The 280672-nt window shown below is 42.0% G+C and overlaps 21 protein-coding genes across 43 annotated transcripts; 11 read left to right on the top strand and 10 right to left on the bottom strand.

Moving 5' to 3' along the window:
- Positions 1-1004: 1004 nt before the first annotated feature.
- mfn1b (mitofusin 1b) lies at positions 1005-12272 on the bottom strand. The gene is made up of 18 exons (XM_070960883.1): positions 12103-12272; positions 11490-11647; positions 11247-11382; positions 10223-10385; positions 8993-9117; positions 8678-8786; positions 7783-7890; positions 7422-7575; positions 7176-7243; positions 5205-5326; positions 4880-5006; positions 4491-4595; positions 4243-4345; positions 3109-3335; positions 2836-3015; positions 2505-2701; positions 2076-2210; positions 1005-1396 (listed from the first exon to the last, which is right to left on the bottom strand). The coding sequence occupies exons 2-18, from the start codon at positions 11635-11637 to the stop codon at positions 1327-1329; spliced, it is 2277 nt and encodes a 758-aa protein (XP_070816984.1). The 5' UTR covers positions 11638-11647; positions 12103-12272; the 3' UTR covers positions 1005-1326.
- Positions 12273-13792: 1520 nt separating this feature from the next.
- Positions 13793-17118, top strand: plaat1 (phospholipase A and acyltransferase 1). The gene is made up of 5 exons (XM_070961559.1): positions 13793-13909; positions 14802-14851; positions 15422-15560; positions 16143-16411; positions 17017-17118. Exons 2-5 carry the CDS (start codon positions 14825-14827, stop codon positions 17116-17118), a joined length of 537 nt encoding a protein of 178 aa, XP_070817660.1. The 5' UTR covers positions 13793-13909; positions 14802-14824.
- A 714-nt stretch (positions 17119-17832) lies between these two features.
- On the top strand, positions 17833-24104 carry ftsj3 (FtsJ RNA 2'-O-methyltransferase 3). Its single transcript, XM_070960745.1, has 21 exons — positions 17833-18016; positions 18176-18281; positions 18459-18505; positions 18647-18726; positions 18908-19007; positions 19295-19489; positions 19578-19693; positions 19881-19985; positions 20229-20329; positions 20449-20535; positions 20617-20775; positions 20869-21004; positions 21160-21350; positions 21452-21569; positions 21689-21770; positions 21898-22093; positions 22227-22321; positions 22575-22677; positions 22839-23022; positions 23195-23289; positions 23430-24104. The coding sequence occupies exons 1-21, from the start codon at positions 17950-17952 to the stop codon at positions 23683-23685; spliced, it is 2619 nt and encodes an 872-aa protein (XP_070816846.1). The 5' UTR covers positions 17833-17949; the 3' UTR covers positions 23686-24104.
- A 1229-nt stretch (positions 24105-25333) lies between these two features.
- On the top strand, positions 25334-34185 carry clcc1 (chloride channel CLIC-like 1). Of its 2 annotated transcripts, XM_070961832.1 has the most exons (11): positions 25334-25769; positions 25885-25992; positions 26387-26497; positions 26723-26944; positions 29632-29772; positions 29874-29973; positions 30546-30643; positions 30887-31033; positions 31200-31778; positions 32221-32271; positions 32979-34185. In XM_070961832.1, exons 1-11 carry the CDS (start codon positions 25638-25640, stop codon positions 33081-33083), a joined length of 1794 nt encoding a protein of 597 aa, XP_070817933.1. In that variant the 5' UTR covers positions 25334-25637; the 3' UTR covers positions 33084-34185. The 2 variants fall into 2 exon arrangements, with proteins under 2 accessions (XP_070817933.1, XP_070817934.1); XM_070961833.1 differs by lacking the exon at positions 32221-32271.
- A 1150-nt stretch (positions 34186-35335) lies between these two features.
- mcoln2 (mucolipin TRP cation channel 2) lies at positions 35336-50027 on the top strand. The gene is made up of 14 exons (XM_070960750.1): positions 35336-35425; positions 36074-36227; positions 36768-36941; positions 37847-38003; positions 38492-38570; positions 38672-38768; positions 38964-39063; positions 40170-40282; positions 40569-40718; positions 42300-42401; positions 42709-42831; positions 45225-45431; positions 45983-46116; positions 49657-50027. Exons 1-14 carry the CDS (start codon positions 35382-35384, stop codon positions 49691-49693), a joined length of 1671 nt encoding a protein of 556 aa, XP_070816851.1. The 5' UTR covers positions 35336-35381; the 3' UTR covers positions 49694-50027.
- A 3225-nt stretch (positions 50028-53252) lies between these two features.
- Positions 53253-59237, top strand: lpar3 (lysophosphatidic acid receptor 3). Its single transcript, XM_070960749.1, has 3 exons — positions 53253-53366; positions 54140-54894; positions 58337-59237. Exons 2-3 carry the CDS (start codon positions 54153-54155, stop codon positions 58663-58665), a joined length of 1071 nt encoding a protein of 356 aa, XP_070816850.1. The 5' UTR covers positions 53253-53366; positions 54140-54152; the 3' UTR covers positions 58666-59237.
- Positions 59238-65438: 6201 nt separating this feature from the next.
- LOC139330085 (atrial natriuretic peptide receptor 2-like) lies at positions 65439-75941 on the top strand. Its single transcript, XM_070960815.1, has 21 exons — positions 65439-65563; positions 66120-66243; positions 66763-66867; positions 67624-67726; positions 68165-68310; positions 68524-68596; positions 68972-69116; positions 69206-69292; positions 69409-69552; positions 70006-70127; positions 70351-70495; positions 70622-70670; positions 70755-70862; positions 70968-71087; positions 71317-71410; positions 71860-71947; positions 72194-72333; positions 72587-72739; positions 73187-73285; positions 74404-74495; positions 75771-75941. Exons 1-21 carry the CDS (start codon positions 65439-65441, stop codon positions 75879-75881), a joined length of 2373 nt encoding a protein of 790 aa, XP_070816916.1. The 3' UTR covers positions 75882-75941.
- Positions 75942-77250: 1309 nt separating this feature from the next.
- LOC139330688 (afadin- and alpha-actinin-binding protein-like) lies at positions 77251-85034 on the top strand. Of its 2 annotated transcripts, XM_070961738.1 has the most exons (14): positions 77251-77357; positions 79134-79248; positions 79612-79766; positions 79938-80141; positions 80253-80363; positions 80494-80629; positions 80783-80858; positions 81157-81337; positions 81506-81653; positions 81903-82039; positions 82197-82370; positions 82628-82745; positions 83056-83203; positions 83473-85034. In XM_070961738.1, the coding sequence occupies exons 2-14, from the start codon at positions 79230-79232 to the stop codon at positions 83612-83614; spliced, it is 1749 nt and encodes a 582-aa protein (XP_070817839.1). In that variant the 5' UTR covers positions 77251-77357; positions 79134-79229; the 3' UTR covers positions 83615-85034. The 2 variants fall into 2 exon arrangements, with proteins under 2 accessions (XP_070817839.1, XP_070817840.1); XM_070961739.1 differs by lacking the exon at positions 77251-77357 and having other exon boundaries at positions 79615-79766.
- An 82-nt stretch (positions 85035-85116) lies between these two features.
- Positions 85117-94698, bottom strand: LOC139330765 (vitellogenin-1-like). Of its 8 annotated transcripts, none has more exons than XM_070961873.1 (34): positions 94659-94698; positions 93788-93808; positions 93401-93552; positions 93063-93314; positions 92813-92974; positions 92575-92723; positions 92337-92487; positions 92088-92245; positions 91834-91999; positions 91628-91753; positions 91319-91537; positions 91014-91231; positions 90831-90928; positions 90614-90738; positions 90429-90530; positions 90037-90156; positions 89758-89944; positions 89273-89366; positions 88998-89183; positions 88788-88917; positions 88472-88691; positions 87981-88387; positions 87829-87877; positions 87649-87713; positions 87335-87541; positions 87087-87229; positions 86863-86998; positions 86650-86773; positions 86387-86567; positions 86206-86300; positions 85931-86025; positions 85632-85797; positions 85315-85476; positions 85117-85229 (listed from the first exon to the last, which is right to left on the bottom strand). In XM_070961873.1, exons 1-34 carry the CDS (start codon positions 94696-94698, stop codon positions 85117-85119), a joined length of 5019 nt encoding a protein of 1672 aa, XP_070817974.1. The 8 variants fall into 8 exon arrangements, with proteins under 8 accessions (XP_070817974.1, XP_070817973.1, XP_070817975.1 ...); XM_070961872.1 differs by having other exon boundaries at positions 87649-87720; positions 87833-87877; positions 88776-88917; XM_070961874.1 differs by having other exon boundaries at positions 85117-85204; positions 85311-85476; positions 87649-87720; positions 87833-87877; positions 88776-88917.
- A 5163-nt stretch (positions 94699-99861) lies between these two features.
- On the bottom strand, positions 99862-108924 carry LOC139329709 (vitellogenin-2-like). Of its 6 annotated transcripts, none has more exons than XM_070960037.1 (34): positions 108885-108924; positions 108646-108666; positions 108341-108492; positions 107956-108207; positions 107707-107868; positions 107471-107619; positions 107212-107362; positions 106961-107118; positions 106718-106883; positions 106501-106626; positions 106198-106416; positions 105881-106098; positions 105690-105787; positions 105479-105603; positions 105039-105140; positions 104778-104897; positions 104505-104691; positions 104330-104423; positions 104026-104211; positions 103788-103938; positions 103485-103701; positions 102913-103394; positions 102762-102806; positions 102606-102674; positions 102309-102515; positions 102070-102212; positions 101742-101880; positions 101497-101629; positions 101227-101410; positions 101012-101106; positions 100816-100910; positions 100534-100699; positions 100158-100319; positions 99862-100059 (listed from the first exon to the last, which is right to left on the bottom strand). In XM_070960037.1, exons 1-34 carry the CDS (start codon positions 108922-108924, stop codon positions 99947-99949), a joined length of 5127 nt encoding a protein of 1708 aa, XP_070816138.1. In that variant the 3' UTR covers positions 99862-99946. The 6 variants fall into 6 exon arrangements, with proteins under 6 accessions (XP_070816138.1, XP_070816140.1, XP_070816143.1 ...); XM_070960039.1 differs by having other exon boundaries at positions 99947-100059; positions 102967-103394; positions 103839-103938; XM_070960042.1 differs by having other exon boundaries at positions 99947-100059; positions 102762-102802; positions 103101-103394; positions 103485-103697; positions 103796-103938.
- A 2348-nt stretch (positions 108925-111272) lies between these two features.
- ctbs (chitobiase, di-N-acetyl-) lies at positions 111273-116684 on the top strand. Of its 2 annotated transcripts, none has more exons than XM_070960914.1 (7): positions 111273-111489; positions 112968-113106; positions 113379-113587; positions 113745-113916; positions 114018-114115; positions 115691-115852; positions 116177-116684. In XM_070960914.1, exons 1-7 carry the CDS (start codon positions 111295-111297, stop codon positions 116363-116365), a joined length of 1164 nt encoding a protein of 387 aa, XP_070817015.1. In that variant the 5' UTR covers positions 111273-111294; the 3' UTR covers positions 116366-116684. The 2 variants fall into 2 exon arrangements, with proteins under 2 accessions (XP_070817015.1, XP_070817016.1); XM_070960915.1 differs by having other exon boundaries at positions 115694-115852.
- A 95-nt stretch (positions 116685-116779) lies between these two features.
- On the bottom strand, positions 116780-122353 carry spata1 (spermatogenesis associated 1). Its single transcript, XM_070961447.1, has 12 exons — positions 122220-122353; positions 122007-122113; positions 120621-120738; positions 120362-120415; positions 119645-120056; positions 119090-119255; positions 118945-118999; positions 118634-118745; positions 118426-118551; positions 118023-118198; positions 117567-117665; positions 116780-117044 (listed from the first exon to the last, which is right to left on the bottom strand). The coding sequence occupies exons 1-12, from the start codon at positions 122295-122297 to the stop codon at positions 116895-116897; spliced, it is 1653 nt and encodes a 550-aa protein (XP_070817548.1). The 5' UTR covers positions 122298-122353; the 3' UTR covers positions 116780-116894.
- A 789-nt stretch (positions 122354-123142) lies between these two features.
- On the top strand, positions 123143-124826 carry LOC139330565 (guanine nucleotide-binding protein G(I)/G(S)/G(O) subunit gamma-5). The gene is made up of 3 exons (XM_070961531.1): positions 123143-123367; positions 123540-123691; positions 124544-124826. The coding sequence occupies exons 1-2, from the start codon at positions 123287-123289 to the stop codon at positions 123663-123665; spliced, it is 207 nt and encodes a 68-aa protein (XP_070817632.1). The 5' UTR covers positions 123143-123286; the 3' UTR covers positions 123666-123691; positions 124544-124826.
- rpf1 (ribosome production factor 1 homolog) lies at positions 124747-128944 on the bottom strand. The gene is made up of 9 exons (XM_070961530.1): positions 128581-128944; positions 128178-128234; positions 127974-128054; positions 127793-127888; positions 127282-127435; positions 126746-126828; positions 126322-126503; positions 126070-126196; positions 124747-125536 (listed from the first exon to the last, which is right to left on the bottom strand). Exons 1-9 carry the CDS (start codon positions 128851-128853, stop codon positions 125495-125497), a joined length of 1095 nt encoding a protein of 364 aa, XP_070817631.1. The 5' UTR covers positions 128854-128944; the 3' UTR covers positions 124747-125494.
- Positions 128945-130529: 1585 nt separating this feature from the next.
- LOC139330495 (plancitoxin-1-like) lies at positions 130530-133743 on the bottom strand. Its single transcript, XM_070961426.1, has 7 exons — positions 133703-133743; positions 132302-132399; positions 132046-132208; positions 131878-131956; positions 131618-131776; positions 131336-131527; positions 130530-130976 (listed from the first exon to the last, which is right to left on the bottom strand). The coding sequence occupies exons 1-7, from the start codon at positions 133712-133714 to the stop codon at positions 130555-130557; spliced, it is 1125 nt and encodes a 374-aa protein (XP_070817527.1). The 5' UTR covers positions 133715-133743; the 3' UTR covers positions 130530-130554.
- Positions 133744-135378: 1635 nt separating this feature from the next.
- LOC139330487 (deoxyribonuclease-2-alpha-like) lies at positions 135379-138167 on the bottom strand. Its single transcript, XM_070961415.1, has 7 exons — positions 138111-138167; positions 137111-137208; positions 136855-137017; positions 136687-136765; positions 136427-136585; positions 136145-136336; positions 135379-135902 (listed from the first exon to the last, which is right to left on the bottom strand). The coding sequence occupies exons 1-7, from the start codon at positions 138120-138122 to the stop codon at positions 135541-135543; spliced, it is 1065 nt and encodes a 354-aa protein (XP_070817516.1). The 5' UTR covers positions 138123-138167; the 3' UTR covers positions 135379-135540.
- Positions 138168-140122: 1955 nt separating this feature from the next.
- Positions 140123-145095, bottom strand: LOC139330340 (deoxyribonuclease-2-beta-like). Its single transcript, XM_070961192.1, has 6 exons — positions 144971-145095; positions 144559-144733; positions 143728-143806; positions 143054-143215; positions 141979-142176; positions 140123-141057 (listed from the first exon to the last, which is right to left on the bottom strand). Exons 1-6 carry the CDS (start codon positions 145081-145083, stop codon positions 140723-140725), a joined length of 1062 nt encoding a protein of 353 aa, XP_070817293.1. The 5' UTR covers positions 145084-145095; the 3' UTR covers positions 140123-140722.
- Positions 145096-149431: 4336 nt separating this feature from the next.
- On the top strand, positions 149432-153338 carry uox (urate oxidase). Its single transcript, XM_070961424.1, has 8 exons — positions 149432-149510; positions 150310-150522; positions 151511-151627; positions 151839-151917; positions 152244-152427; positions 152539-152662; positions 152986-153069; positions 153154-153338. The coding sequence occupies exons 1-8, from the start codon at positions 149490-149492 to the stop codon at positions 153226-153228; spliced, it is 897 nt and encodes a 298-aa protein (XP_070817525.1). The 5' UTR covers positions 149432-149489; the 3' UTR covers positions 153229-153338.
- A 90-nt stretch (positions 153339-153428) lies between these two features.
- On the bottom strand, positions 153429-156358 carry samd13 (sterile alpha motif domain containing 13). Its single transcript, XM_070961114.1, has 5 exons — positions 156151-156358; positions 155658-155773; positions 154673-154715; positions 154452-154563; positions 153429-154363 (listed from the first exon to the last, which is right to left on the bottom strand). The coding sequence occupies exons 2-5, from the start codon at positions 155683-155685 to the stop codon at positions 154220-154222; spliced, it is 327 nt and encodes a 108-aa protein (XP_070817215.1). The 5' UTR covers positions 155686-155773; positions 156151-156358; the 3' UTR covers positions 153429-154219.
- Positions 156359-156454: 96 nt separating this feature from the next.
- On the bottom strand, positions 156455-167915 carry prkacba (protein kinase, cAMP-dependent, catalytic, beta a). Of its 2 annotated transcripts, none has more exons than XM_070961828.1 (10): positions 165718-165903; positions 163850-163911; positions 163516-163644; positions 162216-162314; positions 161944-162026; positions 161589-161715; positions 161236-161331; positions 160735-160857; positions 160405-160569; positions 156455-159926 (listed from the first exon to the last, which is right to left on the bottom strand). In XM_070961828.1, exons 1-10 carry the CDS (start codon positions 165845-165847, stop codon positions 159801-159803), a joined length of 1140 nt encoding a protein of 379 aa, XP_070817929.1. In that variant the 5' UTR covers positions 165848-165903; the 3' UTR covers positions 156455-159800. The 2 variants fall into 2 exon arrangements, with proteins under 2 accessions (XP_070817929.1, XP_070817930.1); XM_070961829.1 differs by lacking the exon at positions 165718-165903 and adding an exon at positions 167579-167915 and having other exon boundaries at positions 156457-159926.
- A 2147-nt stretch (positions 167916-170062) lies between these two features.
- Positions 170063-240169, top strand: ttll7 (tubulin tyrosine ligase-like family, member 7). 7 transcript variants are annotated; one of them, XM_070961822.1, is made up of 23 exons: positions 170063-170336; positions 176809-177209; positions 177672-177803; positions 179755-179876; positions 182602-182669; positions 182969-183127; positions 187119-187335; positions 189368-189532; positions 192448-192606; positions 203163-203257; positions 205678-205825; positions 206862-206935; positions 209890-210025; positions 215118-215204; positions 217412-217655; positions 220655-220950; positions 222249-222383; positions 227771-227851; positions 229474-229634; positions 232186-232359; positions 233713-233816; positions 237474-237578; positions 238375-240165. In XM_070961822.1, exons 2-22 carry the CDS (start codon positions 177185-177187, stop codon positions 237554-237556), a joined length of 2865 nt encoding a protein of 954 aa, XP_070817923.1. In that variant the 5' UTR covers positions 170063-170336; positions 176809-177184; the 3' UTR covers positions 237557-237578; positions 238375-240165. The 7 variants fall into 7 exon arrangements, with proteins under 7 accessions (XP_070817923.1, XP_070817922.1, XP_070817926.1 ...); XM_070961821.1 differs by having other exon boundaries at positions 237474-237549; positions 238375-240157; XM_070961825.1 differs by lacking the exon at positions 233713-233816.
- Positions 240170-280672: the final 40503 nt, after the last annotated feature.

Here is a 280672-nt window from a genome sequence, read left to right on the forward strand (position 1 = left end):
AAAGCAGGTGGCAACATGTACACGGTTGCATTTGTAGGGCTGCTTTTTTTCCCCATAGACCTTGTGGACAATCTGCAGTCCGCTGAATGATTCTGATGGTTGATGAGCTTGAGGGTTGTTAAGTTAGAAGCAGATGTAGGAGCTCATGGACTTAAGTGCTTTTCATCATCAAACGTGTCTGTCCTCAGGCTAAGGCGCATCATACTGTACAAGTCATAAAAACATTGTCTTTCAATTATCTGATGCAGGATTTTAGATGCTTCAGAAGTTCAAAGAAATGCACAAAAATCCGTTTTCAATTGTGACAGATTTAATACATTCGGGCAAAACTGGAGGTATTTCAACACACATTCAGGAAAAACAGACAACTTTACAAGTGTAGACTGGTGTAATTGTCATTACAAGTCTGATGGATAACATACATAAAACAGGATATTATAAAATATATATGAGGTTTCCAAAACCTTTGATCTATACAGTTTGAGTTCTTAGAAAATAGACCATGAACCTACAGTGTGTTAACGACATGCTTTCCCTTTCTACTCAAATGATTTCTCTCGGTGAATTTACGCTAACTGGGTCCTCAGAATTCAGAAAAACAAATCCATCCTCTTTTATTCTTAAATATATTTATTTTCTGTTGCTAACAGACAGCAGATCTGGTGCCTGGACAGACACATGTACAGTCTTACAGACACACAAATGCCATTTGCTCCACAAAAGTTAGTCAAAAAAAGGCATATTCACAGTTAGAAGCACGTTAGTGTCAAAATATAGCACCCGACCGGAAGCCTTCATGCCGACCGAGAGTACAGCGCCACCTCGTGGAGCGTCTTTGCACGTCGTGAGTCCATTTGTGTTTTACAGGCAGTTTTGTTTTACAGTGTCACTGCACTTTCTCAAGCACCTGAGTGGCTGAGGAGGAGAGGAAAATACTGTCGTGTCCGAGCCTTCACGCTCCACAAAGAGTGAAACTACAAATCTTATTTCATCATTGATTAATCTTTGTTTTTTTCCTTTTTGAGTAATCAATTAATCTACAAAATTATATTAAAAGTGACACAAAAAGGACCAAATCTTCCCATCTCAGAGGCTGCAGAGGTTTCTGCCTGATAAATGACATTTCATTGACTATCACAATATTTCTTGATTTCTTTTCTGTTGATAGACTAAATCCATTTGTCTCTTCAGGCCTGCCGTCCACACAGGAACTGTGGTGTAGTCTAGTTGATGAGGGCCGGGCTCGCTGAGGCGGCACCCGGCTGAGGAATGATCGGCTCCACGAGAACCAAACAGTGGGGAGCTATGGGGGGGTGGGGGCACAGGTCACTGCTGTGGCTGCAGGTACTGGTTTGTGAACGCCTCCAACTGTTTCTCCAGCTCAGTGGCTTTATGTCTGCAGAGGAAACAAACACATGCTGATGATGATGCTTTTTTTTTTTTTTTTTTTTTCCCCAGGGCTGAACATGCAGGATAAGAAGCTTTCAAGACCAGGAAATAAAAAACTATGTTCAGACTTCCCAGGCCTGCCAAAAATTCCTGTGTTCAGACACTGTTTTAAGCTCTACGCTCATAATTTGCTCAGTGACTAATAAAAAGGAAGCTGTGTGTTCACATGCTCAGAGAGAGCAGGAGCAATAAACACTCATTGGTCTCTGATCACTCTTCTTCTTATATGAAGGAAACTCAGTAAACTTAAAGAGCTGCTCAGCCTGTGATCACCTGATCACAGGTGTGATTTTGAACACACATTATCCCATGACAGTTATTTGTGAAGGGATATGTTTGAAAATCAATGAATTTTGCTTCTTAAACTCTGAATCTGTTGGAGGTCTGCAAGCTTGAGCTGAAAAAAAAAAAAAAAAGCAGAAAATTCTTTTGCAGGTCTGGCAAATGTGACCAAGTATGGATGTGGAATTTGATGGTTTAAGCTCTTGACATTTTTGCTGTTCCTGTAGTATCATTCACATCGTCTTAGGCTATTCATTTCCCCAAATCCCCAAACACTCATCTACTCTCTCCCCGACTTCTCTACCCTTCATGCTGTCCCCAATGAAAGAAGACGGCGGACTGACCGCAGGCTCTTGGACTGGCTCTGGACCCTCTCCAGCTGATCTATCTTGGCTGTCAGTCGGCGGATTTCAGCCTCAAGCTCTTTCTGCGTCTGGTCCACCTGCTGACAGAGCCGAGCGAAGGTCGTAGCCATCTCCCTGGCAACACAGAGGACACAGCTCAGTGTCAGCGCTTATTCATTTAGCCCTGCTGCTGAGGGGACGGCTGGGTGGGGCGCAGAGGAGGGCGGGGCGGGGTGGGGCTCACACAGGAACAGTACGATACAATATAGCATCAATTCACATATAGTGGTGGTGAATCAGTTACTTTACTGGCCTTGCTGTAGTGAAAATTGCTATACTTTCAACATGAAATCATCTTAAATGAAATTCTTAAAACAGAAATCCTTTCATGCGCTGCTCTGACTGAGATGACACCGCATCAGGACTTACTGTTGGACCTGTTGGCTGCAGTTTGCGCTCGTAAAGCTGACGATGAGCTGCAGCTTCTCCGAAGCGTAATCCACAAACTGCCGCTTCAGACAACGCTCCTGCGCCTTCGTGGTCCATGTGAGTCTTTCGTACAGGTACAGCAAGCCGTACAGCGAGGCTGACAGGGCGATCAGCCTCCAGCCAACTGCTCGGTACACCTTAAAAAATAACAGTGCCCACGTCATAAAACGTTAAAATTGGCTTAAACCACTGAAGTAGGTAGGAAGACACTAAGTCAACAAACGTTCATCCTGGACGCTGACAGCAAGAACAATTCTGGATAACAACGTACCACTCCTCCAACGATGACGATGCTCATTGAAGTGCGGGAGGTGAGGGATGCTACGTTTGTTGCCATGGCCACCATCAGGTCCTCCTGGGTCATGAGGGCTGTCTCGTTGTTGGGCGGGGCGATCACAGAGGGGGGTCCTGAGGAGGGCGTCTGGGCCACGGGCAGCGCTGGTCGAGAGGCCTGAGTCACATCAGGACACAAGTTTTCGTGAATGCTATTGTTATTATTGACATTAAATATCACAATATGAATCAATGACGTTGACGCCTGTACCTGGAAGTTCTGGTCCATCAGTTTGAGCGCTCTCTGTGCGTTGACAGATCCCAGGTATCGGTGGACTAACGCCGTCCAGCCCAATGAAAACTGAAAGTCGATTTTCTCCTGGAAGTCACTGCAAAGCGTGGCGCAGTTTAGGTCGTAGCTCAGGTCAAACTTCCTGCTGGGCACCAGCATGTTGACTTGGCTCTGAACCGCAGAGGGAAGCAGAGGGAGCATGCTCTCTGGAGAGTGAGAAAACATGAAGACTGAGAGTTACAAGAGGGAGAGACACAAAGAGGGATGAGACGCACTGACGCACAGGGGAAAGTATGCTTAACGCTTTCAGGCAAGACACCGAAATCATTGTTTTTGGAAAGAAAAAGTCCAAAATACACATTCAACAGATTATTTGAGCTCAGATTTTTGTTGTAGGCACTTATGCAAAAAGCACATATTTAATTACATAATGCCTCATTTGCATATTCAGAAAATGTGCAAATTATGATGATGATCTTTTACTTTTGGTTCCGTTTGATTTGAATATTCCTGCTCTCCTCGGGTGCCGTTATGAAATCGTGGTGTCAATTATTGTATTTTCCCCTGAGTCCTTTTCATCAGACACACTAACACCTCTCCAACATCACTGTCACTGAGCACAGCTTGCATGCGTGCTTGACACAGTGACGCATTTGCAGCATAATGGGGCACGGGATGATGGTATTCAGCGAGGGGGTAAATATAGCAGAGCGCTGGGTGCTGCAGACCGGCGCCCAAGTGCCCAACGGGATCTGACTAAGTTTAGCGACGCTCTTCAGATGAGCGTCTCAGTGAAAACACAATGGCGGCCTGGAAGTGAGGGCTGAGGTCATTTTCTGTGAAAATATGTCTTCCTTGGCCTTTTAAGCAAATTAGAATTTTAGACAACCAACTATTCATTTTAGCTTTCAATCTTCATTATTCTTTCATCTACTTTTTTTTTTTCCTTTTATTGTAAGTATGTCCGCTTTACTAAAGGGCCAGTGTGCAGGATTGAGTGGCATCTAGCAGTCATGGTGCAGATTGTAAGCAACTGAGGCCAAAGCATTCACTGAACAGGTTTGTTTGTGGCAATTCCTGAGGCAACAAACATGATGTCTGCGCTTTCAGTACCTATCATGTATCCCTGAGAGGACTGGACGGAAGCGTGGACGGCGTCGGAGCAGCGGTAGGCCAGGTTCTTGCCCATCCCCTCTTCCACGTGAGCCAGCAGCTCCTGCCGGCAGCAACAGGGGTCAGAGGTCACAGAGAAAGCGGTCAATAAAAAAGGTTTAGGAGCACTTGTTTGAGGGCCGTAAAATGGCACAGCTGCTTTGTAATCCCTGAAACGCCTCAAAGAATTAATCTGTGCCTCTACTTACAGACTTGTAGATCTTGAGGACGTGTGGTGATGGATGGAAGTCAGCGTGGAACTCTTCGACGATGACGTGGAGACGGCAGATCTCCTCCCCCATGGCGGTGGATACCTGGATGAAACACAACCAGAGTCACCAGCCAGCTACAGCACCTGTACGACCACTTCTGTTCTTGGTTTCTAACCAATCTTAGTATTAACTTTGATTAAACACTGCACACAGCTGTAGTATCAGAGGTATTTGTAAGAGAAGATTCGCTGTTTTCACAGTCTTCAATATTAAATTGCTTCACAAAAGAAGCAAAGAAAGAAAGAGAAAGTGAAGAAAGAGTAGAAGAAGAAAAGAAAGTGTAAAGAATAGTGAATGGTGCTTCCACCAGCAGTCGTCTACATTACCTTACAGGCCACGTCCTCACTGATGGCCTTGATCTTCTTCTTTATGTCATTAATCAGCAAGTTGAGCTGATTCTTGACAAACTCCAGCCGGTCCATCTGATACTCTCTGTCCTCCAGAGCCGCCACTCTAAAGCCCCACCACACCAACAGGAAATAAGTCAAATAATGCAAACGAGCAGCTGAACAATGACAGTGGTAAGAATCGCGTGAAGATACGTTATTTTCTCAGAGGCTTCACAGATTACCTCTATGAGCCCTTCATGGCACTGACAAAACTAAGCGACATCACTTTGACAGTATGTGACTTTGGGAGCGAGACACTCACCTCTTCTCCGCCGCCTCGATGTTGATGGCGTCCATGATGCTCTTGACTTTCTCTGTGATCTGCTTGGCCCTGATAGTGTGCTGCTCAAACTTTGTTTTCACTGCTGACTGCGAGATACACTCCTGCGAGGCCATAACACACCAGTTACTGTGACAGATATCTGGGCGACTGCTGGATAGGGTGCATGAACGTGCACGCTACCGGGGACCAACAGAGGACAAGATACACACCTGCTGCTTTAACTTAGGAGGGGAAAGGGAAACACAGGCGTGAGAGTGACAGCAGCAGTGTGTGTACCTCGCGCCCCACAGCCCACTTATTGGAAAGTCGCAGTAATGTGTTGGTGAGGCCTCAGCAAAATTATAAAAACATATCGAGTGCATACAACCAAGAAAAGCAAGTGGGAGAAAATAAAAACACCATAAAGCAGGAATATTGTGTCATTTTGGGATCGATTCCTCAAATGCTGCGTTATGTACTCTCAAACTCCTCGACTATGATTAGTTAATTCAATGTACAGTATTTGCATCCGGTAATCATCTCTCTATAAAGTAGTCTTCATTGTTTGTGGAGGAGTCCGCCATTGCTGTGCTTCAGCGCCATCGCATCAAGCTCAGTGATTACTGTTCACTTTCCTGGCGGCGTACTGTATAAAAGCTTTTGCTATTGAACTCTTTCAAATTAAAAGCTTTCAACTGGGGAAACTCTAATTGTGAAACAGTGGCAGGAAAGACAAGAGCGCCAACCGCTATAATTAATCAAAAATGCAATTTCAGCATTTTTTTTTTTGCAGCGGATTGGTTTTGATGTTTGACAGGCAGCAAGGGGACAGAAGGAGCAGCCAGAGTGAGCTGTTCAGACGAAGAGGCGACAGACAGCACACCGACAACTCATCACCTTTACTGTGACCTGCTGTTGTGTGAAAGTAATTGCGCTGTGAGCATTGTGAAACCATTGTGAAACCACGACATTATGGGAAAAGGCCAAGTACTGACCTGACTTCTTTACTAACACAACAGGAGCTTGTCTAGCTATACTAGAAGCAGACACACCAGTTCCTCTTGAGGTGCGTAGTATTAAACTGCACTTGCTCTTTAGGATTGTATTAATTTTAAGACACTTTCCTCCCAGTATGAACACAATTCACTTCCTGCTAGCGAAACTCAAAACATCTCAACAAGATGCAACAAAACACAGAGAAACACAACGAAGGAGAAGTCGACAGTCTGAAATCATGAGACAGAACAGAATCAAAATGGAATGAAAACAAGCCAATGCCCTCGCCTAAGTGAATCTAGACTTCAGCAATGAAGACGCAAGTTGATGGAAAAGGCACAGTGATTGGTCTCGAAGGTCCCGGGGCCACCGGCTTCATGCTGCACGGTCGGTGGCGAAACCTAACCTCTAAGTCAGGTTTGAGAAGTTGACTGCTCAGGTTAAGTCTTACTGTTAGCAGGAGGACTTTGGTTGCTTCTCCTTTTATCCTTTTCTTTTCACCATGCAATAATCTCAAGCATGCACACTGGCACTTATCTCAAACCTGAGGAGTTACTGTAACTTGAACAATGAAGAAAGCAAATTCCTGGCCTGACTGAATGAAAAATAGCCTCACTTCACATAATAGCAATTCCCTGTAATCAGCAGCAGTCAGACAGCGCTGCTTAGCTCTTTACGATAAACCAGCGGCACTGTTTATCAGCTTTATCGGCATCCGTGGCTTGATTTGACACGATTTCACCTCAGAGGTAAAAACCTGTTGAGACGTCTTTCTGGTGGCAGACACATCAGCGTCTCATCAGGTGTATGAGAAAATAATTGAACTGAAATCTGTCCCTCTGGAGTCAGACAGGAAAGAGATTTTACTTTAAGAAGGGGGAATGAAAACACTGGAAGATATGGAGAGGACTCTGACACTGACACACACACCAACCACGCACTCACACATGCATACACCACCACACACCCACCCACCTCAAACCGCCTCTCAAAACTCTGGAACTCCTTCAGCCTCTCCTGGAAGCCCTCGGCCAGGGCTCCACCTGTTGTGCAAAACGATAATACGGTGTGTAAAATGAAAAGCACTTTCTGAAATCCGTGACTTATTTCCTCTCTTTTCTCTCGCTTTTATTGTTAGTTTAGGATTATTTTCAACATTTTGAACTCTGCTTCTCGATCCTCCACAAACACAGCGTCCCCAGCTATAATGTGAGGCCTCACCTGTTTCGGGCATGCCCTGCGCTCGCTGCATGCGTGAGTTGAGCACCTCTTTGGCGGAAACGAAGAAAATGCGGTTGGGGGCCTGATCGCGGTCCACAACCTTCAGCTCCTCGACCAGGAAGTTCACACAGCGGTCTGTGTGCTGCTTCCTCACCTGGATGAAAAAGTGACAGGATTCTTTAGGGGGCACTATTTTTTTGTGATTTCATATTTAAAAAAATATTATGGACACTTAACCTTCATGGTATCTATCCAATCGGACCATTTTACCTTCACGTGTCTGATTTTGTTTAATCAATTCGGCAAAAAAGGTTAAAAACGATGACATCAAAACAATCAGCGGTTACGAGGGTTGACTCACATCCTCCATGTATTCTGGTTCGTTCGCTGAGGCATCCCAGCGGTTGTTGAGGATGAAGATGTTTGGCTTCGACAAACGCTCGTTCACTTTGTGGAAAAAGTGCTTTTCCTACATGGTGGAAGGATGCAGAGAGATGGGTAAGAGTGATGTTTAAGTTTGTTCATTTACTTACACTGGATGCATGTACTGTACGTCCACTGTCTGGCTCTCTGCAGGAACACAGACTTTAATTTGTGCTTGCATGTGCTCGTTTCACCAAGATGGTGACCGTGGCGTTGCAGCGTGGATAAAAAAAAGTTCATGGTTTGCACAACCGGCCAGACTTCAGGCTCTGGTACGTGATGCATTTTTTTGCTACTTGATAATCTTACATTATTTACATAAGGCCTGAGTTCGTTTCCACTGAATAGCCCAGCGTGGAATGTGTGTTTGCTTTCCCTTTAAGAGCTGCTGCCGGGGTAAGGAGCTCTGTGATTGACTGTGTCCAGCTACACATTGCATGAATGCCGGAGCTGAGAGGGACAAGAGTGGGGCCGCTGTGGCTGGACATAAACACAGGCAGCCACATTCTCCTCTCTGTAATCAGCTCAGTGTAGGACACATCCACACTGACCCCTTTCACACACATAGGTGGCTGACTTACCTCAACCCTTACTTTGATTAGTATTGTGAAATACACTGAAAGTGCGGATGTATTCTCATCATTTACAGTTAATCCCTGATGCAGACTGATAACAATGGCCAAAGCTAACAACCAGCACATGATGCAAATTCCACAGGTTACAAGCCAAACGTGAGCTTCACGAAGCTCAGAGGCAGAATATTACATCATTATAATGCTGTGACTGTTTGCACGTTCCCTGTACCCTCACAGCAGCACACAGATTCTCATTACCGTGTTCATCAGTGTGGATTCAGAGTTGGCCACCAGCACAAAGACATCAGCATCCAGGCAAAACTTGTCAATCCAGCTGTCCAGCTGTGATGTGACATCTGTCCCTGGGCTTCAGAGCAGAAGAGAGGTCAAGAGGTCAAACTGATGACACTACAAAAATATGTGAAGCAATATGTCCCCTTCAGTTTGATTTCTCTTCTGCACATTATTGGTCTTATCTGTGTAAAATCACACTGTTTCACGTCCTAGAAACGGTCAGATTGATATTTACAAGCTTGTCCAGATGGTCCAGGTGTGCTTAATGGATCCTGTTACCTGTCTACAAGCACCAGGTCATCTCGAAGCAGAGCACACTTGGTCTTGGGCCAAAACACACGGACGAGACAGCCGGCGTCCAGACTCTCATCCATGTGGAGTGCGTGAGCCAGCTGGTTTACAGTCTGCGGAGGAGGCGTAAACAGACTGACGTTATGGTTGGTGATGAAGGTAAACACTATGAACTTCCAATAAAGTAATCATTAACTACAGCTAGATTGTAACAGGATTTTTCCTTTGATTGTAAGAAATGTGACTTTTTTAATCTCAGGTTACGTGTAGTTGAGCCCAGGAGATCTGAGCAAAAAAATTTATTACACTACCAGGATCTCTAAACGATCAACTGACCATGTCTTAACGTTACCATCTATTAATCTTCATTAACTTCTGAAACTCCAGACAGAACCGTGTAAAAACACAGCAGACAGACACTTTTTTATTTTGTTGAACCCACGTGAACTTCATTCAGTTCAGTGAGTTAAAGTGTGGAGAGAGTGAAGTCTCCCACGTCAGGTGTTCATTTCAGACACCTGACACCACCTTGAATATCCTGCATACCTGTGTCTGTTGACATGGCTGTGGGGTCCGGGAGCATTTGTTTGGTTTAGTTTTGGGAAATAAACACGATCGAACAGCCAGATGGAAACAGAATTCATTATCATTCACGTATATACACATTTCTTATCTTGTATTGTCTTTCTTTTTGACTTCCTGGTCATTACTCTTTGTATATCTACACTACAAACTTTAAACAGGCATCTCATGAATGCATTTGATTTAGAAAAACAAACTAATGGTAAAACTGCTACATGCTGCCTGAAGAAGAATCACTACAAACATATGAGCTTGACTTTGGCATCAGGGTGAAGAGTAAACCTTATCAGCTTGTATGCTCAACCGTAACAACAACAACAACAACAACAAAGAAAATCTCATCATCCTGCAATTCTGATTCGGGCTAACACCAGTCAGTTGACAGAGGACTGTGAGGAAATGCAACATCACTTCTTCGATATCCCAACATTCATTATCACCGCAATTGGCTGACAACTGACTGAAGGCAGCAGATGGTCTGATAAGTGAATATGGCCAGATTCTGGTCAATTACTCTAGCAGAAGTAGCTGATCCCAGGTATCAAATGCATGAATGTGAGACAGACCAGTGCTCATCAAAATCAAACAGTGCTAACCAAACATTGCATGCAAAATGGTTTTTAAAACAACATTTACCTTGATGCTCTTCTCCTCATCAGAGCCCTCTGTCTTGAGGTAAGCCTTGTCCTCATCAGTGCCCTCCACACTCAGGAAGCAGTTAGTTGTGTGGCCAATCCCGCTGGGCAGCACGCGGTCCCTCAGCATGGCATTGACCACTGTGCTTTTGCCATTGCTGGTCCTAAAAATAAACAAAACAGCCTTTAGCTGAATGTGGAACCAAATGATTTGCTCATACGTTTTTGTTTTGGCATGTCTTTCCATTCTGTTTGAACCCGGTATTTCTGCACAGTTGCATATAAACATTAGGCAACACTAATATTAATGTTACACTATTTGTGGAATTTGACTCCAGAGCGTTGTAGAGTCCAAAAGTCAAATGTATTAAAAAAAAGATAAAATTCACAACGTTTTTACCAAAGGAAATATTCTGCTTCAGCCCATCTTTGTTGGCGTTTAGCCTTTAAAAAAAAAAACAATTCACCGCAGTCAAAAACTGTCTGCTCTCCTGCTTGGCGCATACAAAGGAAGGCACCGCCTGTATTAAAGAGACGACAGGGTGATGACATCATAAAATGTGACGACAGACAACATTCAAAGCTTCATTCAAAAACCTCTAGAGCAGCTTTGAATGGAAATAAAATCACATCTGGATCAGCCCTGAAAGTATCAGCCTGAGCTGATGATGTAGTGAATGTAAAGAGGTTCAAGAAACCGCAGTGAAACTAACTCACAGCTGGATCAAGCATAGGAAGTGTCTCAGTTTTTCTCCGTCTGACTCAAACATGGATTGAATGGGTTTTAACAATAGATAAACAATGCAGTGACTGAACGATGTCACTTCAAGTTTAGCAGTCAAATTAAAAGAAAATAAAAGCGAAAGCAAAACTGTCATCTGAATAATCTGTGGAAGGACCAGTTTAGCTCCATAAGACTGCTCTTACGGAAAAAAATATACTTTTGACAATCACATCAGAGAAGTGTTTAAGCATTATTCTTTACAGCAGAGTGCAAGATTCAGGTGTTTGTATGATGTGTTTACCTGCCAAAAAAGGCCACTTTCATGTGTCTGCGTGCCAGAACCTCCTTAATGACAGCAAGTTTGTCAGCATACGCCTGAATCTCCAGCTTCTGATCCCGAGTCGCAATGTTCTCCAAAGCTTTATTCCCACAGGTTTCTGTCCAACACACACAGACAACAGATGATAAACATGATGTTAATGTATAAACTAAAAAATCTACTAGAGCTGACAAATGATAAACAGATCAAACCAAAACACCTCACCTTCTACAAACTCAGAAGTCTCTTTCACATAGTTCAGAAGTTGTTCAAACACATCGCTTATCTTCTTCTTGGCTACAACAAAGTGCTTCAGAGGGGAGAACTCCCCTCGAGCTGAGTCTGACCGTGTGAGTGGAGGGGCTGCAGCCATGGTGTCCAGTCTGAGCACGGAGAGGGGTCAAAACGGGCAAACACTGTTACGTCAGTGGACATGCATGATACGGCCATACCATCATACTGTTTACATCAAGCTAAAGTTACTTGTTAGGCAGGTTAACCAACTAATACACAGCAGGCACGTAAGTGATGTAACGTTACGTTAGCTAAGTTATGGAACTCGACTCCTAATGAAGACACAGAAGTTAGCAGTGGCAACGTGTAACTCCGACGCACAACACATTAGAGTAACAGACAATCTCTGTATAGATAACGACACATACTCGTATTTGGCTGTTTCCAACTAGTTATGACTAATATTTGAAAACGTCATGTTAAATGAGCGAATGCATGCAGGCTGCTAAGCAGGCTAACAGATTAAGCTATGTTAGCTAGTTCCAAGCGGCACGCGGCGGTAAACTAGCATTAGCACAGCTAACTAGCGGTGTTATTTCCTTACCACAGTCCTAAGACAGCCGGTGTCCTCTTTTCATAACACAAACAGCACTGATCCGCGGCAACAGTAGAGACAATCTTTCCTCGCTGTAAGATTATTTGCTGTCAGTCCGGCTAACCTTCTGTTTGTATCCTCCTGGAATGGCAGGACTGTCAAATTAGCTGCAATAGGAGAACGGCTTCCGGGACACATTTCAAACTAAAAGTTCTGTTGACCTGACTGAATGCGTTTGACATTGTGCCACTAGTACAAGTAATTTGAATGTGGTTGCGTAATACTTTAGTGAAGTTCCTGCTGACTTGGATATGTTTTAAATAGCTGTGGTTGATATCTCTGAAACTCATCTGATTCACTCTTGCTTATGGTTTTGATTTTACAGCGTCAAGTTTCATCATCATATTCAACTGAAGTCAGATTTCAAAGGCTTAGTTGTCATTAGTCTTCAGATTATTGAGAAAAAGAAAAATACAGCAGTTTTTACCTAGATTCTAAATGGGATACAAAGAACCTGTAAATAATTACTCAAACAGTTTGAAATGAGAAGAAACAATAACACAAACAAGAAACATAAAAGAACAAAACACAACAGTTTTTTTACAGAAACAAAAATGTGCAGGTTTTATTTTATTTTGAAACTTAAAGTATCTAACTTCCTGTTCCGTTCAGTTTTGCTGTCGTTAATTTTACCGACGCTTTAACAGAGGGCGGAGTAAGTGACGAAAAGGTTGGCGTGCAGCAGCCAATCAACGAGCAAAGAATGAATCCAACCCCAGAGATTTCCTTTACTGTAGGTGACACTCAAGTCCAGTCAGCAACAGCAAGGGCATATTTGATTATTCACAAAATAAGGTCAGAGGTGACAGAATATAAAAAGATTGTAGAAAATAATTATGCATGATAGAAAAATAAGAATAGACAGGAAAAAATATTACCTATCAACCTTTTCTTTCTGTCTTTTTTTTTTTTTTTTTTTTGGCCACTTAGAAAAGTTTAAGAAACCTCCGGTAAAATCTTGTATGGGTTAACAGTTCCTGAAGCTTGGTATCTGATATTTCAGGCCAGTATCAACATGATATCACTACACTGGTACACTGGCCCAACCATACTTTAGTATTGTCCACTTCTTTATCCATTATCTAGACCTGTTTGTCCTGTGCAGGAATGCAGGGGACTACAGTCTATCACATGGACAGTTAGCATTCTTTCTATCTATCTATCTATCTATCTATCTATCTATCTATCTATCTATCTATCTATCTATCTATCTATCTATCTATCTATCTATCTATCTAGATAAGAGATTTATTTGCTTACTCTCTCTAGAGCTCATGAGAAAGAATTACATTCATCTGTTAAATTTTGAGGACACAATAGGGTTACATTAGGGAACATAAGGTGCACCTGAGCTGCTACACTGATGCCGCCTCTCCAATCAGACAGCACTCAGATGAAATCAGTCATGTATGTGTTGCCTTCGCAAGCCGACAATAACTCTTATTGAGAAGAGCAGCCTGTGAATGGGACAATAGCAGAGAGGAAACTGTGTGTGTGTGTGGTGTGTGTGTGTGTGACCTCAGCGACAGTGGCAAACTGTCATCAGTCAGAGCAGCAGACACTGAAATACGTCCACCAGGACCTCCTGCGACTGGTTTGCCTTTGGGATATTTGCTTTGAAGCTTTTGTCGTCTCAGAAACTTGGAATCGATCTTGTTCTGTTTCTCTCTTCTCGCTGGACTTTTTCTTTATGGTTATGTGCGGATTTATGATGGAGAATTAAAATGGTGAGGAAGAAAAAGCTGCTGGTGTTTGAGTAAGTATCGCTCCTGTGTGCATGTGACTCTTTGTTGACTATTTGAGCCTCTGACATGAATTCTTCATCTGGCCTCTTTAAAATCCCCATGATATACAACTTTACTTACAACTTAAAAGATGTCTATGGCACTTCATTTTTACATTTTGTCCAGTATTCCTCCAGATTGTGTTGTATATACAGAAAAAGTAGGTGTCTGTAGAGCATGACTACATAATGTATGACAGAATAATGACATAATGTCCTTATGGAGTCATATCAGAGTATGTGTTCATGATAGTGTCATCTCATCTGTGCTGATGGAGTTTTGGAGCTTTCTTTTTCCAGCGTGGCTTCAGCATCATAAATTAATGATGGATGTACTCATTGCTCTCCTGGGCAGATATAGATTTCATCCCATCCACGCGTAGCTTTGATCCAAACAGAGCTCTCGTCTCAGTGGCGTTAACATAAAATGCTCAAATCTTAATCGTTTGGATTATATCTCAGACAATTCATTGTAAAAACTTAGATTTTTAAACACAACTCACATATTTTCATGGGTGATTATTTCTGTGTGAAATAACCTGGGCTCCAACTATGTTTCTGTCAGCTTCCCTATTGTGTCGCTGCTATTGTGGCAGCACAGGTGACACAAGGGCTTGTGTGTGTATTGTATGTGTGTGAGCTGGTGTGTATTGTCTGTGTGTGTATGTATGGGCACCCTTTACATTGTACCACCCTATCTAGCATTCTCTCTCTCTCTGGGAATTTGGTTTCGACTCTTGTCTTGGCACAAAGTAAGTCAGAAAAATGAAGTCTCAGTTTTCAGATTCACATTCAGAGACCGGTCAGCGGCTTGAAGGTAGCTTTGTTGTTTGTTTCTTCTATCTCTTCTTTCTTCTCTTTTTAGAATTTGTGGAAGCATGATGTGGGATGGATAAACAACAACAAAACTCTACTGTAAGTTGACTGAAAGGCTGTTAGCATGACCTGAAATTATACAGTGTGCATTTTGTGGAGATGTGACGATGGAGCACGAACGACCCTGCTGCCCTCGATACAGGGAAACGTGTGAGTCAGTGGTCATTTCAAAGTCTTATTACAGTTATCAGCAGGTGTAGCTGGTTTAAAAAAAGGCTTGATGGAAAAGTAAAATTAGAATTTATTCATTTATTTAAGTTTTCAAGGCTCGTCATACTGAATCAGATGTTTCTTTACTACAGTATGAAATCATGTGAATTTTTAAAGACTGCAGCTTTTAATATTTCCCAAATGCCAATTTGGGAAATTCCATCTTCTAAATCAATTCCATCTTCTAAATAAACATCCTTATTCTACAACCAAAATGTCTTTTTATGATTGACACATAAAGACCATGTCAAGATGTGCATGCCTTTCATGAAAGCAATGAATGTGCAAAATGCTTATTATATGCACTGTCTGCATCTGTGTGTGTGTGTGTGTGTGTGTGTGTGTGTGTGTGTGTGTGTGTGTGTGTGTGTGTGTGTGTGTGTATGTGTGTGTTTGCAGATGGCCTCTAATGACCCTGACCTTCCTGACCCATGTGCTGACCCCCAGCCTGGTGACCTCATTGAGATCTTCAGACCGGCCTATCAGCACTGGGCTCTCTACCTGGGAGATGGTTACATCATCAACTTAACTCCTGTTGGTCAGTAGTGGGAAAAAAAAAAAGGTTTCTCAGACAGGTTGATTCTGACACGCTTTGACTGGATGATGCATTTAATGAGTCTGCATGTTGAAACACGCTGACTGGCCCGAATTAATAATTACACATGAAACTCAATGAATATTAAACTTGCCGCTCTCATCCAGCCCTATCAAGGCACTAAAGGCCACATTTTACTGAGACATGCAGCTTTATTCTCCTGCAGCCTGCATGAAGACACATACAGCCACATCCCCACCTCAGAAAAACACCCCTTTAAACACGGCTATGATTGGACAGTGATGAAAAGTAACTAAGCACATTCACTAAAGCTCCGACTAGGTACCTTTGTTGTCCCCTCCCCATCTCCCTGCATTTCCTGCCTGTATCTCTACTATCAGTAAACAAAACATGCTAATAATATTCTTTTAGATGAAAGGCAGGATTATGAATGAAGTATTTCTACATTGTTGTATTGGTACTTTCGCTTATGTAAAGCATCTAAATACTTCACTTCTGGGAAACACCCCACTGAAGAAAGCCTTGTTGATGTCATCACACCGAGGCTCTCCTCTTCCTCTCCAGATGAGAGCCCGGCAGCCGCCATGTCCAGTGTGAAGTCCGTCTTCAGCCGGAAGGCCGTGGTGCGCATGCAGCTGCTGAAGGAGGTGGTGGGAAGTGACTCGTACCGCGTCAACAACAAGTATGACCACAACCACACACCCCTACCCGTCTGTGAGATCATCCAGCGAGCGCAAGTCCTCATTGGCCAGGAGGTGTCCTACGACCTGCTGGGGAGCAACTGCGAGCACTTTGTGACCCTTCTGCGCTACGGGGAGGGGGTGTCCGAGCAGGTCTCTCACTCTGATCGTTCTGTTTCTGTCTCGTGTGTCATCGGGTGAAAGCAATAACTTTTCTCTCAACATACCAAAGTGGATAATGAATCCTGAGTGTCTCTACTGTAACAGAAGAGGACATTTAAAGGAGAAATTCTTTGACAGAGTCTCTGACAAAGTGTCTTGGCTGGTTGGATTTAGGCACTGGTGTGGAGTTATGGCTACAGTCTGGGGGTTACTGCACCCAAAATCTATGTTTTGACTATCAAACACCCACTTCCACAGCCTTGAAAAGTGGCCTATGTTGTACTCTTTGTTCACAGAGAATAACAGCTGTGGGATGGATGAATTAATGAAGATCACAATGGTTTAGTGACCAGTTTTTAGCTTCCAAAAATGATCAAAACATCCATATAAACCTTTCAAAAAATCTTTGCTGTCCATTTTTATGTTATATTTGTGCTTTAATAGATGCAAGTGTTGATTTGTGTCTTCTCTCATACAACTTTTGATATATATAACTGTTTGAAATAGACACTAATGCATTGTCTCTTTAATGTTTGTTCTGACCTCTCCTGTTCTTTCCCTCCGTCCACCTCCTCTTCTCTCTCTCGTCTCCACAGGCTACACGGGCCATTGGGGCCATCAGTTTGGTGACGGCAGCAGCCAGTGCCTTCTCTGTCCTGGGGCTGATCAACACGCGATCCAGAAACAGGCCCTTCTGACAGCTGTGTTCTTCACTGAAGGGTGTTGTCTCCCAACATTCATGCGGCTGTGATGAAAAAAAGAATGAATAAAGTATTAATGAAAATGTAAACGAGTCTTTTATTGTATTGGGATGTTGTCACAGATATATATCTGAAAACCTGCACAAATAAAAATCTAAAATATTTGCATGGCCTGATACCACTGGGTAGGAGAAAGTAGGCCTAGGCCTATATTTTTTTGTAATATTGATGAACCAGCCCTTAAATTCATCATCATGCATCACTTAGCTCTATCAGCAGGGTAGTGCTACTACCTAATTACTATTTAATTGCTACGACTGCTACTTAATTAAAACTACAGCAATAAATCATATCACAATCTTACTGGGATAAAATTATGGCTCAGCATTTTTGTGACACATAATCAGAAAAGTAGCATTAGCAGTAAAATTTTCCTTGACTTAAAAGTAGATTAACCTCCAAAACGTTTGGGGGTTAAAGTGGAAAACATGTAATAACTAAATTACTCAAATGAGGAACCGGTATCTCACGGCTGTACTGAGTAACAACTCTGAAACAAATGCACAAAGAGACCGCTTACCACCGACTGTTATCACGGCTGCAAGGTGTTTCCATGGGCTGCATTCTGTGATACAGACAGCAGGTGGCGGAAACGTCCCGCAAGCACCGGAAATGAATCAGCAGAAGAAGAAATACTGGCTGAATGACGCAGAATATCTGCGTCGGGAGAACCACACGTGTTGTTTTCATGGACGTAGAAGTGCATTTAGTTCCGAAAGAGTGTGACATTTCTGTGCTCGAGTAAAGTGTAAAAGCGCTGCGACAAATATGGGGAAGAAACTCAAAGTCGGAAAGACCAGAAAAGATAAATTCTACCACCTGGCCAAAGAAACAGGTAGCGTACCACTCCTGGAAAACATACGTTTGAGGCAGTATGAATTGAGGTAGAGGTTAGCATTAGCAGAATTGTTAGCTAACTCGCTAACACCAAAAAACGCGTGCAGGGTCCGGATTTTAGAGTGTCAACTGACTCGTATCATCTTGTCTTTTTCAGGTTATCGATCTCGTTCCTCCTTCAAACTCATCCAGCTCAACCGTAAATTTCAGTTTCTACAGAAAGCCAGAGCGCTGATCGACCTGTGTGCTGCTCCTGGTGGATGGTGAGCTGCCTGTCATTCACCCATCAAATGCTAATTATTATAGAGTATGTCGGAGAGTGAACGCAGGGCTGCCCAAACTGAAATTAATAGACACAAGATCAAATTAATTTGGTCCATGGCATACTTCTGTATTATGTGTTCAGTCGATCCATTCAAACTCTCAAAATCTCCTCGCAGGTTGCAGGTGGCGTCCAAGTTTATGCCCGTTTCGAGTCTCATCATTGGTGAGTGTTATGTCATCTGTATGATTATCTGATCCTAAGTTTTTCTGCCTTTGCTTTGAATTCAGTTGTTTTGATTAGTCTTTTTGGATTGTCTGGAAATGGCTCCTTCTAATTTTAATAAAAAGTGTTTCCTCACATCAGGTGTCGACCTGGTGCCCATCAAGCCCATCCCCAACGTGGTGGCGCTGCAAGAAGACATCACCACAGAGAAATGCAGACAGGTGAGGCAGCAGCTGCTGAGTTCACATCAATGAAGGAAAACAGACTTTGGCGTCCTGACTGCAGTGCTGCATGCACCGATAGACACAGAAGAATCAATTTGTAATTTCTCTAAAGTGACGGCCTATGAGGTAGTTCTCAACATGGTTTTGTTAAGTGAGATACTGTCTGTCCCATGTTCAGGCTTTGCGAAAGGAGCTGCAGACTTGGAAGGTTGATGTTGTTCTAAATGATGGAGCCCCGAATGTGGGAGCCAATTGGCAACATGATGCCTTCTCACAAGGTAAGTGCCACTCAGGCAGGAGTTTCAAGACTTAAGAGTTTTAGACTGTTAAGGTAAATACATACGCTCAGACGGCATGGTACAGTTTCGCTCTTTGGTACAGGAAGTCATGTTTATTAATAGCTTCCACATGTCCATAAATATTAATACATAAAAAACATTGTAGTTAACATGTAGTAAAGAAGGAAAATTAAATGTTATCGTTATTTCGTCTGGTGTGTTTGTGTCCTGTCACATCCCTGTAAGAATATCCCAAAATCTCACTTTGCTCCCTGCTTCACCCGCAGCTCACTTGACCCTCATGGCCCTGAAGTTGGCCTGTGATTTTCTGACCAAAGGTGGCACCTTCGTCACCAAGGTCTTCCGCTCCAAAGACTACCAGCCACTGCTCTGGATCTTCCAGCAGTTCTTCAAGAAGGTGCAGGCCACCAAGCCGCAGGCATCAAGGAACGAGTCCGCCGAGATCTTTGTCATCTGCCAGGGTCAGTGGCAGCTTCAGACTACAGTTGCTTGTGTCTTAGTCACTTCTGCAGATTATGTTTGAACCAAATTGTTTTTTTTCCTCGCCAGGTTTTGTTGCCCCAGATAAAATCGACAGTAAATTCTTTGATCCTAAGTATGCGTTCAAAGAGGTGGAGGTGCAGGCCAAGACTGTGAGGGAGCTGATTCCTGTGAAGAAACCAAAGGCATGTACACTCTGTGATGGAATACTAGATCAGCAGTGTTTAAGAGATCTGTTACAATAAGAACACCAGAGTTGGCTTTCCCTGAATTTCCTGTAGTTCTCTGAGTAGCTGTTCACACATGATTAGTTTATAGATTATTAAAATGGCTGCAAACATCACTGACCGGGCATCTGCTCCTCTGTTCCAGGCGGAGGGATACACAGATGGTGATCTGACACTCTACCACAGCTTCACAGTGACAACCTTTCTGAAAGCTGACAATCCCGTAGACTTCCTGGGCAAAGCCAGTGAGGTGAGATCTCTGGCAAAGACCGATGGATGGCTGGAAGTCTGCACATTTTCTGCCATTTCACAGAAAAGCCTGTTTAAAGTAACTTGCAACTGTGGGAGAAAAATGTTGAGGGAAGTTTAAATAAGATTTTTGGTGGATTATCCTGGACCTCCTGATTATTTGACAGTACAGTCCTCAGTACAACGTACAAATATCAAGCTAAGTAAAACTTTGCCTTATTGCCATTCTCACTCTGTCATTCAGATCACCATCGACGACGAGGAGCTGGAATCTCACCCAGCCACCAGTGCTGAGATAAAGGAGTGCTGTCGCGACATCAAAGTCTTGGGCCGCAAGGAGCTCCGGTAAGTCTTCTTTTTTTCTAGAAATAACAGTAATAATAATAATAATAATGATATACAGTATTAATGACTTAAGCATGCATGTGTGTGTCTTCTTCTTTCCTCCATCCTCACATCTGCAGACTGCTGCTTAGCTGGAGGTCCAAGCTGAGGAGATATAAAGCCAAAAAACTGAGGATGGAGGCCAAACAGCTCGACCAGGAGATCAAGTAAACTCTTTTACAACAAGCCACTTTAATATACTTACGTCTTCACCAGATGGCGGATTAATAAATCCTCTTTGTTTTTAGCTTAAGTTCTGATGAAGAAGACGGTAATTCAGAGGAAGAAGAGGACAAGAAGAAAGAGGGGGAGGACGAAGAGGAGGACGAGGACGAGGAGGATGAGGAGGCGGAAATGGACAAGAAGCTGGCAGAGCTGAAAGCCGAGGAGGTGGCAGAGCTCAAACGGTGCGACACAGGATTACTCTTTTGATAAATATGACCTTTTAACTTGAGTGTACTGAAGAAAACAGAATTTGTGTAACTGTTGTGCTTCATCAGGAAGAAGAGGAAGCTGCTGAAGGAGCGGAGGAAGCAGAGGGAGAGGGTGGAGCTGAAGATGGACTTGCCTGGGGTCTCCATCGCAGATACCAGTGACACGTCCATGTTTTCCCTCAGCACCATTAAAAAACAAAAGGTGACGACCACACATACACGCACGCACGCGCCAACCTCCCACTGGGCTCTGTTTGTGAGCTGCGATCATTTTGCAGTCGTGCTGCAGATCTTGTCAGCAGAACCTTCTATCAACGCTAATTTGATGTCCCTTTTGTGTTCACCTCTCTCCATCAGGCACTGGCTGATATATCCAAGGGGGACATGCAGGAAGCAGAAACCCTGGCCGAAGGAGAGGACGACCTCCACCTCTCTGAGGACGAGGATGACGAGGCGGATAAAATGTCCCTGGCATCTGATTTAGATGACGAGGACATGGAAGAGGTGGAGCAGAGACAGAAAGAGCTGGAGAAGAAAGCACCAAAGAAGTAAGTTGCTGTTCATCCCTGTGTTTAAAGCCAATGCTTTTCAAGCCTGTTGGAAATACTGTCTTATCTGGCTTTTGATTGTTCATGCCTGTCTTTTCCAGAGTAAAGTTCACTGTAGAAGAGGAGGAGGAGGATGAAGGACAGGAAAGTGGCTTGCTGGTGGAACTAGAGGGAAAAGATGAGAAGAAAGAACGAGAGACCGACCTGTGGTTCAGCAAGGTAATGATCGGTCGCCCCTCTTCATTCCCATCATTGCTCATCCTCCCTCATGGCTTACACCTGCAGATGTGTTGATTTCTGTGCGACCTCTGACCTTTGAGCATCCCGTTGCTCTCTAGGGCATCTTCTCTGAGATTGACCTGGAGGGAGACGCAGAGAGCGAGCTCAGACAGACTGAGTGGCTTCAGAACAAACAAACTGGTAACAGCCTCCCGTGTTTTGTTCTCCTTTGTTGATCAAAAATGATAAGATGATTATGAAGCATCACTTTTAAAAGGATGGTAGCTCTCTTAAATATGGGACTGACAAAATGTTGGGTCTTTTACAGAGAAAGGGAAAAAGAGGAAGGCTGAAAAGGAGGAGGAGGAGGAGGAGGAGGAGGAGGAGGAGGAGGAGGAGAAGGAGAAGGAGAAGGAGATGGAGATGGAGATGGCTGCTGCACCAGAGGAAGAAGAGGCGGGACCTTCACAGGAAGCTGCAGATGAGAGTGACAGTGACTCAGATGACAGCAGCGATGATGAGAAGTAAAACCTTGTTTTCTGTGGACGTCTATGCTGTTTGTTTTGTTTTTAAAGTCAAAATACGATACAATGGATCCAATTTCATTCATATTATTAATTAAGCAAATATTCATCAGTATTTTGCTGCTTTTTCCAGGGAGATTACCAGGATGAAGCAGGCCAAGGGGGCTGGTGGGATGTCAGGAGTGGCTGATGACGATGACTTCCAGGTTGTTCCCGTAGAAAGCACCAGTGAGTCTGAGAAACATTTGTATTTCAGCGGGTCATCCTAAACTTTGTAAACTGCTGAACATACAACAAAAGAGAAACCAGGCATATGAAATGCTTTTCTAACAGCTGGAGAATTAAACTTATGTCTGCGAATTTATACCTCAAAACCAAGATGATAATAAACTCCTCCGTGCATGTAAACCAGCCTGTAAAAGTATGTCAGCTTCATGTTTTTTTGTAATTTGCGGATGTTTGTGGGTTCTGTCCTCCTCAGGTAAGAAAGCCAGGATCCTAGATGCAGAAGGCCTCGCCCTCGGCTGTCAGATCGCTATGTCTAAGAAGAGAGCCAGGGACCTGGTGGACAGCTCCTTTCATAGGTGTGTGTGTGTGTGTGTGTGTGTGTGTTTGAGTGTGTGTGTCCACTTTGCAGCTGGTTCAAATCGTCTCTAGTCTTCTAAAATATTTATCACCACATACACAGTGTTGATGTATTACACATCATGTACCTGCACAACAAGCTGATGTTATGCCCCTGCAGGTTTGCTAGCTCCGACGAGCCATGGGAGGTACCGGAGTGGTTCCTGGATGATGAACGGAAACACCGCAAGAAGCCGGTGCCAGTGACCAAGGAGATGGTGGAGGAGTACAATCAAAAGTGGAAGGAGATCAATGCTCGACCCATCAAACGAGTTGCTGAGGCCAAGGCCAGGAAGAAGAGGAGGGTAAGCTCAGGGAAAAGTCAAATGATGCCACTGAAGATGCCAAAAGATGATCAGACCTGAAAGTGGATCATACAGCTGTTTGATCCTATTTTAAGACAATAAACCTGAAAGTCAGGCGACGGTCAAAGCGTTTCTGTAGATCTTACTTTTTGTTCCTCGGTGGCTTTTCTAGATGCTGAAGAAGATGGAGCAGGCCAAGAAGAAAGCAGAGGCAGTTGTCAACACAGTGGACATCTCCGAGAGGGAGAAGATGGCTCAGCTGAAGAGGTATGACGTCACGCCTGTAGCAGTGAACCCACACCTCAAATTATGACTCCCATGAATCTAAATGCAGTACTTCAAACTAGCGAATTTAAGCAATAATATAGTTTCAATCATTTTGACTTGTTTTTTCCCCCTTCTGTCAGTATCTACAAGAAAGCAGGCCTGGGGAAGGAGAAGAGAGAAATAACATACGTTGTGAGCAAAAAGGGGGCTGGCAAGAAGGTGAGGCGGCCCCCTGGCGTCAAGGGAGCTTTCAAAGTGGTGGACAGTCGCATGAAGAAAGACATGCGGGGAATGCAGAGGAAAGAACAACGCACTAAAGGGGGCAAAGGAAAAGGAGGAAAGTCGAGGGCTGGTAAAGGAGGGATGAAGAGTGCTAAGGGGGGAAAAGGAAGATGAATTTGAAGTGGTAGCGCTCTCACAGTCCTGCCTGGATCACTGTCAAACATGGCCTGGTCTCATGTTGCAGGTGAGGATTTATGGAGCTTTATGACCTAAAGCTCTTGCCACACTTTGGGCTCCTGTATCATGTACAGACGCCAAAATGAACTTTCACATCGATGGCCTCTGCTGGGGTTCCTTAAACTCATGGACACTTGAGATACGTGCTGTAGGTTTTTAAAAGCAGGTGTTCTGCGCACATCTTTCTGAAGATGTCGATCATTTGCCTTGAAGCTCTTTGAACGGCGCAGTTTCACCAAACAGCTGAACTGTGAGTCACAGTAAATCAAGTTAAACATAACAATAAATGTGTTCCTCAGAAATGTTGGTATTGATATTGTAAATATATATACATCTTTGCAATAAATGTTTTGTTTAAAGAAGTTGGTGAAGTGTTAATTCAGTTTTTCCTGTGATTTAAAGAAAAGTAGATTTGTTTTTCACAGCCTCAGTTTCCTGACAGAAGATTCTTCATACTTTGTGCTGGTAGTGATTGTCAGTTAAAAGTAAATTCAGGCAAAAAAAAGTCTTATGCACAAATAACACACGTGGTGGCATGTATATTTATTTAATGTATTAGTATATTTAATTAAGTACAATTTTAATCATTTGTTCTTGAGTGTTTCCATTGTCTGCTCTTCGTTACTCTCGTATTTATTTATTTGACAACTCTAGTTAGTAGCTACTTTGCAGATTAAGATTTTACATGCGCAACATAGGATCTTATAAAAAAAATGATGCATTGATCCAACAACCCTTATATAAATACAATTTTAAAATCACACCGAGCTGATACAACATTAAAATGCTGGTTATGCTGCAGTGAATCACCAACAATAAAAAAAAATAAAAAATTTACTGATTAGATTCAACTACTTTGATACTTTTAATTACATTTTATTTAATTTATAATACCGCTTCACTTTTATCACAGTAATATTTTGAATGCAGGACTTTTCTTGTCACTGAGTATTTAACTTTGTGTTCCTTTAATTTTGTAGTCACACTTGTATTCTTCATCATTATGAGGTCGGTTGCAGAGTTGGCTGCTGCTGCTGTGCGACGCTTTCTCTAAAAACTACATTTCCTATGAGCCTTAGCGACGTACGTATGTTACGCAGTTCGAAAGCGGTTGCGTTGTTTGGGGCTGCCCACCTTCAAAGTCCAGACGAGACATTATAGTGGATATTCTGCAGTTGATGCATAGATTGCAATACTCTGGGGTTAATGTCGCCTCTGTGTGGGTGCCAGCTCGTATAGGAGTATCAGGAAATGAACTTGGTTTTAATTAAAAAAAAAAAAAACATGGTAATTGCTACTGTAGTGAGTGTAGACCTCAGACATTAGAGACCATAAAGCATGTGTTAGAGTCATGTATTAAATATAATCAGGCAAGGCAACAATTAAAACAGCAACTTTATGGAGAGGGAGTTCCTTTGAGGACTAGAGACAAACTGCAGAAGACTTCTTGTGAATTATGTTTTAAATTTTTATTTTTATTTTTGGGGAGAACTGGGTTGAGCAAGAGGCTGTGAGGTACGAGTGTCCAGACCCACACTCCATTTCAGAAGGTGGCGGTAATGCACCAAACGTTGTTTTGCCAAATAAATACAAGAAGAGGAAGAAGAAGAAGAAGAAGAAGGAGCTGCCAGACACTTGGCCGCTTGGCGTAATTGTTTGCACAAAGAATGTATTAATCATCCTAAATGAGTCATAGTGCTTTCGTTAGCAGTAGTTCACCGCCGTTTAGTTAACGTTGTTTACTCACTTCAGCTTAACTCACAGTTAGCCACCTGTGCTCGCGTTCACTTTTCGAGGACTTGCTTGGATTTGTCCCCTTAAGGTAACTAACGTTAGTTTAGCCCTGGACGGGCGTTCGTGGGGAAAAGTATCCTCATCTCTCCGCAAGGATGCTCCTCATCGTCATGGTGTGGTGCCTGTCACTGGCTGCCACTGCCCAGCATGCAGAGGACGACTGGATTGACCCTTACGATATGCTCAACTACGATGCGAGCACGAAAACAATGAGGAAGCCCGCGGAGGTTGGCTGATGTTAATGTCGAATTGCGCTTGCTAATATAGCAATTTCTGCCCTTAAGGTTTCTATTTCTCCTGTGGCACTGAACTTCAGTATGTATGTGTGGTTGTACCCTGCAGCCAGTGGAATACCACAATGTGCCAACCAAAAGAAGAGGGTACATCCGGGACTCCAGCCAACCCGAGCAGACTCCGTGTGACAGACAAGTGGTGGATCTCCAGAAACAGGTCGGTGGTTATGGGGAATATAAAGCATCTGTTAGGAGTTTCTCTGAGGAAAAGGAATCTCATGAATGCAGTGTATGTATAGCTATAGCACACAGTGTTCACAGCAGAAAATGGCAATCCATTTAATTACTGCCAGAGCCAAACAGGAGTCAGTGTACAAGTGGTTGTGCAAAAACACAAGATAAAACAGTTTAAATGTACGTTACAGTTTGCATTTTTCTAAGCATTTGAGAAGTATCGCACCAAACAAAAAACTTGTGTTGCCACCAGCACATGATTACTGGAGACACCTTTTCAGCCTCCAGCCAGAAAGTTTGCAGGAATCTCTGTCAGGCAGAGGAGACAACATGCCTTCATGCATGCATCACAGATATTATGCTCTGCTTTGCTTCAGATTGAAGAACAAAAGAAGAGAATCGTGCTCCTCTCACAGCAGCCGACATGTAATCCAGTGTTCAAGCGTTTCCTCAGCAGACTGCTGAAGGAAATACAAAGAGTTGGTTTGGTACGTGCTCATTTCACGTGTTGTACTGTGTTATGTGGCTTTGAACATGCTGAGCTTAAATGCATTTTTCCAAACGTTTCTTGCAATCAGTCTTTAACAAAGGTATATTATCTGCTTTATATGTGGTTTCATGTCTCTTAAGACATGACCCAGGTGCACTTCACACAATACAGTACAAAATGGGGCCCTGCCATTGTAACACACCTCTCCCCTTTTTCTCCCCAGTACGGTGACTCCACGGACATCCTGTATGATGCCAAAGTCAAGCTGTCCAGACAGGCCATCACAGAAATTCAGACACTTCTGGATGGTGAAGACAGCTGGAGAACGGGGGCTCTGGACAATGCCATCAGTCAGATACTGGTGGATCTCAGACCACATAACTATGAGGCCTGGAAGTGGCGTTTTGAAGACACCTTTGGCGTGGAGCTTGAGACAGTATTAAAAGTAAGCTCATTCATTTATCTGCTACATATTTTTTAAACAAGTCTTAAAAACATTTCAGTCATGTGTTCAGTCTCAGCGTGTGTATGTATATGCACTTAAATAACAGGTTTACACTGAGTTTCTTAAATAAAATGTAAAAGAGAGACCTGGGTTCCATAATCAGGATTGAGATTGAAGAAACGTGAGCTAGATTTCTCCTCGAGAAAGACGATTTCTTGGCCGTGTGTGCACTTAAATGGGTTTCTAACCTGCTTCCCACATGTTTGCGTGTGAATGACAAGAACTGACAACAGGTGAGAGTAAGAGGAGGAAGATGAGTGATCTGCTGCATGTAAACAGGGAAATTATACTAAACGGGTTACTGCAGTGCATGCAGATGTATTGTTGGATTACTTGTGTGGCCTGATTTCTTGATTAACCTCTAAACATGATGAACATCAGGCAGCCACTTCTTTAATTCTCACTTACCGTATTTTCCGGACTATAAATTGCATCAGTCGAAAAACGCGTCATGAAGAGGAAAGCCCGGGGCTCTCAAGTCTCACGCATTGGGCATGAGACACACACATTTCAACCCGTTACCATGCTCACATGCCACACCTTGTATTTGTAAGTACTAATAATAAAAATTATAAATAAATTATAAATTTAATTAATAATAAATTACCTGGATAAGGCCCACCAAGTTTTTATAACAGTGGAACAGGTAGAGGAATTAGTGATGTGTGAATTTATGTGTCATTTATTAGATCAGAGCCCCCCCCCCTTGAGAAAACTTGAGAGCCCTGGGAAAGCACTGGACTATAAATCGTATTTAATTAAAATCTTATTTCACAAAAAAACAAGAACAGACATTCAGCAGACACATCTGGCTGAATAGGCGTCTGGTTTGTTAACGTAAAACATTAACAGATAATTAGCTACACAGTAGCATAAACATAACATACCTGGGAAGCTGAATATGCTAAATTAACATAACAAGCCAGCAAGTCCAACAAGGAAGTTCACCAAGCTCCCAATCTCATTCCACATCACTGAATCCATTGAAATCTTCATCCTCGGTGTCGCTCCTGAACAACTCCGCCAACTCCGGAGGAAGATGAAGCGCCATCTCCTCTTCTGCGAGGATGTCGTCAGACTCCGCATCAGTGCCAGTTATTCCGGCCTTTCTGAATCCCGACAGGATGGTTTCGGTTGTCACTGAAGTCCATGCTTTGTCGATCCATGGCGCATCCTCCCCGTTGCTGTGAAGCTGTGCTCTCCATCCACCATCCACTCCTCCCACAGGCGACGCAAGGCTGCCTTAAAGCTCCGGTTCACAGAGATGTCGAGTGGCTGGAGGACTTTGGTTAAGCCTCCAGGGATAATGGCAGGTATGGAGTTGCAAGCTTTTATTTTATTTTTGAATTGTGGCGTTACGTGCGCTCGCATACTGTCCATCACAAGTGTGTTTGAAAGAAGCCATCAGGACACTTAGTGTAGCTTTGGAGGGGAGGGATTCGTGTTTTGGCATGGTTTTCCATTTGAAAATGACCATCGGTGGCAGTTTCGATCCATCTCCACAACATGCCAGCACCACTGTGAAGTGTGATTTCTCATGCCCAGTTGTCACTATATTCACACTTTCTCTGCGACACTTCGGCCCATGGGGGTGTCAAACGTGAGGGGGACCTCGTCCACGTTGATAAGATAATCGGGTGACACGTTGTGTTCAGTTACCTGCTTTTCAACAAACTCACAGAAACTGTCGACCTTAGACTGGAAGTCTGCTGGCAGTTTCTGACACACCGATGTCCGTGCTCTGATGGAGAGGCAGTTGCGTTGCATGAAGCGGTAACACCAAGAAGGCCCACCTGCAAAGTCATTTAAATTCATCTCCTTGGCAACTGCCTGGGCGTGGAGACGTAACTGCACCGTTGACAAGCCTCTCCCGGCAGCACGCTGTTCAAGCACCCATCTGTGGACTCGTTTCTCCAGCTCTGGCCATCATGCTTTAAGCCCGCGATTTGCTCTCTTTTTCTCTCGTTTTTTTCATTGCAGTAAGAGAAACCTCTGCTTTTCGCCAGTCCCTCACAAGTTTCTCACTCACTCCAAACTTTACTTCTGCTGCATGATTACTGTCTTCGGCTGCATATTTTACTACCTGCAGTTTGTAACTTGCAGTATGGGATTTTCTTTTTGGGGGCATTTTGTTTGTGTTCAGTCTTTCTCAGTTGTCTTTTTTTCAGGTAATTTGTGCAGGAGTGGTACAGGTGCTGCATATAGTAGTCACAAGCCTAGAGCGGTGACCTCACCTGACTATAAGTCGCAGGACCAGCCAAACTATGAAAAAAAAGTGACTTATAGTCCGGAAAATACAGTAAATTTGTAGGGCCAAAAACTCTGCACTCTTGTCCTCTAATGTCTGGCATGCAGAACATGTCAGTCAAGAGTAAAATATAGCAAGTTGTCAGAGCAGCAGCAACAAATATCTGCAATAAGAAGTTGTTTTCTATGTGAATGTTGAGCTTTTAACTTGAGGTGAAATGCAGCTTTTAAACCACTTCAACACTTATAATCTGACAGGCTATAGTGGCCAAATTCTGTATGAGTTTAAAATGCTTCTGGTGTATATTTTGTGCTGGAAGTGGTTTTCCATCTCGTGCAGCCGCTCAAGTTGTGCTCTGTTCTCTCGGTTTGTGTTCCAGATGGGCCTGTGTGTTCTGGTTATGGTGGCCATCATATGCACTCAGCTGTGGTCGACAGTGTCCTGGTTCATGCAGTTCAGTCGATTGTTTGCTGTGTGCTTCTTCGTCAGTATTATCTGGAACTGGTTCTATCTGTACAAGGTAAAGAAGAATGCTTTGCTTCCCCTGCTCTTGTTTTGATGCTATTCAGTGCTTTTTTTTAATTTTAGACAGATAAGTACGTAATATTGCTTTTTATCCAGATTGCCTTTGCTGAGCACCAAAACAACATGGCGAAGTTGTACGGTGCTGATGAAAAATGCAGTGGAATGAAGAGAATTGACTGGAGTGATAGCCTCAGAGGTGAGCCAGTTACAGATCTGACTGCACACATCCTGTCGCCCCTCCTGATATAACCCATGTACCTGCACAGAATGTCAGCTCTGAAAACAGAAACCTCTCTCCAGCTTTGTGTCAATTCCTTTTTGACTTATTTAGCTGAAGAAGCTGAAAAATAATCTCAACCCCCAAAAGAACACTTAAAGTTGCAATAACCGACTCTTTTGGCCACTCGGGGTCAGCAGAAACAAGTTGTGAACAAAACACTGACACATCCGTCACCTTTTAAGCTGATATGGCAAAGTCGTTGCACAGTTGCTTATTTAAACATCCAACAGTTGTTGAGCAACATTATCTTTTATTTGCTGTGTGGAAGTCCAGTGTTTACTCTGTTCGCTCTCTTTGGTTCTTACTGACTCCTGAGGGAAATATCTGGCTCATTAGCAGCTAAATGCTCCACCAGCTAGTTGCTAACTGTGTCTGTCTGCCATTGGGTGATGAGCAGGTTGTGTGTAGTTGGTGTACAGTTAAACTGAACTAGCTCTTTTTAGTTGCTTTCTGAGCTACCTCTACTGTCTTTGGTTATATTCTTGCAGAGTGGTTCAGGAGCACCTGGACTCTTCAAGATGATCCTTGTAAGAAATACTATGAAGTCGTCTTAGTCAACCCCATTCTGCTGGTACCTCCTACCAAGGTAGATCACTATGATGGCATGTAGCATGTGTTTTAAATGCATGTACAGGCTATAGTATGCTGCGTATCAGAAACTCTACAGAGTAATAACTGTTCCTATTAACTTTTGTTTTAAGAATTGCTGTTTTGGGGCTTTTATTGAGGAAATAGCATGAAGCATTTCACCCTATTGTATGAATTTGCAGTATACTGCTTCAAAATGACTGTCTAACTGGCACATACAACGACATCCCTCTCTGCTCAGGCCATCTCGGTTACCATCACGACCTTCATCACAGAGCCTCTGAAGCACTTCGGTCAGGGGATCAGTGAGTTTCTTCGAGCCCTCCTCAAAGATCTACCAATTACCCTTCAGATCCCAGTTCTCATCACTATCGTGCTCGCCATTGTGGTAAGTGTCCTCTGTATTTTTAGTAACCACCGACCTGCCGAGTAGTGGATGACCCGCTCTACCTCTTGAGCCACACAGGACTGTTATTTGCTCTGACATTCATGCAAATAAGTGAAATCAGACAATGTTTCCCCTCCACTGGTATATTGATTTGACTCTACTACAGGTATTCATGTATGGAGGTGTGCAGGCAGCCTTCCAGTATGGCGTCACTGCACCTTTCCGCCGTCCTCGAGGGGATCCTGCTCCTCCACGGTTGGACCCACCGCAGCGTCACATCCAGGAGATCGAGGACCGTGACCACTTAGCAGGAGGGGATGCACCGCAGCAGGCCCCGAGGTACCGAGCCAACGATGGCAGGTTACACAGGAACCAGGTTCGTCAGAGGCAGGCCCGCAGACCCAGGGAAGAGCAAGTCAAGGTGGAGACGCTGCACACCGCTGAGTCCCTCTACAGTGAGGATGAGACAGACGCTCAGCTGCGTGAGGCAGAGCAGAATCACTCACCTGCGTCAGATTCAGAAAACCAGCAGGAGGCACAGGAAGAGCCACGAGGAGCGAGTGTGAACAGTGTTGCTACTGATACAACCCAGTCAGAAAGTAAACCTGCTGAGTCAGATTCGTCTCAATCAGACGGTAAAGCTCTGAAAGAGAAAGAAAACCTTCCTAAAGATGAACTCAGCAAAGACAGGGGTGAATCGAAATCTCAGCCAGCGGAAAGGTGGCCTTCACAAACAGACCTCAAGGTGAGTTCTTTTTAAAATACATGAAATCAGATTCATCCTACGACTACATGACTTAAAACACAATTTCACCTCAGTTTCAACTGTATATGTCCTTAAAGAGCTGTTGGTTTTACAGCAAGACATAAATACAAGATGAGAAAATACAAAAAGCAGAGTCAGTGCTGTAAATAAATCACTGATATAAATACTACATGGATATATAAGTTCTAGCCGATGGTGTCAGCATGAACAAGCACAATCGACAGAAACATCATGAAACAGTATCACAGCCATCATCATCATCATCGTCAGCAATGTCATCACCAAGGAAGAACACCATCAGTACCATCTACCCCCCCGGCCTGAGGTCAGGCAGGAAATGGCATACAAGGCTGAAAACGGTGCTTCTTAACTGTGATCACACCTTTAAAGCGCCCTGTTTTGTGATGCTTTAATGCTTCAGCGTGGTACGGGCACCAATGGGATGACGAATATTAAAGTGCAGCATAAACTGGTAAATAAGTCTTCAATAACTAGTTTGATTTGTCCTGTGTTTTTACTTTCGTCTTTCGATGATGGCTGTTGAGCTTGAATTGTGCGTGAGTAGATTGTAGATTGTATAGCTTTATATGCATGTCATGTTTACATATTACATATATATTAATAACACAGATTACAAGCGCAGTGGATTTCAGCTGGAGAGCCATCAAGATGTTGACAATGTCCAAAATCTCATGAAAGCAATCATTGATTAAAATAAGATTTAGCTACCGTAATTGTTCTTCATAATACAAATATTGGTTTTTTTTCTTCTTCCTCTCATACGTATAGTTGCAGTTATTATTGTGACATTTGTGAACTACTCATACTTAGATCTGTCTTATAATTTTTGCTGTGCCGCAGCAATAAAGAGGTTGAGTTCCACTGCGTATTAGCACAGTTAGTTCATGAGGTCTTGTTTCAATGTGAAGGCTTGTAGCAGCAAATAACCCTCTCTCTCTCCCTCTTTCTTTTATGTTACACAGCTTAATGTCAGTTCACACATTTTAGGGATTCAAGCCAGTAACATGCATGTATTTATTGATTGGTTGAAATATCTATAAATCTAAATATCTTCTACTTTGGTTCATGAATGTATCATTTGATGCTACAAGACGTTTTTATTTGAACGTGTAAGCGATTTTGTGTAAGATATTTCTGGTGTAAACCCCCTCACTGCAGGACCAGCAAGCCTCAGCAGAAGACCAGACCTCCTCTGCCACACTGACACAAGATGAAACTGCCAGAATTCCTGTTCAGGAGTCATCTCCAGTGCTAGTGGAGTAGTCTGTCTCTGCGCTGCTCGAAGCAGCGGGACCACCCATGCTTGATGCTTGACCAATGGAGGTGATGTGCCGAGAGGAGTTAATGTCCCTGACTGTTTGACTGGCAGGCATTGTTTCAATGTGCATGTGCAACCTTTATCTTGTTGCTGTGCGGCCCTCACTTAGAAAGAGCGAAATGTTCAATCAGCTGCACATCAGCACTTAAACAGGTGTCAGGGAAACTGGAAAATGACACATTAATAACAGTATCGTACACCTGATCGAGTGTTTCAGTGTGTTTTACCCTTCAGTAAGCATCATGGGCTCACAAAGGAGTTATGCTGCTTTGACTGTAATGATAATGAAAGACTGTTTAACTATTACAATGAGCACACAGTACGATGTTTCAGTATTGAAGTTGAAATATTAATGTGGATTTTGTAATTTAAAAAGGGGAAATCTATTTCTGCAAGCAGCTGTTTTTGTCCGGTTTGTATGTTTGAGGCCTTGAAATAATCAGTTTGTCTGAGCAGCAGTGCTGCTTTCTTTCGTTTTCTATTGGAAGGGGCAAACTTTCATGGGGCATGGTTGGGAGCAGTGGAAAAAGCTGTGATCAGTTAATTTCATATATTTTTAAATGAATCTACATTACAAAATCATTGATTTTTAAAGTCTAAATTTAAAAAAAATAATGGTCAGGTACGAATATTCTTTCACAAAAGTGCAAACACAGGTGCAGTTAGCAACTAGCTGATGAAACCAGTGGAGCATTTAGCAGTTAAAACAAACAGATAATTGTTTGAGAGTAAATAATGGACTTCATCGGGTGGCCAGAAACAAGACTGCAGATGAATAAACATTTCTTCATGCCTGCTGGATGTATGAATGAGCAACATTTTGCTAAAATGTTCCCCACAGCAGTGCAGCTTATTTGCTTATTTTCACTGCCTCCCAGTTGGCAAATACATATTTAACACTGTTTTGTGACTCAATTGCAAAAGAGTTTGAATGTTAATACAGGTGCTGCGAAAAATCCACAAAACTACAAACTGTGACCTTTGGATGCAGATTGTGTTTTGTCACCTTAATGGGTATATAGTGGGAAATAAAATTTTGTTATAATGAACTTGTTGTCTGTGTGGTGTGAAGTTACTCAGCTAAAGTCAAAACATCATTGGCATTGTTATCTTGGATCTTGAAGACCTTGTTTCCTGTGTCATCGTGTCTAATAATGCTGCATCTTTGACAGCAACAACCAAAAGAATATCCAGCAAAACTGTCAGCAGCAACTTTCACTGTTTATTTGGCACTAAATTTCACAGCCATGTGTGTGCACACAAAGACAGCTTATTTACACAACCAGCAGAGTGTGCATGGAGTGTTGTCTGTGGCCGACATGGAAACTGTGAGGAAAGGGTGATAAGGAGATGTGTTGTTATTGAGGGAATTAACCAGTTTGAAGGTTTAACATTAAACTATAGATTGATAATGTAATTTATTCTTGTTCTTTGATGCTTGTGCCTCTTTCAGTGCCCTGTTTAATGTTTGCTAAGCTTGACAAGTTGACCCATTAAATGTCTTTGGATTGTGCTTCATTAAGTGCTCCATGCACTCTGTTATGGCAGCTGAATGCCAACTTTTGTCAGGTCACAGGCCGTGTTTTCACTGAACATTTTGATTTTAAGATCTCAGCCAAAAAACAGATGTTCATCAAAACCCTGTCTGAGGAGGGTCCCTGTGTGTAAAATGTGGGAATGGATTATATAAGCGGTGTTACAAACAAACGGCCGTTGAAGACACTGAGGTCATTTCCTCGGTATTCCTCTGTGTGTGTTAGCTACCATTTACATTCCACAATTAAAAGCAAACACTTGGTGGATATATCCCAGGCGGACTCCAGTTTTTCTTAGACTCATTGTGTTTAAACACGGTTACTTTTGGGAAGATGAAGAAAAATCCTAAAATATATAGAATGCAAAAATAATAATTGATAAAATAGAAGCTGACTATCTTATGTCATACAGTCATTCTCATATAATCTCAACAATAATGGAAAAACAATAAAAAAAATATATTAAAAATAAGATTTACTTATTTGTTTTCGTAGGCCTATTTGACCCCTCGGTGACCCTCGAGCGGTCCCCGAACCGTAGATTGGGAACCTGCGCGCCGCCTGAAACTCATTTCCTGATTGGCTGACTGGACGCTGCGTGCTGACACTGAAAGCCAGCCGCGACCACCTCGTCTGCGGCTCAGTGTGTGTCTGCCGTTTGACAACCACGCACTCGGTCCGCTGGTGTGTTCACGTGGATAATCAATCATGGAATTAATAGCTCGATATCTGGACAGGAGCAATTCTGTTAGGTAAGTTTCTTTTTTTCAAATGACCGGCGTTTAAAACTTATTTTTCGACATTTTATAACTTAAAAAAAGCCTAAAAATGATGAAATACAACGCGCAGGCTGAACTGAAACACGAAAAATGAACCTGAGCTTATTTACATAACCGAGAGATAGTTGTCCGACATTAAAACAGCCGCAGCAGCGCTCATTGAGCTCCTCTGGAGGGACCAGGCAGGTGTTAAACACAACAAACTGAGCTGACAACAGCTTTAAAATCATTTAAGGAAACAACTGTACAAAAAAAAAGGAGTAGTATGAGATTTGGAAGGAGGAGGCTGTGGGCAGACTGTTCCTGAAAGTGCCCTCACTGAGCTCACCTTGGACTTAAACCCAGGTGGCACCATGAATGCAGCCAGTGTGCTCAGTACATGGAGTTCTTCCTGTAAGTGATGACCGGTCTGTTGCACTGAAAGACACAAGTATTGCTCAAGTAAACTAGCATGAAGTTACTGCTTTTGCTTCTGTTTTTTTTCTTCTTTCCTTTTCCTCCCCGGAGTGCTATGTCCTGGCCTCTCCCTGCTGGACTTGACTCAAGATTGAGGGTAATTTAGCAGTGAAGCAGTGTTAGTCTTTTGCATGACAACACGTTTTGCTGCATCTTCTGTTTCAGCTCTGTCACGACTCAAGACGCCATCAAAGAGGAGATCCTGAGGGATGACCTGAAGTATTACTTCATGAGCCCGTGTGAGAAGTACCGGGCCAGGCGCCACATACCCTGGAAACTTGGGGTGCAGATTCTGAAAATCATCATGATCACCACACAAGTATGTACCTTGGATTTAAGGTAGTTTAGAAAAGAAGATCCACCCATAAAATCTGCCCAACGCATGTAGCCTCATGCTGCAACTGTGTATGAATTAGTGCTGATGTTTGTTTAACACGTGAGTCTGACATAATCTGAGTCTGTTTGTGTCAAGTGGATGATGATGATGATGAAATAAGTGAACCCCACCCATACACCCGAGTCTTGCTCCTCTTGTAAAGCTGAGAATGAAGGAATCTGTAGTACATTTTTTCGTACGTTGCAGTAGAAAATAATTTTGTTGTTCCAGCAGTTTGCACAAACAAAACAGAAAAATGACTCAGAAGAGCGAGGAAGTACAGATCATTAACCTGAGATATAAAATGACTTCTTCAAAATGCAGACAGAGCAAAGTCCAAAGCCTTGTTGTAAATTGAGTAAATGGAAATGCCAGATAATGAAGTCCGTAGTGATTACATAAGTAGAAGAGAAATAGTCACAAAAAAAAAGGCTAAACAGGAATTTCGGTAAGAATCAAAAAACGATGTCGTTTCCTGCGTAGCTCATCTTGTTCGGCCTCAACAACCAGCTGGTGGTGTCCTATAAGGAGGAGAACGTGATGGCCCTGAAAAACCTTTTCGTGAAGGACTACAGCGGGGTGGACGAGGACGACTACTGTGTCGCTGTCTATACGCAGCACGATGTCTACGACAGTCTGTTTCATGTGCTGGATCAGGCAGGTTCCGCCTCGCTCACCTGCCACACACGTACACCACCTGCTTGTGCCACTTATGTCCATATAAATTTGGATTTGATTACTTTCATCAATAAACTCTTGCTGATGTGAGGAATCCTCGTTTGTTCTGCAGTTTACATGTTGTAAATTGGTATTTAGGACAACTTATCTCTGATGTGACTTGAACGCAGCCCTGTTTCTAAGAGTGACTTTGAATTGAAGTGTTGTAGGTTTGAGTGTACAGTTTCTTTGCTTATTGGGGTAGTTTTATATTTTGCTTTTGTTGCACCATAAAGAAAACGGCCAAAGCATGTAGAAGTAGCACGATTATGATGTTAGGAAAGGCAAACATAAAGACTTTTGTATTTTTGTATGTCTGTTATATGACGATTCAGCTAACACGGTCATTTAGTTTTTAGTATTTTGTATTATCTCATGGAGTGCGCCTACGTGCACACTAGTGTCTTGGTTATCGGTAACACGTGTAAACATCATGTGATCTCAGAAGCATTGATTGGTCCTTATGCTTGAGGAATCAAGACACACTTGCATGTAGACCATCAGAAACCTGCACATTATGATGGTGTAAATGGGGATACAGATGACCTCATATCCCAAATATGATCAAAACTGAGGTTTTAATGTTCAGGTAAACGTACTGATGATGCTTTCTGCAGTCACTTAGTTTTTGACCAGTGTGTGTGTGTGTGTGTGTGTGTGTGTGTGTGTGTGTGTGTGTGTGTGTGTGTGTGTGTGTGTGTGTGTGTGTGTGTGTGTGTGTGTGTGTGTGTGTGTGTGTGTGTGTGTGTGTGTGTGTGTGTGTGTGTGTGTGTGTGTGTGTGTGTGTGTGTAATGTAAATCAGCCAGAGACGGTGTGTTTTACCTGAGGCTTCTGATAATTACAGTACAGCCAATTGAGCCGGCTCGCTGTGGGTCCCATCAGCTACGCAAAGGATGAAGACGGCAAGCTGCTGCCTTTCACCATCTGTAAGAAGTACTACAAGAGGGGCAGCGTGAAGCCCTCAAATGAGGCCTATGACATAGATGCTCAGCTGCAGACAGGTGAGAGGAAACATTCACAGCTTTTCCTCAAATACCAGTTCAATGGTAAAATCTCTGCTTATTTAGGAACATCTGAATCACATTTTGTTGCTGTTCTGTTCACAGAATCTCTCCCTGCTTTAAAACACCTTTGTGATTTTAGATCCTCTTGCAAACTTGATGACCCGCTTGTGTTTAAAATGAGTATGAATTTCTGATTGCATGTAGAAAACGGGCAAAAATATGATTAGAGGCACACATCATAGGTATTATATTACTTTTTTCATACTTTTTATATAAGTTTTTCAATCACTGTAATAAGAAACAACACGACAACCAACCAGTAATTGTTTCTCAGTATTTTACTGTGGAAACTTGCATCTGTATTTTGCTGTAAAGCAGACGTACAGAGGCAGTATTCCCATGTCATGTCACACATGCTGAAAGGGACACTTGTGAAAAGAAGATCTCAGCATTCGTTTTCTCACTCTGTTCATCTCCTCTCTCAGTTTGTATAACACTTGATCCGAAGACTGCAAACCAATGGAAAACCCAGAATTCATCCTTTTTTGAACTGGACTTTTACAGGTATTCATCAGCCATCAATATACTGTGTATGGCTGCAGCTAACACACATCATTTTCTTTTTTTCTTCTTAAGTACATTAAAATCCTCCTTTTGGCTTTCAGGCTCGTTGACATCACAGTGACCTTCCAGCTGAATGGAATAAACTTGCAGACCGTGCGCTCGCGGGAGTTACCTGACTGCTACTCGTTCTACATCACGGTACGTTCAGCCATATTTGCTGTCGTTTAGAAATCAAGCGTTGCATAAGCAGGTGAGATCCAGGTTTGATTCCTTGTCTCAGCGGACAACATCCACAAAGTGTTCACACAGAAAGACGCGTATTGTTCGGTGTGTTTGATGATGAGACGGCTACTTTTCTCATCATGTTACCGATCTGCTTCCTCTTGTCTCTAGATAACATTTGACAACCAGGGTCATAGCGGAAAGGTGAAAATTTTCATGGACACAGACTCTGAGAGCTTTGCATGTCGAGACTGGAAGATATCTGGGACGGGTAAGGTGTAGTTATCTAACCTGACGTAGAAAAAAATGTCATTGTAAACAAGACAGGAAATGACCATAAGAGGAAAAAACAGGGCACACTGTGGGATTAAGAGCTGTTTGTTTGTTTTTGCTGTTATAGAGTGCAGAGGGAGGTGAGCATGCAAATGCATACTTGAAATATTTGCACATTATTTTCATAAAGCTTTAAGGTTCAAAGAAGTATTTTTAGTTCCCTGTGCTGAGCTGCTGAAATATATGTGTGTGTCCTATCATATTTTTTAATACCGAAAACCTTCACACTGTGTGACACAGTAGTTCCCAGGTGAAAAAATATTATAGTCAAATGATACTTTCTGTAGAACGTACACTTTGCGCTTCACCTTCAAGTATACTTCAAAGTACTCGTTTAGTCCTTGAATACCACTTGAGTGATACTTGAGTTATACTTGAAGTGTAAATAGTTGCTAAATTGGCCCAACTTTTTACAAACTTTAAGCGTACATAAGTAAACCAGTCAAAATCTTGATGATTCATGAGCATTTAAAACACACACAATTGTATTAGATCACCAATGTGTTGTAAATATACTTAAAATGAAGTGAATTTTTAATTTTTACGAAGGATTTGAGAAGAAGTATACTTTTCAAGTACACTTAAGTATTGCAGAATGAGTATATTTATTTTTAATACATTTAAGCAGCAACACTTTTTACAAATATATGTCATAAACATATGAAATTAAGCACAAAAAGTAAAAGTGTACTTGTAATGACTTCTCTATACTTAAATTATATTTGTAATGCACTGAACTATACTACTTTTTCACCTGGGTTCACTTGTGAATACTTCTATGCATGCAGTTATCTATAATTTACTTTAATGTACTGCATGTTAACCCAATGATGCATTAAAAAAAACAAACTCGTGTCCCCCAAAATGCAAGTGCCTTCTGCTAACTTAGCGAGGCGTTTTCCTGTAAGCTTGTAGTTATCAGAACTGAGTGTGAGGGAGTTATGTAAGAGATAACCCCCCCCCCCCCCCCCCCCCCCCCCCCACACACACACACACACACACACACACACACACTCTCTCTCTCTCTCCTTGTCTCTTTTCCAGCTCAGAAGAACACACATTATCTTCTGGTGTTCGACGGCTTCGTCATTCTCATTTGCCTCACGTCAGCCGTGCTGTGCACCCGCTCCATCGTGCTGGCTATCAGGCTGCTCCAGGTCAGCCGTTCAGTCTCTGCTCACACTCCACCACATCAGACAAGCAGTTTATTTTTTTGCCTCTGATCAGTCTGTCCTGTTTCTAGTCTTTGCTCTGTGTTTCTGGTTGTTGTCACAATAAGCACAAAACATTCAAATTCATTAGTTATTGAAGTATTTAAAGGAGTGTCCCTATCACGTGCAGACATGATGAATTTTTCAGTCTGCTGTGTTCATGCTGTCTCTCCAGAATTCACATTTGGTCGTAAAATGATCCGATACTGTTTGATCTTTTGTGCATTTTCAGAGGTTCTCCAGATTGTTGCATGAGAGCTACAATCGTAAAGTGTGTGAGGATGACCAGGGTGAGTTTCTGAATGGCTGGTATGTGCTGGTCATTGTCAGCGACCTCTTGGCCATAATTGGATCCATACTGAAGATGGAAATACAAGCAAAGGTGAGAGAAGGCCACAGAGAGTAGGGTTCTGTGTACTGACTGAGATGCATGTCACCGCCTGGGTGATTTGTTGAGCTGTGAGACACAAAGTTGTGGGAGAGTCTGAGTCTCTGGTGGACTTTGGAGTGAAAAGGCTGAGTGTCGACACTGTAAAGATCTGTTTATTTTAACCTGGCTCTCTGACCTTTTTATAGCCACCATGTTAAGTGTTTATCCCCAAGCTTGACAGGAGTAGAAATAAATGTTTCCCTTGCACACCTGACTGAAGGTTTTGCTTGAGAGGAAAGCACTGCTGGTCCTCTGTTGTGAGTTTTCAGCTTGCTGTTGAGGATGACTCTTGAATTGACTCTTTTCACAGCAAATGTTTTGGCTTGTCAAAGCAGGGAAAGCTTTAGTGGTCCTTTGGACTGGCTCACCTAAACACAGTCTTCATTAATATCAGTTCCTCCTGTTCCTTTCCTGCTTTGACAAGTCAGATGTCTGCTGATGATTGCAAAATGTCAGCGTCTTTAATTTGTCAAGTCAGCTCAAACGGGGCAATGACTGGGTGGACTGGAGGGCTCCTCGCACAAGAAATTACAAATTTTAAACATCTGATTGGGGTGGTACTGCATAAGGACGTAAGGAGCGACATATTTCAACCAGTTTCCCTCTGAAAGGTGAAGGCAGATGAGGAGGATTTTATTTAACAAGACAAATGTTCTAAATTTATTTACGAGGGAAGTTTAGATTTGGACTTACATAACTGAGGTTGTCCTCAATGAGGTATTTCTATTTATAACCTGAGAACATACGAACCCAATTCCCAAACAGTTGTGACACTGGGTGAAGCAGAACCGAAAGAGAATGTGATGATTTGCCTTTTTGACATATTTGACAATTGAAAACAGTACAAAGACGATATATTTAATGTCTGATCTCATCAGCTTCATTAATTTTTGTAAATATATGAATATTCTGAATTTGATGCAGCAACATGTTTCAAACAAGTTGGGACAGGAGCAACAAAAGACTGAGAAAGTTGTGGAATGCTCCAAAAACACCTGTTTGGAACATTCCACAGGTAAACAGGCTCATTGGTAACAGGTGATAGTTTCATGATTGGGTATGAAAGGGGCATCCTGGAAAGGCTCAGTCGTTCACAAGCGAGGATCGAGGTTCACCACTTTGTGAACACATGATTGGATAAAGGATGTTACTACATGGGCTCAGGAACACTTTGTGAAGCTGTTGTTGGTAATACAGATTGTTTGCAAATGACTCTAATCTGTTTTTCTTAAGTTTTTTACGGTGTGCCAACTTGGAATCAAGATTAAAAGCAAAAGCACATTATGTCATGCATTGGTTAACAATTGATAGGATGCTCCTCTATTGCACTTCCGCATTGCACTTTAAACCCTAATAAAAACATCCGTGTTCGTCACAGTTTCCCATCTTTTGCAATAAAAATCATACTTACAGTTGTGCAGTTAAGCTAAATGTGTAATTTCTTCCAACTCTCTATTTAAGCTGCTTGTTGAGTGCGCCACCCTCACCAACCTAAATATTTGCCACATAGTCTTTTTTTGTCCTCTCTTGTAGAGTCTGACCAGTTATGATGTGTGCAGTATCTTCCTGGGGACGTCTACATTAATGGTTTGGGTCGGTGTGATCAGGTACCTGGGGTACTTCGAGAAATACAATGTGAGTCTGTCAGCCTTCTTTTTATTGCTTTCCCTGCACTCCAAGTTCAGGTTAGTTAGCCAAGTCAACTGCGTGTAGAGAAGAGTCTGAGACAGGATAGAGCTTAACTTCAGTGGATGCTTTCCAGTTACATTAACTTCTTACATTCATTGGAAATTTAAGATACACAAGACACAGAATCAGGTCTTTAACATGTACTTTTTCCAACTACTCTCCGCCACTAATCAGATCTCGCCAGCTGTTCTTTCATGAGTCATTTGTGGCAATGACCATTACTTCATGTCTCCATACTTTCCTCTGTGTCTAGGTGTTAATTCTAACCATGAAAGCAGCCTTCCCCAAAGTCCTGCGTTTCTGCTGCTGTGCCGGCATGATCTACCTGGGCTACACCTTCTGCGGGTGGATCGTACTGGGGCCGTACCACGAGAAGGTAACTGTGGAGCTTAGAGAAGTTCGTTTATGATGGGGCACTTGCTGCTCTGAATCACTGCACAGGCTGTCATGCACGAGGGGAAATTTGAGGAACTTTCTTTACTGACTTTGCTCTTATTTATTCCAGCAGAACTGCTGAGGCCACAAGAATGAATAGGGAGCTCCCAAATATGTATCTGTGCACGTCGTCTCAATTGGTTGAAACTGCACTTTGTGATTGAACACAAGCTAAAAAATCAGTTCAAGTACCGTAAACATACTTAAAATATACTGGGAAATGTTGAATTTACAGTTACTTTGTACAAAGTTTTAATTAATGAGTATCACAGTTAATGAAGATGTTAGGTGTTTTTTTTTTTCTCAATATTGTCTCACTAATGGTTCCTTAACTGCAAACTGCTAAAATGGCCTTTGGCTTCCTTGTCCTTGAGCACCTTCAACTCATCGGTCTTTTAGTTTTCTTGAGGACTCTGAATATGCAGCCACCAGGTGTCAGTATATGCTCTGTCTTTAAGTCCACATTTAAAAGTCTTCCTGCGACACAAGTTCTCTCATCGTCTTCAATAACTGCAGGAGGTTTGTGTATGAATTCTGAGCTGATTATTTCCTCTGAATATTACATCAGAGAAGAGTTTTTCTGATATTTTTAGGAACTTTTCATACAATTCTTTCTCTGTGGTCTGTATTTTCTTGTAATTTTTAGCAATCACACGTACTTTATAGGTTTTTTTTGTTTTTTTTTTACAAACACTTAGTCATTGTTCTGTCAGTTCTGTGGATGTTTTAGCTGCATGCTTACCTAATTCAACGTGAGGCTGTTTAGCAGAGACTGAAGCTTCTGTTAATATAGTTTATGTTCGGGTCTTCACCGTTCCCTTATTGTGAGAGGTTTTTATATCTTTTTTATCATAGATAATAATCCAAACTGTAAAAGTCACAATTTCATTTAGTTTTCTTCACAGAAAGGAATGAATTGCTGAGATATATGCGAACTTTATCTTTTAAAAAAGGTTTTCTTACACTCAGAGGAGGAGAGATGGAGGGGGGTGGCATGCAGTAAAGGTCCCCATGAAGGACTCAACCTGGAAATGTTGTGATTACATGATCAGCATCTCAAACCTCATGAAACAATCACCATGAAACAATCCTATTTTTTAACCGCCCAAAGAGCGAAGAAACAGTAACATGGCATTTATTTGTGTGTGCTCTGAAAACAGAAAATCAACAGATATTTTAACTGGCATCAGATGGAGACCCTTGCACAACAGCTGCCATCAGGGAAAACATGTATGTGTTTAGCTGTCCTTGCCCGTTAAGATAAATTATTTACGGAAGTCCGAGCAGGCAGTGGGCGTCTAAACAAGGCTGCGCTCGTACTGTAGGAGAGACAGATGTGAGATAGGCTGAGATCAGCCGCCTCGGGCCAGCTGACATCTCACTGACCAAATGGAAGTTTGTTGATCATCTTAAACTGAAGAGGAGTAACTACCGTAAATAAGTTGTGGACTCACCTGTTGTGCGCTTGATGGGTCAGTTTATTCAAGGGCACTGATGATGCACAGACCACAGCTTGACTCGTCCTGATTCATATCCAATCAAAATGCTGAACAACTTTTCATTTGTAAATATCATAAATGGTGCACATGAATAGTTGTTAAATGCTCTTATGTTTCCACATCAACTCAGAAGGAAAGTTTATGTTATGTGTAACTTTTGAATCACATTAATTGCCTTTTCTTCTTTAGTCAGTGGAAGTGAAAGTGGCCTGCAGTGCTGCTACGCCTGCAGCTAAAGTAAAACATGTTTCAGTTCTGTGTGTCAAGTGCTACAGTCAACTGATACTTGGTCACGATATTTACATTGTGGCAGCTGGGGGAGTCCCCTGCAGGTTGCTGTCAGCCCCTCCAGCCTCCTCTGTGTATTTACTGAACGAATAAACAGAGGATGTTCTTGGACTTGCCATTCCACACGTCTTCAAGTGCCGTTCCCTGGATCCATACCGTCGCAGTGGGATGTTGTATTAAGATGCTATCGCATTCTGGAGGGACTTCTTTCATAATGATCGTGCTTTCCCTCTCAGTCATCTGTCTTTTTGTTTACCTTTCTGTCTTCCACCTCTATCAACCATCAACCTACTGTCGACCAACATTTTTTGTTTTGTACAAGTGCTGTGTAAAGCCAGAAATTATGTTAAATCTACAGTGAAAAGATGCTTATGAAACTGGGTGTACACACCCAGAACACACTTCTCAGTATTTGTGCATGTCTCATTTATTAGAATTAGTGATCTGAAATAGCAAGGGACGATGGATCTTATGGTTCCATCTTGTGGATGCATGTCAGATGCATTTCTAACTTTCGTAAAATCAATGTCTCCTCTTCCGTCTCTAGTTTGAGGGCCTGAGTCGTGTAGCGGAGTGCCTGTTCTCCCTGGTGAACGGTGACGACATGTTCACCACCTTCGCTCAGCTGAAGGACAAAAACACGATGGTGTGGCTCTTCAGCAGGGCTTATCTCTACTCCTTCATCTCTCTGTTCATCTACATGGTGCTGTCACTCTTCATCGCCCTCATCACTGACGCCTACGAGACCATCAAGGTACTTTAAATCCCTCTAAGTCATGAAGGGGGGTCCAAGTTGCCACTTTACAGGCACGGAGATTAGATCTGAAACCATTAACAGATTAACTGACAGAAAGTTAATCTGTATTTTTTCCAGATAAAATTGCAAACACTCTCTGGTTCCAACAATGCAGATATGAGGTCTTGCCGATAGCCTTTGTCATTGTAAGATGAATATCTTTGGGTTTTGCGTTGATGGATAAAACGAGGAGCTTAAAGATGCGACCTTTGATGCTTTTGGACGTTGTGATTGTCGCATTTTTCACTAGTTTACTTTTATAGACAAAACAATTAATGAACTAATGTAGAAAATAATGTGCAGATTAGTCAGTAATGAAAGTAACAGTTTGTTGCACCACTGATGCAAGTTTAATTACAGTGATATTATGCAAATTTTAGAAAACTGGAAAAAAAACACAAATGTGTAGGTACAAAAGTGCTTTTTGTTACCTGTTTCTTCCATGTTGTCCTTTGCTAACAAGTCTGTATTTGCATTATTGTTGCATTTCTTTGTGATTTGACCAACAGAACTACCAAAAGGAAGGATTCCCGCTGACGGACCTGCAGAAGTTCCTCAGAGAGCAGAAGGATTCTTCTGCTGCAGAGGAGAGCAGTCAGACAGACGCTCATGTCAGACCCTCTGTGTTCTGCTGCTGCCAACGGTATGATGATGGTGTTTACAGTCATGTCGTGATGCTTTTAATAATATTTATTCACACCCTCTGCTGCACGCACATTCACACTGTACAAATATTAGTTCTCTTCACTGAAGTATAATGCCCTGCTCAAGGACAGCGTGTTATTCCTTTAGGCTTTTGTCTTGTCAAACTGTGAGAGGTTTTCTTTTTTTTGTCCAGATTAACCGCCAATATTGTGTCACCTCACACCAAAAACACGCAATCGTCATTGAAGTTCTTGACTTTCACACAGAGTTTAGTCAATTAAGAAGTCGGTCCTTGCTAGAAATGCTTTAGCAGCTCTAGATAGATGCCCCATGTATTTCAAGCAGTTTCGTGTAGTAGTGTCATTTCTCATAAGAAAATATCAGCAACATTACATCAGTGTGTCTGTCAGCCAGTCCCTATTTAAGTAAATCACTCAAAACAAATGAGGAAGCGAGGAAACGCACAGTAAGAGCAGAGAGCTCAGTTTGCTTTGCTTACACCTTGTTGCTACAGCAAGTCATCGTATTTCTCTATACGTCCCTGTTTTCTGCTCATTCCTTCTCTATGAGCCAATCTCTATCATCAGCAGGCAGGCAGCAGACTGGAGCGGAGTTTCCTCCACGCTGTGGTTTGGCTCGCTCTTACGTGGTCTGAGAGCAATGAAATTAGTGGTGGGAGCTATGCAGACACACCCAGTGATGGGCTGATTACAGAGAAACTGAGGCTGTACACTGGGAAGAACCCCCCACACACTCCCCTCTTCCACCCCCCCAGCCATCACTCCCTCTTTGCTGTGTTGTCTCCCAGATAAACAGACCTCGGTTAAGACTCAGCCAATTGAGCCACGAAGGTTTTGTTAAAACGTGCTGGTTAATTAGGAGTTATTTGATTTGAGTGTGATGGGTGAAAGTTGAACTCATGCCTTTAATGTGGTGTACAGAAGAGTTTCCACTCTTTCTGTGTCACTTTCTGTTCCTCCTTTTGTAATCACATTATTTCCTAATGCCTTCAAGCAATAAGTTGCATTCCTTGTGTTTTATTTCACCTTGTCCATTTTAAGCAACAGTGTGAAGTTTATGCTTAAGTTGGTGCCCGTTGCTAAGTCATTGCTTCCTCTTTAACTGCCTGTTTCTACCAAACAGAAAAGTTGCAAAGCTCAACCAAAAGCAGCACTTCACCAGACCGTGGTGTGTTATTTTGGCTTTTGGTTCTGCATTCAGAGAAATTCCCGTAACGTTACATAACTTCTTAATATATTATTCAATTTTCTTGTTTTGGATCAATTAAGTTTATACTCAGGAAAAGGCTGAACTGCAAACCAACACCAGGCACGCTTTCTGTAGCCATCACCATCCTTCCACACAAGTTTTATGACCGAGTGCAAAAAGATGTTGTTTATCCCAGAAATGCAGCTACTGTAGTAATTTATATAAAATTGTGCAGCGTTTGCCATCAAACTATTATTTTCTGCGAGCCAGAGCCTCAAATGTTTGTACAGACTGTAAAAATAATTTTGAGTCATGTAATCAGTGGAAAAGAACTGAAGACAGTTAAGGATGGGAAAGTTTTCTTTGCTTTTTCTTATAATACATACGTATCAGTTTTTCCTTTCAGGGCTCTTCCATCATTATTGTCTTAGCGGACATTAACACTCTGACTCTGTGGTCTTCGCTCCTTGCTCCACAGCAGCTTTCTATCACAGAGCCATCCTGTTTTCCCACTTTGGTTGTCCAAGTGTTTAAGGAAGTTTAGTCTCAGTTACAGAGCCATTATGTAATAATGAGTAATAGTGCGACGTAATGCAAGTCTGATAATTGAGCATGCATCTTCCCTATGGAGATGAGCACAGGACTGGGCTGACTTTTTGTCATTAGGCGCACTCTTGTCAGGTTACACCGACTCTGTAATTGCAGTCATTTGCAGCCTCTGACCTGACCAAATTTCATTTCTACAAGTATCTTTGTCTTGCTGTGCTCACAAAAATTAGATCAGCGCCCACAGCAAACATGTTAATGTCTTACGGGATGAAATTTCATCTGCATACAATTAGCCCCTTCCTGCTGTTACGGTCTTCTACTGCAGTAATTAAGTCTTGTTTGGAAAGCAAGTTTATGGCCAAGAGTCCGTGTGGATTTAAAACCTGTTATTTGGAACCAATACTTCAAGTTTGTCAGTTGAAATAATGTATTATGACTCAAGTCTTGTGAGTTGACTGGACAAGTATGGCAAAGGTTGTTAACTATCACTGAAATAGCCATTCAAATCCCCACGACGACAGAAATGTTATCCTGATAAATGTCTTAAGTCTTAAATGCATCTGCTGAGATTCATAAATTGCATGCGATTACACAGTGTAATAGAGCAGCTTATCCAAAGAGTGGATATAATGTTTGAAAGAGATTTGACAAAGGGAGTTCTAAGATGTACGTAGAAGCAATGCATAAATACAGGAAGCAGTGCATAAATACATAAAACCTAAAGTTGAAGCGGTTGTGCTTTCCAAGAGAATGATTGGATACAACTTCCTGCATTCACATCCTCAAACAGCTGCAGCAGTTTGTGGAACAGAGAAACTTTCTCTGCCCACTCAACCCAGCAGTTAAACCTTCTCCAGATCCTAAAGATGAAGGAAAAATATCTAATTGTTTACAGATTTAATGTAACAGGAACATAATTGGCTGTTTCTCTTGCAAGTAAACAACCAAACACAAGGAAAGTGTTCAAGGCACATGGTGAAAAGGCTATCATTTTCAAAGTGCTTGTTTGAGGGATTTATTCCCAGACCGGGTACGCACAGTCACCAGAAATCCAGACGACTTCCCGCATCCCTTCATCGTCTCTCTTTGTCTCAGGGTAAAACCCTGCATCCTAACCCTAAGCCCTGAGAATAAAGAGGCATGTTTGTGCTGGTTTGCATAGTAGGAATTGTCGATGAGTGGACTATGACTGTCTCGGGGATTACCCCAACAGCAACAGTTCAATAATGTAGCAAGAAAACCTCACCGGTCTGAACAAGCAGCATCTCAAGGCAAACCGCTCAGAAACAGCGTGGGATAGTAGTGTCACACTGAACCGGGCTGTTCTTCATGTTCTTCAGTTAAAAGCAGGAAGAAAGAAAAATGATGACATTTGTGTTACTGCGTCATCAGTCATTCAGATCTTATCAAACCTCACCCACACAGTCCTGAAGCAGCAGGGGCCTTTTTGTCCAAACTTGCAACATACAAGCTGCAGAGATGAGATCATTTTCTTCCATATTCATTTTATCGTGTTTCCCTAATCAAAACAAATTGCATCCTAATGCATAAGAATGCAGGAAGTCTGTGGAACACACTAATTGGTCTTCAATCATTTGTGCCACATTTAGGGTTTAATGTTTTAGAATATAGATCAATATCACTTATGTGTAACTTATGACAAAAACTGTGTAGATACATTGTTGAGATATTTGCTGATGCTCCATTCATCAATGCTGTTAATGACCCAAAGTATAAAGCACGTATGTCTCATGCTTCTCTTTGGATCATTTTGTTGCAGAGCTCCTGAAAGTGATGATATCATCCTGATCAGCTGACGGCTGTCCCACTGGTTCAGGGAGGTGGAGGACGCTGGAAACAGCTTCACACGTCTGATGAAGAAGCAATGACCCAATGATCCGCCGCAAAGGTGTGCAGAGTTACCGTTCCAGGAGAAAGATTCTGTGAAGTGCAATATGAAACCCTGAACAAGTTCCCTCTCTTGAATATGAAAGTGGAGTTCAAGCTAAGAACTGGACCAAAAACGTTTCACAGCATTTATCTGTTGGAATTCAGGTTGCTGGCACAACGTTTACGGGGCCTTTTTAAGGTCTGCACATGCATTTAGTTGCCAAAGAACTGGATTCAATGTTTTAGGCATTTCACTGTTGCCGCAAACGCTGGTGCTATGCAACATTATGCAGAAGCAAATGTAATTTATTTGTCAAGTGTTGCAGTAAAGAGTGCAGTAAAGCTATTTTTTTATTGTTCAGCATCAGATGTTTCACTTCTTTTATGCAAGTGTGCACATTCAGCTTTTCTTTCCAAATTTGAGTCAGGCAACAAGTCACAAGTAAGCAAAAAAAACACTGAGTCAAACAAAATGTGAGTCTGATCATCGTTTTTGAAATCTACTCATTTGAATATGGTACAAAGACAATATAATGTATTACCTCCAGTTTCATTAATTTTTGAAAACATCTGCTTATTCTGAATTTCATGCCTTCAGCATGTTTCAAATAAGTTGGGACAGGAGCAACTGAAGACTGGGAAAGTTGTGGAACACTCCAGAAACACCTGTTTGGAACATTCCACAGGTAAACAGGTTGATTGATAACAGGTGATAGTATCATGATTGGGTATGAAAGGGGCGTCCTGGAAAGGCTCAGTCGCTCACAAGCAAGGATGGAGGGAGGTTCACCACTTTGTGAACACATGATTGTATGAAGGATGTTAATACATGAGCTCAGGAACACTTTGTAAAACTGTTGTTGGTAAACACAGATTGTTTGTAAATGATTGCATTCTGTTCTTATTTGTTTCACACCTTTTTTGGGGAATTGGGATTATTTACATCATCAACATTATATCAACTCAAGTTGGAACTTGTAGAAATATTAACAACATTACAGTACCACAGATTTCCTCTGTGCTCCAAAGGTTTTGCTCATTTGCATAGAACATTCAGTGCTGGGATGAGATTGAGTAAGAGGGGAGTTTTGAACTGCTCCAGAACTACAGTATGAGTCAGTGTCATCGTTCAGTCTACCACCTATTTAAGACGTCGAGACAAGCCAGAGCATGACCTCTCACTTAGAGTGTAATTACTGTGCTTTTAATTTAATAAAATCATAGGAATGTGTTTCCTTGAATCCTAACAAGCTGGATCAAATTCAAGGAGTCCTCTATAGTGAGGCCTCTATCGCCCAGTGAGGCTGCTTCATTTACATCCAAAACAACTTTTTTTTTTTTTTTTTGGACAAAATGCCCAAGGCAGAGGTGGGACCTGTTAATGAAAATACGTCATTTAGTACCACCCCATTGAGTATTTTTCCTATGTGGTAATCTGCCCTTATGGGAGCAATATTTGATTTCAGAGATGGGTTGAAGTCAGAACTGAGAGCAGAGCAAATTTAATCCTTTTCAAAAAACCAGAGCTGGAGATTGACTGCAAGGATTTACTTTAAGATGTTCAGATTGGATCAACAAACTAACCTGTAACTTTTTAACGCCATGTAGGCTAATGACAAATGTCAATATGCGCGTGTGCTGTCTCAAACAAAAGACGAGTAAGCACCTCTGTAAACAGTCTTGATTGGGGATTTTCATATGAGCATGTGCGGCTCCAAACATTTATGAGAAGAACTGAAGAGAAAACCTGAATTGATATACCGTGATGGATTAGCAACTGAGCAAAGCAGGCAACTGCCGAAGCAGGGCCCCAGACCTCCTGGTGCCCCAAATTACCTCAAACTAATTTAACACAGAAAACAGGAGCGCCGCTCGGGTTTCACTGTCTCTGGGCAAGTAATGAAGCAGCCAGTCTCCATGTGCCTTGTCCTTAATGGGATCATGGAGGAGATAAACAGGATGTGTACAGCTGAAGTTTCCATACACCTTTGGCCAAATACATTTAAACTTAGTTTTTAACAGTTTCTGATATTTAATGTCAGTAAATGTTCCCCATCTTATTATTTTAAGATTGTTAAATGTCAGAATAATAGTAGAGAGAATGATTTTATTTCTTTCATCACATCCTCAGTTGATCAGAAGTGTACATGCGCTTAGTGTTTGGTAGCATTGCCTTTAAATTGTTTAACTAACTTGTCAGACTTTCCAGTTAGCCTTCCACAAGCCTCTCACATTAAGTGCTCCTGGCAGAACTGAATCAGGTTTGTAGGACTCCTTGCTCACACATGCTTTTTCAGTTCTGCCCACAAGTCTTCTGTTGGATTGAGGTCAGAGCTTTGTGATGGCCACTTCACTTTATCATCTTTAAGCTATTTTGCCACTACTATGGAAGTTTGCTTGGGGTCATTGTATATTTTAAGCTTCTTGGTTGATGTCTTGAGATGCTGCTTCCTCATGATGCCACCTTCTTTGTGAAGTGCACCAATCGCTCCTGCAGCAAAGCAGCCCAACAACATGATGCTGCCACCCCCGTGCTTCATGGTTGGGATGATGTTCTTCAGCTGCTTTCCTCCCAACATTACAATGGTGATTATGGCCAAACAGTTCATTGTTTCATCAGACCAGAGGACATTTTTCCAAAAATAAGATCTTTGTCTTCATGTGCAATTGCAAAATGTTGTCTGGCTTTTTATAGCAGATTTGCAGCCGTGGCTCCCACAGATGAACCAGACTTGTGGAGGTCCATCAGTACGTCAGTGGACAATATTATGGGCAAATTGTACTTTAAGTATCAGAAGTATTCATACTCTTTATGCAGAAAACCAGGTGCTTGTGACTGTCACATATTTTTATTATTAACACTAACTAGGATTATACTGTTGTAACTGATCTGTAACAAAAATCCCCCTCACACATATGTATATGACCTACTGGTTTAATCTTTAACAATCTTCCTTATTATCAATATAATGTATGATATAAGGATAACAATATCTTTTTTAAGTCAATATGTGTGTGTTTAATGTAAATCGTAATCTGAAAAGTCACTACTAACTCCAGATTTTAAGTAAATGCAGGGAAGTAAAAGGTACAATTTCCTTATGAAATGTAATGGAGTAGAAGTATAAAGTATCTAAAAATAAAAATACTCAAGCAAAGAGGAGAAAAGTTGAACCAATTGACGTTTCTCCAGCTAAACTAAACAGTTTGGAGTTTTATAACTATAAAATAAATAAAAAGCGCCAGTGGAATAGATTACTGACTCTGAGGAGAAGAAATCAAACGCATCACAGAAAAAGCAGATGTAACACTCACTCCGCGCGCCTCCAGGTCCCCTCTTCACTGCGAGGATCACTGCTTTTGCCTCGTGCGGTCAACCGAAGGAATTCACGCGTGAGCCTGGGTGGCACACGCCCTCTACGTCACCGGGCTGAAGCCTCAAAGTGAGCACGTTCATCTCCCTGCCTTCACTCTGTCGTCTCGCGCGCTGCTGTCACCTCCCTCAGTCATCTGCCGCGGGGAAACATGCTCATTAACTCTGCACGGAATGTTTCGAAACTTGTAGCCTTCTGACGCACCACCGGCAGCCCTCGACCACAGGTAGGCTCACCTGGCTCGTTGGAGGTAACTCTTAATTGTGCTTTTGGGATTATATTTCATTTCATATTTTCTTCGCTGCTCTTTGTCCGTCCCTTCTGTGGGGATTCCTCGCTCTTACTGATGTTGCTGATGTCGGACAGGTTGTAGTAAAGTTAATTACATAATGAAAGAAGGAAATCTGTACTTTAGCCTGTATTACGTTTAAACCTTTTGCGGCATATCTGTAGGATTCTGTTTGTACATGTAGAAAAGTCATGACTTTATGGACCTTTCTAATGTCGTTTGACCGAGCGTATTGTTTTGGCTTTCGTTTTAACGGCGCTATGGTCGTTCTCGGCTCTTGCTTTGATTTCAGTGCAGTAAATGGGTTTTGACATGTGCACTTGCCTTTGGAGTCAAATCTCAGTAGTGGAGTGTACATTTACTCAAGTACTACAAATTTCAGGTACTTGTACTTTGAGTCTTTTCTTCTTTTTGTCACTTACTAGTTCTAGTCCACATTTCAGAGGGAAGTTTTGTAGTTTTTGTAGTAGATTTTTGCAGAAACCAATGTGATGTCTTCAAATGTCGTGTCCAAACAATAGTCCATAACCCACAGAAGTCACATAAGACAAAGACGAGCAGCAAATCCTCATTTGAGAAGCAGGAACTTTTGAATGTTTGGCATTTTCACCTGATGAATAACTAATAATAACAATCTGTCCATTGACTGATCAAAGGATAAAGGATTGATAGATGGTTCTAACTCCTGTTTCTTTCTCCTCATTTGACAGTCTCACCTCTAAAATGGCCCAACAGAACCTCAGCTGTCATTATGATCAGTCCATGGGCTTCTTCTACAACAACAGCGGCGCTGATGATAAATGGGACAATGCCCAGCTCATCCTGGTGCAGGTGGTGGGCTCTCTCTTCTGCTGTTTCATCCTGGTCTCCAACGCCATGGTCATAGCTGCTGTCATCACCAACAAGAGGTTTCACTACCCTTTCTACTATCTTCTTGCCAACCTTGCCGCCTCGGACTTCCTGGCCGGCATAGCGTACGTGTACCTCATGTTTAACACGGGTGAGGTGTCACGGAAACTTACAGTTAAAGGATATTTCATCCGTCAAGGACTTCTGGACATCAGTCTCTCAGCCTCGCTGGCTAACCTGCTGGTAATCGCTCTGGAGCGTTACATCTCTGTCATGAATTGGAAAGTCCACAGCAACCTGACGAAGAGGAGGGTGACCCTGCTGATTGTGCTGGTGTGGGCGATCTCCATCTTCATGGGGGCTGTGCCGAGTCTGGGCTGGAACTGCATCTGTAACCTGGGCGACTGCTCCCAGCTGGCTCCCATCTTCAGCAGGAGCTACCTGATCTTCTGGTCCGTGTCTAACCTGGTGGTGTTCCTGGTGATGGTGGCTATCTACATGAGGATCTACACCTACGTCAAGCAGAAGACGTCAGTGCTGATGCCACACACCAGCGGCTCCATCAACCGCAAGAGGACGCCCATCAAGCTCATCAAGACAGTTATGGTTGTGCTTGGTAGGTGCTCGTCATAAAACAAATGTCTGTGCAGCATCATTTGTAATACAAGAGTGAGTCAGAAACATTTCCAGCATTAGTCAGGTTGTGTTGTACAGCTGTGTCTTTTCATCTGAGTCACTGCTGAACACACTGGATTGTTTTCCTGATAAGAGTGAAGACCTTGAGCGTAATAACACAAATGCTTATGCTTCCAGTAAACATGTTAGGTGCTTGGCAGTCGTTGTAGGGATTTGGAAATGAAAGCAAGAGAAAAGTTTGTCACTTCAAAGTCAGATTTTCGGAGTTTGTTTTCTGCCAAGTGGCTTAAACACTCATTGCTTATTCTGTCTTTTAATTATTTGCTTAATAGATCTATCATTCTGTCAATGAAATGGGAAAGTATACTATCCAGAGCCCAAAGGGACATCTCTAAATAGCTTGTTTTGTCCAACCAACCATCAAAAGCCCACAGAAATGCAGCTTACAGGATGTGAAACAGGACAAAGGAAACAAACGCTCCCTTTTAAGAAGCTGAAACTGGATAACTTTTGGAAATTTTCAGTTATAAATTCCTTCAACAATTCTATTGAGCAGGAAAGCTTTCCTTTAAAAATGGAACAATAGGGCTGCACCGGTATTGTTTGCAGTGAATTGCCATACAACCAAACTAAGGAAGTTTGGTGAGACTGATGCATTTCAGACAAACCTGTAGGTCAGTCGAGTCAGGTGTTGAATGCACTTACTTTCCCTCTTCATGCGCTGCTCATGCAGTCATTCAGGTAAAAACATGCATGAGATGGTTTTTAGTGATTTTTGTCTGTGTGCGTGTGTGTGTGTGGTTGCCCTGCAGGATAAAGGTCTGTCATTGTTCTTTGTCTCTTTGGGAACTTTGCGTGCCCGGCCAGATGGCTCAATACACGATGTAGCGTAGGAGCTGTCTGCCTTTCTGTACACACTTTTTATTCCAGACTGCTGTGTAATTATCTCTCCCTGCAAGGACACCGCTCCTCAGTCTGTGTGGCGTACCGTCCACAACACACCACACTGGCCTTCACTGAACGTCCCCTCCTCCCCACCCGTCCAGAAAAAGCAAAAAGGACTCCGTCAATTGCTTTCACATGCGTTGTAGAGTTCCCTTTAGCTTGTGGAAGATGTATTACGCAAGCGTCATTCCTAAATTCCCTGTAAAGATTACAGAGAAGTGCCTGACACACTTTTTTAAGAGGTGGTCCAGAGAACATAGCGATGTCTCAGGGAGAAAGGAAGGAAATCTTAAGACACACAGTCAGGTCAAGGACAATCATGGGATATGTTAGGCAGGAAAAAAACTGTTAACTCTTGTTCTAGGTGAAAAGAAGTCTGCTGATGCGGAAATCTCAACTGGGTAAACCAGTTCAGGGACACTTAAGGCACACATGCTTTGTCATAACCAGCGCACAATGCATGAGTGTGTAAGCGCTGGATACATTTGGACATCTGTGGTGGTTGTTTGAGAAGTAAGGAACAAATGCATACATGTGTAATGTACAGTATGAATTCACATGCTCTTCAATCACTTATTTAGTAACTTTAATGTCTAACAAAAAAGTTTAAAGAATTCTCTTGCTTACATTTGTGCTTCACTCTTCATAGCATTTAGTAAAATATATAATTAGTAGCTGACAGCTGGAGTCCGAGAATGTTGGGGCCTGTTTGTTAAGTAAAGCTTCAAACTACGCAGATTCAGATTTTGTTTTCATACTTTCAGTGCAACCACCATCGTTGAATGAAAGAAGCAACATATGCGTGAAATGTGTGTCCCTAAAACCCTGTTTTTTTCTTTGTCAGAGATTAAAGAGGAAGAAAGTCCACTTTTAAACTTCAGTGCATCAAAAACTGCTGATGGAGGAAGCCCATTAAATGGGCTCACACACATTTCTTTTCAGTTCTCTTTATTTTGAACATGTGGGCCATCAAAGACAAGAGGAAGAAGTACCGAAAATAGAAATTTGCTGTAAAAATGTGGCGAACCTTTTGACCGTCAGGCCCTCTAGTACAGTGAAAGATGTACAAACTGAGGTCAGCACTTGTGTCTGTGTGCACATGCTTGTGTGTGTGTGAGACAAAGAAACAGTCCTTGTTTTTGTTCTGTAGGATGCATTGCAGCCGTAGAGATGCAGGTAGTGTCAACATTACTGTCGGTAGACAAGTCGCTGCTTGTGGCTTCCCTTCAGTTCCAGAAATTTCTTAGTAGCTCTGTTTTGTGCCCAAACATGTCTGAAATAGATGGTTAATGCTTCAGTGGCCCTGTGACCAAGCATATTATTTACTAAACACACAGCATTAAGTATTTAACAGAATAAGGGCATTGTATTCCCAACCTGTGTGTGCTTGTTGTTATGGTGCTAGAACTGGTGAATACCCATCTGAACAGTCAGAAGCCTGGAGGAAACATCATTTAGTCACTGTATTGGAGAGAAGAATCAATATTAATGTCATTTATCAAGCAAAAAAAAAAGTAAATAAATAAATAAAAATTTCAGTGTCCAGGTTTTCAAATGTGATGATTTACTGAATTGAGTATCTTTGGGTTTTGTACTCTGTGCTCAGAAAAAACAAAGCATTTGAAAACAGATGAATCAGTGATGAAAATAATCAGAAGGTACAGCCTTAATTAAAACATTAAGTACCTTAAGTTAGACGTATTATCTCCACCACTTTAGCACTTTAGCTAAACGGCCCACTCCAGATAACTGTTTGCATCTGGCAGTTAAATTTCACTGTGTGAGCGCAGCGTGCAAGAAGACATTGAAAGTTAATTGAACAATTTCTTGCAGAGGGATTTTAATTTGTTACTCAGGATTATTGATCGTTGATAGAGTACTCGTCAAAGCTTTACAGATTGAAATTAATACGGTACAGTGCATGAATGTATTAAAAAACCTGGTTTTCCAGGTTGTGAGACCACTTTTAACTAAAGGATCCTTTTAGGTCTGATTATTCTTTGGCTGCAGTGCAGGCAATACTTTTATGTAAAAAATAAATAAAAAATTACATTTGCAGGTTAAAACTGTCAACCTACAGACTCTAAACCTGACAACCCCACATTATTTGTAGTACATTGGCTTTTTACAGATTTGTGAAGGATTGATGAACAAATGGTTTTAATTCATTAACAGGTTTTGAAATAAAGGAATAAGGTAACATATTTACTTGCTGACAGACGAGAAGATTGATAAATCCAACAGTTGGTTCACCTAGCTTAGCATAAAGACTGGAAACTAACTAACTCTCTAACTAACTCTCACTAACAACTAACTCTTTCTAAAGATAACAAAATCCACCCTCCAGCACCACTGAGGATCATTAATTGCTCTTTATATCTGTCTTATTTGTGCAAAATCTGAATCTGGTTATGGTGTTATGGCTTTATATAGTATTACAACAACTTGTTTGTGATTGGCTTTATTTTCTCCTGAAGGGGCCTTTGTGATCTGCTGGACTCCCGGCCTGGTGGTTCTGCTGCTGGACGGCCTCAACTGTACGAGTTGTAACGTCATGAAATTAAAACGCTGGCTGCTGCTCCTGGCTGTCCTCAACTCTGTCATGAACCCCTGCATCTACTCCTACAAGGACGAGGAAATGTGGACAACCTTCAAGAACCTCCTGCGCTGCATTGGGAACGGCACGCGACGGCAGCGTTCAACGAAGGCCAATGCCAGGCCGCTCAGCTCTGCTCAGGACACGGGCAACAGTCAGCTTCCCTCAGAGGAGACAAAAAATGACGATCCGGGCATACTGAAGGCCTGAAAATGGAACATGCTGAGCATTAGGTTCCGTCAAAGACACAGATTGGAGTTGACTTGAAAGAGAAATTACGCCTTTGTCTCTCAGGGGTTCATTCTCACATTTATAGTACTTTCTTGAAGAGACACTGCAGGCCACCTGCTCCAGCGCAGAGCTGGAGTTGTGGTGAGATGGAGATAAGAGACCTTTTTACAGGATTTTACAGTTTTTGGACACTCCTGTTTGTGTGTAAAGGGAGATTCCTGTTGTTGTTTCATCCTCCTCTTTGTGTCTTCCTCCTCATCACATTCCTGTGGGCTTTAAACTTTGGTCATACTGCTCTCCAGTGACTGAAGAAAGAACCCACTATGAAAGTACACAGTGGTACATTTCTACTTTTACCTCCAAAAAGGGTAAAAATCATGCAAAGGGTGAATTTACTTTCTCCCTAATATGGATTTCTGTACATCTGATTGAATTGTGCTGTAGGTTTACTTCCTGTGTTGCTTTTCGGGAAGCACTACTGCGAAGCATGATGTAGTTAAGAAATGTAACTTGTTTAGAGTCAGGTACTGTAAAACTGTAGATTTGCTTGGGGCACAGTTTTAAAGATATCCTGGTTTTAAACTGAAAATACTGTAAACTGCTGTACTATGTATCCACTTGTTTGTCCCGTAAGAGGCTTTCAAGAAGAGGTGAAGTAATGATAGCCACCCTGCTTTCGTATGTAAAGCAGGTTGGCCTCTGGGGAAAAAATAACCAGGTCTCTCCTTTCTTGTCATATCTGTTGTCTGCTATCAGTTCATCTAAACAAACACCCCCGTCTGTAGCACCCCATGGAGGCAAGCTTGTTCTCCCTGTAGCATTTTAACACATCCGCTTCAGCTCACTGAATGACTGCTGTTGGTCTGACGAAACAGCTGACAGGGCAGGGGTTGTAAAATCATTGCGACACACTGGAGGTATGCTGGAGGTTCAGCATACACTGAGTACCTGCAGGAACCAAAGAGGATATGACTGAAAAGACTGTAACTACCCCCCAACCCCCCCGCCCCAACCAGGTTTCAATTGACTCTTTTTCAACCTGCTGTACAGTATTTATGCCACTCCTGCTGTAAAAGACATGACATCATTAAAGCTGTTCTGTTTTTACGCAAGTGTAGGAAGGCCACATATGAGAGTGGTGCGAAAGGTTTACAGTTTCACTGCTGGTGTTTCTTCATTGAACTGATTATTCATGGTCATTCCTGTGTGACATGACTTTTAAGCTGATGGGCTTTTAAAATGCTAAATATTAACTGTTTTTGTGAAGTAACAGCTTTCTGGAGTTTCATGTTATTTTTTTGACAAACTTCGAACATGATGATGTGTACAATGTATTTATTCCTCATAAAAATAACATATGATACAGAATCAGCAAGCAGAGGTTAATACAGAGATTCAGTTCTACAAACTGGCTTCAAGCTACACCCTGATTCCAAAAAAGTCAGAGACACCTGCGTAAAAAATAAGTAAGAACAGACAATTACAAAGACGATATATTTAACGTTTTACCTCCTCAGCTTCATTGATTTTTGCAAATATATGTATATTCAGAATTTGATGCAGCAACACGTTTCAAACCAGTTTGGTCAGGAGCAACTAAAGACTGAGAAAGTTGTGGAATGCTCCGAAAACACCTGTTTGGAACGTTCCACAGGTAAACCGGTTGATTGATTACAGGTGATAATATGATTGGGTATGAAAGGGGCATCCTCGAAAGGTTCAGTCGTTTACAAGCGAGGATGGAGCGAGGTTCTCACTTTGTGAACACATGGTTGTATGAAGGATGTTACTACATGGACTCAGGAACAGTTCATAGAACAGTTTGTTTTTATTTATGTTTTACACAGCGTCCCAGCTTTTTTGGAATTGGGGTTGTATATTACAGTGAAGAAGGAGTGTGACTGTTGACTTTCACTACATAGTTAATCAGAAACAGAAAAAATAATCAAACTATATAGTTATAAAAAATCTATAATATAGAGAATCTAACTTAATTACAGTTTTAGCAGTTTTCTGATATTTGCTTAATTTTTAGACATGCGGCTGTGGAGTTCATGGGAATGTCCTCGACTGGTCGGTCAGTTCACCACTTTGGTCCAGACTGAAACATGTAGACATTTGTAGACATTCTCAGACGATGAACCCAAAGCACCTCCATGATCGACAGATCTCAAGATTTTCATATGAGTATTTTAGTTTCTGTGACCAGTCACATTTGAGTCTGTGCAGAGCAAAAGAAGTGGAATGCACTGGACAAAATGCAATCTCAGAACCCACTGGCTATCATCTGATAATGATTTAGATGTTTATTAGCTTGTTTAAAGAGATTAGCTGAAATGTCATCTTCCCGTCTGCGGCTGCTAATCAGATGATAGTCAGTGGGTTCTGAGATTGCTCATTGACTGTGTCTCAATGATTATTGGATACATTAGCATATAATTTGATTTAGACAGTCTTTTCCTGCAGCGCCATCATCAGGTCAAAATTATAGTTTGCCCAGTGCTTTAGTTCATGACCACAGACATTTCCATCAGCTGTCTGTGGCATGCTAACACGCTAAACTAAGATGGCCAACAAGGTAAACATTAGCAACCTAGCAGTGTCATTGTTTGCATGCTAGCATACTGATTTTAGTGTTTAGTTTGGCCTCACAGTGGTGGAGTGGCTGTAGCCTTTTTAACTGTTGCACACACCACCCACTTGGCACCAATGTTAGCCAAACCAAACCGTAAGATTACTCGTAAATCCTGTTTGACAGAGTCAAACTGTCTCCTTATTTGAATGAAAATAACTGTCGCTAACTGATATCACCTGCTAAGTCAGAAAACCTCTGATTACACTGCAGTGCAGACTAAGAAGCAAAACACTGAAAGCATTATATGACACTCTTATTACATGACTTATGCTGCAGTCAGCCATTGATGGTGAACCGTTGCTTTGGATTCTTGGTGCTCAAGAGCTGCCACTTCAGGATGATTTACTCTGTTCAGGCCAATTAGTGGGTAACCTTTAGTTTCCATTCAGTCAGTTACATTATCAGCTGAAGAGCTGGAGAAAAGCAATCGACTCTTAAGTGGGAGAAACAAGATCCTCCTCTGAATTAGACTGCCAAGCACTTGCATCAGTAAAAATAACCACAGAAAAGTATTATAGTTCAAGTTCACTTCAGCTTTCTGTGATTAGCTGGGTTAATTGCAACTATTTGAATAAATGCATTTAAACATTAAAACATGTTATAGATTATACAGGTTATAAATTGATTATAAATTGCATATTGTAATGCATCTAGTCATTTTTAAATGTGTGGTGTTCAATACTACGTACACCCTGTTTCTATGTCCCCAGAAAGACTTTGAATCCTGTTAAAGTTTCAGATCTAATTTACTGAAGTCAACATGCATAAAAAGCAGGCCTGTTGTTCATAACCTTTCACGCTTTGTAACCACAAACCCACGCCTGTTTTCATTTTGCGCTCATTCTCTCTGTAACGTGCTTCTACACCATTTCTAGCCCCATGTCATATTCCTTTTGTGCACTAAAATCCCACTCAGGATTTAATCCCCTAAACACAACCATTGTCCGCTGACAGCAGAAGAAATATTGTTCAACACTGTACATTTTTCTCATTGAAGAAACTACTCAGGGTGTAAATGCGATTCAGTTTATGTTTCAGCTTGAGGTTTGACTTGATTTAAGTCATGTGGCCTCCATTAAAAACATGCTGCATTGTAGCGAAGACTGTTTGTCCTCAGTAGAGCCCTCTGTAGACCTGTCGTGACTGCTGCCTGCCGCTTTGGTTTTGCATTCCCAAAAACATGAACTGTAAACTGTGTGGTGTGGCAGGCCTTTTTCTACAGCTGTGCTGTAATTATGCATTCTTGAAAAGCCAATTAAATTTCACAGATGTTCAGAAATGCTGTCTTTTGGTTTGGTCTTAATCTCAGGGCAAACAGATGCAGGCAGAGATGGAAAATGTTCATCAGTACACAGGGTATGATGTTATATAAATATCCCTTGTGCCATAAAGGAGAGGACTCGTATGGAGACAAAGTTCAAAGTGAAATAATGTATAATTTACAGAAGTGACTCGTTGCTCCTGCAAAGTTCCAGCATACACGACTATTCAATGTCTACGATTTGCACTGAAGTCAATGATATTGTGTACACAAACACTCATAATGCCTCATAAATGAGGGTGATAGAAAAGCAAGATGCTTACTTAGGCTACTATTTCAGCATCGGTACAAAAACATATTGTATTTGTTAATAGCACTGAAAAAACGTCACTGTCTATCAGCTGTAACCTCAACAGCTAATGCTTCTTGTTGACAACTGTTGTTACCTTGAGGAAGGGTGAGACCCATCCTACACTGGAAGCTGAACACATGAGAACAATGGTGGAATGTAACGAAGTCAAGTACTGTGTTCACAAATTTGAGGTTGCTTTTGTTTGCAATTTTCCATAGCCTTCCTGCTCAGTCAAAACCATGTATCTCCTGGTTTGGGGATTTTGAATGTAAATTAAATTTTCCTTTATGGATTGAGAAAATTAACAAAATCAACTGAAAATAAACTAAATCAACTGTGTTAAAACCCTCTTTGATTAGCTGGAAAGTACATCATCACAGAGCTGAAAACGGGGCTGTTTTCCTCAGGCCGTGAAATGTTTTTTACACATAAGTGGTTTCTCACAGGACAGCGATGCTACAAACTATATAATGGTCTCATAGAATATGATACATTGCTGGAGATTAAACTACCCAACCGTATATGAAGTAGTTAAAATCAGCTCAAACTTAAACATCTACAGCAGTGAAACACATGAACACAGCAGTAATATTAATCTGAAAACATCATTGGTATCAAAGGGCGTACAGCCATGTCCATCAGGGTTGAATGTTCAAATGAAGTGATAGAAATGTAGTGTATCCTGGTAAAGGTCGCCGGTTCGTTTCCCGGGTTGGGCCTTTCTGTGTGAAGTTTGCATGTTCTTCCCGTGCATGCGTGGGTTCTCTCCGGGCACTCCGGCTTCCTCCCACAGACCAAAAACATGCTCATTAGGTTAATTGGTGACTCTAACATTGCCCCTAGGTGTGAGTGTGAGAGTGAAGGGTTGTTTGTGTATATATGTTGCCCTACGATCGGCTGGCGACCGGTCCAGGGTGTACCCCGCCTCCCGCCCGTCGACAAACGAGATAGGCTCCAGCCCCCCGCGACCCGAAAGGGATAAGCGGCATAGAAAATGGATGGATGGATGGATGGATGTATCCTGGTAAATATCACTAATTTAAGATGTATAGATGGAGTCAGATCACGCAGAAGGCTTAAAACAGTAGGAACGAGCTCAGATTCAGCAGAGACTTCTGGGTAATTCTGACCTGTAAGACAGTGAAGGTGAACTGAAGCACCTTGATCAGTACGTGATCACACTGTGATTGGAGAGGCTCTTCTGCTGATTGGACAATTAGGGACAAGGGAAAGGGTGGGCCTCGAGAGAAAAGAAAAACATTTGGGGAAGGGTACTTCAGCTGTGTTTTGGTGACTGCACACACACACACACACACACACACACACACACACACACACACACACACACACACACACACACACACACACACACACAAATTTGGTCATGCAGTCAGTCAGTCAGTTCAGAGCAGGTCCAGCCACAACAGCAAACCTCCTCATGGCTCTACGGACAGCAGCATCCCTTTACCTGTGCTTCCTGATGGTAAGTTCTCACACAATAGAGGATTTACAAATATAACACTGCAAAACATTCAATTCCAGGGAGGAAATGTGGACTAATGGCCACATGAGCTTAAAATTAACCTGTTTATGGATTTCACGATGCTGTGGCAGAGGGCAGGGGTGATGCATTGACTTCTGGCTGTATTACACAAAGGCCAGACTATGAGCTGCTGTGTAAAGTGAGTGTTTGATATTCACATTTTCATGTATTGCAGAGGAAGCCCCCTTGCTTTTGTTGTCTTGTCAGAAACACTTGTTGCTGCAGGCATAGTGGCGTTTCCATGTATCGCTGGGTTACATGCCAGCTTCTTGTGGGGCTGATTTCCTCGATTATGAAACATTGTGTAACCAGTCTCGACTAAAAGATAGCGCTGTGTTTCTTACGTTTATTCATTGTAGTGATTTCACTAGTGATGCTGTTGGCTACTGTTTGAATTTGCTCTTTATCATTTTGGCTTCAAACCAAGAGCGCTTTACACTGTTGAGTTTTGTATTTAAATCATTAACAAACTCACATGAGCAGCCCTGACTCACTGATAAAACTACACACATTTTCAAATCCATTTATACACACCAAAAAATGCCTTTACATATAAAGCTTTCTATCTTTCCTGCAGGGAGTGAGTTGCTGGCATGATCTGGACAACACAGAGTTTGACTGTTGGCCAATCAACAATCCAAATGATTACAACATGATTAGCTGTGGTGGTGAGGTTTTTTTTAGACATTTATTTGTCTGCCTGGCTCTTTGTTTGTGTGTTTCAGGGCAGTGGAAACAGATGATGTTTAGTTGTTTTGTGATATTTACTGTAAAATCAAATGATTTTCCTCTTGTGGCTGAAAAGGAATGAGACAACAGCGTTTGTTCAGAATACATTACATAGACTCAGTAGATGGGGCTCAACAGAATTAAGTCCAAATACAGCATGCAGCATCCTTTACTGCATGCATATGTAGACAGAGTGTACATTCAGGTGATGTGCGTTGTCACAGGTCTAGAAATGGCGTGGGTGCAGCGTCCTCCAGAGAAAGTAACAAACGGGGAAGAGTTCAATGTCTCTTACACGGTGACGGCCTCAGATTCCTTCTACGAGTACACAGTCAGGAACAAGATTTTCCAGTTCAGGTGAGTGTGTTACATAAACACCTGGAATCCTAAACGTCTGCCATGCCTAGAATGGACACACACACACACACACACAACTGCAGGCATATATCCCATATACACGTATTTGAGTTAAAAGGAAAAAATCTAGACAACACTTCCTGATGACTATAGAGTTACTGAAATACAATATACTGCATATGTAGGCACACACACACACACACACATGCACACACACACACGCACACACACAGAGGCATACTGTATTGCTTCACCACCACAACACTCGGAAAAGTGTGTGTGTGTCTTGGACATAAGCAAGTAAGTCAATTTCACATAGTGTATCAATGTACTTCACAACAAGAAAGAGGACAATTACACACCAAATAGAGTAGAATATAACATGCAAACATAACATACTATACACATCAGACTACTCTGCTGAGTGGTTTTCAAGTTAAAGCAGGAAGAACGGTAAGCTGATCTTCAGGTTTTTGTTTGAGCTTCCATTGTAAATAGAATCATGGGGTGTTGGTTTAATTTATCTATTTGTCTGTCCTCACTTCTTGTCTTGCAGTAATGCGTCAGAGGCAAAGAGGTTCTGCCACGAACACGAGTGCCCGGCAAACTGGAACAGCGCAAATGAAATGAACTGCTGTGTGTATCACGCCAACATCCACTCCTGTCCTCTTGGTCTCATGGTGGGTACCCAGCAGTGTGTCGTACAGCACTGGCTCATGCCTTTCTTAGGAGTCCATTATATTGCATGATATATTGATATCCATCATTTAGGATAATCTGATTATTTTCTGTGCTTTTCAATGGAGCGTTTCACATTCTGTTAAATCCTTGTACACTGAATTACCTCATAATTTCCTCAACTTTAAGAAAACCCACAGTGTAATACCGTATCACATTCTATACTCTGTATGTGCTGTGTATGGTTCCTTCTTTGGGGGAAATGTTAAAATACGTGACACCACGTTTGAATGAAATTGGTGAACCAGTAAAAGATCTGCATTCATAACGTTACATAAGTAAAACTATGTAAGAATCAACAGCAAAATGTATTTAAAGTACTCATTCTGCAGTAAAATGTTCCCTGTCAGTGTTTTACGATCAATTAACAAATATCAGCACCTACTGACACATGTGTGGACTGTCTAAAGGGCACATTTTGGAATCAAACCTCTCCAAACTGCTGCTTTGTCTCTGCGCAGAAACAAGGTGGAATCTGTGGCCCGTGGATTCCTGACGATGGTAAAATAGTGACTCACACTGTATCCAAAGCGGGCAAGATGACCCAGAAATACTGGACTTCAAAGGTGAGCCAATTCAAACAAAACCCTTCAAAAGAATGGGTAATTTCTAACATGTGCAGAGGTTTGGAGATGATTTGTAGTATTTCTTGCACTCCTGTGCCGCAGCATATTTCATTTTATGTAATGTTATGAACACACAATGACACAAACCTCTAAATAAAATCATCCTCTTCTGTTAAACCAATTCATCAACTGCGATCTTTCACTGGCAGTGCAGTCCAGCACCTTTTTTTTGGGTGAAAGAGTCTGTCAGACGGCAGATGTTCAGCTCTAACTTTGTTGTCTGAAGGGGATTCATGTTGCATCCAGACAAAACATAAAAGCCCTGATCAAAGTGACACATCCTCTGTGGAACCTGCTGTCTGTTAGGTTGGTATGTCAGGGTAGGCCAGCAGGTTGTAATTACTTGTCTCTTAGGAGGAAATTACATGGGTCAGCCATACTCCGAGTTGTGGCTCATCAAACGACTGTAAATTTATAAGTACGGACAAACAAAAATGAGTTCATGTATGATATAGTTTTTCTGCTGTGGTTAAATCACCAATTCTACAAAGACACATAAAGACAAGACGTTCCCGATACAACTGAAACATCTACAGCTGTGATTGTTTTCTGATTGTTTGGATCCATTTTTAAGTTATCATGAAGGAAAGTGCGGCAGTTTTTGTGTTGTTTAACCGTCTGATTTATTAATATGCAATGAAACTCTTCCACAGCACACGTGCATTTTGATTTCGACCGTGGTGTTTTCTCATACAGGTGGTGCTGATCCATGTGGGAGTCACCTCAGTCATCGCTCATATCAAAATAGGGCAGATGCATGCCGCCCTGGAGTCAAAAGTGCTTGTTGTTAGTGCTCAAGGTCAGTCTACTAACTGAAGTTTCCATGTGTTGATCAGTATGTTCTGACTAATGCCCCTGCTGCTCAGCCATGATCCGGTAAAACCACTGTATTTGTAGAAAATGACCACCTTTCAGTTGCTGAGCAATGCAGCAATAAACAAATGTTTCATTAACTGGACAGCGAGAGTCCAAGTGCAGTCATTTACACGCTGAACCTCTGCAGAAGCAGGATTTAGAAGCAGATTTATACTTCCTTTATACAAATCTTTTTTAGTTAATGTATCTGTAATTATCGTCGAAACTTCATGAGCCTCAGTGATTTTTACCAGCGGTGGAAAGAAACTGAGTACATTTAAATTCTGTAATTAATTTTGACTGTGCTGACTTTTACTTGTAACAGAGTATTTCTACCGTGTGGTTTCGCTGTTTTTACTCAAGATGTGTGATTATACCTTAGTGTGTGGGGACGACATCTGCGAGCTGGAGGAGAACTGTCTCAACTGTCCCGCAGACTGTGGCATCTGCCCCATGTCCATCACTATCAAGGTGGCCATCGGGCTTCCAGTCGCTCTCTTCAGCAGCGGCTTCATCCTAACCATGGTGGTCAGTCTTTGCAACATACGCACACACATACAAACACACACACACTCTCTCTCTCTCTCTCTCTCTCTCTCTCTCTCTCTCTCTCTTACACACACACACACACACACACACACACACACACACACGCACACACACACACACACACACACACACACACACACACACACACACATGTTTCATGTACTGATGTTTATCTTAATTTCCTCCCTGCAGTGGCTCCAGTACCAGAAACAGAGGATGTTATGGGATGAAAGCTGGATCATCAACTACAAGAACATAGTATTTGGTAAAATGTCTCAGGCTGAAGCTTTTCAAAGACACTGTTTACAGACAACTTACATGGAAACTCTAGACTTTCACTTTCTATTGAGATGTTAGTGTTGGGATGGGTCACTTTCATTTTGCTTTAAAGCAACAAGATTATGACTCTCATGTCTGAATAATGGTTCATATGTCTCTTATGTTATTTGTTATATCTGTTGTTATTTTATGAATTTCATTCTCAAATTAATCTTTTTTGTAGATAAGAGTGGGTCAGGGCTGAAGGTTATTTTAGCCTCTGTACACCCTCCAATAAAAGCATTTTTATTCATATGTAAAGCACAGTTATGCATGGACCTGGATTAATAGAAAACTGACATGAGTGTCTCACTATCTGCAGGTAGGGCATACTGCATGGGCCTCGGCAGCACCACCAGCCTGCAGCACGTCAAGAGTAACTCCACCATCAGTCGAACAACGGATCTGACCGTGTGCACCAGAGTGAACACCTCCTTCAAACAAGACTTCATCCATCCAGGCATCTAGTGAGAAATGTTATTATTATTCATTAGATTCTTTGTTCAGCTGCCTTACATGTTCTAGATTTCGGGGATTGATCTGAACTGTGTTGCAGTGATGGGAGGACGGTGGCAGTGAAGCGCATCCAGAATAAACATTTCACCCTCACTAAGACCATCAGGAAGGAGGTGAAAGAAGTTAGGTGAGAGAAATCCCGCAGAGGACGAGGGAAAAATAGATTTTACTGACATAATAAAGAAGTCTCTCACATGAAAGATCAACTCCTGTGGCTTGTGTTTTGTTTCATATTGGCTACAGGCAACTGGACCACCCCAATCTGTGCAAATTCATTGGTGGTTCCATTGAGGTCCCCTATGTCAGCATCATCACAGAGCACTGCCCCAAAGGAAGCCTGTCTGATGTCCTGCTGAATGATGACATCCCCATCAACTGGGGCTTCAGGTGCAACCAATTCACATACAGTTTAATTTCTAACACATTAAGCTGATTGTGATCTTTTGCCTATTCCAGCTATTCTTATAGTTTATACCCTAAAATTATGGTCTGGAGAGATTTGTGGTGTGTGTGTGTGTGTGTGTGTGTGTGTGTGTGTGTGTGTGTGTGTGTGTGTGTGTGTGTGTGTGTGTGTGTGTGTGTGTGTGTGTTTTATTCAAGATATCAACATGATGTGATGAAATGCAGAATGTATTTTACCGGGTAAAACCTGAGCAGGAGATGTCAGAATTTTGGTCAGTCCCTCAGTGAGGGTGAGCAATGAGGATGACAAATACCTATCATGGAAGAGACTTCAATTTTCTCAATAGACCACAATGCAATGCAAGCTATGAGACATACAGTATTAGAATTTTGTGGCCCCGTAAACAATAACATCTAAATGCTCCTTGCTCCATGCAGACTGTCCTTTGCAACTGACATCGCCCGTGGGATGTCGTACCTCCACCAGCACAAGATGTTTCATGGGAGACTTCACTCCAGAAACTGTGTAATTGATGACCGCTGGGTGTGCAAAATCTCAGGTATCAATATGTCATCTGCTGACCCAGTGTGCCTGGTCAAAGTACTTTTGTCAATCTTATATTCTGTTTCCAGCAATTATATGTGATACGTCCCTGACATAGACAGTTTGAATAACCCTGATGTGTTTTTATAGGAATCAATGCACTACTCCTACATCGGCAGCTAAATGAAAGACAACATCCTGTGTGGCTGTACTTTGTTTTTTTTTCTGTTTGGATTCAGATTATGGGCTCACAGCCTACAGAAAGGAGGACTTTGAGGCCGTCAATAATGGCTTCAATTGTGGGGAGGTAAATCGTATATATTGTGCCCCAGAGGTCATGCTGGGAAGCAGCTCCAACATGACACCAGCGGCAGACGTCTACAGGTGCGTTTGTGTGTCACAGTATAAGCACTTGGTTTTGGATAGCAGTACTTAGTGTTTCTGCTGATTTTTAGCAGCTATAGGAGATGTGGAAAATAATATCCTCTCTCTGCTTTTCCCTCTCCTCAGCTACTCCATGATCCTGGTTGAGATTGCAACTCGCTCTGACCTCATTTCTGTGAGTATGACAGCCCTCACTGAAGATTGCAACCTTTGGCTTTCTTTTGATCTTTGCTTTGTAACCAGCGGTCCTCTGTTACAGGACCAGGCTGACGGGGTGAGGATAGATCTCATGTGGCGCCCCCTTCTGCCTGAACTCAAAGCAGGGAGGGCAGATACTGACTGTCCCAGTCAAGGAGACTACTGCGAGGTCTGTCACCTGTGCAAATGTTGCTAAAAGTGAATTAAATATTAGTATTATTTGTCACAGGCATCTTGCCATATGAACATATTTTTTGTCTGGAACACTGAACAGCTCATTAAGAAGTGTTGGTCTCATAACGCCACCATGAGGCCCACGTTTGAGCAGGTGAAGAAGATGCTCGACAAAATGAACCCACACAAAGTCAGTCCCGTGGACATGATGATGAACCTGGTAATAACCCGCTGAAATATGCTAAAATAGAATGAAATAAAGACACATAGCATGCATTAGCTCTATCATGAGTAGCACTATAAGTATAACCAAAAATAATGTGATACTATTTGCATCAAATCCCGCAAATGATTGGATTTCAAAGACAAATGCTACGAAAAAAATTTGCTATTCGTGCTGTCTGGATTGTTGTTAGTTTCAGACTCAAACAGAATTTCTATACATACAGATGGAGAAGTACAGCAAACACCTGGAGGCCATAGTTGCTGAGAGAACACAGGACCTTCTTCAAGAGAAGCAGAAGACAGATCGGCTGTTATACAGTAAGTCAGGATAACAGAGTGGAGAGATGTGAAAGAGTTGCACGGCTCCAGTGGTTGATCCCAAGCAGAATCATGCTATCAGCAGGCACAGCTTTCAGGAATTTGTCCTGGCGACGTTGCAGAGATAACACAGATCTATCTAGTTCAAGCTGGACTGGATTTGTAGTGCATTACATAACGATGATGTAAGACTATAAAATGTGTGCATATACATTCATGATCTACAATATGCGCATGTCAAAGTGCAACATATGGAAAGCTGCTCAGGGCAGAGTTGTTACTGTTGAATCAATATAAGTTAATGGTTCGCCTGAATGATCTCCAACCTGATGTGCTGACTGCCATCTAGTGGTGCAAAAGTAGTACCTTCATCGTTCCTACCCCTTGCCCCAAAGCCATTTCCAGCAGACATACTGTACATACTTTAAAGTCATGAAATTCCTGTGCAGGTATGTTACCAAAACCGGTGGCCGATGACCTTCGACAAGGTCGAACAGCGGAGGCTCAGAGCTTCTCCAATGCCACCGTCTACTTCAGGTGTGTGTGTTGTAATGCAAGTTCAATACATAGAGTTTGATTTTTTAGTGGACATTTGTTCCGTTGTAGAGTAGAAACTTAGATATGTTTCAATAAAAGAGATTAATTTAGTTTGAATTTTTGTTGTTTCCCTCTCTGTTATGTTATATTTGCAAGAAAATTTGCTTCTTTTTTTCAACGATTGTTTTGTTATATTGCACATGTAGAACTAGAGATAATCAACTTTGTGTCACTCTCCTGTGACAGTGATATTGTCGGCTTTACTCAGCTGTCCGGTGCCAGCACCCCCTACCAGGTCGTGAACTTCCTGAACCAGCTCTACACCACCTTTGATGACATTATCGACAATTACGACGTCTACAAAGTAGAGACAATCGGCGATGCTTGTGAGTAAGGATGATAAACTGATTGATTTGAACTACTAACACAAAATCATTTTCACAAAGCTCCATTACCATATAATTTAAAAAAATCTATCTCAGCTTGACAATAACAATAAACCTTAGATGATTGGCAGACACGTAACTAAAATTAATGATCGGAAAGCCAAAAACAATAACTGATTTACTGTCTGAAAATCATGTTCCTCTTTCTCTCTCCCCCTCCTCCTGTATTGTCTCTTTTCGTGGAACCCTCCAGATATGGTGGTCTCTGGGGTCCCTAAAGAAAATGGCATCAATCATGCTGGAGAGATAGCCAGCATGGCTCTTGATCTGGTCAACGTCTGCCACACTTTCAAGATCCCTCACAAACCAAACACACAGCTGAAGATACGCGCCGGCATCCACTCAGGTACAGTGGACATTTATCCAACCACATGCTGGATGCATATCTCACTGGACTGTGCAAGTGAATTCTGAAGGCTGGGTGCCAATTTTTTATGAGAATTTTGCAGTCTAAGTCTCTGAAGTGTAGTATCATTAGTTATATAAATTGTGGGATAAAGTAGGAAATGGCCTGGTTCAAACTGGTTTGTTATCATTTTAGCAACATGTGCATGTAGCTGGAAAACTGTTTTTTGTATGAAGACTTGGGTCTTGAATCGCTCTGCAGGTCAGTTCTGAGGACACATATGATGCCTTTTTAATGCTTTAGTTGTCAGGGCTCTGTTTTTAGCAGGTTGTTCATATTCACACTCATTGATTTGACTGCTCATATATACATGTATGTAAGTAAAAATAACTCTAAACTTTAGGGTATGGCTTCTCTAAATAACCTCGCTGCCGTTTATTCTGCCAGGACCTGTTGTGGCCGGTGTGGTTGGCACCAAAATGCCTCGCTACTGCCTGTTTGGAGACACTGTCAACACAGCATCACGGATGGAATCAACAAGTGAAGGTAATGAAGGTTTAGACATGTTGCCTTTCATCCAATTAATGTCTCAGAATGGAAGTTAGTCTCAGAAAATATCAGGTTAATTTCACATTAAATTTTTACTCCATGAGCTCTTCAACTGTGCTACATTACTTCTGTGTGCTCTCTTCATATTGATTCAGAGTTTGTCTGCAGTGTTGTTGTGCCTGGCTTCAGTGGCACGTCAGAATTAGCTTTTGACCTGTGCTGTCGCTGCTGCTGTTGTGCCAAACAGGATTTTCTGCTCACCAGCACAGTGGAGTTAACAACATGGAGGGTGGACTGTGTGCTCACCAAGCACCTAATCCTCTGCATTAAGCTAGTGGGATAATGGAAAAGCACTGAGTGACTGTAGCTTCAGATTTTAGGCCCAGAGGTAAAAAAACAAAAGGCTAAACTTTAACTCTCTCTCTCTCTCTCTCTCTCTCTCTATATATATATATATATATATATATATATATGTGCACACAGTAAAATACTTTGTCTTGCAAACCTGCTTTTAAATCTGATATTAAATCGACCTTTAAGACTTGACACAAAATCCAATATCATCTATAAAACATCTGTTTTATGGGACATTTCGTTTTATTATCTCTGCCAGGCATAAACCTGAAGAGGATCATGTTTGGTTGTCTGGACCCATTAACCTTTGCGCATGTTTGTGACTATATGCTCAAGCACCTCTCGTGGTTGCGATGATTCACAGTTTTTGAAAAACATATTTTATTGACTTCTCTTTTTTATACCACCATCGACTACTGACTCATCACTCCTTGTAACTGGCCGGTAGGGGCCACAAGTGAACAACAGCAGATGCAGTTTGCCTCCAGACACACACACCTGGCTGAGGTCTGCACTGAGTGAGCTGTTCTAGTGTGTTGTAGTTTTGATTGGCTGTTCCGCACATTGTGTCATAAATATAACGTTGATGGAACTGAGTATGGAGTGGACTGCACACAAGGTACATGCAGTACATATTACACATAATGATACACCAAGAGTGCGTATAAAGATAAAACTGCTACAGTACATTTCAGGAACATATTGTTCATATGACTACATAATATCATGTGCTGTGTATGTCTTTTTATTTATGTCCACAGCTCTGAAGATCCAGGTGAGTGGTGCCACAGCTGACCTGCTTCACACACTCAGAGGTTATGTTCTGACATGCAGAGGAACACTTAATGTGAAGGTAACATTATAGACGTTATGGAAAATATATACTGAGTCTCCTGTAGCTTTAATTTGTTTTGGGAAAAACATACTTCACATCACTGGTGGACTGCTGTGGTGACCCATGTTTGAAAAAGCCTCTGCAAAGGTGCCCTCTGTAATAGCCCTATGGTAGATAAAACATTATAACTCTAAGTGGCCTCTACAGTGACCCAGTGTTCAAGAAAATGTGATAAAGTGACCCATTTGGTGCCCTTTAGTGGTGAAAATGTGATGCAATGCCAAATAGTTTGCTTTTCCAGTGGAATGCCCTTTTTCTTTTCCTTGCCCTCGTCCACCACTATGTCACAAAACAGTGAAGAGGGTTATGTTCAGTGCATTCCTGGTCATGGTGGTTGCTGTAGCGACTGGACCTTTTATTGTGCTGGAAAGCACATCTCACTGAGCAGAGCTGATATACGCTCATCTGCCGGTTTATCAGGTACATCAAGTTAAAACCAATGCAGTCTAATCGAACAGTCTTACAATACTTACCTCCATTACAGATTTGTATTATTTTATCCATCCCATTTTATCAATGAGGGGAGACTAAATAACAGAAACAGCTCTCTGTTCAACAGCAACACAAACTACCATAAGGATGAATTGACACCTGTCTAAAACAGTTTCAGCAAAAACTGAACTTGAAAACATGAAAGTAGGACTTATTGTATTGGACTGCATTAGTTTTAACTAGGTGTACCTTATAAAGTGGAAACCAAGTGTGCATCCGCAGTATCTCTTGAATTAAACCCAGTTAGGGTGATAAGCTTTGTTGCTTATGATGCTATTTGTCTGTTTCTAAAAGCCAAATAGATGCATTGATAATCACTTACAGGCTGGTGTACAACCAATGATTTATGAGGCTGAGATTTGAAAAGATCACAGGAAATTCAAAACTTCCCTCCAAGGGAAAAGGGACTGGGCGTGTCTGGTATTTGTTCTCTTTTTCAGAGAAGTATTGTATTATCCCGCTCTACTGGCCTCTATTCACTTCACGCAACCTAAGACTTCTTTTTGGGTGGTGCTGGTGTGATTATGGGGGAGGGGATTATGTCTCGGTCCCGATGGACAGGGCCTGCATTGCAGACACTTGTGATGTCTTGCTAAGAGGTGGCCTCAGCTGCTGCTCTCTGCCCCCCATCAAACCCTAATGGCTTTATTTAAAATTCAAAGGGACACATGCTTTGCAACATGACTCTCTTCTCTCGCTCTCACACATTCAATCTGTCTCTCATTTTTCTTGACCCGACAGGGGAAAGGGGACATGACAACATGGTGGCTCGAAGCAAAGAGGGACGATCACACAGACCCACTGCTCAGAACATCTGAATACACGGGGGTCCCAGTGCCAGTTAGCGACTAGAGCTGTGAAGATAACTGGATCAAAATTCATTCAAAGGCTTTGTGTTGTGCCCAGTGAGCTATGCTGGAGTTAAATGTGCAGACAATGAACAAACAGGCTAGTAAAGTGTTAAAAAAGTGTTTCCATTATCATGGTTCCATTGTTGTGACCAGACAAGCAAATCCCTCTGATGATAATTTGTATATATAACCATAAATGCACAATATGTAAAAAAGAACTAAAAGAGAAAAAAAAGAGGTTATTATTATTACTATTATTTATTTTGGAATGGGGTTGTGCAGGACATGGTCACATTTTATTTATTATTTTTTTCCATGTTTGGAAGGAAGTAAAAAAAATATGCAGAGAAGTGTGCCAGAGTTGAGGATTGTTTTAATTACACATTTATTTTATTTTTTCTCTCATATATTGCTATATCTGAAGTTTTGCAACCTGGGGCACTTTTTTATCTGACAAATTCAAAGTAAAGGAGTTATTCACTGCCTGAAAGTGTATTAAATTAAAAACTTTAAAGAACTTCGATAAACTCCACCTGATTCCTTAAATTTCAGACATAAGAAGTGGCATCTGAACTGGTAAAGGCCTTTTGCACAGCAGATGATCCGGACAATAATGTCACAGCAGGAAAAATACAGTTGTTTTTAATTAACTCCATAATAGCTTTTTAAAATCTTTATTTTTTACCAATAAGGGCCCTAGTGTTGCACAATATTGCTCACTGGTGGAAATGAAAAAACTGAGCCATTGTTAATGCTGTTACTTAACATGTGCTTTCTCTGCTTCAAGAAGTCATAATCTCTGTTGTGAAAAGGTCAGTTTTCTTAAAATGGGTGTACACTTCATTTTCCAAATGATGTAGCTTGCCTTCAGTTTTCAAACTTTTGCATGCCTTGTTGATGCAGAATAGATTTGATACACACAACTGAGCCCCGTACTTACTTAAAATAAGGACGTGCATTTGTCTGTTGTAGTTTTTGTAAGGTATTGCTCACTGTGCAGTGCATTGAGTTGTTTTATTGTATTGTTATCATATTCAGTGATTGTATAAACTGCATTAAAGTTACTTTGAAGTTAGAATTTTGTTATTCTTATGGTGCATCTATCTTGTTGCAAATGCAGAATAGAAGATATACAGTGCATAACTTTCACTGATAAGTCAGTCTTGCTCCTTACACATTAAATTAACTCCCTTTGGTAATTCTGAATAAATAACGTTTTTCTCCGTAGCTTACTTGATAATAACCACAGGCCAAATTATAAGGTCATAACACCAAACATAAAAAAAACTCTTGACACGCCTTACATCCAATGGCCAATCACATTGAGCCATGCTCGGTTGCTAGACAACGAGTCGGCCAATTAACGTGCTGTTTGGTTTGCGTGCAGTGGTGTGGACTGTCATTTGGACCGATTAAGGAGCTTCGGTATCGTCAGTCATTGAGCTTTTGGGAAATACAGTCGAGGCTACAGCGATAAGTATGTTTTGGAAACATTTTCCTGCTCTCTTCTTGATAAAGTGAACATTTTAAACGTCAGCTTTCGTTACCAGTCAAGTTGTTTAGCTAACATAGCCAGCCGTTACGCTTCAGTGTTAGATTGTTTTGAGGGGGTGCACTCAGTCGGTTACGTTTGTTAAGTGAAACACTGACTGCTGTGTGAAGGAGCTGCACATAACCTTGCTTTATGTTGGGGTTGTTGTTGTTTATGTGAACAAAACACGATTTGTGGAGTCGGTTAAGGTTGTCTCGGAGATAGCTAGGTTAACTAATTAACGCCTCGACATAGTCAAACGTTACGTCTGTATGTCGCTTACAGTATAGTTCATGTAAACGCTGGCTAGTGTGACACATGTAGCATGTTTTGGTAAATAGCTAACAGTTAGAAAGCATTCAGAGGCGACGTAACCTCGTTAATATCCTCTGGTCAGCTAAGTCAGTGTGTTTCTACTACCTTTTCAGGACAGTCCCAGCAATGTTTGAGTTTGAGTACACTTTAAAGTTACATTACATAACATTTCATTCTCCTTTCAAGTGCACTTAGGGGACTTCAAATGGACTCGTGCAGTCTCATACACCAGCCCTGCTATACGTCCTACGTTCATGAAGGTTCAATGTTTTGCTGCTCTCAGCTTTATGGTCATTTTAGTGTTGTTGCTGTAGTTTGTGTTGCTGATAAACAGAAGCGCATTCATTTTGCACTGAGAGATGTCACTAAATAGAAACTGCAAACTGAACACGATAACCCTTATTGAGGTAGGATTGCAGGGCTGTTGTATTGGACTGCATTAGTTTTAGCTACGTCCAACTAATAACTGACTGTATCCGTCTGAGCTGCCTCCTGTGATTGCATCCCTTCTCATAGTTTAAAATATCACTCAAATATTCTCATCATACAGGACTGTGAAAAACCACAAACCTTAACACCCATTCTGTACATGCTTACATAGAAGTTTCCCTTTGGAGACTTCATACATGCATGTGTAAAGTTGACTAATGACTTAAAGGTTATCACTTGTGGAGTAGTCAGTCTAAGCAGGGTCCAGGCTTGTTAAGCTGCGTGGCTGTAGGCTTGCCATCTGTCTCGCCAGGCTGATTAAGTGTCGCTGAAACCAAAGGGTAGGTCCCATGAGCTGATGATGAGCCACAGCCTTTTCATGACTAAAATGCATGAAAATTTCACAAAATGTTCTTCATTCAACAAACATTCAGTTTCTAAATGCAGCTTCAGCCCATGCTCTGATAGTTGCTGTCACAGAGGTTTTGTACATGGTACAACAAGTTTTTGGAAATTTCTGTACATTCTGTGTCTATTTGTTGAAAACATAGGCAACATTTGACAAGATAAAAAAAGGTGTATCTGATTGTATGGCTCTGCAGGCAAATCACCACAGTGCCTGTCTGGGATTAGGCTGATCAGCTGATCATAAGAGCATTGAGATAAGATGCCAGACTGATACCAACCTGCAGCCTGTTAGATATTCCTGCACTGACAGTCACTAAACAGCAACTACGAGATCAGGACATAACAAAAATAATGAGTGCTGTAGATAAATAATCTAAATACTAGCTCTGAGTTCACTATGTGGTCACTGTTCAGCTCATTTGCCTGTGATAGTTGAATGAATTAGACTGTGCAAATCTGCTGTTCTCACACTCTGCGTGTTTCCACCGCTCACCGCTACGTGTTCACTTCCATTGCTTTGTAATCCAGACTGTATTGAATGGGCGCTGCTAATCTGACCCTCTATTTCAGGAGCAGAGTGCGTAGGTGGATCTTGTTGTGAGCTTTGTGTATCCTGCACATGTAGTAGATGATCCAGACACGTAGCCTGAAGGCTGCACTGCAACAATGCCAGAGTCCTCCCTGGGTGAGTTCAGATTTTGACATCTTTGAAGACCAGAGAGTATGCACTGTGAGACATGTTGAACAGTTGGCTGCTGAGCTGAAAAACTGAAATTCATACATGTCGCAGAGACTGTGTAGTTTTTTGTAATATGATTTTGACCTTTTGTCTGCATTCTGAACTAAAGCATAGTAATGTAGTGTTCTGCCTACAGCAGTTGTGTGCAGGTTACTGTATAATTTTGACCTCTATCTTGAACTCAGACCTTGTGAATTAGGAGCAGATTAAACTAACCTGCCAAAAGTGCCAAAAGTAACCTCATTCCTGTAACTGTTACTCTATATGAAGTGTTTAATGACACTATATATGACATATTTTTTTCCCCAGAAGTCAAGGATATTTGCAGCAGCTCTGTTGAATGTAGAACATCCCCCTTGAGGCAGTTTAGCCAATCATCGCTGCCACTGCACAGAAAGTCCTACATGCTCAGTACCTTCTGCACAGAGCACAACGTGCAAGAATGTCTATCACACATCAATCAGGTTGGTAACCTTGTGTCTTTGATGAATCATTACAGTTATTAATATGTAAATGATTGTGCCTTGTGGTTTAAGATATCCTGTAATGCAATGCAATGCAGATGCAATGTCCTGTGTTTGAGTCGGGCTCATCCTATACATCTTTTACTCAGTATCCTTTTCTTCCTTTTACAGGAGATGTCATCTCTTGGCCTCCCACCAGTTTGGGCAGAGTCAGGCAGCAGCTCAGAGATGAATGTTGTGGCTGTGCTAAATTGCATGTATGACCTGATTCAGCTGCATCGCAGGGGCCTCCGAACCGTGGAAAACATGGAAGTGGAGCAGCTTAAGTCCAGCAGCAATGTGGACTACCTGCAGCTCACCAGCACCCGACTAAAGGTGCTGTAACAATTACACCCAGTGATTCCTCCATGTTAATATAAAAATACAGATATAGATAGGTACATATTAAATGGCCATGTCTGTGTCAATGTTATTGTGTTATCATAGGAGCAGCTTGAACTGTCCAAAAGAGAAAACACAGGACTCCTTGAGAGAGAGCGACAACTGCAGCTGAAAGTGAAGAGTTTGCAAAACTGCCTGAAAAATGAAAAAGAAGAGGTACTTTCTTTGTAATCACAGCCCCTGACAATGCTGAGTGAATCCACCAGCAGTGTTTTTCTTTCTGAAGTATGATAATATAAGCATGACGGTATAAGCAGTAAACACTTGTTGTATATCCCCCTACCAGGTGCAGAAACTTCAGAACATAATTGCAAGCCGGGCCAGCCAGTACAATCATGAGATGAAAAGGAAAGAAAGAGAATTTAACAAACTGAAGGAGCGCTTGAATCAACTGCTGGTTGAAAAAAAGGAAAAGAAACAAGGTTTAATGGAAAACCCGTCAGCCCCATCATTCACCTCATCGCTTTCCCCACAATTAACATTTTGAAATAATGTATAATTTATACACAAGATCCAAATTGACATTTTGAGAATCTTAAATGTCTGATATTCTACATTTGAATTCTTGCTTGCAGCTATTGATGTATTAAACAACATTGGAAGAGCTGATGGGAAGAGGAGCCTTTGGAAGACTGAAAAGACAGAGGCAAAGTAAGTTCACTTTATTCAGCTTATGTGTCTAATCATTTTATAGTATCTGCAAACCTTTCCTCCAAAGACATATTTGTAGTTGTAAAATGCAAGAAGTATCCTTCTTTTGTGTCTCAAACAAGTTGCACATCAGCTCCTTTACACGCACATTTATTTTTAGGAGCATAGGCTTTAAACATGGTGGCGCTGCTGAATCCTACATGTTACTGTAGCTTTAATTCATTTCCTTTGTAGATGTGTCATATACATGACATTGTGTCTTGTTAATAAACATAGATGATTGTCTTCTCATCCCAAGGCATGAGGGAGAGATGTATAAGACCCTGCTGAGCGACTATGACGCTCGACAAAGGGAGCTGCTGCTGGAAAACGCAGAGTTGAATAAAGTGTTGCAGCAAATGAAAAAGGACATTGTGTCCATTCTAAGTTCAAGGAAACTGATGCTGAGAGGCGACAAACATCAAGATGATGTCACACAGGTAGGACAAGTTGTTTTTCTCTTTATCTCTTGCTTATATCTTTTCATTAATTCTTGACATTACATGTGTGCTGTTTTTGGTTGGGGGCTACACACCCACGCCCAAAGGTCGCCATGTTTGCCAGATGTGCTAAAAATCAATAAAGAATATTTTCTTTGTCATTGTCAGGCTGACTCAGATGAGGAAGAGGAAGTGTTTGATTCCAGTAAAGAAAGCGTCGAGCTGTATTGTGTTCACGCCCGGGAGAAGCTGACCAACAGTATTCGTCTCCAGTGGAGAAGACTTAAGAGCCATGTTGAAAGATTGGACAGCCAAGGTAGTCAACTGTGAAACACAGAGCAGCTGACGCATGCTTACATTATAGACTGAAACCACTGGTAATATGCTAAACGAAACCATTACTTTGTCAGTTCTGTCTCTTAAAACTCGGAAGCAACAGCTAATACACAGACTGAAGAATTTTCGACACACCAGACTGGATCCTTACTTCCTGTTAAAATCAATACACAGAAGATGAATGCAAACGTAATTGTAAGATTAGATTTTCTGGGTCGTTTTTGTTCAGCATCTTTGGCTCAGATGGGCGAGAGTAAAAACGCAGATGCTGTTTCCCGAGAGACTCACGAGGAGGAGATGGACAGACTGAAGCTGGAGATCCAGCAGTGCAAAGACTTTATACAAACACAGCAGCAGCTTCTGCAGGTAAGTGAGTGCCATAGAGCTGAATAAGCAACTTTTAAGTATTACCTGACCTCTAACATTGCATGCTGTACTTTCTGTGGTGCGGTACCTCTTTTATTGTAACACTTCTTTCATTAAACCCCGGCTGAACAAAACATGTCTGCCTTTTTTCTTGTAGCAGCAGCTGAGCTCTCCTTGTGATGAGGAGACGGCATCCCTGCTGAGCGACTGCTACATGCTGCAGGAGAAAGAGCGCCTCAGAGAGGAGTGGAAGACCTTAGAGGAACAGAGGAAGATCTTTGAGAGGGAGAGGAGGAACTTCACTGAAGCAGCTATAAGACTTAGCCATGAGGTGAAATAAAAGTATTTTCCAAAAATGTGCATGAAATAGAATTTAGGGAATATGGGAAATTTAGCTCTGTGTGAACCAGATACCCTTTTGCAAGTTTTATGGCCACTGTAGGTTCTCCATCAGTATCAGTTTTTTGCAGTCTGCACCACTAGATGCCACTAAATCCTACACACTGGTCTTTTTGAACTTAATCACACATTAAACAAGTGTGATTTGTGCGTGTTTGTGAAATGACTTGTATCTGGTTTAACTTGCAGAGGAAGGCCTTCGAAGAGGATCGAGCAACGTGGCTCAAACACCAGTTCTTAAACCTGAGCCCATTTGCTGACTCAAAGAAACCCCCTATGTCAAAGTCTAAAAGTGCCTTTTTAATATGTGAGTGTCTACTGCTTTACATTGTACTGGACCAGATCACCTTTATCTTGATATTAGACTCTTCCAAAGTCAATTTTTTTTGAATGATAATGATATTTGTAGGTGTAACAATGTGCCAAAGTTGATGAGTTAAGATATCAAACATATTGTCTTTTTACGGTTTTCAGCTGAGTACATGTCAAAATGGATTAGCAAATCATCTCATGCTGTTTTATTTATGTTTTATCATCCCAGATTTTTTTTTAATTGAGGTTGTAAATTGATTCACTTTCCTGACGAGGATCAATAAAGTTTCGTCTTATGTTTGCAGCTGAAACAAAGGCGAGTGTAGTGTCAACTCCAGAAAAGTTCATCAGATGCCCGTCTGACACAACCCCCCCCACACCCAGATGTGTTCCACTCACATCACCATCAACAGCCGACCTGTATCGCACACTTTGCCTGATCCCAGAAAACAGGTACAGTGTCTTTATTTGCGCGGTGATTTGTGAACTAAGATAAGATCCTTTACAGTACTAATCTCACGTCAGTGAAATGTGCAGTGTTACAGCAGCAAAGGGGATATTGCTTTAGGAAGAAGCTTCAGTTAAAAAAAAGCAGGAAGTAAACAATATAATAACTCAAACAAGGCAATGGTTGTCATGTTATTGTAAATCATGACATGATGTACTTGTAAATTAATGCTGCTGTTGTGTGTCCCTGACTGTTTGTCACCTTTGCTTTCCAGCTCCACCAAACCAAAGAGAAAGACTACTGAAGAATCAAGCATCTGTTTTAATGGAAATGCTCCAGTTCAGCACAGACAGCGGAACGACAGTGAAGGCCACAGCAGCAACACACTCACAAAGGAAAAGAACAGCTCTATATGAAGCCAAAAACTTTGAATGAGAATCATTGTCCATGTCCATTAATCATGGATGATGGAGGATATTTCACCTGAACTCCGAATGCCAAACACTTGCAGGTAGACTGTAAAATTGGGGAGCAGTCGAAGCCAGACTGCGTAGCTGCTGGTGTTCTGTGCTGTGCTGAGAGAAAGTCTCTTATCTAATTGCTTCTCTTTTAATGTCTTCCTAGTTTATTTTTAGTTTATGTGACAAATGTATTTATTTATGTTGTACTGTAAATCTTGTTTTGCAGTCATACGTTACATCTTGGATCTTAGTCTGAGGCTGGTATGTTTTGGCAGTGCAGGTGTACCACAGAAGGTCATGTGTCCCCGGAATGAGATGCCGCTCGGCCCTTGTTGATGGTCGCTGTTGCACTCGAACTTGCCTAAATGTCACTGTTGATATGACAGCTTTTCGGCTTCTGTTCTCATGTTACGCCTGTCAACTGGCATTATGTTTTAGAATGTAGACTCAACGCTGCTGTTTCACTGAATGCAATAAGAAAACCGGGTTAAATACGAAGTATGTTTCCATAGTTTAATATAGAAATGTGGTTGACAGCATTGTTTTCTAGTAACTGCTGCAGTTACATTAGTACAGATTGACGTGTGATGTTGCTGTTAAATAGGAAGAAAGGCTGTAGAATTTAACACAAGTTACATAATGCGTAGTAGAACCCTGACACTGAGGTCGGAACGCTCTGATGTCAATATGAATGTAAATTCCTCTCACCATTTTTTTAAATTAACATGTTTATTTTAGTGGCTTTTCATTGACGGGTTAGAGTAATTCTGAAAACAGGAATGTAACACAATGTATTCTAGACAATCTTGTATTCTTAAAAGACTCATTACACATTCGTGAAGCACAAGTTTCTTGTCATTTGACCTTTAATGACCTCTATCAGAAATAAGTGTGTCCCGGATCAACAGAACAGATTCACCTGTCCGTCATTGGTGTCAACTCCATTGAGGTGAATCACACGGTGAAACAGCAATTTGACAGGACTGTCTGCTTTTATGGCTAGTCAGTCTTGCTCTTGCATGTATAAGAGCTGAATTGAACTGCAGTATTGGCAAACATTCACATTATTGATTAACGACTCTAATACAACCCCGATTCCAAAAAAGTGGCGATGCCCCTTTCATACCCAATCATGATACTATCATCCAATCATCATACTATGATTGGATTTTTTTGTAGAGCTATTTTTAACTAGTTTTCTCTGCTGTTGTTTATATTGAGATCCTTTCACACAAATTCACACGAACTGATTAGCATTCAGCAGGCTAAAAGATTTGTTTTAGAGAATCAGCACACCGATTGTCAATAATAGGGTGGAGGGACATTTATCATAAATTGTATTTTCTTGAAGTAATGCAACACTGAAGGTCTGCCTAATAAAAAAAAGTAAGAAAACGTATTTTGAGATGCAGTTTATTTAAAATGACATTCAGAACAAACACATGATGCAAGTGTTATTAAGCACACTGAGCAGTGCAGCTGCAGGCCAGGTGGGCCTCTGCTGTGTCCCTCAGGTCCACACTGTTGTTGTAGATGTTGCTCAGACTCTCTGGGTGATTCAGGGCAGAATCTGTACAAGTGAAGGGAGGAGAACAATTAGGAACAGTATTTTTCTCCACATCACTTGAACCAGCGGTGATTTCTGGCAGACTCACCAGTGGGCAGGCAGTGGAAGCCGACAGTGACAGCGGTGGTCTTCACAGGGAAGCATCCGGGCAGGCAGCGCAGCACAGGCTCAACAGAGTAACACTTGGATTCCTGGCCATGGATGTCAACCTGCTTCTCTAGCTGCACTGATTCAAGCTTCATACGGCATTCTGTAGAAAGGTGTTGATAAGTGAGCTTCTGATGGATTTAGTGCATCATTATATGTTTCAAATACAAACATAGTCATATAACTATTGTGTTGGAAAGGTGGGTGGAAAAGGAAAAAAGATGTTGTTGTAATTGCACAATGAATTTTGTGTCTCACCTGTGGTGTCTCTGCAGCTCTCGGCTGGCAGAACCCAAGAATGAGTGAAACTGGCTGCGTTCTTGGTCAGACGGCCGTTGGGTGTGACGTACTCCTGTCTGACTTCCCCATCAGCCTTTCCACAGAGTCCACAGGTCTGTCCCCTCATCCAGTCCACAACTTTAATCTGCATGGCAAGATCAAATGAGATACAGTATTACAGACATCAATTACACAGTATCTGTCAAATGCATCAAAAGTGTAATAGCTCTCGAAAGGTGTCTTTATCCTTTTTTCCTCAAAATTGATATTGTATTTACCCTCCATGAGTTCATGTCAAAGTAGACTTCATGAAGGCCATGGGTGGGAGCGTACACAGAGATGCCTTCACCCTTTGGCCTGATCTGGATTTTAGCTATAAGAACAAAGCAGGATCATAATCATTACTTCAAGCCAATTTAGACAATGTACAATGCATGCAAATGATCTAACAACTTTGCGGTTTTGAAACCGCAATGTGTGGTTTGCAATATTAAGTCACATGCTGCTACTACAGTGTATGAACTTTGATGGTGGGCTAAATGTTTATAGAAACCTGTGGGATGCTGGTATGGCAGGTTGTTGATGGGTATTTCCATTCCATTGACCTTCACAATCACGTCAGTGTTCTTTGGGTACAGGTCAATATCACTACAAGTGCAGAAATGAAAATGTTTAGTTTTGCCAGATTGCGGATGAAAACCACAGTTTCTTTCTTGTTTTTAATAGACACTCACATGTCAGCAATCTTCACATTGATATGGTTTTGTTCAACGTGGTCTTTCTTTAGCAGAACCATGAATTTCAGCTCACTGGTGCAATCCTGTGCCAGAACTTGGTAGCAAGACACTGGCATCTCGTTCTTGTACCTCCTGCTGTTGAATGTGGTCAGTGTGTCACTCACAAAGCTACATTCGGCTGTGAAGCAAAAATAATATGTTATACTCTTTAGCACTCAGCCACAGATAGCTGTCATTGCAACAGTAAGGTCATGCATTACCTGCGCCGGCCTTGGCAAACAAGTAGTGGGTATTATCAGCAAGGCCATCAAAGGGGGTGAGACCTTTGATTTCATCAAGTGGCAGAGCAATGGGAAGGTGCAGAGCCAACTTATAGACAGTATGCTGTTGACAGAATGATTCACAATTATTAGGGAAAAAGGTAAAAACAAACATTACTTCACGTTTTGGGAGAACTGCTAAATTATTCATACTGTTGGTGTTTTCCAAATGAGGTCAAGGGTCCTGTCAGATGTGGCAACCACTGTTAATGAGAGCTGCTTGGCACTGTTTTCATCCTTTCCTTGAGTCCAGCCAGCCAGCATATAAGCAGGAATGTTGTCATACACCCTGTAGAATAATTTCCAAATATCCAGCATTTTAGAGAGTCAATATTGCATATGAGAAGCCTAAAGACAGTCCTTAAGAAGTTTCCTACTTCTTTGCATAGTATTTAAAGGCTGAAGGTAGTTCATTCCAGGCCACTCTGAGGCGAGCTGCAGGGCTTGGACCAACAAGACCAGCCTCAGCTGTGACCATGGTATCATACTGCTTGCATTCTGCTCCCCAACCGATTCTAGCCTATTGAGAGACAGAAGATGTGATCATAAGGCATCTGATTTTTTTAACTGTAGCATTTTTATAGTATGTTTTAAGATCTATGATGTAAGCGAGCCATTGTCTTACTGTGACTTTGTGCTTGCTCAGCAGAGCGCCATCAGCACAGAACTTCCAGTTGTTATCAGCAGCCAAGGCCGCCAGAATAATCTGAACTCTGGCATTAGGTTTGTCCAAGTAGAATGCCAGTTGATATCCAAACACCTTTTTATCAGCTCTGACAGCACGGAAGATGATGGCAAAGGTAGGAGCTACTTGATTGCCAAGGAATTTATTCTGTGAGAACAATCAGGATTAGTTTGTGTGAATAGACAAACAAACGTATCAGTGCAAAAAGCTGTGGGAGGATTTTTTCTTTTTAATTTACGATGACCAAAATTCACCTGTCTGCGGATGGCTTCAAAGCTTGAGGCACTGCTTCTGCTCCTGGAAAGTACTGCTGAGGTGGCTTGAGCCTACAATAATAATATATGGAAGTTAGAGGCCACTGTGAAAAGCCGCAGCACAAGTGAACATGTTCAATCTAGCCAATACATTGTCATTGTTTGAAGCACCACCTAAACATACCTGTTTCTTGTGGTTCTTTTGGAACTTGTGAGGATAAATCACTTTCTGTTCAAAACAAATATTTTTGTTAGATTCAACCCTTACTGTGATATGTATATACATTAAAATTATTCCATGCAAAGTCACAAAACACTTTGTAGGTGCTTACCTTTGAGAAACGGGCACTGGAGCGAGAGGAACTCGAGCTGGCACTGAAGAGTGATTCAAGGCTTGATGCAGAGCTGGACCTGGAAGATCTGCTCACAGAGGCAGAGCTGCCGCTACTTCTGCTGCTGCTGCTCCTACTGTGAAGTCTTGAGGTTGGAGCAGCTGCACGAGATGAGGAGCTGGAGGAGGACCAGCTGCTTGAACGATAAGTGCTGGAGCTAGAGGAGGAGGAAGACCGTGAGGTGGCATTCTTCAGACGAGGAGCCAGAATTTTCTTTAGCTTCATCAAAACCGGTCTGCCCTCAGCAATTTCTTCTTCGCTCAGATTGATCTGTTTAATGAGCTTCTCTGCAGCCTTTGGTCCTACTTGAACCTCCATCTCCAGTCTCTCAATGACTTCCCCTTCAACTGAAAATATAATTAAATAATTCCATCAATAAGTTCTTTGTACACACTGCTTCTACAAAAATGTATCATGTTCTCAATACTTACTTGGTTTCCAAGACAGAACAACAGAGTGCCTTCCGGCCAGTTTGTACAGAGCAATGTCCCTGATGAAAGCAGCGTTTTCAGTGGCAATCTTGAAACAGCCCTTCAGGCCAATGGCAGCAGCTTTAGCACAGTACTTCTTCTCAAACTGAGCTGCTTTAGGTTTCACAATGGCAGGCTCGGCAGCTGCCACATCTTGGTGAATGATCTCTGCAGAGTTTGACTGTTAAAAGAAAGATGTTGATGAGATTGTAAATGTAGATATAGACTGTTGTAGCTATCTTAAAAGACAATGTTTAAAGCTCACCAGACTAGCAGCAGCAGATGAAGCAAACTTAGATGTGAGAATCTCTCTTGAGATGGGCTCAAAGACTTTAGCGGGGATGAGGGGAGTGATTTTTGCTGCACTAAGATCCTCTATATTTCTTGCAACAGCAAAAGTCTCAACACTGTTAAAAGAAAAAGAACTTAGGCTCCAAAGATAAATACATCATACAATTGATAAAAAGTTTGTGTCAGAAAGGCTTACTGCACAGCTGCAACATGTTCAGGCACAGACACAGGCAGAACTTCGATCTTAAAGTGGCCCTCGGTGATGTCGAGTCTTGTGGCAATCTTGGCAGGAACAATGGAGTTGAGTTTTGCTCTTGAGAGCAGGGCAGCCTGGAGTATGGCAGTATTTACCCCCATCACAGCAAATGTGTTCACAGCAATGCTAGAAGGAGGGGGCATTTGTATGCTTAACTTCATGACATGATATGTTTTGCACTCTCTTTGTATTTTAGTGTCAGACATTGTTCCCACCTTGGTCTGATCTCAGTCTCAAGCTGAATGTCTGTCTTCAGAAGGTGAGAAAGATGGAAGTTTTCTGGTAGAGCTGGTGTTGTGGTAGCCTTGCCTGAAAAAATAAATAACCCCATGCATCACCACTTAATCATAATACTTTGGCTGCTCTTGATTCAACTTACATGATAATACATGATATTATGTACCTTTTTATTAAAGCCAATAGCATTGTTTTATTTTTTCTTAGGTAAAGCAATGTGGCAGTACTAAAATACTAAATAATACTAAGTAGTACTAAATACTAAGACATTTGCTTTTGTGAATTTACAAAGACTATTTGGTATCAAGGTCAATATTAGGTGTTTTCTAAGATATTATAAAGGCATGTATTTGCATTTTAAAATGTCCGTATTCAAGTAATACAAGAGTGAGTCAGCATCTTTTTTTAGAAACATAAGCTAGATTAATGGGCTAAGCCCACCATTAACATACTAAATGCTTACATTGAACAGCAGCGGCGGCCACAGCAGCAGTGTACAGACTGAGCTCCATTGGAAGACCAGCAGCAGTAGGCAGGATACGCCTCATCTCAGTCGCCAGCAGAGGCTTAGTGAAGTGGAAGGAAGCACCAGAGAGCAGATCTCTTACAGCGTTCTTACCAAGTGTCTGAAGGGAGGGACCGGTGGCAAACTGTAGGACAGAGTTTATCAGAACTATTGTGTCTTGCAAAGATAAATAAATATACAGAAATTGATGATGAAGTTGACAGATTTCAGTTATACCGCAATGGCCTGGTCAATCATGGCTTTGTCAAAGTTGGCAAAGGCAATTTCCTGTCCAAAGAACTTCACATACACAGAGGCCAGGGGCTGGCGGGAAGGATGAGCCCTCCACTCAGAAAGCTGCGTGAATAAGAAAACAGTAAGATAAACACTATATCATCTCTAAACAAAATGTGATTTGATTATATAATTCCTACATTAACATACGCTCATAAAATTAATTGATTTTTAAATAATTGATTTGACGTAGATGGAGACTAGAGGTGTTCTGGTGGGCAGAAACCTGAACTCAGAGAGCTGTGGAAAAAAGGCAACACACAATCCAACTCGTCAATAGCTTGCTATGCTGTTATTTTCTTGTATTTGTTTCTTCTTGGTGTTTTATTGCTTACAGCCTTAATGATGCGCTTCATCTTGGTTATCCTGTCAGCATCGTCAATCAATGCAGGGTTTTTCAAAAGAGCCTCCTGGAGTCCCTCAGTTCTTACTCCAACCTGGGAAATATCCAACATGTTAAAAAGGTTATTTTCAAAATACTGATTGAATACCTTATAGGGTAGACTTCTTTTCCCTTTACCTCCAGAATATCAGCAGCAGCTCCAGCAAAATACGCACTGGTCTTAGCCACAACAGATCTGGGCAGAATGGTGGCAACATCATTGATGTAGAAAGTGCTGGCAGCAGCCCCAAGCATCAAAGGGTCTGAAAGAGTTTGATGAAATGCAGTTAGTTTGTGCTACAGAAGAAAAAAAGAATCTTGAGGTAATTTAAACAAGATGTGACATTGGTCTTACTGTTATAGACATCCATGTGGATGGCTTTGCTGAAACGTAAGCTCAGTCTGTTCAGCTTTGGGTTTAAGATTTTGATGGCAATGTTGCAAGCTGCAGCACTGCAATGAAAACATAAAAGAACTGAGCATGCAGACATGAGGAGATAGACCTGATGGTGAATAGGGATCAGACTGCTGCTCTTACACTGAGGCATGGATAGCAGCGGTGCTCCTGGTCAGGGACTTCATGTGAGAATAAGTGAAACTTGCTACTTGCAGATTCTCCTCTGTCTTCACAATGTTGGCAAGAGTTGTCACCAGAGCAAGTGCAGGCCTTGTCTCAAACAGCAAGATGCATGCAAGCATACGAAGCTCTGGGTGAAGAGCCTTGTCCATGTAGACTTGAAGAGCCAGTTCCTGGATCTAATTTACAATGGAAAGCAACCTCAGTATGGAGTTATACATAAAAAACTGGAATACCTTGAAATACCCCTGGTGTTGAGACTTCACCATTCTGGGCTCCTTCTTTGCAATGTTCCTCAAAGCCATGATGGCATCAGCATGGACTCTCATGGGCAGAGATGCAGCTGCAGTGCCATGTATGGGCAGGATCTTAGTGATTGGCTTAAGGCTAGAGGGATGACCGGCGTTACCCAAAACCTTCAGGAGCAAGATGATATCCTGGGTCTCATCTTTAGCAACAGCCTCTGCAAGGAGGTCCTGGATGGGCTGTTGTGAGAAAATGATAAAGTAAAATCTCTTCTCATCCAGAAATGTGCAGAAGAGTTTGAAGCAATAACAAAAGAAAAAGGTTGTCACCTTTATGAGTTCTGCAGGGCAGACAGCCATCTCAAAACAGTATTTTGAAATCATGGTACCATAGCCAAGGAGGACGATCTCACGCAGAACGGGGCTTTCCACTATTTTGCTGTTGACTGCCAGGGCCTACGAGAGTGCAACAATCAGAAATGTGCCAGATTCCATAGTTAATATGGACAGAGGAACCTGCTTTGTGGTTTACGCACCTCAACCAGCTTGATGACCTCAGTGTTTGCTGTCACCATGTGAATAGATGCAATCAAAGCCTGAGCTGTTTCAGCAACAGTCATGTCATCAACCAGGAATTTCTCCTTGATGAATCTCAGAGCAGCAGAAGTTCCAATGGCAGGGATGGCATCCAAGATCCACTGTCTGAAAGATAAAAATGGAGTGAGTGAATCTGGATTCATATATTATTTACATATATTTTTACATCTCATTCAAATGTAGTCTAAGTCACCTGTAGGCAGGTTTTGTTCTGTATTGGCTCCAAAGCATTTCCAGGTCTTCATAACGGGCTGCACGGAGGACCTGAATAAGTTCCAAAAACTTAAGAGGGGCATCCTCATGAACTCTCTCCACATTGTGGGCAACCAGATGATTAAGAATCTCTGCAATCTAAGAACACAGGAATGAAGAGGAAGTCATTTAATACAGCAGAGAGTCATTCATGACTTAGCTAAACATTTAGAACAGTCTGAAACAATACCTGGGCCTGCACATTGTTAATCTTGATGAGCTGAATGGGTGTCTGAAGAAGCTCACTGGAAAACTCATACTTAAGAGAACCACGGTGAAGATACTGAGCTTCGATGGGTACAACAGGAGCCCTCTGAATTTCAAGGAAGACCAAGGATTGCCTTTAAAGTAATACAAAAAAAAGGTTAATCTGCAGCAGTTTAGTTCAAACATTGGCATTATCACATTCTCAGTATCTATTGACATACTTGGTCTGCATCTGAGCAGCTCCGTTCATCTCAGTAAAAGGTGAGAATCTGATCAGCTCATTAACAGCTGCCTCCAGGATCAGGATGCCACCAGCAACTGGCTTCAAGGTGTATTTGTATGCTGTGGCTCCTCTCAGGTTCTTTGAATCCTGTGAAGACAAACCACATAGCTGTTTCATCATGTTATATTTTCTACTTTTGTGGATGTAAACGGAAAATAAAACTGGTGTGAGCATACTTGCTGGCACTTTGTACATGTTTGAGTGTATGCCAACCCCATGTCCTTCATGATCTTCTCCTGACAGTGGTTCAGATCCCTGGTCTTTGTCAGAAGGATACGCTCAGCCTTTTCATCTTCAGTGATGGCATAGAGGGTCTTGCACACACCCTGAGCTCCGGCCTAATGAGAAAAGCATATGTTTATTGGGGTATTCAACTTCCTGTCCTGTAATGGATTTATAATCAGTACTGGAGTATCTTTGACAAACCTCCTGCAACTCGTAGACATTCTGTGTCTTCTTGATGTTGAGCTGAAGGACATTCAGGATACCTCTGTAAACGTTCAGCACCATTGTTGAGATTCCCTCAGGGGCGAACATTTTTCCAACAACACCATTGGCGTACTCAAACTTAATGGGAGTCATGAGCTGGGCTGCCAGGGCTGATGTCAGCTTGGTTGCTGGGATTACAGGATCCTGAGGCCAGACTCCACTGTATTCATAGAGCTCTGGTTCCACAAGCTAGAATGTAAAAACAAGGTTTATTACAAGGCAGTTTTCATTTTTAGAATAGAAAGATCTTAACTTCAACACATTTTGATCTTTACCTTCAGCATGTAATAATTTTGGGCTGCGGCACTGATGAGAACTTTGCTGGTGACTTTGAGTCCGGCTTTCGCCAAGCCTTCCTCCGGCAGACCGCCCAGGAGCCATGCCTCATACTTGTACACATATGTCTTACCGGCAGCAAACTCAGGAGCTGTAAGAAAAACTTAACTCAGTGAGAACTATTTCACCTCATCCCCCAAACTATCTGGGTTATGTATGACATAAAAATGAACCATAAATTATTAAAATTGATTTTTCCAGAATAATTCACTTTCAGGTAACTTTAGCTGTGATAAATGTTGCAATGCATTGTGTGTCGGTATTTATGGGTTTCTATATATTGACTGGAAAAATAGAAATCATCCTCATATTAGTACTGAACTTACCAAAACTATGATGTTGACCAGCTGAAATTAAATGAAAAACAAATGAATAATCCATCACATAAATGAGGCACTATTAAACGTAGATTTAAACAGTTTAGCATTTCTAACCTTAACCCTATTTAAACCTAACCCTAACCCTTTTGTATTGTACTGTAAAGACCCTAAAATTAGAAAACAAAATATGAATTTGAATTTGTTGCCCATCTTTAAATAGAGAGCAGACAAGATGCTGTTTATTTGTCTCAAATGGTATGATAAAATATCCAGCATAGAGTATAGTTACTATTCATAGTTTATAGCCCTAAAGCTTTCTATTTAAGCCATTACACTTTGACATTAAATTATCTTTTACTTCATGTTGTAACATAGCAAGCTCTCATTTCATAATCTGACTTTCAAAAGCAGGATCAGTTAGCCTGCACTGTGGCATAAAATCATCAAATATACAACAAATAAACTGTTGTTTGCTGTGGGTGCCTAAGAGTCATTTCCATCAGATCGAAATTATGTTCAAGAAATATATACTTCTCTTTCCCAGTTTTTGAGTATTTCATAGTAATGTTCAAGATTTAACCACAAAAGCTCAAACAAAAAGTGTTTTCTACTTTGCTGGCATTGGAAAAAGTAAGAATGCAATGTGATATTTAAATGAAAACAGATGGGAAAATAGAGCAAAAATCCCTGGATGTGAAGCCAGTGTGCTGTGATGAATAACAATGAACTTTACATTTTTTGTTGAAATTACCGTTTCAAAAGCATTGTTTACAGATCCAAAAACAAAAATGTGTAGGGTCTCATAATTTATTATTTTTTTTTTTACGTTTTTTTTTTTTTAAAGCCACACCTTTATAAAAACAGAAGTTGTACTCACCCACAAGGGCCAGAGTCAGGGCGAACACAACCACTCTCATGGCTGACGGGGTTGTGGATGTCTGCAGTCATAGCCAACCTTTTAAAGGGAATTTTCTGCTGGTTGGATCCAATAAGAACATCACATCAGGTTATTTCGCCTTTTAGATTCAACTGAACTTGGGTTCAGGTTGGGAGGTTGACAGGACGTGTATCAGTGGATGAAAAGTTAGGGGCACCTGACCTTGTTCTCCTCAGATATGCAGGGTGAAAGTTTAGCTTCATGTTTAAAATTATATGCTGTGTCTTACAATTCATTTAATAATTATACATTAGAAGGAAACCTTTTTTTTCCTATAATGATGCTCACTTTGAAAATATTACCTCTTCTCTGCAGTTGCTTTACCTATTCTTATTTGCAAACGTGTAGTTATTATTTGACATATGAAGAAATAGGCCGACAATTTATCACAAAAAAACAACAACAACATATTGCTAAAAAAACACAGGAGTTAAACTGAGTAAAAGTTATTTTTTTCAGACTTTTTAACGAAAATTGTGATTTTCTTTGACCCTGCATGTTTAATTAAAGGGAAAAAAACAACAGCAATTTGAGAGAAAATTGATTCAGTCCATTCTGTCATGTTAGTACTTCACACAATGTTGTTTCAAAGTTCACACATGAGGGCACCCTGACCAGGACTGTTTGCTCACTTTATTTGTTGTAGTCAGGCTGACCACTGATGTCATGTCATGTCATTTCTGTTTGACATTGATTCGGCTATCAAATGGAGGTGTTATTGCTTATATTGACAGGACATGTTTACTTTGTGTTAGTGTGGCTCTGTCTGTTGCTTAAAAATACATCTCAGCATATTGACATGTTTCAGTAAAACTCTGTAGTCCATGTTCTTCGTTTTAATGGTACAATGAAATGAGAGTGTCAAGCTGTTTATCATTAGCAAACTAAACAATACAGAATATCAATTATTAACAAATATCTTTTATTGATCAGCTTTAGCACTGGTATTGAAAAATGCTGGCTAACCTTTGCAACAGCAACGTGTGATGCAAATATCATACTAAGAATACATTTACATACACATATGTAAAGTAAATTAATCATTTAACACCTAGTGTTGTCTATGGCACCGTTGCTGTGGATTTGTTTCTATAGCTCTATGACAATTTTCTTAATCTATAATAAATTTATAATATTTCATATCTCACACATACATATCTCATACACACACACACACACACACACACACACACACACACATATATGTATATGTATATGTATATGTATGTATGTATGTATGTATGTATGTATGTATGTATGTATGTGTGTATGTATGTATGTATGTGTGTGTGTGTGTGTGTGTGTGTGTGTGTGTGTATGTGTATATATATGTATGTATGTATGTATGTATGTATGTATGTATGTGTATGTATGTATGTGTGTATGTATGTGTGTGTGTGTGTGTGTGTGTGTGTGTGTGTGTGTGTGTGTGTGCGTATATATATATATGTGTGTGTGTGTGTGTGTGTGTGTGTGTGTGTGTGTGTGTGTATATATGTATATATATATATATATGTATGTGTGTGTGTGTGTGTGTGTGTGTGTGTGTGTGTGTGTGTATATATATATGTATATATATGTGTGTGTGTGTGTGTGTGTGTGTGTGTGTATATATATATATAATTTATTTATGTATTTATTATTTATTTTTTTAATGAAATAATAATGTCTGTACAAAACATATTCACATATGTGCACCTCTTTTACATGATGTGCAAGACAATATCAACACACACAATATCTGCTGTAGATACAAACTCTTTCACATACAAATTTTGACAATGTACAGTTTTTGATGAACAGATGAAATGACATTATTTATAAAACTGGTCAATACAGTCCATTATTAAGACCACATTCATAAGAATTTAATAAATGGTTTATTGACACATTATACTTTTGTATTAATGTGTTTATCAACTTTTTCTGTGGGCACCCATAACTGGAGGCTGGTGTATAACCAGATAGTAAATCATATAGCAAATATATATAATAAAATTCAGTTATAATATCAAATATGTCTTCATAGGTGGAGTTCTAATTGTTGACAAATACTGTACATTAACAAACACTTAAAGCACCCTTATATCTTCCTATATCTACATTATGATATGTTACAAACCGCTTTTATTATCCAACATTTATATACTACTTACATTAACAGAGTGTCATATCTGTCAAGTTTCTGTATTATTTTGCTAATTCTTACCGCAAATTTATCCGCAACTATAGCTCCATTGCTGTGCCATTAGGATACCAGGATACCATATCAGGATACCAGGGATCCTTAAGACTGTCAGTGGTACAGCAGCGTTTTTGGTGGCCCAAGATGAAAGATGATATTACAGATTATGTTAATGCTTGTACTGTCTACGCCATGTTCAAGGTGTCCCATCAGAGACCACAAGGGGAGCTCCAACCTCTCTCTGTTCCCAAATGCCCATGGTCACACATTTCCCTAGATTTCGACATGGGTCGTCCCCCCTCTAGTGGAAACACGGTGGTGCTGATGGTTGTTGATAGACTCTCTAAGATGGCTCATTTCATCCCGCTTCCCAAGCTTAATTCAGCCAAGGAGACGGCCAAAGCCCTGATCAGTCATGTTTTTAGGATTCATGGTTTCCCTGAGGATGTGGTCTCTGACCGAGGCCCGCAATTCACCTCCAGGTTCTGGAAGGAGTTCTGTGGTCTGCTGGGGGCCATGGACAGTCTGTCATCAGGTTATTACCCTCAATCTAATGGTCAAACCGAACATTTCAACCAGGAACTGGAGAAGGGTCTACGCATCACTGCATCAAGACATCCTGACACCTGGTCATCACAACTGGTCTGGCTTGAACTCCCCATAACTCTCTACCCTCTGCATCATCTGGTTTTTCTCCTTTTCATGTCATCCGTGGTTACCCACTCTCTATTTTCCCCTCCTCAGACCATGTGAGCTCTGTCCCATCCGCCCTGTCCTTGGTTCGCCGCTGCAAGAGGACCTGGGAGCGAGCTCGCCAGCACCTCCTATGGCAGTCCGCCGCCTATAAGGCTGCGGCAGACAAAAAGAGGTTGTAAGCTCCTGCTTACTCCACGGGTCAAAAGATCTGGCTTTCGACCAAAAATCTACCTCTCCGGGTGAAGTCTCGCAAGCTCTCCCCCAGGTTCATCAGTCCCTTTCCCATAACCCAGGTAATTAACCCTGTCTGTGTCTGTTTGTGTCTTCCCAGGTCCATGGGTGTTCACCCTACGTTTCATGTCAGTCACGTCAAACCTGCACTCACAAGCCAGTTTTTTTTTTTTAATTACTAAGCGGGTGTCTCTTTTTTAGGTTTACCTCCTGCATGCCCTTCCCCTGTCTCGTCACACCTGCTCCCTGATTGTTCTCTGCACCTGTTTCCCACCTCCCCTCATTACCTCTTGTATTTTACCCTGTGTGTCTCTTTGCCGGTTTGTTGTACTTCACGGTCCTCATCCCAGCATTCTGATATTCACATCATAGTATGTTTTGTGTACAACCTCGTTTTTTTGCCTTCAACCTTGCCTTTTGCCTCTCATCTCTGGATACCTCTGCTTGTCAGATAGATCACCTGTGTACCGAATCCAGGTAATAAACCTGCCTTTTTGCCTGAACTTAATCTGTGTGGTGCAATTGTGTCGCCTGTTCTGTGGGAGTTCATGACACAGAGGGGCTTAAAATAAAATGTTACAGCTTTATTATAACATTCAGTCATGAAGAGGAGAATTAGAGGCACAGCGAGTAACAGCAGATTGCAAAGACACAACACAAAACAACAATGAAATGTCCTATAGTCTGGTGTTACAGCAGTGGACACTTCTGTATCGTCTATCAGTCGGCAGCAGGGTGAACAGGTTGTGGATATTGTCTTTTCGTATCCTTTTGGCTTTTCACTGGCATCTCACCTCACCAATATCACTGATACTCACTAGATGAGTACCAATGATGTTCCGCATGGTTTTAATCACTGCAGATCCCTCCTGTCCTGGGACACACAAATCAAATTGATAATGATGATTCTTAGTCATCCAGGTTATTCAAGGAGGGTTGAATCAGGGGCATCTGACTGTAGAAACTTGAAAATGTTTCGCCAAGGGGCTTCTTCAGTTACTGACTGGTGTGGAGTCCCAGGTATTTAGCCTCTGTGGAGTTGTTATCAAAGTCATTGGTACCACTGAGGTCGTTCCTGACTGTGTAACGGCAGCCGTCACCTGAGGCCAAGTGTGTTGTTAAATCTTCTAGGGAGGAATGAAAGGGCAGTATTTTAGGTGGAGGATAGGTGACGCCGTAGGTGTCCTCTGAGGGATGGTTTCTCTCATATTTTTATATAAAAAGCTTCCTTTCCTCCACCATCTGCCCTCCCTTTCCAAAATATGTACCTTGTTGTCTGTGAATGAGTAGTCCTGATCTTCCAGCTGTAGGTGATGAGTTGGCCCTCCATGCGTTCTGTTAGTGATTGTTAAAATTCCCCGATATAGAAGTCTGTGCGTTCCTCACTGCACTGGACTGCATGCACTAGACTGCTTTGCTGTGTTTGGGTCTTTCGGGTGGAACAGTTTCTGTCTGAGTGTGTTGCTGGGTTTGAAAAACATAGGGTTGCGATCCTCAGATACTCCAGACACATGTGGAATGACAATGTTGTTGTGTTTGTTCTTCTTTCTTTCATCACCCACAGTGTTGGTGTTTTTCCTGGATCTTCAGGGTTCTGTTTGTTGTGAACTAATCCTGAAATACTTTCATGGAACTTAAGACAAAGATGTTTGTCACTGAAGAGGTGCTTTCATTCAATGACTCTGAGGAAGAGTGTGTGTGTGTGTGTGTGTGTGTGTGTGTGTGTGTGTGTGTGTGTGTGTGTGTGTGTGTGTGTGTGTGTGTGTGTGTGTGTGTGTGTGTGTGTGAGATTTGGGGTTGCTAAAAGGTGAAAATTGGGATGTAGCGTTGATGAGCTTTCTTTTTCTATTTTTTGGCAGAGAAGGGCTTTTGCCCGTTGTTTTAAATATTTTCTATTTACTCGTGTTTCATTTCAACATGTGCGGTAATGAGCACAAAGGAAGATTGACCTCTTAGTTTAAATGACCCTTCAGTTTGTTTTGTTGATATTTAGGAGCTGCATTTGTAGAAGAATTTCAGGCAACATGGTTCAAATGCTTCTGTAATTTATTTAAATTTACAGTTCAAACAAAGTAATTCATAGTACTTGCATGAAACAAAGAATAAAACAATGAGGTTAAGCACACTGAGCAGTGCAGCGACAGGCCAGATGTGCCTCTGCTGTTTCTTGCAGGTCAATGCTCTTCTCATAGATGCTGCTCAGACCCTGAGAGAGGTTCAGGTTAGAATCTGAAAACATGGAGAGAGCAAAGCAGTTAGGCACTGAACAACAAGACAGAGGTTCTATGATTCAGTTTTGTGAACAAAAAGATTTCTTGCAGACTCACCAGCAGGCAGGCAGTGGTAGCCAACAGTGGCTGTGGTGGTCCTCACTGGCATGCAACCAGGCAGGCAGCGCAGAACTGGCTCAACAGAGTAGCATCTGGAGTCCTGGCCATGGAGGGTCACCTGCTTCTCCAACTTCACAGATTCAAGCTGCATGTAACACTCTGGAAAAGGTTGAAAATGGAAGGTAAGCATTGTAAATATACGTATGTTTGCCGGCAGCAGTCCACAGCTGAAACCAAAATAATTTTACTGTAATAATACTGTTTTGTTGTGGGTTTGTTATTAGAATTTAATGCTTTTCATGCTGCATTTTGTCATTTTGAGTAAAAATGATGCTGATGCTGTAAGTAAGATGCTGATGCTGTATGCAAGTACCAGAGGCATCACGACAGCTCTTTCCAGGCAGAACCCAGGAATGAGTGTAGCTGACTGCGTTCTTGGACAGGCGTGTGTTGGGTGTGCGGTACTCCTGTCTGATTTCACCATCAGCCTTTCCACAAAGTCCACAAGTCTGTCCCTTCATCCAGTCCACAACTTTAACCTGAAAGGAAAAAAAACAAAACATTTGCATCATCATTATGGAAATGAATAAAAAATTTGAATCAAAGTCAAAATTAAATGTAAATCCAAATTATGAAGTCAGACTTCTTTTCTCACCTTCAGTGCGTTCAGATCAAAGTAGACTTCTTGAAGACCATGGCTGGGCGCATGGAGAGCAATGCCCTCACCTCGCTGTCTGATCTGAATTTTGCCTAAAATGAGTTCACATACATGCAAATATGAGATTTTGAACTTTCAATAAATTGAATACTCTTAGCATGACAGTTAAACTTGAATTAATAAATCTAAGAACCTGTGGGATGCTGATACGGCAGGTTGGTGATGGGGATTTCTACTCCATTAACCTTCACCATGATAGCACTGTCCTTTGGATACATGTCAACATCACTGTTGAAAAATAATTGAAATACATGTATTATAGTCAGTTTCTGGATTCTAGATCCTGATTTTTGTCTATTTGTTGGGAAAATTCTCACAATTTAGATATAAATACTAATGGATTTTTACATGTTTGCAATCTTCACATTGATCTGGTTCTGTTCCTGTGTTTGGTCCCTCTTCAGCAGAACTATGAATTTGAGTTCTGGGGTGCAATCCTGAGCCAAAACCTGGTAGCAAGAATGGGGCATTTCATTCTTGTATTTCCTGTTGTTGAATGTGGTCACTGTGTCTTTGATCATGGCACACTCAGCTGGAGTAGACAGAAAAGATTAATCGGTAAGTTAGCCATTTACTGGTCAGCCTGACAGTAACACGTGTTTCTTTAAATATTCCCACCCGCATGAGCCTTCGTGAACATGTAAGCGATCTTTTCAGGCCAGCTGCTCTGGTTCAAGGGTTCCAGTTCAGCAGCAGTGTCTCCGAATGGCAGAGAAACAGGGAGACTCAAACCAAGTTTGTAAATGGTCCTCTGCAATATCAAATCAAAATGGTTATGAATACATATATATACACATATATTAAGGGTGACAAGTGTGAATCAGACATTTTCTGCGTGTCAATAATGGGCAATAAAACTGCACCTTTGGTGTCTTCAGCACAACATTCAGGCTTGTCTCAGAAGCAACAGCCACACTCAGTTTGATCTGATTACGGATGTTCTTGACCTTTGCTTGGCCTACTCCAGCTTCCGAAGCAATGCGGGAAATGTACTCGGACAGTCTAGGGAGACATAAAGATTAAGGTTAGGTGTGTTGGAAAATGAAATCATGTAAAAGAAAGTAATGAATTTCCATACATATTTATATCCGGGATGCCTGACAAAGTCTATTATTGAAAATGGTGCAACTTTCAGTTAAGTTAGTTGCAGAGAGTATAAATCAGAAGAAAATGTTTTAATTCGGTATTTACTGCTTTGCATATTTCTTCATGCTCTTTGGAAGTTTGTCCCAGGACACCTTCAGGCGGACTGCAGGCTCTTGACCCATAAGACCGGTCTCAGCTGTGATTTCAGTCTGGTATTGTTTGCACTCAATGCCCCAGGCAACCTTGGCCTAAGAGAAATTTGAAATGGTTAAAATCTCAAGCATCACACAAATTCCTAACAACTGCTGCCAACTCAGTTCATGTCACCAAATCAAAGTTTTTACCATCCACTTGTGGCTACTCAGCATTATACCATCTGCGCAGATTCTCCAGTGGTCGCTCTCAGCCAGGTTGGCAAAAATGACCTGCACTCTGGCAGCAGATCTGTCAACGTAAGCTGCAATCTGGTATCCCTGAACCTTGTGGTCGGCTCTCACAGCACGGATAAGAATAGTGACAGCAGGATTGACGGCATTAGCGAGGTACTTGGCCTTAAAGTGCAAACAAGACATTGATGTTAATGAAAAAAATTTTTTTCCACTGAATACAAGAGATTGTAATGGCTTGGTCTGATGATTTACCTTACTGTAGATGGCTTCAAAGCTGTAAGCACTGCTCTTGCTGTTGGCGTGAGCTGTGGAGAGGGCATGCTGCAAACAAAGAAACCATAATTCCTCAAACAGAGTACATGATGTGGCTGTCTCATGCTCTTTACAAAACAATCTCATGTTAAATACCTGGTGGATGTGGTTTTTAGTAAACTTTCTCTTTAACAGTTCTTGCTGTAACAGAAAAATAAGTAGATTAATTCCAGCATATATTTTTTGGATTCTACCTTTTTTTTTTTCTTTTTTTTTTTTTACATATTCAGAGGTGAAGATGTCTCACCTTGGACAGGGAGCTGTATAAGGAGGAGCTGGAAGATGAGGTGCTGGATTGGACAGATGAGCGGCTGCTTGAAGCACTGCTGGAGGAGCTCATTGAGCGAAGGCTTGATCTGCTGCTGGAGGAGCTGCTCAGCCCCTTTGATGTCTTGCTGATGGGGGCAACAACATCGACCATCTGGCTCTTGCGACGAGAGGAGGAGCTGAGGGAGGATGCAGAGGAGGAGGAACGGTAGCTGCTGGAGCGAGAGCTGAGAGATTGAGAGCTGCTGGAGCGAGAGCTGAGAGAACGAGAGCTGCTGGAGCTGGAGGAAGCTGTTCTGTTGTTCAGTCCAGGAACCAGGATTTTCTTGAGTTTCATCAGCACGTTCCTGTCCTCAAGGATTTCCTCTTCCTCGCTCAGGTTAATCACTTTGATGATCTTTTCAACTGCTTTCTCTCCTACCTGAATCTCAATTTCAATCCTCTCGATGGCTGGTCCAGCAGCTGGAAACAAATAAATAATTGACACATTGCTTTTCAACAACTTCTAAAAAATTACTTCTATCAGCAATTTAATGTCATTATTTCACCTACCTGGAGCAACCTCAACAAAGACAGCATGTTTTCCAATCATGGCATAGAGTGGGCAGTCTCTGATGAAGGCGGCGTTGCGAGATTCAATCTCAGTGCATGCCTTGATTCCAAAGGTTTCAAATGCTGCACACATTTTCTTCTCGAAGGCCTTGGGCAATTTAATTTTATTGATAATTTTTCTTGGCAGGTCAACAGGAATGATTTCAGAAGATGCTGACTGTAAAACACAACAGAGGCCACCATGTTAATTTGGAACAAAGTAAATGTTTGTATTGGAACAGATAGTCAGTGAATCAAACACACCATAGCACCAGCCAGAGTGGATGCCATCCTGGAAATCTTTGAAGAGAAAACCTCCCTTGACAGCTGAGCTGCAGCTTCATTTGGAATCATTGGTGTGATTTTGGCAGCTGCAAGATCTTCCACATTCCTTGCAACAGCGAAGGTCTCCACACTGTTGGAGAAAAGAGAATTTGTCTTAAGACAACACCATTTTTACAACTGGGTGATAACATGTTACTTGGCGACAAAGAGTACATACATTGCAGATGCAATCTTATCGATGCCCTGAACTGGCAGGAACTGAAGCTTGAAGTTGCCCTTCACCATGTCAATTCTTGCTTCCACGCTTGCAGGAACAATTGTGTAAACTCTGGCTCTTGACACCAGGGCAGCCTGGATGAAAGCAGTATTCACTCCCATAACTGCATAGGTATACATGGAAACACTGCAGGGGACAGAAAATATGAATTTTTAGGGTGATCTCCCTGAATACATTTGTTTTTAAGAATTAAATTGATGAGAAGAAGCTTAATCAGTTTTCAAGTAAGCTGCAACTGCACTACCTTGGAGAAATAGCAGCCCTCAGGCTGATATCAGACTTCAGAAGCTGGGCAGCATGATAGTTCTCAGGCAGAGGTGGTGACACAGTGGCTTGGACTATGAAAAACAAGGCATTTTCAGTATTAGTACACATGTCTGTCAAATTGGAAACAGTTCAGTTACACCAGTGGAACTTACATTCAACAGATGCAGCAGCCACTCCAGCAGTGTAGAAACTGAGCTCCATAGGCAGACCGACAGCAGTGGGAAGGATGCGACGAACCTCAGCAACCAGCATTGGTTTAGCATAATGGAATGCCAGACCAGACAGCAGAGCATCCAAAACCATCCTGCCATAAGTGTGAACTGCTGGTCCACTGGCAAGCTGTAAAGATAAAATTTGCCAATTAGACATCAAATGTTTAGTTCATAATAAAATGATTGCTTTACACACAGTAGAAAATGCTGTACCTCAATAACCTGATCAACTATGGCTTTGTCAATGTTTGCAAAGGCGATTTCCTGTCCGAAGAATTTGACATATACAGAGGCCAGGGGCTGGCTGGAAGGATGAGCCCTCCACTCAGAAAGCTGCATGAGGAGGAAAACAGTAAGTTAAACTTCTGTAAACAAAATGTGATTTGATTATATAATTCCTACATTAACATACTCTCAGAAAATTCATTGATTTTTCAAAATAATTGATTCATATTAATGATCCCTTTAACTTACAGCCTTTATGACTTGCTTCATCTTGGTGATCCTGTCAGTATTCTCAGGAAGCTCGTGGATTTTCAGAAGGGCCTCTTGGATTCCCTCAGTTCTCACTCCTAACTGAAAAGAGAGAAATATTATTTGATGGGTAAGTGTTTTTTAAGTCGCTTCTATAAAATATAACATGCAAGGTGCAAATAGTCACATCAACTAAGCTTGTTAACGAAAAATGGCTTTAATCTAAGGTATGCACAACAAATTACAACAGATGGAAAAATCAGAAATTCTACCTAATATTAAGATAACTTCAGGAATCTGGGACTTGGTAAACAGCCTGAGATGTGGACATTAATTTAAAAGGCTACATTTCCTTCTTTTCCTGTTACAATTTGACACATGCCAGAAATAAAAGACCAATTCATCGTGTTAACTGGCTAAGTCAGACATGATATTCATACCTCAAGAACATCAGCGTAAGCTCCTGCCAGGTAAGTGCGAGCTTTAGCCACAACGGCTTTTGGGAAAAGAGTTGCTGCATCATTGATGTAGAAGGCACTGGCAGCAGCACCCATCATCCAGGGGTCTGCAGGGCAAAATACGAGAACCGTCAAACCACATGTTTTAATCTGTAATCTCTGATGACAAATTATTATGTTGTTATGCTCTTACTGTAGTAGGCATCAAAATAGAGAGCTCTGCTGAAGCGGTAGCTCAGCCTGTCGAATTTGGGGCTGAGGATCTTCACAGCAACGTTGCAGGCAGCAGCACTGAAAGCAGATCATTAAAATACATGTGATTCTAGGTGGTGACAGGCTTAAATAGCAAAACACTACAAATGGAAATAATTTGTAAGTCCTTACACAGAGGCAAAGTCAGGGGCAGTGTTCTTGGTCATGGCCTTCATGTAAGAGTAGACAAAGCTTGAGACCTGCAGATTTGTTTCTTTCAAGAGGGCATCGGCAATAGCAGTCACCAGACCCATGGGCAGCTTGGTCTCAAACAGCACAAGAGCAGCAACCATACGGAGCTCTGCGTGGAGAGCCTTGTCCATGAACAGTTGCACAGCTATCTCCTGGATCTAATTTACAAAGATGAATGTTATTAGTACAAATGCACATAATAAAAAAGGTCTTGAGTGTATTTGCTCTTAGGAAGGAATTGGAAGGTGCAGTCTCACCATCTTGGGTTCCCTCTTAGCAATGTTCCTCAGGGCCAGAGCAGCCTCAATGTGAACTCTGTGAGGCAAGCTAGCAGCGGCACTGCCGAAGCCAGGCAGGAGCTTCATGATTGGCTTAAGGCTGGCGGGATGTCCAGCATTACCCAGAACTTTGAGAGCAACGATGAGCTCATCAACTTCACCTCTGGCCAGAGCCTGGACAGCAAGTTCATGGATTGGCTGAGGGAGGAGCAGAAAAACATTCATGTCACAGATGTCAACTGAATTTCATTCATATAAAACACACATGCAAGCAATACGTACCCTAACAAACTCAGCTGGGCATGCTGGGTACTCTGCACAGTATTTTGCAACCAGAGTGCCCCAGCCCAGCATAGCAATCTCACGCAGAACTGGGTTTCCTTGGACCTTGTGGTTCATAGCCAGGCCCTGAGGAGTGGTAGATAGAATAGAGAAGTGATTGTGTGGCCCAGTTGTCACATTACAGAAATATTCAAGAGAACTTTCAGGGTTGACTTGCCTCAACAAGCTTGATGGCTTCCTGGTCAGCTGTCACCATGTGCACAGATGCCAGCAGGGCTTGAGCAGCTTCAGCGACAGTCAGATCACCAGCGAGGAACTTCTCCTTGAGGAACCTCACAGCAGCATGAGTACCAATGGCAGGGACAGCATTCAGCATCCAGTGTCTGGGAAAGAGAAATATTATTATATTATCCACAGCACAGTGTTTCAGGGCTCTTCTGTGAATGAAAGTTGCGGTTACCTGTAACTTGGTCTAGCTTTGAACTGAGTCCAGAGGGCCTCAATACTCTCAAATCTGGCCACACGCAGCAGCTGGATGAGCTCAATGAACTTCAGGGGGGCATCTTCATGGACCTTGGCCACATTGAAGGCCACCAGGTGGTTCAGAATCTCAACAATCTGAGAGGAAACAAAATATTTCCCATATTAATTCTGTTGCTACAGGATGAATTCAACAGAAATCTGATTGAGAGGCAATATTTCCTGAAGTACCTGGGCCTCGGCATTGCTGATTCTCAGAAGCTGGATGGGTGTCTGGAGAAGCTCACTGCCAAATTCGTACTGCAGGGATCCACGGTGAAGATATTCAGCTCTGATGGGCTCGACTGGGCTCTTTGCGATCTCCAGGAAGGTCAGGACTTGCCTGTGAATATACATAATTGCTACATCAGTCTACATTGTGACACATTGTGCTGAGAATCATGCTTAAAACAGTGTTATTGCACTCTTCCTTACAATTTAAACCACATACTTAGCCTCCATCTGGGCAGCGCCGTTCAAGATGTTGAAAGGTGAGAACTGGATGAGCTCTGTACTAGTTGCCTCCAAGATCAGAGCACCTGCGGCTGCTGGCTTCATGACGTAGTTGAAAGCAGCGGTTCCCTTCATGGTCTTTCCTCTCTGAATTGATAAGACCCACAGTATCATTACACTGTTCAGGAGTGTGCTGTATCAGAGAGTGTGAAGTGAGAAGGACATTGCACTTACAGCTTCACACTCAGCACATCTCCCAGTGTAAGCCAAGCCAATGTCCTTGATGATTCTCTCCTGGCAGTGGTTCAGGTCCTTGGTCTTGGCCAGCATGATGCGGTCAGCCTTTGCATCCTCAGTGATGACATAGTGGGTCTTGCACACACCCTGAGCACCAGGCTAGTTCACAAAAATCAAAATACAGTTTGTCAGTTTAAGTATTGCAGCGTTTTGTTGGTGAACTCTGTGTAAATGAGTTATTTGTACCTCTTGCAGTTCATAGACATTCTGAGTCTTCTTGATGTTCAGCTGGAATATGTTGAGGATTCCCCTGTAGATATTCAGCACAGTTGCAGAGACGCCAGCAGGTGCAAACACTTTGCCGACAACACCGTTGGCATACTCAAACTTGATAGGTGTCAAGAGCTGGGCAGCCAGAGCTGAGGTGAGCTTGGTGGCCGGGATGAAAGCATCTTTGGGCCAGATGCCGCTGTACTCAAAGATTTCAGGGTCTGCAAGCTGTGAGGAAAAGTGACAGCTTGAATGAACTGTGAACACTTCATTGTTTGGAAGCCACATGGAAAAATCATTTGTCTTGTTCACTTGTTCTTAATCATAAATGAATTGTATTAAACCATTTTAAGGTCTTTACCCTCAGCATGAAGGTGCCGGCAGCTGTTGCACTGATAAAAACTTTGCTACGGACTTTCACTCCGGCCCGTGCCAGACCCTCCTCAGGCAGGCCGCCCAAAAGAAATGCTTCATATTTGTACACATAGGTCTTTCCGGCAGCAAAGTCTGGGGCTGCAATCATAGATAAGAAAACAAACTAGTGAATTCATTTACATTTCAATAAAATTTGGAAACTTTGAAACAGAAACATCTTCTTCGATCTTCTATTTACATGCAAGTTTTAAAGAGTTTTTTAACTGTTGAATTAGATCAATGACAACTTACCGAAGTTGACCTGGAAACCGGCTGCAATGTAGAAATAAAATGTTATTCTTGTGCTCATGTGTTCGGTTTTTCTGTTCTAAAAAAAACCCCACAATATCAGTGTAGAATTGCTTCCTTGTGCTCTTCTATATGACCATGCAAGTATCTCACTCTACAAAAAGCAAAATTTCAGAAAATGAAGTTTATTCCTCAGTTAGATCCAAACTGATTTAGTTGTAAATGCATAAAGCCATACTCACCTGCAAGAGCCACAGCAAGAGCTAGCACAAGCACCCTCATGGCTGGTGAATGTGACTGACTGCAACCAGAGGCTTCTTTTTAAAGCCAGTTTTTGCTGACTGTGTGCCCATTGAAATGTATCATTAACTAATTATCAACTGTCATTGTCATTGATGATACCATGTCCTGACCATGTAGATTAGGCAAACAGATTAAAATGCACAGATGCAACAAGTTATGTTAACCTGACTCTTGGCTTGATTTGGCACAAACAGCCCAATGTCACAGATTCATAGATGTTTTCTCTCCTATCAGAAAGACAGATGAAATTTAATGCTATTAAGTACCATTTTACAGTATTACACAGTTAAAATATATACCTTTAAATATTTCATTATTTAACATACATTTCACTAAACAGCAGTTTCAAAAAATGTGTTTTGCAAGTCTTATTATTCAATAAATGGCCATATTAAACACATGCATCCAGTGACTCTTACTCTTAAATAAATTAATTAATATACTCAAAGAACATTATAGTGAAATAAAACTTTATTGAAATGTTATAATAGAATGTTGTCAGTTGCATAGACACATGGACACTCCAGTCTCTCAATAAAATGTCACTGTGTCATGATCTGCAATTGTGTCACGCTGATCCAGGAACTGTTGACTCTCCAAGGCAACAATCCAACATATTGGTTACTTAACTTTCGTAGTCACAGTGTTTCAAAATCATCACATTGAAAATAAAGTTGCAAGTAAATCAAATCAAAATTTATACAATGAAGATGATGCCTTTTTGGTTAAAAAAAAAAAAAAATACTGTATATTACTTGGATGAGAAGGTGAAATGAGGAATAGTTCAATTATTTAAACTGCATTTAACTTTTACATGGATAAACTGATTGTTGCTGTTTTTAAAAACCATTTCATCTCTGCAACAAGGCCGTAACAGTTTTGCCTTTGTACGTGTTGTGTCCACTCCATTTTAACAGTATTACAAGCTATAATCCAAGCATGTGTATAGGACTCAAAACATGCTTTATTTAATCTAATATAGTATATATAGTATACATAAAAATATCATTTTCTGATGTTAAATCATTTTTGTCTGATTTGTTTGTTAATCTCCCAATAAAAGTGTCGTAGGTATTTAGTTTGTTGGAAATATGCATACAGTTACAAGACAGATGTCAGTACGGGGAATGAAAAGCAATGAAATGCATGGAGGAAATTAACATTTTCAGGAAATGATTGAGACCTTAACTTGAAAATCTGTCTCAATGTCAGCCAGTTTTTACTCTCGCATTTTCCTTGCATGCTTTTTTCACTTGCCATGTACTGACTCTCCTGTCGTTTCAGATCCTGCGACTTCCACCTGTTCCCACTTCCCCACCAGTCCAGCAGCATATAGTAGATACTGGCCCTGTTCTATTCATTCCACACCAGATCATATAGTGCACTTCTGCCTTTTTATTTATTTATTTATTTTGCTTGTTATTACCCTTTGCTTGCCCGTTGGACACCTTGCCTCATCACCCCTGCATGCCTGGTTTTGACCTTGAGTAAACTTGACTTTTTTTATTTTCTGGCCTGGTTTCATGACCTGTGCTGAACAGTTCAAACCTGTTTTTTCTGAGCCTTTACAGAAACACCAACTTGGAAAAAAATGTATTCACTAGCATTCCTACAGAAATACTAGAGCTTTTCTCTTCACTTCAGTAGAGCATGGAAGAGATAAGTTTAAGCATGGAAAGTAAAATGTGTCATGCATGTGTAATCAAAGAGCTTAAAAACTGCAGTAATGTGTCTGCAAAACTAGGGTCTAAAAGTGAATGAAACGCTCTCTTCACTTGTTCCTGTTCATGCATCGCTGAATGAATCATCTGAACCCTATACTGACTGACACTGGTACTGTGGTTGGATGTAACTAAGTACATTTATTCAAGTACTGTACTTAAGTACAAATTTGAGGTACTTTACTCGAGTATTCCCATTTCATACAACTCTATACTTCTACTCCACCACATCTCAGAGGCACAGAGGAGGCACTTCAAACACTGTATAGAATGTATATTTTTTTGTATATTTCTAATTTGTATTTCATTCCTTTATATGTACATGTGTTTTTATATTTTATACTAACACCCACATTTCCCCTATGGGATCTTAAAGTGTTATCTTATCTAGCTTATATTAACTCCACTACGTTTGTCTGACAGCTTTAGTTACTTAGCAATTTTTCATACCCTCCCTGTCCAATGAATACCACGTATCTCCAAATTTGATTATGTCATACATATATTAATCAGAATTAAAGTGTTATTTTCATTTAATAACAACGTTTTGGTATTTTTTCTTATTCCTAAATCTCGTGTTACGCTAACCGGATGAAGTTTGTGCCATGTCAGCCTCCGTACAGAAGAGATGCGCACAGAGTGGCTCAGAGATTTACCGGTTGCACCGACTTTGCCCGGTCTAAAGTTCCTGCCCCCACTGTTTTTAAAAATGTCCTGGTTTCTTCTGTTGTTGTCGTCGACAGTCCTGGTCTGCGGGGCTACCGTGTGTCCGTGTGAGAGGCCGGAGCTCTGTCAGCAGATCCGCGAGGAGGCAGACTTTGAGGTAGTTAACGTTAGCAAACGTTAGCTTGTTAAAAACACCACCAACCGTCTGAACCTCCACCCGCAGCACATAGCAGCCTCCTCAACACATTACTGAGGATGTAGCTAGTATTTAAAGACACTGTTCACCTGCCTTGACGCTTTTTTTTAGAGCTACTGCAAATTGATAGTGATTTAGTGTAGTACGTTGTTGATTGTCAGTGTAAACCAGTGAAAGCTGGTCATGAGGACAAACTACTGCGTGGCAGCCGAGAGGTTGCTGATGTACGAGGCTACGCTTGATCGGTGACAAATACAGAAATAAATTACTGACATTGAAACCCGTTGAATTCAGTATTTGTACTTTGATAAGCATGTTACATTACATGCTAATGCACCAAACTTCCAACAAAGTGTTAGCATCTCCCGTACTATCGTATGTGCTAATAGTTTAAGATAGAGAGAGGATGAATAAGAAAACAGACCGTGTTGTTGTTTGGATAAATTAAAGGAAATGGGGAAAGAAAGTTTCTGCTGGGTGCTGAAAATGACCTTACAAAGCTCTGACACAGTGTTCATAAATGTATTAAAATTGGGTCTTATGGAGGTCTGTAGGATGTTAGCGAGCATGTAAGCGGAATCTAACCCTAACCCTGCAAAACTTTGAATTTATCAGAGCCTGCATATAAATGAACTAGTTGATAAATTAAAAAAATGTAACTTGTAAAAAATCTATAACCGTTTCATGACATAGGACTATAGATGTGACTGGAAAAAGGAGATACATTAGCACTGTACAAAATTAGAAATGTATTGACTGTATAAATGCCAGTAATTTTTACTCAACGTGTGTACTGAAGCTCCTGCTTGTAAGTTTCAGATTGAGACTTTTGTTCCTCTTTATCCGCACAGTCTGGTTTGTGGTGGTGTGATGTTTGAGACCGTTCGCCTTTTAGGCACATTTGGTCTCTTGGACTTCACTCACTCGCTGACATTTTTACTGACATTCTTAAAATTGTTGAAAGTATTAGTTACACCTGTACTTTTGCTGAAAGTCAGAGAAAGATCTGTTTTTATTCAGCCTAATTTGATTAAGCCTTCCATCAGTGAGTACAACATTTTATTCTCTAAAATGTAGAGAAAAACATCTGTCACAACTGGCTTTATAAAGGCTACCTGTAAAATGAAATATTTGCTTTTACCATTCATAAAAATCAGCACTGAACTTATACTATGGAGAGATGTCTTCAGATGCAAACAGCCATTTTTCTTTGTCAGTTTGTAGCATCCAGATTGATCTACATGTCTTCAGTAAATATGGCCATCAATTTAGATACTCCTTAATCAATCAATTGACTGGTGAGTCACTGCCAGTTTTTATTCTATAATAATTGTATTAACCAGCTGTTGAATATAAAATCTAAACATGGACTGCTTCGTAATTTTGATCATTTCACATTGTTGTTATAAGAAATTCTTTTCTCTGTGTGTTTCTCTCAGGTGTTTGTGTTTGACGTGGGTGGAAAGACATGGAAGTCCTACAACTGGAGCATGGTGACGACGGTGGCAACGTTTGGAAAATACGATGCTGAACTCATGTGTTACGCTCACTCCAAAGGAGCACGAGTTGTACTCAAAGGTAGAGTAAATTTCTCTTGTCACTGCAGTATGAATTGATGTGGTTGAGTTTTTCCATTGTCAAGTAGTTTTACAAAGCACCTGCATGTAGGTATGGTTGTTATAAATGCTCCCACTGTTCATTTCACAGAGATTGTTTTGAAGATAGAAAGCCAGCTCCTGACATATTTTTTTCAACTTTGGTACTGCTTCATGCTCCATCTGTCAACAGTTCATCCACCCATTTTCCTTGTAATTATGTCCATTTCTCTATTTCCTTGTTGGTGGGAAAAGGGGATGTTCCCCTCTCCTACATTGTGGACCAAGAAAACAGGACAGCGTGGATAACAGAGAAAGTCAACTTGGCCAAGAGTCAGTTTATGGATGGGATCAACATCGACATTGAACAAGCAGTGGAGGAGGGCTCGCCAGAGTACGATGCTTTGACAAACCTTGTCAAAGAGACCACGGAGGCCTTCCACCGGGAGATCCCAGGTTCACAGGTGAATACAATGTTCTGACAAGATTGGGTTGGCTCCATTTCATTTTCTCAAACCCCATCACCCTAAGTAGGAATCAACCAGACAGGAAAATGAAAGAGCCTGTCTGTCCTATTTCAGAGATCCATCCCAGTGATACTTGTCTCATCCTGATCTCTAGGTCTCATTTGACGTTGCCTGGTCACCAAAATGTATCGACAAGCGCTGCTATGATTATGCTACGATTGCTGAATCCTGTGACCTGCTGTTTGTGATGTCCTATGATGAGCAGAGCCAGATCATGGGGGACTGTATTGCAATGGCAAATGCTCCACTTGCTCAAACACTGAATGGTTTGTGGTCCAGTTGTTAGCAATGAATGAAAATAAACCACCTTGTTAATGCAGAACTACTCATCACCACCTAATGAAATGCCTGCTATCTCTCTTTTAAGCCTATGAGCAATATTTGAATCTGAAGATCGATCCAAAGAAGCTAGTGATGGGATTGCCATGGTACGGCTATGACTACCCATGCCTCAACCTTTCCCAGGTAAGATATTGTTTATTTAAAAGCTACACGGTTGAAACGTTGGTTGTTGAGTGTTTTTAATGAACACATTATTTTGTATTTTTAACAATGGTATCGACATCTTTAAGTGTTGGATGGATTGTAATGAAATGTTGCAGACATTCATGGTCCTCAGAGGAAAATCAGATAAATCAGTTTTCTTCTAGCACCACCATGAGGCTGTGGTTTAGAGTGAAACACATTCATGCAGTATGAGGATGTATGCTGATCCATAAAGCTTTCATCTAGCACCATCTTCTGGACAAAAATTTTAACTGTCCAATAATTTGACTTATGACCAAATACATGCAAAACCAAAAACATTCCCATCAGCGTCTTATTAACTTCCCTGTGAAAATGTTAGCGTCATGGATGTGGTTGGCATGCTGAGGTCAAGTCTTTGCTCAAAGCACTGCTGTGCAGCCTCACAGAGCCCCTTGCATGGCTGTCAACTCTTTGTCTTGTTGTTCTTGTCAACAAATCCCATGAAGAGACTAAAACAAACAATGATTTGATCCTATGAACATGTACTACCTGTGTAGCCAAAACCTGACCATAAACATCCATTGTTGTCCTAAAGTTATTAGAAATAGATCAGTAAACCACACTTTTCCTAATTTCTATAAATAGATATCAGCATATGAACTTGAAGGCAGGGGACAAGATTTTGATATTGGTTTCTGTTCCGTCTGAAATACTCAGACTACATTCACATTTGAGCGGACTTTGATTGCATGCAGGTAAACAGTCCATGTAGAGAGCAAAAGAGGCGCGAAGCATCAGCTGTCATATAATGACAGTTTAGGTTTTTTATTATCTTTCTTTTTGTTTTATCTACATTCATATGCAGATATCAGTTTATAGAGAGTAGCAGAAATGTCGAGTTGTCGAGTTTGAAAGTCAAGCTAGCAGTCACAGTATAAACACTGACTGGCACCCATTGTCTGTTATCCAAACATCTGCTGGCTCTACTGGAAGCCCCAAAATATTGTGGTTGCTCCAAGAGGCTAAATCTTCTTCAGACAGTAGCTGATGGCCTCTGAAATTGCACTGTTGCACTTGGTGACACGGTTTGTCATGACCATGACCACTGTAGTTTATTTTTGTCTGCTGCTCTAAATACTCACTGGAGCACTAAATGTGTATTAATCTTCAGCCCAAAATAGTCAACAAATGCGCTATTTTTTACTGTTTATGTAATGCACAGTGCCCTGTGAATTGCTCCAATAGAAACAAATGACTGAGAGCTACATCCTGAGCAGGGACGTGAGAAAGAAAGTATTGGGAGACTTACTGAGGCATTGTGTTGGTACTTTTATGGAATTTGTTGACATTAAGAAAAAATAAACTAATATATCGTGAACTTGTGGTTTTCATGCAAATATGTAAAGCCCTTTAAGTTGCCTTTTTGTATAAAATACAGTGTAATGTACAAATTAACGCCCTTAAAATGTTGTTGAAGGCACAGAACGCTACTGCTATTATTTATTTACACTTGTGTTATTGTTGCAGTATACTGTAAACACAGATATCCCTTAATGTCTTTTTCACTTTCAGGAGGGAATATGTTTTATCGCCAAAGTTCCTTTCCGTGGCGCGCCCTGCAGCGATGCCGCTGGAAAACAGAAGACGTACAAGTGGATCATGACGCAGGTCAACACCTCTTTGTCTGGCAGGCTCTGGGACAACGAGCAGCAGGCTCCTTACTTCAATTACGAGGTACATTTTCTTTATTTTTTATTCATTTACCTAAAAACATACAACTGTGTCGATCAGATGTTTTATTGCTGAGCTAAGTGGGCACCGATTTCATGGTTTATTTGTCTTTTCGCCAAGTTCAAGCTTGACTGTTGTATGCACTGATGACTCAATAAGCCAGGCAGTTTCAGGCAAGAGCTGTTTATCTTAAGTGCCGGCGTCCACCCGTATTACCACAGAGTCACTTCCCAGACAAAACAAATTGCCCCTTTGAAGCAGCAATAAAACGTTTCTGCTGAATGCCTTCGCTTTATCACTAGCATCTGCACCTTTTTCCCCCCACAGGACCAGAAAGGACAGATTCATCAGGTTTGGTATGATGACCCGCAGAGTGTTTGTCCCAAGGCGGACTATGTGAGATCGAAAGGTCTGAGGGGCATTGGCATGTGGAATGGCAACATCTTGGATTATAGTGATGAACCTGTCGCCAGGCAGCAGACCGCAATGATGTGGAATGCACTCTTAGGATGCTAGCTGGGACACGGTTAACATCACCCCTGAGCCCACTGTCTGTTGCTAAGTCAATATATCTCTTTGTAACCATGATGGGGTGTGACTTCCCTCTGAGTTCAGGGATGCATACTTGCACTTCAGAGTTTATTGTGCCTTTTACTGCTGTTGTCTTTGAATGTAGCTACGTCGTCAGACATTCCTCTGGGCCAACTCAAATAACTGTGATTCTACAACCAATCTTTCTAATGGGACTTACACAAACAGCATGTCTGATTGAGTTTACTGAGATCTGTGCACTTCATATTTTTCGCAAATAAAACTTTTCTGATGAATCTGTAAATGACTGGAGTTACATAACCACCTCAACATTTTAGGTTTAGCTTTAGAAACTAGCTTAGAGCACCTGAGAAATTTGAGACAGTAAAATAGTAATCATTGTTCAGTTACTCTCCTGACACAAACATACACACATACATGTAACAAAATCCACCTGTCCCAGCAGAGTTAAGGCCAGACCACAGTTCACAGTTCTGTATATACAGGTACGACACTACATGGAGGTGCTTTGAACTTGGGTTCTGTCCCGTGTGGTATCTCCAAAGCTTAAAGAGGCCATAGGACCAGGATGAGAGGACTGGCTCTTCTTCTGGGCCAGCTCAGCCTTCAGGGCCCTCAGCTCTGTGGCAGCCTGTTTCCTCAACTACACAGCACATTCATGGAAAAAAATAAAGATAGTTTGTTAATACAATACACCAGATGGCACACCAGCTATAAGCCACCGAGCCTGAATAAAGGAGCTCATCCATCATTAAATTTTCTGACTCAGGCCTTTGTCACAGTGGTACAGGCTTCTTGAAATAAAATGTGTGTAAACAGTGTTAACATCTGCTTATAAGATGAGAGTGCAAAGTCCTGATTTTGGGCTATATAAAGAAAGTGAGTTAAAGTTGACACGCTACGTGAATATAGGGCTTAACAATAATCAAATGATTATTCATTAACTATTCAAACATGCTGATTTGCTCTGCAGTCTTCATTAGTGATGATGTGACAGTATGTCTATCTCTTTCATGGAATATAAGTACTTGTAGCAGGTGTACCAAAAAGGACAGAAATGTGTGCTACTTTCAAATATCTCTCTTAACCAACTAGTTAACTTCCTTTGTTACTTTTGTTTGTACGTTACAGAAACAGTTGGATCAACAAATAGAAAATCAGTTACCTTTATCTCTGTTACCAGCTTCATCTTGGCGTCCTCTACCTTCCTCTTCAGGTTGTCAATCTCATGGCTCTCCGTCATGATCTGAATGATGAGCTCATTCTGAAATTTATCATAGTAATTCATGAATCAAGTGACGTTCATAGTTTAAAAAAAACAACTGCCAGATGTGTGTGTTTCATTAAGTTCTTCAACAGCCTTTTTCACAGCAGACAACACGGGTGTTCCACTTCCATGTCTTTGGCAGACAAAGTGTCCATTATCGGGAATTTAACGACACCTGGAGCCAATCAGATTCCAGTATTCACCCGGAGTGCAGTATAACTGAACATAATCTACTAAAGAATGCAGTGAAGGAGTCTTCTGAGTTATTATTCACACAAATGCATAATTTGCCTCCCTTTCAATATTTGGCAAAACAGACAATCAGTCACAAATTCAAGATAAAACGGATTTTACCTTTATGGAAGATCTGCCCTGTCGTCGTGGCTTCCCTCTGATATCTCTGGCCTGGAGCTGGTGCAGGAGTTTGTTGTAAAATGTCTCCAACTCTTGTCGCAAATTTTTCAGATTTTCCTCCAATGGTGCTGTGCACTTCTTGGTTTCAAAATATTTCTTCTTCCAGCTGTCACGTGCTGTCAAAAATACAGGAAGAGATTAGGTCTGCAATCAGGAATCTGCTGTCAGGCAAAGCTTTTGCACTAGAATATTCATCCATACATTAATTATGATGTCACAGTGGCAATATGTTGCAGGTTTGTGGAAGCACATAAGGCACGGTGATGAGGAATGTTCTTGCGCTCACAGGCTGCTGATAAACTAATAAAATCGTAGCTTTTTATTAACAGTATCTTTTGCTCACCTTGGTTCCTGCGATGTCTGTTTTGAGCCAACAGATCTTTCCCCTTTCTGAGCAACTCCTGTCTCGTCCACTCCAGTTGCTTCCTGTCCTCTCTCACCAGCTTGATTTCCTCGATCAGTTCCTCTCCTGTCAGAAACAAACCACGTCACTTCTGCACAAAGAAAGAATGATTATTAATCCCTGGTATTTGGCCAAAGTGGCAGCTTACTGTTCGCCTGAAAGACAGGAAAGGCATCTGGTTTTTGAGTGACCAAGTGCAGACCTGGAGGGGGAGAGGTGCACCGAACAGGCCGAGACAACACCGCTGGACTGTCTGTCACCTTAAAATGAGCAAAAAATACATGAGTCCATCTAGTCTCTATTCCAGCTCTTTGCTCACTTCAAAGACCCCTGCTGGCAGCGGAATTGGACTGACCACCAAAGAACTTGCAAGAAAGTGGACAAGTCCTGCTTGTCTTAAAAGCCCTGTAGTGTAATGTAATGCCCTGTAATGTAATGTAATGTAATGCCATACATTACCCCGCTCATTGGCTTATTCCTGGTGGACTTCAGTGCGTCTTTTGATGTCCTCAGCCTGCAAACAGACACACTGTTAGAACAGGCAGCAGTATCAGTATTAGTATTAGCCTGCAAATGTGGCATGCTTCAGCCTGCTGCACTGCACCCGTCTGTGAGGGAGAAGCCTGAATCTCTGTCCTCCAGAGACGGAGCTGCTCTCGAGTCTGTGGCCGCTCTCTTTGGTCTGTGGTGCCGTTTCTTCGTTCCGCAGGTTTCTTCTGTCTCTACCAGCTCTTTCACGTGAGCTGAATCAGCTTCACACTCTTTGAAAGCTGTAGACAGAGCGACAGACGATGAAGTGAGATCCAGAAGATCGGGGCTAAAAATGACACGTATAAACCTTTTCCACCAATGCAAAAAGGGCCTGGTTAAGCATGTTTTAAAATGCCAGCTACCATTGTCAAAGCTACAATATGCTTAATAAATAAACAGATGAGGCTAGAGTATTTTGTAACATGATATAAACGAGACTGATTTTCATCCTCATGCTTCACTGCAAGGATATTTAAGGAGCAAAAATGGGAGAGATGAGCGACAAGAACTGTTCTAAAACATGGTGAATATCAGAGGCCCTTCGTTTTAAAGTTACAAAGGTTGAAAACTGTACAACAAGAACAGATGATGCATTCAGTCATATATTATAGGCTGCATTTAATTTTACCTTTATTCTGCGAAACAGCCTGTGGTGCCCTCTGATTCTGAGCCTTCCTTGGGCAACACTCCTGCTCTGCCCACTCTAACTTGTTGGAAGAAAGACCCTCCTCTTCATTTTCTCCTTCTGCCTCTGAGGAACTATAGCTCTGCTCTTCATCCTCCTCCTCCTCCTCCTCTTCCTCCTCCTCTTCCTCTTCCTCTTCCAGGCTGGGGGTGGGAGGCGGCTGATGGGAACACTGGGGGATGAGGGGGAATTTAACAGGCTCTTTTGTTCCTGCTGGCAGGCCGCACGTCTTGGGAGGGTGGTAATAGGTCTGGTGGTCAGAGGAGCCGCTGCTGGTGTCTGGGGTGAGAGGCTGGGAGCAAACACTGCTGCCGTTCTCCACAGAGGGCAGCAGGTACAGCTCGGGCTGTGGGGCCTGCAGACAGGTGACAGGACATAAGTCACTGACATATACTGATGAAGCATTATTGACATGTGAGGATCACCCGATAATGCAGAGCTGCAGAGCTAAGAAACAGACTGAACCAGATCATACAGGAAGTCACTGATATTCATGACAAAATTAATGAACACCTTAATCCACCTTCTTTGACTGAGAGTGGATTAGGTTTGTTAGACTATTTTTTGACTAAAACTGCATCAAAGAAAAAGACACCAAATTCAGGAGGCAAAACAAAACAAACAAACAAAAAACTACGTGCAAATATGGATTCCACATACATACGGTGGAGCGAATGTTTTCACTTTCAAATCCCTCTCCTGTTTGCTCTTGACCTGTAATAGGGAGGAATTTGGTCGTTGTAAGAGGCATGGCAGTAAAAACTGTGTGCTCGCTCTCTCACGCACTTTACACCCTTTAGTGTAGCAGCTTGAATAGTGAACTTGTTAATCAAACTGTCTGCATTGTTTCTCTCTACTGTCTGGCCGGTGAAACACAAGCAGCTATAGAAAACCACAGTAAACGGCCAGCTGCACTCACCAGTGCCAGACTGCGGCCCACACATTTCAGGAAGGAGAATTTGTCAATGCTCCTCTCGGCGCCAAGAAGAGCTCCCAGCTCGCTCCTCAGAGTTTTCAGAGTGATGTCAGGATAAACCCTGACGTGACAGTGATGAAAAGGAGATTTTTAGAAAACTAAACTGTAACACAACATATCATCATAAAATGTTATAAAATACATGTTCAGACTACTTTTGAAACCCAGGTAAAACTTTACAGTCTGGGTTTCAGTGTGTTTCAGTTGCCTGTTACAGCTTAAACGCTGTGAATACAGATCTGAGGGAAAGTTTAGTATTTACTGGAATAAAGGAAAAATCCAAAAGTTTACATACAAGCATCACACCAAGCTTTAAAAAGCACTCATGTGCTGTACTATTACTTTGAAAACGATGAGCATTTGGACATTGAGTGAGACTTTACAGTTTCAATCCAATCCAGAGAAAAATATTGTGCTTTTACTTCAGTGCATCGGAGTAACTGCGGTGCCATGTTCACATGTGTGGACGAATTAAAATACTTTATACCAATGAAGTGCCGATAGCAAAACTTCCTAATCAATGTAACAGTGCTGCATGTCTTTTACAATATTTCTCGACAGTGTAGATATACAAAGTGGCGTGTAACAGTTTGGGTAATCTTGGTCAAAACTTCTGTTACTGTAAACAGCTTAGTGAGTAAAAGATGACCTGATTTCCAAAAGTCATTAAGTCAAAGATGACTGATTTACAGTTTCAAAATAACAAAAAAGGAAAAGGGCAAGAAGCAAAAGTAACACCCTCTTTAACAAGTTTCACAACTTGTAAACCCTCTGAAAGTTTTCTTGGTCTTCAAAACCTCAACTTGACCTCCACTGTTCCTGTTAACTTCCATTTCTTCATTACATGACAAACTGAGGAGGCCCCTCCTGCTTTGTGAGCATCAATCATTAGCATTTTCAGAGTGCTAGGCAGCTGCTGATTGTTGGAACAATGTTTGACGAGTCACATTATTTATAAGCTTTGAAATCTGCATATCCTGCATGTGAACAAGCCTTAGCCCTAACAAGCTAATGAAGGTCTTGAGAGCTCAAATCTCTTGGAGTACCCAAACTTTTGCATGGTGCTCCTTTCCCTTTGTTTCATCCTAACATTGTACAAAACCAAAATTATTCACTCATTTAACTTAAAGTGTTGAAAAGAATCTTTAATTTTCAACCTGTCTTCTACCCACTGAACTAAACACAGTCACAGAAATTTTGATCAGGGGTGCCCAAACCTTTTCATACCTTTGCATGTGTGCAATTTCCTACACTACAATCAAACACAAATGTTTACCCTCCTCTGAGTTTGATGTGTTGAGTCAAATGAAACATTTCCAGCGCTTTCACCTGATAAAGCCCGCAGATATGAAGCTCTCTATGGCCTCGGCAGGAACTTTATTAAGCTTCACATCCCACTGGTCATCTGGCACATACAGCACATGGAGCTCCACAAACTGAACACATACATATATGTGATGAAGAAGAGGAGGTTTCAGGGAGCTGCTTGAGATCACTGTAAAATGAAACTTTTGCAACCATGCATTCAGCCCCTCAACATACCTTACAGCTGGCCGGTCTTCTGTCCTCAGGATATCTCACTGACTCATAAGACAGCTCCATGGTCAGTCCAGGCAGCATCAGCAGCTGCAGAGAAACACTGACAAGAGGTCGATTCCCGTCGGTTTATCCGCAGGCCGTCTTGTTTTCTGCGCTGTGAAAGCGTGGACTGCCCAGTAACAATCTGGTGTCATCAAACACAGCCGGTCGTCCAGTGCAGTTTCTTTTATGAGGGTGCCAGCGGTGGTTGCTCTGGTGCTGATGATGACAACTGTTGCAGAAAGAGGCAGTTTATCCCATCTGTGGTCAGCAGAGCTGACACTGTCCTGCAAGTTACGTTCGTCATGCAGGTACATTCCGTTTTTATACTCAGTCTTTTCTACATTTTTAGAAATGTTAATTTACTTTGAATTATGGGTGCTGGAAAGGTAGTTATATGGCATTCTATGCAATCCTTTCGTTAAAGTTTCATCTGAACTGAAAGAAGGAAGGAAACGGCGCGTGTTACCAATTGTAATTTTACTGAGACGTCATAATTTGTTTACATATTGATTATAGCGTGTTTGAGTGGTTGCATAACTTTTGCATTAAAAAAATGGTTTCTTAAGATATTCTTGCTCCTCTCTGGTTATATCAGTGTGATGATGCATTTCCACCACTAGAGGCCACAATCGGTATCGTGCGGATGCTGCTTTCGTGTACACTGGAATTTGTCGTAATAATTACATTTTGCATGAAATAGTTCTTTCTCCCCCAAAGCCCAACCGTGACTTTTATGATTGTGGTTAGAACGACCAGGCAACATAAAGTACATCGACAATCGATGATAAAGCTAGTGTGTATATGATACGTTTTGGGTCATACATTAACCAAGCAGAAATAAACTGAAAACATTTTATGTTCTCCTTCGAATATTCCCTGAACGCAACAACGGCGGGCACTCCCTTAAAAAACCGGAAACTCGGTGATGAGGAAGAGCTAGTTAGCAAGCCAGCTAACTACAGCGTATTATTTATAAAAGTTTTTTATATTCGTCGTTAATAAGACTTCAGAGCCTCAAATTCTTAACCATGTCGGGATCATCCAGCATCGTAGCGATGAAGAAAATCGTCCAGCAGTTGCGCCTCGAAGCCGGCTTAAACAGAGTAAAGGTAAACGTTAAGATCGCTACGTTAACGTTAGTATTCAAAGTTGGGCTGGGTGTTGTTTCGTTTGTTGGTTTTCTTTTTGTTTTATACCAGTGGTGTCACTCTAGCGCATCTACTCTTCATTTAAGTGACATAACAGTAGCTAACTTTCCGGGACTCGTTTGGTTTCCTACAGGTGTCCCAGGCCGCGGCGGACCTGCAGCAGTTCTGCCTTCAGAACGCCATGCAGGACCCCCTGCTCACCGGCATGTCGTCCAGCAACAACCCGTTCAGACCGCAGAAGGTCTGCTCCTTCCTATAGCACCGACTGACCGGCCCGCTGCCTCTGTAAGTACCACAGCAGACACTCCGCACATGAAGCTCCGTTCATTTCATTCACTGCTTTTCGACAGATCGCAGCTCCGATTGTTTTCAATTCGGATAGTTTTCACTCTTGTTTTCAATCACATCCATCGATTCTGACATCTCGTTCACATCAGGCAAAGGAACACTGCAACGTGGAACTGGAAAGGATCCCAAGCAGAGCTGCACCTAAATATGGATCCACCATCAGTTTTAATCCCTCAAACTCTTGAATTTCTCTGTAATTGCCTTAAAATTGCTCTTATCAACGCACTCGTTCAGTATATTTTCTATACTAACTTGTGCATCATTTAAACACAGCTCCCTGCAATCCTGCCTGACCTGGTATCTGGACACTTATGAATCTTGACCAGAGTATAAAATATATAATGTATATAAGATTCAGCAGTTCGTGGCTGCATTACATTGCGTTGCATTAAGAACTTTGGCAGTTTAGTTTTTTAATCAATATTTGGCTATTTTGGAATTGGAAATGGAAAACAAGGCAAGTCACTTAGCTCTCAAATGAGACACGGATTACAACCATCATCATGTATTTATGGAAAAAAGTTGAGGGCAGGCGCGTCTGAAAAGCTTAAACCTGTGCTGCACCTGCTTTTGTACCAACACTACATGTTTCTCTACTAGTAGGTGGTATTGGATGAAAATAAAAACACCTGTATCTCAGCACTGTGGCTCATGTTTCCATAAGGTTATAGTTTACAGCCACACTGTCTGCAGAACCTGGAAAACCTTTCCCACAGGACTTAAAGTCTTCTTTAAACGTTTGAGTAAAATGCTGTTCAGCTCCGACTAATCCACATGACGTCTCTGCAGGTACTGAACATCGTGGTGCCTTGTGGACCTGTGCTTTGGACTCGAACTGCCTCAGGAGTGTTCGGGAATTTGGGGACAAGCAGACTAAATTAACAGTTTTTTTACTTTTGCCTTTTGTAAGATCTCACACAGAAACATTTCCAGGTGCTTGTGTGGCACAGTAAACGTCTTAACCGTCTTGCTTAGAAGTAACTAACTCATATCAACACATACGTGCCTTTTGAATTGTACATTTTTCATGCCTGATTTTCAGGACAAATAAATGGTATTTCCACATTTTAAACTTGCAGCTATGTGTTTTATTAAAAGGGATATATTTACAAATGTAGAAATCTGAAAGGTGTTTGATGTGTCGTCCATAATTATTTTGAAAGTTACACACACGTTCATTTGCACTGTAGACACAATCTGAAGAACTTACCCATTTCCAGACACTGTCCACTGCTGCATTCAGTTCACTACTCTTGTAATTTCCACAGACCAGTGTTAACATCTGTATAACTGCATGCACAGCAGCCTGACCAGGGCAGGCTCACAATGACACTGATTAATTCTGGGCTACATTCAAACAGAATGTAAAGATAAATTTGACACTGGTCAGAATATTCAGGTGGAGTGCCTGCACGTCTCTCAACTAACAGAGACAGTTTAAGTCTTTGCCATGAGCTACAGGCTCCTGTCCCACAGGTAGCCACCAGAAAGCACTGCTGAAGCAGCTTTATAGACGTCATTTTCAGGGTGAGGGTGACTCTACAGCGACGTGATGCCACAGAATCCAGTCATCGATGTCAAACTCAAATTATGTCGTGTACTGTTGCCACTGGTCGTCCACAAGGAATCAGGATATCCACTATGAAGTCAATTTGTGCAAAGCCACAAACAGCAGTGATATCTTGGATAATAGACACCGTTGTCCTCTTCTGACCACAAAAGCTGGCTGTTATTTTGCATTCAAAGCTGGAACTTCCGTCTGCAAGAATCCATCTCATGGCGCTGGAAACAGAAGAGGTAGATTTTTTTTAAGGAAAAGCCTGGGACTTTACTCCTATTTCGAGTCACATTTAAAAAATACTTTCAACATGTTTCTGAATTGCCTTGCACTCATATATGAATGGCAAAGAGGTCCCAGAGATCCCCCTGCTTTTCTAGGCAAGACCCACCCTACTCTCCCCCTGATTGGCTGCCTTCGTTGGTTGGGTTGGTTAGGTTCAGGCATGAGGAATGAGATTGGTTCGGGTAAGAACATCAGGTAAAGGTACGGTCACACATCCGCGAACGCAGGCGAATGACTATCACCTGCTGAGGTGAAATTCCAAAGTTGTAGTCTAATTTTGCGCATGTGTGACCATACTCTAAAGCAATCAGAGGCAGAGTAGGATGAATCGGGCAGGTTGGGTCTTGCTGAAAAACACAGTGGCCTCCATAAGAATGGAACATCAATGCACTGTGCAAGTGTCAACACAAAACAAATGACCATTAATAACGTGCTGATATAAACCCATACATAAAACTAAGAGGTGACTCACCTTCAGGACCCACTCGTACTCTCCAAACTTTGAGTCAAAGGTGCCTTTCTGGAGAGAGCGCAGTTTGAGGGTGAAGCGGGGGCCCAGCTCTTGAATACCAACTTTCTTCTCATTCTTGAAGATGTACCTTGAGAGATCCGACAAATTGTTTATTGGCCTTCTAAATTCAAGAAAAACCTTCCTGAAGAGCTTCTGAACAGGGAGGATTTGATCACAAGGCTTCATCTCTGAGTTCACAGTTAAAACACCGACCTGTGGAATCTGAAAAAGATGAAGTCCCTCTGGTTGTGGAAGGTGGCGACCTGTCGACCCACAAACTGGGGGTCTTGTGGAAAGAGAGCGGCGAACAGCCGGCCGATGCTGTGGCCCAGACGTGTGCTGAAGTTGTTGAGGATCACCTCTGGAGAGTGTTCAGTTGGATCTTTGCCTCGTCTCTGCAGAGAGAGAAGAACAGTCATGATAGAAGAGATGCTAAACAGAGGCTTCATAGATAGAATTAGGATAGTCTGTTGTCATTGAGCTACGCTTGGCTCCGTGGATCGTGTACATTATCTTTTTCTAAAGTCAGTTTAGGAAGATGCTACATACAGTAAACCCATTATTATTGTTATATCATCACACATTTGCCATTTAATCAAACAGAGACAGGGGGAAAAGAGTTTATTTATCAACTTGCCTTCATCTCCTTTCGTAGTTTAACGCTGCTGACCTTGAAGTGTGCCGTCGGACCGTCGGGTAGATGGCAGAGAACCATCCCATCTTTAAGTCACGGTTAAGGCAGCGGACATAAAAAAAATACAGCTCACCTAGTCAAAGTTTGCCCGTGCAAAGTCATTTAGGGCTGACACCTTCTGGTCAGTTGGTCAATTTGCTCTAGTCTGACCAAATCCGCAACCAGTCGCTGGTGTTAATTTCATAAAGTGAAAAGCGCTTCTTAATCTGCTGGATTTAGTCACAGCTCGCTGGAGCAGCTCCAGTCTGCACATGCCTTCCTGTTTGCTTGTCTGTGACACAGTGGCCTTCAGTGTTGATGGGCTATTACTTGTGACATGTAACCAATCAGATGGGCAGTGGGCGGGACATTGCATGCATTTAATTCAACAGAATCCTCACTCATTATCCAAATTGCAGCAATGTAATAAATACTGGGCAGCAGAAATCAGTTTTGAGCATCACGCATCATCCTCCTGACACATCTACCTTCAAGGATACTGGGCACTTTGCGGTCCTCGTTGATGACAATGAGGTAAGTGAAGTTCCTGGCGATGCACTGAGGAATGACCCTCTTCAAGGCCAAACCCCTTCTGTAGTACACATGGGCGTTCGGGATTACTGTGGCCAGCTGCTCGCAAAACCTCACCGTCCTCTGCAAGATACACATTGGAGAACAATAAAATGTGTTACGTGAAACTGGTCTGCTGCGTTTTGCCAAGCAAAGCCTCATGTTGGCACACAAAACAGATTAAGATAAAAACTAACATTTTTCCCTAAATCCAGAAAATCTGCCTAATCAGGTCAAATCTCAAAGTGTGGTTAAAATAAAGAATGCAGTCTCATCCTCTAATCTAAACTCAGACTGTATAATTCTATAGCATCAAAAGCAGTGTCCTCAGGGGCATGTTTGCTGACAGCTTACATTGAAGAGCCAGATTCAGGCAACTTCAATCAAGTGATCAAACAAGTAATAAAAACACCCATTATGTCCCAAGCAGCAGCCACTCACCCCTCTTGGTCTGTCTGATGTTGTGATGAGCACTTTGGGGTTTGTCAGCCCGTTGAAGTAGGCAGAAAACTCATCGGTTCCTTCATCAAATGCAACCTGCAGATGACAGGAAAGCACACAAATGTAAGAAACGTAAGCCGAGGTTCTGGTCTGAACTCGCTCAGTCAAACTGGGTCCACACCTCTTCGTCTTCCGGGTCAACTGTTGTCTCGTCGTACACTCTCTGGTTTTCTATCGTCTTTGGGACCTCCTTTGGTGGTGCCTACATGAGGGACAAAAGAATGAAAGAATGAATGCCCAATTTAATGCAGTTTACTTGTTTTAATGTTAAAATGTAGTCCTTGACTCATAACAGCAACACAGAAAACAGAGAAAGAAAACTCACCTTGTCACCTAAAGCTTCCCTTTCTTTTTTCTTCTTTCTCTTTAGCTGCAGCTTTTGCTGAAATGTGAAGACAGACAAAATGTGAAGACAGAGAAAATATGAGCATGGACATTCCACGGGGAATGTGGCTGTAACTTGGGACATGGAGTGCAGTAAAAGTTAGATAGCACAAAACTGATTTGCACCGAAGTATAGTGTTTGGGTGTCACTAAACATTATAATATTACAAATACTCTTAGTTTAACACGGTATATTCAAACACTTCTCAGAAAACAATCTGAACCGGATGAAGGTAGGATTTAGCACGGGACTGCTGTTTGAGCAAGCATTCGTTTTAGCTAACTAGCTAAGTGTATTTAACTTGCTAATGACAGCTCGAGCTCGTGTAAATATGTGCCTTTACCTTTCTTTTCTCCTGCTTGAGTTTCATAAACATGAGGTGTCTTCGCTGTTTATTCTTGATTTCAGACACACTGAAGGTGGGGGGAAAGGCAGCAGCTGCTCCTGCTCCTGCTCCTGCTGCTGCTGCTTCGCTCTTCTCCAGCTTCTGCTCCGTCTTCAAATCCCCGCTGTCTTCTCCATTTCCCTCCGGACTTGCACTCTTCTTCTTTGGATTCTTCTTCCTCTTCTTTTTACCTTTGTTGTCCCGATTCACGGCAACCTCTGTAATGTCCATCTTGTGTCAGTTGTGTGTTTGGGCTGATTTTTCTTCTCACGTGTGTGACGGTGGCTGCCTGTTCGTGTGTTCACGACCGGAGACAGGAAGTGACCGATTTGTGGTGACTGATGAAAATGTGAGCACACCTAGTGGTGAGGAGGAGAAAGAGCGGCGCCGCCCGCTCTCATTTGACTGACTGCAACTGCAACCAGTTTTAGGTAAAGGTTGGAATTTAAAAAGAGTTTAAAGTGTTTATATAATTTTTTGCTTATTGTTACTTCTGTTGTATAATCGTACGGTGGCCCTGAGGGTCAAAACACAGTATTTCACAAATCAGTGTCATTCCCTGCTTTGCTGCAAATTTTGCAACAGCAAAACTTTAAATGCATGAATTCTACTAGTGACGCCTTACTTCGTAATTATAAATAGTTTGAGAGCTTTTTCCATCACTGTTAAGCTAACAATTTGAATTTTTCAAACCTGATCATGTTTGTCATGTATTAGAAATAACTTTATTTGACTGTAATTAAGGCAAGAGCATAGAAAAGACTGAGTGGGAAAAGGCATGCTTAAGAGCTCACAACAATCAATTAATACAAGGAGGAAGCTATTACAATACAAGTGGTTGATGACAACTTGCATTACTCCAGTCAAACTCAAGCAATGGTCTCCTAGCTTCCCTGACACTTGCATCAAATGTTTAGAGGAGTGAGGCACTCTGTTTCACTGTGTATGGGACTGTCTCAAATCAAAACAATACTGGGAAACAATTCTTCAAAACATATCTGACATTGTTAATGTGAAAGTCCCTTACCAAGCAAAAGTGTGTATATTATATATATCCCCAAAATTTTTTTGATTCATTCAAAACAGGCAACTTTAATTGATTTTGGACTCCTGCAGGCCAGGAGGATGATTGCTTTATATTGGAGAAAACTGGGTGTACCTTCGATACATGTATGGGTGAAAGAGATGGCATCTTGTATTGTAATGGAGAAGCTGACTTACATAACAAGGGGAAAGGCGGGAGAATTTGAAACAGCGTGGAAACCTCTGACGGAATTTCTTAGCCATCAAGGTGCACAGTGACTTTGAAATTAGTCTGTTGCTGAGGGCGTTTATATTTCGTTATGTCTAATAGTCTGTTTTTGATGTGTTTGTTTGACTTTTTGTCAAATATGTTTAGTATATTATGTCTATATATTATTTTATTTTATGTCTAATTCAAGTATTGTCATTGTTTTGTTCAGTGTTCAGTGTCTGTTTGTTAGTTAAATATGTAAAATCAATTCAAATGTTGCTGAAAAAGAAAAAAAACATTATTGCTTTTGCTTATGCATTTCAGTGTTAAGTGGTTAAAGTTAATTCATCGTGTTGACATTGGAAGTTTTTGTTCTCATTTTCTCTCTTATGCTAGCAACACTGAGGTTAGAGATGGTGAAAAATTGAAAAACAGCATTTTATACTTTAGTTAGTTAGACACATGGAGTTAAATTAAAGATACAGTTTTATCACAATGGGTATATTTCATTTTTCAGGAAAACAGCAGACAAAAATGAAAGCAGATATTTCTCATTTCTTTTTATTTTTAATTGTAAGCTTTGAATATTGCATGCAGTTTTTCAGCCATAAAAATCGTAGATTGATACTTAAAGACAAGCTTTAAAAATCACGAAAACATGATGTCTCAATGCAAAAAATATCAAGCAGGCAGAGGCTTTAACAGTGTGGACCTAAGGCCCTGCGTTTGTGCGGCACAGCGTCAGCTAAAGTGCATTCACTGGGGAGTTTGCGCTTGCGGTTTGGACATGCAGGTCTACATGGCTCGGACTCTTGGATTGCGTCATTGAAAACCTTTGCAACTGTGAAGTTTTCAGTACATATTGCTCCTCCACCTCTTCTCATCTGACTCACTTCCCTGTTCATATCAGCTATGCAGGCCCAACCACCATTAGGTGTCACACACCACTTGGAGTGATCCACAGTATCAGGGAAGGACTGTCCATTCAGCTTCACTGTCTTCACATTGTACACATGATGAGGGATGCTGCAGTTAGAAGGCAGAGGGCGCTGCATCCTTCCCCAGCTCTTAACATGCAGAACCTGCTTCAGATTGTTTGCAATAAGGCCAGAGTAAAGATCTACAACAGAATGGGAACAAAAAACACGATGCTATTAACCATGAACGTTTACATTTTACAGAAGAGTTCCCCGCTGAGCATATGCACAGTACAGACATTTTCAGGAATACAGACCAATACAATGCAAACAAGCACAACACCACTAATGACAGCCTCAAACTCCTCAAAACTCTCTGACACAGACACAACTAAACATAAAGTCAAAAGAACCCCCCCCCCCCCCCCCCCCCACACACACACACATATATACATATGTTAATCATCAATCGGTCAGGTATTTCTCAACATAAGCTACGTTTTTATACGTGATATCTTTCCGATATGGTTCTGGAAAATATGCCTGAAGTGAAAAGACTCACCGTCCCCAAAGCGAGTGTATTTTGCGAAGCTAGAGAACTCCCGCCCCCTTGCTGAGGTCAGCTTCATCACGTTAAACCAGGGTTCTTTCTTTGGGTAGCAGCGTCGCTGAGCGACACATCGCAGCTCATTGTGGAAGGTTTTTGGGATGTCAGAGTCATACGAATAAGCATGGATGTACTTGAGCTGCAATCCTGAGAGTTCAAATGAAAGTTTTGACTGCACTCTTATTCCTTTTGCAAATAACTTTTAGGAATAGATCCAAATAGCTGGCATTAACCTACCTATTTTGATGAATTCGTCATAGGAGAAAGTCACACACATGAATGTTTGAGCGTTAATGCTTCCACTGTCTGGCCAGAAGTTTTTACTCCGATATGCTGGAAATTTCGGTGCACTGTGTGAGAGCCAAACTCCAGTTTGTCTGTCCAACATCACAACTCCTGTCGGGAGAAAAACAGCAGAAAACAAGAGAAACAGAGCTCTGTCACAGTGTGATGTTTGTGACGTGGAACATCATAAAGTGGAGCATCGCTGCACCCACCTTTACTGTGGCCAAAGGATGCAGGAGCCAATCCTCTTGGAGGTTGATCATTATAGAGCATGTACCCAAAGCCTTCAGTCTGCAACGGCACAACAGGAAACTCTGAATCAGTGTCCTGGATGAGACACTGTGCTGTGCCAGAGAGACACACATCCTTTAATACGTCACCTTTCTGTTGTAGAAGTCGAGGAGAGGTTTCAGGGTGTTTGCCACAGTTCCAGATTGACTGTTGATGTTCTTGCTGCTGAGGGTCCATCCCTTGGTGTTCTCGTCCATGTACAGATACGACAGACCATCACCATCTGCTTTGGGCAACTTGTATAAGATGTACCTAAAGATACAGAGAGAAATATATTCTATTTTGATTTCAGCTGCAGAGGAAAGGTAAAAATATAAAATACTGCAATTAAAAATTTCCACCAACCAGTCCACCTCAATTCCATTGTCATTCCTGCATTTCACATCTGAATCACACCCTTGAAGAAGGATCCCAACATGAACGACCAACATCATCATCATTCTCTGAAACAGTCAAACATCATCATGATATAATTATAATAACAAAGGGTGACAATGTGAAAAAAAGTCCAAAACATAGTACCATATTTATGAAAATGACAGTTTAATCTCTGCTCACTCCTCTTCCTGTACAGTATTTCTTTTAACCGGGCCACGTCCAGACTTCATGTCACCGGATATGCTTATATCAGTCAAGCTGTTTCTAACTATGATTCTAACTTCTAACTGATTCCAACTATGACCTGAGCATCATATCACGACATATGAGCAGTCCCTCTCAGGACTTCAGACTTAAAAGCATGATGGGTCACGGTGGTGGTGTGAACAGGAAGGTGAAGTGTCAGTGGGCGAGGACAGTTCTTCATTTTTAAAAAGCCACTTCCTGGAATTTAACACTGAAAAGTCAAATGAAGTTTAGTAAAATTGATCCTCCAAGAAAATATATTTGCATGGTTTTTCCAATGTAACAAACACAATCTGAAAATGATATCTTGTGTGCAGAGTGGAAAAATTAACGCTTACTTTCATGTAATATATCTCTGAGGCTCTAGAATCTGTACTTGAATATTTCTAAATTTATTATTAAAAGTATTAAAATGAACAGTTTAGCTATATTCAGAGGGACAGCATTTTTTATTTTTCACTTCATATAAGTCTGTAGTTTTAAGTTGAAGCTTTTGCATCTAAAACACGAAGCTTAGTGTATGTTTTGCATTTAACACTGACGTTACATCAACTTTAATACTCTCAACTGGAGTTATTCATAAGTACTGTGCAGCACTGTCCTGTGTTGTCTGGCCTTCAAATTAACAGAGACACGCAAACATTAAGCCAAACACAACCTTAACCCACAGCCTAATAATGCTGTTTAATGGCACAGTACACAAAAGCCGACCCACAAGATTTAAAATCAGTAACTGCAACAAAAGAAGAAAAGATTCAGGTTTATGAATTCATCAGTCGACTGCATTCATTCACATTCAACCGACTGAGGGATCAGAGCTATCTGAAGTTCAAGTATCTGTTCTTTTCAAATAGTTTTTTTTTTTTTTAAAAGAACAATATTTAGCTTTATTTTTTATATTGTATGACACCGTTTTATGGTCTCCAAACTTCCATTCTCCATAATATTGACTTGTTTCTGTTTATCACACAGTATATTTAAATCAAAATACCCAAACAATGAGACTAAAGCCTTTCTGCACACATTTAATAATCAATACAGCAAAAAAATCTAGTATTTGCTTTTTCGTTTAATATATCATTATTATAGCATAACTTTTAACCCTGTAAAGTCCTTACTTACATATTTCACCATCTCCACCTTTCTGCTATTAATGTGTGATCTTCACAGGGTGTGATCTTCACAGGGAAGTGTGCACATCCCTTTTCGCATGATGCTGCTTCTGTCTTTTGTCAGTGTTAAAACCAAACCCATGCCTCTCACAGCTCGCCTGCTTCCGTCTTACTTTCTCAAAAACTTCTTTTTACTGTAAAAGATTTGTTGGTTGTGTGCACAATACAATAATGTTGAGTTGTTTGTAAAACCAGTGGTGGAATGTAACTAAGTACAATTACTCAAGTACTGCTTTTAAATACAATTTAGGTACTTTGCTTTCACTGTTCAGTGAAAACCATATATGTCCAAATTTGGTGATTCTGAATGTGAAGGTTTCTGATCAGCTGAGGGATCAAATGTTCATTTACAGGTTGAGAAAAATTCTCCTACTTCTTTAACTAAATAACTATTTAAAACCCCTCTTGGATTAACTGTAAATGAATTGGCAAAAAAGCTGAAAACAGGGCTGTTTTCTGAGCTCATGAAAAACTGACATTTCATAGATACGTGCTTCTGATAAGACGACGACGCTACGAACATATGATGAACCAATAGAAAATGATGCATTGCTGCAGATTAAACTACGTGACAGTGCAAAAAGCAATTAAAATAAGCTCGAACATAAACGTATCTACAGCAGCGAAATGCAACATACACATGAATGCAGCAGTAATATTAATACAAAACATCATATATTATTGTAGGACACTGACATGGAACATTTTACTGCACAATGAGTACTTATACTTCTGATACTTTACATGAAGGCTACTGAAAAGACATGCATATCTTACTTAAGTAAGGTTTTGAATGCAGAACTTTTACCTTTAGTGGAGTTTTTCTGAGTGAGTTAGTAAATAAAGGACCTGAATCCTTGCATATACTTTAATTTTATCTCCCCTCTATTGCACAGTCGAACTCAGTTTAAAAGGACTTGAGATAAACGTGACAGAGCTACTGTATTACTCCTGCAGTACGCTTGTATCCTCATATGCAAGGGAAGGAAACAATGCAGATACATTCTTGACACAGTCTGTATTATTGCTCCCATCCGGTAATCTCAGGACCTCAGAGCAAATCAAAACATTCTTTCTCAGTGAAATGAAACATCCAGAACCAAAACAAAACCAAAGAGAAAAATGTTTGTTCTCTTTGTCTCTGCGGGTCAAACCAAGTTAGTGCACAAAACCCAGAGGGAGGTATCCTGACCTGTAGAACATGAGATAAAGATACAGCCATTTGTCATGATAGCAGTCACGATTATTGTGCACATTTGTGCAGGAATACACACTGTACTGATAAGGGCCTTAAGGTGGGTCCTGAATTAATGGCTGACCTTGAGGCCCGGTCTTTAAGAGGGCCCTCATGTAAAAATCTAGTTGTAAGACCTTTATTTTAGTTTTGTGCATACATTTCACATCGCACAAAGAGACGGAGGATACTGGAGTTCGTCGGGGCCCAGCAGCTCATTTCTAACCAAGGTGCCCCCAAATAGTTTAATTTGTCTGTGGCTTACAAACAGCTGATCACCCATCAACAGAAACACAGAATTTGTAATTTAACATTGATATGATCATTCATTCGATTTATTATATCTGGATTAATGATCCAAGGCATGATTTTGAAAAAAAAAAAGAGTTTTCCAATAATTCAAGATGTGGTTATACTAAAACATGGTGTGTAAAACTTCTAAAATGTTAAACTTGCAACAATTTCATGTCTGGATAGGTAATGATGCTGTCAGTATTTGGAAGTGATATCAGCTTCTAGTGCAGCTGCCCTTCTCTTTGCATTTCCAAACTGCTTTAAAGCTCTCTGTCTTGAAGATCATTGTGTGGATCTTGACATGGTTCATACTGTTGGAGCAGTTCGTAGAAAGCCCTCCCAACTTTAGTATCATTGGTACATATTGCTCCTCCACCTCTTCTCATCTGACTCACTTCCCTGTTCATATCAGCTATGCAGGTCCAACCACCATTAGGTGTCACACACCACTTGGAGTGATCCACAGTATCAGGGAAGGACTGTCCATTCAGCTTCACTGTCGTCACATTGTACACATGATGAGGGATGCTGCAGTTAGAAGGCAGAGGGCGCCGCATCCTTCCCCAGCTCTTAACATACAGAACCTGCTTCAGATTGTTTGCAATAAGGCCAGAGTAAAGATCTACAACAGAATGGGAACAAAAAAACACGATGCTATTAACCATGAAAACTACGAGTGAAGTTTGGGTACAAATACATGTTATACACACAGAAGGCAGCAATATACAGTAGAGAGCACATTCTGTTGTTTTACAGACAGCCTGTCATCGAAAGGAGAATTAACATGTAAACATTTCACTGTTAAAAACTTGTCAGCCTCATCATCAACCAAACATGAAATGTTCAATCATTTGAATCACTCACCGTCCCCAAAGCGAGTGTATTTTGCGAAGCTAGAGAACTCCCGCCCCCTTGCTGAGGTCAGCTTCATTACATTAAACCAGGGTTCTTCCTTTGGGTAGCAGCTTCGCTGAGCGACACATCGCAGCTCATTGTGGAAGGTTTTTGGGATGTCAGAGTCATACGAATAAGCATGGATGTACTTGAGCTGCAATCCTGAGAGTTCAAATGAAAGTTTTGACTGCACTCTTATTCCTTTTGCAAATAACTCTTAGGAATAGATCCAAATAGCTGGCATTAACCTACCTATTTTGATGAATTCGTCATAGGAGAAAGTCACACACATGAATGTTTGAGCGTTACTGCTTCCACTGTCTGGCCAGAAATTTTTACTCCGATATGCTGGAAATTTCGGTGTACTGTGTGAGAGCCAAACTCCAGTTTGTCTGTCCAACATCACAACTCCTGTCGGGAGAAAAACAGCAGAAAACAAGAGAAACAGAGCTCTGTCACAGTGTGATGTTTGTGACGTGGAACATCATAAAGTGGAGCATCGCTGCACCCACCTTTACTGTGGCCAAAGGATGCAGGAGCCAATCCTCTTGGAGGTTGATCATTATAGAGCATGTACCCAAAGCCTTCAGTCTGCAACGGCACAACAGGAAACTCTGAATCAGTGTCCTGGATGAGACACTGTGCTGTGCCAGAGAGACACACATCTTTTAATACGTCACCTTTCTGTTGTAGAAGTCGAGGAGAGGTTTCAGGGTGTTTGCCACAGTTCCAGATTGACTGTTGATGTTCTTGCTGCTGAGGGTCCATCCGTCGGTGTTCTCGTCCATGTACAGATACGACAGACCATCACCATCTGCTTTGGGCAACTTGTATAAGATGTACCTAAAGATACAGAGAGAAATATATTCTATTTTGGTTTCAGCTTCAGAGGAAAGGTAAAAATATAAAATACTGCAGTTAAAAATTTCCACCAACCAGTCCACCTCAATTCCATTGTCATTCCTGCATTTCACATCTGAATCACACCCTTGAAGAAGGATCCCAACACAGACGCACAATCTCATTAGTGTTCTCTGAAACAAACATCAAATCACGACAGATTTATGACAGGAGTCAGTCCTGTTCTCACAAATTAATCACCAGCTGATGGCTTTGAATATATATCAGATTTTCTGAAATGTTCAGCAGGTCATCAAGTGTGATGAGAAATTTGTAGTTTTCCTGGATATAATTTGTAAGAATCGTGAACAGAAGCATCATGTGCAGAATAAAATAAATACAGAATGCCATTCTAAAAATCTAAAAGTTGACAATGTACATAAATATCTATAAATAGATAATCTTATAATCTTAACTCAATTTCCACTTTCTAGTTATTTCCGCGAGACAGGGGTTATGATGTCACTTAGGAGGTGGTGTGGTTGAAAGCTCGAGAAATAGCTATAACTTAACCTTCAGTTCAGAATATTTCGTACAAAACTGAACCCTCATGCTCAAAGTAAGACGATGGGAAGATCCGGGTTATTTTTCCACTCCTCGAACTGTTCAGAGACCTCTCCTGGCCTCTGTGGAAGCATCTTCATTCACAGTGTTTTTCCACTCATTTACCTGCATCTGAATAACTGATTTTTAATGAACTTTGGACCTTTGAAACAGAGAATTTTAACAATGGTGCCACCATCGTGGGTTATGATACACTGTGGTATTACTACTCATTAGTCAGATTTTTTCATGCATGATTCTAGAATGTAGTTGGTGCAAACAGGACGGTGACTTACCAGAGTTGTACATTTCTATAAAGCAACACTTCCTGGATCTACAAGATTAAATCACCTGATAATGCAACACAGTCAGTTCAGTTTTCAAGAGTACTAACAAGTCAAAATCCAGTTAAAGTTGTAAGAAAATGCTAATCTCAGAAAACATGTTCGCTGTAGCAAAAGCTCATTGATATCCATGGAAAACGTTTACTTACATATCCAGCCATCGTCACTGCTCTTCACAGTCAGCTGTTAATCTGTCTGGCGAAGCAGCTTTTGTCATCCCTCATTGTTAAATGAAACATTTATTTCCTTGTTCCTCATTCAGACACAGATTCAGTGATTTACGGTAAGCTCTTTCAGCAGAATGTTGATCTGCCTGTTATAAGCAACTGTGTACTGTTTGTACTTGACACTGATAAAGATCACTCACCCTGCAAACTGATGTATCAGGGCTTAAGCAAGAAGTTCTACAGGAGCAAATACTCAACTCTGAACATTTCCAAGAAAGAACAGTCATTATGAAAGTGAAATGTGCTTGGGGGTGGCACGGTGGCACAAGTGGTAACAATGTCGTCTCACAGCTAGAAGGTCCCCGGTTCAAATCCTGCGCTGGTGGCGTGTCCTCCACCATGCCTTCGGTGCCTGCTGCTTGAGGGAAAAAAAGGGGGCCTTTCTCTGTTCTCTCTGTGTTTCCTCCTTAAATAACCCCCACTAAAAACATGCAAGAAGAAGATCACCACCTGACCAATGGTAACAAAAGAAAGGAGATATAATAAATATTACACTTACAGTAGAGCATGTGACTCTCAGTCTGACCGCTAGGTGTCACTGTTTAGCCAAAACATTGCATAATATGCAGATATTCTCTAAACAACTCATCAAGTGCGTCTTCCTGACAAGGTAAGGACTCCTCAGAGATGATGATGATGATGATGACGATGATGATACAGTCACAGTGTCCACCCGAATAAACTACTGTGATGGAAGAAGTATTCAGATCCTTCAGCTCATGAAACAAACAAAAAAAACTAATACCACACTGTGAAAATACTTGACTACCAGTAAAAGTTCTGCATTCAAACATTATGAAAGTGACAAGGTAAGGACTCCTCAGAGATGATGATGATGATGATGATGATGATGATGATGACGATGATGATACAGTCACAGTGTCCACCCGAATAAACTACTGTGATGGAAGAAGTATTCAGATCCTTCAGCTCATGAAACAAACAAAAAAAACTAATACCACACTGTGAAAATACTTGACTACCAGTAAAAGTTCTGCATTCAAACATTATGAAAGTGAAAGTGTGTAACGATTAGAAACTTACTAGAAAACTTAGTACTTAGATAGTACTCACTGTGCAGTGAAATGATCCGGATTAATATTACTGCTGCATTATTGTATATGTTGATTTTACTGCTGTAGATGTTCAAGGTTGTGCTAATTTGAAGTACTTTATATACAGTTGGGTAGTTTATTGTACAGCGACACATCATATTCTATAAGCTGATCATGTTTGCAACATCTCTGTCCTGCGAGAACCACGTAAAAGGTCAACTGTTCATGAGCTCAGAAAAACTGCCCTGTTTTCAGCTTTGTGACAATGCTTTTTACAGCTAATCCAAGAGGCTTTTTAAACAGTTTATTTATCCTAAGAAGTAGGATAATTTCCTAAAACCATAAAAGAACACTCAATCCTTCAGTTTATCACAAACATTTTCCATTTTCTATGCCGCTTATCCCTTTCAGGGGGCGCGGGGGGAGCGGAGCCTATCTCGGCTGTCAACGGGCGAGAGACGGGGTACACCCTGGACCGGTCGCCAGCCGATCACAGGGCAACATTCAAAATCAAAATCACCAAATTTGGAGATACATGTTTTTCTCTTGACAGGGGGGGTATGAAAAAAAAATCTAAAGCTGTAGTAAAAAGTACAATTTTTCCATCTGAGATGTAGTAGAGTAGAAATATAAAGTTGGATAAACTAGAAATACTAGTAAATACAAATACTGTACCTTGAACTTGTATTTCAGTACAGTATCTGAGTAAATGTACACCAGAGTTACATAAGAGCACAGGTAAAATATAACCAAACATTCACCACATACAGATTGGGTGTTGATAGAGTCCATGTTTGCACTGGATACTGGACAAGGCGCAGTGGACAAGCTGGGAGTCAAGGGCCAAACCTGAAGTGGTAATGAGGCATTGGTGTTTCACCGCTCTTTCACTTTCCCATCCCACATTTATCCTATTTTCTAGCCTTTAGGCAACCCCTGGCCCTGATCTTAGTAAAGTCTGATTCTATCCAGAATTACAACTACTTCACTTAGATTAGCAGTTCATCAAACAAACTAAAGAAGTAAACGTTCTTATAATTACATGAAGTTATGTGATGCAACATAAGTCAGTTGATTATCAAAGGCTTGAACCTTTGCTGTCATCACCAACACCACATACAGGAATAGACTGCCAGCGTTTCATCGTGTGCTGGAGCAGAGAGTCTCACAAGTCTCTTTATTCATCTATTAATTACAAATGCACTTTTAAACATTGCCAGACTCTGAGAACATGGGAAACATGGTACTGAATTTGCCATTGATTTCCGGTTATTCTATGGTTTTCATGAGGGCAAACTACCAACACTCTGCTGGGGTCCAGGCAGCTATCAAGAAGCCACTGTGTGAAATTCAAACACTTCTTGTAGCCGTTTCTTCTAAAATGAATGGCTCATTTAATACTCGTGAGGTCTGATGGTTTCATTCCAGCTGCACACCTCTGCATTTAGTCCCATAAATTTGAAACTCATTCAAACATGTTCAACAGCTAATGAACCTGTCCACCACCTGTCTGAAGGCCTTGTAAATCAAGGGGTTGTAGGAGCAGACCAAACCCCCCCCACGCCACATTTGGGCCCTCTCTCTGTTCAAATCCCCCAGACAGGTCACCTGGTCCTCATAGGCCTGCGACACACACCACTTTGAGTGGTCGTAGTGGGACTGGAACAGGACTGATCCGGGAAGCTGAATCCTCTTAATGTTCATGGTGTGTTTGGGCAGGGAGCAGTTGGAGGGCAGTGCGTGACCTTGTGTCTGCCAGGTTTCCACCAGCAGGTCGGCATCCAGAACCTGAGCCACCCAGCCCGTGTAGATGTCTGAATGAGGGCCAGTGAGGGGGTTAGTTCAGTGACATTCTGACATAAAAAAGCACATAGTAAACAAAGTAAACATAGGGAAGATCAATATCTAAATGCACTGGACTGAATGCTTTACATAATATTCCAACAGTCTTACGTTGCTGGTTTCTTCTCTTGGTAATTTTGCAAATGATATATAACTGAAGAGAATTAGCACATGGGAAAACTCAGGAAATCATTTACACTCTTTAAGGAATAAATCCATGAAACGCACATATGAAGTTCTTTAATGTGTGGTTATGATGGACTTATATGATGTTTTACAGCGCAATTAAACGTTCATGCTCAGGGCTCATATCTCGACCTGTTAGTTTAGAGCAGTGACTGCCCAAAGACAGATCTGTGGCCTCGCAAGATGATTGATTGACAAGAAAAAAACAAAACAAAACGGAAGCGCCTTTTGGATGACATAATATTTATTTTTCTGACTCCCAAGTTTTGTTTTTTCTTGTACGCAAATCTTTTTTCTTGTAAAATTCCTACAAATTAAACAGCCTAAGAGGGAAAAGTTACTGCTCACAACTGTCCACACTCAAGCAGACATTGTTGCATTATCAGGGCTCACAAGCCAAAACCCTTTCGGAGCTGAGAGTATTTTTGCAGGCCTTGGGTGGGGTGTGTCATACGCTTCACTGTCCTGAGATGATAGTGTGTCTGCACCTGATAATGAGTGACTGTGGCAAACAAGACAGTGGTGGATAGAAGTTTTTGCGAGATTGTTAGGCTGTGTAAAAAGTTGTAAAAATGTTCAAAGAGCCACCAGCCGTGGTTTAAGACCATCGTTTCCCAAAAAGATCCATTCAATATATTTATGTATGTAGTATAGCAGCAAAGGAGCAACTAAATATCTAAAAAGTCCAATATAAATGACCATCTTACCATCCACAAAGTGTTCAGATTTGGCAAAACTGACAAACTTGTCCCCTTGGATTGAGAACAGCTGCTCCACTCTCTTATCCAAGGCCAGTGGTAGTTTGGTGCCCTCACATAATTGGGCCAACTGCGGCAGGTCAGCCAAGAATGAAGCAGGTACAGAGCAGTTATAGAAACGTGGGTAAAGGAGCGCCATCTGCTTTGCTGGAGAGGGAGAAGAGCGCATGACAGCAAAGAGAGAAACAAGACATCCTGTATGTTAGGAAACTAAAGGGTGACCTGGAGGATGTTACTGTATGAATATCTGAATATCTGATATATGGATGTTCCTTCCACATCACCGCTTTTTCACTGAGTACTTTTTTTCCCCTTATTCATTCATTCATTATTTTCATTGTTTAGTAATGCATTTTTATGTAAATACACACGTCTTACAACCCTGATTCCAAAAACATTGAAACTTCGATTTGCAAAGCATAAATAAATTGGTAACAGGTGATAGTATCATGATTGGGTATGAAAGGGGCATCTTTGAATGGCTCAGTGGTTCTCAAGCAAGGATGAAGTGAGGTTCGCCACTCTGTGAAGACATGATTTTATAAAGGATGTTACTACATGAGCTCAGGAACACTTTGCAAATGATGGCGTTCTGGTTTAATTTCTGTTTTACACGGTGTCCAAACTTGTTTTGTAATCACTGAAAAATCCATGAGGAATCTCTGATTAGATATTTAAATATTTTAAATAAATATTTTTCCTTTCAAAAGTGTAATTGCGGGACACAAGATGCCTCCAGTGCCTCCAGTTTCTACATCATGTGTAATTTTCATAGTGGATCATGATATATCATGAGAGGGACTATTATTACATCAGAGTAGACCCTCAAAGCATCATTGGACAAATACTGCATGTTTGTGTTATTTGGAGTCATGTGTATACGCAGAGAAAACACTGATTTCATAAAGCCAGATCACTGTGTAAATGTTGTCTTGTTCTCAGCAAATACAGAATTTTGTAAGCTGAAGTCTGGGATGTGTACAGAGCTGGACTAAGGCATGAGGCCTCATAAGCACTCACCCACCTATACGGAGGAACTGCCCATACTGGTAGGTCACACAGAGAGCAGTCTGGCCATTGACTTTGCCAGAGGAGGGGTAGAGGTAGCCTCTCTCAGGGAATGAAGGGAAATGTGGAATCGTGTGCGATAGCCAGAAACCTTGAGAGCGGTCAAAGAGCAGAACCCCTGCAGGATGAGCACGTACAATGACTCACAAATTCGTGCAAACCAGCATGCACGCTTCCAAATATGTCCAGCAAAGTCATGTTTGGCTGGTCGATAATCCAGAGTCAACAGCAGTTATCAGACAGATGCTCTTTGCCCGTTTCCTCCCCCTACCACTAAAACCATATCGATCTGCTCCTTCTTACAAAATCATAGCACTGCAAATGATGACCCTGGAAATACATCTGTCATTAATCATGATAGACACAAAAAGTAGGTCTTTGAATGCACCACATTACAAAAAGGTACAGCTTTCATATTCGCATCGTAGATGGACAAGGTAAAACAGATTTGAAAGGAACTGACAATTTTTGGAATTAGCTAACATTTTTCTCCAGATATTGAAAAGAGTCAGAATTTATATGTACTGACACATGAATGCAGAGTTACTTTTTCCTACAGCCACGATGAAAATTCATATCACTGAAAGTAAAACTAGTGAAAAAAAGCAGAATCATCATAATCCACTGTACCTTTAGTGTGTCCATATCCTCGAATATAATCCAGGATCGGTGGTGCATCATTGTAGAGTGCATAGACTGAACTGTTAGACTGAGGGGAATAAGTGGTTTTAAACATATAAAGTAAACTTTTGAGGATGTGATTTTTCATTAGCATTTCAGTTATTTTGTAATTTAATCGGTTGAAGGAAGAAATAGTTGAACATTCTGGGAAATATGCTTACTTGCTGCCTGGCTGAGAGCTAAATGACAGGATCAAAGTCTTATCTCTGTCTGGTAAAAGTAAGGCTACAGCCAGCAGCCATTAGCTTAGCTTAGCACAAACAATGGAAACAGGGGGAAACAGTCTATAAGGTAAGGTAACAAAATCCTGTCACTGGTCTGAACTGGTTGCAACCTCACAGAGATGAAATAGTTTGGCACATAATCCCTTGAAAAATGTGTCATTTTTACATTTTGGTTTTTGAACAGGTTAAACAAAAGATACAACATATTGTTGGCTGGGCTGTAGCTTCATATTTATCATATAATTTACCATCATTTATTTTTCAGTTGGTCATTCAGAGGTTGAGCTTCATACTCTGAAAAATGTGCAATAGCTTGCAATGCAAAGCACACAGCATAGAGAAAGCCTGTGTTATTTACTTCCTCTGGCTGGACAAGCCTGTTAATGTCCATCTGCAGCTCAGTTCCCCATAGGAAACAAAAGAGTGTCTTTTCAACAAACTGGCACCAGCATTAGCTCTGTTAAGTCTGATTTAAGCCACATGAAAGCCGTTCTATCCTGCTAGACGCAGGGATCAGTGCATAAAACCCACTTGAAGAACAGGGACATAATCCCACCTTGTAGGCCTTTCCCATGTAGAGCTGGTTCAGTGTGCTCCCTAAGGCTCCTTGACTGGTGTTAACCATGAATTTACTCATCTGCCAGCTCCCCACGGAGGAGTCCAGGTACATGTAATCCACCCCACTGCCAACCTCGCCAATCTTATACCTGGGCAGTTTGTAGATAATAAACCTGCCGTGGAAGAGAGAGGAACATACTTTTTCTTTTGCAGTCAGAAACAGGATATCCTAGAAAATAATAAAGACGAACTTATGAGATTTCATTTTGATTTCATGGCCAAAATGTATTAAAACATAATACAAACAATTTCCGCTTACTCACCACAAGCACCATGACTAAGAGCTTCCACATTTGTACCATTAAAGCTTCATTCTTGTCAGTATACTGCAATGTATCATATCAACTCACCAATCAACAGGCTCCCCTGCTTCATTTCTACAGGAAATGTCAGTATTACACACCGTGCAACACAAAAGCACGATGATAACTTTCTGTACGCATGAACTAAAGTGTGCGGCCATACTGAGCGACTGCTCAAGGTGAAGTGAACATGCAAAAAAGGGAATTTGAAATGAATTGTTAGGCTGTGTGTTTCATGATTGAGTAACTTTGAAAGTGAACACAGTGCAGCTGGATGTAGACGCAAAACAGGAAGTCACGAGATGTGGTCACATGACAGGGGAATAATGAAGGGGCTGTGAGAGTCAGTGAGTCTACATATTGCACCTTGACTTGCCCAGTGAAAGTTGTTGTCTTTTTCAGAACCAGTTGTCACATGCACCTGCCTCTCAGCACAACTGCAGTCGTCTTTTATTAGCAATGAGTCTGCTGATTACTGAACTGGAAACCATGTGGTCAAATGACTGAAAATAGTGAAATGAAATACTTCAACTGAACTTTGCCGTCTTCACTTCTGTCAGTGGCATCGATTCAGGCTGTTGATTAAATTAGAAGCTGATTTTAGAGGTTGCGATTCGACTTAATTAGTCAGTAAAACTTTAGTTTACTTCACAATAAGGAAAGCAGCAGTCCAAAATGTGTAGAGTAAAACAGTCAAATAGTAATTTACTGATATGGAGAACAAATGGCACAAGAACATAAACATTAAGAACACCTAAGGCTAAGACCCTTTACGGATAAATAAATTGAACTTTGAATAATATCCATTCGTACAGGAATATGCTGTTCTTACAAGGGCTCACTTCCTCTAAATGAACAAAGCTACTGACTTTGAGGCTGCATGTCCAGGCCACATAAAAATGAAATATTCTTTATTTATGTTTGCTTTTTAATCTGTCATCACATCTAGCATTAAGCAACTCGCGCTAAGTTCATGTGATACAGTTTTTGAGATTCATTCATTCATTCATTCTTCTTCTCTCACAAAATTTGGTCATATTGGGACAGCGAGTTAAAATCGAGATAAATTTATCATGTTTGGTGCATACATGGGAGAAAAACATATGTATAAACAGTATCGGCAGATGGTCTTTGGACTATTATCAGTCATTAATTCAGTGAATTTTCTTATTCGCTGGAACTGAATTCAGTACATTCTCATATATAATGATGTCACATTCTATAAAAGGCGCCCTTCATACATTTAAGTGTTCATCAGTTGACACTAAAAGATGTATTAATGGCTAATAAATCAAGTACTAGTGCTTCCATAAAACTGTCATTGATGAGAATAACTTCTGGGTTGCCAGGTTGTGAAAAATCTCCTTGACTGCTATTCATCCTCCTCAAGCAGGACCCATCCAATTGACTGTTCTGCCATTAATGTCCCAGGAAAGGTCTGCACTCAAATCCATATATGGAAAAGTTATTAATATGCATAACTGCAGACTTGACGGTGTAATAGAGGACAGCCGACACATGACCCTTTATTAATGACTAACATTTCCAAAGGCAGACCTGATCAAAAGCTGACACAAAGCCTTTTTTGATACTTCAAGAGTTGATGGCTAATTAGGTAATAAACCCATGCCTATTTATTAATGACTTTCCAACATTACATGTGCAATGTTAAAATAAAGCACAGTGAGGCAAAAGAGAGTCCACGTTAAAATAAGAGAATGGGAACGTCCTAACTTCTTTCTTCATTTTCACTGTTGATGAAAAGCCAGCCAAATTTATGAATGAGTCATGAAAGGAGCGACCATTCTCCTTTAATGAACAGAGGTAATACATTAGAGTGAATCTGTGTAAAAAGTATGATAATTAATATGATAATAAACTTTATTTCTCTACCACCTTATCAGGAATTGCAGCTCAAAGTGCTTTACAACAAAGAAATCGCATTCACCAAATCAGTGCTTCACATAGAAAAGACAGAATGGACATAAAAACAAGGATAAAAAATTAATGCACGGAGAATAAAACCCACTTGATTAAAAGTATTACAAAAAAAGTACAAAAGTTTCTGAAATGTATCAGGCAGTGATGATTCTGGTTAATAACCAAGCTGCAGAGGTTTGAACAAGCTTTTTTTTTTTTTGTCAGGAGGCCACTAAATAGCGCTTGAAATATGGCACCAATCAGTTTTCCAGCATCTTTTTGATTCATAAATGGTCATACTTAAATGATGTTTCATTTGGAAAGGTGGAGAAAAAAAAAACAAAAAAACATCCTTGGTGTTGATGTAAACTTTTTCCCTTTGATGCGTGTTTGAAACCAGTTTAACATAGTCAGAAAGACCAACCAACTGTCCAAGATGATTGATTAAGATATCAATCTTATCAAAAGCTGCACACAGGTCTAAGAGGACAAGAACTGAGACCTTATTTTCCTCAGAATCTAATTTAATTTTAATTTCTAAAGCCTGACTGAAATTCGTCCAGAATGTTATTTTCTTTAAGAAAGGCAGTAATTTGCACTGACATTAGCCTTTAGTTAGTGAGTGCATTACGACCTAGGTTGGGTTTCTTTTGTAAAGTTTTTACAACAGCTGTTTTGAATGTATCTGGGAAGACTCCTGTTTGTAGAAATGTATTCACAATCTTCAGGATGTGACTTCAAACACTGTAAAACACTCTCTTTAAAAGTGCTGTAGGTACAGGGTCAGCACAGGAGGTGGACGAGTTAGACAGTCTTGCAGAGCTCAGCTATTGTAACGCGGGATTGTTTTCATATGGTTACATCTGTTTGACAGGATTTGTTGTCTTTGTTGTGTTTGACCATGCCACCTGCTGTTTAAGATCACCAGCATGTCTACGGAGGCTGCATGGGGTCTGTCTCCTTTCTGATGAGACACTTGAGTGATGATGTCTGTGGTTATTTTTGTTTAATGTTGTTTGTTGTTTAGTTAAACAATTTGTAAGAGCTTCAGTGTGGCAGCTTTAACTAACTCCTTGTTTGGTGATTGTTGTGGAGGCTGGGTCCATGGAGAATGCACTGAAGGGGGGGAAGAGGGGCATTGGATCCCTGACAAGGACTGAGACATCCTCTGATTGCCTTAGGTGAAGCAGAACATCAGGTGAGGCTTTCTGCGTGTGCAGTCTGACCTTGCCACTTATCTGTACAGCATGTCAAGAGCATGACGCAGATTGATGCCAAGCAATCTGCAACTAGTGATGTTTGGATGTACCCCATCAGGGCTAAGGCAGTCTTTAAATGGCTGAGGCATTCTGATGTCAGTCATGTATTCAGGGCCAGGAGTCTGCTGAAAGATACATGTTGTGACTGACAGTTGATCAGTTTCTCCAATAACAGGCAAAAGTCTTTTTTCAGGACCTCAGAGCCAGTTTTCCTTCGCAGAATGTCAAAGGATCCAGCATAACTAATGACATTCACTTGGCTGTGTAGAGAGGATGACTGGTAACAGCTCTGTTAGCTCCCTGACAGATGTCATTCATGTTGAGATTTTCAGTCTTTGCCATTCTTACATGTTTGGTTATAGCGCTCCCAATCAGAACGGTGTCTGGCTGATGAGGTGTGGTTTGATCAGTATTATCTCTGGCCCTCGGCTTATCAGATGGGGAATTAGCAATATTTCTCCTGGCCTTGGGCCTCACAATGGTCTTGGGGTTGTTTCTTGGGTTTCCTTTGTGACATCAGACCAAGCCCTGGCTGGAGTGAATGCTCTTGGTCTGGTGCCAATGCTGTGCGAGTAAGAAGTGTCATTAGTGAAGGCTGGTTTGGGAGCCTCAACAGCTGATCCAGTGGCGATAGGACATGCCAGGATGCTCCACAGCTAAAGTAATGCATGTGTAAAAGTCTGTCCATTTTCATGCATAGAGGCTGCTACAGAGTCAATGAATTGGTCATTCTCTCATATTTAATGCAGTGTTTCAATCTTCTGTTCACGCTGTGCAATTCTCTCAGTCAGTCATTCACAATCTGTCCATATTCGCGCCGTCCTGATCCCAGTTCTCCAGTCAGAGACACAGCAAAAAGGCTTGTGCTGTTTGGAGGTCACACTCGCACAGTACCGAGAAATAATAAAAGTGATAAGAAATACGGTGGTAGCTTTCTGTTTCTATCATTAATTTAAGTCTCTGTCATGTATGAGTATCCAGGATCCACTTTCCAAAACTTTTGGCAACTGAGAAAAACAAGAATATCAGCAATAGAATGTAAACAAAGCAGGCAGGAGAAGCATCTGCTAGGTAGGACAGCAGGAAGTAGAAGCGCTTTATAAAGTATTAGTAAATGATACTTCATAAAGCCAATCATTAATATAACACAACAAAAAGATCTGCATTTCCTACGTCTCTTACACATCCTACATGCACATGTATTTAAGCGAGACAGCTGTGTGTCTGTGTGTCAACACTGCACAGGTAAAACCGGTTGAACTTCATGCTGACAACCAAAGTGCAAGGGTACTCCCCACAAAATCCTCCTTCACTGGTAGAGACACTTTCTGTGTGAGACGGCAGGGACTGAGGACAGACAGGGAGTAGACAAAGGAAAGGAAGACACCATGGCAACTGCTTCAAACCAGGTAACCATGCCTTATGTTATACATACCAGAAACAAAAGAAACAAAAAACAACATCTAAAACACATAGCAAGGCTTTACCTTTAATCAGCACTGGAGTTTATCTCTTCTGTGGGGTAAACGACCACAGGGCCAGCGTTCGCCATGAATCACCATGTCTACACACTAAACTTGTCAACCCTGATGCTGCTAACTAACAGTAAAATTCTTCTGTCAATGGAGATTGATTTATTGATTTTAAATGTCTTGTTTTGTTCCTAACACATTATTACATTGAGACTGCTTTTAATGATCCTCTTGGAGAAATGTAACAATAGAAATTTGCATATTTTCCATTTTGCCTGCAGCTAAACCCAATTAGTAAAGTCAAATTTCATAAATTTTATCAGTAAACACTGATCAGGAGGTTACTAATGTGGATGCTGATTAGAAACTAGTTAATGGTGAATATGTGTACCTTAATGCAAACTGTTACTGTGATATCATTTTACCACCAGGGACCATTAGTACATGTAACACATTCACAGAAAAATCAGCAAACTCTGATAGTTAAAGATTTTATATTTATCCGTTAAAAGTAGGAAATTAATCAAAATGATGAAAAGCGCTGCACAAATTCTCCAGGGCTCATTCCCACAGGTGAGTAGAAACTGACTGAAGACCACGCTTTAGAGGAAAGAAGAAAAATAAAAACAATATATAGATCAAATGAAGTCAACCGTGGTTAATATCAGCAAAACATTGATTCGCTGGGTCACTGCCGATTGGAAACACATCAGAAATCTGCTCTTTGTGTGTGCAGAATGTGGAGTTTGTGCGAACAGGCTACGGCAAGAACACAGTGAAGGTGCTGGTCATCAGGAGACAGGGGAGCCACCACTACATCATCGAGCTGAAAGCTGATGTGGAGCTCACACTGAAATCACGCAAGGATTATCTGAATGGAGACAACTCAGACATCATCCCCACCGACACCATGAAGAACACTGTGCATGCCCTGGCCAAGCTCAAGGGGGTAGGCTGAATAACATAGCTATGAATTACAGTCCTCTTTCTACTTGTCACTACACCAAAGTTCTTTTTCATCTATCTTACATTAAACTCATTGCAGCTCCGTAGAAGTCTGATGTGGACAGATTCAACAGGATAAATGGCAAAATACAGTAATTAAACATCCACTTATTGTGCTTTCTAAATGTTAATTTCTATACACTGAATGCATTTCATGAATACAATTAAGAATTTTGAAGGGATCCATCCACCCTGCTGGAGGTCACCAAGGCTTCACAGGGGTGTTTCAAGGCCTTCTTGATTTTAAAGAGTGTATGAAACTTTGTCTAAAAACTATACAGTAAGAAAAGAAAATAGAATTGTTACTGTTAAGAGTTTAGTAAATAAAGTTCATTATTTAACTTAAAGAAAAATCTGTCAGGATGAGGACACTGAAGATCTGAACTCAAGCTGTACTCACAGAGCCTTCACTCTCTGCTAAACAGTCTCATCCTGCACTGGAAACGCATGCAGCTATAACAACCAAAGAGCTAATACAACGATGACCAAGTGTCATGAAAAAGACGTCAAAAAAGAAGTCTATGTATGATTGTTAAAAATAATAATAAAAAATTCACATCACAAACAGGAGTGTATAAAACACTAAAACACACATAAAATATATGGCAAACTCATTTCTGATTCAATATTCGGAGGAAACAATCTGCACAGAATTCATCCAAATTGCTCGTTTTGCACAACTTCCTGCACTCATTGCACTCAGTATTTGGGTTCATTGTACAGTTTATCTGTACAGTTACTGTTATGCAGTGAATATAATATGAAACATCCATAAAATGTGTTACTGTCAGTTTACTCAATGATAGAAAAAGGGTCCTTTAAGGGAAAAAGGTTGGGAACCACTGTGTTAGACAACACTGCTGCTCATGTTACTCACTTTTTTGAGATGGTTTTACTGAGAGGCCGTTGCTCTGCCTTTTGCACAACTCCAGGTAAAGAACATCGAGCAGTTTTCCCTGGACATCTGTCATCACTTCCTGACCTCTTTCAACCATGTGCTGAGGGCCAAAGTTCACATGGAGGAGGCTCCGTGGAGAAGGCTGGAGAAGGTGAAACAGTTTTCAGTGATCCATCCTGTTTGCCTTTTTGATGTTGGACCTTTTAACTGTCATAATGGGGAAAACACAAGTGGAACCAATGATATTAAAAAGTCTTTTTTCCCCTCTGAACACACCAGCAGTGATATTGGGTCAGAAGTGCTAATTCATTTTATCCCACTATAAGAAGTGTGTCCTTTATTCTTTTTTTTCTTCTTCTCAGAATGGGGTACAGCATGCTCATGCATTCATCTACAGCCCAGAAGCTTGTCGCTTCTGTGATGTTGAACAGAATCTCAATGGTAAGCACAATCACACACACAAACATACACATACTGTAGGCAGCATTTTAAATGAATGCAGAATAAAAGACAATAAAAGGGCAGAGAACACAAAGACTACAACTCAAAGTGTTTACAGTGTGGTTTGAATGTGGTGCAGATGAACTAAGGGATCTAAAGCTATGGCCCTTAGCATTGCTGCATGTCACTGATGCTGCTGGTGACAGGCTTGTGATGAGCCCCATCTTGTATTTTAGGGGGTCCAGTGTGAGGCCTGCCATCACATGTCCAAACACTTCCCGATGTTTATGATTATTCCACACTCACCCACTCTGTGCCCCACACAGGGACCCCCGTGGTTCACAGCGGTGTGAAGAACATGACGGTGCTGAAAACCACCCAGTCTGGTTTCGAGGGTTTCCTCCGTGACGGCTTCACTACTCTGCAAGAGGCCAAGGACAGGTGTTTCTGCACCTCTGTCTATGCTAGGTGGCGCTACAACACTCAGGATGTCGACTTTGATGCTGCGTGGTAATTATCAAAGACAACACACAATAGATGGAGAATCTCCCGTTTCACATAAATGAGGCAAATATCAAAAATCCCCAAAACTGACAAGACATGCTTTCACCGTTCTCGTAGGAAGTGTGTGAAGGAGACGATTATTGAGAAGTTTGCTGGCCCCTACGACCATGGAGAGTACTCACCCTCTGTGCAGAAAACCCTTTATGACACACAGGTTCTGGTCCTGCGAAGACTTGTTGAGGTAAGTCTACATTTTAGATGATAATATTTACACCATAGCAACAGGTAAAATCTATTATAGTTATAGCATCAATACTTCCAACACATTTATACTTGTCAAAAGAGGAAATAAAGCTCAAAATGAATATACAAACACTGCCTGGCTGATGACATAAAGTACACTTACAACACAGTCACTGCATGGTACAGACAAGGGAATGAATGCCTGGGGGACAAAGTATTAATTGTGTAACTTCCAGTGGAAGAGTGTGAAGTTATATAAAAGGTCACATGCACAACAGGCTCATCCTGAAAAACCCTGGCTATAAGTATTCTGTCTTCCAGGTGGATGAAATAGAGATCGTCATGCCCAACCAGCATTACTTCACCATAGACATGACAAAAATGGGCCTCGTCAACAAAGATGAAGTAAGTTCCGTTATTACAGTTAACATTTCAAGTTTTTAAAGTCATGAAATGACTTCGTTACTGACATGTAATTTCCCCTCACAGGTTCTTCTGCCCCTGGATAACCCTTCAGGCAACATCACAGGGACAGTGCGCAGGAAACAGCTAGCCAAGCTGTGAAGAAAATGCTGCTGCTCCTGTGATCTGCTCATCAAAAGAACTTCTGAGAACAAGAATGACCTTTTAGAGATTTTTTGCCTAAATCACAACTAGGACTCAAGATTTCCCAAACATGCTAAAGCTTTTTGCCATGTGAATATGTAACTAAAAAAAAGAATTAATATAAGAAAACCCACTGCGAATAAATGCATAAACTAATGTTGTGCTTTGGTGAGAAAAGAGCACCGTTTATTGCAAATCTTTGATTCAGATATTCAAACTCCAGTGTTATGTTGCACATGTACATTGGTCATACAAACTTCAATACAGTTGTCTTTGTGACAATGCTGAAAGCACCACAGGTAGGAACATAATAAGAATATATCCACAAATATTTTCATATCAAGAGCCTTGGGACTAGATAATGTAGGTGTGCAGGAACAAAGAGTCTTTCAGTCAGCTCCTAGTGTCTGGGAAAACAAAACTGCTTCATTGTTGCATGCTAAGGATGACTAATGGACTCAGCTGCGCAGATTCGGGCATAAAAAACGATTTTAGGGCAAAATAGGATGCAGCAGAATAATTTTCTGCATGTATCAAAGTATTTAGGTACGACAGAACATACAGCTATATATAATCTTATATACAAATACTTTTTTTTTAAACCAACATTCTTGATTCACTTTGCACACACACAAACACACACTTATGTACACACACACACACACACAAAATCATGTTCTCCCCCAAGTTTCCTTCTTTTAAATAAAATACACAAAAAAATAAAAATACATATCTCAAGCAGCAGAAATAAGAATGGCTGAAAGGGTAAACAGCTGAGTGAACTCCATGTGCAACCCATTTTGGGGTCCACGCTTATAAAAACATACAGCATTCAAATCTTGTTAAGGTGCCACTGTGGCCAGAGGAGTCTTTGTGAAGCTGCAGCTAACCTGGGGTCTCCTGACATGATGATTGTCACTGAGGTGGGGTGTACTGACGGCCTGCGGTGCTACGAGGCGTTGGTCTTCAGGTGTTGAGTTTGCAGTGGCTTCACGTGATACTCATAGATTTTCAGTGCAGGCCCGAGCTTTATTGACAGTCCTGTCAGGACGTCGTTACGCGTCATCAGGAGCAGCGACTTGCCATCGATTTCCTGTCAGGTGGAGAAAGAAATATTTGACTGACATCCAAGTTGATTTTCATCACGCCACAGGAATTCTGAGCAGGAAGAGCACTCCAACCTGATCCTGGAAAGCTGTGGCTTGCTCCTCAAACCCTGTTGCTTTGAAGTAATTGACAACGTCAGTGACCCCCCAGTTGGCGGGGTCCGGCATCTGACCGTTCTCCACTGGGCTGTGGGATCACAGTGAATGGATTCAGCTTCATGTGCATGTACGCTCAACTGTAACAGCTGCTGAACACATTCGTTGACTAAACGTCTTTCACTAATTGAAGAGGATACCTTTTGGTGTCAACAGAGCCATTTGCCTTGTCTTCCATGCCGGCTGCAACAATAAATAAATAAATAAATAAATACACCCAATAATAATCATCATTTCAAAACAGCCATTACAGCATGTGGTAACTTCAACCCAGTGTTCTCAGTGTTCACCACAAAATTCAAGTTTTTGTGTTTTTATACACGCAGTCCTGTCACTCAGCTTGACACATTCGTTATCTTAAGAAGCTTTCAGAGAAGAGTGGAGATGATAAGTCGAGAACAGATAACAGCTACTCAATTAATTGTGTAAGTTAATCATCAACCGAAGATGCCAAACGTTCTGCTTTTCCCTGTTCATCACTGTAACTTGAATATGTTTGGGTTTTGGACAAATGGTCACACGAGATGACTTTTGGAGCTGTCGCCTTTGGTATTTTTCACTATTTTTTAAAGTTCAACAGGCTATATAATTATGTGAAAAAAGTTTTTTTAAAAGATAAATCACTAGGTTCTATAAAATAGGTGATACAACAACACAAACCAATACTAACCATAAACTGTATTGTAACTTCATGAACAAAATACATAAACTTATTCTTTGTACTGTTAAAATTTTCACATTCCTTTGACTTTATTTTAAACATCTCTAAACATCTGGTGAAAACAATAATAATCCTTTCAGGTTTCAGATTTTTTTCTTTTAAACACTAACATATCTCATTTAAGTTTTGGATGGTTTATGCATCATTTCAGACACCAGTTATAAAGCAGGACATACTGTGTTCCTTTAAAAAAAACGTGTGCATCTTGTGTTGGATCTTGTGTTGTTAATATGAGTTTAAGCATCAAAAACATGAACTCACAGTGAAGTTAGCAAAGGGTCTGACGGGTTTCAGCAATATACAAAAACCTCTCAAGCAGAAACTACTCTGCAGTTTGACTGCTTGTGTTTTCACTGAGCCCATGCACAAAATTCAGCCTCCATAGACTTAAACGTGTCTCTTACAATCAGTAACGCTGCAGTAAGTTTTCATCAGATGTCTTCTCTCGGAGAACTCAATGGGTTGGCAGCTCAGACACCATCATTGCTTTTCTTTCGCAGCCTGGCAGTGGATGTCCTCACTGCAGTGACAGTGAGATAGTGCAGTTGATAAACAGGACCAACAGTGTCAAGCACAACATAGCTTAAGAGCGAAGCTAACGTTAGCACTATGCCAAGAACTGACAACAGGGAGCTGCAGTGTGTGAAAATGACGACCTAAAACTCACGTTGTTAGCTGGATCAAAAATACTAGAATAACGTTACACACACAGCATGAAATTGCCTTAATTGCCACGTACATTAATAAAATCAAATTCAGTACAATTCAGTACAGCACAACATATTAGTAACGTTACGCTGTATGACAAGAGCTAATATTTAATCGCTACCTGTTCGTATTTCGTATTAAGCTAACAGGGACAGTTAGCTTGCTTCGCTAATACAAAATTTAAGTTACCTTATTTTAGATGATTCCTGCTTGACAACACCAGTTCGTCCAAGAAATACACGTACTTCAGATAACGAAAAGCTGTCTAATCACCGAAATATTTTACAAATAAAGAAACGGCGATATTAATTTGACAAAATCAAGATTTAATCAAGTAAAGCCAACTAGCCCTTCTTCATCGGTTTAGCTTCCTTCGCCCACATGACAGCAGAGAATCATGGGAAGTGAAGTGTTTAACCGTTTTAACGCCGTTTGTAGTTCAACACAACCAGCCACATGCTGAATCAGTGCAATTACTACACATACAGCAATCTCTCATCACAATTATAGTTTTTAATAAAAAGAATTTATTATAGTGACATATCCTTTGTTACATAAAATCTGCTACAGCAAAGTATATTCCCCTTGCAAACACAAGTAAATATGGGTGGGAAAAACGTGGCAACCTTCTAAATGATGTGCAAAATATCCCACAAACTAAATACAGACACATTTCAGATTATTGATCCCATACTGGCATGTGTGACTAGCTATGAAGAACTCATAAATGGATTTCTTTCAGTCAGGACGGTGAGGTGGCTCAGGGAAAAGTGCCATCATTTACATCAAATATGACAAACATTATTACACACATGGGGATAAATGACACATAAGAAGAGCTGTGGATTTCCTACACACTTTTTGGGAAGATTTACACACAGGCAGTTTGGACTGAAACATGCTGAATTCCCAGGTGTAGCTTTAAAAGTCTGTCCAAATTAAAAAAAAAAAAAAAAGTCATTGATTCACAATTACATTCTGTTCATCCCTTCAGACTAGGAAAAATGTTAGAACCCCTTCTATTAAGTTCATTTCCAAAGAAAGAAATAAAACAAACAAGAAAACAAACAAACAAACAAAAATTAGATTAAGAGGCTACAGTTTTAAATAGGCATGAGAGGCATCAATGTGTACTAACTGTGGTAAATATGTTAATTTCTATAAATGCATTTAAATACATTTATCTTTGAATAAGGGCAAATTAAAAAAAAGTTGTACAAATAAATAATCCAATATACTCACTGTTTACAACACTTCTGTGAGTAAAACAGTTGAAATCTCCTTATATATGCTGAGAACTATGCAGGTTTAAACATTTTTAATGTAATTTTATTAGACATCTCTAGTATAAATAAAAATAGAAACAGTTGTACCTTTTGAAACGAAATTAGGGCTACATAAAATGTCACATCATGTGCTCCATATATGAAAAAAAGCTAAATTCAGGCATAGCCAATATCCATATACAGTACATCAGTACCTTAAAAAAAGCATTCAGTCCCCAAAGCTTTTTCACATTTGGTTGTCGAAGACTGTTGAACTTGATTAAATTGCATTTTTCTCACCTACAAACACTTGAGCACCATGTCAAATAATGATGAAAACATCAGAAGACGTACGAGATGTTCAATTGAAAGAATGTCAACAGATGCATTATTGTGATTTGAAATGTTCAACTAAGATTTCCCAGCGACCCTGAGTGTCCCACCTGCAAACATGACCTCAAGCTCTGACCTGCCAGTGGACGGCAGAGACAAACTTCCCTTCTAGAGAGTCAAAGGATTGCAGACGCAGGAGCAGTAAGGGCTTTTCTGACATCTGGAAGTTCAACAGGTGGACACCTTGACCTTGTGGGTATTGAACCTCAGACATACAGATTCTATGATCCCCTGTTAAATACACATGTCAACCTGTCATGCCAGTGAGGAGTTTGTGGGAGCAGGGACTACATTTCAGCAGCAAGGACAGGCAACGTGTCAGAAATCACAGGAAATGAAAGGTGCCCAGGATAGAAAACTCTCATAAATCTTATATTCCTCTTCAGGGGAGAAAACATATATTAAATATGTGTATAATAACTTAACAGGAGAGGTTAACAGTGAAAAAAAAAAAAAAATCTTCAAAGTCAGACTCTTGACCTTATTCCCTTTAAACATCTGTTACAAGACCACAACACTTTTGTCCGTCAACGTTCTCTAACCGACCTGACGCGGCCTGAGCAATTTTGCGAGGAAGAATGAGCAAATATTGCTCCATCACAGTGTACAAATTGGTTAAAAAATGATGCAGAGACTACAAGCTATAGTTGAGGTAAGTATATGCTTCAACCAAGTAGTGACTAAGATGAATGAATACTTTTACATTATGATATTTCAGTTTTCTGTTATCTCATGGTTAATGATTTCATTTTGCTCTCATGGGATTATGCAGAGGAATATGTCACTCACATAAAAACTTCCTGTTCAATGCATCGATGTCCTAGGTCATGAAACAATTTAAAGGTAACGAAACAACAACAACAACAACAAAAAAGATGGGAACACTGTCAGGGAACTATTAGCTTGTTGTGACACGGCTGTACAAATGTAGCAAACATGCAAAAGTAAAAATGAGAATAAAACAAATATGGCAGTAACACAATAACTTCCAAGTGCTCTGCTGAAGCACAACTAGCATTTGAGAAAAAAAGTTGAAAAAAACAAAACCCAGAATGGACAAAATATGTCCATGTGAACAACACTGCTTTGCATCCACGCCAACACACTCTTCAGAACATCTAACAAACTGACCTTCCCGCTATCGAAAAATGCCATGTCACCGCAAATCATACATTTTTGGACGTACCAAAGACAGACGACCTGTTGTGTGGAGCGACATACTCGAACGCCTTCAGTTGTACCTGAAAAATATATCATCTCATTCCATTCATTTAATACGACTAGTGTGAGGTAAAAGGACGTGGCATGTGACTGGATATGGATAAAACAATGCTACAATTGATCAGTTATTACAGCACTGACAAGTTCCTGCTTCATAATAACACTTGTCACTATTGATCAGTTTCCTCGAGAACTGAAAGGCCTGAGTGCTAAAACTCAGCCACACCACGGAGTCTTCAGTGTTGCGTTTCCTTCACTAAACACTAGTTTCTTTGTTTGAATTTTGGTCATGCTTTAACAACACAAAGTGTTTGAAAATCTTATCCTCATATATGTATATTTCTATATGCACAAATACATGGTTCTAGGTCTTAAGGGCTCCAGAATGATGATGAATAATGGTTACTTTTAAAGTGTTCATGATTAATGAATAATAAACTGAACCCTAAAAAACACTCAGGCATGTAACAGATGCAGATAACTGGTGAACTCAATGTTAGAAATAAAAAAAAAAAATTCAAATCCCTTCCATTTTCCCAAAGCTTAAATCACAATGTGTGCAATACCAGCTAATACAATCAATCACTCTTTGTGCCTCTTGAAAATGGGCATAATATTAGTTTTCATGTTGCTTTTCAAATAATTATTTGAATTGAAATCAGGAGGAGGGAGGCTATCAAAGGTGGCAAATGTAAAAAAAAAGAAAAAGAAGACAAAAAAATGAGAACGTGGTCTAGTATTTGTGTGTTGCAGCACCAGGGGTGTCTGCATAATGTGCCTGTGTATAGGTTAGTGCTAACTGCACGCAGGATCATGGCAAGAAGGACCTCATTCAGCTGTGTGGAATGAAGGAACGAGGCATTTGTTTTGAACACGTGACGGCCTCTGTTCCACCTTAACCCTCAGGAGAGTGCAAATATCCCGAAACACGAGAGCCCTGATGGGACTCCAGCCCGCTCACTAGAACTCAGCAAACTCTTTTGCACACTTTTCTGTTTGTGAGACATGGATGTCCTCCTCTTCATAGTCGTCAAAGTTGCTTGTGTCTCCTGGTCCTCTGCACTTTGGCAAGAACGGGGCTTCAACCTTAGAGCAGAGGAGAAAATAAGAATTTCTTTGGTCTGATTATTTATTAATTAAGCCAGGCAAAGGTTGATGTTTATATGTGTAAACTACATTCTGTTAACGTTCTACAAGTTGTGCTTATTTTTGCACTGAAATCATGAGAGTTCTTCCAATATGGCAGATCTCAGGATGATCTGAGCTTGGGACGCTCTGATCAACTGGTTGCAGGTACCCCCAAAACAAATTCATGAAAAATGGGTAAATCATTAGTTTATAATTAGTTTTAGTGGTTCAAAAGTTGCAAAAAAATAAAAAAAACCCTCCTGCACACTGTCTAACTTGCAAAAATACAGTTATTTGCCACTGCTGCAAATGTCTCCTGGTTGGTAGTTTTACTTTGAGATGTAGATTTTCAAAATAGCGGTTTATTATCTGACTTTTTTAAAAGCAAGAATCAAATGAGGGACAGTAACAGATCTGGATTTCTGGATTCACTTACCTTTCTCTCATAAATGGCGATCCAGTCTGTTGTGGAGAACCACTTGTGATTTTTTATGTCATTCACACCATTCTTCAGGTTGCCAAATCTCTTTGTCAGATCTACCTGGAGCAGGTTTCTCAACAGATCCTTCAGGTCGGAGCTAAAGTGAGAGGGGAATCGTACCTGCAGGAGTGAAGAGAGAAGGGAACAATGGGTTATCGAGCACAATTATGGCTGGTTACATTATGTACATGACAATAAGAAATATGCACTAGAGAAACAAAATGCAAGCGGAGAAATGACAGAGCATTAAGATATTTCAGACAAACTCTAAGACTCTCTGTGTACCTTGCCAGACACAATCTTTTCATAGATCTGGATAGGCTGATCAGCAAAAAAGGGAGGGTAACCAGCAGCCATTTCATAGATAAGGACTCCAAGTGCCCACCAGTCCACAGCTTTGTTGTAGCCCTGAAAGAGACAGATTAAAATCCATTATTTTCCACAGGATACATGTTGGTTTCTTGGCTCAACTACCTTGGTAAAGTAGTGAACGTCTGGTAATGACAGGCAGAAAGCCTTGAGACATACAGAGCAGTCAGAAACACACTGGAGTGTCATGTCGGCTCTGCACATTTACATCATATAAATGTAACTGGATCACTTTTTATAAACGTCCCCCAATTTTAGGAGCTAGGAATCTTAGAAAGTAATTGGACAAACTGACACAACTGATGTTTAATATATGCTCACAAATCCTCTTGTTCAATGACTGATGTAAACGAGCCACAGACATCAGCAGACACAAATCTTATCCGGTGATGATCTAAGCTGGGAAAAGGGCTTCACCTTGCTGAGGATGATCTCTGGAGCCAGGTACTCAGGAGTTCCACACAATGTCCAGGTCCTGCCTTTTACTCTTTTGGCAAAGCCGAAGTCTGTGACCTGAGGACAGAACAGTAAGAACGTGATGAGAGAACGAAGGGCAGTGAACATGCACTACACTTCAAGCTGTTGTTTGTTCGTCAGCTTTTTTAAATACCTGAATTGGGGTCAAATTGACTAAATGTGTCAATTTGCCATTTTATTTTGCATTACCTGTCTTCATATTGACAAACAGCAGGTTCACGCATTCTTTCTTGAATGTTTCCTACACACTTTTCCATATTTTTCTAGTATAAAGTTTTACATAGATCGTCTACCTGGATGTACCCATGTTGATCTATAAGCAGGTTTTCAGGCTTCAGGTCTCTGTAGATGAGGTCCAAGGAGTGAAGGTACTCAAAGGTGAGTATTATCTGAGCTGCATAAAATCTTGCATGGTTTTCACTGAAAGATGGGAGGAGGGAGGGTCAGTCAGGCATTGATGCAATATATGAACACAAGTCTCTTCTTCTGGGGCCACCTTAACATCCACCTCTCTCAAGCCTTTTCATCCAGACCACTGTGAGCACTGTGCTAAGTCTTTGCCCGGCTGTTTGTGGCTGACACAGCACTCCAAATAAGAAAAAAAAAAAAAAACTTAAAATTAAATGTAAACTTCTATGTACACTATACCTGAACCTTCCAATACGTCTGAGGTGTGAGAACATCTCTCCACCGGGCACGTACTCCATCACCATGTAGAGGTTTGAGTTGTCCTGATGATCAAAGCAAGACACCGTTAAGTACATTCGAGGGTATTCCGAAGCATGACAGCTGATCACATCTTAACTGATGAGTGTTCCTCAGGTTGAGAAAGAAAAGAGCCCAACTGGATTGACGGATAAGGCATAAACATGCTGTGGTCGCCATGTAATTTGTGGTAAGAGGTGGGTGCCAGCACGTACCTTGAAAGCGTACTCCAATCTGACGAGGAAGGGGAAGGAAACGGCCTGTAGTATTCTCTTTTCATTTAGTGTGTGTTCTATCTGCTTCAACTTGACCACCTGAAAAAAACGAGGCACACCATGAGTATTCAGGGTTTTTCATGATTTCTGAGTGCTCTGTACGGCCAATTCAGACGATCATTTTGGAAAGCATAGCAATATTTTTCTAGGTTTTGACGTTGTGTCTGTTCCACTCTCAACTCAACTTGCACAGACTTAAAATATGCTCGAAACAGATAATCCTTCAGGGCGAACATCGTGTTCTGGTTTTACTTTTGTTAAGGGTGACTGCTGAATGGTTGAAAGGGCGCTTAAACAGTCTGCTGGTTTGGTGCATTCATGAGTTGGTGGGAAGCTTGGACAGAAGAGACTTAAGAGTCAGGTGTTCAGCAGCGGTGCATTCATGAGCGCTATTGTCAGAAAATCAAAGTCAGAGGACTAAAAATAAGCAAGCACAGATATCACAGACAGGCAAGTGCTAATTTGCTAGGTCCTTGGTTTAAAAAGGCTCGTGTTCACAGGCAGACTCTCCAGTCTGAGATGCCAGAGTTTCAGACGAGCACATCAGCACACAAGACTGTCAGCCATTAACTCAATCCATAGCTTTAGCTGCATCACAATGATAATAACAACAGGCAATGACAGCTACTGTGATGAATTACCTACTGTATTTGTACACTGTACTGAAAATCCAAACACATTAGCTAACCTGTAAATGCGTGGCATGCTTTGGGAAATGGTAAGCAGCAATGTGAAACGTACATAAACAATAGCATGTGAGATACAAACATGCAAAAACACAAAATAAACCTTTAAGACCGCTGTGACGCACTAATAAATGTTCAGCACACAATGTGTTCAGAAACAAAAAAAAGGAGCCACGCGTGTCCTCATAAACTGTAAAAGTCTTTCAGCAGTACAGCTGAAACAAAATGTCAGACAGGTTTACCTCTTATATGGACGGTGTGAAATTCAAGGGAACAGAGGACCGCTATGTGAGCAGCTCACCGAGGACGCGCTAACCCCCTCCTACGACTCTCACATCAGTATTTAAAGATCGAAACTCTCATGTGAAGCGTCTCTGAGGTTTTCAGCGATAACATGGTGGCAGTGCATGAGAGGAAACGCTCCATTTCCTTTTATGTGACACTTATGTAGTTACAGCATTTGTCAAGCATGCAGGAGTTTGTTTCTCACAGGCTAACCAGACACTAGTTCTTACAAGACGGGTAAACTGTTTTCTTTAAACCAGTACACTTACTTTTTGTTTGTCCAAGATCTTCATGGCGTAGAACTGGTTTGTTTCTTTATGTTTGACAAGCATAACTCGCCCAAATGAGCCAGTGCCCAGAGTCTTGAACCTGTCAAAGTCATCCAGGCCTGTTGTGCTCTGAGGAAACACATTATCAGTGAAAGTGAGTCAACGATTCACAAAAAATACAACAAACACCTCAATCAGCGAGCACAATCAGCTAGCATTCAAGTCAACAAGATCTGAGGCAGGAAGTGGCTTGGCGCTATGACACAAAATGTCCACTCATTTCATCTCAGTTTAGTGTAAAGGAACATTGAAGTTGGAAAAGAGAACAGCTTACCTGTGGAGGACACTCCCATTTTCTTAAAAAATCTTCTTTGGCTTTAGCTAAGAACTCTTTCACTATAAAAAGAGACATAAGTTTAATTTGACAGTTGCCAGTTTGGCACTCTCACAAGGTCGAGTAAAATGTTGAGGGAGCTAATAAACTGGGGCAGTTCTACGTGTTCAGGAAAATAAACAAAGGCAGTTCACATGTCGAGGGAAATGCATTAAGGTCAGGCAAAGGTCAAGTACTGGGGATGCAGGACTAAACTAGACAAAGCAGCAAAAAAAAAACCTCCTAAAAAAAACTCAAAACCACACGTCTAAGCAGGAAATTCTAATTATAAAGTGATGCAAAGAGCTCATGTAAACTTTACAGAACTGGCCAATTCAAAGACAAGCTATTCTGCATCCCTTTCAGGAGTAGGTGGGAGTGAAGGAGGAAGCAATAATGGGCAGAGAAAAAGGACAAAATGCAGAACATAACTGAGACTACAGTGCAGGCATTAGAAAGACAGTGAATTGTGAAAGTCACAGCAGACATGAGATGTCCAAAGTCACAGAGTCATGGCAAGTATCTAATGTCTTGTTGGTGGTGTATTTGGTATGCAGCTGCGGATTTAAGTGAATACCTGTCACTGACCGACTGCTGTACTGTATGTGTGCAGTAAGTTAACAGACTGTCCCCATTAACCTCAATCTTACTAATATTTATGTGCAGGATAACACAAGCCTAGCAGGCCTTGACTGCAGAATTAGTGTTCTCTCTGTGACTTAGGACGGCTCATGGAAAATATGAGCATACCAAAAGTCTCTACAGTTCACCAAGGGTTTGCAGGAACATTCACCCACATGGATGGAAATGATGGAGAAGAGAAAGAGAGGAAGAAACATTTATGAAGTGCTTAAAACATGAACAGTTGAGATTCAAGTGGATTAAATGCAACACACGACAAAATGACACTGAAAAAGACGACGTAAGGAACTCCTAAGACCTGACAGGAGCTAGACCTCATTAAATGACTCTGCATTGAAACAAAAGGATTACTTTGGTTGGATGACTTATTTCTTCCAGTGTCTTTGAATCAAGCTGAAACCAATAGTCAACAATATTTATGTACTATTGTACAGCATCTTCATTAAAATAGATTTTTGTTAGTTCTTTAAAATTAAACAATTACATTTATTTTCATTATGGTTTAATTTTGCACGGTTGGTAGTCTTTAAATATTTAGACCAAACTTTTCTTTCTTACCGGTACTGGAGGAGGCTTTCACTATCCTACACTGAATGAGATTACATAAACCCACAAACATCCTTCACAAAGTATACAAAACAACAGTGACTGAAAAGACATTGTCAAAAGCACACATAAAAACATTTCATACTTGAAAAACAGTACACAAAAATGACAGGACAGAGATATTAAGATGAAATAAGCGACTGAAGCACCACAAATGGCCCGTTCTACAAAATGTTATGCCTAAGCTGCACTTACTGGTGGATCAAGAATGTGTGCAAACACAACAACTATGAGCCTGAAGAGGAAGGTGGGGAGAAACTCTAAACAATGAAAGGTTGTGAAACTGGGCAGATGCTTGATGTTTTAAGACCTGACAAACTAATGATGGCCAACTGAACACCTAGGTGCATGAAAAAAAAAAAAAAAAAAAAAATCAATAATCAAACTTACCGGTGTATCAAAACCACTAAAAGTCCTGAACAATTTGGACCAATATACTGCCTGATTTATTTTATGAGCTGCATTCAAATCAGTTGTCCTGCCAACAAAGAACTACAAGTTGTAAGCTGAGACCCATCCTGCTCCGAGCTGCAGAAGGCGTCTGACGCATTTTAAGTGTAAAAGCAAAACACTGCACTTACTCGACTTATCCCAAATGATGGTGAACTCTGAGATACGAGGTGCCTCACTCTCTTGTCCTCTGTGCTCTTGGTTACTCTTACAATATTTGAAAAAACGGCTGGCGAAGGACTGATCCTTTCCCTGGGCCATTTTGAGACGAATTCGGTGATGTGTGAGTGCACAGGCTCACACGCAAAGTAACCGTTTTCAGCCTGAAGACCAATGAGCGATACTGGCTTCCTGTATGCAGCCAAGAGCGCTGCAATGCTTGGCTAACCACATAAAGTTAAGCTTCCTGTTCAAGTACTCTACATCAGTGTCAGCGGCCTGTCTGCTTTGTCTATGTGGTGTCATTTGCAAAAACTTATCGGTCTCCCATGCAAAATTAGTGACATTGTCTTGACAAAGGTGTACATAGTCAGCACAGCACACACATAAGCCAGTCTCATAACATTATGTCAAAAACACGGCACAGCTGTGGCGCATTCAGAGCTGATAAGGAAAAGGATATACGCCTGTATGTCTCACTGACTGACATAAAGAGAAGTTAACTCCAGGTCACTGTGCTCTCTGGTGGCAAAGTTTTATAATGCATGCCTTCAACAAGCTTTCCTCTGTGCTTATTGTCACCCTTATGAATTCACCCGCATGCTGCATATGGTGTGCTAGAAATGTGGGTTTGTGTTGGAGTTGCACCAGTTTGGATCACTCTGGATAGTTAAAATACCTAAAGCCTACAGAGAAATCTACATGGCAAAAACGTGTTTGCACCACAGTGTTACTGTACACAACCCTCAGCCCATCCCTGCACACACTACAGGTGTCTTGAGTCACAAGGCTGCCAGAGCGTATGGACTGCTGCCGATCAGAAAGCAGGTCAAGATCAGTGCTTTCCAGACAGACTACTAGACATGGTACAGTTTAGTGGATTACCTCGGTCATTACTGACAAACACACCACAAACACAACAGAGTGCCCTCTGGCCACTACTTTCAAAGGATTGATGGAGGACTTGAGATTGCCAACGGCTATTCAACAAGTGCAATTTGACTGGGAAGGGTGCAACCATCCAACCAACCTTTATGTTAAAGCATCAACACAGCAGGCTAATGTCACTGTCAGGGAGCAGAGATCGAGGCATGGCACTTTGATTTACAGTGCATTTGTTGACAGCTGACTTGACACATCAGCGTTAACCAGGTTGGATAGAAACTGCTGCTACCCATTTTGTAGGCCACATTTTGGAAAACAAAGCCACACTAGAAACTACACACACTTATTTATTACAATCATTAGCCTGGTTTAACCACATCAAGCAGCTTGTCTGTTAGTCGTTATCAGGTACCTGTTGTTAGCGGTGACTAGGCCGTGTACTGAGGCTTTAGTAGAAACCAATGTTTGATGCTGTTATCTGGCTCTAGGCGGCTGATATTAGCTCTTTGGAAAATAAACATGGCGCGTTGATAACTTCAGTTTAACGTTACAGCGTAACATAATTAGAAAAGCTTTCAGTTCGTTGAGTCAAGGATGTTTCTTTGCATTCACTGCTGTGGGAAATCTTCAACAGGATGGTGAGGACCTCCCTGCCCTTTACACATACGTCGCTTCCAATAATTAGCTAGTTGCATCATCTGTGACTCTGTTTCCAAGTGAGATAAGCTAACAGAAACCAATACGAAGGAGCTAACTTCAAACACCTTGTAAACTGCCCTACCAAAGATGGTTCTTGTCTGCAGCCCATATTCCTGTGCTGTCTGCTAATACTGGACAGCGGCTGCTAAAAGGCTGCTCTCCCTTGACTTCGTGACAAACAAGCTCACGCTGAACAGCGGCTACCGTTAGATGGCTAACAGGCTAGCTGGGTGGTTTTCAGGTGCTCACCGCTTTCTTGCTCATTGCCTTTCTTGGCAGTTGCTGCGTTTCCCATCGTAGGAAGACGGGGCGATGCACAGCTGGCTAGGAGCGATGATGGTGGCAGTTAGCTAACAGGGTCCTCCGTTAGCTAGCTAACAAATTTCAGCTTGTGCTAGCTGGTTGGCTAAAACCAACATCAATGTCCTCTCTTTGTAGACAGAACCTCGACGTGCTCTGCGAACCGCCCTGCTGATCTTTATTTACAGTGTCCTTTGTCGTTCACGTATGCCTCCGCTGGAATGAAAACATGATCCAGACTCCTCACCTCTGCCTGCCGTCGTTTTGTGCTGCGTTCATGTCATATGGGAATACCCACCGAACAAACTTGATGGATGAAATGCTGCGTTCAATGTAGTCGGAAATCGTACTTACTCATACACCACATTTGTTTGATTTATTGAATAAAAGTTGCTTGTCACATTAAAAGGAGTCAAATGTAGCATTTCTTTACTTATTAGAGTTCATCATTTTGACCAGTAAAATTTTTCATTATTATTATTGTTGCTGTTAGTGTCATTATTATTAATGCTATGGTGACCCCTGCGGTAATGAATATTCATAAGACAGTTTCTGAATATATAGCTGAAGTTTGTTGCCATGAAAATATCTCAGAAGGTACACTAACACTAAAGTTACTTGAGGTAATTTCATCAATTTGCGCATTAATACAAATAAGAAATTTCATCAGAGACAATGGAATTTTATCCCTATATGATGATTAGCAACCCATTTTATTGAGATCTGAAATACAAAAACTAATGTTGTAAAAGGTGCATGCAGGTGAAGCTACAATGTTATACAGTAGACATAACATGTGTGGAAATCCCAATTTTAATAATATTTTTCATGCTGTTTGATTTTCCATTATGTTCAGTGAGTCAAGATTTCAAAAACACCATGAATGAATGCAGCAAAAGCAATGGCTTCTAAGCCTATGCTCAGCTTTGAAACACCACCAATGAAGTTATGGACATTGTTCATGACTATTGATATAGCATTTAAAATTCTGCGGCACCACAATGGAAATATCCTGTCAACAGTTCAGAATTTGGACCACAAAATGATTTAGCAAGCATGTATTATATTTTCGAGCAGAGGGTTTCTGTTTTTCCAATGATACATGAATGCAGCAGATAGTACAGATAGTACAAACTACTTTGTGGATGTAAATTAAATTGTCCTTCAAAGTCAAGTGTGTTTGGAAGAAACTGTTTGGATTGGGTGGTTTTGACGACATGAAAACACCTGTTGAACCTGTGAATCCTTGTGATGAGAAGCATTAGCAATCTCTTTTATTTAACAGACACCCCAGCTTGAGAAAAAATTTTCATGTTCTCATTTCATTTGAACATTACTTATTCAAATCAAGTTGGATCAAATTGGTGACTGTCAACCAGTAATTTAAGATGGAAGTGAAAAAAGCTATAATTCCTCATCTTGATTGACCTTTTGAGTCTTGATTATGATTTAAACTGCATCTGCAAGGCTGCAGGAGATATGGTAGTGGTTCACAAGGTGTGAATTAATTAATTTAATATATAAACTATTTGTGTGCACATGCATTGTCGAATGTCAAAAATTAATAAATTAGTTAGAATTCAAATGTCTTAAACTTTGTAGCTGACCATGAGCTCTGACCTCCAAGGGGTCACATGACCACAGACTTACTTTCTCTACAAGGATCATGGGTGTTACATCAGAATACAGATTTTTAGCAAAGATACACCAGAGGGACATGGTGTCACCTCTAGTGTGGTTAACACTTTGCATCAAAAGCCAGTTGTTCATAGGTGCCAAGTGGCTGTGATACTTCAAACGTGTCTTTGAGGTGTTGAAATAAATCAGTATGTGAATGAATGGCTGAATAGAATGACTGTGATAAATAAACACACCTACACAACTGAAACAAGCGAAACTGATGCAGTTCAAGATGACCTTGCAGGAAACGCCTCTGATCGCAAAAGACCAATGATGCATTCAATTGTGGATGATTAAAGTAAAGAAATACGTAAATTTAACATAAACTGATACTTACAAAGGAGTATGAAAGAAATGGGATTTTTGAGGAATATTTCCATGTTATTACAACGATAAAATGATGATAAGAAGTGAATGGCATGTTATTGAACTCTGAACGGGTCGCACCCATTTTCCACAGGGTTGATTTTTAGCACCATGGCCAGCGACACAGTTGCTAGGTAGCCTCCCTGTGTTTGTATCAGCAAGTTGTGGAGGAAGAGCTGCACCGAAACCCACGTTAAACGATGACAGAAAGGTGCACGAAATACAACGCGAAGCTGTGGTAAGACTTTTATCTTGACTCAGAACTGGTTAAGAGCTGAAAATGATACGTGCTGACTTCACATGTACGGCCTTCAGCACACTAAACGTCACGTTGGTGCCAGATTGAGAATGCAAACTTCAGCACTTCTCTCGGGTTCCCCCTCTCACAGAGCGAATGGTTTTGCCCATGCGCTCGCTCCGGCACTCACAGCACACCAGAGGTGTGCAAGATACAGATTTTTCTGTGTGTGTCTGTCAACCAACGTCAGTGTTCATTTGTAACGCCATTATAAACCATAAACACTGTTATAGTCTTGAAAAATAATCTTGGGACTGGACGGTTTCTCTTAAGAGATCCCAGTGTCTCCCTCAGTCACGGCGGCTGTGTCGTTTGGATGAGACCAGCAGAGGAGCTGCGCTGCCAGTGCCTGGAATAAATAAGGTAACGTTAACGGACTACTTCGCTTTCGCCTCTCCATCCTTTGCTAGGTAGTGCGGCTAAGCTAACTGTAGAGTAGCCCGGGGTCATTGTGTTTCATTGGAATTATGAGACGGTGTCTCATTCAGGAAATTGTTATTTCATTTTGAAGCAACGTGAAATGAAGACACCCTCATTCGCAGTTAAACGTTAACGTTGCTGTTAGCGCTGCTTTTGATGGGAGCAACTTAACTGAATAGCAACACGGCCAGATTGTTTCCGTTTGAGTATTCCACCTGACCTATGCAAGCGGCTAGCAACCTAACGTTAGCTACTGCTTGAAAGAAACTGATTCATAGCAATAATGCTTCTGCTTAGTGTTTGTGACATTTAATATGCGAGCCCAACCAATTTCCCGAAAAACCCAGATATCAAAGATATTGTATGCGAGATTTAAGAAGTCTATCTTGCGCTAATCCCAAAATACAGACAAGATCTGTGGAAGGGGATGGCCTACTATCCTTCCAGTGATCTGGAAGATACCATATTGACTGCTGTGCTGTGACAGGCATAGGTCGCCTCGCTGTTCTTAGTAGCATAGCATTTTAGCTGAGGCTAGCTTTGCAAGTGCCCTTAAGAAATCTGTTTTGACATGCAATGCTATAGATGGCGTTTATCTTTGGATGCTCCGAGCCTGGTTAATTCAAACGCCACATGAGAGATGTGGTGTTTGAAGAGCCATTTGATTTAGTGTGGTCTGTTTGTAGTCCAGTGTGCCACTTACAGACCACATGCTGATAAAGCACCCTGGAGATGACCAGTCCCGACAGAGCAGATGGATTACATAATAATAACAGCATAACATATGAGTTCTGGATGGCAGCCTGCCATATGAACATATCCCAGGGATAAGACTATTAAGACGGATATGATCTGTGTAATCTTTTATTTTGATGCCGGCTACAGTTGGCATCCTGAATTCTTTGGATTAATACAGGATATTCGTTGCAGTTTTGCACCTACATGGAAGGAATTAGGCTTGCTTGCTATTTGACACCTCTCATGTGCGAGACCACCATAAATACAGGTAGGTTTGGCCTATTCACTCAAATGCCTGGACTTCTACATTGCTCATCAGGTTTACATTTTTAGAATTACATGCCATATGAGCATCAGCTTTTTTGACCAATGCCATGCAGTTAAAGTAACCTCTGACCAATTATGAGAGTTCTTGCTTGTTATATAAGTTCACATATTGTCAGCAGCTGGTTTGGATTTACAGGTTGATTAATTCACCAAGTAAATTTTGCTTGATGAGGGTCTTCTCTTCTCTCTGTATCTGTTTTTGGGTTTTCTGACTGGAGACCGCTTGTTTTATCTGGCAATAATCAGACAGGTTCAGGTAAGAATTTAGATCACCAACTACTTGGATAATAATTCATAAAAGAAGCATTTTGTAGACGTTATTTGGGCTCTGGGAAATTGTTATGTGCATTTTTAGAAATTTCTTGACATTTTATAGACTAAACAACTAATTGGCTATTCAGGGAAATAACGGGCAGATTAATCAATAATGAAAATAAGCGTTAGTTGCAGCCCTAGAGCAAAGTGATGATTAACAGTTTAACACATGTTCATAGGTGTTGATGATACATCTCCATGCATGTGAAGCTTGCTTTGTTGGAACCGTTCGGTGGTTTTGAAAAAGCATGTAATGTGCAAATTCTTGCAACCACAAGTTATATGCCCCAGTTACACAAATTAAGGTCAGGCAGGACTGTAGTTAATATAAATGTTTAATAGCATCTACAATATTTCTGTAGATTCTCTCTGATAAAGTTAAGCTTAACACTCAGCTGTTTGTTGGTGTATTTCAGTACCCTGTGGGCTGACAGCTCCCACACTTGTTCCTACTCATATCTGGAAGAAGGCACGAAGCCCGAGTTGGGTCACTGGTTTGAGCTAATTTTAGATTCACTGGCAATTCTAAACCAACTACTTTCCTGTGAGAGTGGTCCACAAACTCAGCTATCATTTTTCCTGGGAGGACAATGTTGCAGTGGTGGTCAAATAGATAATGATATAAATAGAAAGGGTTTTTAGAAAAAGGATCATGCAAGTGTCCTGTATGTTTCAGATCTTGAAGGTGTACAGATTGAATTTGGGCATTGTGCCTTTTAATCAAGATCAATATTCCTTTATTAGCCCCGCAAGGGGAAATTCCAATTTACAGCAGCACCAATAAAGCGGATATAGTAGTGAACACACAAAAGAGTGAGATAAAAAGAAAGAAAAAAACGTCATTCTAAGAAATAATAAATAGTATTTACAAGGCTGTTATGTACAGGTTTGACTGCACAGATTATTACACAGATTATTGCACAGAAAAGTTAAAGTGTAAGAAAATGTCGAGTGCAGAGGGTTTCTACTATTTATATGACAAAAGGTCCATTTTTTTTACATTGTTTACATTTGCTTTTCAGTCAAGGATGTGTAATATGGTCATACATGTCTCCATTCTGAGCCAGTGTCTCTGCCCTTTTACCCTGCGGTCCCTGCACTGCTGTAATGGCAAGATGGGAGCATACTGCATGTACAGAAAAGAACTTGTGTCTGCAAATCCTGTGCTTTCAGCATAATGTGAGGCTAAGTGGTGATTCCTTTCTATTGATTCTGAATTTGACGACTGCTTTCAAGATGTAGTTTCATGTAAGACAGGGAGAACATAAAACAACCCCCTCAGGGATGTACTGCTGGTTGTTGAAGGGACTGGTGTAATTGGTGTGACAACGCTTGTCATGAATAAACAGTCTCCTGCTTGGGTTCAGCTTTTCCTTTGGCATACTTCTTGTAAAGCTATTTGTACTGTCTTTTTGGATTTGCTTTTGATATAAAAAGGGATACCATATTTTTGAAATGCCATTGCCTTATGATAGTGACACAATATCTATGTGAAGATGAATTTCTTGGTAGAGTTTTGAAGTAGAACCACTTTACTTCCTGATATTGTTTCAGGAAATGTTTTTAATAGTATGAGTTTTGATGTAGACTAAATGCTGCCAACAAAATGTATGCTCCTGAGACAGAACATGCTTAGAGTAACGTGACACACACGAACAACTTCTGCTGCATAATTAGGGGAAATTCTGCATATCAATGCCCTGAAAGACAGCCATGCATTCAGAGGCTGTGAAACACAGAGTGATGCAGCTGAGCAGCATGAAGAGCTGACTCTTTACAATGGAGCCTTTCTGTGTTGTGTGTGGCAAAGGGGAAGGGAATGAGCTCACCATTTCTGCCCATTCAGCTCCGCTCTGCTGTGGTGGTCCTCTGGCTCCCTCTGTTGGAGAAAATGTGTCATTACACTAGAGGATTAACAGTGGACACTATTTAGTGGATGGGATTTAGTAAAGATTTTGTCGTTAATACTTCACTCAAGGATTAATTTGTGACAATGCCAGCTGTGGAATATATTGTCAAGTAATGCTTACAAAGACTGAACCTTGTTTTGTGGATATTCTCACATTATATACAAAATTTTATGAAAAGTAACCAGTTGTTTGATGGAAACTGCAAAGAGGGGAAAAAAGAAACATCTAAGGACAGCAGCTCACAGATGCTTCAGCATAATACAGTGTACTATACATGACAGTGCAGTAAATATTGTAAATGTCATTATTTTCTATTCTATTTAGCAGGATGTCCTGCTCGCAGCCCTCAATGAGTCAGTAATAACAGTTACTGTAAGCTGGTGTCTGCTTTCATTGAAATGCCACTTCTATCGTGTGAATGCAAGTAAAACTAGGCCATCTTGTGATTGATAACCATCACCGTCACTACGACAAATGAGCAAAACATGACAGCCACTTTTTTGCTGGGTCAGTGCGATAAGTGCCTCAGCTCTGACCTTATGGTGGTCAGGCAAACACGCCACTATAGAAATCTGACATTTTACTCTATGAGGAGCAAGGACAGAAAGTTTATGAAAGATCAGATATTTGAAAACTGAATTTCTATTTGTGAATGTGCTTCTCTTTAAGTTATTATGGCAGCATGACTTGAGCATGACTAAGTTTTTGTCCAAATTTAATGTAAAAATATGAGCACTTGGAAACTGGGGATATTAAACAATGTGGTTAACACCATAAATAATTATTAATATTGAGATAAATAGCAACATTAAACATTCTGATTAATTTAGTAGTGTGTACTGTACTTGAAAATAATTAAGATGCTGATATTCAGAGTAACACAAAAAGCAAATGATCCTTAAATTATGAAGATTAATTGTCCCGCGATATTGTGCAGAATAATTAAGAATAACATCACAGCCCTTGTCTGTGGATGATTGTGAGTATTTTCCAGAGTTCCTTTCATTACAGTATGTATGTGTGCTCTTGTCTTATGTGTGTTTGTAGGTGTTAAGTTACATTATATGTGCTTGTCAGATCCCCTCTTGTTCCTGAGGGTTTACATGACACCAAGGTCCAGCGCTCCTATAGATTAGTTACTTGGCTCCTGTACAGAGAACCAGTACACCACTGGGAGGTGGGGGCAGGTTGTCATCAGCACGGCCTGCTTCACTTTATCACTCTGACTCTTTGTTGTTGCTCTCCCCCTCTGTGCTGATCTCATTCCAGTCTCTGTCCTCCCCAGGATCAATGTCTTGTGCTTACCGCAGGCAGGCCAAGAGGCTGACAGTGAAGACTACTGAGTGATCAAGTAATGCGACTGGATTGTTTCCCCAATCTAATTTGTCCAGAGGATGCTGATTGAATCGATAGGGTTGCTTTTCAAGTCAGTGTGCGTGCATATTTTCTGATGTGTATCTGTGTACATTTACACCTACACACTGATGTGTGCGTGGACAGTAAACATTGGTAGATAGGCAATGGGCTTTTCACTATATTCTCACCACTAGAGGCTACTGTTGATCTCTTTATGAAATGCAAAGGAGGCACCGCAAGCCAGTGTACTGTAGATGTATCTGGTGTATATTACCTATGATTTATAGTTTATGTGGTTATATCTGTTACTCTACTTCATGGACGTGATACCTTGCATCTCTTTGAGCCAACAGTCTTGCGGTTATTTTTCTTCTGCAAAACAAGAACATCTTGATGAGGATTTTGGATTTGGATTTTTCAACCACAGGAAGAGGCTGAGCAGGAAATGGCCTTGCATGAGTGCGATATCATACAGAAGTCACCATGGTTCCCCCTGAGTTTTGAACATGCAAAAGTTAATATTTGCCATCATCTGGGAAACATTGAAACCAAGATTATAATTGTAACAAACAAGGCAGTTTTAAACACTTTCTGAGGCAGTGGGTTTTTAGCTTGTGACATCTGAAATGCTGCCTTGCAGCACATTACATGTATTCATGGGTTGTGAGGAGGATGACAAAAAGAGTGTTATATTTTATATATATATATATATATATATATATATTTTCTCTTATTTAATTTGAATAATTTTTGGAGACTTGATAAAGTAAAATATCTAGTAACAAGAAAAGATCAGTGTAACGTAGATAATCTTGCGAACCCTTCAGGAAGGGGGTTGCTTCCAGGCCCACAGTGCATTAGTATGTATCACTCAAAATTTTGCAGCTATTTGATTTGTGAGTAGCTGGAATTGTTCCAAGCATGCTGTAAATTGGGGAAACAGTTTATAGCTCGCTAGTCCATCACTGGATGGAGGAACACAAATTCAGAGCTGTGGGAAATTTTGAGTCTCCAGTCCACCTGAATGCTGCTTTGTCTTTGAAAATGGGAAGAATAGAGCATCTGGACACGAGAGCCCAAAGTGACAAAAGGAGAACATGCAAACCCCTCACAAGGAACAGACTTAAGCACAGTCCTGTTTTACTGTGAAGGAACAGTGTTAACCACTCACTATACTGCCCCAGCCTGCACAAAATTAAATGTGACTGGACATCTCAACAATGGTGTACTGCATCCAAAAGTGGTTTGAAGACACACTCTCAGACCACAGCCAAACAATAACAGGGTTTGGCTGATGACTGGTGTTAATTTCCCACACTGTTCATAGCCCGAAGCTTCCTTTTAACAAACCACTGTAAAGATGCCATCTGTTTGAATGAAGTCACCTCTCAGCCATACAGTGAAACCCAGCTGGCACAGACATGAGGCACAATGAGAAGCTGCAAACCCTTTACTTGACATCCACATTAATATTTCACAATGGTTCCGTGGAATACAAATTAGTCCAGCGGACATCACGCAGCTTTAGATTATTTCATTAGTAGTACTGCAGTGTCAGAGCTGTACAGAGTTCTCACTGAACTGTTACGCTCAGTGTCAGATTGACTGATGTAGCCTGTGATAGGCCTGTGTTGCTGCTGCTTTACATCAAAAGCATGTCCAATGCAGTTCAGTGCAGTGAGAAAATGTACACAGACCCTCTGAGCAGTCAGCCTACTACTACTACTGTTGTGCAGCTATAAAATATCTTTTTTTCTTCTCCTCTACAGGCATTCCCATCCATCCCTCTGTCCACCCCCTCTCTCCCTGTCTCCTCTCGGGGCTGTAAATAAGCTGGGGCTGTGTAGACCCTTGAGAGGCCCTCCCCCTCCCACTCTTCCCTTCCACTGCTACCCCCTTCCAACTCCCCTGCCCACTCAGACTCTTCTGCTGCTCTTTATGCTGCTGAAAGGCGCCAGGGAGATGCTCAGATGATCCATTGGACCATCCCGAACTACATCGTCCATACAGCCCAAGACAGGGAAGACTAACTAGTGCAAGTGTGAGAGAGCCCTTGGAGGGTGCTGTGAGTACCCTGAGAGGTCCACCCGCCCCCCAAGCCTGGCAGAAAGCTTGGCTTGCCCCTTCACTCCTCCAGCCCCTGAGATGCCCTCCCCTCCCAATGAAGGAGGTGAGTAAGAAAGGTCCAGCTTTCTCCAGACTGATAGGGTTATTCTGTTAGATGGTGTATGCACACTGTGGCACTCAGAGGCACACACACACCTGGCCACCTGCTCATATACAGTATATGTGCCTGCCTGCCCGCTCATCAGTGCTATTCTCTCTTGCACAGAGCCACACATGCACACTCTCTCTCTCTCTCTCTCTCTCTCTCTCTCTCTCTCTCTCTCTCTCTCTCTCTCTCTCTCTCTCTCTCTCACACACACGTATAGATTATGATAAAAGGATCATGATGCATGCAGCTATAACAAACTAGAATTCTAATTCATTTACACCCTAGCTCCATAAACAAACCTCACTAAATCCCCTGAAGAAATGAGGAAAATATATTAGAATACTCCTGCTCCCCTCCCAGTCTGGAGCACAAGCTGTGACTGTATCTAGTTTTGTTGTATGCTGTCTCCTCCTCCAGAGGATCAAGGAGCGTCCCCCGTGAACGGGCCATCTGTGGGCTCCTACCAGAGCAGTGGAAAGAGGAAGGTGCGCACCAAAAAGAAGAAAGGCACCATCACAGCCAATGTCGCTGGCACCAAATATGAGATTGGTACGGTAACATATTACTAATGATATTAAAACACTTTTGAAGTTGCGGGAATGAATACAATACACAAAAATGTTCAATAAAGATTTTAGACATGATTAATAACAGGCTTAAAAAGGGAGGTAAAACATACATGCCACAGAAATGTCAGTCTGCAAAGATGTTTTCTGATGAAAGAGTTCATCTTAATGGAGGAGCTAGTGGAGGATGAAAAGAGGCTGTCTTTGAGATGGCTGATGAAATCCTTTCATTGATATACATTATCTGAGTATTGATGTTTTTTGTAGGAAAAACAAGGGAGTTGTCTGAAATGATTAAGCAGTAGCATAAGTGGTTAGAGTTTCAGTTTCAGTCATAGTATTAGCAGTATGTATTTTTTTTTCTCTCATATTACTTACATATACATGTTGGATGCACTGTTAATTTTATGTCAGATCTAACTGCATTGTGTATACAGTAAAACAAAGCCTCAGATTTCAAGCTTCTGAATGTATATTTTGATTTTTAACATTTTGGGTGGTTCTGCAGGTGCGAGCAGTGCACTGTGACACAGTGAACTGCATATTGATTTTGGAAACAGCTCTTAGTAATGCCCAGTCGGTCCCTCAAAACACCACAAATCCAATCACAGTCGTCTTAACAATAAAATCAAATTTGCTGTGGTGGATTGTTTGAAGGAGGTCTTTGTTATTTAATGTCTTAAATGAAACCTAATAGAGTTGCAGCGCAGCCAAACAGTTCACACGGAGACAGCTCGGCCTTTTGTACGTACATAAATCTTTATTGAGGTAATTTAACTTGGCAGTGAGGTTTTTTGAGAAGGGCCAAAAGAGCACAGTAAGCATTCCTCACATGTTCAGTATATTGTGTGGCAGCACAGCTCTCAGGGGTGAACTACAACCTATGAAAATAAGGAGTCAGCAGCAGCAAGTAGAAGTTGGGGGCTGCTGGGATCCTGTAGGTAGATGGGAGTCTAGCTGTGAGTCAGTTTGCTAGCTGTGACGAGACCCTCACAGTGGCCATTCTGAGGGTAGTGCAGGGCTATTTTGAAGGAAAATTAACACTAAGGGCCAGACAGATGGTCCGCTTTTTGCTGTTACCTTTTTGCAGCTGTCTTTTTTTGTTCCAGAATTGATGGTATTACAGATAAAGGTTAAAGGTGAAGGAATATGGTGTTTGCTTCACACCCACTGAGAAGGGAGTGTAAACTCTGGTCTTAAGGATGTCTGTTTGGTGGGATGGGAAAGCAAGGGTTGATTATAGCTTCGTACTTGAAGACCCTACTGGTAGCTGTAAGCATAGACCTGCTGTGATGTAAACCCTCCATGTTCCTGTTAGCAAAACACTGTCAACCTCTACTGAAGTAATAGATGGATGAAGTTACATCGGAAACACCTTTTCCCATTCAAGTGCCATCATGCAACATTCGGCAAGCCTTCTCCAGGTTTGTGAAGGCTTTCGAGAAATTAATTAATACCTCGTTTCGTTAGGGCATATGAATTTTTCATTACTCACTGAATAATGAATAGTTGTCGGATTAATGTCCAAATGGGCTTGCCACCTATCTCTCATACTACGGGCTTTCCAGTGGGATTTGAATGCATTACAGACAATTAATTTATCTTTTTGAAGAGAGGCATTACGATTGGCTGCTCTGCAACCATTCCATGAATGGTAAATATTGCTGTGAGCTGTTTGATAGATTATCTCCAGGAGTCATTTCTCTCTTAATTTATGCAAAAATGGAATTTAAGCCGAGCAAAACGTTTGAGTGAAACATTGATCTGTAAAGTAGAAATATTTGATTTGCGGGTCCCAAGTCGCACTTTGCATCTATGTGTTGTTTTGTCATCATGAATATTGCTACTCAAAATCAGCATATAAAGAATGTGTAAATGACCGCACGCCTCATTCTGTTAGTGGAATACAATTAAATGTGAGTGTTTTTTCCTAGTTCGTATAGTCATCAATGAGATGGACTTCATCAAGACCCGGGATGAGGACGAGACTGCCAACCTCATCTGGAATGACTCAGCCGTGCAGCACGAGAAAATCGCTGAGCTCAGGAATTATCAGGTACACTGCGTGGCTACCATGTCACATCAGCACACCTTGTATAGTAGCCTAGAGGTTAGAGAGGAGAGCTTAAGAATAAGGATGTCAGATCCAATTGCTGCACTGAACAGGAAAATCTGGATCTTAACCTTTATGGTATGCTCCAATAAAGCTGCTCAGAGGCCAGCAGCCAAAGACCATGATAGTGATAAGCTGCCAGTGGATCTATGTAACTGGAAGTTTTGAGGAGCAGATCTGAAAAAAGATCATATGTGTTCAGTGGCCTTTAAAGCTAAACCAGACGTTAAAACCAAAATAACCTGCTTCTAATAGTGTACATCACTTGTTGGTAAGGTGAGGAAGGATTTCCCCGAGGATTCCTCAAGAGAAACAGTGAAAGAGATGTGTCTGAAGTTAAAAAGTGCAGTGCTGCAGAAGAAAGGGATTTAAAGGATGAAATGAACATGACAGTTACTTAAACTCTCCTGTGCTTGGAGAGTTTTTATCTAAAGGATTTTCCCATATAGAAAACCAAATTCTTTCCTTCAAATACTCCTTAGGTGAGTTGGATACGAACTTATGACAGCAAGAAGCATTCCTAGATACGTTTTTTTACACTCTTGTGGAGAGAATAAACTACTGTGATGCAGGCCTTTAAATATTTGAAATATTTTGCACTGAGATGTTCAGAAATCTGAATTGTAACAGTTTGATTGGAGAAAAAAAACAATTACACCTTAAATGAATCCCTGTTACAAGGTATCACAGTCATCGTGGTATACACATAAGTATGCTGCTGGCTAACCTCAGCAGTCAGCACATGCTTGCAAAGTGGTTTGTCAATAGTTAAGACAATAAAATACTGTATATGTGAAAATTTCAAAATAACTGAAGTCAAGCCTAAAACTTTCACCGATAACTGACCTTGTGAAATTTCAGTTCAAATAAAGACAATTAAAACAACCAATGTAGATGATGAAAAAAAAAATCCTTCAGAAGACACTGGGTTATTACAATATTTGTATATTTGTTGCTCACAATTCTAACAGTATACATAAGGTATCATATGAGCTCACAGTGTACTGAAATGGAACAGTTTTCATCAAGACCATGGCTCAGGTTGCTGAACCTGATGAACCTAATCAGTGTGTATAATGTGGTATCTCTGAGTCCAACTTGGCCACTACAGCTGCAGCCTATCGGGTGTTGGCATACCACCCTGCCTTACAATACGTTTTTCAATGTGTCTCCAGCACAAGTAAAGAAATAGGTAAAGGAAAATATACAGGAAAAAAGAGATTAGAGCGGATGGAAAGGGGATGGTATATGGAGGAGTTTGGAACAGATGAGTCAGAGTTGGGGAAAAGCAACAGAAAGAGAAGAATATTCATATTAAATGCAGTAAATGTCAGAATTAAATTAAATTGAATAGAAAGAAGGGAAAATAAGTGCAGATGGACAGAAGAGTGAATATGCCCATCTGCTTTTTTTTCAGACCCTGGGAGGTAAAAGGGAGACAGCAAATAGGAGAGAAAGGTGGACAGGGTGAGAGGGAACAACAGAGCTTACACAGAGACTGATGAGAAGATTGACAGGTAGACTGACAAGTTGTGAGCAGCGGGGGGTGGGAGGGTCAGGTTTCAGATGTCACTGGTGATGTTGACAAGATGGGTCCAAACAACAAGAGTTGCTCTGGGTTGTGTGTACAAGTCTGAGAGTAATCTTACCTCCATATGACCTCCCGGTCCTGCTGGGTGAACTTGCTGCTGCTGCTGCTGCTCCGAGCGTTAGCCATCCATCTTCCAGAGTGCTTATTTGATTAGACTGGGCACTAATGATTGATTAAATCACAAGCTAGTAAGAGTATGGCTTGTTAGGACAGGGGCAGCAAGAGTTCAGCTAAGTAGATTGAATATTACAAATACTGTAACAGCTTTAATGCCTAGCAATGTGGCTAATGTTTCACATGGAAGTGGTGATTTGCTGTCAATTGTTTTCACTTGCTCTCTCGTGCTGCTGTGGTGTTTCATGAGATAATTTCTCAGTAGAAAAGTAGAGGTCTCTCAACAATTGGTTTTGATTTCCCCTCACAAGCCACGTCGTCTCGCGGCATTGGCATAATTGTGCAATCTCTTCCGAATCCCTAATTACGTCTGTCTCGTTTGGATAATAATCACGGGATCCTTTTACACTGTGCGTTCTTTTTTTCCTCCCTCTCCTCTTTCTCTCCCTCTTTTAATTTTTTCTTTTTTCCGTTTAGTGATGTACTGTGAGAGTTTGCTGTCAAGTTTCAGTTCATACGAGCCTAATTAACACCCCTGTTCAGGCTCATTTGGTCAAAGAATACAGCAAACCCAGATTTTTCCTTTACCCCCCACCCCCCTTTCGGCGCATTCAAAGCAATTCATTCAACTGTCACTGCAGGAGCTTGCGATGCAGAACCAATTACCTCGGCCCCTCGGAGTTGAGATTGATCGTTTTTTTTTTTTGTTTTTTTTTTTCCTCTGCTCTTCCCTACCCAACCTTTAAGGAGTATAAAAAAACCTTGGTAAACTAAATAAGGGTTGAGAAAGGTCTCAGCGTCACCTTTTTGTTTTGAGTCCGTAATTGGGCATAAATGTCAGAACATTGTAAGCTCACTTCAGGTTGCTGCCTTTAATGTGCTCATTTTTATGAAGGGGTGGGGGTGGAATTGAGTGGCGTAATGGCCCTAACAACATTATTATGTCTGCCTGTCCCTCTGCAGAGAATTAACCATTTCCCTGGCATGGGTGAAATCTGCCGCAAAGACTGCCTAGCAAGAAACATGTCCAAGTAAGTTGTCTATCTCTCTTAACACATATGACAGCGCTTTGGTTCAGTTGCAAAATCAAGAGTATTTCAAAGCTCAGTGTTCAGCCAGCTGGCACTCTGTGAAGTTAGAACTGGGTGCTTGTAGCGCTCCACCATAAGAAGCCAAATAAGTGGAAGATACTGCTGTGAAAGCACAAAATCAATTCTTACTGTAACCAAAATGCAGCTTCTGCTTTAAAAAGTACAAAACTCCAGATGATTCTAAAAGCGTAAAATGTTGTCACCTTACTCCAACACACACCTTTTCTTTGTTTCTCCAGAATGATCAAGTGCCAGCCTCAAGAGTACAGCTTCATACCCAAAACCTGGATCTTCCCTGCCGAGTACACTCAGTTCCAGAACTACGTCAAGGAGCTACGCAGGAAACGCAAGCAGAAGACCTTTATCGTCAAACCTGCCAATGGGGCCATGGGTCACGGGTAGGTCAGAGGCCAGCAAGCGCCCCGGAACAATGTGACACATTGACTATAAGACTATAAGAGGGAGCCAGGGCAAGAGAGGGCGAAGGAGAGAGTCACTGAAGCAGAGGATAGACAGCAAGAGAGTGAGTGAGTGGTGGAGGAAATTAGCAGTAGAGCAAATAGAGGACAAGCACAACAAAACAAGGCAATAAGAGGTTTGTGACCCTGACATGGGTGTCTATGGAAATAGCATTATGGCTGGGACCAGATTGAGTATTTGTGCTGAGAGGGTGTGGTGAATCTCATTGTTGGCCTCATTGTCCTCGATGGTCACACTCTCCATAAATCAGAGGTTATCGCTGCTAGTGGAGGACACATACATGGACACACACACACACACACACACACACACACACACACACACACACACACACACACACACACACACACACAGTCCCTGGCAGTTACTGTAGTTTCTTCCCTGAAGGTCTCTGCATGTGATTATTGGATTCCTTTATGAGGCACCATCAGCAGAGACCAGTCAGACTAGAAAATGGACCAAGATGGCTGCTGCAGGGGGACTCTGTCTCTCAATAGCATCTGATGAGCAGGCTGTGGTACCTGAATGCATATTTCATACTTGCGGTCCCATTGGGGGGCAGCCATCTCAGGTGTTATGTTTTCACTATCATGACAGTTGCTGTCATGAAGTATTTAGAGGAACCCTGTTTTTTTCTGAACTGTGTGCATGGTGACATAGGTATACCTATATTTTCTTAAGGAGTCAGATATAAAAATCATCGCACCTTTCATGAAGCTTCACCTTTTCTTTTATAAAGTGTTACTAATATTCTGTCCACCTAATGTGTGTAAATAGGTTGGACAAAACATTGCAACCCAATATTTTCCAAAGAGTTGAACCGACTTCCTCTGGCCCAGTGTCAAATAAAACCCTGAACATTATAAGCCTGGGCAAGCTTGAGGGTTGTGTTGATTTTAAAGCTCCTTTGCTTTGAGAAGAGCTCTTTCAGCAGACTAGGTCATCTAGTAAGAAAGCTCCCTGGCTTTAGGAGGTACCCCTGACTGGAGCAGAGCTGCGAAACCCTGGAGGAATAACATCTAACTCCCAGGAGGAGTTGATGAAAATTAGGAAGCTCCCTGAGGACATTTGGGCTTTTTGCCATCACAACACTGACCAGGCTAAGTGACTCAAAAATGGATGAATGCAGCAGTTCAGTTAATATTCAAGAAGTGGTCAACAACACAAGTATTGTAAACTGTGTCAAAAATAATCCCAGTAAATGATTCTAATGTTTATGTATGAGCCAAAGGAACTCATTAGGCCCTCAAAACAGAATTCTCTTCAGCTCCAATGTGACCTGTGAGGAGGTCAAGGACAAGACTAAAAAAAACAAGTGATTTAATTCAAGTTAAAAGATTCAAGTGTTTGGTTTTACAAATAGTTCTGTTTCTCAAAGACAGGCCAAACTGTGAAAATTATGATTTGGTCAAAATAAAGGGTCCTCTGAAAAGAATCAGATTTTGCTTTGCACACTGCACATAGCTTTCTTGAGCACCTCAGAATACATTGAAATTGCTCAGATCACGAAACATTTATCAAAGATTCTTTTTGCTCTATTCTTTGAAAATGTGATCCCTGAAGTGCATATATGAAGAAATACTTCAGAGTGTATTCATCACTGGCACCAATAGGTGGGGATATTGAAGTACAAATAGCTCAGTGTGATTCACCTCACCCTCTAATTCTCTTTGAATTTGTCCTTTCTGGTATAATGTGAGCATTACTTATAACTCCATGCTGCACTAAGCCCTTATTTATTAAAGAATAAAAGGCAGCAAAGGCTGAATTATTGCAATACATTAAGAATATGAAAGATGATGAGTTTAGCTCGTCCAGTCAACGGCGGGCGGCTCACAAGATTAGATTTTTCTCAATTTTTTGTGCATGGTGTGACGCGGCAGGAAATTAAGTTATATCTACCCCCTGTAATTTATTTTTCCGTCGGCCAACTAAATGAAGTTATTGTTTGTGTCTGAAGCGCAGCTTGTTATAAGGGAAACAAAATAAAAGCGCGTGCGGGGCTTAAAAAGGCGAGATCCCCTCCGGTGCCAAATTAAATAGGCAGGGGAGAGTGGGCTGTGATTATCTGACACCACAGCTCATCAATCATGTCGTCTTCTCCTCAGCTACTCCTCCTCGGCTAACTAACACCGTTAACCCTGTCTTCATCATTCAGCTTGCTGTCTGCCTGTTAGGAGGGCCCCTCACATTGTCGGTCAGGCTTCAATCAACTTCTCCCTGTTCTTTTCTGTTCAAGTACTGTGATAAGCAGGCCAAAGAGGTGCTTGTCTGTAATAAGGCAGTATTTTAGGTGGCGGGAGCATGCGGTGATGACGAGCGATTTATAAACCTGAAAGTAACAACAACATTATACTAAAGCAGATCTACATGCTGGCAAGGTTTTTATCAAACCTCTGAAGGGAGGACTGCTGAACTGAGACCTTATTTCATCATAATCTGAAAAGCAATAAATGGATCCCAGTCCAGATTTACACTTGGAGGCTCATCAACAATGCTCCAGTGTTTTTACTTCATTAGAGTCACCGAGCAGGTGGATTCTTTGGCTAAAATAAAACAGCATAGACTGCACTCCTACGATTACAGAAGCCACAAAGCAGACCGATGTTTGACCTTTGGTGGCTTGGTGCCACAATGTCTCAACACTTCAAGCTGTACTTTGTGAACAATCAAGTCTTTACATTTTGGCCAAATATTTTGTTTGTGTATGCGGTATGCCTGCTTGTATAGTGGAGCCTTCCAACCTGTGCATGTAAGCAATTTAGGCCAAGTCTGCCTTGACTATGAATGATGGTGACACAGGTTAGTTGCAATGCTTGTACATAGGGGGGGATTGATTAACAATGACCCCTCACCCTCCCTGCACACATACATACATCCACACATATATGGACAGATATACACACTTTCACAAAGTTTTGAAAATATTGGCCCTCACCCTCATGTGCATTGTGACACAGATGCACGCACAACTAACATAACTCATTCTTTAGTCCAGCTAGCAATGGCCTGCGTACTATAAGGTCTGAGTGCCGGTGACATGAGACCAAAGCAAATGAATTAGAGCGGAGGTTGAAAGGGAGCACAATGTCTGCTCCTATTAACCTGCCCACAGCTGAAAGTCCTTGCAACAGCATTTGATGTACTGTGCCATTCAGTGGAGTTGGACTTGAGAAAATCACAATGCTCTCCAGATGCCTGCAGAGTGTTGCTCAGACAAACCAGTGTTTATATTGTACCTGTCTGTTTTTTGTACATTTGTTTTTCTACCGTTTTATTTACAGGGCCAGGTAATTAACAGAGTAACAAAAATTTTGGAACGTTAGATGCCTCACAGAGCCAAACAGCTTGTCCTGCTCAAGCTATACCTGAGGAATGCTGAGTGCGTCCATTTCAGCGATGTTTCTGTAGCAGTGGAAGGTCAAACAAACACCGTCGGGGCGCCATGGCTCTAACCCTTTCATTCTGAAAGGCCAAACATCTTTGACTCATTCAGAGGACGCATCTTCTCCCTCTGATTGCATTTGTTGCTCCTGTAGAACATCATTAGTACCATCCGTTGCTTTTAGAGGCAGGGCAAAGTTATTCTTGGGATGTGAAGATTGAAAGTATCAGCATAAGAGACAGATGTGGCACCCCAGAAATATGCCCCCAACTTTTCCCTATGACTTTGAAATGAAATATTGTGTTGAAACCCATAAAATCTGTATACTGTTTGGCTCGATTTTTTTGCTTCAACACGTATATAAGACAGTGCCAATGTCATCAGTCATGTTCACGGTCCCTGCTATGCTCCCATCTATCATTTTTTTAATTATCTTTTTTGTCTTTACTATGCCATATTTTATTATGCTGGTGACGACACCCCAATTTCCCCCCCAAGGATTAATAAAGTTTCTGTCTATCCAGGATCTCACTTATCCGTAACTGTGAGAAGCTGCCAGCCCAGGAGCACTTTATTGTTCAGGAGTACCTGGACAAGCCCTTCCTGATGGAGGGCTACAAGTTTGACCTGCGCATCTACATCCTTGTCACTTCCTGCGACCCACTTCGCATTTTTCTCTACAACGACGGCCTGGTTCGCATGGGCACAGAGAAGTACCATGCACCCAGTGAGGCCAACCTGGTGAGTCAAAGAACTACAAATAATAATGATTGTAGCCCTTATTTGTGTAGCACCTTTCAAAGCAAAGTTACTTCGTGCTTCACAAAAGCTTTATCTGTGTACCATCTGTGCGCAAGGCCAGCTTGATGAGCTGTACACACAACTGTTCATGGATTTACATCATAAAGTACATAGTGTACCTGGTATGTGGCCAATCAGGTGAGTCAGAAAATGCACCACAGACAGACAGATAGTAGAAGTAGATTCAAAGAGCGATGCATTCCCACGAACCGGAGCCATGGAGCAATGGGCTTATGCAACTCAACATAATCAAATTGGACACACAAACACACACACAGGAGGACAGAGGTTGGGAAACACAGTGTAATCTCCCTTTGATCACAAAAATATGCAAGTACTCATCTACACAGTCAACAGTGCCCAAATAAAGACAACTGCATGGCCTATATTCTCCCTCTCTCACATACACACACACGCACACACAGACATACACAGAATGTGCAGGCATACTGTACGAACACAGCTGAGCGTAAATGCCCACATGCCAGATGTCTCCTGTAATATCAAGCAGTTCATTTTTGCCTTGAGGTTCTGCACCTGCTGAAGCACAGTCTGTTGCTGATGATGTGATGTACACACACGCACGCACGCACATCGCCATGATGCTTTTCTACTATATGAACACACTCACACATAGACACACTGGACCCATCCCGTGCAAGTGTGTATTGTCTTACTCAGTCTGTGACACATGATGGAGTGAGTCATGCCATGGAGATGGATGCTCAATCCCACAGAGAGTTGCTCCCAGACAGCCATCAGGATCTGGAGTGGCCTGCAGCCACAGCGTTATTATCATGCAGGTTAAGGACAAGGATGTATTGTCTTAAGTTGTGAGGGATAGTGTTTAAAGAGACGGACACAGCAAGGGTTACACAATGGCTAGTCATAGTCAACCACTCAGTGGTGCATTTTAACCATGCATTGTGGGGTACTATCACTCTGAGTCTGCTTATCACTGTCACTGAACATCACTATTGCACTTGAGATTTTGGTGATCTGTAATTGTAAGCTTACCTGCTGTTGCACTCATTATCAGTGGATCCCATAGGAGCATCACCTAATTTTTAAGATATAGCAAAAACAGCACATGGTGCTGTATGGAGTTATTCTCATATGGTACAGTGAGCTGCATTTTACTTTTTTTGCTGCACCATTTCCTGGCATCTTTAGTTGTTGCCAGGGGACTAGTTTCACTTTTTCCTTTATTCTTGTCTACCGCATTAGTTTGGAGAAAATGTTTTTCATTAAAACATGGGTCTGTGGTCTGTGGGGATAAACGCATCAGTACCCTTGAGGATGTTCTTTGCTGTGATGATTATCATCACTGACAAAGGTATAATTACACTAAAGAGCACCTTCACAAGTACCACAGCTATTTAAATACAATATACAGTATGTACACTATGTATTAAAATAACATTTCATTGTATTTACTATTGCTTCAGTGGAGTTATTTGTAGCCATTAGGATTACATTGTTGTTGTACTGGACAAGTCTCAAGTACAAATACATCTAACTGGGAGTAAGAAGCAGGTGAAAAAGACCTTAATTTCTTCTTCTGCTCAGTAAATAATGGAGTTTAGGGGAAAAAGAAGAGAATGATTTTTTTTGCAACAACAAACAAAACATGCCATCTGGTGCAAATATGATCTGCTGTTGCAGTGATATTAGATTTTTAATGTTGCCAGAGCTTATAAAAAGAAGTTGTTTTACAAGTACACCACAGACCTGAAACTCTGCAGTATAACAGATTTGGTCAAATTGTCATTAGATATTCAGTATTTTTCAGTATTAAAGAAATGAACAAGTAATGTGTTTTTGCCTATTTCTCCCCCAAATTTGTGTTCTTATGCTAGTGCTCAAATTAAATAAAGCTACAAATTGTTAGCCACAGATAGGTGTGAACATGCATACAATATGTTAGAGTTTAATGCCTAAAGGCCCTTCTTACTCTCTTTTGTCTCCACAGAGCCAGCTCTACATGCATCTGACCAACTACTCAGTCAACAAACACAATGAGAACTTTGAGCGAGACGAGACAGTGGACAAAGGCAGCAAGAGGTCCATCAGCTGGTTCACCGAGTTCCTCCGCACCAACGACTACGATGTGACCAAGTTCTGGGGAGATGTCTCTGTACGTGGGTAGTCCACCTAAACAGACACAAACACAGTTAAATGCAGAAATATCGTGGCGGATGTGTACTTCCATAAAAGCAAGGATGTGCTGTACCACAAATGCAAACAGCACATGCATACATCCGTAAGTGTAATCTGTAAGCGTACACTCATATATATACACATGCTCTTGCCACTAACCAACACGCGCTGCACACAAAACACAAGCGGACAAGCAACGGTTTGATATGATTTGTTATGACAGTAATTCAAGCTTGAGCTTCAGAGTCTTGTTCAACACCACGCAGAGCTCAGTGAAAACTCCATTCCTGGAGGGTGAGCTCTCCCTGTCTGGCAGCTCATCCAAACACCTTTACCTTGTTCATTTTCTTTCATCAGTCTTTCTGGAAGATTCTTTTACCTCCCAAACATACATCCATCGATCTCATCATACGCCCTTATCTATTACCATTCTTTCACGTTTTTCTTTTCTACCTATTTCTTTATCCCTGGTTCTGTTAATGTTCTATTTCTATTCTTATTTTCTATTTCTTTCTCAACCTCGACTTTTTGTCCCTTGGTCCATGGTCATTTGGGTTGCATGGTCCCTCAGCGCTTGTTCTCTGCTTCATTGTCTGTTCTCATGCTACCAGCATTCAACCTCAAAATCAAATCCCATTGATTATTATACTCTCCTCAAGGCAGTATTTTATTTCTCCTTTCCTTCAGCTTCCACTTTTCTTTATGCACATGTTAAACAAAGCATCTTTTGAGGCTGTTTTATGTATTGTGGTCAGTCCTTTACCCTTTTGCTGAAGTTCTTGTTTAGGTGATGTTTCCTTTTCTTCATTCTCTTCTCTTATCCATCTTGTGCAATTTCTCCATGGTCTCTTTTGGTGATCTTTTTCATATTTTCTTCATGTTTCTTTTTCTGTCATCTTTCTTTTCCCTTAGTGACACACCTCACCCTCTGATTCACCCAGACTGTCCTCCTCTTCTCTTGTTCTCTCACCATTTTTTTTCCTCCGCTCTTTCTTCAGAAGTTGCACCACTTTGGTGTTAGTGCTGTCCGTTCGCACTCGCACACTGCGTTTTGTTTCAACTCTGTATTTATGCTCTCTGCTCGCTCTCCTCTCTCCTTCTCTTTTCATCTCTCCTCTTACATTTTGTTCCCATACAGACCTAGCAGGCTGCCCTGACTCTTCCCGCCAATGGTCACGGTCAGAGAGTCAGAGAGTTTGTTTGCCAAAAGATTGTCTGTGGGGGTTAAGAATATCATGTTGTTTTTTTTCATGTGAAACACAGACATCTCTTTCATATTGAGGTATTATTGATGTGCTGTATGGGGCATAGTGTCCAAGGTTTGACCAGCAAAGCTGCAGCTTTTTTATGTGGATGTAATTTTGAGAGCACTGTCTGACTACAAATAGGCTTGTTATGGAGTCCAGGGCCAGACCACCATACCATACCCCTCTCCTGCACCCAGCAGTCAGACTGGACTGAGCAAACTGCAGGCCAGCAGCACTGCGTGGGGCTCGACCGGTGAGGAGAAGCTGTGTGCAGAGTGTGTGTCAGAGTGAGCATGTACTAATCAGTACAATGAAACAGTTACATGTTGTCCTCTCAGATGGTACAGCTAGAGTGACATTCATGCTCCTTTTCTGATTCGCTAAGGTCTATTGTTTGTTTTGGTGGACATTCAGAAACAATATAGGTTACAGTTTTTGCAGTTTTTGATCATCTTTGAACTACAGTAAACATAGATAGCCATTTAATATGCCGAGTTAAAATGGTTTTGAAGAGTTTGTGTGCAGAAATTTGTATTGACAGAAAAACTAAGGAACCAAGGAACCAACGGTTAGGAGTAAACATCAGTAAACACTACAGCACCCTGCTGTCTCTACTATAATGACATAGAAAGACAGTATTTAAACAGATTAGAGATTACATGAATTATACATGCACAGGTCAAATAACTAAAATAACATATAGATTTATCCAGCTGATATTAAAAAATAAAGAGATCAAAGAGGCTTATACAACCATTTAAGCTGAACAAAACACAGGCACACATGCACACACATGCACAGTGCTAGGCAGTAGCCAGTGCTGGGGGCTCAGGATAAGGAGGGAGGTGATGGGGGCAGGGATAAAGACACACTCCAGCCAGTACTGGGGACTTCGGGCATAAACGGTGGCAGCAGGTGTTTGTGCTGGACAGCCTGTGGGTCAGACGGGCGGATGGATGGACAGATGGATGGAGGTGTGTGAGCGACAGACAGATAGAAAAGGGAGGGGGGCTGCCGCCTTATCAGGCCTGGGCCAGACCACCATACCCCTCTCCTGCACCCAGCAGTCAGACTGGACTGAGCAAACTGCAGGCCAGCAGCGCTGTGTGGGGCTTGAGTGGTGAGGGGAAGCTTTGTGCAGAATGTGTGTGTATGTGTATGTGTGTGTCAAAGTGAGCATGTTTACCCCAGTTGCACAGTGGGAGTAGGCAGGTAGCAGCCAGCAAACATACGTGCAAACACACACAAACACAGGTTGGGAGCTAATACCCACACAGATGGACCACCACCAACATTGGTGAAAGTCTGTGTGTGAGCGAAATTAAAAAGGTTCTGTGCCAGTAACACTGTTTCTCCTCACGTTTTAAACTGTATCTTGACACACAACAGAACTGAGGATCAGTCTGATTTGTGATTACTCCATTGTCAAAGTGCTAAATCTGAAGGTTCAAGCGTTTGCAACCTGCAATTAAAGTGGGACTTCTAATTGCACCATTTTCACTTTAAGAAGAGCTTAATTCAGCTGCTGTAAAATCTTCCGCCTGTGTCTTTTCAGCATGAATGAATCCAACTGAAAATGAGTAAGATTTGTGGTCTCTTTGTCCACTGGATTACTCTCTCTCTCTTTGTGTCTGTGTCTTGCCAGGAGCTGGTGGTGAAGACATTGATAGTGGCTGAGCCCCATGTGCTGCACGCCTATCGCATGTGTCGCCCCGGCCAGCCACCAGGGAGCGACAGCGTCTGCTTTGAGGTCCTGGGCTTTGACATCATCCTGGACCGCAAACTCAAACCCTGGCTACTGGAGGTACAGCTCTGTGTGTGTTTTGTGTGAAAAGGCATAAGTGTTTCTCACCCTTCCCTACTAATTTCTACTTGTGGTTTCTGGCAAAAACTGAATTAAAAAAAGTGTATTTAATAACTTAAGGGACCTTTTCATTTAGTAAGTCAGGATTTTTAAATTTTGAAGTAATTCTTCTTCAGTGTTATTTTTATGTAGTATATTATGGAAATCAATGTTTTTAAAGTTTAAAACATAATGAAAAATAATGAAAGTACAGGAGATTTACTTCTGTGATTTATGAATTTTTTCTCGAGAGTGTGTATGTGTGTGTTTGTCAGTCAGAAAGAGGATGGCTGCCATCTGTGAAGTCTCACCTGTCTATGTCGCTGCTAAAGTGACAGCAGCTCCTAAACTGAAGTAATGTGGCATCAGCAGGAGAGAGGGAGACGTTGCCCCACACTGACAGAAAGCATAAACACACACTGATTTTGCTTACACACACTCGTTTCTGGTGCACAGACACACACACGCAAACACCCACGCAGTCTCAAGTATGTATTTATGCACCTCCGAACACAAGGAGAGACACATTCCCATGTAAAATGAAAGGGTTGTACACAACCACAAACACACAATTACATGCATGCGTGCATTCATACACACCCACGCATATAAATAGAAATGCCGGCACACACACAGCAGCATAAAAGACAAGACAAAGACACCTCTTCCTCATACAAAAACACACACACACACACACACACACACACACACACACACACACGGAGAGTATAAAAATATAGGTCAGGATGGCAGGTTGACTCGCAAGACACCCGCCCCTCATTCTCTCAGTGACAGTCTCTCAAGTGTCAGTCATTGAGGAGATTGATTCGAGTGCAGATTCCACTCCAGGATTTCTGTCTCACCGTTCTGATGTCAGCCAGTCAGTTAAAGCGTGACCTAAATCCTTTAACCCAAAGTGGCTGTGCGCCTTTCCCCCCCCTTTCCCACAAATTGACTCAAGGATGGGAAATGCCTCTGGGATAATTGTTTGTTTTTCCCGATCATGCCAACCCAAAATAAATCTTTCGACTTACAAAAGTGTTTGATTTTATATTTTAGAGTTTCCGAAGAGCCATCGTGGAATTAGCGTGTTATAATTACCCTTCCTGACTCTTTGTGTGGCTGAGCAGTTGTACTATATGACAAAAGGATGTACAAGAGAGAGCAAGAGGATGGTGTTCCTTTTGGCTGCTGGTGCACTGTGACAGTATGTGCATTGTGCCTGTGTGTGTGAGAGTGTGTGTGTAAATGTGTATGAGACATGGGAAACAGCCGTGAATGCAGTTGTTCCACTCCGGCAGTAATGATCCCCCCTGTGCTACTAGCAGCTCTCTATAACTCTCATCAATTAACATCCCACGCGCACACACACTCATGCGCACGCGCACACACACACACATAACCCTACTTCTCTTTCACGCAACATTTACAGCAACAATCATTTATTTCCAAAATTCAACTGATTAGTCAGGGGCTAGTTGCATGCATAGAGATCCCTTCTCAAATCCTCACTGCGTATGCTGTCAAGCCTGAAAATAACTTTATTACACTTTTTAGCCTACTGACGTTCATTCCTATTCAGCAGGGATGCAACACGCAGCCGGGCCCATCGGCTGGTTGCCACAAACGGTACCCCATGGCAAGCCCTCAGGTCCAAATTAAATTTTTCAGCAGATCACTTTGCAACATTTTGTGGCAAATTGAATTTATTTCATCCCATTTCACCATTTTTTTTGTTCTACCCCCCTGAGTCCCAGCACAGTAAAAATTGTGTCAGGAATTGAAACACAGTCAAGGTCTTACAGGTTTGGTTTGAATTTGTGGACTTCACCTCTCAGGTTTCCTCATTGGTGCCACTGTGAATTACACGTGCCATGCCTCGCTGTAGCTTTACCCAGACTGCTGTTCCGACACTGCCTTCCTCTCTAAAATGTCAAAGTTGGTTGTTGAACATGAAAACTCCCAGCCAGGAAATGAAAGTTCAACCTGTGTAAACTCAAAGCCAGTCGGATACCTGAAAGCTTGATGGTATCATATGTAAAAAACTGTCAAATGACATTAGTCCTACCCTTTGTATTTTTGTCTGCTGTGTGCAGGAAGCTGGGGAGCTAAAAGGAACACAATTGCCTCTCACATCCTCCAATTACACCTCCAAAAAGTAGCCACTCTTTTTTTTGTGACAAGGTATTCAAAATATTGCAACTCCAAACTCCCATGATCAGAGGACATGGTCGCCTCTATCTTGCCAGCAAGAAAACCTTTGTGCAAGATACAATACACTGGCTATACAGCATACAAGCACAAAGAGAAATATATACTGATAACAAATACAGATACTCAAGAGGAACAACCCACAGACCAGTGCACACCTGCTAAATAGTTTGGCACAGGGGTGAAAAGAGAGACGGCAAGAGTGATGCCTCTCAGACCAAGGCCAGGCATCAAACAGGCGCATTGTGCTCAGAGCAAGTATAGAAAGGGGAGAAGAGGAGGTAAAAAAGAGAGACAGGCTTTTGTGTGATCCTTATCTTAATTCAGCAGGGTTTTCAACACAAGTTTTGCCTCCTATTGACATTCAAAACATCAGCGCTACATAGGCACACACACATACACACACTTGCTCAAATGGCGTAACCCGAGACGTTCACTTTCATTAAACCAGCCCAGACAGCATCTGTGTCTCGTATAGGAAAGGCGTTTCATTGAGCCGTGATCTTCACTCTACACACACACACACACACACACACACACACACACACACACACACACACACACACACACACACACACACACACACACACACACACACACACACACACACACGAATGCACGCGAGCGCACACACACAGAGTGCGTATTCACGCACACAGTCTGTATAGACTGTGGTTTGGATTGTCAGTGCCAAGGCTTTGGCTTTAAGGGCTTCATTGAGTGTTTGTCTTTTGAAAGGCAAAAAAAAAAAAAAAAATCAAAGGAAAACCAATCGATGCAGAAATGCGCGTACATTCACTTTGGCTCAAGGAACGCCTCATGACACAGGCTTTACTCATAAATTCTGCAGTGGTGGTGACTTAAAATTGGGGTGCGCGGGTCAAAGAGAACAGCAGACCTCTCCAAATCCACTGTGAGTCATAAGGAGTGCACTTACTCAATGGCAAAATATAGCAATGGGACAGCATTATCACCCCGCACCCCCTCCTCTCTCAAGTTTATCCAGGGCCCATGTGCTGTAAGCCGGCATGACAAATAATGTCAACCGGAGTGAGGAAAATGGAAAAAATATTACTAGAGGTTTGGTGGGTGATGGGTGAGGACACGATATATAAAAAAACTACTCCTTTAAATGCTCCACCCCTTATATTTGAAACAGAACCTCACAAAGAGCACACTTCATTGTTCTCATGGGGTCCTGATTGGTGTCCGTAGACCCCAACACAGGGACGGGTGGATTGAGGCCCAGCCTCATTACAGTCTCTGGCTTGCTTAAATTTTTTTTTTTTTTTTTTTTTTAGTTGTTCCCTACACACAGCAGAAAAAAAGCTCCAGCTGGTCAACTCTAAATAAAAAGAAACAAGTGTTTGTAGTGAGCATGAATAATTAGAAACCTGCCTGGTCCGTGCGAAGCTGTCTCTCTGGTGTCAGGCTCCAGGCAGCTCAAAGGCTGGTTGGCCTGCTTGTTAGGGCCACAGTCAGCGTGTGAGAGTGTGCATGTATGTGTGTAAATGACTGTTAGTTAGTGTGTGTGTGAGTGTGTGAGAGAGAGAATCTGAATTTGATTTGTGTTGTGTCAGTGTGTGTGGTGTTTGAACGGGTACTGTAGGTACTGTATGTGTGTTTGCTTGTACTATCAACACATATGCATTATGAAAGCCACTGCATGCAGCTGAGGGTATTTCTGTGTGTCTTGTGAATGTGTGTACTCCCCTATGTGTGCGAGTATCTGGATGTGTGGTCTTTGTGCCTCTGGGAACAGTCCTCTGTAGTGTGTGTGTATGTGTGTGTGTGTGTGTGTGTGTGGTTGGCCATTCTGATCTGCCTACCAAACCGACTCCAGCCCACAGCCTGTCTTTTTAGCCAGTCGGAGAGGCAGGGAGGAATTCGGCTCAAAACACAAAAACAGACCAATTCAAGTAAAACAACAGAATAAAGAGAGGCGCAGGAAATCTTGTTTGCCAACTTTCATGGTGTTTTATGTGTAACAGTATAAAGATGCCATCACATACAGGAGCTTAGGCAGCGTGATTATTGATGGCTGCAACCTAACTACCGTCTCCTCATCCGTCTCTTTCCCTCTTTCTTCCCCTCCTGGACGGGTTGTGCAGAGTGATTGGCAGCTAATGAGGCGGGCATGGTTAGGTCAACCGTGGCACGAGTTTGTTTGTGTCTCGGTGTGTATGTGCGTGTGTGTGTGTGCGTGAACAGGCATTACGACAACAGACCAACAGACTGCAGCTGGACTGCTCCCCTAAGGGCGGTGATTCTTCACCCCTCTCCTCTCTCCCTTCACCCCTTCCTGCAACTTTCCTCTCTTTCTGTGCTCTCTCCCCGATTGTTTCAAGATGAGTTTGGTTTGCCTGTCCATCCCTCAGAGCGAACATAATCCAGACTTCCTTTTCTTTTGAGTCCAAGTGTATGTGTGTATGTGTGTGTTTATGTTGGGGCAATGTCTGTTGGGAGTACACTGTGCTGGCAAGTGTAAACAGATGCCACGATACACACATACTCTAACAAACACATGGATTATTTTTTCCCTCCCACATCTGCAACACAGACAAACACACACTGCAAATGAATGAAAATACTGTTAATTTCCTGGGTGGAGTAAATAAAATAAGCTTTCAGTTGAAATTCTGTTTCATCTGTGCAGAATGAGATGAATATTGTATACTCTTATAGCTCTCCATAAATGCCTAAAGAGTAGCCATTTAAAGCGTAGCTGTTTTTCAAAGAGTTTTAGAAGAAGGATTTAGAGGTTAGCCTGCCTTTCAGATATTTCCTCATGAAATTTGAGAAGTGTTTTCTAACCCCTACAACAGCCAGGGCGAAAATTATTGTGTATTCAGGGTGATTAAGGAGGAATTTACTTGCTACCTGTGCTCTCCAAATAATTTTCATCCCTTCATGATTGAATTTTCTAGAGTGAAAAACGATAGAGGAGAATACATACGGTCTGATATAGTCAATTATCTCTGAGTCTGTCTTGCACTCTTCCACCTTTCATTCTCCTTTTGCCTTTGATTAATCTTTGGCACTTAGTAGGATTCATTCTTATTTAAATGTACCTGGATATCGGCCTGAGCTCTGAGGTGGTGTCATTCTCCATGTGAACCCTAGGTGGCAGTAGTTACCTACGAGCCACTCTTTGGCTTATAAGAGGTTTATTAAAGAATAATTAGAATGATGTATGGGACTGTCTGTCTCTATCCACATCCATTTTCCCCCAACATGACTATTTCATGGAATAAGTATCAAATTAGGAGCATGCAGGCCTCATATGTGGGGCAGTTGAAAACACACCCCAACATTTAGTCATTTATCATCAGGCATGTATGACAGCACCAGTGACTGTGTGTGTGCGTGTGTGTGTATGTCTGTCTGTGTGTGTGTGCGTGCGTGTGGAGTGTGTCTGGTTTTATGTGCATGGCTGTGATTGAGAGGGATGATATATATTGCATGTTTATGAGTGTCATATGTAACTATAGTAAATGTGGCTGATTGTGCTAGAGACTGTAAAGTAAGACATATTCTTGCATATTTATGACTTAAGGTGTGTTTTGTTAACATATTCTTGTATATTTGTAAGTATTTTGGTCAGACTTTGGTGTGCTTGTTTCGCAAATACGTCTACTCTTTCTTTTTTGTGCACCTTTTCTTTTTTGTGGCTGTGTCTGATTGTATCTGTGTGTCTTAAAAAAAAAAAACAAAGAAAAAAGGCAACACTCTGTGCACCCTGCCAGCCAGCCAGTCAGGCAGGTCAGGCTGACTGGTGGCTAAGCTAAGCGTTGGCCCGCTCACTCCCAGGACCTTTACCAGCAGCTCAGCATGCCGAGCTAGAGTTTCCCTGTCTCCGACAGGACCACTAAAAACGCCACAAACAGAACAAAACAGTGATTGATAAGACGGCTGAAACAAGAGAGCGACTTAACATGGCGGCCAGCTGTCTGTCTCTCTGTCGCTCTGCTACTCATGCTCTCCCTCTCTGCCTCCCTTTCTTATTCCACCATTGTGCAGCAACAAACACCCCATTCTGACAGCGGTTGAACTGTGCTGATACCCTCGAGTGTGCGGGGCTTGTCAAAGCAGTAGTTGTTTACACTCTGTCAGGAATAAGAGGGGGTCGTTTCTGCGAACTGATTAATCACGAGCAGCCCTTGCACTTGTTACGAATATTCCAGACACGGAATAGATGTCAATAGGGGGAAGCAATTTGTTGTAGAAAGAAAGCAGCTGATTGTTGCTGATCCACTGCTGTTGCTATGTTATTAGAATCGGTGTGACATAGCAGAGGCCACAGGCACACACTGTGATGTCCGCGACATTTTTAAACAATGAGTGGGTCATATAATCATTGTAAGGAATTTTTTTATTAGGTTTATTCATAATTGAAATGATAATAAAGAATTGTTAGACGCAGTTGGAATCTGAGATTGAGTTTAGTGTCTCTAGGTGTTAAGAATGGCCTATGGCTGAGTTAATAATAGTGTTACTGTTAGGGTTTGATTTTGCTGTACGGCCATTACTTGTACAATGCCCTTCCCGGGAGGCCACCATTATGAGAGTGACCCTGCGTCCAAATCAGAGGGTAAAGAAAATTTCCCCTTTGAAAAATTATCACTTGTATAAAATAAAATAAAGCATGTACAATTTACTGGTTGCACTTCTACCTCTCTGTTTGTACTTCTGCTTTAAGACCTGCAATAAAGATCAGTAGACAGGCTTGCAGTTCACAGACAATTCAAACCAAATGGATAGCTGGGAAAAAAAAAAAAAAAAGCAAAATTCCCCCACCATAAGTTTTGTTTCACAGCTGCCCCCCTAAACACTGGCAGGTTACTTATTTGTCTCAGTCACAAGCAGATAGAGTTGCATGTCCTGTATGGAGCATGTCAAGGGTTTTTCTCACCCTCTGATCTTTGTATTTTTAATTAGATGATCAGATGAAGATAAACCTGTCCTGTGAAAAATTACAGATATGTTCTTTTTCCTGAGTGCTCATTCGGCCGTTTGAACGAGTGATATTTGGCTGCATTGATGCGATGCTGAACCGAATCAAAGCATGAGTAGGAAGGAGCTTCTAATCTTTTCATCTGACATTTTTATTGAATGCTTCTTGGAGAAACCGAGGGCTCCTTTAAGACCCTGCCAGAGTCACTTAAGGAAATCAGAGTGGGGGTTTTGGGAGCCTGCAGGGGTTCATTAGGACCAGACTGGTCCAACTTCCTCTGCCAGGGAGGAAAAGGAGAACAGAAGAACCGAAGAGGAGAGGTAACGACCAGAGAGCGAGGGCTAGCGAGCGGAGGGGATGAATGAGTGACCAAACAGAAAACGGGGCGAGAGACAGCGAGAAACAGAGCGGGAAGGGAAACTAACCAGAAGAAGCGTGCGACAGGCAGGGAGTAGAAGGAGAGAGAAGAAAGATTGAGGGAGAGCAAAGAGAGACAGCAAGTGCCGCGATGCCAGTCTCCTCTGTGACAGCTTGACACCACAAATCAAACTAAGAAATGAAGACAAGTAACGAGACAACCGTCGCCAGGATCACTGCCAGTCTGGCTGTTACCTATAGGCTACAGCGCTCTAAAGCCATACTCTTTTCATTGTGGCTGTCATATCGGGGAGAGCTCTAAATGAAAACAGACCCCTGGCCTCTTTTTCTTTTGTAGAGTTTTTTTCCTTAGGTAAGGTACTGTAGGTTGAAGTGGAGCTCTGTCCCTCTCAGCGCACAGAGGGATGTATTGTAGACTTCATTCTATTGAGTGAAAGAGTTGGATCGGGTCTCTGTTCCTTTTTTCCTTCTTTTTGCGCTGGGGGACATTCATCACCTACCCACCCCCCTCCCTCTGATAAATGGTTGCTGAGTAGAAAAAAGCGCATGTGGGTGCGCGTGCACACACTGACGAAGGCACGCCCATACACATCCACACCATGTTGGAGTGGATTTAGTGGCTCACTTGTGGTATTTGTGGATCTATCCCCTGGAGTAGTCGAAGAGACTCGGGCAGTGATGGCCCAACAGGCTCAGAGATGGTTAACAAAGACAGCTACAGCTCGACCTAAGTTTTATGATCCTCATGTGCTCCTATTCACACAGCTACATGGAGGCTTCCTTGTACAACTGTATTCATATGCTTCCATGGGTTTAGGTGTCTTCCTGAAGGACAAGTTGGGAGGAGCCGTTAATGTAGGGGACAGCTTTATTGATTCACTGAAGCCTGCCTGGATTTTTTTTTTTTTTTTTTTTTTTACAGCTGGCTCTTGATCTAAATGGACTATCTTTCAGAAGTTAGCGCTCTTCTTTTGGCCTACCTGCCCCACGGCTAGCAATGCAGTCACCACTCTGGCTCTCTCTGTTCCTTGGAGCCTGGTTGTGATGTAAATATTATCTTGCAGCACTAGTCCCAAATCTTAAACACGGCAGTGAGCACCTTTGTGTCTGGATTAGTAATGGCTAGTTCAGAAGAAGGGAGGAGAAAGAGGGATGGAGTGTGTGAGTGCTACCCCCACAACCTTTGAGACACTTCACACATCTCTGTAAAGGAGCTTTTGCTCATTTTCAGCCAAAAATCTTTATGGTTGCAAATGGCCTGATGTTGCACACAATCTGTTTTCTCATTGGCCTCTTTCACTATTCTTCACCCAAGTTCCTGATTGGTGGATAGAATGGAACGATAATGCGCCCTAAAGTGCTCGATTGGCCTGTGTTCGGCTCCGTTACTGAAATCACAGTTTGTGATTGGCTGTTGTGCTGCTTTGATGAGTTCAACTGTATCCAACTGCTTTTTTCTAAAGGAAGATAGGAACAGGACGAATAATGTTTCTGATGCAAATACTCACTCTGACTGCAGATTAAGACAACTGGAAGGGATGAATTTCCAGCTAACTAGAAGCAGTGACTTTCATTTGACTGATTTGATAAACACTGATTTTCACCGACAGATGCAGCTATGCTGGGTTATAGTATGGCAGCAGTAATAACACACATGCTTAAATCATTAATAATGAAAACTTTAAAGGGAGAAGTTAAAAAAAAAAACTTCTCTAGTTCCTCAAAACTGCGTTACTGCACTACACAGGTCCCTACAGGGATTCTAGTTTTCCTAATTGTATCTGGCCAGTGAGTGAGGTTCTCTCCAGTTATTCAGAGTACACCTGTTAAAGTCAGACATCCCTTTGTGTTGAAGAAGTTCATTCACCATTCGCACATGTACTCGTTCAATCTCATTCAACAAATCCACCTTTATTAAAGCTATTAAAAATCTAATGATACCAAAAGGTGCCAGGCATACCATTGTTCCCACATCAAAAAGAAAACAGGGTGTTTGAGCATTTGAACTACATCAGGAGGAGACCTGACTTATCTCAATAATCAAGGTTTATCAGCCGGAGCCAGCCTTTCGCTGGGCATCTGTTGCATTGTCATTTGAAGTCACCTCATAGGAAGATGCCACTCCAGTCACGGTTTGCAGGTTCATTCACCCTCCCTCTGCACTTCTCTCTATTTGCTGGACCTTTTGTTGCTTCAAACAATCTTACTCACCTTGGGAGAGTGACAGAGGGAACATAACAAAGAGTAAAGGGGAAGAATTGATTTGTTGTGTCAGGTATAATAACTGATATCTGAATACCTTGCTCTGGTGCTGGAAATTGTCCTGTTAAGAAAGGTAAGCTGCTCTTGAATTTTTCCCTGGGTGATACTGGCTTTTGTACCTCAAATCACAGGTGGCTTATTCTGTTCTCACTCAGTCGACTCTCCGAGCGCTCTCTGATTGTGTATTACGGCACCGAGCTAAGCGGTGGTGATTCGCTGATGCTCACAAAGAGATTATTGGTGGCAGCAGTATGGGGCGATGTTGCAGTGTCTGGCATACTGAGGTTACAGACTCATGGACTGCTTGCTGTGGTTGGCTCAAAAGGGCAGGGCCACTAATCTGGTGACAGTTTAACCTACACAATCTGTTTGAATGCGCGCACTCATACACACATAGGCACCTCTTCTTCATGCACAAACATACACACATCAGTGTCAGACAGGATTTATGCCCAGGCAAAGGATAAGAGTTCCAAAGTGTCCTTGAAAGAGAAAAAAACCCTCCCTTCCCATCTCTTTCTCCCCTCTTCTCTCTCTTCTTTCTTCTCTTTCTTGTGGGAACAGATCTCTTTTTTCCAAAGATGCCCTAAATCTACTCCTGTAATTGCATAGCATTTCTGTCTGCTGAATTGAGAAGAAAGAAAAAATGAGATGAAGTAGAAAAAAAAAAGCCCGCAGAATATTCTTTGAATGTTTCTCTCCTCTCTGACAGATCAATCGAGCTCCGAGCTTCGGGACTGATCAGAAGATTGATTACGACGTGAAGAAAGGGGTGCTGCTCAATGCGCTCAAACTCCTCAACATTCGGTACTGTTCTCCGCCACGGTCATACATACACACACACACACACACACACACACACACACACACACATGTTCGTGCTTGCAGACAGACACACATTAATTGCATCTACGGGCCCATTACAGTTAGTTTCACGTGCACAGACGGGCAAAGCTCATGTCACTCATTTTTTTTATTGTTTATTTATTTTTCTGAGGGTTTAAAGATTTTTAAGGATCGATTCTTTGTTTTATTTATTTGTCAACCTTGAAAACTTTGGAATAACTATGATTCACGGCACAATTTGGCCTTCATTGTGTTTTGTTTTCAGACTGATGACACAGTAGGGACATTAGTCTGAAACCAACAGGAGGTTTGAGCTGTGGACGAAAACAAAAATGCTGTACTTGTAAATTTGTTGGTGCTGCTTGGTGGATGCAAAGACAGATAATGGCCAAGGTGCAAAGCTACGCTTCTGTTGTGCGCTTTGTGCACCTATCAATCAGAGACGCTGTGTGTGCGTGTGTGTTTGTGTGTTAGAAGCAGCATAACAGTTATGCTATCTGTATTTCAGAGTCTACCCTGTTTACCCTTCATTGCTTATTTACATTTATTTACACAAGCTTCCTGTGTTGTTCTTTTACTTTGCCTTTACGGGTGTATTTGTTTGCCCGTTTAGGTATGCATACTGTCATTCTTGTTGTGTAATATATTTTTTGTGCATATGTGGCATGTGTGTTTGTTTGCTGGCATGCTTTTCTGTCCCCCAGCAACTGTGAGTCTGTCCACTGATTGATCATCATACACCAGACCTCTGGATCTCTGCTCTCTTTTTCGCCTTCTCTCTCTGTGCTTGTACTCCTCTTGCTGCTCTAAATATAGTCTCAAGTCAACTAGTCACAGACACACACACACACACACACACACACACACACACACACAATGGATCAATTACATGCAGCACCATAGATCTAGTTTGGCCAAGTGTGGAGCGTGGTGCAGCCATCCCAAATGAAAACTCACTCCATCCTCCCGCCCAGCTTGAGTCGGCACAAACAAATCTCTTATCAAAATGATTTGTTTCATGGCTGTTGTTTGCTGTGTTCCCACAGATTAAAAGGGGAGATTTGATTATTTCATGACAAATAAATCGTAGGAGGCCTCGAAAAGCGGCGGGGAGCTCTTTCCACTGGACAAACTGCTTATGTTCATGCTGGAGTGAATGAGGGCTTTGTTCTACCTCGCTCACTTTTTCCTTATATAGTAATGGCTTTGCTTCCCAAAAGGGAGGGGCTGGTGGTCTGCAGAGGTAAGGTCAGCTCTCAACTCTGCTCACAACACCAACTGTATCAACGTGGGATCAATTCAGGCCTGGCCAGGCATGGACATTGATAAACCTCAGCCCCCCAACAGCACTCAATATCCAATTTAAAGGGCCAGCAATTGACTAAAATGAATTGCCCTCTCTCCTGACCGCAATGGCCCACTTGTTCAGAATTAGCTGTCTGGTCCTGTTCATCCTGGGTTTGTTGGGTTTGCTTGTGCCTCAGCTCCATCTTTTATGTCCGTACTGTTGAATGTTTTGTGAGGGATTTTCCTTTTTGTTTCTTCAACTACCATGCTGATGTGATCAAAAGGCAAATTCAGGTCAGTCCACCAGTTAGGGATGAGACTTGCATGCTGTCAAACTTCATCATAGCTTAAAGCATTCAAGAAACCCTCTTTCTGCTGATAACATCTGTTCTTAGTGAAGTGTATGGAGATAAAATAGAGCAAGTCTTGTGTATTCTGAAAGAACCATTACAGTACATGATCCCATAAAAGAAAAGACAAAGGGAAAGAGCACTTTAGCGTGTTAAGCCAATGGGATTTCATTCATAGTGTATTTGTTTCTCAAAAGCAGCTAAACCTGTGACAGAAACCTAATCGGACATGCAAAGCCTATTGAAAAAACAGCCAGAGCTTCAGTGGAAAAACACTGAAAATGTACTGTAACATTTGTGTTAAGGATGTGTTGATCAGACTTTTTCAGTGCCAATACCGACACCTGGGATTTGGGTACTGGCTCATACTGAGTACTGAGCCGATACCGGTGTTTGATTCATAATGCTTCACTATGTGGAATAAACGAGGATTATTTTTTTTATATGTCAAGCAACATCAGGCTTGACTTAAACATTGCTTTCCTAACTCTGTTAAACAAAATGTAATAAATAAATACATAGAAGTAAATGCACTGAATTGTTATTTATTAAAATAATGGTATCTGACAAATCAGTGTATTGTCACAGATGCCCGATCCAGCTATTTGAGTCAGTATTGGACCGTTATCCGATGTATCGGCACATCTCTAATTTGTGTTCCTAGATGATGCACTTGAATGATGCAACGCTTATATTTGAAAACATGAATTCTCTCAACTCTGTACTTGTTTTGTGTGGATCCAGAGCCAGTGATAAGAAACGCAACCTGGCACAGCAAAAAGCAGAGGCTCAGAGACGGCTCTATGGACACGGCTCCATGAAGAAACTCTCGGCTGCTTCCTCGGACTGGGAGAAACAACGTCACACACTGGAGAGAAGGAGAGAAGAGCTGGTAAGGGACACACAAATTATTAAACTATTGCATTTGGTTTAAACCTCATTATTCACTTCAAAAAGATTTGCTGAGCAAGGCTGTTTCGCATTTATACACTTGCACATATTCCCACCTGGAGTCTGCCTAGTAAAACCACAATTCTCTCTGCTGGCAACTGACCAACTGCAGCAGAGCATCTGGGATGCTAAGCACCTGTGCAAGGTGGTGCGCCTTGACTGTGGTCAAGGGAGTTAAGAGTGAAACTCATTCATTTCCCCACCCAGACTTTCAAAAACAAGCTTGAGGACTGAAACAATGGCTGTATGTATGTACACATAAATGTATATACAAATATACATATAGAGCACACCACCTTGCACAGGTGCTTATATATATATTCTGATTTTATAGGACATGCGCATTGTAATAAACAATCAATGACAGCAATGTTTCCACAAGATTGAAACATGAACTCAGTTTCACTAACTTCTGACTCCATGTCAAAAGAGAAGAAGTTTTCTGAGACAAGCATACAATTTAATTATTTCTCTTTGAAATGAATGTGTCAGGGGGGCTTTTCTCATCTATATGGGGAAAAGTGGCAGCGACTAGTACTTCACACCTCCCTCCCTCTTTGATTAGCCTTTTGATCAGCCATGGCAGTAATCAGCGGGAATAAGGAAAGATGGCGCAGAGGCACTATTTTAAAAAGGGCACTACCTCATCTTTAAGTGCTGTTATGGCTGAAGTGCGAGACCACATTCAGGTCTATTGAAGGCACAGATCGCTCAGAGCTCGATGGTACCACAGTGTCTGTAGTGGAGTGAACTCCTCCTCTCTGCTTTTCTGCTTTATGCCAAATTGGCCAACTGAGCTCCACAATTATGCCTTTGTAATGTATTAATAAGACAGTAGATGGAAGAATGCCTCCAAGTGATTGGAGTCATTGTTGGGTGAGACTGCTTTATTCTTTATTCTGGGGGGGGGGGGGGGGGGGGGCTGACTTCTCCTAGAAGATTTAATCCTTTTTTCTCTGGTTTTCTCCCATTTCTAGAAAGAGCGACTGGCACAGGTCCGCAAGCAGATCTCCAGGGAGGAGCATGAAAAGCAACATCTGGGGAACTACAGGTAAGGAAGAGGCAAACAGCCAGGGAGAGGGGGCTCTCCCTTCAGGAACTCCACCCACTATACCAGTGCCAGCTTTGCTTACATTTATGGGGTCATCTGCAGAGCGCCAAGCTCTCAGGAGAATAAATAATGCTGCTGCATTATGTTGTTTTCAGAGCGGGAGACGGAAGTACTAAGACTGAGAGAATATGTAAAATAGAAAATAAATCAGAGGTAGTGTGTAATGACAAGGTTCAAATAGTTAGTCCTCTATGCACAGCGTTACCTTTTCTGCATTTCAGAAATTCAAATTAGCATCTGTGCTTGGCCTACCTACTGCGAGCCATTCTGCATCTCATCTTTCCCCCCACACCTCTACTCTCTTCTCCTATAACTCCAGCCGGGACTTCAGAAGACATCGAGCGTGCCAATTTTTATTAGTCACCTCACAGACGGCGCAGATCCAACCTTAGAGCATGACTCAGCAACACCACATTCTGATTTGTCGCTTATCCCTTGCAAATTGTTAATGCTCCTTCACCCCCCCCACCCCCCCTCTGTCTGTTTATCCTGCGTGTACACATACACGCGCATTTCCAGGTCTTGATTTTCTTTCTCTCCCTTGCACAGCTTGTTCGCACACACAGACAGGCATACACACACACACACACACACACCAGAAATACGTGTGTGTGTGTGTATGTGGATCACACACACACTTGCCCTTCTTGCTGTCTCCCCAAGTGTAAGTGACTTCTTGACTCATCACTTGACTGAATGGCTAGTCAGAATGCCGATCGCAGCCTGCATGAAGTGCTGTCACCTTCTTCCTCTTTTCCGACACGCAGCCAGACAGTCAATCAGACAGGCTGAGGTCTGTCTGGAGCACCCCTAATAAAGACCTCTTAGCATTCAAATGGTGTCCCGGCGCAGCACTGGAGTCTGATTAACACACTGCTTCTCATTAGATGAGTTCGGGTAATGAACTTACTTACATTTGGCTATCAGATGAAACTTGCATCAGGTACAGACTAGCCAGGACTCTGTGGTATCAGAGGGAAACCCAGCTGGTTGATGCTGCTGTTGATGTTCATTTAACATCATTTAAGCAGTTGGAATCAGGAGGCTAGAAAGACACTGTTGATAAAAACAAAGAGATTTTTTTAAACTGGTGTAAATTGAATATGAATATTAGTTTCCCAACTGGGAACATGTGGGAGGAAAATAAGCCCATTTTTAAAAACTATTATAGGGTCACCCTCAAATAAAATGTCTATATGTTGAGAGATGGAGAGTGCCAAAAGGAGGGAGCAGTTAACACCCACTATTCAAGTGTTGACCTTATGTTTTTCAGTCAAGTGATTTATGTTGCTCTTTGAGGGCCGGCTCTTTTCATATATTATATATTAAACATTTCGGTTCAGTTCATGTGGGTGCTATGAAGAGACGTTTTCCACATTCTCAGAGTGTCTCTCAAGAGAAGAAAAGGAATCTGATCCATGTACAGTACTTTGAAGGTGATTAAAAAGTATGGCAGTTACAAAATGTCATAGAAAATAGAGCAAAGGGAATGAAAGAATGTGACTGGTTCATCCCGGGTCTCTCAGCGTTCAGTAGTTGCTTGATTTGAACTGCAGTAACTAAAGTAATGCATCAAATTGGGTCAACTTCTCAACAATATGGAAATCATGTACTCGGAACAGCATCGCTACATAAAATAGTTAAGTGACAGATGGGTGCAGTAAAACTTTTAATGGTGAAACTGTGCAATGTTAAACTTTACTTGACATTGTACCGGCACTAAAATCTACAGTTCAGATTCTGGTATGTGTGAATGGCTTTTTAGTTAAGTTTTGAAACCAATATTTACAAAAAATTGCCTGTAATGTTGTTCATTAGGCAGAAAATTTCCCACTGCATCGACATTAACATCCAACTTTGTGTTTTTAAAAAGGAGGTCTGTGCTCCCTTAAGTTGATCTCCCTGTTGATTCAAAAGGCCAACTCTGGAGGAGTCTGGCTCTAAATATGTCTGTGTGGACGCATAACTATTTCCCTGCTTTTACACTGCACACGGGCCAATGCTTATTTTGATTAAAACTCTGCCATTGTTTTGATTCGATGGCTAAAGCGATGACTTGGGGGGAGTTTGGAGATGTATTATGAGGATAAACAGGCAGACGTTTATACATTTTCCTAATCCCCTCAGGCCAAAGATAAACACTCAGCACTGTTAAAACTAAGCAGATCTGTGCGGCACATTAGCAAAGACTGCGACAAACATGCACATCTCAGTGTTTGTGTGGGAAGCAGTTGTGAATTAATGCATTACGCCATAACAAAAGACTGAAGTTTGTGTAGTTTCTTCACTCAAGGTCTCCATTAAAACGGTCTTTTCTCTTTGCTCCCTCCTTGATTCCTCTCCCTCGGTCCTACCACTTACCTTTCTTTTGTCTCCATCATTTCACACCTCTCATTGAAATACTTATAATTCTGTCCTTCTGTGTGTTTCTCCTCCTGCGCTCACCTGCTGTGCCTCGACCTCTCCGTGCCTCACTCCATCCACTCCTCCCTTGTCTTTCATCAAACTGTCCCTCTCTTCATCTTTTTATTCCTTCTTCATCTTTCTCTCATCTCTTTGCCAACCCTCCTTCTTCACTTGTTTCTTACCCTTCTTTTCCTCTGCCTTTTATCCATCACTGCTCCCTCGCTTCCAATTCTGCCACCACTCCTCCTCTCACCTCATATCCCTCTTTGCTGAACCCCAATCCTCCTCTTCTTTTTCTCCACCTCATCACTCCCACCCCTCCTTTACTCCAACTGTTTTCTCTTTTTCATAATTTCTTCCCTTTTCCTTTCTCATCCTCTGTCTCCCTGTCTTGATGACCCTCTCCCTGTCATTTTTTTCTTTCTCCCTCTTTCTCCACTCCTCCCTCACTTGCCTTGCCTTTCTCTCTGTGTCTCTGCGGCCTACAGACGTATTTACCCCCCAGACGACAAGCTGCTGTTGGAGAAGTATGAAAGCCTGCTCTCGGCCGCCTTTCAGACCTTCCTCGCTGGGCGAGCTGCCTCACTTCAAAAGGAAATGAATAATCCTCTGAAACGAATGAAGGCACGTACGTCAGTGGCAGACTGTCACGCACGCGCACGCACACACACACACACACGCATCATAGAAACCGGCAGAGACCGCCACACAAATATATACACACAATATGCAGACACTTGTGGACAAGCACATGCCAAAGAAAAGAAACACACATGCATTTCTATTAAGATTCTGCCCACAGAGAGAGAAAAGGACACACAAATAATGCGGAAAGTGTGCCGCAGTCCTTCATATTTGTTATAAAGTCTGACAGAATGCCCTTCTACTCCTCTATCTGCCTCGCTTTCTCACTGCCATTCATTCTGTCTCTCCACAAATATTTATTGTGGCGTATACATGAGCTTTTAAAAGCAAATCAAATCCCACACAACAATGTCATGTTTGTTTCTTTACAGTCAGACACCCTTCAGTTTCCCTTGTCCTCTTTCTCTACCTTTTGTGTCTGTCCTTTTTTTCTTTCTGTCAAAGTTAGTTGTGAAGAGGCTGCAATGTTGATTACAGTTGCTGCCTAATTATTTAACATGCAGACAGGTTCATTATTTATTTTATGACAAAGATTCAGGGACACATATTTGAACATATACCTGTGAATGGATGCACACATTCATAGGCTGTGCTGAGATGTGTGCATGTTTGCACAGGGGTAGAAGTCATTGTATGCATACAAATGCCAAAGCCTCTCTGGTATCAGGAAGAATGTGGCTTCTGCTAAACTTTGAAGGTAAGGGTGTGAAGAGACTTCGCAAAGGAGAGAAGTTGATTTCCATACTACACAACTTTACAGGAGCGGAAGCGGAGAACAGAGAGGAATGTGAAGTATTTAGGTAAATGGTGAAATGGAAGGATGAGAGAAATAGTCAGAAAGTAAAAAGATGGTGAGACGCTGATAGAGATAGTTGTTTTGTCACTTTTGTTTTTTGTTAAGTGCTTTTTTGACAGACTTCTATTATGAACACACTATGAATTTGGATGAGTTGAGTCGAGTACAAAAAAATACAGATCAGAAAGAGGCAATTTACTGTTCAAGACTGGTTATGTATTCAGAGAGAACAAATCAATGAAACAAAAAGACACGGAGGAAGGCATTGTGGGATATTAAAACACATGGAAGGAAGACACATTGATGAATAAGAAAGATGCAGAGGAAACAAAAAAAACTTAACTGCATTTGGCAACTGAATAGCAACAGTCAATACAGAATATGGATATTTTTGACAGTAGTATTGACATTACAAATTCATATCAAAGCACTGGGAGGAGACGTCATATGCAACTATTGCAGCTTTTGTAGAAACAAACCTACCTCAACAGCCTCTGGCCCTTTGCAGTTTATTTTTCAGAAAGTTATTGTGTGTCCTTTCAAGAGTGGAATCTCTGAAGAGAGTTTTTATAGAGATGTCAATCAAAGATCAGGCAGAGTCGAGACACCAGGCCGAGGTAAGTTTAATTTAGTCAACACACAGAGATCTGGCTCTTGCTCAAAGAAAAAGGGAGAGAGATAATAAGAACAAAGGACGCTCTAGAGTTTGCTATCTAATAACATGATCATGAGTGACAACTGGACAAAGGGACAGTGTGAGACACTAATCTTGGCAATTTATATTGAAGAAAGGATGTTGAATGGATGAATTTGAATATGACATTCAACAGACCTCAAATAATGTATTAAAATGTTTTTCCTCGCTTTTTTTTTTAACTTAACATGCATTTTCTGGTATCTATCGTCAAGATGTCGTGATTTGAGTTAATTTTCTTGACAGACTTCAGATGGCTTTGTTTGTGTGCTGTTGTTGCCTGTTTAAGTTGCTCAGGTTGCCTGTTGCCTGGTATCAGCAGTTGTGTTTTTCACACAGCACTGCTTGCAGACTTGCTGGACAGCGAAAGCTAACATTAGCTGTCTAGCAGCTGAACTCCAGCACATAGCTGCACTTGCTACATCAAAGTAAAAATGAGTTTAATCATCTATCTAAATGGAACAATGATCTTATGATAAACCAAAGCCTCTAATTTTGTGCACCAGTCACGGTGCTTGGCCTATAACCCTGGTGGCATCCATAATCAATCATCTACACTGGCCGGTTTTTCCTGTTGCAACGGGCCAGAGGTCATTTGCCAGCGTGCCATCAACATACTGTCTGTCACGTCTGACAGACATCATACTCACAAGTGTTTGCTGCCTCTGTGGGCTCCTCAGGGCCATGAATTGAAAAATGTGATGGATTGTCACACTATCAAAGAAAATAAAATGTGCGTTGTAGTCCTAGTGATAACATGCTGATGCACTGCAGAGCTCCCTTCCTGGCTTCATTGTTGTGCTACTGACAAGGCAGCCATGGGTTACACTGCTTTCTACAGGGTTTGCATCATCCCTCTCCCCACTTCCATTACAGTCAGGCTGACAGGTATGCATCAAATTGTTAGTTCTGTTGTTAGCAATCTATGTTTTCCCGCCCGCTCCGCTGATGTTTTCCCATTCCTCCATTTTTCTCACATGAATACTGAAAATACAAAGAAAATAGTTGTTGAGCAGGTGCACGCTCAGCTGGCCTGTAGCATTCTGCCAATAAAACAGCACAAGCACAAAAACTGCAAGTGTTGTCTGGGAGCGCTTCACAGTCAGTCAGTCTGCAAGCGCTGAAAACGTACATTAAGCAGAGGGATATTAAGAATCTGTAAGGATCTTTTTTTTTTTTTTTTTAACATTGCTCACCTAAAAGAAAGCTAAAAAAGTTAAAAGTTAAAAAAGTTGGGGAGGATGGCTCAAAATTCACTTCTAGTAATTGACATTAAAGAGGAAAAGAGAAGAAAATGCTGAGGGTCTGTTATGTAGGCAGACCTAACCGCTGATGCAAAGCATCAGCACTGGCCAGTATCATCGCCCAACCGCTGCCACCAAAAACAACAGCATCAATGGTTTAGAAATGCAGATGTGCGCCATCTACAGGCAACTGAAGCAATGAGTGTCTGAAGTGGAAGTGGAGCTGAGGTGTCACTGTCCATCCATGCTTTGACAAAGAAATGAGGGTCCTGACGAGGTTTTATTTGTCTGAGGGAATGAGCTCAGGTTTACCCACAGTTTTCTGCTGGCTCAGGGATATATCTTTTTTTCTTCCTCTTTTGTCTTTCTTTCTTTTTCTTTTTTACCATGGAGGAAATAAATTCCTAAACCAGTGGAAAGCATCTTCTGACTACATTACCACAGAAATGGACGAGACAGGGTCATCTGTCAAACAGCCAAGAAATACGGAGTCAGAGAGGGGCATGGTAGAAGCTGCCAGCAATAGAAAAAAATTATTGCATTTCCAACAAAAATGGATAAAAATACAGCCTGCTCTGAAGACCTCTGGAAAGGAATACACTCTTCCCTCCTATGGTGCCAAAAAAGTACTTTGTTCGGACAATATGAGCAGACATGTACAGACATCATCAGTGATAGCAAGGCACTGTAATAGACAGTTACATATTATGCAGGCTAACACACACAGAGGCTGTAAAGTATGAAAATTCATAAAGTGAGCAAGTTTGGAAATACTTTTTAGTGACAGCGCAGCCAGTGATCGCTCTCTCCAGTCTATGGAGCGACATCATTTGATGTAGTCTCACCGCGTATTAAACACCTTTACTTTAGAGAAAGTAAATAGCTTTCAGTTCATCTGTAATTTCTATATAGGTGTCAAATTAGGTTTTCTCCCATGCTGTAAAACATGTCAAAACATCCATGTAATCTTCTTTGGTGCAATTTAACAAAGTAATGGGCCTCCAGTGGTTTTTAAACCACTGTGGGTGGAGGAGCTTTCACCTCGTAAAAGGTTATTGAAATGGCAGATTTTTATTGCAGTAAAAATGTTTCTAATTCCTAAACGTTTTTTCAAAGCAAGGCAAAGTACTGTTTTCTTACTGTTTTTAATGATCAAGTTAAATAAACATAAAAACGTCACATTTTGGTTGTGGGCTCCTCAGGACCACTTAAACAATCCATTTAGTGCATACTATGTTACAGCGTCTTATCCCACATTTATGAATGGCTGCGCACAATGTGGTATTTGTTTCACTCTTTGTTTCTTGTAATCTTTGGAGCTCCTCTTGAGACATATTAGCAGCTGCAATCTTAGACACAAGCACAGCAGACAGCTGGCATAGTCATCTTCAACACATAGTCCACATTACTTAATACTGCAATTATAAAGTACTGAAACTATCCATATAGAAAATGCAGGTTTTGACTTGATAGACCCAACTAACTCACTCAGTAAAGACCTGATAACTCTGCTTGTCATATTTTTATTTATTTTACTGATCACATTAAAATGTGAGGTCTTGATAGAGACACTCACTCAACTGTCAAAGTTCATTGCAACTCTGTTCAGACTGACATCATCACAAACATAAATGCTTGCATTGGCACGTAGGGAAAGAAAATACAGTGAGGTATGAAAAAAAGAAAGGCACACAACAAAAATAGTCTTTGCCCATGAATGTATACTTTAAGACAGAAGAACAAAGACTTTCAAACATGGAAATATGCCACTGCACAAATAGTCATGAACACACCAACACAGAGCACCAGGGGCACAGTGACCCTTTCACAGACCCCAGAAAGCAGCTTGATGGCTAAAAAACAATCACTTTTCATCTGTATTTGAGCGGCAAATGGGAGCTTTTTAGGTCCCAGACATGAAGCAACATTAATCACCTTTGCCTGCATTTCAGCTATGGCCAAGTGGCCAAGGCCCCAGCATACTGGCGATGGCCGTGACGCTGACTTTTCCAAATCCAGCCTCTATAACCGCTGCCAAATAGTAATGCTACTGTATGTTCAGCCAGGACCGTTTTTTTCCCCAACCCCCAGATAAGGCACACACTCCTGTGAAGTCAAAGCTTTTCTTATTTTCTCACACCTCATTTTGACTTCAAAGTAATTAGAGATATGAAACATCAAAGAATTTTAATTATTTCTTATCAGTGTATCATCAAGATTTAACTCCGCTGTTAGTCTTTGCTGATGCTTTATACTGTATGCTCCTTATGTAACAAAAATCAGCACCTTTGGCATATTCTCATCTGCCTCGTGTTTTTGTTACGGGTTGGTGTGTAGGAGGAAGACATTTTGGATCTGCTGGAGCAATGTGAACTGGACGATGAGAAGCTGATGGGCAAGTCCTCCAGGCAACGAGGCCCTAAGGTGGGTGAGAGTGAGAGTGAGAGTTAGGGAGATGCAGAAGCCAAGAGAGAGGAGGGAGAATAAGGGCCATATGCCTCAAGGGACCTCAGAAAAAGTGCAAAGAAGAGTGTCAGAGAGAGAAAGAGGGAGGAAGGGGGGAGGCAGGTAGGCAGATGCCTGGAGCTAACGCCCACAGAAAGCACATAGGACGTGATTCAGAAAAATAAAGAGGGGGGTATTGGGTTAGGTAAGAAAGAAAAGAATCAGAAAGAGGCCCAAAGAAAAGACCCAACTCCCTTAGGGGACAGCTGTCAGGCTGTCTCTCTGGCTCTCTCCATGCTATCTTTCTTTCTGTCCATCTCCCTTTCTTTCTCTCTCTCTCTGTCACATGCACCTATACACCCCCTGGATTTCCCACGACAGCACATTACTCCCTCCATCACCTTGCTTCACTCCCCTCCCTTCACCTCTCCATCCTCTTTTCTCTCCCTGCACATCTACATCCGTCCCTCACTCGAGGGCTAAATTGGCTGGAACACTCAAAGAGTATGTTAGGGACTCGACAGGGCAGTTCAGCGCTGCATTAGAGGGGCCTTAGCCGGAATGAGGACTTGTTCAGACACAATCACTATTGTCCAAATTAATTTGGACCCCGTCAGTTTCGATGTTGCCGAGTGCGCGGGGAGAGACGTCGAGAGCGCGGGGAAAGAAAGAGCTGTGACGGATAGATTCACTCCTCAGGGTGTAGTGCTCGCAAGCCATCTGGTGAAACTGAACCAACGAGTGTGCGAGAGCTAGAAAAGAGGAGTGAGGCGAAAGGATTAGAGACAGGATTTTTAGGGAAGGCAGGGCGAAGGTTTGTCATCGCTGAGGATGAGAGGTTGAAAGCAAAGAAGGCAGGAAGTGGTGAAAGGAGGGAGAGCTTTTTTCACTCTTATTTAGCTGTTTCTTTTCCTGTCTTCCTTTGTCTTTTTGACTCCTGCCTTTCTAAGTATGACGTACACCTCATCACATTTGTTCCTCGTGGCGTTGGCCTCTTCCTTCACCTTTCTCCTCAGCTCACCATTTACCTTGATTTTACCCAATCACCCTCCCTCTGTCTGCACTCTCTCTCCTCATTTCTTCAGTGTCTGGCCTGCTCTCTTTGCCTCGCTCTTGTTTATTCACTGTCTGTTCCTGTCTCCACTCGTATGTTCAGTGTCCTTTTCTCTATGTATTCATTTCCGTCCTCTCCATCTATTCAGTGCCTCCTCTCTGTTTCCTTTTTTGCATCCGTACTCAAGACTCACCTTGTCATCCTCTTTATTTGTATCCCCATCAATCTGATGTTCCCATCTTCCCTTTTATTTTCCTCTCATGTATTTAATCTCTGTCTGTCTCTGTCCTCCTCTATCACTCACCCACACAGCTACCCAGCGGTGACTGTGTAAGCCCTGTGATCACTTCCTGCCCATTAATTTGGGTGGCCTGACAGCACTGCCCGAGCTAACCGTTGAATAACAGATGTATAAATGCTTTATTAATGCTATCAGCGTGTCCCCTCCCAGGATGTGAAGTAGACACTCAACTTAATGAACTCCTGTCTTAAAAAAAAAATGTGTTTGTGTTTTAGGGATAGATCAGATGACTTTATGCATGCTGATGTCAGCATTTGTCAATGTGAAAAGACACTTTTACTTTGAATTTAACCTTTACATATCTAGTCTCATCCAATTTGTTCAAGGTATGAAGCCACTCATGTTCCTATTCATAGTTACAACCAAGCTTATAAAGGAGTGCATGTGTAATTATGTATCTGTGCATAATCAGCCTGCAGACAAACATACACGCATGGCCATGTGGGCTCGCCGTGTCACCACCAGGTCTCCCAGTGACAGATGGTAATGGGCTGAGGGAGGCTGACAACATCTCAATGTCTCAATGTATAAGTGTGTGTGTGTCTGTGTGTGTATGTGTGTATTCTTGTACTTCTGTCCTTGTGAGAGGCTGCTTGAGTTTTAGACCTTTGGAAAGAGGACATTTTTCCAAAGTGAGGTAATTTTGGACAGCTTAGGGTTAGAAAGTGAACACAGTCCCATGAGGAAAGAAAGAAAGAAAGAGCACATGTGTATCATCTTGTGCACAGATATGTCTACTCTATGCATCTATGTGAGCACATTCTGCTCTTGATTACAGCATGTGTTCGTCTTCAGCATGTATGTGTCTGTTTCTGTGTTTGTCCCTGCCAGCCCTTGACCGCCATGCCAGAATGCAGTCAGACACCAAGACGTCAACGACCGGACTATCTGGCTGACTTCACCAGCGGCAGCAGTGCCGATAACTCCTGCTCCTCCTCAGACGAAGAAGAGGAGGAGAGGAGGAAAGCAGGAGGAGGAGGAGGAGGAGGAGGAGGAAGAGGCGGAGAAAAGAGGGAGAAGAAAGTTTCCTACGACCTTGGGGAGAGCAAGGAGAAGAACTTGGCTGAGCGCTCAGGTAAAGTGGCTGGATGTTTAAAAGCGTCTTATGTCTTTATTAGGAAGCCGGAGCGTTGGGGTTTGACAGGGACCTTGTTTCCTGCCCTCTTTCTTTCTTGCTTTCTTGTTAGGGTTCAAGTCCCAAAGGGGAAGAACCCTAATGTGTCTGTGCTGGTTTATTATTATTATTTGTCTGCCACAGTGGCTCAAATTGCAGTGAGCTGGAGTGAGCTAGAGAAATAAAACTCAGTCCAACAGCTGGAATTGAATTGCAAGTCTCTCCCAAAAAATGTGATCCCAATTGGCCAGATGGTGGCGCTAGAATTAAGGCCCAAAGATTCTATTTTGAGACGTCCAAATCCCTCACATCAAAAGTCTGACTGACTAGAAATTGGACTCATAAGTTCAATGTGCTCTACAAAAAAGCCTCTTGGACCATGAAAGTCCGCCATAATGGATGATTGATAATTAGCATAAACGAAGAAACAGTAAGGTGACAATTTTTTTTAGATTTTGAATGTATTAACGCCAAAATGGGTGTACAGAATTGCGGGACTGAGATACACTTTTCTGTTAAAAACGTGCGACATCGTGGCAAAACATGCCCTCCATCAACCAAAAAACTTCACAAGGGGCACAGCTCAGAAGGAAATTGTCGATTATTTGTTAACAATTTGTCCGATCATCACTGAAGCATTTTGAGCCCAACCAACAGGGGGCACCACCAATACCAAAAATATGTAGCTGAAAACCCAGTGCACAGAATCTCACCAATTTAGGTGTATGTGCTCTGAGGGTAATTATTAGCCAAAATCTGATGTGTCATAATGATTGGTCCAGTTGCAAAATGTAGATCAAAATATTTCTTCAGTGCCTTTTCATTGGGCATCAACCTCGCACTTACACACACATTGCCCAAAACTTAAACCTGAAGCGTAAGCAAGCACTTTAGGTTGTAGCTACGCCAGTGAGACACAGCTGAAGCGTGAGCCTGCAGGGAGCCGGTAAAGAGAGCTGCAGAAATTCAAATGAGAACAAAGCTGTTAGGAAAAATTCATGTCATAAAACTTGTCGACAAAATTCCTTTCAAATATCAAATTATCATAAGGTGAGCGGACATTGCCATAGAGACCAGTTCATGCCAAGGCTATAGAAGCGATAGTGTTAATATTATAAACCATAATTTAATCATAATATATAGCCAAGTACAACACTTATTCTTATTTTGGTGAAAATGTAATCAGTAATGCATTTCTCTACATTGACAGTAACATTGTAAAGTAACTTAGTACTTTTGAATAAAAATGTAACATATTACATTTTGAGAAGTGACTTCCCTAACACTGTCTGCATTAGCGTTAGCATCTGCATCTCCGGACTATGACTATGGACTATGACAGAGAACAGACAGGAGATGATGAGTGTGAATGTATATAATGATGCAATAAGGAAACTGTAATTGATCCTGTGATGCTCCAAGCACATGACATCATGACATACACCCCAGCCTGGTACGTTTATACAGCTGGAAAAATATTCATGGTTGTGCAGAACACATTTCCATATACACGCACAAGCACAGACACTTACAATACAATACAAATGCTCAGAGTTTCGCTTTGATCGGTTCCTACAGTGCACGTACATACACACTCTCCAGCAGCAGCGTGGGGCAGGTTGAGATTGTGTGAGCCAGCAGGCGCTACATTACTGATGTTCATCACCCTGCCAGTATTTATGTCCCTAATTGATGTGACGGAATGGCAGTAGATCATTGGATTTTAATTAAAGTGTAAATAGGATGATCATAACCTGCGACCTGTGGGATGTGGATCTTTGTTGCTAAGTTGCTCAGTAAAGGAGTGTCCTAGCTTCACACACACACACTAGCTGGACACACACACACAAATGCCGAAGCACTGAAAAGCACTTGAGGAGGGAAAAGTGTCCTGAACAGTACAGTTCCAGTGAGTGGAAGGTGAATAGAAGAAGGAGTTTAATTGAAAGAGAAACGCAGAAAGAAAGGAACCCTTTTCATTATTTACCTTGAAAACACCTTCAGTTTAATGCTGAAAAACTCCCTGTTTTATAGTGATAAGTGTAAAGCATTCCCACAAATTCACATAAGTCACATACATCAACTCACTTTCAGCTCTCTGAACTTAGAAAGAGGGCGCCCTTCAGAGCTGCCGACCTTGGAAAGAAAAAATTCTCCGGCTGCATTGTGGGCTGCCGGTTTTACTGCTCAATAGAGAGAGCCCTTGCATGAGCTCATTCCATTTGTCACAAAATAAGAGACAAACCCATGAAAAAGCCCAACTTCTGGACTGCGTGTGTGTATGTGTGTGTGTGTAGAGAGAGACAGCAACCCTGCCAAGCCCTACTCCATACCAAGCCACCAAAGAGCTGCTCGGACTAAGCCCCATAATGCTCTCATTTGGCACTGGTCAACCCTCGGAAGGTTCAGCAGCCACATGCACACACACGCACACACACACAGGCTGACTGACTGACACATATAATCACTTGTGTGCACACTTGATGTCAGACACACACACGCACCGTGCTCGAATAGAAAGCACACACTAATGCATTGGCTGGTGGACAAGCTGGAGGAGAGTCAAGGGTGATGGAGAGTGTCAGTGTGGGTTTTCAGCTTCATTTTTCTGTGTATTTGCGTGCACTTTCCGTGTGTGTCTGAGACAGAGAGAGCTGCTCTTTAATCCATTCCCAAACCAGACTGGACTACTGTTTAGTTGCTGGTTTCGACTACACATGCTGCGTCTGTTAATAACATACACACACTGGGCAACTGTGGACCAGAGGGTGCAGCGACAGGAGTTTCAATGCTACACTTGATCTCCAAAGCCACCCAGCAACGGATGGAAAGCAGAGAGGGGAACTTGACAGTGACTGGGGCACTGAGACAGCATCAGGGAAGAAAAGAAATTGAAGTGTGACAGTGAGTAGTGCCCCCCTCCCCCAACACACCTCTCCCTCTCTTCTGTTTCTCTACAGGTCGCATACACTGGAAACCTCCAGTCAAGTCAGTCAAAACCAGTCCTGCCCCCTCCGCTTCCCCAACTCTTTCGGGTCCAATCAGGCGCTCCATCTCCTGCCCTCGCTCAATCGCCTCCCTCTCATCGCCCAGTGAGGTGCGGGCATTGTCCACCCGGCCTTCTCCTACGGTTCCCATGGCCACTCCGCTCATAAGGCCGAGCTCCGCCACGCTGCGCTCTCACTCGCTGAGTCGCAGCGGCTCCGCCCACCGCGTGCCTCACAGCAACAGCCTGGGGACCATCCACTCTCACATAGTAAGATACTCAACGCACACACACACACAGTAGTTTGCCTCTTTACCATTCAGAGTGTCAGATTAGTTGTCATTCACAGAGATAGTATGATAAATTCATCTTCAAATAGTGAAGCTGTCGTTTTGCTCAGTGCGGCAATCCTCTGCTGATCCACCACTCCAACTAGGTTTCAATCAAGAATTACTTTGCAATTCTATTTCACCAAATGCACAGATTCACTCATCTGCCACTGTAGCTTTTACCTTTCCCCTTTGCTTTTCTCCTCATGTGGCATATGTTGTATCCGGGCCACTAGGAAGCTCTAAAGCAGCTCCTTCCGTACTGTATAGACCTACTGTAGCCCACCACAATAACCTTCTATTATGTTGCCATCTGTTGCTTTCTGCCTGCCTCCTCCATTCCCCTTCCTTCTTTAAAAGGTACCCCGGTAACCTTTGAATACAATGGAAGAAATGAAATGGCACAGAACAGTTTTTAACACTGAGAGTAGAATTAAGTGGAAACCTTCATACAAAGGCCATAGAGTGCATCGGTTGTATGCTTGTATCTTGACACACATGTATACAAAATGGCAGGAGAATTTCCTCTTTTTTTTTTCTTCTTTTTTTTCCTTTCAGTTTTTTACCTTTTTGCACACTTGACCTCCCTGAGGGAATCACATGTGTGGGGAGAAGTACATGCTGGTACAGGATACAGTGAGTGTATCTCTGTGGCAGGAATAAAAAAGCGTTTTGAGGTTATGTTCATACAAAGATGATGCATGTCACAGATACTGCTCTGTGCTAACCGCCAAGTCAAGGAAATAGTGATCTGCGATCATAACAGATGCAGCAGGATCATAAATTATTGAGCAGTCGGCTAAAATATCAGTGAAATTTCAAATGAACCTGATAATTTGAAATAATAATGAATGACTAATCTACATAATACAGTGAGAAGACATTACATCGTGCTCACGACGTGTTAACACTTGTGTGAATACAACTCTATACTCTCTTGTGCCAAGGTGATTTGGAGGACTTCCCTGCATAAATTGGGACTGATAAAATGTTCTCTGACACAAAAAGTCCATTTGCCTTGACTGCCAGGGGAAAATACCATTAATTGATAGGTAATTAATGATGAAAATAATCATTAATTGCAGCCCTTTAATTACATCTACATGCTCCAAAACCTGAACTGATAACTAAATCTAGGTGGTGTGATTTGAAACTAGAGTGCTGAATAAAACATTTTGCTTAATATTAACATGTATCTATGCATTCAACTAGTTTCTTTTTACTTGTGTGTGCGCGTAGGGTGATCCGCTGATAAACCTGAGGAGTAAAGAGCAGGAGGCCGAGCTGGTGCGTCAGACTCTGGCTGCGCTCACCGCCATGAGGATCAGGTTTCCAGGCAAAACCGAGGAAGAAGCGGAGTCTGTGCTGGATGAGGTGGGTGTCGGAACGATTCGGATTCAGAGGCAGAAACCAGTGTTGAAGTGTAAAAAAAGTGACGGAAGAAAAACAAGAAATAAAGCAGAAAAAGAAAGTGGGAGTGAACAAGTGTTGAACAGAAATCTGGACCCAGTGTATTCCCAGAGCCCCCTCTGTGGCCAGGTGCGGTCACTCTGCAGCCTAAGTAAGAGACCTCCTCTCCTCCCTCCACAATAGCCTGTCACTTCTGGCTTGGCTCCCATTGTCTTTCAAACGACCCCAGTGACAACCTGTCGGTCAGTTTGCAGCCCCGCGCTATTCCCCACTGCTCCTTTGTATTAATCACTGCCTTCTCTATTTCTGGTCAGATCTCTGCATTGCATTTAGTGTGTGTGTGTGTTTGTGTGTTTGTGTGTGTGTGTGTGTGTGTGTGTGTGTGTGTGTTTGTACTGTTCGTGTTTTAGGTTGACAGAAATACCTCAGGGTCTCATGAAAATAAGTCTGAAGATCGTTTCTGATGGTGTGCTAATGTGCAATTCATAAAAGATGCTGAGCATACAAGTCTCGCTGAAGCAGTTTGTAACAATACTTTACACAAAACTTATATTGACAGCGCCTGCCTTGTGACTTCCTCTTATATAATGCCAGCACAAATTAAAGTTTAGTCATCAGTAGAAGGAAGATGAGATCACAGTGATGGCAGAGGCGGGCATCACATCGTTCAGTGGACTACACAGTGGGTTGACAAAGCTAAAACACAAAAGTTGCTTAAGAATTCAATATGAAAAGAGGAATTCATGCGGTGTGTCCAAAAACAATGACTGGAGGTCTGCTAATTCACATAGTTCACCCTCATGCAATTGCAAATGTGTCCCAAACTGCGATACTCCCACATAAACAACAGCAAATTCACTTAAGTCAAGTTTAGATTTCGCTTAGAGATAACCTTTCCACATCAAAGAAAGGTTTTCTAAATAATTGCTTGTACGTGGCGTTCTGCTTCAGTCAGACTTACGGTCAAAATTGATTGCAAGTCTGTTTTATAAATGAGACCGCTGGAGCCTAAGGACGTAAAATAATGTTTATCATGTATGTCCTGCACGTGCCTCACAGCAAGAAGGTTGCCGGTTTGATCCCCGGGTCAGGCGGGGCCTTTCTGTGTGAAGTTTGCATGTTCCTCCCGTGCATGCGTGGGTTCTCTCCGGGTACTCCGGCTTCCTCCCACAGACCAAGAACATGCTCATTAGGTTAATTGGTGACTCTAAATTGTCCGTAGGTGTGAGTGTGAGTGTGAATGTTTGTTTGTCCTTGAATGTGGCCCTGCAATCGGCTGGCGACCGGTTCAGGGTGTACCCCGCCTCTCGCCCATTGTAGCTGGGATAGGCTCCAGCCCCCCGCATCCCCGAAAGGGATAGGCGGTATAGATAATGGATGGATGGATGGATGGATGTATGTCCTGTTGGAGCAAGCTCCCAAAGAATTCAATAGTGGCCATTAGTTGACCATGTATTATCAGCGGCTTACACATCCACTATGTGTTGTATTGCAGGCCATCCAGAAACAGCAGTTTACCTTTTTTTCCATGCATTCTCCGTTTTTATTTAGTTTAGGGAATTTAAAAAAACTAGAAAAGCTGAACTGGATATTATTGTCGAAGCAATAAGAAAAGAAAGCCCAAACAGAGACAGAGGCTCACCTTGAATTCACAGCAGAAGCAACACATCAGCGGCACAAAAGTACTATGAAAGCGTCCATCCGTCCAGTCCACACCGACTCTGACCTCCGTTACGGCCGTCGCCGTCCTCCGAACCAGCTGTCCTTTCAGCACCACGGCTCCCGCGGTGCTGAAAGGACAGCAGCCGTCCAGACTGTCTTACCAGGGTGACTGATGACAGAAATGCCACCAAAATGACATGTTCAAAGGACAAAAAAAGGGTTTTCAGTAGGTCACATGAGAAGTAGACAGAAGAAAATAGAAGTTGTTCATTTTAGTTGATTTATGTCACCTTCAGGCTAAAGTGCAAGTCTGAGGTCCCTCTCTCACGTGGCTACTTTACTTCAAAAAGCCAATGGGCAAAGTAGCTTGGTGGCGAAAAGCCTGGTGCAAGGTCTAATATCTATCTACGCTGAGTGTGTGGTGTTACATCTCAGCAGCACTCTGAGCAGTTTGGGGCAGAGGGCAAATATCGAAGCACCAGATACGAGCTGCTCAAGGTGGTCTGAGAACACATCACAAGAGGTCGGGTCAACATTGTTGTTTTGATTTGTTCCTCAGCTGTGATGTGAAATTTCTACACAGCCAGAGAAATAAAAAGCACGTGTCCTGATCATAGTGTAGTGACAAAATCCTGGCGGCCTGTGCATCGTCTCCCTGGCTGCTGACAGTGCTGTTAGCTCATGAGTCAATCCACCTGGATGGCATTAGAGGAGTTTGTACCAGCATCTGGTTCAAAAGTAGTTTAGCTGACTTTGCTAACTTGCAGCACAGAGACCGAGTGTTAGAGCAGCAAACAGGAACAAGTCACTTCGTTCTGCGCTGTGCTGTCTGATGATCACCGTTAGTTTTGCAGTCATGTCATGTTGGGACAAGACTTGGTTTATACAAGTCTTAGGGCAGTCATCATCTGACAAAATGTGAGCTGACTCTGGAACTTCTCAGCTCATCTGCATCTAGGCGGCAGCCCTAAAGCCTTTACATGTAATCTTTCAAACATCTTCCGATTCAGTTTGTGACATGTTCACCCTCAATTTTTGGTGCAACTTATATGTTATCACATGTTGTAACGCACCTAAGATCTTTAGAACTGATTTCAGGTCAGTTCAAGATTCTGGTAATGCATTTAGTTGTTATGATTAAGGTTAAGTTAGGGCAAGCCACAAAGTAATTAATGTGAGGCCATACAATGTCCTCACAAGAGCAGCAGAAACAGTTTATGTGTGTGCATGGCATCTGGATGTGTCGGGGTCGTGAGGGACAATTACCACCACACCTGTACTGTTAACAAACCCTAATGAGAGCACCATGGAAACGCAGATGAGCAACTGCACCTGTATTGTTCACTGTTTGCCTCAGGAGAGAAGGAGTGTTCACTTGGCATAAAAACAATCTTTGGCAATTTATGTTTTTCGTCATTTAAAGTTGAGGTCTAATTGGGCTAATGATGTGTTTATATCTGAGTAATTGTCTCCTTTATCTCTCACTCAAAAACTTCCTTTTTTGTCTCAGTTGGAACCATTGAAAGGTGAAATGCATCGAGTGCATGTTGTTGTGCTGTAATTGAGGGTAATCTGTTTACAGACAGAACAAATGTGACAAATGACTGTACATATTACAGGCAAAGGGTCCAAACTGCTTCTCCTCACTTCAGTTTCAAAGACAGGAAAAATGTAACTTCTTACAGAAGCAATTTGTAACCGCACTGGCTGCGTCCAATCTCAGACCCATGTCTTACTGGACATACTTGACTCTTCAATTAGCACTCGTCCTGTCATACCTGTACCTGTGTTTAGCAGGTACACAAGACTTCCTGCATCCTGGATTCGAATGTAATATCAATGGCTGTCTCACTGAGTCGGAGCCATTAATCATGTCAGTGGAGGAGAGGAAACGGCAGCTCACCACCTCAGTCCAGGATTAAGATTTAACGTTACAGCAGGTGGTGGATGCCATCAGTATGCTGAGTTGGGGGTGGGGGGTGGTCCATCACCAGTGATGCCAAGAAGAGGAGTACTTTATTGAAAAAGGACCAAGGGAAATTTAAAGCATACGGTTTGAGCAGCCTTTCAGTCATATTTCATGTGTTCATCTTGTTGCCATACTGACCTAACAACAGTCCTGCAGCCATTTTTGGCAGCTATTTTCAATTTAGGACGGGGTCTATGTCATCCTAACCTCTTCCATTACGATTGGTCTCTAATAGCTAAATCCTGAAATGGGATTTTTCCCTAATTGTAGTGAAATGAATTGTAGTGATTTCTGTAATACTAGGAATCCTAAACATCATCCTGAAGTGAGAACAGTTTCAGACTCAGACTCTCTGTAATGACGCCCAGGGTTCATAAGGCTCTTATTGAGCAAGAATACTAAACAAACAAACATGTAACTTTGTGGAAAGCGAATGAAAGTGTTCACTGTATACCTTAGCTCTGTATCTGTGAATGCTTGTGGATTGTTTTGTTGTGCATGCGTGTGTGTGTGTGTGTCTGTGTGTGTAAACATAAAGTTTACACTGGAGCTTCCCAGTGGGAGCGCTGTTTGCAGGGGATCTAGCATGCTACGTGAGAGGTTTATGTGCACCAGTGGGGAGATGTAGACTAAGTCAACAGAGCTACAATAACAGTGCCTGTAGGTACACAGTGATGTTGGCACTCGGAGCAAGTGCACGGGAATATCTAGCGCAGCTTTTGAGCATAACGACACATACCCCAAGGATTTTTGACACAACTGCAAAAGGATCACGATGCAATTTTTCCACTATCCCTGAATCGTGCCGCATTTAAATTCAGCTATGAAAAGACAGCAGACAAATGAGAGCTGCAGAGAAGCACTGTGTTCTGTAACTGCGCGCCACAATTTCATATGTTGATATGATGTTTGAAAATGACCTGAAGTCATTTTGCCACTGAAGCCTCTTTGCCAGCCCTCATACTTATTACTAGTTTTACATGTCTCAAAAGTAGCCTAAATTCTCCTTGATGAGTGGTTTTGTAAAAGTGTCTGGATATTGGCCTGATGCCAAAATTGCAGACCTAGTTTCACTCCACGCTGAAGACAGACAGTGTAGTTTTGTGCTGCAGTGAAGTCTCTCCCCTCTCACACTGTATTTCTTGTGCTGCCTAGTATCATGTGCCAGATGGCAAATATCGCATAAGCAGTGCACCTCTATATGTAATGGTCTTGTCATGTTCGAACACAGAACTTTTCCACAATGGAGGCAGAGGTGTGAAAGCCAGAAAGCCATTATATTAACAGATAGATGACCTGAGCGACTTTACAGACTTCATGTCTGGGCTGAAGTGGGAAAGGTCGAGTGTGTGACAGTGCGAATGAGCCTTAGACTTGATCTGTATGTTCTTCATCTATTTCTGACACATGGCATGATCTGTACAAGAAACCTCTTTAGAATACCTTTGACCAGGTCCTGTCGTGAAGTTTTAAAGGTGTACTTATCTGATCCCTGATCTGTTGATTTTGCTGCTGTTGTTGCTTTTGGCAGCGATTTAACTGCACAGCAGCATTGCTGGGAAACAGCAGCAGATGTGATAAAATGCCAGTTTAGTGTTATTTGTACAAAATGATACCCGTAAAAGTGTTGATTGTAATTCTGCCTCTTGAGGAATGGTGATCTGCATTAAGACAGGTCTTGTGCATGTTTAAAGGATTATTCCTCACTTTTCTCCCACAGATCCTCGACAACTGGAAGTACCATAAATCAAAGGTGGCCTCGTATTGGCTAGTGAAGCTGGACTCCACCAAACAACGGAAGGTGAGTCTTCTACTGGAATCAGATTGCAAGATATCAGAGCACCCTGACCTGCCCCTCGAGAGGCACTTTGGCTCCGTCTGTGTCTTCTGTAGCTCCCGATGTTCAGCAGAATATTTGTCTAAAACTTTCACATCCTGGGAGATAAGTTTAGGGACAGCCAATTATTTCAAATGTCTTTGATATCTAGATAAGAAGTCACTGCGTCCTACTAGATCACACCAACAGACAATGAGAGACAATTCAACAAAGAAGGGAAAAATTAGAGGACTTCTTGTTGTAGCCTGTTGGTTTGAAGGACAGCTGTCAGGGAAAGGCTGGTGGAAGTTTGCTCTCACTGCCACAGAGTCTATACGGTCAGACAGCAAAGAATGGATGTTGTTAAAACCAGTGAATATAACAAAATGTCAGCGCTCACCCTACATTCCTTCCAGTGCTTTTGAACAACTTTTAAAACAGGAAAAATAATCCCCAAATCAAACATCAGAGGAAAAAATACAAAAATAAGACAAGCATGAAGATCATTATCATGTCAGACAGTGAGAGGTAGAGACACCAAATAGGATGTAAACAAAACAGAAGAGGGGACAAGATGTGAAATGGCATCCAGTAGGCGTGTCGGTAATGATGTGATCTCTCAGCCGCCGCTTTCTGCACAACTGTGCTCGGCTGTGTGGTGGGCTGTGGCGGTGCGAGCCGATGTTTTATTTGGAGTGGAGCAGCCTAATGAGCAGCAGGCAGAGGTCAGGAATGTAGCGCCCACCGCTCTGCCATCTGATTACCATACCAAAACATATCTGTGTGTGTGTGTGTGTGTGTGTGTGTGTGTGTGTTTACTCATCTATCAGTTTGAGTGTGTATGCGCGTCTCGCTCGCCTCACATTGCTGTAGGGAAATCTTGCCTCTTCGCATCCCAAACACGCATGCACACACACACTCAGAGAGGCACGTCAGTAATGAGGAGCGAGGAATCAAAGTCAAAAGGGCCACAGCGCTGCACTCTGAGCGGGGTGAAAAGAGAGAGAAAAAGGGAGGGAGAGAAGGCAGTGAGGGATGGGAAAACAAAGAAGGGAAGATGGAAGGCTGGTGCAGGTGTCCCCAGACCGCCTGGGAACTTCTGACATCTCCTCTCCAAGACTGACGTCAATGCAGCAATTAGTCCTCTCCCGTGCTCTCCGCTGTCTGCCCCAGCACTTTTTGTCCCACCATCCACACACAAACCACACATAGGTTGTATGTCTGTGTATGATTTAACATGAATGCAGAGATAAACTTGGCCAAATCCTCACTATATGTCTGCAGGTAATGATGAAAATGTTCAGGGTGTGTTTGTGCATACGCTGCATTTGTCAGTGTTCCTGTATGCGTTCATGGATCTGTCTGTTTATTCATGAATGCAAGCTTGCTCTGTTACTGAGTGAATGCATTAGCCTCTGTGATTGCTAATTTTATGGCAAGATAAAAAAAAAATAAATCTTACAGTTGGAACAAATGCCAACTCACGCATATCAATTAGCACTGCTGTCACCTTTTGTCTTGCAGCATTAATTTCCTTCGTTATCACATGCTTGATTTGAACCCTTGTTGCTCTCTTTTTTTCCTCCCTCTTACTTTCTGTCACTCAGGTGTTGGATATTGTGCGTACCAATGTGCGCTCAGCGCTGCAGCGGATCTGGAGGGAGCCGGACGTAGAGACTCTCCACCTGTACCGGCTGTTTAACCGCGTCTTCAACCGGCTGCTCTGGAGTCACGGCCAGGGCCTGTGGAACTGCTTCTCCAACACTGGGTAGGCTGGTCCGAGAGAGGCTGTGAGCTTGGTTAAGATGAGATGTCACAATCCAAGGTGGGGTAAAAAGCCCCCTCACAGAGAGAGGAGGGCGTGATGGATCGCACAAATGGGGATAAGGGTGCACACATTCGGACAGATTCCTCTCAAAGGTATTCAATCTGTTGTAAACACACAAGTGACAGAAGTTGCTGTGAAGAGATAAGAGAGAGCTTGAGAGAGAAGATCAAACCTTTCTTTCTCACCTCTGCACACCTGGCCAGTGTGTGTGAGGTGTCAGTGATTGTCAGCTGTTGGGTGAAGCTTGTCACAATACCGATGTCAGAAAGGTATGAGGCCAGAGGGATTCAGATGTTGGTCAACGTTTTTTCACTCACTGATGCCAGGCTGTCAGTGGAGATGATCGTACAGTAGTAATTTCCAATTTTTATGTTTTATTAGCTCTGGGTCCATAAAACCATTGAATTCAAAAAAACTGCAATCGACAAAATTAGTAACCTTAAGCACCGTTGAATAAAAACAACCTTAATACTTATAATGCAAGCTTGGTTTTGACTGTAATTGATGACTTAAAACAAGACCAACGAACCAACAAAGAAAATAAATAAATAAAAAAATCGAGACATTGAAAAATTGTCACAAACACCCCTGAATGCACTGAGATGTTCACAGAGACAAATTCTCCTAAATCAACATAAACAAGTGATCACACCGCAGGCCAATTACCAACGCCACTCTTTCCCTCTCCGTAATTCACGCTCTATGTCCTCAAACCCAGTGTTCGTCGATATATCAATTTCAGTGACAGCAGGGACAATTTGCTATTTTTATTCAGTATAACCGGGGAAGCAACAGCGGCTGAATGACAGAGAATGAGTGACAGACCAACCAGACCCCGCTGCACTTTCCTGAAAGCTCTCGAGGATGAAAGAAACATGTTACTCCGTGGAGACGGGGTGCAAATTAAGGTCACGAATCTGAGCTGTTAATCAGGGCTTTTTCACAGGTGAGAGCAAGAAAAAGAGAGGGGAGGCATGGAAGCAGGAAGAAGGTGAATGAGGGCCTCTTAGTTCTTTCACTTTAGTTTGTTATCAGATACTTTGAAGTTTTCATTTGGGTTTTTTTCCCCGACTTTTCTGATGCGGCAGAATGTGACTTCCTACAAGATGAGTCACTGCAGTGACAGCCCGCTTGATCATGTCCCTATAGAAACCCCCAAACAGCAGACGAGACAGACACACACGCACACACACACACACACACACACACACACACACACACAGAACTACTGTTTCCCATCAGTGGTTCACAGTGGCTTTCTTAAACACATATTTTCCCAACCGAGACACACAGAGTCATCTTCAGATGCGTGAAGTCGGTTTCCGCACATTCATCTCCTCGCACATTAGCACCCACAAACAGAGCCGTGCATGCACACACGCACACACAACCCTGACATGCAGACAGCTGCTGTGCTGATAGCGTTTCATCTCGGCTCTGACAAAGGTGTGACCTTCTTGAATCTCCTCCTCTCCATATTCTTTACAGTTCAGTTGTTCAGTGGCCGTGTTTCCCTCGACACAGAGGGCTCAGAGTGTAACTGAAGTCCACAGCTCTCCATTGTCCTCCTCCCTTACTTCCTTGGCAACTGTAATTGAGGGAGAGTGAGAAAGGGAGCGAGTGGGTGATGGAGACGAAGGGGATGATAGGCAGGAGGAAAGAGGGGGAGGGACCTGGTGATGGAGAAAAAGCAGAGAGGGGAGTGATTAAAAACGAGACATCGGAAAAAAAAAAAAAGGTAGCGAAAGGAGTGGGTGGAGGGGTAGAGGCCCGGGAGGATTAGCCTAGCCTAGCCTCAGCTACCCCCAGCACGCTGCACCCCATGCAGCTTTTGTCTGATCGCAGCCTGCCATGGATGATCCAGCGAGCTCGCCAGCCTCTCGTCCAGCCCCTCCCTTCAGCGGGCTGTGGCCCAAACATGGATGAACCCCACAGGGGGCCCCCATGTCACACGACCACAGTGGAGCGGTGCACCTCGAAAAGCACACTCCAAATCCGAGTGCAGCCCCCCCCCCCCCCTTCTCTGTCTCTTGTTTGATATTTTATCTAAGGGACTTAACAACAATCAAACGGCCTAGCAGCTATTGTGGGTGATGAATTCAACAGGCTTTGAAAACGACTTAGAGGAAGAGAATGGAAACACACACAGTTTTGAACCCTTTCAGAGGAAGCACCCCCCACCTCCCAAGGAGTGAAAGGGGGTAGACATCAAACGTACCCCCTGGAGTTGTGTGTCTCAGTTGTTGCAGCTCTCTCACAGTCAGGGGTATGTCCGGGGTTGTAAAGGGGGTTAACTGTACTTGGATTTGTTTCATCCTTCCTCTCTGTGCGTCTGTCTGTCTTCCTGTACGTCTGTGTGTGTGAGATGTGTATGTAAATGTACACAAGTGGAGTAAAGGCCAGACATTAGAGAACATATTTCCATATATATGAATGTATGTGACTCTGTGAAATTCATGGTGATGCGCGTGTTGTCTTGTCTGCTCTCCAGTTCATCGTGGGAGACCATCTTCAGTAAGAGCAGCGAGGTGGTGTCGCCCCAGGAGCTGCAGTGCTGCCGCCGGCTGGTCCAGCTGTGCCGAGACTGCCTGTTGGTCGTCTACAAGTTTGTCTCAGAGTCCCGTGGCTCTCTGACCGGACTCAGCCCCGAATGGGATGACACCAGGTGAGAAGGACACTCAGCCCTTTGATGTTGTCCCACTGAGCTCTTCAGTTTTGAGAGATTCCTCCTTCATTATACAATAGGGTGGCTGGATAAGATTTAAGGGAATGATGGTAGTCTCCTGGTAGGTCCCAGCAGTGCTCAGTATGCTTGTGCAAGATAGTGAGCTCTTGCTCTGGAAACAGCATTAATCAAAATGAATGAAAAGCAAATGTAAACAGTTTAAGAAAGAGTAGATAGAAAGAGTGAGATTTTATCACAGGACAGTCACAAGTAGATAAATCACATGTGTTGTCCAACTTTACAGATTAGATTAGTGCATCATGTGTGATGCAGTAATCCAGGATACTGAACTTCTTAACCCCTTAAGACTAACAGGGAGACATCCTCACATATTTATTTGGATGTCTTCCTCCATTGGGTCCATGTGGAAACTAGTTGAAGCTGAGTTTGTTGAAGCAGTATGAACCAGAGAAGCCTCCTAATAAACTTTGTTACGACTCCCTTCAAAAGAAAGGGACCCAAATTGAGTAAAGAAGAACAAAGAATAAACACACTGACATACAGACAAGAAAACCTTTGATTTGAAAATTTCAACAGCTCTCATCATTAAACCTCTCTCAGGAAACATTTCCTCTCTCCTCCACGGAGCCTCAGAGCCATCATCTTCATCACACAACCCTGATAAAACAAACAAACACGAAAATCAGCCTCATTCTATTTTTAAGGTTGATCCCCGCAGGAGACAGCAGCTCAGGTTTGGAGTGAGCGAACTTTTAAAAAGCACATATGCTTTGGGCTGGCAGACAGTGAGGGCGGGAGGAGGGTGGGGAGAGGGAGAGAAAGAGTGTGCTGTTAACAGGAAATAATGGCCCACAGATTAGCGCTCAGGTTAGCCCGGGGCCCCCTGAGGCCTGCTTAATTCAATTAGAGCCCAGATGAGCCCGTGCAGCAAATGACCTTACGAGAGAGAGAGATCCTTTTTTCCTGGGGCCTCGCTTTACATGATTCATAACTCTTGCGCATATTTTAACAGGCTATCACTTTGCGCCTACAGTGTAAAAACCTCAGCTGTTAAAAAAGTACAGGGGTTTATGTACAGCTGTGGAGCTACTTATGTTCTGACTTGTTGCTGTTGATTGTTTCATCTTGAGCATAATTGTTTTGATTCAGGAATATGAATCAGTGGACTGTGAGAGGATTTAAACTGTAGCTGGATAATAACTCAAGCATGCACGAAATGACCCACTGCTGTATCCATAGTTTTGCAGTTGGTATCCTTGAGAGTCCGTTTAAGCATGCGTTGGTCTGTCTCTCCTTATTTCTTCTGTGTCTATATATGTCTGTGTAAAAAAGCTTACCATTTGCTGCTGGACCAGCCTCTACCCATGGCACCACCCCTGCTGCTGTCGCTGCCGCTTCTTCCTCCTCTTCCTCCGTCTCTTCGCCCCTCGACGCAGGTCTCTGCTCGGTTTAGTTCTGCTAAACCCCCCCATCTTCCAGCACCGTCCCCTGCTTTCCGTTGTTCCCACCACCTCACGGCTGTAACTAAGGCTTGGTCCCACTTGCCCAATGATGGTTGCTTTGGCTGCACAACCAGCCGTCTAACATGGTTTCCTCTCCTTTCCCTCACTAATAGTCAGTGGGATGTGTTTCAAATTATCTGAATACTCTTGGCCCAAAACTGTAAACTATGCATTGGAAAGGACGGAGACAGGAGAAGGAAGCATATTCAGACACTGTTTGTCAACACTGCAACCATTCGCAACCAGCTTGCTGTACATCACCAGCCAATCACCCCACTGCAACACGCTAAACTCTGCCTGTCACTCGATGCTTTTCTCAAAAGCATCTCACCCTGAGTGCATTTTCGGTTTGAGTGGCCTCAGTGGGAAGCAAGAGCCTCACCTGCACCGCATCAGTGCCGTGATCAACTTAAGCACTGCTCTCTTCTTGTCTCAAGAAGACAGAAAATGGCTCGGCTTTGCAGCGTGTGGTTTGCAGATTCACAGCACAAACGATTCACATCTCTCCATCAGGCATGCAGGGAACAGCCGCAACCCGCCGCCACTCCAGATAGCCGAGAAGCAATTAGGATTATTTTCTCATTGATGCATAAGCTTTATATATGAGAGGGTAAACTGTGTGTGTGTATGAGAGTGTGTGCGCGCGTGTGCATGCGCGTCATGCGACTGTTATGCAACAGTCCCTCATCCGTCCCTCTTCAGTGTTTCACACTCAGCTAACCTCGAACTATTTCTCTCGAGCTGTGTTCACGTTCAACTGAAGCGTGAATTTGAAGGACAGGCTTACATATTTTACGTCTGTTTTGAAAAAATACATAGTATTTTTCACATGCCTATATGTCCATTCAAACAGCTTTCTGGTTGTCCATACTGGCTGTGAGGAGACGCCTTCCGGTGGAAGAGATGAGGGACAAAATCCACAGTCTTTGTTCTCTGAAAAAAGAATTGTTAATATTGCCTTCCCATTGTCTAGGGAAACACAAAGAGGGAATTTGGTACAAAAAAAGGCTTGATTTTGAAGATATTTGATTTGTCTAACTCAGACGGCGGACACCACAAAATGCATCATAAGGCATTTTTGCATGGCGAGAGGATTGTGGATCTTGTCCCACATCTCTTCTGTTAGCAGAACAGAGTAATAATCACTGCAAACAGTAACCTTTAAGCATGTGTGGGCATGTGAGCACTGTTTAGAGACATGCTTGAAGAAAATGTGAACCTATCCTTTAATGGATAATTTGATACTAAAAAAATAATGAACTTTCTTTGATCAAGTCAACATCACAACTCCACTGAAAGCTGAATGTCAGATAAAAAGAGAAATAGCGACGAAACAAGTTGTTTAAAATGTGGAATATCCGAATGCAGCAGCTAGTGACCAGCAAGTTTCACCTCCTCCATTCAGCTTTTCCAGTTCTATAAGCAATCATACACACAAAACGGTTGACGCCCAGTTTGGCAGACGTCCACATTCTGAATACTTCAACCACTTCACACGGTAAAATCAAAGATCACATATACCGGCAAATTCGGCTCCACACTGTCTCTTGTGCATGTACACACGCATATACACAACACATACGCCCGCAAAGCTCTTGGCAGCCTTTGGCACACGTCAAAGTGGGTCTGTTAGCCGGGGTCTTTGGGGTCTCCATTGTTGACCACACCTGCCCGCTCTCGTTCAAGCATCCTTCCTCTTTCGAGTGTCCTGATCGGTGTGTCAACAGCCTCGCGGGTCTTAGAAAAGTCCTTCAGTCTGTGTGGGCAGATGAGAGGAAGTAGCCAAATAGCTCCACTAATGACTTTCTTGTTAAGCCTGGAATTACTGTCACTACCCAAAGACAATTTTCCCATGATGACAAAAGTTTCAGATTCTATTAACTTTCATCTGTCAGAAAAGTGTGGCGGTAATTAGGGTTAATTGGGGTGTTGAGCTAAATGTGGGCTGCAGATAACCTTCAAGCCTCTTTGTACCTCTTGGTTTAGGATTGCGTCAGCTATCGTGGCAGTGGATGGAGGATCCTTAGTCATGGCCTCTCGCCTTGTCTGGCCTCCTCTTAATTCACTGTGGCAGTTGCATCTCGATGGAGGACTTAAGAGTAGTGGGGAAGGCCTGTCAGTGGGAACAGTGGTAGATTGTAGCCTTGCATGTAAGGACCAGCGCAGGAGAGTATCTCTCTGTCTCCCTGTCAACTGATGGATTGAAGCAAAGCACACATGCATGAACAAGCCTCCCCCTGGCTTTCAAGCATGCACGCTGTTGCCAAGACCTTCTTCATGATCAAAAGGAGGACGAACCTGGAAGATGCCGAACGAGGGTCCAATTAAATATAGCCTGCAGAGACAGCGGCTGCTTGGACGTGAGGAGCCACCCCCACACCACCCAACCACTCACCACTACAACCACCGTGATTCTTTCTGTGAGCAGAATATTCTCAAAGTGAATAGCAGAGGATCTCTGAAGAACACACACTCGGCCCCCAATGAATGTTCAATATTTGATTTTCTTTCCTTTTTTTCTGCCATTTCCATGCCTGAGCTTGGGGTTGTTCAGTGAAAGCCTTATGGAAATGGAAGGGAGACAGGAGAAATCGCACCACAAATCCATGAGCAGAATACCAATGGATGTATGGAGAATCTCACAGAGGAGGGTGATGGAATAAGGTGCCGAGCGGGGGTGGGGGGGGAGAAACATAAGAAATGAATCCACATAAAATCGTGGCATGAAATCAGTAAATGTCATTTTGAAGAGCCACTGAAAGCAAAGCAGCTCCCGCCCTCGTCTTCTCTGGGTGTGTGAGTGCAGGAGTTTAAGAAGAACCCTCACCAAGTCCAGTCAGAGCCAAAGAAGATGTGCTGGAGGGATACCTACGGCCCACTTGAAGCCGTTTCAAGGACACTCTCGTTGGACTAAATGAATTTAATTTGAATCCCTTGTAACTCTCCTGGGTCTGGGGCAGTGTTGAAGCGGACGCCCTCAGCGACATGCGCCTTTTTTTTTCCCTTTTACAGTCGACTTTAGAAGAAGCCGCTCTGCTAATTTGTCCAAGAGCTATTTCACAAGGAGAGAGAGCTGTCAGAGGAAAAAAAAGTATGCTATCTCTGCAGCAGCTTGAAAGAAGATATTATTTCTTCACTCTGTAATCCTCAGCCCCAGTGGCTCCCTTTTGATTAGATTGTCACATCTTAAACACGTCCACAGGGACTATTTCTTTTGACCATTGTACTCATTTAACTAAACGAGTATTAGATGTATTTCTTATTAGCTAAAGATCTTTGCTGCACATGTGGCAAGAAGGTCACATAATGTATGATATCACAATATGACAAGTGTGCTTCATAGGCCTGTAAATGTAAGTCATTCTTCCAACTGATCAGTCTGGAAGAATTCAAACTTCCCCTGTCTCATGTCTTCTGAACAGCACCCCCAACATTTGCATAACCTTCAGTTAACCTTGTCCAGGACTTGATCATCTCATCTGACATTGCTCTGACAACCATATCTGACTCATTTCCAGTAACTAAGGAGGATGGGAGCAGGGTTCAGCCCCTCCTGACTCTATCTCAACCTGACGCTGGTCTCATTCTCAGGTACTGGAACGCTGTTAGCAGGAGCTGCCTCACTGCTCTGTCTCGGTGGAAGGTGTCATAGAAAAGTCTTAGAAAGGTACTGACGTCTATGCCTCGGAATGATAGGTGAGGATTTTATGTTCATGATACCAAAAATTTAAGGGTCAAAGTTGAAACATTCAGTTGTTCTGAAAGAAAAAACGGTCTGCTTCTGACAGCGTTGGGCCCATCATTGATTACTCTACGAGCAGACGCATAAACACTGCATGTAAGCTAAATTGAACTGGAGACATTTTAGATTTGGACATTGCGCAAAAGTGGAGCTGCAACGATGAATCAATAAGTCAATCAACAGAAGATGAATTGTTTTCTATTTTGATAATCTTCAGTTATTCTTTTGAGCAAAAATGTCAAAACATATTCATTAATGACGGTAAACTGAACAATTTGGGTTTTGGACTGTTGGTCAGACAAAACAAGATATCTGAAGATCTCATCCTGGTCTGTGGGACTTAGGACTTGTTTTTCACCGTTTCCTGGCATTTTCTACACAAAGATTAATCAGAGAAAAACTGCATATTAATCGATAATGACAATAATTGTTAGTCGCAGCCCAACACAAAAGTCCTCAGATCATATGTATCTCGCAATTGAAGCCACATCCTTTTTCCTTTTTCTCATTTTCAAGGGTGATGTCATAATATCTTGTAATCACCAGGCCATTATTAAAGGTGAAATGTGCAGATGAAGATGGCCATAAACGGTAGAGTCAATAAATGAAAAAATGGGCAATATGTGGTCTCGGTGCTGAGCACTAATGCCGCCCTGACCTCTAAAATGTGACCTTTGCATATCTAATCCTCTCATTATGTTCATCCTTTCCCCTAATCCCTCCGTCCCTCGCTTTTGTCCGTCTGTCCAGGTATCTGCTGCCAGTGACCTCCCAGTTCATCATGAAGTGGCCTTCGTCCAGCTTTGGCCGCATCTCCTCGGCCCTGCCACACTCACGCAGCCTTTTTGCCGCCAGGATGGGCCACTTCTGAGGTCACCGTGGCAACCCTGGCTTCTGACACCTCGCCTTTTGACCTCGACACCTCCCGTCCCCCGACTCTCACCCAGCCAAACCCCGTTCTCAGCAAGTCCGGTCTGGATCTGAATTTGGGGGCAGCTCTGGACACCGGATGGAGCCTCAACATTGGCCAGATCCCCCCGTGAAAGACAAAGACAACAAAGAAAGGCCAGGTGACGTGGGATTGCTAACGGGCCTTGTTTCGATTAGTTTGGACCTGCCTAGACCAGCAGACCACCTGTACCCTCAACCCCTCCCGTAAGCCCCAGTAACACCAAACAATGGGTCTACTCTTTTCTCATTGTAACTGCTGTACTATACCTACTCACTGTACAGTTACAAGTCATGGTACTGTAAAAGAATAACAAATACTAAACAATGCAAGGATTATTTATTTATGTACTTACTTATTTTGTAAGGTATTCCATGAATGCAGTGAATGCTGATGCAGAATGCAGTGATGGAATGATATCAACAAAGCTATCCCTTGTTTGGAAAAAGTGGATGTAAAAAAACAAAAACAAAACAACAAAAAGCTTATTTTTGCTTGACATTTTATTTCTGAATTTAATTTATTTCATAACTTATATCAGAGGCTTTATGTTTCTAAATGTTTTAACAGTCACTTTATGTTCTAGTTTTTCCAGCAGAGGTGGTGCCCACAGAACTCCAGATGTTTAACTCCTGAATGCTAATGCTTCATGTTTTACCTGTGTGATATTAAGTGCAGCACTATTAAGCAACACAATGTTTAGAATGTCAGCGTAGTAAAGCCAAGCCGACTTTGACAGCGTCATGAGCCAAACACAAGTCTCAGCGAGCGCCCAGCTCCTAATATGCACTTTGCAGTTTGTCACGGAACGAGAGGGCGGGTGCACATTAAAAGTAGTGTTTGCATGCTTAGATTTTAGTCCCTCGCCCAGATGTAGTGGTTAGGCAGAGGAGCTGCGTTTGGAAAATACTTGAAGTTTTGTGTTGTCATTAATTATTGTGTCTTTGTATCGGCTGCACTCAGAAGACACTTCACTTGTAGATCTGTCGTCGTGAGTGCGGATGCGTTCAGGATAATAAGGATGTGTCGCACCGCTCAAGAGATTGTGCAGCACGTCGAATGACTCGGCTCATCAGTTCAAATAGGTAACAGTGGAGATTTGCCTGGGATGAGCAGCTGCTGCCTTTTCCAGCACCGCACTGTAGGTACAAGTGCCAGGGATATCATGGATGTGCCAATAATAAGCGCATCTACTTCATGTGTTCAGTTGGGTTTTATTTAAGGTTAATATGTCATGAATCTACTGTAGGACCTGAGTTAAATACAGTATTAAATGTCGATAGAGAGAATGCAGTGTTATATGTTTAGTAGTTTCTTGGCTCTGTGTAGTTCCCCATGGGATGATCCAGTGACTAGACTTTTAAAGATGGTAGTCTGTCCACAGACTGTACACTGTGCAGTGTGCATTTTATAACATTAACTCTGACTGTGTGCTAAATCTGCTCAAACTGAACTCTCCCCACACACTCAACATCAATTCACAATGCCAAATATTTTTATTTTGCCTGATTTTATTTGTGTTATTTAAGAGTAGTACTTTTTCATCGGAGGTAAGAGATTTTTAATTTTACATAGCAATAAAATGTTTCAACAAACATTCCTCTTTTCTGTTGTTTGTGTTCTCAGCATCGAAATCATTGGTCCCCGACCTTTTTTTTTTATTTTTTTTTTACACTGCCGGCTTTTCTTAAATTGACAGTTTTATCTAATAATCCTCTGAACACACGAATAAGCCTCAACACTGAGTAAGAAAACAACAGCGAGAGAGAGAAAAGTGCGCGTGTGAAAGAGCAGGCAAACATAACTTTACTTGGTCTGTATTTTTATTCCTGTTAAATATTTATTAACTGATTTTATTAAGAATCATTGTGCTGCATTAATGGATCTGTAACAGCTCATGTTGAGGAAATATGCAGCAAACTGTGCTGAGCTCAACGTAATGACCACAAAAAGTCTATAATAGCCTACAAACTAATAGAATTATTAGTCATCTTTTTTCTTTTCTTTTCAGAATAACACATTTTCTTTTTAAATGATGAGCGAATGTTGTGAAGCCTGGTGCCAGTCTGGGCTGAGGATCTCATTTTTGACTGCAAACATGCAGAAAGGTACATTACAATTCAGCAAGTCGCTCTTTGACGGGACAACGTCAATATTTTTCTGTTATTTTTGAAACGATTAATTACCTGAGATAATATCGTTGGAAGTAGGAGCTGTGAAACTGATAAACAGGCAAAATCAAGCGGAACTAATTATAAACATTGAATCTAAGTGCTGTCGAACTCTAACGGGCTTCCAAACTTCCTGTCCACCTGATATCCATTACTGGAGCAGCTCTCAGGGTATGTGGGTCAGCGTCTGAGTGATATCGCGTTTCACGCCGGAGGCCCCTGCGGACAGGTGACACTCCTGAACTGTCACTCGCCACAGAAATGAGAGTGTGCACCCAGCAGCCCTTGCTTGTTCCGTCTTGACCTGAACGCTGCCCTGCACAGACGTGCGCGTGTGTGCGCGCATTAGCGCTGCAGAAGAACGAAGCGAGTTTTATTTAGCCCTGTAACAGCAGCATGGCGTCCAGGTTCTTGCGACCTTTCCACCCCTCCTTCCTCCCTCCATCCCTCTCTCCCTCCCTCTTTCTGTCAGCAGAGGAGGTGCGGGGCTCGACCTTGAGGCTCTCCGGCCTCCGCCTTGGCTGCGGCAGAGCAGAGGCTGACAGTCTGGCGCTGCGACCCCGGCGCGCTGTCCAAAAATATCTCCCCCAGCAACGGGGCTGCGCTGTTCCGTCCTGACCTTTCCACTCGTCACTCTCCTCAGCCCCATCAGTTGCTCCATCCCTTTCTCCCCTACCTGTGCGTGGTCCAGGCCACTGTCCAGTCTTTTTTTGTTTTTGGTTTTTTTAAACCAACACCCCCATGACCCAGTTTCAGGGCCCTGAGCCGACCTCTCCAGCTTAGAGAGTAAAAACGCGACTGGGAGCTGTGTGAGAGGTGGATGGTTCAGATGAGATAAGGAAGCACACACACACAAACACACTCTTACACACAAACACAGATGGCCGGGCTTCAAAAATCTGCTCTTTTTTTTTTTTTGCTCTTAATCCACTATTTCAAATGACATGGAGGGAAAAGAGCAGTGTGATTTGTTCTGTAATTATGACCGCCTGAGTGAGGTGTCCAGAGGCATGGCTGCCCTCCTTTTCCTCACTAGAAAAGCTTTAAAAGTGGAGCCTGTAGTGGTTTGTGTGCTTTCAAATGACAAAAGTGACCTTTCTTATCAGACAAATACTGCCTGTGTATGAAAAAGTGCGTGTGTGTGCACAGATTATGTATCTCTCCTACACACGGTGTGTGTAATGGCAGCATGTACTGTATGTGTGTGTATAGCGTGTTCACACATGTTCACTGCTGTGTTTTATTAGTTTTTCAGGCCTCACACCTGCCTCTGCGTCCTGACATTTGTGTTGTGTGTGTTTTATGTGTATTCTCACAGGGACACATTCAATGACACCCGCTGCAATACATTATCTGTGGTGCCTCGTTTACAACATCTTTCCTCTCAGCAGGGGTCCTGCCTGTAACTGACACATAAACCAACAGATAAACACATGCACACGGAGGAGCCTGGACGGTCTTCACTCAGCTTGTCCCAGCGGCTCGGGTTATTTACTGTGCACACACACGTTTCGCTCCCTTGGCAACACGTTCACATTTTCCAGCAAATTAAACTAAAACATGTTTTACTGTGGGTCAAACTTTTCAGGCAGGGTGTAAAATGATTCAAGTGTCATTTCTGGTTTGTTTGTTTGTTCATTAATTCACCCAGTGGCCGCATTTGTTTGAAAGTAACAACAACATAACATAATTAGGAGACAATTGAATAATTAGTTTTATGAAAAATGTGTAGTTTTATTACTGTTCATGTGGGCCTGAATTCAGGTGAGCGCCGAAATGAGGAGACCTCTGATTCATTAGATCGTCATAAAATGAATCAAGAAGTCATTTTCAAATTTAATTTGTTTCCCAAGCAAAATGACATCCAGTTTCAGCTTTAGCTCAAATGTGCTAGTTTTTGCTCAGACTAGCGGGTCCCTCAGCGGGTGCACATGGAGGGGTGCCATCAAAGAGCAAATGAAGGGGTGCAGGGGTTTGAAACATTTTGGGACTCACTGTGTTAGACAAAAGAAGTCATTTCAAGGTGTCACCTTTGGCTTTGGGAAACATGTGATGGCCATCTTTAGCTATTTTTCTTCATATATTACAGAAAAGTTATCTGCAACTGCATCTCGATCAGTTCAGCATTTCAGCTGCCTTTCAATCAAATGTGGAAAACATTTGCTGGTTCCAGCTTCTTGAACGTGATGACTGTAAGCTTTTTCTCACCGTGTATGACCAGGCAAGACATTTAAGGGCGTATACAGACCAGGAAAGTCCTTTGGTCCGCTGTCATTGGTTCGGACCAAAATACAATGTTTCTTTTTTGGTTTTGTGTGGTTCCTGTTCACAATGCAATTTTCGCAAGAGCCCCAGAATTCGTCAACAAACCCACATGTGCAAAGATCATTCAGTCACTTGACAGGGTGGGGTAACCCGATTAAAAAAAAAATAGGGGGGGGGGGACAGCTAAAAATAAACTATGGAGATTATAGAGATTCAGTGTGTTGCGCTCGTTGTGCTTATATTGATTTGTTTCATACAGTTACAAACATATGCAGAACTTTTGGAGCTAATCAAAACAATATTTCCCATAATGCCCACATCAACGGGAGCCTGTTATGTCCAAAAAGGCATATAATTTTTAGAACTGGGTTGGACCGAGCACCAGGGTTCGTGTGGAAGCGAACCAAGACCACCTCTCCAGCTGGGTCACGGTCCGGCTGTTTGGTCCGCACCAGAGTTTGATGGTTTGTATTCACATCCACCCAAAAGGTCCGCACCAGCAATTTTTTTGGTTTGGTTCAAACCAAACAAGGCAGGTGTGAATATGCCCCCTTAAGAGCTCAGTGATATCACTTTTCAGTACTATCTGAAAGCATGATGCGAACATACGAGGAATGTGAGTTTCCTGATGGAACAGCTTAGATGTGATCCACACCTGCATCCCATCGCAACCCTGGGAACAGCATTTGTCTCAGTGACTCATGTCTCAGAGAATGTTCAGCTTTGCCCACCCACCCACACCCACACCCACACCCACACCCACACCCACACCCACACCCACACACACACACACACACACACACACACACACACACACACACACAATGCTGAATGCTGGATATGGAGCTACTTCAAGGTGATGTGTGTTTATTCATGCAGAGGTCACCATGTTTTTGTCTTTCTTCAACAAGCACAAAAGGGAACATTAATCAACAAACTAACTAGAAAATGTTGCATCCTGTGTAATGGAAAAAAAATAATCTTCCATTATTTTGTTTCATGGCCAAACACACACGCGCGCACACACACACCACTCATTGTGCATCACTCTCCATACCCTTGGTTTGCCCTGTTTGAATTTTAATGGTAAGCCGGTGTTGGTTTGGTGAGCCTGAGCGTGAGTCCTCCAGTGTTTTCCTCTTTGATCCACCCATCAGCTATCTTGTTTTTGTTATTTTTTTCACCTCTGTTTATCGGGGGAAGAGCTGTGCTGAGCGTGCACACTTTTCCAGCTCTGCTTTGTTCACATTCACACACCTGCGAGCTGTGCAGTGACCGCTGGCTGCTGTTGGCTGCAGAGCGGTCACATGAGGTCTCACAGTGGGCAGCGGGCTACTTATTCACCTTCCCTGCCACATTTCTTACACACACACACACACACACACACACACACACACACACACACACACACACACACACACACACACACACACACACACACACACACACACACACACACACACACACATTTAAATTTAAACCAGTGATCTCCTACCTGTAAACCCACCTCGCTAACCTTTACGGACCCACTGGCCTCAGCCGGGCGTACCTCTACACGGAGCCGCTGAATCAGACTGCACTGCACCACTTCCAAATCTTAACCTTGGTTTCAACACTCAAGGAGTCTACAGTACTTTGTTCCAGCCACAGGGGGTTATAGATGAGCACAGTTCTGCATATGGCCATCATTCACAGCCCCGAGCTCCCCCTGAGTGTGTGTCTTGAGTGTGTGTAACAAATGGAGCCAAGCAGTAAAGGTATTAATGTGAGGGAACGAGCCCTGTGGTTGAAGTACAGCAGGAAGTCACTTTCTCTCCCATATGGCCCCTAACAAGATGGAGAGGAGCAGGCAGGTGTGAGCGGTGGTCTGCACCTCCGCTGGCTGGATTAGCACTTCTGATGGGAGAGAAGAGAAGAAGACGATCTTCGGCGTATGCTGTCACCCCCCTCCCCACCACTGCCCCCCCCCCCCCCCCACGTCTTCTCACCTCCTCTGTGATCACTGCTCTCTGCCCCTCGCTCTGCAGCGAGTGTGAGAGGGGAGACTCAAAATGAGAATAAATGAGGTGTGTGCAAGGGGTTCGGCCAGCATGCCTGTTTGTGTGCACGTGCGTTCCTGTGCACGCACGCATACCTGCCTTCTATCGTGTTCAGATCTCTTCCTCTGCTGCAGTGTCGAGCTGTGGAGCCAAAAGACCGTCCGGGGACTCTTCATCCACTTGCTGCTGAGCGCCCCAGGGGATGGATTGAGCCTCGCAGGCTGGGATATTATCAATACACCCCCTCCAGGCAGCCTTGGAGACAGGAGACGGAGCCACTGACTCACTCTGCCTATTAGTCTACTGCTGAGCATGGGCGTTAGAGGGAACAGCTGGTTTGACTGGAGCCACCCAGTCCTCCATCTTTGTCTCCTCGTGGATCTGCCTCAGTCACTCTGCTCCCTTTGTTTGTTTCCTTCTTCTTCTTCATCGTCCCAATTTACGGTCCCTCTTCTGGCCACGCTCTTTCTCCCACACATCTCTTCATAGTCTTCACACCATCCTCAGACTCGTTTCTTGTTCGCTCCCCTGCCTTTAAGGGTGCCAAGGTGCGGCCCACTCCTCTAATTACATGTGCCCTGCTCTTTCTGAGAGCCGTGCTTCCTGCTCTCTGCCCAGACTCGCGTCACCGTCACACCTCCGTGTTGTAAATCTCCATCTCCAGTTTGTTTCAGAGTTGCTTGATATTCCATTTGCGTACCGAGGAGGCTGACCTTGTATATGCATTTTTCAAAATTGTAGTCGTTGAATCCGTCCACGTGCTGAACGAGAGCCAAACAACTGAACATGAGGTTTTTGTGGAAAACGGTTCGCTGAGAATGCGCCGCAGTCTCTGCTCCAAAGTCTTCAACAACAGATGAAGATTCAGATATAAATGGATGACCATACATATTTCAGCACGCTGTAATATATAAAATATGGGCTCAATGAAGATTTCAGTGTAATGGCTGCATCACTCACTGAGATACTGTCTAATGTTCGACCTCATGGTCATTTTGAAGATTTCCCCCTCGTTGCTGCCAACGACACAAATGCCAGATCATTCCCAATCTTGGCTCTAACCTTGATGATTCGCAGGGACAGCTCTCTGGCCGATCTGCTCTCAGCTCCTGCACGAAGGAAACTGGAGAAAGCCTGCGCAAAAACCACAGCTCAGCCTCTGGAGCCAGCAGCCATTTTGAATCCCTTCTCAGATGGCTTAAACAGCCAAAGTCGTGACCTCATCCCTGCTGAAAAACACGAGGAATTTAAAAAGGGTGACCCAGCGAACCTCTTAAAGCTGCATGCTTTTTTTCCTTCTCCTACGTCTGCGAGCCCTTTTTCCTTTTCTGCCTCCACTTCACACGTCTGTCTTTGTTTCAGCTCCTCACTTCCCTTTGATCCACAAGTCTTGTGCGTTTATGTCTGCGGTCTCATCGTGTGGCCTGTTAGAATATTTTATGTGTGTGTGTGTGTGTGTGCGCACTACGTCCAGAGTGGTCATGTTGTGACGTTCTGCCTCTCAGCGTTTCGCTTAACTCAGACTGAATGCAGGACTTTATCTTTTTTTTAAACTGGAGAGGCTAAATAGCATGGTTTGGCGAGATTAGACTTCCCAGATTTAGTGAGAGATCTGTGTGTCAGATGTGGTGTGTGCGCATTCGTGCTCGAGTGTTTATGTGCGTTCATGTGTGTGTGTGTCCCCTCACTGTGTGTATTGTGTATTTAGGCAAATCAGTGTTTGTGTTTCACTGGCAGTGTGGTAATTTTGCATGAAATCACTTCAGTAAATATAGCTGTTATGTTGCTCCCATTATGTCTCAGAAAGCCAGTCTTTTGAAGCTGACATTTTAAATATACGTACCCACAGGAAGACGCGCCACTCAAGGTCCCTCAAACTTCTGTTTCCTTTCAGCGGCGGCAAAACTCGTGTCGCAGCTGCTCAAAATACTTTTGAAGTTAAGGTGGTACATCAAAGTAGCTTACGTAAATGGATGACTAAAAAACAAACTTTCTTTCAGATGTAAGGCTGACGTTAATTAGCCTAGGTACTCAATGGGAGCAAATTGTTCTAGAGTATCTGCAGCTTTTCAGCAACTGAACAGGCTCAGTTTTCGATAATTAGTGGAGCATTCTCACAGCCTCTGAAACTGGGAATAATTGGCTTCTCAGACTGCTGGTGTGTCTGTAGCTCTCAGCTTGTACAGCTTCATCCTTGAACCCGATGCCTTGCCAACGCTACGTCACGCAGATGCTAATTGACATTATCAACATGAAAAGCGTGCACGTCCAACACCTACAAAGTTCAATACAATTACATAAAACCTTGGAGAAATCATCCATATGAAGCCTTCTTGTAATGTCAAGCACTCAGAATAAAAAATGAAGTTTCTTTGGTTTTATGCCCAGTGGTAGCAAGTAATCAAGTGGGCTGACCTCATATCTGCACTGTACTACTTATAAAATGTGCTGCATTGTTTAGATTAAAATAATGAATAAACATAATGAATAAATGAACCAAGAGGAGTAAACAGGAGGTGATACAGTCACACATCCTGTGTCATGGAGTGTCCATGAGGTTCTGCTGGCTGACCTCACGTCATGCAGTACTTCAGTACTTCTCATGTGTAGATTTATGTTCTCTGGTGACATAAAGAGCTCAAAAAGAAACAACTGATAATAAGCACTGTTGGTGTTATTACACTACAAATCGACCGCACAGTATGAACATGACTAACAGGTAGACACCAGGCCGGCGAGGGGCGTCTTGTACAGTGATATGATGCAGAGCTTTACTGTGCGGTAACTGTGTCACACACCTTTTAATGGACTTAATGAGCTGCCAAAGTACATCAAGAACAAACAGTGCAGGTTTAACTGTTTTTGACTGTCTGATCAGGGAGAATCCCTGAACTCACACACTCACACACTGACGTGCACAGGTGTTAACATGGCTGCCAAATGATTCATACGGATGCTCTAAGGTCAATTCCTGAATGATTCCTGATCAGCAAATGGGTTTATTCATATAAAAACCAAGCTGTTTGCTTTCACACTAGAAACCAGAGTCCACAGACTTCAAGTGGTCTCAGTCCAGTTGTTTGGTCCTCACCAGGGTTCAACTGACAACTTTATCTCTCTCTTTACTGCCAGTTGCTTATCTGCATGGATGACTAAATAAACTTTGTGCTGCTTGGTAGCAAGCCGTTGCAGCTAACCTGCATCAGCTCGTCCCTACGTCCTACATCCTCCCCCTGCCACCATGGTGGAGGACATCCTAGAGCTGAGGCGGAGAGTGTTTCTGATGGCAAACATGGTGTTGCTTACAGACGAACAGGTAAAAGGAGAGAAATGTCCTGAAGTAGACATGGTGGATGACGGTCAGAACAGGGCTCGCTGTCCTTTAGCACAGGGAAAGTAAGAGGTCTCACTCTGCCACTATTTCGTGACCAAAAAGGGGAAAGAACAACTTTTTCCTCCTTCATAAACAATAAAATGCATCTTGTTCAGTTCACTCAGCTGCAGATTCACTTGGTCTGTATGACCAGGAGCTGATGGTGCTGATGTCTGTCCATGTCACAGAGACTCTGTTGTAGTATCTGACATTACTGCGTCAGTCTACTGACTGTTTATACCCACACTGTAATCTAAAAAGTGCAGATGGACCATAAACATACAGGCGTTCACATCATGAACATAATAATAACTGGTAATACACTGTACACCTAGCATGACAATAACTAATTCTTAGTTTTGTTCAATGAAAATGAAGTCATGAACAGGATTCTCAAATATTTTCATTGCTAAATTCAGGGGTGCTCAACACATGTATCAGAATATCTACTTCAGAGCCGATCTTTTATACAAATCAACACCACTGATGCAGTGTGACTGCTAATTACAGACGTAATGGACACAGGCTATATTTGAGCCTTCAAACGAAATGTCATGCGCACTGAAACTTACAATTAAGATGATGAACGTCCTCTGAAAACACTGCTGTTCTGGTCGATGCTGAATATCCAACACCAGTAATCTACTACAGTTTAGTGCGGATTAAAAACATTAGACAGTATTAAAGGATAAGTCTGGTGATATTCTATATTTTATCATTGTCAACAAATTGCATGAGAAGACCAAAACCAACAAAGGTCTGATCCCACTAATAAGTATTTTCTGTGCAGTCCAAGCCTGACATGGATTATTCTTCTGGGCTGAAGGGCTCCATTGTTGTCCAGTAGCAGCTAAAATCGTTTAAATAAGCCACATTGTTGTACTGGGTGACATGTTCTTTCATGACCGGGAACACACACACTCTAGTTTATTTTGGGTCAATGCCACATACACCACCCTACTGCCTTAAATACTCAACAGAGCACCAAATGTGTATTAATCCACACTTGAAAGTAGTCCCAAACAAACGCACTTTTAAAAAAAAATGTAAGTGTATATTCAGAACCAGTTTTTAAAGATTCATAACTTTCAGTCTGAACCTGTCAGACAGCACTGAGGGACTGACTGACACATTGTTGGCTGTGGTCTTTTCATTTGATTTGTTGACAATAGAGACGATTTAAATGAACCCTGGGCTTGTCTTTCAAGGCAAAACAATGCTGATGTTTGGAAAAATTCCCCTCAAAGCTCCATCATGTCTCTCTCTTGACAACCTGCCTGACACTTGTTTTAATGAAAAATATAAATACTATATACTAAATACTGCTTCATGGCGCTGTCCCTCAAAACCGCAGACAAGTAGGTGTTTCAATCCACTCTGTAATTCAGGAATCCACGTGGATACGATACCAGACTAATGGGTAAGCGTGTCAGAACGACTGCAGCCTGGGGCACCTGGAGTTCTGCACCTCCATCCTCTATCAGCTGCAGGAGCAGGTTTCTTGCTCGAGTCTGTCACTGGAGGATGAATGACCGGATTGATAACCTATTTCTGTTCCCTTTTGTCATTAAGGAATATATGCACTTGGGCTATAGGCTCCGCAGCTCTAGGAAGTGATGGTTCTGCTTTATGGAGTTTACTGCATCAGAGAGACGACAAGTATTCGCATCGCCACGACTTCAAATGGGGCAGCTTCATTTTAAAATGAGCGTTCCTTTGCTGTGCAATAATTTCAAAGGCTCTGCGCAGATGTAAACGTTACGATCATCTGAGGTTTTCAGGGGCTTCAAATTCCCTGGATGGCAGAAGGCAACTGAACTTTGCTCTTCAAATGTATGCATTGATGGATAATTAATCCGAATCCTCTTTTCCCCTTTCTTTTTTATCGGTGTGAATGAGCAAAAGCATTCTGCAGTTTACTATTTAAGCAGGGGAAGAAAGGACTCAGAGAAAGACTCAGAGACACATAGTTGGCTTTCACTGGCAGACAGACCGAGAGACAGATGGGGAGCAAAAGATTTTTTTTTGTACACCAGTACACAAGTAATAAGCATGACTAGTACCCCGATGAAGATGCCAGCACAGACTTTGAGCATAAAACCCCACTTTGGTGTGTCTTGTTTAAAGATCAAGTTGTCAATCAGAAGCCTGCGAATATCTCAAACAGATTCGGAGCGAATCACTTTAAACCAGCGCCGGCAAACTTCTCACCACCTAACGGAGCTCCAACAGGCCCAATGTGAGCTGCTGCCACGGCAATGTCGCATCCTGGAGGTGACAGGATCGAGATTTTCCACCAGCTGGAGGACCACTGCCACATGTCATGTTGTGTGTTTGCGCGTGCTGACGTGGAGCATCGAGCATGTCGCTGACCTTCCGCAGTGTCAGTCAAGCTGGGAAACACGGAGGGAGAGGGAGGGACAGACAGACGAGTTCAGAGTCATTAGAGGTCATGGAGAAAGGTACAGCAGTGTTTATTACATTAATGCCAAACTTTGGTCTTGACAGATTTTAAAGCCGACACAGGCTTTGAATTCATGTGAAAGGCCAAGGACAAAAAAAGGAGAAGTAGCATCATCATTCCTCACTGTGAATTTCCTTTCTTTTTGATAATATCCTCAATGTTTCACAACACAGAACGACGAGTGTCACCTGGATCATTTACAGGACGTCACGTTTATGTTCAGGGTTCGAACACTTCGGACACTCAATTTCTTCCATACTATCGATACTCAAAAAAAGCTTTTTGTAAATAAGGAAATGGGGAATCCTCTGTGTGTGTGTGTGTGTGTGTGTGTGTGTGTGTGTGTGTGTGTGTGTGTGTGTGTGTGTTTCTAAAAGGCATGTTTTGGCCATTCTGTGCCTTTATCAAACATTAGACGACATCAGAGCAGAGACTGAGTGAGTGGGGAGAGACGGGGACTGGCGTGCAACTACGATCCGAAGCCAGACTGCGTCTCATCGTCGGGCCCTTCACCCTGAGGCCAGGTCTTTTAGGACCGTCACTGAACTGTCTGCAGTGCATGAACAAGAGTTTTACCTCGAGAACACGAGAGCCCTGAAATAATTTCACCCTCTTTGTAACACTATGAAGTTTTGTCTGATTTGAATCTGAAATGTATAAAACACATTTACCGCTGCATTAAATTGTAGGAAAATCCTGCATTTTGTCTTTTTTAAAGTCAAGGTTGTACATTCTTTTCGTCGTCTCGGGAGATGGAAGTTAAATCCTTTACGGCTCGTCAGACAGAACTTTAAAACACCACACAAACCTCCGTGAGCTCATGGAGGCATGTGACTACTGCCTTGCCTGTGGCTTCATATTAGATGTGAATGTGTCTCAATGTGTGATTGTGTGTGCGCTGAATTTGCATGTACATGGGTGTGTGTGCTGTGTCACTGTATTTCTGTGTCTGAGAACAACGTGCCCTCTCGGAGCAACTCAAAGTGGATGAGCCCGAGGGGCCCGTAGGGGTTGGTAAAAATAGCCCCGAGGCTGATTAGGAGCGAGGCGGTGGGGGGATTTTAAAAACCTGCTCATTACAGCACCTGTAAGGCCTCTTTAAGTAGCCCTTCTGCAGAGCCCAGCTGCTCACATCTGCCAAGAGCTGTTCGCCATGCCCGTAAACTCCTCTCACGCATCCTCCAGGGGCGGGACATCACAATGCAAGACAACGACAATGGCGGGTAAAAACTATGGCCTCAATACATCCCCTCGCACAAAAAAGTTACTTTATCTATGCAGAGGCGGCATGCTGCTTGAATTTTTAATCATTTTGCTATTACCGTTCTCCATGTGGAACAGGAACGTTTTCAGGTTAACCTCCAAATTAAAAGGCTTGATCAAATTTTAAGCTTCAGTTTTCCTCCTTTTCCTCCATTGGTGGAAAGCGGCGGAAAGTTTTATGGCTAACTGCGTTCCCAACGCACCGAAATGAAAAACTGACACAGCATAGAAAAAAGAAATGACTTACAACTCCTTTAAAACGACAACACAAACAGCTCAACCATGGTTGATTAAAGTCGTCCTCTATATAGGGTATACGAACTCCCCGAGAGCCGTGCTTGGCGCCGTTATTGAACCAGCAATCTGTGGGGTCTGAAGAGGCTACGCCCCTCTGTCAAAGCACTGCTATGAAGTCTCAGCCTGCCCTGACCCCGGTTGACTCCCATCAGCCCTCCTGCTGGGACAGTAAAACAAACGAACCCCCCATAGACAGGCTGTTTAGAAATGCGCTGTACTGAAGCCTGTCCCCGGATGCCTCTTGGAGGGAGAGACAGAGGAAAAGACAGATGCAGTAAGAAAACAGGCGGACGCTGTGATAGCTGCGAGTAAACGGAAAAACAGCTTTTATCAGCGATCACAAATGTGATCAAACAATTCCTGTTAAGTTACAAATGTTTTCACACAACTGCGCTGTGATGCCAAGAAAAAGCCCACTTTGTAGCAGCAATTCATCAGTGATTTCGCCTCTGATGTTTGGACGTCAGTTGATGTCAGCTCTGAGCGAAATAGTTGGATATTTGGTTCCTGGCATGAGTTTTGGCAAACAGCTGGGTTTGGATTGGGTTCAGGTTGTGGTGGACTATTTGACGCTGCTGCCATGTTTTCTGTTATTTATTTCTTTATTTTTTTCATTTAAAATTTTCTTTTAATTGCTCCAAACCATGTGCTTATCTACATGTAGACATACACCCTCTGAATGTGAGGCTGGCTTCATTTAAAGCTCGCAGAACTTGACTGAATTTCAACATATGCAAAGTATTTAAGTATTATCGAATTCTGACTATTATAACAACAAGTGTGCTAATCTGTATGAACACTATTATTATTCGTTGTGTTTTAATTTAAATGATAATAAGTATAGAGCAGACTCTGTCATTTCAGTCCTGAAAAGCTCTTCTATCGGACGGCATTAGAAAGGCACACAGTCCTTGTGTGGATTTGCAAACGCACGAGCAAATACACACATCCATGTTTATTTTCTATAGTTTCCCATGTTTACAAATACCTGTATTCATGCAGTGAAGGTCATCTGAGCCTGGTCACCTTCATCCATCTCCCATATTTACATTAAACCTTCCACACATTCACGACGGCACAGTAAAATTACAGTGTTCATGTGTTGGCCAGTGACTAACCCGATGCCCCTCCATATGCACGCACATACATATGCAGCGCCTTGCATACAAATGTCAAACACAATCTTTCCATCCTTCAATCTACCACCCATCCTTTAATCTTTTGTATCCCTTCCTCTCCCTCAAACATACGCTCCAGCCACAGCTGTACGTCTTCACCTAATCCTGCTGTCCTCTCGTGTTATAACAGCTCTGAACTCCAGCCCTCAGAGAGAGGGGGCTCGCCCACATTGTGTTTTCACAGACGGCAGCATCTGGACCTGTAGACGTCACTCCTACGGTGTCCTGTTTGGGGTCAAGGACACACTGGAGGATCAAAAAAGAGTGGACATATATCGCTTGTTAAAGATAATATACTTTGCAAGAGGTGGGTGAGTGAGTGATAACTTCATTTCTACTTGCTGAATATAAGCTTGCTTTTTGAGTTTGCTTCCAAAAGCCCTCACTAAACGTGTTAAAAACAGGAAGTGTTGCAGAAAATGTGTTTCAGGCCCCCCTTTTCTTTCCTCTCCTTATCTTCCTCAATTTATTTTTCTTTTTATCTCATTTCATTGCCTCTTCCATCTCTCGTTCCCTCCTGGATCAAAGACCCCCTGACCTGCTTTGTTCAGAGCACACAAACATATTTTCTGTCATGTCTGCCAGCTGCCTGGCTTAGCCCGGCTCACCACAGCTCAGCTCAGGCTCCAGTTTTTCTGTCGACCGCTGCTGAATCGTATGCTGAAACAATCGGATGGTCCCGAGCCTTTTGCAGACATTTCCTGGGTCACCTGAGCAGCGTGCAGCCCTCTCTCCCCCAACATCCTCCCGCTCCCTGCCCCTCGCTGGCTCTTCCTGCCTGGTTTAGAAGGTCCTGAGAGGGGTCAGAGTGGCCTGGTGTGCAAGTGGGAGCCATACTGCGGATATTTATTATTTCATTTAAGTCCTCCCTTTGCTCTGGAGAGTAGAGAGGCCACTGATGTCTAGCGGAGGTTGAAGGATAGTTCACAAGGTGACCATGTGAACTGTTGAACCCCGAAGCAGGGCTGGGTGTGTGTGAGTGTTTTTATATTTTGTGTGTGAGTGTGTGTGTCTGTGAGAGTATACGAAGCGCTCTTAAAAAGGCCCCCTGAAGAGTTTAGTAACTATGAGTTTATGTGACATGATAAATTCAATGGAGAGCACGTGAACGAGTGGCCACACACAAACACAGACACACACACGGTCACAGCTGTGCAATTTGGGAGAGCGATGTGCAGTGCCTTTTAAGTAATTGCATCATTTATTTTATGTTGTTTGGAAACAGAAACATGAACTGAAACACCTTTACGCCCACTCTGCCCCCCCCCCCCAACCTCACAGCCTTATTAAAGGGAAATTCCAGCTCCATAAAACCGGGGTCTTACTTTTGTAGTTTTTGGCCATCAGTCCTAGGTGTAATAACACGTTTACATTCACAAAGTTTATTGCTGAGATCTGAGAACACGGTGACATAGTTAAAAAAGGGTTTGACAGGGCAAGAAACATGAGCGGTCAGATGATGAGACAGGTTTTAAACAAACTCCCTGGTTAGACATACTTATTTGGAAGAGAAAATGAAGGTGAACAGTAAATTGATTACCCCAACTGCCCACTTTAACATCCATCACAGTTTAGGAAAAACAGTTTTAGCTCGACGTGTTGAACCAGAGTTTGATAAAGACTCCAGAGGAGCAGATGTGAACATTTCCCGAATCCCATCAACATGCCATCCAGCTTTGTGCGTCAAACAAACTGGTCAAACATCCAACTTCCTGTCAGGAGATGGGTTCCATGGAAAAAGAAAAAATCCGTTCACATTCGATCAGGAGCCACAGAAACCTCCAGCATTTCCAGTGCTCAAGCATTTACATGTTCACCTTTGACCCACCGTCTTCACCAAAGCTGGACATGCATGGCTTTCCTGTGAGACATATTTTGTGCATTCGCTTTTGATTTCACCTCGATAGATTAGTTTCAACAATCAGCTGGCTTGTTTACAGCCTGTCTGATTTTTTGACTGCTTGTGGGTTTTTTTTTTGTTTTGTTTTTTTTTTTCATTTCTTGGTCGTAGCGAAGTCGCCATGTTCTCACATCTCAGTAATTACTCTGATGGGTACAATGTTGTCATAATGCATATGAGTGACAGCCACAGACACAAATGAGACCAAAGTTATAAACCAAAAACTTACAGTTTTCTGCTCCTTTAATCTCAACTCATATCTAAAATCCTTTTAACAAGCAGCAGTCCGTCCGGAGGGTCAGTCATTACAAACTCATGCTGTGCAGCGACACATGGCTCAAACCCACAGAACTTTATTTCAAATCCGAGAAGAGTTTGCAAAGTTTGCAAAGAGACAAGAAACATTGCATGTCAGGCTGAATTTTGAGGATATGTGTATTAAATGATGCACCAGACATCTAGAAAATTTGCATTTGCTGTGATGATGAGGCCATAAAAAAAGATTCTTTTTCAGGGAAAACTGTACGTGAGGCTGTGTAAGACGAGGGCATTTAGGTCTGTTTTACATACGTTTAAGTGCCTGTATACAAGTAACATACAATTTGTGAAAGCCAGGGTGAAAAAGTATGGGCTTGATTTGTTTACACACCTCATTGTAAGTGTGTGTGTCCGTGGGCGTGCACATGCATATTTTCATTATGTGTGCAAGTGTCTGCAGTGTAAATGGAGGTTTAACCTGTTATGGGAAAGTTTCAGTGCAGTCTGGCCAATATCAGCTTCTTCCCCCAAGCCAAATGGAGGCTGACTGGGGAGCCGGAGCCCGACAAACCAAAGCAGCCCAGAGTCCTAACATCATTATAGGGCTGAGAGAGAGGCAATAAAGCCAAGTCTTGGGAGATTACCTCTGCTGCAGCCAGTGTACAAACCCATTTCTGTCTGGTTTGTGCATGTGATCTTTTTGTCTGTTCTTGTATGACAACATGATAGATGATTTCGTCTTGAGGCTGCATGTGAACTCATCTTGGTTTTCATCACCTGCAGAGCCCTCTGATACGTTTATATGTCACTGCTTGTTGTGAGTGCATGCTACAACTCCGGGACAGGAGAGAGGAGTTTTTACAAGAGTGACTACAGGCTTTAATTTCAGACTGTAACATGTCAGCACGGATGTAAACTGCCTCAGAACCAAGACGTAACGGATGAAGGTATCGCTTTGCGAAAGGAGACAGGGATGGATACCATCTGCAACCAGTTGCTCCTGGGGAGGGATGAGATTAATGATTTTCCGAACATGATGAATGGCTTAGATCAGCGATGACAGACTTTGAGTGACACGTTACAGGTGTGTTCCCTCCCAAGTCCCAAAACTCTTAAACGCAACCATCACTCCCCTCCTCTCTACTTCTAAGGAAACAAGTGCGACAGCCGCTCTTGTCCACCACGACTTTTCTCTCCAGTCAGCCGCGACGGCGTGCCTCGCCCGAGGTTATTAGGCACCACGTGACCCCTGACCCCTGGTAATAAACACGGTTAGCCTGGTCTATGAAGTTTGGCTGTCGGTAGTCACCAGCTGAATCCCAGGGACTTTGCTGCCTATTTGCTGCGCTCAGTCTTCGCCAAGCAGAGAAACAGTTAAGCTGTCACACATCAGAGAGGACAAGTAGCAGCCTTTTGTGCAACGCAGTACCAGTTGGCCCGATTGTTGAGAGGAAAAAGGAAAATCAAAGGGCTGCGAAAACAGCTGCAGATGGGGTTAGGGTTACAAAATAAAGATGACGAGGACCAGGCCAGACTGTGGTCATTTGTGCGAGACTGACTGTCGAAGTTTTACAGCCATTACGGAGGGGCTGGAATTCAAGTTTTGACAAGACGTCACCTTTCACTAAGTTTTGCCACTGACATCGCTTCTGATCTGGAGTGGCATCAAAACTGAGGCGATGACTGAGAGCACACTGAAGCCTTATTAATGCACCCTGTCATTTCATTTATCGCTGTTCCTCAATGCAAACATTCCTGCTGTTTTGAGTTCCTCTTTTGTCACTTGCCTTTATGATCAGTCTTGAAGAGTACCAGACCGGTGGGTTGATGTGTAGCTTGGTTTATTCATTTATAAAGACATTACTTTTAGCACTCAGGACCAAATCTAACGATTCTTTTTTAAACTAATCTGCCTTGTATTTTCGAAACTAATCATGCAGTCTATAAAATCAGAAAAGAGTCCTCAAATGATTTGAACTATTAATCAAGTATCAAAATAGAGGTTTAATTTGAAACAATTCATTCATATTCATTTCAGGATTTAACTCTCATTCAATGAGCTGTGAAATGTGCTTTTTGTTTATTTCATCTGTAAAATAATTCCTTCAGCTGAGCAAAGACAGAGAAAAGCTCTGTTTGTAAAGCCTTGAAAAGTGAAAAGTGTCACTGGTCTGCATTGTAGCTACTACTGCTGTCCCTACCGTACTAAAACTGCAGCACAAATCTGAGTGACTGATTATAACAATACTGTATTATTGAGAAAACAACAAATGCTTTGGACAGGCTGGTGGTACACAGTACATGTGATGTATGGTGCCACACATCCACGTGCATGGATGGAAGTCAGGTCGAGCTGGAGGTGTAAAGAGCAGAGAAAAGTGTGGGGACAGGACAGATGAAGGGATCAGGTAAAAGTATAAAAGCTGTTCTTTTCTTATGAGTTCCCCTACAATGGTCCTCTACACATGGTGCACTTTTTCCTCTGAGTCAAAATGAAAGGCAGCAGCAGGGAGTGCACAGGGCTGAATCACGCCACTCTGTAAACGGACCTGACAACCTCTGATATCGCATCCTCCTTTTCCCTCACTCTCTCCCTGCTCGCTCACTCTGCCTTCATTCTTCTTTCTGAGGCCCTGCAGTGAGCAGAAGCTGCTCGGCAGCAACTCGTTCTGAGTGTCTATCTAACAACTAGATATGCAGGATGTTAATACTATCACACAAACGTGCACAGGATCACACTGCAGACACAAAAAGACTCGTTTTTTTTAAAAGACTATTTAAATGGCGAAAGGCTGCAGGAAACATTTGTACCTAAGAATAAAGCCAGTTCTTCCCTCTGACTCTCTGTATTCGCAAATACCAGCAGACAGTGAGTAATATGGCAGGGAATTACACAGAAATGTCCATTTCTCTTATGTGAAGATAAACTTTGGAAAGTAGGACGGCGGTTATCAGAAATGCCCCCACCCACTCTTAGAAAGAAAAAAAAGAAGAAGAAGAAGAGGTAGCGGTCACCTTGGATACAGCGAATCTTACCCTCCAATTTTCTTTTGCAATCACACAAACACGTACGGCCACAGGCGCACACACCTCGAAACACAAACACACTCGAGCACAAACACTTGCTCTAACTGAAATATACTTTCTGTCTCTCTTCCATGCACAGACACACACACATCCACACACACACACACACACACCCACACCCACTGGGAGGCTTTACAGAGTACCCGCCTCAATGTCCAACCTCGCTGTTGCGCAGAGCTCATGAAATCTGGCTGTCATGCGTCTGCTTGACAAGTATCCTTGACAAAGCAAATCCCAATCTATATGCAGCGTGGCAGGCGGGGACCTTGTCAAATGCTAATGCCAGGGACACTTTAGAGGTTGTTGCCCTCTGTGGCTATTTTTATAAACTCTATATCTCTCTAGTACTCCTGTTTGTGCAGCAGTACTGGAGTGAGCCAGATGGTGGCGGTGTCTGCACTCGCTTCATCAATCACTCCCTTTCGCTTCCTCTCCCTCTGCCCTCTCCTCTTGTTATTCATTAAAGCGCCTCGGAATAATAAGTCCCCAAGAAACTGGGAACATGTGATGAAGTCGTAGTTAATAATGTATACGCCCCCCCTCCCCCCTCCGTCTTTTTATCCCCACTTCTCCCTCTGCCTCTCTTCCTTAACGCTCTCCCCATTCAGCCCCCTTCACCACACCACACACAACTGCGTGCTCCACCACACTCAATGCGCTCGTGCCCTTGCGGTGAATGGGGGTAAACATGCATTAACATATTTATATCTTAAGCTTCCATCCGAAAAAATTGCGGTAACTACGCTGATGTAAATGGGTTCATTTGAAAGCCTTGAAAACGCAACTCCTTTCACACTTCAACGCCGCTCCTTAATTATGCCGTCTTAATGTGTCGGTGAACCCTAACGTGCCCAAAGTCTGCTCCGGGAATGGTCACTTGGATGTTTTGGCTGGTGTGGTCATACACATGCACACACTGAAAATTAGCTCACTGTTTTGCTCAGTCTCTCGTGTGTGTATGTGTGTGTGTGTGTGTGTGTGTGTGTGTGTGTGTGTGTGTGTGTGTGTGTGTGTGTGTGTGTGTGTGTGCGCGTGTGTGGGGAGTGAGATTTAGGTGCTGTGATCTGGCTGAGAGGCCCTGCTGCACCTCTCTATGATGCTCTCAGTGACGTAGCCAGCAGTGCTTTACATCTTGTGTTGACTGCTGCACATTTCGAGCCTCATGCAGATCACACCCGACTTCAAACTTCAAACAAAACAAACGAACATAGGAGGAAAAACGTGTTTAAGGCATCAAAGCGGTTCTATTTTTCTGTTTCTCCCCTGCTTTCGTCTGTAAGAAATCAAACCTGAATCCAGAAAACACCCTGGTTTTAATCAGCATTCAGGACCTGTGGTTTGCAGGGGCAGACCCAGGGACTGTCCTCTGACTCAGAACTCTTACATATTTTGCTGATCTAACGGCGAACGTCACTCATCCGCTCTGTGCTCACAGGCCGCGGCTTTTCCCCCACGAGCAGGCTTTGAGGGAGACACACTTTCAACGACACAAATGGGAACAATGGGGATGTCATTGTTCTGCATTGGCGGCTCAATTATTGAAGCGCAAGAATCGATAGCGTAGCTCTGGAGTATTTTTATAAGGAGCTGAGTAATGCATACTGCTCATGACACTGTCACAGGAAATGGAGGATAATACTGTGTACACTGTGGAAAAAGCAGGCTCAGGAGAATCCAAATCGATTTAATTCAATTTGGGTCAGCCTGTCTTATTTCAAGGTGGGTTTTTTTCACTTATGGGCAAGAAAAGAGAATCTGGACAAAGTCTCTCTTACACCCCCGCCTGCTTCCCCTCTTTTTTCTCCCCTTTCTTCCTTTATTTGTCCTGGAAAGAAATGACTTGGGTTACAGGATAAATTATTTATATTTCAAAAATTGACTGTATCCTTCATGCTTCTCTCTCATTCTCTCTCCGTCGTTCTGTCTCTCATAAGCTCCAGATGCAAATGTGACTGTGTCCCTTCCCTATAAATAGCAGCCGCCAGAGGGTTTCTTCCAGGAGTCAGCCACAGTTTCTCTACCGCACCAAAATAACCAGGGGAGGGGAGAGTGTGAGAGCAACACTGTGGCAATACAGCCATTCTCACATTCAGTCAGAATACTCGATCAGCATAGAGATAAGTAACGAGAGGAGAACGAAGAGAGGGGGGAAAAAAAAGTTTTGAGTGATTCGTCAGCATGACCTGGAGCAGGCTCCTGATAGGACGCCTGCCTGTCGGTGCTCTGTCTTGATTGGCCGTTGCAACATGCCCCAGTTTGGTGCGTATCTTTTCCTCACGGTTGGAGACTTGAGTTTAATGAATCTCACAACTGTCCATGGTGTTGATAATAAGAACTTCACAATTAGCCTTTAAATGATGGTCTTGTGTATTGAAGTGTTATAAATACAGTGCCTCGCAGAGTTATTGGCACCCTGATGAGCTAAAGAGTCTCCAAAAGAGAGGCAAATTTAGAAAATTGAGAATATTGTATTCTTTTGTTCGGCTGTGACTGCTCTGTAAATTTATTTTAATTTATTTGTATTTGCACTGCGAAGACATTTTTTTTTGCCCTGAAAACGTGTCAGCTGTTGCTTCCGTGTGTAACGTTTTGTCTCTGCCGGGCGCCTCTGTCATTGCTCCACTGCAGTATCATCCCATGTATTTCAGTGGGTGTTCAGGTACACAGAGCAGGTCTGCTGCTAATGTCCATGGCTGAATACATAATGTGAGGGTGTCATGATTCAGAGGGAGAATGTGAACCACCACCGTGTTCATGTACCAGGACAGAAATACAGATCCAGGTTTGAGCCCTCGGACTGCTTTTCTGCTGATTTTAAAGAGAACCTCATTTTATTTGTATTTTAACAGTATTATAAACATTGTAGAGGTTTTAAGGGATTGGCCTCTGACATGTGGCACAAACAGAGCACAGAGAGCGAGTTATGCTTGACAAAGATATAGCTTTACAAAAAAAAAAAGGAAAAAGTAATTTGGTAAAAGAAAGAAAAAATCTGTAATTTTCGCCATCATTTTCTGAATACTACTCATGACAAATCAGGACTAAAATAATAAATAATATCCCCAGTTTCCTGACTGTAGAGTTAGTAGCTAACAGAAAAAAAAAATATATTCATCTTTAATTTTCTTTTTCTTTTCCAAAAGGTAGCACTAGCTCCTGAAAACACCAAATACTTATTCTGTACTGTTAACTGGAAATTTATTAATAACCAAATTGTATATATTAACAGATATTATATATTTTTTCTAAACTAAATATAAAATATACAAACATATTTTGAAACCATGACTGTAAACAGTGCTGACGTGTGTTGTTTTTTTTTTGTTTTTTTTTAAATAACTTGTGCTTGTATTTACGGTAAATCTAAATGAATGCTTCCTGCATGAATAAAATGCAGAAGGGCACCACTTCTCCTGTCTTCCACCATGTATATTCAAGATAATTAAACTTCTAATCTTTGAAGAGACTTGAAAAATTAAATTCAACAGCACTCAAGTGAGAATTTAAAAGGAGATTCATTTGGTTCTTTGCCTGAAGGATGGAGGAACGGCGACTGTTTGATTTAAATAAAAAAAACTCCTGTGGAAGATGTCGGGGATCTGAGTGAACGTGACACAGACCCTTTCAATATGCACTCACTCTTTCTGATCCTTTTCACTTTCATTTCAGTGGCACAACACAAGCAAACACACACAAATATCACGCAGGTACACAGATGCACGCACAGTCCCTGCCTCTCTGTCCTCATTAGGGAGGCTGTATTGTTTCACAGCTGATTGTGAGGACTGCACAAAGTGATCCTGATGAAGTCTTTATTTTCCATCCCAGCTAACTAATCAATTTCATATTCTCTTTTCCCCACCTCCCCTCCCTCTGTCTATCCCCACCTCTTTCTCTCTGTCTCTCTTCCTAAAAGCCTGACACAGAGCCAGGAGTGAGACAAACACCCATGGAAATCATTTCAATAAAGGCTGCCATCATATATCCGTGGTGCTAACACTGTGATAGCAGGATTCATAGCAATTCAATTAACTAAAAAGGAACAGGGTTGGTGGAAATGTCTCCGCCTGATAATATTCGCTTTACTCGCCAAGCTTTGCGTCGAAAAACCAAAGACAAATGTGTGAGGAAACCCTGATTTTCAAGTGAAACACAAGTTATTTATGAAAATATTCATGTGGCTCTAGTTTTGGGATCTTGCAGGCATGTGATTGCATGGGTTTATTCATACATTCAAATCTGTTTGAGAGTGCTAGGGGAAAAAAATGAGGTAGGGTCACTTCCATGGAATACAACTGAATGAATGAGGATGAAAAAGTGTAGGAAAAAAAACAACACCCAAATGCACACAAAGCCATCTCGCTCATGCAACCAGAACGCAGCCATGCACAGCCTAAACACTGACTATGCAGCACAATCTAAATAAATGGCTGCCCCTTGTTACTTAATATATTCATTCAAAGCGACCTGAATTGCATTCCCTGTGAATGATATCACTGCTGAAAATGCATGAACACTTGTTCACAGGCCCAACCTTTCAGAGCCTGCAGTGGCTCTTCCCTGAAGAGACTGTACTCTTGAATTGTTTAAGTCTCTCTCTCTCTCTGCCTCCCTGTCGACCATTCCCACAACATGACACAGGCATGAGACCCGTGTCGCCGAGGAATCAAGCCGCCGAGTCCTGAGACAATAGCCTCTAATCCAGTGGTGTTTTCAAAGCAAGATGAAGGGGCAATGGAGTGCACACAAGTGCAGATTTTAGTGGAGCAGCTAAGCTATGGTAAAATATTTGGAGCCAGCAGAGCATGGATTTAGCTTCTGAAAGAGCACGCTCCACTCCACTAGACGCCATTTTAGACTTTTGTCAAATTGGGTTTGCGCTCATTTCAAATATTTTGACTGTTTGGGAGTATGTAAGGAAAATCTACACAATGACTTACAACTGTGATGCTGGAGGAACTAAAACTACTGACACACCAAGTAAAAAATATATATAAAATAAACATTTATATATATATATATATATAATGAATAAAACTAAACCTGTGAATACAGCATTGCTGCAAATGAATGATGCTGTAATATTTGTACTATTTCAAACACTGTATAGAGTACATACAGTAAAAATATTATATTCAGGAATGTACTTTTGAAAAAAAAAATCTACTTCTAAGGTTCACATTTTAAAATCCTGCAGCCTGTGAGCCACAGCATAATAAAAAAATAACATTAATAATAACAATAATAATATTTGTTTCTGTAATATCTTGCTTGCTTCATTCCGCAGGGAAACTAAACTAAATGGATATCTAAATCCATTTTGCCCACAGAGGCTGCTGTGTGCTCGCTGCCTGCCATTTGCAGGCCTCTGAAGCTCCATTAGTTGGCTTGCTGAGTTCCAGCTATGAAGCCTCACAGGACAGCAAATAACAGCTCAGCTGAAGGCTCTTTGAGAATGACCGATTGTACATTTGCGGGAGAAAGCCCACCGCCGAAAAAGAATTCCATTGTGTTGGTCGACATTCATCGAAACTGAGGCTTATTCTTTCCCCTTTTTGACTTCCGCGCCATATTTGCAAGTGATGAAAATGAGATTGTGAACTCCAAAGGATATTTCAGTGGAGGGGTGGGCGATATTTATCTCTGTTTACCTTTTTCCACCGGCAGGAATATTAACAGGAATCCAACATTTAGTGCTGCAGTAATCCCAGTGATTAAGACCTGCTGACAGTTGAAGGTAAAGTTTATTGTTACTCTGGGACCCAGGGTGCGCTGCCATATTAAAAACTGGCTCTGCATGCAGAGCTGGCCGTGAAAGCAGACACAAGAGACGAGGCGAGATCAAAGGGCTGCCCAGTGAGGATCTCACCACTACAGTGGTACTGTTCAGCTGGGGAATGTGTCTTTACATGTGTGCGTGTGTGTGCGTGTGTGTGCGTGTGTGCGTGTGCAGATCCGCACTGTAATGTAGACTCACTTGGAAACAAGATATCACTTTGTGAGCATACTCAGTAATGTAAAAGGAAATAAAGAGAAAATGTGACCTTCAGTTGGTCATATTAAGACAGCCAAGAACATATAAATACTTAACATACAAATAAACCCTAAAAACATCTTAATTCTCATGACCTTCAAAATATTTATATTCTCATGTTTTATGTTAATTTTCTGCTGTTTCACCGTGAATTTGTGTCACTTCAAATTGGTGAGTAAACAATATTCGGACCACAAATTATGAGGGAAACTTATGTGGGATTGGTCTAATTCCAGTAAATTCCTGTGCATGTGATAGAAACATTAAAACTGTGCTAGATACACTTGGGACATGACCTTTACATTGAGCAAGCATTCAAAAACCGTTAAGAAACAAAATAAAACAAAACAAGATAAGAGAAACGACTGGTCAGAGGACACAAAAACAGCCGTACTGTACACTTCAATTTTACGAAAGCACAGCATCCCTTTGTTTTGGCTCTCCCACACAATGTCCAATCAGATGCTCAGGTTGGAAGATGAAAATGCCATTTTTCCTGCAGGCAGCCTGAGGCATGTCATTAGGAGAGGAATTTGATGCCCTGTACAAGCGCTTGGAACTATCAGGTGCAGTAAAAGTGAAAACTCATCAGTTTTTCTCCAAATTTCGCCATGTCCTTGACTCAAGTGTTCGTGAGAGAGGGAGCGAGAGGGCCTATAGGATTAGGCCTTTAGGTGTCACTGTACTTTCAAGAATCCGTCCTGCCCCTCACACAAACACATGCACTCACACACTGTAACAAAATGGTGTCACGTCGGGGCATCTATTGTTCAAGAACACTGGGTTTGGCTTTCAGTCTGTCGTGGCAACACAGAGAGGGCCCTGTGCTCCACTGAGTTCCCCTCTCCAGGGCCGGGTGATTAATGGCCGAAGCAACAACTTTGGAGTTGTTCACAAAATCAAATTTCTCACTGAGACGTCAATCCGGACCCCAAGTTTGACTGCCATTGAGTTTTGTTGAACCTCGTTCTTTTATTTGTCCAAAACTTCACTCTTTTTCTTTCTTTAAAAAAAAAAAAAATACAAAAAAAACAAAAAAAAAACCCAGAAACATCCACAGTCCCACAAACAGAAGGAAAGAGTGCAAGAGTGCCGGACAGCGAGCAGGTCTGTGAGGTGTAATTGCGACAAATTATACTTGTGTTTACTTGTAATATACCTTGTAATTCCATTCTCACAGAGTGAAATGCCTTTTTAAAAAAAGCTGGGGAAAGTAGGGAAAAAACATTAGATGAAAAGAGGCTTTTTAAAGTCTCAACATTACACATTCAACACAGCAAGAACAAAGCACTGCCATAAATACATCCATATGCTCTCTGTTTGTGGCTACGCATATTTCTATTCAAGGAAAAACATGCGGTTTTATGCTGAAAGACTTACTATTCAGAAAATAACCTTTGTAGATGAGAAGATTTGAACCAGTTTTTCTTTCCTTCCCTTCCTCCCTCCTTCCCCCTTTTCTGTGCTTCCTCTCTCTCTCTCTCTCTCAGCATGATTTTACTGCTGTATCACCCCAGATAGAGATCTGCCGTCTATGCTGCGTTCAAGACTAATCAGCCCTAGCATTGTTATGTTGTTAATATTCAGAGAACCCTCTGCCAAAAAAAAAAAACGACAGGCATAATCACAGGGCCTGAGCAACAGCAACGACAAACACAGCCCCGATGACTACAAATACCAACCGTAAACACATGCTAATAAACACAACACAGGCTGTTTTGAGTCAGTGATGGTGGTGGGGGGGAGCAGACCTAGTTAAAGGAGGTCTCTCAAAAGCAAATTTGTGTATTTATTTGTTGGTGCTGCTCAAGTCGAGGAAATGTCACCTCGAGCGGGTGCTGTTGTCATGGTGTCCTTCTCACCTCGTTAGGATTTGTACGGGCCACTCTTTGTGTTGCTGAGAGCAGCCTGTGAAAGCTGCAAATGGAGCTAAAGCACCCGCAGGAGTCTCACCAGGGAGCATCAAAAATATAACGCTGGGTTACCAGCGCTGGCCAGGATGGACATGCGCTGTCCGCCATGCTTGATAAACAAGCAAATCTCACACATGCTGTACTGCATGCAGCTGGCTATTCCCAAAATGTTAATTATATGAATGAAAACACCGCCCTCGCCCTCCCCCTCCTCCCGCTCCTGCTGACTTTTTATCTTCCCAACCTGCTTTTTGCATCACCATTGCAATGTTTTCATTATCACAGAAAAGCAAAGAAAAAAAAAAGCCAATGTTGTTTTGGGACAAACAGCTCTGCCTGCTGAGCTGAAACGAACACTTCTGACAAGATTCGGGTAAAGTGAGGGCATTTTTCTGTTTGGGATTTTGTTACAAGTCCTCCAAAACATTCAAGGAAGATGGTAAGGCGGCGAGCAGAAAGAGCAGTTTTTCTCCCTCTGCCTCCTCTCTCTCTCCTTTCCGCAAATGTTGTTTTTTTCCCCTCTTTCTACTTTATGCCTCTGTTGGAAATTAGCTGGAAGACAAAGAAGCCATGTGTTGTGACATGGCATGCTTACTGTACCGGTGTGGTTGGGATTTCCGGTGCATGACCTTCCAGGCATGGCTGCACAGGTAATTAAAAATCATTTGGATTCTTTCTACATCTCTGCTGACAGGGCTGTTTGGGGCGAGACTTTAGGAGACAAAGGTAGCTTGGCACATTTTTAATGGGGTTCGGGGCCGATGTGACTCCAATGAGCATATGTGGGAGAGAAGAGGAAAGTGAGAAAGAATAAGGATGTTCAATGAGGAGGGACGTGTGTGTGCGTGTGTGTGTGAATAGAGTAGTCAGGAGAGTTTGGGGGGCAGTGTGTTTAAGCAGAGATAGGCAGCAGCCTGTACAGGAGGCTTTGTGACCTACATTGAGGTGGGAAGGGGTGATAAACAGAAAAGAAGTAAGAGACAGGGCAAGCCGAGGAGAGAGGGGAAGGGAATGAAAAACAGAAAGGAGTAAGTGATAAAGATGTGAAAGAGGTAGAAAGAAAGAATGAAAGACGGATGGAGGGAGGGAGGGAAGAGAAATCTTAAAGAAAGAAAAAGGAAGCAGGCGAAAAAGTGTTGGGTTTCAAATCCAGCGCTCCCGACAGAGGCATGCCAGATGACCTTGGGCATGTCACGCTGCCATCTGTTCCCTCTGTCTGGCCTGTCAACATACCTCTAACTCCAGTTAAAACATGACATTCCAGCTTCCTCGCACACCGAGGGGCAGCCATCGTCACCCCGAGCGAGCGAGAGAGAGAGACCGAGATAGAAAGAGAGAGAGAGAGAGAGAGAGAGAGAGAGAGAGAGAGAGAGAGAGAGAGAGAGAGAGAGAGAGGGCAGGAGTGACGGGAGAATCCGCGAAGGAATCATGAGACGAATGGGAGGTTGGGGGGGGGTACAGTACAGGCAAGAAAGGGAGTGACCTTTTCTCCAACAGCTATCTTTATGAGCTGATATTGTTATCAATGTATTACTCCCTGGATGGCCACTAGAGCTACAATAACGCCATTGAACCGACAGTCTATCATCATAGGACAAAGAGGGGCGCTAACACTGACATCCTATGGGGCATTGGGTTGCAACTGATTGCACTCATAAATGAGCATGGCTCTCATAAAATCATGTGGTAACTGCTTAGCGGTGCACAGGGTGATGGCTTTTGTTATCAACAGCTCGAGTACCACGCCGGCTGCCTGTTTGCTGTGGCGTCGGGGTGGCCGGGTCGTGCTTTCAGATGTGGAGGTAATCATGCATCCATTGAAACGTGTTATTGCAGCACGGACGATGGGAGGAAGTGGGAAACGGTTAAATTATTTTTCCAATTTTTGTTTGCATTTATTTCATTGTTTAGGTCAATACGGGGATTTTCTAGAAGCAGCAACTATCCTTTTCTCATTTTATTTTTTATTTTTTTCATTTTATTTCTTTTACTCTCTTCTGCAGGGTTAGACTGGACAACGCTCATTTTTTATTAAGATTTATTCTGGCAGCAGGAAAGGACAGAGAGCTGATGGGTTTCGATCTTAGCGGGGCAGCAGGCTCCCAAGGCGGCGGGCCACGTAACTATCCCATGACACATGTTTATCGTTTTTTATATGTGCCAATAAATACTCCTTAATTGTTAATGACATGGGCTGGGTGTGTGCATGGCAGACCCTTAAGCTTGCTGCCAAAACATGAAACGCTGTGTAGAAAATTTAGAAATAAACAAAAATAAATATGGAGGAATATCAAGGGAGGCTTCAGGACTCTGATGTTTCTCTTCTGCCCTTGGATAACTCGTCTTGCATAATAATGAGCATTCACTACTCTCCCCTGCAGCTCAACAGTGGTTCATGTTCCCAAACACCAATTGAGCCATCTTAGGCCAGAGGTATGGGACGTGTGAATCAAGCTGCCTTCCTTTCTGAGATATTAAAAACCTGCACCTGATAGTCCACAATGATTAATCCGCTTTGATGAACCAATATTGGTGGTCTTCACATGCCCTTAACTTAACTAAACTTTCCAGGGCTGTGGAGTGACAGAATCATACCACGAGATGAAGGGATTTAGATTTTGATGATGGTTAATCATTACCGTGATCTCCAGAAATGTGCTCCCATACCACCAATACATTTGAATTTGTCAAAGGCTGAGAGGAGCTCTGGGATCAGGCTACCCAATGTACTGATGGTATTATACTTTAGATTAAGTCTGTCTACACTGCCTACAACTGGGTTTGGGTATGTGACACTGGCTCATTAACTTCACACAGCTGTTTGTGTGTGTATCTGTGTGTGTTGGGGGTAGTATTCAAAGCAACCCAGTAAATGACCACACTGCAGTGAATATAGAGTATGTTTGGACTACTGCCTTTCTTTGGGGATTCAAAAGTGAACTGGAGAGAGGAAGTGAGCGGAGAAGAGTCAGACAGAAACCTGCTATTTGGGTCAATGGGTGGGGAAAAAAAAAAAAAAAAAAAAAAATCTGTAAAATAATCCCTTCTACCACACGCTACTGAAATCATTATTGTGCTCTTTTCAGGGGCAACGTTTTACTTCCACCCTTAATATATTCACTTTCAGCTCCTGAGCAAAGCATCCCGCTTCACTTACTGCTGCCAAGTGAGGTGAGGTGACATTAAAGAACAACTTAGCAGAAGGCATCGTGGGACTGTGCCAATAACCAGAAAGATAATGACACCTGTGAGGAAATTCCCCACAAATTATGAATGGAATAATTAGATTTTAAGTTGTGGTCTGAAGAAATACAGTCTCTGTAGCTTTCACGTTTCCTCTCACATAACCTCATGTGCCCTGCCAAACAACAGCATACTTTCCCCGCAGTCCCGACACTCTGGGGATTAGGGGATTTAATTCTACAAAGACCATGACTTGCGCTCTCCTCCTCATCCTTTAGTGACTGATACATACGGGAAGTGGGACCCTGACCCACTCCTGACTTTGGGAAATTGCCGTGACCTCTCTGCGCTTTTGGGAGGAAGCCAGACCTGGCACACATGCACCCGGGTGCTGAGGTAGACTCTTCTGACCCCAAGGACCTTTAGCTGGCCTACCCCCTTTGGCCATTTATTCACACACACACTCACACATGTAGCTCCTGCTGGATGGATTGCATTACCCCTTAGAAGTGATGCCTGCCTCTGTTTTGCATCCTCTCCCCATTTTCATCCTGAGAGCCCAGGAATGCCCCAGTCATTAACACCAGCAGCCCGCCTGTACCAGCAGCTACAAGGTCTGCATTCATGAGAGCCATCCTGGAAACAGATGTGCCTGTGCTGTGAGAATATCTGGATTTTGTGTACATGTGTACACAGTGGCTGGAGCGAAATACCAAGTGTTTAGGAGCAGCAGATCAGGCCATGTGTGTGCCTGAGCCCCCAGGGCATGTGTGGTGCACAGGTCACCTGGGAAAAAGTGGACACACACACACACACACACACACACACACACACACACACACACACACACACACACTCTCTTGGAAAAGCAGATATGTGCATTTAGCATTTCATCTGACTAATAGGAACCTCCAAAAAAGAGTTGCAGACTGGATGATGTTGCTTTGTTATTTTTCTGGTATTTGCTTTTCATTTTTCAAATGCATATTAGAAAACATATCTCCACACTTCCCCCAGAGGTATCTAGACTTGCAGATGTTTTTTATTTGCCACAGTTTTGAGCTGTCACCCGCTAAGAAACCCACAAGCAAAAAGTTTCTAATGAAAACTGTTGACAGCAAAGAGTCTGTGGATAATATGAAGCAACCAGGACATTGTTTCTGGAAAGAGGCACTCTTGATGAGATTTTCAAATATAATACTTCAACAGGGTAGTGGCAGAAATAAGAAGAAAATATGTCAAAACCTCAGCATGTTAAACCAAGACAGTCTGCACAGCTTGATGATGGAAAATATCTTTCTTGTGATTTTGTGAACGAGCTCTTTTTAACTTGCAAACCAGCAAACACCCATGCCTATATTCTGACTGAGAGTCAATTAAAACCCTAATACAGGCAATCTTTGAGTCTATCCATCAGACTTTTTCAATTGACCCCCACAGGTTCTATAATATTTATCATTTTCAACCAATATGATTTCCCTAAATTTAGTCTGTGGGAGTCCACAAGGTAATCTTCACCAGCTAAATATCATACCTGGGAAATACAGCTGAACCTAAGTTATTAAACACACCATAGGACGTCTTGAAATACTGTCAACTGCTCTAATTAGGGAGTTTTAATTCATGTCTTTAATTCACTTTTCCCACACAAATCCAAGACTGAAGATACCAAACACTGCCAAGTAATCTTTGCCACCCACAGAAAAACAACACCACTGCCAGAACTAAAACAAAATGAAAATACATTGAATATGTTTCAGAGTCAATTATTTCCTTCCAGTGAGAGTCCTGCTAACACTGGGCAGAACGGTACCATTTTGAAGTGGCAATCCATTTTGGCTAAGTGATGTCATGCAGCCTGTCACGTTAGTCTGTGTGAAGCAGTGGGCCTATTCCTCATCTCAGCAGCCGCTCGCTCATGGTGGGGACAAACGACATTTCCTTCTCATTTGGAAGGAAATAACGGGGCCAGAAACTGCGCTGGCAGCCAAACAGAAACTGCACCCCGAGCTATACTCAACAGAGGACGCCAGCAAGTCTTGTTTGTGTTTTTTTTTTGTTTTTTTTTTAATTTTCTTCCTTTTTTAGGAACACTACAAGAGCTGTCTAGATGTGCTCCAACGTTACTGGGGTTAGCTGGCCACGTGTTCACGGCAACAGGGCAGCCATTTCCACTGGACACCACAAAAACAGTAGCAGCAACTGTGGTTGGGGAATAGCAAGCCCCTTAGCCCATTTAGGTCAGTACAGTCACACATATTCCCTCTACTCCAATTTTCATGACCTGCACACGGAAATCCTCACGCCAGAGACAGCTTCATTATTAGCATGCCTCGCACAGAGCTCAATGGCAGGATATTGCATAGAGAAGCATATAACAGCCAAGCAATTTGAGTTGGGCAGCTGGGCATGCAGGTATTGTAATTTTAATTCCCTTCTCAATTCCCATGTCCCCATACAGTGGGCTGTTGTTCTTCTCAAACGAGGTTGAGTTAACATTTCTTTGAAAACGCTCTGTACGCTGAAAACTGTGAGGGACACAGCAGAGCGGGTGATTTCACATAGCATTTTGCTCAAATCATAAACCACTTGTGGCATTCCACATTTCCACTCTGCACACTTTCTTGCACACATTCTACAAAATTGTCAAACCTAACAGACATGGACTGTGGGAATTAAGGAAACAAATAACTGCAGGGTGTTTTTTTTCTTTGCCAAAGTAGATGTTATATAATTACAAGACAACCAAGCCATCGTTACAAGGTAGAATTGAACATAATTGACAATATATTCTAAGAAGTCTGAAGCAAACATTATCAAAAACTAGGAGCTTATTTTCATCTTGAGTATAATTCAAATACATGATAGCTTCTGCTTCCATCACCACATTTGTGGAGTAAAATGTCTCCCTGTTATCCACCATCTAAATGGCCATTAGCTGGACTAACCCAATTAGCAGAAAAAGATCTAACACAGCCTTCCTGTCCTTCCATCACAGGAAACAGCAGAGGTTTGCTGCATTCTGATCAAATGTATGGTGATTAATGACTGTGCTCTCACTATGTTGACAGGCTGTAACAGCTCCAAAAATTCAGCCCCACATTGGCGCTACACATATTTGTCTGTATAACTGACACTTGAATGGATAAATTGGGCAATAGCTCCATCACCAACCTGACTACCTATACCCAAATTTTTTTCCAAAATGAACAATAGGAGTGAGATGCTGTCAGACCCACGTTCCCTCGTTGACATGCCACATCTGTGCATCGGGAATAATGACCAGGCTAAAAATATTAGAAACTCGGCGGCAAATTGCTTAAAGGTCGTTTTAATTATACGGATGGGCTGTCGAGCAGTCACGCTTGACAGGAAAGAGAAACAAATGATGTAATGCCTGAATGAGGAAGTGCCGTTCGCAGATAGCATGGTGGGCACCACCGCAGGAAGCTCCTGGGCGAGATACTAAAGTATGGAAAATCTATAAGAAATATATTCCGTCCAAAATTTCTGACCTACATCCACGTGTAGGTTTTTTTTTTTTCTTCACACTTGCTCTGGATAAAAGAGAAAAAAGAGAAAAGGCCAAAAGTTCTGACAGAATTGTTCAAAGCTGAGGCAAGTGGGTGAAATGGATTAAATGCACAGAAGGAAAGCATGTCTGTGTATGTGGGTCATTTTCTCGGCCTCAAACATATTTTATTTACAGTCCTCTCGTCTCATAACATTTGTGTGCCGTAGCCGTGATGCTGCATGAGACATTTTTTTCCACGAGTGAAGATGCATGAGCTTATGAACACGACTTAAAAGCTTAAATACATTAGAGAAAGAAACACAGCGGTCATGTCATGTATTTCTCAAGATACAAGGTTGAATCGCATTAAAACGTGTAGAGGTACAGTAAATCGCAATAAAATAATAAACCGTGTCCGCTGATAGATAGCAAGGAAAAACCCTGGCTGAAATTAAAATAGAATTAAAAAAGACAAGAGCGGCACAGCAGACAGGCGAACAGGAGGAGGAGAGAAAGAGAGAAAAGCTCTCTGTGAGGTGTATTTAAATTATCCCCATTTGAAAAAAAGAAAAGTTCGAGGCACTTATCAGGTCATAAATCACCGGCCCAGGAATTAAAAAAAGTAAAAAAGAAATAACAAACACCAAACGTCATGCTGCTTTGAATGTCTGCCGTCTTTCCCCCACACCGCAGGAGTTCAAAAGAATAATAACTTTGCCCTCACTCATCACCGCCCAGAGAAGCGTTAGGGCAGCTCGTAATATTGTTTTTTTTCAGCTTCTTTTTTTTTTTAATTAGTAACTCTAATCTGAACATTAAGGGCAGCAAAAATCAGCATAGCTATAGTACAACTGTGAACCAGACTAGTAATTGGCGGCATCGTAGTTACAGTCACATCTGTCTGACGACACTTTGTGCCATCACTACCAGATTACGTGCTGCGACCAGAAGGCAAAAGGGACATTAATTGAGAAACACTGTGTGGGAGGGAAAATAAAAGTGTGACAAAGACAGAGTGAGTGAGTGCATGAAAGTATTTAGGATCAATATGTTGTATTTATATGTGTTTTAATTCAGCTGTGGGAGCAGAAAAAAAAAGTTGAAAACATTCAGGCTGAAAAGGTTAACGCCTCTGCACTCAGCTTGCTCTCACAAATCCTACATTCTTTCAAGCACTCGGCAAAGAAATACCAGCAATGGTCAAAAAGGAGGTTGAGTCCAGCCACAGAGGGTTAAGAGACAGCGAGGCCGATAGCCAGAAGGAAAAAGGATGGAGGGTGGACAGCGGTAAAGCGGTGGAGTGGTACTGTAAGGCCACTGATGGAGAACAGATGGAAGGAGCAGGGGGTTGTGATTAGTGCTACATGGGGACCGGGCCTCTCTGCAGTGCTTAGTGTCTAGTGGTGGCTGGCCCTGAGGCGGCGTCCTCAGCACTCATTCCCCTCCCATGGTACAACCGTCACTGGCCAGAGAATCCCAGCATGCCTGCCTGCTCTTCCATCCACTCAGCGCAATGCAACACCGGGACCATTTCTCAACATTCTCGCTCTGGCATAAACAAGACGTCCCGTTGGCATGAAAGTGTCCCTGAAGGAATTACACGGTTGGTCTCATCGTTTACATCTCCTCCATGCTGGATGAGTCTGAAATTTACTAGGAGATTGTGTTTATTATGATGCTGTGCCTTTGTCACATTATTACCACAGATATTGCCTTTATTTTGCATTTTTATTTATTTATTTGTTATTGTTCTGATTTTTTTTTTCTTTCCACAGTCGATCCAGCGCTGACCCCCCTGGCAGCTTCAATTCAACCATCACTCAGCACAGCACAATTTCAGCCAGAGCCTCAGCCGGCCGAATTAGGGTAACTTGAGCTGCTCCAGATTGTAATCAAAGCGAAAATAATGAGTGCAGGACAAAGGCCGGCGCTATTACTCTAGCTGGCTTAAAATTTCTCTCTCAAGTTTTTTTTTTCTGTCTCCATCTCCTCCCTTAGAGTCTAGAGAAATGCAAACAAACAGTGGAGGGGGGGGGAGACAGAGGACGGAGCAAGCAAGACGAGTAGCGAAAGAGGAGTAAGGGCTAAACAGAGAAAGGCAGAGTGGGGCAGCGGGCCTGTACTCGCCTCCACAGCCGGGGACTTGCAAATGAACTAATCACCTGAGGGGATTCTTCTCAGCTTACTTAAACAACCAGTAAGTTAAACACACATGCTTCACAGCCATCACAGTGTGTATGTGTATGCATGTATGTGTGCCCATGTGCCCTCATGGGTATGTGAGCATTTGTGACCTGCTGCCCAACTGACTGAGGCAAGCAGCAGGCCGTCAAAATAAGAAGGCATCTGTTCCAGCAAATTCTGGCAGAGGCAGAGACAGTTAGTGAGATGAACTGGGAGGGATGCCGGAGCCAGGGATGAGATCAGTGTACGGTGGCCCCCATTTGAGGTTTTCTGATTGTTTTTCTTTGCAATAATTCAGGGAAACTAAATGATATGTGACTGCAATTTGTAAAGAAAACATGGGGCCTGCTGCAAATTAGGCATGCTGCAGTACTTCCACCTCTTTGCCATGTAAATATAAGTGGCTTTGGGTTGTGACAAGGAGACAGAAAAGGAAAACAGGGTAAAAAGAAGCAAAGGGGGGGGAAGTGAAGCACTCCAAGAGGTTTTCCTACTTTGCTGGTTTTTATTTATGCTTGCCTTTGATTTTTTCTTTGCTACTGAAAAGAATGGAGGTACTGCAGATTTTAAAGGTGTTTCGAACCACCACTTTCCCTTTGTTCTATCAGCTGCACCAAGAGAACTGCAGAAGTAACTAAAAGACTAGACAGAATAAAAACAATCTAACCAGCCCAAATGCTGCCACTGAAGTCCTATAATACACAGAAAAATCAATGTCACCTCCCAATTCTGCCATCTTATCTGCATTGTAGTATTTTGCTGGCAAAAACAACACATCTGCATTCTTCCACTACCTCCACCCAGCCCTCTTGTCCTCTCTCAGGGCTCCTCCACTCCACACCATGGTACAGGCACAGAGGCAGCTGCACAACCAACGTAAGAAATTCTGTAAATTTCACACTCTGCTGCCTGCCAAAAAACCCTGGGTCCAGATTTGGTGATTTGGCCGCTCAATTCCAATCTTCCCCCCGCCTGCCACCAGCAGAGGACCCTGTTCCTGCTGCATCCGTGTTTGGATGCAACACTCCTAGAAAACATCTTGAAGTCACCGGCTATGGGGTCACCTTAAACAAGTTGGAACAAGCTCAGATCTGTGGCACCCTGCAATCTGCGTTGTGTTCAGAGGAGCCATGAGGAAACCAATTACAACACTTAAGACAACAGCAGAAAAAAAACAAAAACAACCAGAGCAACACTGAATCTGAAGGCAACATGAGGAAATTCTCTTACTAATTAATAATAGAGGCCAGAAGACTGCCAAGCTTGCACAAGGTTGCACAGGTAAAGGTAATGGACTTTTCACATACAGTATAGTATGTGCCTGATTGGTTGTCCTCTGCTGGACTGCCAAGCTGCATTTCTTCCTTTTTGTTTCCATCTCTCGTGACGACATCTCTCGAACAGAGAAATCATGAAAATGTTGCCGCCAAGAAACACACAGGACCCCTTTAATTCTATCTGGCCAGTATCTACTTTAGAGATGAGCTGTAGGCTGCTGACACTATCAGGGGAGTGTTATGCATTTTGATGCTCCAGTGCCTAGAGGGGGCAGAGGAAATGTATTGATGGGAAATAGAGGTCCTGAGTCAAGCAATTTATAGGTCGTTCTCTTTCCCATATGAGAAAAAAAAAGTTAAGTGATTCACAATAAGCACAGTGGTGTGCAGTGTCCAGCTGGGATCTCTCTGCATGCTTTGGTGAGGAGTGCTTACATAAGAGTGGATACATATATTGAATATATATTAACTGCATAAAATGCAATAAAAAAATACATAAAACAGCAATATATTTTAGGACTTCATGCAATTGTGTGCGACTAAATGACTTCATAAAACAGGACGTAAAGTAATTAGTGTGTCAATGAGTGCTTGACATGTGAGAAAAAAAACTAAGTGTGTGTGAGTGTGTGTAGGTTAGCACAGTCTATTTTTTTGCATCCCCCTTTTTTTATCCACCACTCAAGTTTTTCCAACCGAGCTTCAGTATTTGCCTTTTCACAGTATAAGCATTTTCCTACTGTACAATTTTCAAGCAAGGAAACCACTAAACATGGCATTCCACAATTGAATTACTTCTCTATTACCTCGTCATTGGGGAGGTAATAGCTGGTTACATGTTACCGTTACATGTTATGTGACATATTTATTGTGCCACTGACTGCACGACTGCAAGAAAAATACATCAGTGCTTTAAACCTGGAGAGGCGCCAAGCCACGGGTACAACACTGTAAATTAAAGGTGAATTAAAATTTCACCTCGACCTAAAAATATTTTTAAAGGCTCAGAAAGGGCTATCTAAGCTAAATCTGAGCAGCTTTAAAAATGCTCGGCCAATATATTTTAAGGATCTATATAAAACCGTAAAGGTAAGAAATATTTTTTAATATCTTCTGCACAGTGTGTTGCCACACTCAATGACAAACGGGCACTGCTTTTGTCATTTGGATGACTGCAGCATCTTGTAAGGGCAGCCAGTGGGCTTCAATCAGGAGCTGGATTTGTTTTGCAGCATCCCAGTAATTAGCTGATTGATAATTTCTGGGTTGGTTCCCCTTAATTATGGGGCTGATTGTAAATGAACGTGGTGATCCAGTGAGTTGGAAGCAACCTACACAATGCGAGACACCTCTTCCAGATTTCTGCTACGTCTGGTCACCGCCCACCCTCTGTTGTGGTTGCCCGCATGACGTTGAAGAAATCTTCTCCTGCCTGGCCCCCTTTACCACACATATATTATCCTCTTAGAGATACAGGCCAAGCTGGAATTTATTTTGCTGCCTAAACTTGATGCATAATTCTATACAATTAAATGTCTTAATTTACATTTTTAAAAATCTAATTGATGTATTTGGTAACATTACTAGTACGCCCTGAAATATCCACATCACTCATGTTTTGCAGGCAGGCATTGTCATTTGTGTGAAAGCACAGAAAACAAATTAAACAAATTATATTTTTACATCATGCATAAGCACAGCCTGTGATGGAGTGACATTGTTTCAACAGAGGGAGCCACCCTGCTGTCATGGACTGGGGCTTTAACAAGACAACATGACATTCTGCCTAACAGGTACATGCACAGTAGTGTTTTTTTTTTTTTTTTTTTTGCTCCCCGTTTGTTTTTTCCCCCACAGCCAGTTTAAAGAGAGATCAATGTTTAGCAGGTTGACTGTACAGACTCAGGCACAACCTTACGGCCGTTTGAGAGGGGTATTTTTTCACATTTTTTGTCTGTACTGTTTTGATTATGCTGGCTTTTTTTGGGGGGGGGGGCAATAAAATGTAAAACAAATCACAATCAATTACAAAGTAATGTTAGATGTAAATTATGTAATATTTTTATGCAAAATTTCCACAAAGAAGCTTAATTTCCAGGATGCATAACAACATTAGCGCTTCAGGTGAAAGCTGAAAACTCTCAGCCTTTGTCATGGAACATTTCTTTACATTTTAAGTGCTTTACATTATAGGTTAACTTGGCATGTTTAAGGAGTGGCAGGACTACAAATGATATACATTGACAAAATGGTCTGAGGAAATGGCAGGTTGTATATGAGCCAGACAGATCACGGAAGGAGTTCAAGAGTCACTCTGCCATGTGGAGGAGTGTTCTGCAGCAGCTGCAATCAAGGCCTTTATGGCGGCCATTACTCCCCGCTGATGGGGAACGCGGAACCTCCTCGTTATGGCTGCCTGACAGGAATCAAGGCCAGTAAAACCTCCACAACCTCTGAGCTAGCCATGACCCAGTTGCTCACCTTCCAGTGACATCAACACTTTGACAATGGGGTGAGATGAGGGAGGAAAACAAAAACAAAGATGGCATTCTCTACACACTCTTCTTAATCCCCCTAAATGAGGAGCAGCCGTACGCCAAGTGCGTTTGTAATGTCTGGTAATAGAAATATCAATTTCAGCACTTGTGGTTCTTCTGAGGTATGGGGCTTTTTTTTTTTGTCTGGGGATTGCTCCTTGGCAAAGCAATGGTGAGCTATGCTTTACAGGATTTTCTCGTCTCTTTATTTCAACATCTCCTGGAGAGGTACGTGGAAAATCTTTTGATAAACAGAGCTGAGGGGAAAAAACTAAAACTCCGACCAGAATAGTGTACAGTGAAGCATATGTCTGCAATTCAGCTTTAAGTCCGGATGAAGTCACAATGGAGTTTTGTTTACTGTATCATCAACATTGGAGCATGTTTTGGCAATGCCTTCACAATTGCAGAAGGATCACATAATTTGTTTGCATATGTGAAAGTGTTTTTCTATACCTGAGCATGAGGAAATTTTCCAAATGACTCATTGTTTATTGTCTGAAATAATGAGTCGAGAGCCGAGAAAGATTTCAGGCAACCTATATGCTTTGTCTTTTAAGATGCCGCGGTTGAGTTGAATGGAGCATGCTGCAGTGACAGAGTTTGCATGAGAGTGGCCCCAAATGTCCCAAAATTTAAGAAATTCTCAAGTTGAAAAAAGCTTTTTCAGACAGCACAGCAGGGAAAAAATACATTTACTGTAAACCTGTATCTCCTTGAGCTGCTGCCTTAATCTAAAAGAGAAAAAGGAAAAAAAAACTTCCATTGCCTCTCTATTCTATGAGGGACCAAGGAGCCATCCATCACTATTTTCCACAGTGCTTTACCGCCCAAACTGTTCTCTCAACATAGAAATGAGTAGTGTGGGGCTGAGCGAAGGTTTTTTGCCTCTGAAAAACTGTACAAAGTGAGGAATACTATTGTTCTCAGCTGAATGGAAGCAAAGTGCAAACATTATTTTTATTTAAGAAATATCAAGATTTGTGTAGGATTTTTTTTTTTAATTAAATACAGAAATAGTGCATTTAAAATGTTTTTAATTACTGGGTTTAATGTAATAATCTTCTATATGTATAGTTTGATATGGTCACTATTGGTCAAGCCAAATTCTGAGATATTTTTTCACAAGTCACATGAGGTCGTATTTTACCAGCGACTTCTA

The sequence above is a fragment of the Chaetodon trifascialis genome, chromosome 4, assembly GCF_039877785.1.
Source record: "Chaetodon trifascialis isolate fChaTrf1 chromosome 4, fChaTrf1.hap1, whole genome shotgun sequence".
Classification (NCBI taxonomy): domain Eukaryota; kingdom Metazoa; phylum Chordata; class Actinopteri; order Chaetodontiformes; family Chaetodontidae; genus Chaetodon; species Chaetodon trifascialis.

Coding starts and splice junctions, on each gene's coding strand:
- prkacba (XM_070961828.1), bottom strand. CDS start 165,847: ATGGCCCAGGGAAAGGATCAGTCCTTCGCCAGCCGTTTTTTCAAATAT. Junction 163,645..163,849: donor AATGGGAGTGTCCTCCACAG/GTAAGCTGTTCT, acceptor GTGTTTCCTCAG/AGCACAACAGGCCTGGATGA. Junction 162,027..162,215: donor GATTGGAGTACGCTTTCAAG/GTACGTGCTGGC, acceptor TTTGATCATCAG/GACAACTCAAACCTCTACAT.
- LOC139330688 (XM_070961738.1), top strand. Junction 80,630..80,782: donor AAAAAAGGAAAAGAAACAAG/GTTTAATGGAAA, acceptor TCTTGCTTGCAG/CTATTGATGTATTAAACAAC. Junction 82,371..82,627: donor CTATAAGACTTAGCCATGAG/GTGAAATAAAAG, acceptor TTTAACTTGCAG/AGGAAGGCCTTCGAAGAGGA.
- LOC139330487 (XM_070961415.1), bottom strand. Junction 136,766..136,854: donor TCGACTTCTACAACAGAAAG/GTGACGTATTAA, acceptor GTGCCGTTGCAG/ACTGAAGGCTTTGGGTACAT. Junction 136,586..136,686: donor ATCCTTTGGCCACAGTAAAG/GTGGGTGCAGCG, acceptor TTCTCCCGACAG/GAGTTGTGATGTTGGACAGA.
- ftsj3 (XM_070960745.1), top strand. CDS start 17,950: ATGGGGAAGAAACTCAAAGTCGGAAAGACCAGAAAAGATAAATTCTAC. Junction 18,506..18,646: donor CGTTTCGAGTCTCATCATTG/GTGAGTGTTATG, acceptor TCCTCACATCAG/GTGTCGACCTGGTGCCCATC. Junction 21,771..21,897: donor GCTTCAGAACAAACAAACTG/GTAACAGCCTCC, acceptor GGTCTTTTACAG/AGAAAGGGAAAAAGAGGAAG.
- mcoln2 (XM_070960750.1), top strand. CDS start 35,382: ATGGAATTAATAGCTCGATATCTGGACAGGAGCAATTCTGTTAG. Junction 42,832..45,224: donor TGGGGCCGTACCACGAGAAG/GTAACTGTGGAG, acceptor TTCCGTCTCTAG/TTTGAGGGCCTGAGTCGTGT. Junction 46,117..49,656: donor GTGTTCTGCTGCTGCCAACG/GTATGATGATGG, acceptor ATTTTGTTGCAG/AGCTCCTGAAAGTGATGATA.
- LOC139330085 (XM_070960815.1), top strand. CDS start 65,439: ATGGCGTGGGTGCAGCGTCCTCCAGAGAAAGTAACAAACGGGGAAGAG. Junction 68,597..68,971: donor CTACAAGAACATAGTATTTG/GTAAAATGTCTC, acceptor CACTATCTGCAG/GTAGGGCATACTGCATGGGC. Junction 71,088..71,316: donor TGGACATGATGATGAACCTG/GTAATAACCCGC, acceptor CTATACATACAG/ATGGAGAAGTACAGCAAACA.
- ttll7 (XM_070961821.1), top strand. CDS start 177,185: ATGCCCTCCCCTCCCAATGAAGGAG. Junction 177,804..179,754: donor TGGCACCAAATATGAGATTG/GTACGGTAACAT, acceptor GTTTTTTCCTAG/TTCGTATAGTCATCAATGAG. Junction 189,533..192,447: donor AGTTCTGGGGAGATGTCTCT/GTACGTGGGTAG, acceptor GTGTCTTGCCAG/GAGCTGGTGGTGAAGACATT.
- LOC139330340 (XM_070961192.1), bottom strand. CDS start 145,083: ATGGCCGCACACTTTAGTTCATGCGTACAGAAAGTTATCATCGTGCTT. Junction 144,734..144,970: donor GCAGGGGAGCCTGTTGATTG/GTGAGTTGATAT, acceptor CTTCCACGGCAG/GTTTATTATCTACAAACTGC. Junction 143,216..143,727: donor AGGATATGGACACACTAAAG/GTACAGTGGATT, acceptor CTCATCCTGCAG/GGGTTCTGCTCTTTGACCGC.
- samd13 (XM_070961114.1), bottom strand. CDS start 155,685: ATGAAAACTTACTGCAGCGTTACTGATT. Junction 154,716..155,657: donor TTACTGCAGCGTTACTGATT/GTAAGAGACACG, acceptor TTATTGTTGCAG/CCGGCATGGAAGACAAGGCA. Junction 154,564..154,672: donor GGCTCTGTTGACACCAAAAG/GTATCCTCTTCA, acceptor GTGATCCCACAG/CCCAGTGGAGAACGGTCAGA.
- ctbs (XM_070960914.1), top strand. CDS start 111,295: ATGCGCACAGAGTGGCTCAGAGATTTACCGGTTGCACCGACTTTGCCC. Junction 113,107..113,378: donor AGCACGAGTTGTACTCAAAG/GTAGAGTAAATT, acceptor TGGTGGGAAAAG/GGGATGTTCCCCTCTCCTAC. Junction 113,588..113,744: donor GGGAGATCCCAGGTTCACAG/GTGAATACAATG, acceptor CCTGATCTCTAG/GTCTCATTTGACGTTGCCTG.
- uox (XM_070961424.1), top strand. CDS start 149,490: ATGGCAACTGCTTCAAACCAG. Junction 150,523..151,510: donor CCCTGGCCAAGCTCAAGGGG/GTAGGCTGAATA, acceptor GCACAACTCCAG/GTAAAGAACATCGAGCAGTT. Junction 152,428..152,538: donor GTCGACTTTGATGCTGCGTG/GTAATTATCAAA, acceptor CCGTTCTCGTAG/GAAGTGTGTGAAGGAGACGA.
- LOC139329709 (XM_070960037.1), bottom strand. CDS start 108,924: ATGAGGGTGCTTGTGCTAGCTCTTGCTGTGGCTCTTGCAG. Junction 105,788..105,880: donor GCCCCTGACTTTGCCTCTGT/GTAAGGACTTAC, acceptor ATCTGCTTTCAG/TGCTGCTGCCTGCAACGTTG. Junction 103,395..103,484: donor CTTTGTTGAGGTTGCTCCAG/GTAGGTGAAATA, acceptor ATTTGTTTCCAG/CTGCTGGACCAGCCATCGAG.
- spata1 (XM_070961447.1), bottom strand. CDS start 122,297: ATGCTGCCTGGACTGACCATGGAGCTGTCTTATGAGTCAGTGAGATAT. Junction 119,256..119,644: donor GGCTGTTTCGCAGAATAAAG/GTAAAATTAAAT, acceptor CTCTGTCTACAG/CTTTCAAAGAGTGTGAAGCT. Junction 117,666..118,022: donor AGGGCAGATCTTCCATAAAG/GTAAAATCCGTT, acceptor GATAAATTTCAG/AATGAGCTCATCATTCAGAT.
- LOC139330495 (XM_070961426.1), bottom strand. Junction 131,777..131,877: donor ATCCTTTGGCCACAGTAAAG/GTGGGTGCAGCG, acceptor TTCTCCCGACAG/GAGTTGTGATGTTGGACAGA. Junction 130,977..131,335: donor ATACACTCGCTTTGGGGACG/GTGAGTCTTTTC, acceptor ATTCTGTTGTAG/ATCTTTACTCTGGCCTTATT.
- rpf1 (XM_070961530.1), bottom strand. CDS start 128,853: ATGGACATTACAGAGGTTGCCGTGAATCGGGACAACAAAGGTAAAAAG. Junction 128,055..128,177: donor GGGAAGCTTTAGGTGACAAG/GTGAGTTTTCTT, acceptor TCCCTCATGTAG/GCACCACCAAAGGAGGTCCC. Junction 125,537..126,069: donor AGTACGAGTGGGTCCTGAAG/GTGAGTCACCTC, acceptor TTCTGTTTCCAG/CGCCATGAGATGGATTCTTG.
- mfn1b (XM_070960883.1), bottom strand. CDS start 11,637: ATGGCTGCAGCCCCTCCACTCACACGGTCAGACTCAGCTCGAGGGGAG. Junction 2,211..2,504: donor TGCAGCCAACAGGTCCAACA/GTAAGTCCTGAT, acceptor CTGTGTTGCCAG/GGAGATGGCTACGACCTTCG. Junction 1,397..2,075: donor AGCCAGTCCAAGAGCCTGCG/GTCAGTCCGCCG, acceptor TTTCCTCTGCAG/ACATAAAGCCACTGAGCTGG.
- LOC139330565 (XM_070961531.1), top strand. CDS start 123,287: ATGTCGGGATCATCCAGCATCGTAGCGATGAAGAAAATCGTCCAGCAG. Junction 123,368..123,539: donor CCGGCTTAAACAGAGTAAAG/GTAAACGTTAAG, acceptor GGTTTCCTACAG/GTGTCCCAGGCCGCGGCGGA.
- LOC139330765 (XM_070961868.1), bottom strand. CDS start 94,698: ATGAGAGTGGTTGTGTTCGCCCTGACTCTGGCCCTTGTGG. Junction 88,918..88,997: donor GAACATGTTGCAGCTGTGCA/GTAAGCCTTTCT, acceptor TTCTTTTAACAG/TGTTGAGACTTTTGCTGTTG. Junction 88,692..88,775: donor CATCTGCTGCTGCTAGTCTG/GTGAGCTTTAAA, acceptor TTCTTTTAACAG/TCAAACTCTGCAGAGATCAT.
- plaat1 (XM_070961559.1), top strand. CDS start 14,825: ATGGATAAACAACAACAAAACTCTACT. Junction 14,852..15,421: donor AACAACAACAAAACTCTACT/GTAAGTTGACTG, acceptor GTGTGTTTGCAG/ATGGCCTCTAATGACCCTGA. Junction 16,412..17,016: donor GGGAGGGGGTGTCCGAGCAG/GTCTCTCACTCT, acceptor TCGTCTCCACAG/GCTACACGGGCCATTGGGGC.
- lpar3 (XM_070960749.1), top strand. CDS start 54,153: ATGGCCCAACAGAACCTCAGCTGTCATTATGATCAGTCCATGGGCTTC. Junction 54,895..58,336: donor GACAGTTATGGTTGTGCTTG/GTAGGTGCTCGT, acceptor TTTCTCCTGAAG/GGGCCTTTGTGATCTGCTGG.
- clcc1 (XM_070961832.1), top strand. CDS start 25,638: ATGCTCCTCATCGTCATGGTGTGGTGCCTGTCACTGGCTGCCACTGCC. Junction 26,945..29,631: donor AGCTTGAGACAGTATTAAAA/GTAAGCTCATTC, acceptor TTTGTGTTCCAG/ATGGGCCTGTGTGTTCTGGT. Junction 31,779..32,220: donor CTTCACAAACAGACCTCAAG/GTGAGTTCTTTT, acceptor TTAATGCTTCAG/CGTGGTACGGGCACCAATGG.